Raw genomic sequence first — 283,555 nt, 5'->3', positions numbered from 1 at the left:
CACCAAAGCCCTGTACAAAACACAGAGAGGAATACTGGTGAGTCAGCTGTGCTCTCTGAACGCAGGAGAGATTGTGGAAGTGGAAGTGGTATTTAGCACAAGGATCCAGAGCCCCCATCCTGTTACTGGCTCTTCCCTCTGCTTCTTACCTCTACGATCTCTCCAAAAGAGACAACGGTTCCATTGGCTGTGGTGTCTGTGGTGGGTGGAAGACTGAATGGAGGAAGTCCCTGGGCAGTTTTCCCAGTTATTGTAAACACATGATGACCAAAAGCCTCCCAGGAAAATGCTATGAGGGATGCAGCCACAACCACCAGGGCATTACGCACTGATGATCAAAACACAAAAGAAATACAAAAAAATGTAAACAAACGGCAGACACACACACACAGAAAAACACACTCACAACCACACAGGTACTGACTGGTAGCAACACCCCACACTAGTTTACTGGCGACTCTGGAGCAGGTGGAGTCGTCGTTAGAGGTTTCCAGATTCTTCTTCATAAACATCAACATGATCAGCAGAAGGAGACAAAGCAGGCCCAGGATCACGTCCCCTACTCTGGCCTCTGGGATCTTGTAGAAGGTGTAGTAGACTTCAGGGAAGAACTCATGGGGGACATCTTGGATTCCCAGAATATTCTAGAAACAGAAACAACAGGTAACTGACATTATCAACAACATGAGTGGACAAGAGGAGTTGATGAGTTCACATCTCCAGTTCAATCAAAATGTTCTTTTAAATACATTACACATTTCTGGCTTTAGAGACAACCTTGAATTGTCTCTTTTTTTTGGTAGTTTTACTTTTAAAAAGAACCAATAATAATATGTTGTCAGTTAATTTTCTGTTCATCGCCTAATCATCTAATCGACTCATCATTTCAGGTTTAATTTTTTTTTAAAGCTTCTTCTAACTAAGGATTGTAAATTAATTCAATGTAAATTCAAAACTGTGACATTGTTACTGAGCAATTTCTAGTTGAAAATTAACTTGTCGGCTCTCTCTAGTGGACAAACTAATTTAGACATTATTTCTACACAGAGTACCTGGAACTTCTAATCATGAGAACATTTGTCAAGAAACAAAAAGGTTCCTGCAGTTGTCGGTACCTGCAGACCGCAGTGCACTAAAACCCTTAGATATTAATTTGACGAATATTTCTACAAATTTCTACCGAAACAACTTAGTACTTTAAATGTAAGAAAATACAAAAACGCATCTTTGAGGTTGTTCCTGACTGGAAATCAGGAAGGTTCAATGCTCCAAGTCCTACTGTCAAAGTTTCTGTACTTTTGAAAAGTACAACCAATTGAGCACAGTCTTTCCAGGGTTCATTTTAATTAAGAACTTAATTTAGACCCCCGTCAATGTGATGGACACACTGAGGTCCCTAGTCCTGGGGTAACGCTCCTCATACTGTTAAGGTTTCAACTACATATCATCTTTTTAGTTGTCATAAAACAAAACTTGATCTAAAATCCAAAATTAAGACCAACCTTTCTACTTTTTATGTACTTTTTATGACCATTTTGTATTGTTGAAGTGTAAGCGTGTTTTAGCAGGATGCACTAAGATAACCCAGTGTACGTAAAGAGATGGGTTGGTTTTGTCGCCTGCATGCACACATACACCGATCAGGCATAACATTATGACCACCTTCCTAATATTGTGCAGGTCTCCCTTGTGCCTCCAAAACAGTTGTGACTCATCAGAGAATGGACATGGGCCTTCTGAGGGTGTCCTGTGGTGTCTGGCAACAGAATGTTGTTAGTGGGGGCCTTTGGGTCCTATGGGTTGAGGGGAGGGGCCTCTGTGGATCATCCCACAGACACTTAATCAGTTTGGGATCTAGTGAATTTGGAGGCCAGGTCAACACCTCTTGCTGTTCTTCATGTTTTTTTTTAATTGTTCCTAAACCGTTTTTGTGTGTGTGTCTGTGTCAGGCTGCATCCTGCTGGGGATGGCTGCTGCCATCAAGGGGTGTCATTGCCACATGAATGCCAGGCCCAAGGGTTTACCAGCAGAACACTGAATTGTCACAAGATGGTCAATGTTATTTACTTCTCTTGTCAGTGGTTTTAATGTTGTGGCTGATCGGCGTATGTGACAAGTGTGCATTTTAATTCTTACCTTGACCTGGCCAAAGCCAATAGTTACTGCAGCAGCACAAGTGAAGCCTTTTATTACAGGATAAGAGATGAAGTCCAGCAAGAAGCCTGCAGTTGACAAGTAAAGCAATGAATGACTTACAGCAAAATGAAACACAGATTTTGACAGAGCGCGGCGTCGCAGTAATAGCTGTGGTTCTGCAGCCTAAACTAACATGACTATGTCACTAAATCATGAACAATTTGTCGCAGTCTAAAAAATTAGTTTTTAACGCTGTAATTTTATCATATTGAGCATTGATATAGTGTTTAACCTATATTTTACAAGCAATAATTATTATTTATTATTATTTGAAAGTCATCAACTTAGTTCATGAGTTTGGAAAAAATTAAGAAAACAGCCAAAGCGGGAGTCACAAGGTTTCCACATGACCTTGGCTGCCCTCCACTCACCTAATCTCAGTAATGCCATCACAGCCTGGATGAGTCCACAGAGGAGGCTGAGCAGCACGGCTCGCTGAGGCTGGCCCCCCACCACAGAGAAACACAAGAGGGACATGATGGCCGTGGGACCCAGTGTCACGTCTTTAGAGGTCCCCAGTAGTGTGTAGATGAACCCCCCCATGAAGGCAGAGTAGAGTCCATACTGCAGATAAAATGTTTTTACATTAAAGGCTGAACAGAGCTGCAATAATAAGTTATTTTTTAAATTAATGCTTAAAAGGCCCATCCAAAATTTTCGGACTAAATTTGAGGCTTAATGTGCCGCTATTTCTTCATTATTAAGAAAAGATAGTGGAACTTTAATATGTCTCAAATCTTGTAAAAAGGGTCTTAAACCCTAATTATTTTTACAATTAATCATCAGAAAAATGACAGAAAATAATGAATAAATGCACTTTTAAAGTTCTCAGAAACCAAGATGCCATCGTTAAATGTTCATAACCCAAAGGTATTAAATGCCCATCATTACAAAACAGTATAAAGAAACATAGCAAAAAATGTAATTAAAAAAAATAAACTTGACAAGCTTTACACAAAAACTTAAGTAGAAATTGCCACAATGATATTATCCACAAGAAAAATGATAATCTTAACTTTCATTTCTTTTACTAATGTAATTCTTTTTCTCAAGTTTAACATCCTTACACAGATTTGTCTTAGTTTGAAGATTAAATGCAACAGCTCTAAAGAAACTTGAATCCAACAGAGGACAAGACAAAATGGGACCAGGATGGGACTCACCTGAACAGGAAGGCCGGCTACTTCAGCATAAGCCAGCGCCTGCGGTACAGTTGTAAGCCCAACAGTGAGGCCTGCAAGGAGGTCCATCTGCAGCCACTTCAGTTTGTACTTGGGCAGCCAGGAGAGTATGGGCAGCCAGGCCGTCAGGGTGCTATAGGTACAGCAGCCCCGGGCCGACCTCTGAAGCCGGTCCATTGCACTAGGTCAGGGATGACGGACAACCTGGAAACAAGATTACGACAAAGGGTGGAATTCGTAGAAAGCTGCAAGTGTACAGAAATATAAAAAACATTTACCATATTCAAATGTGTGCACAGGGAAGGTGAGCACAGAATAAAAGACACTTACACAGAGCTATTAGGTTTCCCTCTCTGCTTTTAATGTCATCCGCTTTGTGGAGCCGTTTTGTTCCTCTGGCTTTGGTTTGCTTCTCGCGGTGACTTACATTCAGAAACACACAACAAAGAAGCTCTGTGCATACTCGCGTGTCAGCTTTCCTGTTTGCCTGTCTTCAAAGCCTGTTTACGGCATATTTTCAGATTCATGCTACAATCTGTGCAAAAACAAACAACAAAAAACAACACACGTCAGACACTCAGATAAACATCACTTACCACAAATGTGTTTACAAGCTCACTTCAGTATTTTCAGGTCGCTGGAGAACAGACATATCATGTCTTTCTTTGACCCTCGACCTTACTGAGTTTCTAAGTCTTAACTAATCATGTGATGATCCCAAGACAGGTTGTTCAGAAGGTACCTACAGGTATGCATAAGTTACCAAACCTGATTTCCCAGTGTGATGTGACATTTACTTACTTCCAACTGTGTCTGATAATGTGTCTCTGTTATGTAGGCTATTGTAATATTATAATAAAATTTTTGGCTCTGACAAACACAGTGGGATCAGAAGAGAATACAATAATGCAGTAATACAATGCAGTAAGTTAGGAAAGTGCAGAATAGAAACACAATGGAAACATAATAGAAAACAACAGAGCTTAAAAAAATCTCATTAGAACTTACTTATACAACACCAATAAATAAGCAAAAATGAAAACATTTTTTTACAAATGAATTAGAACAGAACAGAATAGACACTCTTACCCAGTCTGTTGTCTTCCCTTCGAGCATTAATCCTGTGTCAGGCTGTGATTTTTTTAGGTGGTTTTCTGTCAAAACCCTTTAGTTGCATACATCAAAACCACTTCCCAAAAAAATGATTTCGCTGATCCTAGGCGAGAAAGAACTTCCTGTTTTCTCTCATCATGTGACCAGTGTCATGTGACCTCGTGTGGGCGTGGCTAAAGTTGATCGAGGAAGAAGTCAAAAGGGATTACGACTGTCGCTTATTGACGGCAATATGCCTTTATGTACTAGTTTTGACGACTAACTTTTGCTTATTTATTTCGTGTAGCTGCTTTGAGACACGTTAAATGCCTCACTGCGGAACCAGGAAAGATTTTAAGAGTCAATGACACTGAAATAGCCAACCATGCTGCCTGAGTTGCTTTTTATCATTTTAGCATCATGTTCCATTTCAGAGACAAAGAGAAGAAATGTTCTTCTAATAATAGGTGAGTGAACCTTCATATTTCTGTTCAGTTTTTGTTTATATGTTTCAAACTTCAAAAAGCAAAATACACACTCAATTACCATTTTACTGGGTACACCTAGTAGCAACTCTAATAAAGCAAAGTTATGGCAGAAGTGTTCATTCAGCTGACTGCATTATGTTATATTATATACAATATAGTCTGATAGTGTACTATTACATCTAATAAAATTACAGTTTAGGGACATACCAGTAACTTTCTTTTACTCTAGTATAGTCAGCAAAATAAAACAAGAAATACTTTATGAGATAGATTCACTCTGCTTTAACGGCAAGTCTGCGAGAAAAAGAAAACTTTTGCAAGATCTGGCAACCTTTCAACTTCTACCTCTACTCATAATTAAACAACTTCCCACTTAACCGGTTTGCACATATCCCCAACCATAACCTCATGACACCTGTGCAATGAACTGGTATGCTGACTTAAACCCAGACCTTATCAACCATTGCCCTTCTTTGAAGTGTTAATTCTGTAAAGCATTCACTTATGGATGTACAATTTTGGTCATGTACTGTAACAGCTATCGTGTCTTCTTCCCTCTTCCAGCTGATGATGCAGGTTTCGAGACAGAGGTTTATAACAACTCTGTGGTCCATACCCCTCACCTGCGCTCTCTGGCCCAGCGCAGTGTGGTGTTCAGCAACGCCTTTACGTCTGTCAGCAGCTGCTCCCCCAGCCGCTCCGCCATCCTCACCGGCCTGCCACAGGTGAGATGCTCACACATGTGAGAAGGGAAAGGAAAGACAAAGTGTTGATGTGAGTTTGTCCTGTGTTTTCAGCATCAGAACGGTATGTACGGGCTTCATCAAGGAGTCCATCACTTCAACTCGTTTGATGAAGTTCAGAGTCTGCCGCTGCTCCTCAGCCAGGCCAACGTACACACAGGTAAATGATAACTTCACTGTTTGTCTCATGTCAGCCTTCGTTCCTTTTGATCACTTTTTCTGCTTTGTCTTTCGTTTCACAGGCATCATTGGAAAGAAGCATGTCGGTCCTGGGCCTGTTTACCCTTTTGATTTTGCCTACACAGAGGAAAACAGCTCCGTCCTTCAGGTGGGAAGGAACATCACCCGTATCAAACTCCTGGTCCGCAAGTTTTTCCATACTCATAAGGAGGAAGCTTTTGAACAAAGACAAAAGAGAGAAATGAAAAAGGATAATACTGGCAATTTAAAAGAGGAAGAGCGGCCGTTTTTTCTTTATGTTGCCTTCCACGACACCCACAGATGTGGACATTCACAGCCCCAGTATGGAGCTTTCTGTGAGAAGTTTGGGAATGGTGAAATGGGGATGGGCAGAATCCCTGACTGGACACCAGAATATTACACACCAGAGCAAGTGAAGGTCAGTGAATAAAGGTTGGATGCTAATATAAAAAGAATTCACATTTAACATCAGAAGACAAAGAGATTCTTCATTATATTCTAAGGAAAACTGATTGTTAGCTGTGAAACATTGATAAATAGGTGTAAAATCCATGTTTCCCTGTATGCCTTCATTGTTTAAACAAAAACAAAGTGAAATACACACTGGCTCCTAACACATCAATCTTGTCTGTCCTCGTGTCTTGCACTTCAGGTTCCTCCTTTTGTGCCGGACACTCCTGCAGCACGAGCAGACTTGGCTGCACAGTACACCACAGTTAGCAGGCTGGATCAGGGTATCTGGACACACACACAATAGAGACAAGCCTCTGTGAAACTGCAAACTATATTAGTGCAAATTTCCTCTGCAGGCATTGGATTAGTCCTTCAAGAGCTCAGAGAAGCCGGCTACGAGAACGACACTCTGATCATCTACAGCTCAGACAACGGCATCCCCTTCCCTAATGGCAGAACGAACCTGTATCAGTCCGGGACAGCAGAGCCCATGCTGGTGTCGTCTCCAGAGCACAGGGAGCGGTGGGGAGACACCAGCCAGGCCTACGTCAGCCTGCTGGGTATGAAACAGATGGTAGAGAGATGCTGAGAATGCTGTAAAACAAGGAATCCCCGTTGTTGTTTTTTTTGTTTTTGTTTTTTTTTAATATAGACCTTAAAGTCTAGAAAGTTTAATTTTTCCATTATTCCTTAGTTACGCAGGTATGTTGCTGTGTTAATCTGATGTCCTGCAGTGGCCACAAGAGGGAGACTTTACAATAATGTATCAGGAGCAGCTGCAGACAAAATTAAGTCAAATGATTAACATGAATACATAACAAGTTAAAATGATATGAATGTGTAAAAAAAGTTGACAGAAATTTAAATAAATCAGTATATTAAATGAAACATTAACATCATCAATGTGAAAAGCAGCTATCTCCATTAGGTCAACTTTTCATGAGTTAAGAAGAACAGACTTTATTGAGTTTTGTGATTAAGTTCAATCAAAAGGTTTTTAAATAAAGGGGATGTTTTTCTGATTATCTTATACAAAATAAAAAAAATACATGCAGATACAACACATTTCAAGTTCCACTGTATGAAATAATAGACTCAAATTATTACCACATGTCTTATTATCTCACCTTAATCTCTTCCCTTGTATTTTTGGGCAGACATCACTCCCACCATTCTGGACTGGTTCTCTGTACCCTACCCGTCCTACAGCCTCCCTGGCAGCCCGGCCACCCCAGTCCACCTCACCGGCCGCTCCTTGCTGCCTGCTCTGGTTACCGAGCCCAGCAGCTGGCACACAGTCTACTCCAGCCAGTCCCTGCACGAGGTCTCTAAGCAACACAAGTGTCAGACAGGACACCACTCAGATACAAACTTAAGGAATCAAACACAGAGCCTTTACGTGTTCTTTTATTATTATTTCAGGTGACCATGTACTACCCGATTCGCTCCATCCACCAGGGGGCCTACCGCCTTCTCCACAACCTACACTACCGCATGCCCTTCCCCATCGATCAGGATCTGTACGTGTCACCCACGTTTCAGGACCTGCTGAACCGCACCAGGCTGAGTCAGCCGACACACTGGTTCAAAACCCTGGAGCAGTATTACTACAGAGAGCGCTGGGAACTATTCGACACCAGGTCTGTTGCAGCTGCTTGGTCAGTGTTGATCCTGCTTTTAGTTTAGGAGAGCAAAATCTACATATATATATATATATATATATATATATATATATATATTGGACAAAAAACAGATTCGTAATGTGAACCTTCTTGGAGACCGGAAAATGAAAGTTTTATCTCTATAAATGTCAAAAAAGAAAAATAAGCATCAATATAAGAACATTATGAACTTCAGCAGCTAAAGTGGTGCAATTTACAAGACTCTTGGTCTGCTTCTGCAAGGCCAGACAGGATGTAGAGGGGCATAACATAATCATAATACTTGAGTTTGATTTGTGCGTGACAAAAGAGCCACTGATTACAAATAAACCTGCAACTGTGATTTAGTGATAAGAAAATGATCGTAAACTGCCTCCAATTTAATATGTTCCGCTTCTATTTAATTTCTTTAATTATAAATGACTATAAATGGCTGAAATTTGAGTTCCTGGCGCAGTGACACAATTAAAAATCACCTCTGTGATTGGTGGAAAATTGGAGAGGTAGCTGCTAATAAGACATTGTCCTTAACATCTTTAACATCCTTAACATCCGTAATAGCTGTCAATTTAATATGGAGGTAAAGTAATTGTAAGTAGAATGCGTTCTTGTAGAATCATACCAGGCTCCAGGTTTGAATTCTCTCTTCATTGCCTTATATCGGTGTATATCGCTATTGTAGTTGTACACCGATACAAGGATTGTAGTATTTGTTAATCATTTATACTATGAAGACATTTCATAGAGATACATTATTATTAAATGTTATACACTGATCAGCCATAATATTATGACCGTAATGAACATACACATAAGAGTAATTTATTATGCAGAAAGTGAACATTTGGTAGTCAAAGTTCATGTTAGAAGCAGGAAAAATGAGCAAGAGAAGGATATGAGTGACTTAAACACTAAACAACCAGTTTTCGATGGCTTGATGACTGGGTCAGAGCATCTCTAAAACTACAGCTCTAGTGTGGTGTTCCCAGTCTGCTGTGGTCAGTATCTATCAAAAGTGCTCCAAGGAGGAAATCGGGACTAGTTAATGCTGGTTCTGCTAGAAAGAACGTGCGTCACAGTTTGTTTTGTTTGGGGCTGCGCAGTTGCAGAGCAGTCAGGGTGTCCATGATGACCCCTGCCCTCTGCTGAAAGCACCTACAACAGTCATGTGAGCATCAGGACTAGACGACAGAGCAATGGATGTGACCTGGTCTGATAATTCAGGTTTTCTATTACATCTTGTGGCCAAGTGCATGTGAAAATGATGGGTTGAAGAACACAACAACTATCAAGACTTGGCCTCCAGATTCGCAGAATCACAACTGCAACTGAGCAAGTTGCGAGGTGAACCCCACAGGTGCCTTAAACTACAGTGCACCTTCAGAGCTGGTCATATTGTAATGGCTTATCTCTGAATATTAACATATAATAACATCCATTATCTGTTTATATGAGCGATTCCCCACGTATAGCCATCAACAGATGGAGTCATTGTTGTTGAAAAAGCAATATTAAGAAAAAAAACACTGTATAAATACCATTAACTAACACTTTTCTACATATCTACTCAAATGGTACTCAGAGTGCTTTACATGAGAGTGTGCTACCCATTCATTCACACAGGTTCACATACATTTACACACCAATGGAAACTGGACAAGGACAGTTCCGCATATGGTCCATGTATCGGGGATCTAACCAATAACTCTGGTTTGTGGACAACCTCCTCTACCTATTGAACCACAGCAGCCCTATAAATCTAAAGCTTACAGCTGGTTTACACAATATTTAGTTCATTGTAAACTATTTCTACAGAAAGCTGATGAAAACTAAACAGAGGGATTAAAGCATTACTGGATTTAACATAATTAAATGCCAGGCTATTTGTAGTATGTTTAAACTATTAAATAATATAGTTTAAATAAATTTAAAGTTCAATATTTCAGACCAGTGATATTTATATAATTTGATGTTACGTTGGGGAATTATTCCAATAAAAATGGAGACAAAATACTAAATACTAAACACATTTCCCTGAAATAACTAATTAATGTGAATACATGTCCCTAAAAACAGTCTTTGAAAATAAAACTCAGAAATCATTCTTTTTTTGGATTTGGGGTTAGGAGCCATGGTCTCAGTATTTAATCTGTTTGTGATATTTTGCCAATGCAGGACAGACCCGCTTGAAACAAGAAACCTGGTGTCAGACCCGTCCTACAGCGCCGTGCTGGAGAGCCTGAGGCAGCATCTGCAGAAATGGCAGTGGGAGACAGGAGACCCCTGGGTCTGCGGACCAGACTACGTCCTTGAGGACAAACTTGAGCCTCACTGCAGACCTCTTTACAATGGACTCTGATGGACCCTAATGGCGCTTTCGCTCATCCTGATTGACATTATGTCTACCGTGTAAAATACATTTATTTGGATTTATATTTGTTGTATATCAGTGCTGCTTTTACTGCTCAGAAATAAACACAATTTAAATTCATAACATTGTTTTCAGTATAATATCATTTCACTTTATGTTACTGGATAATTTAATCATTCAAGTTATTGATCTTTCTTATCTGCTTTTGTAGATTTTAGGTACTTTTTCTACCATCCAGACTACCACATAACCATGTACCAAAGAAAAGTAACATAATTACACGTAATTTAGTGTGTTTTCTGTTATTATTCACTTGAACAGACTAGACTGATCAGCTGATTACACTAGCACAGTTCATGACTCACTGAGGAGGTGGTCTAATCAATCTGGAGCAGTGTTAGTATTGATAAAGGCCTTTTTCCCCCTCAGAGGCTCACTTTGAAGTGAGACTTATTCTTAATAAGGTCCGTGTAAAAGGCTGTTCAACTTAACACAGTTTGGGTCAGTCGATTATTCTCTCGTGTTTATCGATCTGGTCACCTTTTTCACTCCTAATCTGTCCACTTTTAGTCGTGCTCAAGTGTTTTGATGTCTCCCGCTTTAATTCTGCTTCGCTGAGCACTTTTTTGATTAATGCTGTGAGTAAGCATGGGCCCAAATTAACAGCTTGATTTTCTGAACAGTTTTCCAGACACGGTGAATCAATCTCTTCATTCCAACGTGTAAAAAACAAGAGTTAATCTGCAAATAGACCAATATCCCTGTTTTTATGTGTTAGACATTAGGGAAACATTACATATTGAATCTAACAATCAATAAGGCCAATAAGTAAAACACAAAACCCTCTGCATCAATGTCCACTGATGTTAATCCATTTCACGTTGACCCCTCAAAGCATCAGAGATGGGTTTACGTCCCTCTATACGTCTCCAACCCCCTCTTACCACGCACTACAGACCATCAAATACGGATCAATTTGGATTTTTTTATTTTTTTTTTAAAGACGGATCATCATCCGCCCACCTCAGCTGTGGTGTGACGAACGTCGTGGGTCACGATAACGTCGCCAGTCAGCCTATATAAGTAGCAGAAAGTTTCTAATCACACAGCAAAAACCAAGCCACCGCTGACCAGAACAGACGCGCCGTTCTCCTCTGCGTAAAAAAGTGCCAAAACGGATCCAGACATGGAGAGGTCAGTCAGGTTTGCCGTGGTGTGCGTCGGGGTGTCTCTGCTCATCTCCTGCCATCCAGTGGAAGCCTGGTACAAGCAGTCGACCGGGCCCAGTTACTACTCGGTTGGTCGCGCCTCCGGTTTGCTGTCCGGTATCAGGAGGTCACCGTACGTCCGGAGAGCCGAATCCGAAGAGACGCTGGTGGACAGCGGGGAGACAGCAGGTAACAACGTGATCCCAGAGACTAACAGGCAGATCTCCATCCTCAAAAGCATGGTAAGTCCATTTGAAATACAACAAACTTCATTCCTGTTTGTGGAGGGTTAATTATTTTTTATAGGTATAAGTAAAATAAAATGAGACGCGTGTAAAGTTTGCTTCCCACTCAGCATCAGATGGGTCATACGTATGACATTTAAATACTGAAATTTACAACAAACATTAAGTAACCAGACCTGTAATTCTGTATCACAACCCGACAAGAATTCAACACCTCACGCGTAAAAAGCCGCAGACCGGGCACCAGTGTGCGCTGAGCGTGAGAGAGCACCTAACACCAAAGAAAACATTGGTTTAAAAATGATTACTGCCTCAAATAAAAATAAATAAACTAATTATTTACTGCAAACCAAATATGTTGGCTGTAAATAAAATAATTTAAAAACACGTATGTTATGTCCTTTTAAGAATAAGTTTGTTATTAGAAGTCACTACAGAAATATACTACAAGATTAAAAGAACCAGTTTTAAATTTAAACTGTCTCATCGGTGATTTTCACCTCCTGCAGGCCATCTGCGTGAAGGACATCTCTCCAAACCTGAAGAGCTGCGAGCTGATGCGGGACGGGACGGGCACCTTCCAGTGCAAGGCGGACGTCTTCCTCACCCTGGACTCCCTGGACTGCCTGTCCGCATGAATCCCGGTCGTGGAGATAGCTCTCCGACGAATATCCGGGAGCGCTCCTCTGGAAAAATGAAAAGTTAAGGAAAGAAAAATTGGGGGAGAGGGTAATGAATGTGGGGATTTTCGGGGGGTGATGGCTCAAGGGAAATCCAGATTATTGTCGATGATGGACCGCTGCAGACTCTGAATGTTCACTCTTATTTAAAAAACACAAACATTGTTTAGTTTTGCTTTGGTTGAGTAGATAGAAAAAAAAAAAGAAAGAAAAAAAGAAAAAATAGAGATGTTAGTCGAAGCTTTTTCTTTTTCAATTGTTACTGTTTAACCCCTGGCGTGTACCTGCGTTGCCAAACTGTATTAAATGTCTGGAAACTTTACTGCAGAGCAGATTTCCTGGAAAGTACTTTTATTTATTTTATCTATTAAAATGAACAAACACTTGAAACATGCTGTGTGGTCTAAATTTGTCTTCGAATCTTCCACTGCTAGGAGATGAAGCAAATCATAAATGAGGCAGCATTTCAAATTCATCCATTTACATGATTGTCTTCAAAGAAAATTGAAAATTATGTTGACAGCCTCTCATATTTATTTTTGTACTGCAGTGCAGTACACAATAAAAACATAAAATAACACCCTACGGACATCGTCTATAAGGCAAACAGTATGAAAACACAAAACATTGCTCTGAAAGTGGAGAAAAAGAAGGAAACATACATATTTCACCAGGTATGGAGCATTTATATTATACAACAACTTCAATAAAAGGCACTTGAGAGTGTTTTTTTGTTTTTTTTTACTTTGAGTATCACCTATCAGACTGCACCAGTCATTTCCATATCTTGTTTATTACTGGAGTCAAGAGGAGCTGGTGTGATAGCAGCGTCAGTTGCTCAGGGGAGCCCTCGAAACAATCTCCAGCAGAGTTAATGCCACACAAATCACAAACAGGAGGCATCCTCCTGCTTGACAAATCAGGGTTTATGCGTGCGTGTGTCAGATACCAGAACAACAACTGTCACAGGTGAACGGAAGGAAATTAAACTGAAGCCAGGAGCTTCAGGGATGTTTCTAAACACGCCGTCTCCGATATCGAGCTCACCAGCTTCATCGCTGACTGGTAAAAGTCAGATTAAAATGTTCGCAGTGTGGATGACTTCAGATCAAGTAAACACAAACTGGCTCGCCTCTACAGTGATCACTGCCTCATTAGAAAGGTGTGACGCACAGCGGAGACACAGTGATGGATGAGCGGAAAACACATGATGGTATGCATGAGTGAACCCTGCGCCAAGGAAGTAAATCCTCACCGCCTCTACGTCCTGCCCACACACACACACAAATGAAGGGAGACACAAATAAACGACACTTATAGAAATCTTACCTCTTCAAAAATATCTGTTCATAGTTTGATTTTATAGTACAGTACAAAAATATTAATGACTATGAATTACTTTTAACACAAGGCCAACATTTTAAGGCTTATCTTGAGACACTTCACTGAAACAAAAGTTTTTCAAAGCTCCACGCAATCAAAAATCCCACAGGATAGGATGTAACAAAGAGCATCACATATGATCTCTCAGGCTGCACCTTCTACCAGAGACCACATGTTTGGATGAGATTGTCTTCATGTTCACGTTTCATGTTTTATGTCAGTCTTTTAAAATCAGACATTCAGAGTTCAGCGAGGTCTCGCTTTCTGGCAGCTTACAGGAGCGACACCGCCTCCAGGTTCTCTTTGATTATCGTGTCCATGACCACCTGGAAGACGACCTGGATGTTGGACGTGTCGGTTGCCGTGGTGAAGTGGTGGTAGATGAGTTTGCTGGGTGTGTTGTTGAGCGAGACGAAGGTGGCGGCGATGAAGCGGGCGGCCGAATCCACGTCGCAGTCTGCGCCTGGGAGAGATGATCAGAGTTTACAGTGAAGCTTCTGGCTGTGAGTTAGAGCGGCGATGCCCAGTCAGAGACGTGGAAGTCTCGTGGAGGGATAATTTGAATAAACAGAAACTATGATTTGCATGTTTGTTGTTTAGCAGGAAATTAAACACACAGGAAGGATTACAAAATGAAGCTGATCTTTAGGGCAAGTCATCCGCTGCAATAACCATCCACACCTTGAACTCAACAAGGATGGAAAAAATATTCAGGTGCTTTTCTTCAGTAAGAGAACCAATGCTCTGACACATGCTCCATAGTTAAATGGTTTGCAATCTAGGGTTCAAGTCCCTCCAAATGGCCACAAGACAAATCAGAGAGATTATGAGATGACAAAAAGAAGCAAGTCATGGCTAAAATATGGTTCCTAGTTAGGTCCCAATAAAACTGAAAACCCAAACTATCAACAATTTAAAAATGATTTTGTCTTGACATTTAGTACATGACAGGTTAGTTTGCGTGCTCATCTGTTGGAGTTGGGGGAAAAAAGAAAAAAAAAACCTTGACTCGTCATCATATCTGAGGTCAGCGGGAAATGGGTGCTTGCTCTGCTGGCTGACCCCAATCGCGAGGGTTTTAGCATTTTTATTGACATTTGCATGAGAGCAGAGGGGACCCAGCCCCTGTTGAGCACCCTGAGACACGGGAGGTGAAATGCTGAGATACAAGATTCCCCCAAGATAACACAACGTGTGGGAAAACCAGCTTTTCACCAGTCTAGATTTCAAAAGAGCCTTAAATGCAGCAGACTGGTCCCTAATTTGACACATTTGTGTTTTTACGTCTAAGATATGCGGGATGTCACGTTTAACTTTTCCAACTACATCTCTCAATGTGCGATGTAAAATCTTTCTTTTGTGTAAATTGTTTGTTTTACATTTTTCAAAACAGGCTTCAGTGCAGTATTCATGATTCTCCATATGTTTATTAGTATCTGCGCAAAGGTAAATTACTAAAATAACATCTCATGAAAACGTTATACATGCTTTTTAACTGGAAGTCAAAGATCTCTGTGTGCAAGTAATGTTTGGACGAGACTTGTTGTTTGATTGAGATCTGGGGAATGTAGAGGTCATGTCAACACCTTGCACTCATGTTTTACTCATTTAAAAAAAAAAATAATAATAATAATTTATGTGGCAGGATCTTGCTGAAAGAGGCCATTGCCGCCAGGGAAAACATGATAGAGTGTATGTGGCCCAGCAGATCGTTACACAAAGCCTTTTCCTGCCATGGACCACTTTTGATAGGCACTGACCACTGCAGACCAGGAACACCCCGCTAGAGCTGCAGCTTCAGAGACGTTTTTGATCCAGTCGCCAAGTCATCACAATTTGGCTCTTGTCAAAGCCTCTCGAATTCTACCACTTGCCCATTTTTCAACTTTGAGGACAAAATGTTTACTTGCTGCAAGTGTTATTCACTTCATCCGTGATAATGCCATGGTCGATCAGTGTATTTTTATTTTACGGATACACATTTTAGTTTTTAGATGCATGATGAAGAATTCAAGCTCAGTTTTAGGAAGGAAACTGAAATTCAGTAGGAAATTTTTGATGTTGAGTTTTAATTAAAACCAATGTTCTGTTTGGTGTTAACTCAACTATGTTCATTACCGAAGCCACAGCTGGTGGTGTTACACAACGTGACATTACTTAAAGTCTAATATTCTCCCCTATTGTGTTTGTAAATGAGGCAGGGAACGCATTATTAACACCTCTCCAGTTCACTCATAATCTTCGCGAAGGTATGGTTTGCATTGGACTTTGATTTGTCCTGCCTGAGATATGAGTGTATTGTCATTTTTTTGTGCCTTAAATATCAGTCTTACCTTTAAATTGTGGCAAATAAAAGCGCAGATGTCGTCCAGAGTGTAAAATCTTGTCTTGAAAAAGGTCTATCTTGTTCATGAATAAAATCTGCAAAGGGGAAAGAGAAAACAAAACTCACAATCAGCTGAGAGGACAGGAAGCTCATCACAAGTCAAAGGCTTCCTCTACAGTGGAAAAAGGAAATCAATCCGAGAGATCATGAGAAAATAAAATATTGATTTGGTGATGACCGTCTGGAGCTGTGCAATAACTATGAAACCAATAACAGTCACATTTATTGTCACTTACGGATATTCACGTGAAATGCTAAAATCAATAGCTGTGTTGATACAAACATGGGGTGGTGATGGTGGATCAATGACTTCTCTGCACGCACCAGTGTGCAATCAATCCCTCATGTTGTCTCCAGTGGCAGAGCTCACCGAGCTCAGACACCACTTTCATAAATCTTTGTCTTTCTGCTTTTTGTTGTACGGCTTCGACTTCTTCTCGGCTGCCACCACATCGCACGGGGACTTTTAGCCTTTGTAGTCAACCAATTAAAACTACAACTGAGTTCTTTCTTTCCCCGTCTGTCTGATCGCAAAAAAAACAAACGACAAACATGAGCACAAAAAAAGCCTGTCATAATAACGAGGGAGGGATAAGGGAGAGCAGATTTTCAATGAACAGGATACGGAGCAACACCTAGGTGTGTAATTACCACTGACCGGACACGGTGAAGAGTTAATTGAGGTGGAGGTTACAAATTTCCTCCCACGTGAAAAAAAAAAAAGAAAAAGAAAAAAAAAAAAAAGAGGCATCATTAAACACTTTTGTTTAATGAGCCTGTTAGCCATGTTGTTAACGTACAGGCCCACACACAGCCCTGCACATAAACATGTCACGCATAGATATTTAATTGCCCATTTGGATCTAACGAAGCCTTAAATAAGCTTTTTTTATGGTTAAAAAAGGAAAAGCCATTTAAAGATATGCTCCGGTGCAACACTGAAACTTTCAAGAAACACTGAGGGTTGATTTTTCAGACTAAAAGGTGCCTTTGTTTTCCCTCTGAGCAGGGTGTAGAAACTGAAATAATTCTGAAATAAGAGCCGAAAACATTACTGACTTCAGAGCAGCCGTCACTAACGTCAACATGCGGTGACTTGTTTTCTAAGTGGGCTTCAAATATATGATTATTTACCGGAAAGTGGTGTGTGTGTGGGGGGGGGGGGGGGGGGGGGGGTGATGTCACCTTGCTGAAGCTGGCCCCTAATTACAACTCGCTGTTTAATTGCGAGCGGCAGAGGACTCTGTGTGGAAACAACATGTATCAAACGCATCAGTGTTATTCTTGTCTGCCGGTGTCACGGGGAACAAACGGAGAGCTACAAAGAGACCGAGCTCATATCTCGTCTACTCATCGCTGTGGTCCGCCCGCCTGAACTGAACTGTCAGACTGAATGAGTTTTGGGTGGGACCCGTTGTCTCAACCCTTTTTTGTCTAATGACTTTTAAAACAAAGCTTTACTGCCTGTCTGTCGTTTCATAGAACAGATCCCATGCATTATGTTGTAAAGTTGGTCTCCAACATGGGAGATAAGGAAGGAGTGTTGTGCATTAAATTCATCTGGCAGATGCTTTTGTTTGGGTGCCTTTCTTTGCCAGGACATTTTCAAGGACATGCTGACATCTCTCTACACTCTGTCCCAATAAATAAGACTCCAAATTATCATGATTTTGTCTCTAATCTTTTCCTTAAGCCACACTAACAGCCTGGTTAGAATCTGCATGTTTTTTTGCTTCACTATTTCGGCATAGATAACAAAAAAAACTTTAAAGATGATACATCTGGTATAGTTCTCATTAGAGGAATCCTACTCATATTCATATTGCACTAACTTTTCCTCTAGCAAATGACAATACTTATGTTATATGAGAAAGATTTGGAGCTAGTTTTGTCTCTTTGTATCTAACATGAATGAACTAAAGTCAAAGTCGGCGTCTTCTGGACACTGAACATTGAAGTACAAAGAAACAATCAAAGAAACAATCAGATATATATTCATATTCTAGGACACTTCAGGAACAGCAGGAGCTAGGGGCATTAATCCTGCATTTAGTGAACAATCCACTCTACCTCCTGAGTCACAGGCACACGTATGCAGTGTGCAATGAGGGAATTCCTTTTATAAAAAGTATTTTGTTTTAAGAAATTAAAAGCCAAAAACTGTTGGGAATCACTGTCTGAGATGGTCACAAGCCCCAGGAAGAGAGCTACTGTACTGTACCAAAGCTGTTTTCACAAATAAACCCCAGATAATTTTGGCCATGTACTACACGTTCTCACTGCTGGAAAGACTACATTTTGATTGCTTGAGTGGTGGCGCCTGGGTAGAGTGTGCAAGAGGTGGTACATGACGCACATCAGCACTTTGGAATCACAATAACCTGGTCTAGTCACACAAGGGCTCAATTGGACATAAGCTGGCAGGGTAAAGACAGTTTAATGTTCAACTGATTCACACATTTGTGTCTTATGTATTCCTCTAAGGGATGACTCTTAAAGCTTTAGGGCAGTTTGGTACTGGAACAGTCAGGTGAGGAGGCACAAATACATACAGAGGGGTAATTGTGCCGTTTTACGTCATACTTCTCTTTCCTATGATGCTCAGTGGAATTTTATACTCCGTTATTGTGACTTCAAACATCTGCAAATTGCCAAGAGGAAACCCTCTAAGTCTACACAATACTTTAAATGGTAAATGTTTTACTACTAGTATCTTTCCTCCTGAGATTGAGAATGAGGGATTTCTCACCACAGATGTGCTGCGGAAGAAGACATTATTGCAGATGGAGGAAAAGAGCCTCATGCTCTCCTGGAGACGATTCTGCAGGGAGAAGACAATTACAACATCAAGCGGTTACACTACACGGAGAGCCGACATTTTAGGTCTTTGACAGCAGTACACATTCTGAGTGGGTGAGAGCTGTACGTGCGTGGGCATATGTGGGGAAGTGCAGCTCGTACCATGGAGGCATCTTCCACCAGGGTCATGTCATATCCACTGAGCGACACCACAAACAGCACCGCCCTGACATCCTCGAAACAACTGATCCACTTCCTCCGCTCGGTTCTTTGGCCTCCCACATCGTACATCCTGCACACAGAGGACAACAAGAGAGTTTGACCACAGATGCCAACAGTGGTAAGAATCAGCTCACAAAGACAACAACGCGCATTACTTCTCTATTCATAAACATGCTTCTCTAGCAACTTGAGCTTCTTTAAACATGTTGATTAGCATCATTTTCCAAAAAAAGCTGTCTGATGTGAAACACAATGTAAACCAAATATCCAGTGTTTACATGCACAGTAATAATCCACTTTTATTCCAAATCTAATATTTAGAATAAAAGTTTGTCCAAGTTTATTATAATAAATACATTATAATATATTATAGATTATCAGATAATAATCTGAATGTTAACAGGACATGTTGTGAAAATAGCAAAATAAATGTGTATCTGAATGTTCAGATAAGATAAAGATGCATTACCTTTCATTTAAATTTTGTCACTACCAGTCAGACTAGTCCCAGCGGTGCGTGACACACCACAACAACCAGGGCAACGGAGGCTCACCAGTGGCCAAACACTCACAGCCCTTACACTGGCCCTTGGTGTGTGTCATTTAGCAGACCAACACACTCAGTCAAAAGAGCAAATAGAGAGCACACACAAACATGTACTTCGCAAGATTACACTATTACTATACATAACCTTATTTTAAGATGTAGACACTAACAATGATGGAGAGTTTCTTCATATTCATCAGTACGACAATGAAGGCAGTGCTATGCTTAAATATATATGTGTGTGTGTGTGTGTGTGTGTGTGTGTGTGTGTGTGTGTGTGTGTGTGTGTGTGTGTGTGTGTGTGTGTGTGGGTGTGTGTGTGTGTGTTGGTAAGCATGTGAAAAGACATGACATTGCGACAGACATGTCCTTTATCAGGATTCAATTTCCAGTAGAAATGTATAAGGCTGTGCCGTCTGTGTGTTCATGACCTTCCATACAGATGGTATAGCCGATACTATAGCACTGAGGGGTAACTCTAATCAACGGCAGATTGTATTGGTTTTGGATAAGATCAGATACTTCCCAAATATGCGAGTTACACTGCAAACACACAAAGAAGAGTGTGTCACACATCTCTGCAGTACCCCCCCGACCCCCCACCCCCACTCCTTTTTTATCAATTTTCACCAAGACAATCACAACATTTTCCCTGAAACAATCACAACGTGGACACACAAAGAGCGTAAAGGTCAATGTTCTCCAGAAGGATGAGACAGAAAAACACAACACGTATAAGAGCAGGGAAACACAGAGAGAGCCACAGATCAGTTTGTCCCACTTCCCTCATTTTCAAAGCCAGATGTGCCATCTCCCACTTTCCACTTGGACATCCACTGAGTTAATGCAGCTCTTTATTAAGAGGGGAAATGAACACGTGGAAACACAGACGGGCAACGAAGGAAACAAACAGGAAAGGCAATGCGACGTAAAGATGAGATAAGATTTACAATGGAAATTTTCGGTGGAAATTGAAGCCAGGCACGGGGCCTGTCAGTGAAGCTCATGCTTCATTACACAAACCTACTTACAAGTCATGTGTCCCCGTAATAACACACTAACAATAGGTGTGCTTCCCACTTTGCAAGTACACACACACCAACTACACTGGAGTATTAAATCAACAGAATCCTGCCTTCAAATCAGCCTGAACCAGAAACAATCAAATCAAAAAATCAAAAAATTAAATTTGAACAACAAGATGCAAAGCAGGCCAGCTGCTCTGTTAGGTGAACCACTAACGTCAGTATGCTCACATGCTAACAGTCACAATGCTTATCAGTGCCAATATGTATTGTAGGTATCATGTTAACCATATCAGTTTAGCTTGTTATAATGTTAATATTTTCTAATTAGCACAAAACACAAAGAACAGCTTAGTTGGACAGAGAATTACCAGGTGCTTTGAGAAAATGTATGTTTGCTAACATGCTAACGTTCGCAATGCTGACATGACAATGCATTGTATAGATCACGTTTACTGTCTTAGTTCAGTTTGTTAGTATGCAGATAGTTAGTTACTAGAGATAAATATAAAATACAGCTACGGTTGATGGGAATTAATTAGATGCTGGAAGCTAACTACTGAAGTCTGTGTGCTAACCTGCTAACAACCACAATGCTCAGATGTTGATGTATAGTATGTATAATGTTTACCATCTTAGTTGAGCATATTAGCATGCTATTTGGTACCTAGCACTAAACACAAACAGCTGAGGCTGATGGGAAATCATCAGGTGCGTCGAGATGATTGCTAATGTCAATTTGGTAACATGCTAACAGTCATCATCCTGATATACCGTAATGAAGGCATCACATTTCCTGTGTTAACCATGTAAGCTTAGTTTGTTTGGTTGCTTTTTTGAGCTGATAACAATTAATCATATTGACCATGTTTACCATCTTACTTGTGTATATTAGCATGCTGATCTAAGGTAACTACCCCAAACACTTACAGCTTCTTACTGATCACAATGCTAATATGCTAATTTGTAGTTATTGAATTTACCATGTCTTATATCAGTCTACTAATACTGGCTAATTAGCAAAAAACAAAGTGTGGCTGAGGTTGATGGAAAGTTTATAAGGTAATTGGTCATAAACCAGCAAACTATTTTTTTTTTTTTCACCTGATGATGGTCCAAAAATAAAAAGTCAAGACCTGACCACAATTACAACAATCCCTCACAACAAATCATTGCCAAAATATCAGTTTAACCAAAGTATTGAAGAAACACACAAACACACCCAGTGTTTTCAAATTAGTTCAGTGTTACGTACTTAGTTTTGTAAGCATTTGAAAAAACGGCAGACACCAAAAACAGCAGCACTTCATTTTATATGTCTCCCTGGCACATCTTAACCATCTTCCTTGAGTTACTATCTACAGCGCAAACTCCAGAGAATATGTGCTTCAAAGCCCCTGGAAGTTGGATGTTTGTCTGATTTGTGGTTCTAATCTAATAGGACTGCAACACTGAAAGGAAATTTGAAACATTAACCGCAGTACTGGTCGGTATGCATCCCGTTAGCAGATATATTTTCTATATATTATCTGATAAAGCTAACAAAGAATAGAGGAATCCAAATGTTGACCTTGTCTATTTGTATGTAAAGGAGCACATTTCTTTCTATATGAAATATCAGTTTACATCATCCTCTCTGCTTCTGCCGTTCTTGCCCCATGGTGTTCACTGTCATCTGCAGGGTTGTAATTGTAATTACTGGAGCAGTTGATGTTAATGATGCAGGAAAAGACTGAGATACTCTGAGGTTAAAGGTCAAACAGGACCTCTGTATGCTAACTGCGCCGTGTCTGGGTATAAAATTGCGAGACTTGACACCGGTTGATGAAAGTCTGTCATCCATTTTACTGTTAATTAAGTATTTGAACCGCTGATAAATTAAAACTTTCACATTAAATGTTTCAAACACAGATTAATATTTCTAATATGGACCTACTTCTATCATATTTCCAGAAATCTGTCCAAAGAGACAGACAAGTACAAGAGAAAGCAGGCGAGAGGGGGATCACTTGCATGAGCATGCATGACAGTCTGCATGTTTGACACACTTTAATTTGTGACTTGAAATCTGCAAATTTGGCAGTAAAAACACACATCACAACAGCCACAGACCTAATAGCACTCACAGCAAGACAATTGTTAAATAATAAAAGTGGGACAGCGGGGCGCAGATGCTGGCACAGATGAGAAACTCTTAAGTATGAACCAACAAGAGGGAAGCAATCATTGAACTGAGGGAGAGTTTCACACAAAATGATACCAAGACGGAGCTGAACACTAACGTTTCCATAATAACCCTGCAATCTTCTTGGCGTCTAAATCTCAGCTGAATTGAACTGACACAAATGTTGGAAATGAATCATCCAAGAATCTAAAATCAACAAACATGAAATACAGTTCCTGTATTTATAATTAAACACAATCACTTGTTCATTAATACATCAGTAACAACTAAATACAGTATTTTCTGTGCCCGAATGAAATACTGGTCTCTTTCAAACAAATGCTCAGCGTCTACTTCTCCAAATCCCTTCAACATCCATTTTGTGGCTGAGTTTGAAATTACTGAATGTAATTACGTTAACTTATGCTAAGCTCTTCATCAGTCCCGAGGGTCGGATGTTTTCAAAACCTAGACGGAAACCTATACACACACAAATGCTCTCCTGGTGCTGTGTGTCAATTAACTAAACCCAATTATTTATCTTCTCAAGAACTCGGCCAGATTAGAGAGTGTGGTTGAAAGAGAGCGTGGAGGCTGAGCTCCGTCCTGCAGCACCACCTGGGACTCTGCTCCCTGAGCTCAGATCCGACACTGTGGCGTCACCATTGCATTGTCTCACGGGGGGAAAATAAATAAATTAGATGCAAACTAATAAAAACAATAAAAGCAAACCGCGTGACTGCGAGGAAAAAGTCGGATTTATCTGCACGGCACAACAGGTTTGGTTTACGATCAAAGTCTTTGACGCTTGTGAAGATTTTTCCTGAAGAAAAAATACTTCTGTCAAATCGAATCAAATGTGTCACAAGTCAGTGGCATCCAGAGACGAACAGGAAGCATTTAGATGTCACACAAATTCCCAAGACTCAGGTGCTTACAAACTGACTCTCTCTACAATGTTTATATGCTAAACAGAGGAGGTATGAAAAGCTGAGGTAATGTGTTTTATTACTGTAATTCAGCGTGAGCAGGGATGAAGGACAGGTTGATATTGTTCTAGGATGAAGCAGGGGCTGCTCCTCAGGTAGATATTACTAAGAGTAATTACATTTTCCTGAATATAGTGACAGATAAACACACACACAGAAAACAGGGTTGCATTACCCTTCAAACAAAATCACACCGGACAGAGGAAATATTAAACCAATACTCAAAAAGCTGACCTGATTTAGATGAGAAATCACTGTTCTGGAGTACATCTTTATAAACTAATCTAAATAATACCTAACAACATGTCAGGACACCATTTTCCTTTCTTGCAAAAATATTATTTTGTCCAGATCCATATCAGTTTATTTGAAATGAGCCGACCGTGTCCCTCTGAACTTGCAACATCAAGGTATCTGTGACTTCAGGTACATGCTGCCTTCCAAGGGGTTTGTGTTTGCCATGTTCACAAGAAGAGACCATTTGGCTGCATCATGTGGTATCCACTGCCCCGAAAGTAGAAGGTTCTGCCTTCACAAGTTGTGACACGTTTGCTAACATTTTCAGAAATGGTGGAGGTTGATGTTATTATATTGTAATTTACTTGAATAGCGTATTTCATTTATATAATATGACTGAGGAAAATCGTCGGTCTCTCTGTGTTAGCCCTGTGATAGACTGGCGACCTGTCCAGGGTGTATCGCGCCTCTCAGCCGATGACAGCTGGGATAGGCTCCAGCCCCCTTCCCCCGCGACCCTTCACAGGACAAGCGGTTACAGAAGATGAATGAATGAATGAATGAGGAAAATCTCATTATTTCACTATGTCTTTGCATTCCCAACATTACATTAACTAGTTGTTAGCTACAACTGCTTGTAGACAGTTGCCTAGCAGCAGTGTTCTCATGGCTTATGGCTGACTTTACCACTTTTGTGTACATAACTTCACGTGTCATAACCACAATCTCGCGAGTTCCACTTGAAGGCAGCAAATCCATCCCTCTATCAACCGGTTTATTACAGCTGTAGCTGGATGAAACTGAACAGAAATATTCAGGTTGCCCAGAGGATGAATGTGGTGTTCTTTTGTAATCCCCTGATTTTTCCTCAGGCTCCAACCACAGGTTTTCATATACCAAGTGAAGCATCATGAATACCGTCACTGAAAATATCTGTATCTGAATGTTCAGATTAGCTAACAATGTAAAGTGAGAAGAGCCTTCACTAGGTCTTTAAGCTGAACAGCCAATCAAAGTGAGCTCTCTGGCTGACTTGCTCCACCACAGATTCAACATGCTGCGAGTACGACTTTTACATATGAATGAACATCAATTACGTTCAAGCTTTGCTTGGACACAATGCTTCACCCTAGGAGTTAATGCGATGCTATTTAAGCTAATCAGCGCCACATAAATCCAAGAAAAGCGTCACCACCCTGCTGGAGCACAGGTTGGTATTTGCTATTAGTTTCTATCTAATAATGTGTTATTGTCAAGGAACTGTAGTAATGTCTTTGTGTTTTTTTAAGTATATCTGAGCACGTCCAAAGCTGGAGGGCATACTACATCAGTGTTTTCATAATTACCTCACTTCTAGATTTTAACTGCAACCTACCCTCACTCGCCAGTTCATTATGTACACATATGAAGACCAATTCATTCCAATATAACAGTCTTGCTTTATGAAGGTTATGGTATTCAGTATTTATTTAAAATAACTGAGAGCTGTTGATTCAGGTAGTACTATTGCACCGTATTGTGTTGTACTGACACATGTTTCTATTATTTTCACATCTCCATCTTAGTGTTCTAGGCTAAATAACAGAAACACTTTAGTGTTCAATCCAATCCAGTTTAAGAGCACCACAAACTACATACTCCAACGTGACCATGCAGTTGAATTATGATGTTTCAAAATAAACTGAACTTTAGAACAGGCATGAAGGACGATTTGATGCAGGACTGTTTTCTTAGAGTTCATTCATTTCCACTAGTGCCCCTAAGCAACTGGCAAATGAGTGTATTTTAGTGCTTCTATTTTAACAGCTAATTATTTCAGTATTTATATTCTGACTGACTCTCAAACTACACCTTCAACACTTTTGGTATTTAAAAGTATTTCTGGCATTTTCTAACATCATCTTTTTAGCAACACTCTGATAATGTTCATTAATATCAATCGCCTGTGCCTTGACCATGAGAGTCTTCAGGAAATTAGTTTGTGATAAAGAAGGTGGTCTTATGCGACACTGGCTCATTGATCAGAGATGAATGTGGTCATCTGACATGAGCCTCCTGAGCTCAGATATCTGCCCTCTGCTGCTCCACTGATAAGAGCGAGCCACTGATGCTTTTGAATGTGTGCGTGCACGGTCAGTAGATGAATGTAAAGCCGACAGAAAGGCACCATATTGACATATTGAATAAAGCCGCCCATCTCAGCTGCAGACAAAGATAAGACTGTCATGGCTAAAGAAGTGAGGTAAGTTGGTATGACTCCTGCAGAAGTTGAGTGCAGCTCTGAGTCAGTTGGTGGTTACGAGCAGCTTCATTCTGCAGCTTTACATCTTAGTAACAAACCAAGTGACAGGCCTCTACCTGAAAATGAGGTGGTTGACTTTGAACTGGGTCTCTATAACGCCTGTCGTCCTCAGTCGTACTCGTAGGACATCTGTCTCTGTGGGCACGTAGTCGGGAGACGTGATGCGGGGCATGTTCTCAAAGAAACTGGGAAACGACGAAGAAGAAAGAGACGGAGAGAGAGAGGGGAGGGTGCAAAGAGGTTAAAGGCAGAGGAGAAACAAGGGGGAGAAGAAGACAGACGGCTGGAAAATGAATAACTTGCAGTCAAACTTGAGATCAAAAGAGAAATCAGGTGTCAGTTACGGGTGTGTAGGCTCATACACTGTGTGTGTCGTGGCTGTGTCAGCTGCCAGGTGGTGGGTAGGGTGTGCAGCGATAAGGCTGGAGCCGCGGGGGGGCACAGCAGTTCATCACGATGAATATTCACACTGTGGTTTACCATAATAACACACTGAGGCTAAGCTTTCAAACACAGATTAGCTATTAACACAGCTAGTGTAATCAACTGTATCGTGTGTGTGCGCACTCCGTGAGATGACACACACACGCGCACACACACACACACACACACACACACACACACACACTGGCATCACCGCTTATCTGAACTGACTGTGACATTCTCAGCTAGTCACTCTGAATCAGTTTCTTGGACAGCGATACACATCCTGCTGCTTAAAAAACACACTGCCTGCCGGACGCTGCACTGAGTAGACAACATGTGAGTATTTGTTTTGTAGTTCTGTTGCTGTGAGGACCACTCTTACTACAATTTGACCAGTCTTCAAAAGTATTAATTGGCCACTTAGAGGCAGCGGGTCAAGTAATTAATTTTTATGTATTTAGTCATTTGGTGCTGTAAGTTTCTGTCATCTGCCACGAATTCATTCTCCTTTAAGCTATGTTTTGGTCTCCACCTACGGTATGTCCACGGCTGGTTCTTCAGTTGCTAAAGCCCCACTTTCAAAAAACAAATGTGCCGCTTGCTGGACACTGCACACGGTAGCCAATATGTGAGTGTATGTTTTATAGTCCTGTTGCTGTGAGGACCACTCTTAGTTTTCATTTTACAAAAGAAGACATTTCAACCACTCCTCAAGTCTAAAAATGGTGCGAGAGGCAGATATTTTATGTTATTAGGCGCTGTAGCTTATATTTTTTGTAATGTTTTGTTTTGGATGTGTACAATGGAGCAATTTAAATAATAAATGGTTAAATGAATAGAAGAATGACAAATTACATTAAAATCGATTTATGTGTCTATGTAAGTAAAAACCTTCCTTTACATTTTGGTCTCCATCAACATCATAGTAGTAGTCTTCTGTAGTTCTGTTGTTGCCACCACATAGGGGCAGTAAAACAAACATTTAATTTTGGTGTTTAGTAACAGAGCCTTAGTTTTTAGTTTGGCGTCATTTGACAAGTGACACATTCACTCTCCTTTAAACTATGCTTTGGTCTCCACCAACGTCTGCAGCTGGCTCTTCAGCTGCTCTTTGTTGTTCCGCACATTTTGGTTGCGTTCCCAGTTTTTCCATAGTTAAATACAATCTAAGTATTACTGAAAAGAATGATCAGTTTTAACTATTACAATAAAAGACCCAACTTAATGATAAGAACTTCAACAATGCATTGTGCCCCTAAAATCCTCACAAGTGGTATAAAGTACGTGTGTGCGTGTGTGTGGAGAGCAGAAGATGACAGTGATGAACGATGGTTCTCAGTGGGAACCAGGGGACCTGTCGGTGTAGATAACCCCAGAGCCAAGGGCTCTCACTGGGGCAGAGGATGAGAAGAGACGGCCTCCTGGAAGGTCACGGCTCGGTCTTACTTCTCTATCACATACATATAATCTCCTCTAAATTTGTTTCTCATTTCCAGTTTCCATCCTTACTTCAGTGACTTATATTTAAATATACACATTTTTTTTTTATCACATTTTCGTCTTCTTCAAGACTGGGGTTTCTATTATGCTTTTTTTCTGACATATAAACCCCCAAAATGAAAAACTCATGCATGTACTTCATGGATGTTAAATGAACTTGGACACAACAACCATGTAGGTGCATATTCACCAACTACTAGGGTCTCTCTCCCTCCCTCTTTCCTTTCTACTCCCCGAACTGAGTCCAAGTGACAGCGAGCACATGGCTGAGCATCAGCTGTAAGTCCGGCTAATTAGACCCCTGCATCTCCTCTGCTCAGTATGAGTGTGTGGTGGAAGAGTACTCACTACAGCGCGGAGTCATTGAGCTCATACTCGTAACCCCGGGCGGCCGCGGCCCTCACCCCCTGGTCGGCCCACAGACAGGACAGGGCATGGCTCAAGAAGGGAAACAGCACCTGTTCTTCGTCAAAACACCGCCCACACGACAGGACCGAATGGGCATGGACCTGCAAGAAGAAGGCACGAAGACAGAAATCTGGATGAATGATCTGGGGGGAGCGGAGGCCAGATGGAAAAAAGGATGCAAGTCTCAACGACAGAAAACTTTATGAGTCTGTCTCTGCTCTCCAGAATTGTTAATCGTTTGAGATGCGCAAATGAAGGGACGTGCATGCAAACAAACATGTGACAACACATGCACATACACATCCTAGTGACATTTAATTGAGGAAGTACATTGTTCATCATCTCCCAGCAGGATGTGCTGAGTGGGTGGATAACAAGTAATAACTTTGACAGAAGATTTTAAATCAAATTAAACCTCACAATCCAACCACCCACCTATCGCTTAACTTTCTGCTGTCTTTCATGCAAACAAACTATTACAGAGTGTTTGTCAGTGCAGTGCCTAATGCAGGAGCTGCGGATACAATGCTGTCATGCTGCTCTCTAGTGGCGGTATAGCTGCATAAGACTCGGGTTAAATCTGAATTTAGGAAAGAATACAGAGCTACATGTGGAGGAAAATCAGAGTACCTTGTTTCTGCTGTGAGCCAAGTTGATGCGGAGGATGCCCATTCCATGCAGGACAAACTTCATGGAGGTCAGGAGGTTATCCAAGACAGCAGGCTGACAAAGATCAAAGGTCAGGGGTCAGGTTTACGAACGGCCTTGGCAACAATACACAAGCAAAGAGAGTCAATACTGGGAAGGCAGACCCAACCGCCCCTTCTAACGTTTAAAAAATATATGGATTGAAACTAGTGCGAGTAATTTTGTGGTATCTCAGAAATGTGCATAATTAAGTTAGAAAAGTAAGCTGGTCTCAGTTGCATTGCCAATACAACTCCAATTCAGTGCACACTTGACACGTACACCTATAGGCCACAACATTATGACCACCAGCCCAATACTTAAACAGCCCAGTGGTCATCATGGACATGCTGACTGGTACAAAACAAACTGATGCAGTGTGTTCTGACACTTTTCTATCAGAACCAGCATTATTTTGTCAGCAATTTCAGATCCAGTAGCTTGTCTGCATGATAAGCCAGTCACCACTTCCTTCCTTGGACCACTTTTGATAGGTACTGACCACTGCAGACCAGGACAGAAACACCCCACCAGAGCTGTAGTTTTGGGGATGTTCTGATCATGTCAAGTAGCCATCGCAACTTTTCCCTTATCAAAGTCACTCAGATCTTTCCACTTGTCCATTTTCCTGCTACTAGCATCACATTTGAGGAAACATTTTTCATTTGCTGCCTAATATACCCCACCCACAGTATCCCACAGGTGCCACGACGATGAGATAATCAGTGTTATTCACTTCCCCTGTCAATGGTTGTAAATCACGTGTACATCAAATGAGACGTTTTGTGTGCGTTTGCATCCATCACATCTCACGGACTGTTGAATCAACAGAGAACGTCGGAGAATGAAAACAAAGTGTGACCCGCATAAAATTAATTTTCACAACTCTGCTTTAGTACCCCCGGAGAATCAAGAGACGGAGCAGAGTGACTCCTGTCGAGAGCTAGGAAGTGTCTGTGGTGTGTGTTTGTTAGTCTCTCAGCCACTCTTACTGCCAGATAAAGATAAGCTTCACATTCCATCACGATTCAATCACAGTCTGGTCGCTCTCCTCTGTGTGTGCGTGTGGGTGGGTGTGTCGTTGCTCTCTCAGCGAAATGTGTGAGGTGAGATAAGTGCGTGCGAGGTGACAGGGCTTCATCTAACGAGGGGAATTGGTCCGAAGCGTCCGCTGACAGCGCTGCATTGATTTGTTTCAGAAATAAGCTGCTCTGTGCTTTTGTCTCCCTCTGCCTCACCATCACGGTCATCTAGAGATGTGTCACTTAAATATCGCGACAGACCAAACGCGTACTTACATTATTAAAACTGATGTTTGTGATGAACTTTTCTTGATTTCTGACCATGAACATCCCTAACAATAAGGAAGTTTGATGGAGGGGTGATGGCGGTTTTGAGGAAGTGCAACAAATTATAAAATCAATGGAAAAACTCAGAAAGGAATAAACCTGCAACCACTTTTAAGTTTAAAAAGTGTATAAGTAAAAGTGAGGTGAAAGTAAAAGTGACGTACTATCACCATTGTATTATTGTATTAAAAGCTTCACTGAACTAAAACTCGCTCTATTAATAACGTCTTAAATCCTTTCTAACTACTCATTAACCCAGTGGTACTCAGATTTAGCTAGTTTGTGATGACGTGCTGTGACCGCTGACTTTGCCAGTGCCTCACTCCTAAGGGCCAACAATTGGCTGCTTTCCAGTGCCAGGCTGTCTGTGAGCATACATGGCCCTAGTTTTTTTTTACGGTGGTGCCTGCACCACTGGCACTGGTCTGACCTGCATCACCGGGTTTTTAAATGATTCAGCATGTCGAATCAGCAGTGTTAGTAAAGAAAGTAAACAAAACAACAGAGTTTAAAGAGCACACAGAAGGCTCCTCTCGTTTTACATCGTTATCTTATCTGAACAGTTCAACTACACAAGTATTTTCACAACAACAGGATCATCTAGACTGAATAAACTGTAGACCAACTGATCAGCATGGTTCAAGAGAAGACAGCTCTGCACGACAGTTTGTAGGTCTTCATAGCTCCAAGCTAACAGTAACTGCAGACAACATGAGATGGCACCCATGCCATAAATTACTCACACCTTTAAGCTTTGATATAATTTTATAAAGAAAGAAACCACCCCCTATACAGTCGTCGTGACTTGAGAAATTAGCCACAGAGATCAAAAATTATTTTAGTATCAGGCTGTAAACATGTTCATTTTTTGCTGTAAAGTCATTTTTAACATGGAGGCCAATGGGGATTGACTCCCTTTTGGAGCCAGCCTCGAGTGGTCATTTGAGGAACTGCAGGTTTTGCTTTCATTTTTCAGATTCGGAGGTTGCTGCTCTCAGCAATTGAAATAAACATACAGAGTAGATCTGGGTTTAAAAATAAATAAATAAATAAAAATATGATTAAATCAAGCTTGACTTGAAAGATCCGATATCAATTCATAAAATCCTCTGATCTATTTTTTAAATACATGCCATTCCCCGCATGTACCAGAAGCTGCAACCCTGAGGGCACCGTCAGGCCTGAAAGCTGATTGGATTTGAAAAGCATGACAAAAGAGAAGAGCTGCACAAAAGCAAAGCCATACTAACATGTCTGAAAGGAAATTCCACAAATCCCTGGAACCGATGACAACTTCAGTTTTGTGAAAATCTCTGTCATAACTGAGTAAATTTGAAAAGTGAAATATCTCTACAAGGAATGATTAGCGATACCCAGCTCTAATACAGATGCATCATGAGTCCTAGCTGAATCATCTCTCGTCCTTTACAAAGATACTTGGTATTCCAGTAATTTTTTCTAGTAGCTCCTTTTGTATGCTAACTCAAGCAGTTATTGTGAGGAGTACCTTCACTTGCAAACGTGTTCACACAAAGAAACCATACTTCTGCCTGAGCATAATCCTTGGCTACTCCTCCTGCTCCCAGGTGGCTAAAACATCCAAACAAATGCAGCAATGTCCCAGATATCTAAGGAAATGCAACATATTTGGGCAAACAACAGATTTGTAAGAGGTCAAGGACGCACACACATTTTGTATCTTTGTGTTTGCCGTCACTTGGTTAATTATTTTTCCTTCCGTCCGTCCCTCCACCACAATTGTTTCCCAGTTCCTCCCTCTCTGACTCAAAGCTCACATGAGTGTTGCATAGATGGGGGAGGATGGAGATGCGGGCTGCACCTCCTTCTCATCAGACACTAAACTGTATGTGCTAAAAGGTTTTACGAGTTTTGAATCAGTCCCCCACTGAGCTTGTAGGAGACATGTAGAGCCCGAGGCCCATGGGTGCCATTGTGTGGTAATCTGAATCCACGATCCGCCACACGTCACCTCTCTGGAAAAGTATGAGGTAAACCGACACCCTGTTTTCACCAGCATGTCAGTCAGCTTGAAAGGAAGTCCATCAGACAGAAATCCACGGAGCCTGTTTCACCTTTTCAACCTTTGTTTCCTGCTTGCTGCTGCAGTTTAAAGTATTGTGGGAACTTTAGTGGCGTGCAGTGCGTCAGCAGAGATATTATGAGTCTCATTACAACAGCATAATCTCTAAATCCATCCTGATACACTGAGCTATTGTTCTGGTCCAGGTTGCTGTCGGGGTCGGCTCCCTGAGTGCAGTAACACTGACTCTGGTCGGACCATTTGCTTAAAGAACACACTAATAGAGAATGTGGTTGAGCTAGTGGCAATTTAATCATTAACCACAAACTGTTCTCATTAACCACAAACTGTTCTAACAATGTGAAATCAAGTACATGAGGGTGTCTGGCTGACTTCACAAACTAAAACCTCATAGCTTAAAGATTCATTGCGTTTTTAGGGAACTTATCCTTGAGAGAGATTCCGATAGGAACACCTGAATCAACAAAGAGATTCCTTGCTAAAAAATACAACCTGAGTTCATAAGCACTGCCAGATTAACGGTGCACACTCACACGCACGCACGCACACACAAGAGTTGTGTGTGCTGGAGGAGAACGAGGGGATAAATCTCAGTCCATCAGCCTCTCCGAAGCAAAAACAACACCATGGCCTCGGGCTGCAAATAACAGAAGGATGAGACAAAGAGGAGCCTACTTCCTACCTTTCCTCCCCTCATTCCCCACTAACAGACTGTCCTGTCATGGTCCTAATGCAATACAAACCTGGCTGGCAGGGCCACAGAGAGCCATAGAGAGCAATAAAAAGATGGGATTTTCTAGCTGTTCCTTCAGGGAATATTTGAGGGAACAGGCAGCGTGGAGAAGGGATAACCTGTTCAGTTGAAAGCAGGGTCAGGATGTTGGTTACTGCAGAGGTGGACACACGGACACTTGCCCTTGACTGTGGATAAGGCGTCAGAGATAAACACAAACGTGAAACAATTTGCACAAAAGCCAGATGAAGAACGATGAGCTAATGAAGTATGTGTGTGACTGTGTATGTTCGGAGAAGAGGGCGTGTTTGTGTTTGCTGTGGGAGGCTGGGAAGGGAAGGGCGGGACTGTGGGTTAGTGTCATTTTTCCATTTGAAAATAAGGGCGTCACCTGGGAACAAAGACAAGCCCAACTGTCACCAGAAACAACAAAAGAGACGTGCTTCGTAAATCAGAAATGAATTGAGTCATATGTGCATGCTTGAAACCATCTTCTAACACTGCTTATAAAGTTTGTATTAAAGACACATCAGGAGGACGTGAACTCTACAGTGCACGGAGAACGCTGGAAAAGTCCAGTTCTCTTCTCGACCAGCGCTTTAGAAGGATTATTTTTATATTAAAATGTTGCAGGAAAATCGCACAGTTTTTCTTTTTATGTAGCTTTCTGGATGTAAATGTAATAATTTGTACATTTTAAATGTTTAAAAAGTATATAGTGACTTTTAAATATCTGTGAAATGTATAGTGATAACTGACTTCCCATTGAGCACCAGCAGGTTTACATTTGTAGTAAAATTAAAGCCCCGCCCCCTTCTGGTAAGATGGTCAACAGCAAAAGACAAATAATATTTAAACTGATTATTTTAGAAGTCAAGAAAGTCACAGTAAAATACATTTTAATTTAACCTTCCTTTGACATCAAGTTCACACTAAAAGTTACAAAATGACACAGTGTGCTCGGCTACACCATGAAGTGTTGTTCAAGCGCTTGTTGGCGATGTTGGTGACATTATTCATTTCAGAGTTAACTGGTGGAACAAACACAAATGATTTGCTGACACGTCCTCAGCTTAATTGGAGTGCTGAAAAAGTAGAAGGCAGCTCAACATTTATTTGTATACTATATTTGCATATAATATAGGGCGTCAGTATCGTTTAGCAGGCTTCCATCGAAAAAGGAAAAGTAGCTTGTTGGTCTTTGGCTGCTAGTGTGAACACAACATTAGTCTTTCCTTCCAGAATATATTAAAAGGAGAGAAAATGAATACAATCTATCCATCTATTTGTAGTGACTTTCACCACATAAAGATGGTGAGAGAACGTCACAACGACATCACTTACATGCCTAATGTGTAATTATGGTCTTCATAGTCGTGTCCTTAACTGTGACTATCTTGATTTGCAAAACTATCGTCTAATACTTAGAACAATTCAAACACAACTATTGCGGGTTCAAAATTCATAAGGAAAGAGTAAAAAACAACATTTTCTGGAGTTTTACCGATGCCCCTTTTGAAATGGAGATCACAAATCACACAAATACAACTCCAATATTCATCACATGATGCACAATCAATCACTGGAATAGGAGCTGCTGTAAAACGGTGAACATGGAACGGGTACCGCTTGAAATACAGTGCATGTACCACTGAGCAACTCTCATTCATCCATCCTGGAAGCCAGCATTCAGTTTGCCATAATATATGCATGTTATATCCTCACAGAGCTTCCAGCACAGCTGCAGACTCTTTAGCCCCGTCCACATGTAAGGCAGCCCTCTCGTCAAAGAGTGAGAGAGGCAGAACATAAAAATACTGATAGCGTACAGATGGAGCGATCTCTTCTTGCCCTCACTGCTCTCAGTTTGAAAAGAAAATACAGTCAATGCCAACCGCTCCATCTGGGTTCACCCAGCGCTCCAAGCCCTCTCTCACCATGGTAGGAACCACCAAATTCTTCCCTTGTTGTAAACATTCTGGGGAACTCTGTGTTTGCGTCATAAGTTAAGCAATCATATTAGATGCTCCCAAAGGTCGTCACCTTAAAGTTGATATTAGTTAAGTTCGGGTTGGTCCCTGATCCACTTCACGTCACAGTTCAAAGGTCTTTTTTAGCCACAGCTCTGCTAACCTGGTCCTTACGCACACGCCCCTTTACTGGGATGTGATGCTAGTGACAACAGTGACTGAGTTTCTCTATCAATACCAATACAAAAGTTTTCAAATAACTTATTCTGAGCCTGCAGTAACTTTGACTAAATATCCCAAACTTGTGATCAAAACTGTGATCAAAGAAAAAGACAAAATGATTATTTGTCATGTGATCGTGCCACACGACACTTCCTGATACACCTTTCATTGCCTCAATAAAAACAGTTAATAAACTGCCTTGTCCAGAGGTTATCCTTCTTCCCTTTATGGTCCAATAAAGAAAGTCTGACGAGGAGTGAACTGAAGGGAAAGGAGCGCGGAGGAGTGCATGAGGAATGCATTCAAACGTCTCAGACAGTTCTCTAAACAAACAACCGGGACCTTCATCTGTCACACAGCATCGGTGTGTGATAGCGTAACCTCGGCCAGCGAGCAGCTGCCAAAGATTTTTGAAAGTTTTCTGGATTTACAGATAATGTGTGGTGCACATAAAGCGACCGCACACACAAATATGAACAGGTTTTGGATTCATGTAAATGAATAAAGCCATAACTGGTTGAAGCCAGGTCTGTCTTTTCCACTAATACAGCTGTTACTGCAGGCAGACAGAGCAGATACCTGAAGAACCTTCCTGTCACCGCATATTCATTATTATTATTATTAATATGAGTACCAGGAATAAGGAGGCAGAGAGAGAGAGAAATGAAAGGAGGGTAAATACGAAGAGGAGATAAAGAAAAATATGGTAGGAAAGGTTAAAGGAAGAAGATAACCTCTCAGTAAAAACAAGCTAATGGGGAAAAAACTCAAGTGTGCTGAAGCGTTTCCACTCTCCCCACCCCATCCCAAACCCTTGCACAAAGTGAGGAATTTGGCTTTCAGTCACTCTCACACAGAAGGAAGAGCAGACGCGAGCCAAACCACTGCATACCAACATGGATCTGACCCTGGGTATCATGAGAAACACCAGTCCCCCCACAGGAAGCTTCGTTTTCCATCTCATCTCCTGTTCATCTCCATCTCCTCTATCCTGTCTAACTGTGCCTGTAGCATAAACTCCAAGTTTAAATGACACCTTTTCAGTTGTGCTTCCCTTAGTAGGACATGAGACAAACAGTCCTAATCCTGCTGAATGCTAATGAGCTGCTATCTGTGTGAGAGAGTGTGTGTTTCTAACCTTGAAGCTGGTAAGCTCTTGCTTGGCGAAGCCATTACTGTGGATGATTTTCATCTGTTTGACCAGTGTGCTTTTACCGCTCTCTGCTGCACCTGTGGGAAAATGGTTTCAGTGATTACTTTAGTCTCTGTGAATCAGCCTGGAGTGAAGTGAAACCAAGATCTGTGAGTGAAAACTGGAAGTTAACAGCTGATCTTTAAAGGTGTGTTAGACGCGTTCGTTTTCCAGTCTCACCTAGAAGGAGTATCTTCACCACATTCATCTCCCGCTTGGCGCATTCGTACAGGTCTCTGTCTATCTTGGCACTGTGGATCCTCGCCTTCTTCTCCTCCTCTGTGACTTCGGTACCGAGGCACTGTCCCATCCTGAGCACTCATCTCCTCCCCGACCCCCCGATCCAGAAAGTAAAACAAAAGTAGAGGAGTCCAAACTGTGATCAGTTTATTTCTGAAAGCTGCCTGCTCCGACCTCTCCTAGACCTGCAGCGAAGAGAGGGCGAGTTAGATCTGTAGAAAAGTTTAAAAAAAAAAAAAAAAAAAAAAAAGTTCAGGTCATCTACGGGGAAATACTTGCAGGAGGAGTAGTCAAACCTTCCATATGCGCACAAAACTAGTTTTACGCATGGCTTCGAGTGCGTTTTCCGTGTCAGCGGTAGATTTCAGCGAACGTTTAGTTGTTGAGCGCCGCAGCAGCAGTTCAAACTCTAGCCCTGCCGCCTTGGCACAGACCCCACTTAATCCTAAAACTGCCTCCTCCCACTGCAGCCTGCTGCCCAGATGGAAAACTTTTGGACTTCCCTGGGAAGTGACGTGCCGACGCGCTGCAGCTCTGTGCTCCGTGTGTCTCACCTGCGCATGCCACGAAAACTAAATAGACCACTTGCACCTCCATGCTGCAGAGACATAGAGCACATTTACCTCTGTCCATCAGCCGTAGTGAGCTATTACTCTCATTATTTTACAGTTTTCTTTCAATGTCTCAAAATCACAAACTGAAGAGAAGAGTTTGTCAAAGACCCACAAACTTATTGTGAAATAAAACACATCTCACAAAACCATGTTCTCTCTCCTCAAAGATGATCCCCTCCACCAAAACAATACACATGGGCATCTCTGGCTTTTACAGAACAAGAAGGCAACTACTTGGGGACTCAGGCTGGTAGGGGCCCCTCTTGGGCTGGCAAACTATTCATTCATTCATTCATTCATTTGTATTTGGCACATAAAATACAATAAAAATACAACAACAACAATACCGAAAGTACATTAACAATACTCAATTAAAGAAAGAAAACCGCATAAAGGCATGGCAAGGAAACTCCAAAAGCCCTCAAGGGGCTTGAATAGGAGGGTTCCCCAAAATAACATTTAAACTTTAACTAAAGAAAAGCAATCAAGACATAAAACAGACGACAAAACAACAAAAAAAACTGAAAACTGTACCATAGCAGTGGCAATGTGATAGTTTTCAATTATGAGGCCTCCCACCAAGCTCTACACACTCAGCCCCCTTACATGTTGTGTTCTTGACTCTTTAAAGTAGTTAACTATGACAAAATGATTTATTTTTTTCAAAATGAAAAGAAGTTATCTCTCTAGAAGTGAAAAAAGGAAGGAGATGGAAAAGTTAGCAAGACAAGGATAACTGAAACAGACAATGACGATTAATAAAATGATGCTGCTAGTTTAACTTTATAGAGGAGGAACGTCTTAATAAAATAACTTCACCACAGCATCACCTTATTTTGTCTGTTTTTTTTTTGTTTTTTTTTCTAATACGCTTAACATCAGTTAACTCAACAAGCAGATCAGTGTGTCCAGACTATCTAGTTTAGCTATAAGGCTGGAAGACGGTGAATAAGCTACTGGACATTTTTGCCACGTCCCCCAAAAGAATCACCTGTTTCTGAAATAGCATTAACTAAACAACTAAACTGAGTTTATTTTAACTGAATTACTTAAGGACCAAAAAATATACAATAATTTGAGAACATATAAAAATACAGATTCTAAATTGGCCGTAGGTGTGCATGTGAGTGTGAATGGTTGTCTGTCTCTCTGTGTTAACCCTGCGATGGACTGGAGACCTGTCCAGGGTGTAGAGGCGGGCCTCTCACCCGATGACAGCTGGGATAGGCTCCAGCAGAATTTGTGCTCACAGATTTGCATATTTTTGATTTAGAGGGATATTTTGTTCTGAGTTTATCAGTTTGGAGTCATGTTGTTGATACGTGAGCTGATTAAGAACTGTGTGCATAATTTCATTTGATGTGTGTATAAAATGGGGGAAACTGTAAAATAAAATGCTCAGCTTATATAATATGAAGCTCACTCTGACGGGTGTTTTCAGGTATTGTGGCTGATTACATCCTGTACAAGTTCCCGTTCGGATCTACAGAATAAGAGGGTTGTTTAACTTGTTCACCAACAAAACTAAAATAGATATGATTATATTTAGAATGGTTTATGGATTGAGGCCATTTTCCAGTGCACATACACTCACTTGCCAGTTCATTAAAACAAATACACTCTGGTGTAACAACCTGCACTAAATCTTAACTTCACGACTGCTCTAATGTTCAGTTGATGCTGAAATGGCAACAGAAAGGTGGTAAATCAACTGCATGGTCATTTTGGAGGATGTAGTTTGTGGTGCTGTGAAACTGGGTTAAGTTGAACCCTAAAGTATTTCAGTTATTTAGTCTAGACCACTGACTACAATGTCAAAATAATAGGAACCACAGCCTCCGAGAAGAAAACACAGTTGAATCAACAGCCCTCGGTTGTTTGAAGTAAATGCTTAATACCATAATCTTCATTAAGATGTAGTGCAGGACTGCTGTATTTGAATGCATTCATTTTCACCAGTGTACCTAATGAACTGGCAGGTGCGGGTAGAGAAGTATGTCAGGGTCACAATTACATTCTTTGTATAGTTGAAACACTTATTCAGATATGTCTATCTCCTTAGACATTTAGTTAAAGCAGTGGTTACTTGTCCAACCTGTGACTTGTACTGTTGTTTCTGTTTCCTTTAAAGACTGAACCTGTATTAAAAAAAACAATAGTTCATTAAAAGAAAACAGTTTCTTCTGAAATATGTCTTTTTTGGAGCGTTTCAAAGCTTGAAGAGGTGAAAATATCATATTTAAAGCCATCCACGTTTGATAAATTAAGCTCTTCTAGCAACCTTGGGAGGATTCTGTGTAAGTTATGAGTTCATCTTCACAATTTTATTCACTGAAGTGGGTGGGATGTATCCGAGTCAAAAACACTTTGTTTAATAAAGTTGTTCCACTAAATTTTGCTAGAGCTTTGGCCCACCCTCCCTCTCTCCATGCAGAATTCAGTTTCTGTTACTTCACATCTTCAGTGTCAGTGCAGCGGCCACAAACACAACATAGATATTTTACATTCTGAGTGATAACATCCTTCGTTCAGAAACTCCTCAGGGACACTCGGGTTGTGTCCTTTTTTTTCTGTCTCTCTACTCGGCCTCAAGCAGGTGGTTCCCCCAGATGAGCTGATCAATGTTTCTTCTTGTTAAAGGAAGTTTTTTCTTGTCACCTTTGTCTTAGTGCTCACTCTGGAGATTTCAGCCCCCGGAGTCTGTTAAGTGTCTGTTATTGATGCTATATGAGTTAATAAACCTAAACGGTTTAAACCCACCTTCTGTTTGAAACAAAATGACCGTTTGCAGTTTTTAGTTCAGGGCAGAGACAGTTGAAGTGCACCGGCTGGATTCAGTTGTTTCTGAGCGGCGGTGGCCTCATTTCACCGCCTCAGTGAACCGTGACAATGTGCTGATCAAACACAGGTCGCACACATTATGCTGCTGCAGTAAAACAGACATCACGTGACACTTTTGCCATATTACCTATTTATTTATTTAATAAAGCGAAATGTACACGTTGAAATATAGTGATTGAGAGGTTGTAAAGTTTTCACCATCTAATATTAATTTTATAAACATATTTATAGCTCAGTCTGCCACCATTCCACCTTCCACACCACAAACACACCACGTCCAAATCCACCTGCAACGTGCCCCGAGTAAAGAAAGTCAACGGACAGGAACTTCTAACCACTGAAACTGGGTCCCAAATCTTCTTGAATTGTGAAAACGGAGAACAAATTCCTCAAACACATTCCCTGAAAACAGACTTAACAACTTCTCCAGAGACACTCCAGTAGCTTTCGATGAGTGGAATTAGCTTTAACACAATTCACAGCCCTCACATTATTCGTAGCTTTAGGAACGAGGCACTACTGTCATTTACAAACACTCACCATCCTCAACACAGACACACACGATCAGCGCAAACTGTAGTTAAAATCCACAGGTAAAATTAGATTACTTCACAGTCATATAATAATGTTTCTTTTCTCAGGATGGACAAAAACAAGGCGACCTCTACAAATTAAAATGAATGACAATGTGTTAAAAACAGAGCAAGCTAACTGATGACACTTCCAAGACTGATCACTAAAATTAATTTTAGTTAAAAATCTTAAATACATATCTCACGTTAAACACCGTGTCAATAAGTTATGGATAATTACAAACTTCTGCATGTATACAGGACACGTAGTGTGTACAAAGATAGCAAAGTTCTCTGTGGAGGAAGACAGGAGTTAAGAGATTTTGCAGGTTAAAACTTAGACTCTATTCATGTAAAAGATCTATTCTGAGTGGAGTAGTCCGTACAGATAGAAGCATAATGCCACGTCGAGTATTCAAAGCAGGATTTTGCCCCCACAAGACTAGAAGAGAGACAGACTCCACCCTGTTAAAGCTGAGTGTACCTTGATCAGTAAAACAGACTCAAAACTAGTTTTCTCAGGTCTGTGTTCTCATTAGTGAGCAGTCTGGGCTTCAGCCTCACTCTGCTCCTGCTGCTCTCTTTTCTTCATCGCCTCGATCACAGCCATCTCCTTGGCCTCCTTCTTCTGGTTCCTGGCTTCAAACTGCAGCCTGGGAGCAAGAGTAGAGACGTCAATAAAGACAATAAATGATCAACACAGAGAGGTGATATTAGGAAAGCAAGTCCCGGACCTGTTTTCAATGATCCTTTGGACGATGTCATCAGTTGTGAGATTGTTCCCGCTGTTGATGGTCCTGAATATCCCCCTCTTTTTAGGCTCCTGAGGGAAGAATACACAGCAGCGTAAACCCAGATGATGAGGTGCAACCTTGAGCCACTTGGGGCAACTTTGAAAAGCCAGGAAGAGATAATCACTGAAATACCACAGTGGAAACTGAACACCATACTGCCCCCGTTAGGCCTGGCAGGATACTGTAGATCATGCCAAATAAAAGCCCAAGGGAGTGTCCATGACCATTAAAGTTCAGAATCCATTCAGACACATGCATTATATAATGATCAGTTTTAGATTTAGATCTAAGGCCCGTTCAGGCCAGGTTAGTTGAGTAATCTGACTGAAGGTGGCCAGCATTAAGTGCCACATTTGGAGGAGATCTGAGACAAATTTGACCACATTGCTTTGGTAGTGTGAACGCACAACATGTCCTGGGTCACAAAGTCCTGGTCAAGTATTATTTGTGACCAGCAACTCCCCAAAAAACTGCCCCAATATTCCTACAGATAATGTAACACAAAGGTGGAGGCTTTGTGAAGTGCTCAGACTGGCCACCTCACATCAGACTATGGTGTGAGCTAGATTTGTTTGTCCCTACTTCAGGAACAGAGAAAGATTGCAGTTCTTGTAACTCAGACTTTAGCTCCTACTTCAAGATAACAACTTATCAGCGTTAGAGGAGAGAACTAAGTGTACCAGCAACTGATGTTCGCTTTAAAAAAGGAACAAAACATGGATAATGTCGCTTGTTTGACGTCACACAAAACTAAGTGATGTTGCTGTACTGGATGCCAACAGAAATTGTAAGGTCTGTAGACCTTGGGGGGGGGGGGGGGTTACCCTCAGAGAGTCTGGTTGAACCAGCTGAATGTAGGTGATAAATATTTACAACTATTGCACCATCAAAAACTGGAACTAGGCAAAACTACTACTCTACGCAGCATAAAATAAAGATGCACACCCGTGCTGACAGATGATAGCACAGTGACAGTGGCCACGGGTGTCATGTTGCTATGGAAACTTACACTTGTGCCAAGAAATACATTTAAAAATGACAGCTGAGCTAAAGAAACTGAAAATTAATTCGCTCAGATTGTGAAGTGGAATGATTGAACTGAATTATTGATTTATGCCTGGATCAAACACAACCTGAGTCCCAACTGATTCAAAGTCTGTCAGTCAGTTTTATCTTTCTATAAATGTCCAGAGGACTGGTGCGGTCTCTTTATATTAGCGGAGTCATTGTATCAACATTTTTATTTTCACGATGAAAACTAGGCATAAGATTTAGTCTCAGACACAGCACTACGCCTAGATGGTGCAACATGTATTAAGTCTACGTTGAGCTTCAAGTGCATTTTACACTCAGCCCACTACGCTTGTCTATTGTCACCAAATCTCTTTAATTAAGAATAGGCCCAAACTGAATGACCACGGTGTCCTTGTGTATTTGAGACATAAAATTGCTTAACAACTGTGTTTGTTAGAAGATAATGCACTTACAGCGTAAGGGTCTGAGCCATCCTTGTCCGAAAACACCTCTGTCTTGCCGTGACACACCAGGTCCACCTGCACAGTTAAACAAACACACCTGATTAAACCAACCATCACAGAGTAAAGACAGATGTGAGTTCTTACAGTAAGTTCCTTGTTCCTCTGAATATAAACTGAAGATAAAGTGTGAGGCATTAACAAATGACTCATGTATTTAGAGAAAATGTAGGTGCAGTGTGCTGTAGTGTATCAGTGACAAAGTTAAGATATATTTAGCCAGCCATTTACAACAGTCTTCACATCTCTCCCCAAAAGCTTTCACCTCTATTCACACTTTGAGAATGAAGTCTCTGGCTGATAATGGGTTGTTAGAGTACCACAGCCAAGAAAAAAGGATCAAAATATTTTTTTTTTTAATCTAGTCTATACAGACTCACTCTTGTCATGTGCATTTAAGTCAGGTGGGCACCAACCACAGATGTTCCTGGTAAAAACCTTTACTCCCCACCACTTATTAAAAACTGAAGAAGCTGCTTGGATGACAATCTTCAAGAAACAGCACCAAGTCCAGTTGGCTTTGGTTCAGCTTTGTTGTTGGATACCACAACCTGGATGACTCAGGTGGTGCAGTACATTTTCTCTTGAGACCATGATACTGAACTGATCTGCAGAGAAACTTAACTACCTACAGCGTGACAGGCAGATATGTTCAGTTTGATGGTCTTTCTAATGAAGCCACATGTCCTCTATCCTTCTAAAGTAAATGTGGGCTATTTCTGCTCCTCTATTCTCTTCATCATTTTCCCACACTGTCAAAATCCCTTCATTCTCAGTTTCACTGTCTCTACTCTCATCCTCCAATCATTTATTTGCCCGATTTCTCTGAGGCAATCAGTAGCTCTTTTTTAAATTCATTATACTCCTGTCACTCTGCCTTTCAGACCATTTGTCCAGGGAGTCTTAATTAAGGTCTCTATCAACCCATCTTCTACTCCACAACCAGCACCCAGACTGAAAGGGATCCCATCCCTGTCTACTACCTTCATCTAGACCTCCACTTTATGATGTTGCATCTCATCGGAGTGCCAACACCAAAATATTTATTCTAACAAGCTCTTGTTACTTCAATAATTTCCCCTTTTACGTCAAATGATTTCTCCTTATTGAACTTATATTTCAGGTTACACTAGGGGGCGCCACATGGTTCTTTACTGCTCCTTTTTTCTACCTACACAGTAAATAATTTGATAACATCTAGAAACAAAGAAGCCAACAGCTATCACCTTTAAATCCCTGTACCTTTTAAATCTAGAGAAATGGAACCAGTCGTCTGCTTATAGTGTAATGAGCTGCTAACATTTTTCCCCCAACAGCGGAGTAATGATGACACCCACGGAAACAAGCGACTGCTTTGAAGACACAGAGTTCACACGTTGAAAGTTTTTAGAGGTGCTGTGAAAGTCAAACATGAGTTCTAACTAAAAGAAAAAATATCGTTTGGTGGCATTGGCGGCACACACGCAGATGCCCTTCATTTGTTTAACAGTATCTTTCTGCAGCTTAATCATATCTTTCTTCGTATTTACAAGACATCAAAGTACAGACTGCACTCCACTTTCTACACATCAAAAGTACTGAATGTACAGAGCTTGGTAAAATATCTCTAATGTGGGGATACTATATCAGCCATACATTTCTAGTATCTACAAAAACCAGATCACAGACACTTATCATCTGAAATGAACACAAAGTTATGAGCAGTTTGAGGTCTGAGATAAGACTGGTGAATTGAGTCAATGTGTAGTTTTAGTTTCTGTTAAACGATAACAGCTCAAATGGCTTATCATCGCCGATTATGTAACGTCAAAGAGTCACAATGTTTACAGTGATTCCCAATAATGCCAGCTCCTGCCGCCAGAAAAGGACTGAGGAGCCAAAATCAAAAATCAGTCAAAAATGAGGATATTTATTAATCTGTGACCAGGTTAACTGAACGCTTTCTTAAAATGAGTAACCAAATCTCACAATAACATAAACCTAAATGTCAGTAGCTGGAGTGAGTTTCATTTGATTGTTGGTGTCAGAGCCTGGAAGCTGTTGCTGTGTCCTCATTTGTTTTTCTTCAGACAAGAACTCAATAAAGACTCTGTAGAGCAGATGCTAATGGACAGTACTTCATCAGTGTTTTCTAGTTCATCAAGTGGTAAGCACTTTTTATCTGTGCATTTAGACCTATAAATCTAAACGACATTTCCATTGACGCTACACTCCATGTGGATGTAAGCAACCTTCAGCAGATAAATTGGGGGGCAGCTGGGGGCATGGTGTTGAAGTGTTTAGTCTCACGGCATTAAGATTCTGGGTTTGAACCTGTTGGTTGGCTGAGGCCTATCTGGGCCATTGAGGATTTTATATTGGCCGTAAAATTTGAAACAGGTTCTTTATTTCATGTTCAACTCTGCCATGACTATGTTTAAATTAAAGTTTAAAAGTAAGGCAAATTCAGTTTATTATTTAGAGGTTAACCAAAAGGATTAATCTACCCAAAAAGTAGATGACTCTCTGTTTAATCAGACACCTTTGAGCTTTTAAACTGAAGGGACCATGTTGATAATAAACGTATGTATGTACCATTCAACGGCAGCTCACCTTAAAATGATCCAGCAGGTCCTTGCTTACTGCATAGGGAGCACCGATCACCACCTCTGACACATACTAGACACATAGGATGATAGGAAGAGAAGAAACATGTATACTTATTTTCAAATGAATAAACTGCAGCACATTTCTTTCTGCTTACATGTCAAAAACGTTCCATACTCCTCCTCATCACTAAGCACTGGGTAAAACTGATGGCAGCAATTTGGTGGTTATAGCATTGTGTAACATTCTCATAAGTAACACAAACACCCAGTTCAGATGGGGCACAGAGACTTATTGTTCTACACTGATAGCTGACCAGCAGGAATGAAGGGCAGCAAGCCAAGTTCAGCCTCCAGCACTGTGAGTATGTGGTGCAGAAAGACATCCTGCTGTGCTGAACACTTAGCCAAGTGTGTGTGTGACTGTGTGTGTGACTGTGTGAACTAACCCGACAGGCCAGGACACTCAGGGTTCTCTCGTGGACATTCATGATTGGGTAGTTCTTCCCCTTGTAGCGGTTCACTTCCTGAAGACAACAAGATCAGAAAGTACTTTTAGATGGATGCTGGTGTTGCTCTAATAATCAGAATAAAAAGGTCTTATGGAACCACCTCAGTCACAACGGGCAAGCAAGATCAGAACAGACCGAGGCGACTGGTGTAAATCTTTGATATCAGTTCAAAAGGAAATATTATTACCTAACAAACAAGTAAACACTGTATTCAATCATTTATCACAATCAGTTTTACTCTGACAAGAAAGAAACATGTTAAAAATGTCTTCTTTTAAGTTGGGGAAAAACAAAACCGCTTCTTCTGTTATACTTATGGAAGATTCAACAGCAATCAGGGCCACTTAGCCTAAGTAAAAAAAAGCTCTATTCTGATTGATGTTTTGGTACATGTAAACACATATTTTATCAAATCATTTAATTTAGCATCAATGCAAAGAGTAATCGCTGTTATATCAGTCAGGTTGAATGACAACTTTTACATTTTACATATCTATCCGAGACACATGTATTAAAGTAAAAAAATGACATCGCACTACTCTACCTCTATCACAGCTGAGAAAGCCTTCTCTCCTGTCTAATAATAAGTCTGAGCTTCCCTGTTTTAACTTGCATCAGCTTGTTTAACTTTAACATGTTTCTACTGAAAACTGCTGACACTGCAGGGTGTGGTGATTTGCACCCAGATGTGTATAAGATGGTGTACCTGGTCAAAGTGCAGACCCACGATGACATAGGGCTTCTCCGCCTGTTTATAGACCATCTCTAGGAAGTCAACGTGGCCAATATCTGCAAAGAATTTGCGGTCAAGGCAAAAACAACGTGTACATCACAGTAATCAACTCTCTCTTTCTCTCTGCTTACATAACTCAGGTCTATTTATTTCCACATAATAAGGATACGGAAAAGGTCGAATGCTCCAGCCACATAGATGATGGTGTCTCCGGGCTGAGGCTCCTTTCCTGAGGCGAACTGGATGATCTTCTGGGACGTCTGCAGAAACTGAGACACTCCTGTCCATGGACTGTGGCCTTTAGGGCCCTTTAAGTAGACAGAATACATTGTACTGACTCACAATGACCTACTCTTACCATAGGGTGACTTTAAAACTATTTCTTGCCATTACAAGATTATAGTAAGATAAAAACTCATGATGTGTACCTTTCCAAAGTTGTCTGTATGCTGCTGGTAATCTGGGTTGTCCTGCAGAGAAGGACAGATTAGACCAACAAAATATAAAACAAACCAACACTGTCCATAAACTAAAACTATAGAAACTCACTATGTTGCTGTGGTGGGCTTTGGTCATGAGCAGCATACGTCCCACCAGGTCGGTGGTGGAGACCCCCTGCGTGCGCTTACATTCCCGGTAGCGGCCCGCACGCTTCACCTCATCATACGTGTCCTTGCCGTCAACTGTCAGGGTGATGTCATCTGGATAACAAAAACCATAATCTCATCACATCTTGAAGCTTCTACATCACTACGGAGGACAAGTCGTTATGTTGTGAAACAGGATTCAAAGATCATACATCAGCTGGCTCACCTCCATGCACACAGAAGTCGCAGTTATATTTGTCCAGAGTCTCCAAGGTGGTGACGTAAGGTGCTCCTTCTACTATCTCGTCCACCCACTTGATTGCCCGCACCATCTTATAGCGTTCCGCCTGAGTGAAGACTGGGGGGCCCTTGTGCTTGGAAATCTCAGCTTTAAAAAAGGTGGAATGAATCGCTTATTTCTGGCACATAAACAGTAGTTTGCATCTGTATTCTGTACTGTTTTCTATCATATAATCTTTAATCATTAAATAAACAACAATTGGACTTTATTGTAAAGTACTAGTCATGTTAAGGTATGTTTCTATACAGTCTTTAGTACAGACACACCAAACCGACTTCAAAGAACTAGCAGCAACAAAGGCTGACTGTGGCGTCATTTAGCATCGCCTCTGTCCGGACCAAAAAGCTGCACTTGAAGCACAAAGACGACAGTCAATGGCCAGCTGATACACATCCTGACTGCACGAGACGAAATAACTCTGCCACTGCTACTATTAGCTGGGATGCTATGAGGCTAGGAAGAGCTACAAACCGTCACACAGAGCTGGCCTCTCCTGAATTGTGCTAATCAGATGGTCTATGGTTTATTCATTCTGGATAATCGCGTTGTTATGAAAGTCACTTTGTTCACTTCCATTTCCGACTAGTGCCAACAGTGCAGGAAACACCGAAGCCACAGGCCTTGCTCAGACCCTGCACTGACATCCATCCTGGGGAATTAGATCACAAGTGACCAGCACAAAGTATAGGTGTGAACCCACCCAGGACACATTACCGTCACATTTGAGAGAGACAGCCTGGGTCGCGTTTCAAGTGCACTCACTGGCGTCTTTATTTACCTTTACTACCAGAGATTACGGTGCGTATGGAAGCTTCCATGGTTGGAGTTTCATGCAGGTCTAACTAACGTCAGGGCAGAGATCAGTAAACAAAACATAACGTGTGTGCCCAAGTCATGACGCACACAGAAAAAAACAGCCCTGATCCTTTAGAGACAGCCGCTGCTCTCCAAATGAGCAGTACAATATATTTTGTATAAAGCAGAAAACTAAGACTGGATCTGGAGATGCATGTGGAGACTTATTTTAATGCCAGGTCTGAACACAGGCACTAAAAGCTGGTCACTTGTTATCATTTCCCAGGAGAGATGTTAATGCAAGGGGTGGACAGGGCCACAGACGCTCACTGTCACCCTGACACTGGAAAATGGCCACCCACTGGCTTGGCGTGTCACGGCCTAAAGAGTTGGTATATATCAGTTTCACAGAGTTTCCAGTCTTACCATCTGTATGCACTCCAACTATGAGGTAATCTCCCATGCCTTTAGCCTGCCGCAGCTGGTTGGAGTGACCATAGTGCACCATGTCATAACTGTGGGGAGAGAAAAACACACAGCGATATCATAAATAAGCAATAAAACAATAACTTTAATTGCTCAGACATAACAAAGAATAACAAATACATAAACAACAGTTAGGCCTGTGGTCTTAACAATTAGCACCCTGTGGCTATGGAGTCTTCACTCCATCACGCCCGTCACTGTTATTAAATGCTTTTCAAACTCAACCTTCTTTAACTGTCATATTTAATCTTTATTTGTTTCTCTTTTTAAAGTAACCTTACACAAGAGGATTACAGTGCGTGGCTTCTTTAAATCTGGTGGTTTATATCTAAAATAAAAAAAACACATTGATGAACAGTCATGCAGAGCAAAAATTATAAAGGTTACTGGGAGAAAGGTAACGATGTCTGCAACGTGCCACTGTTTATTTGTTTTCTGCCATTCAGTAACTTAGCTTGCCTTTTAAAGGGGATGTGAACGTGTGTACTCCTCTCCAGTTGCAACATATTCAAACAAAGCATAACTCTGGCGTAAACAAGCGTGTTCTTTTCATTTATGTTTATGCTGTTTATCTCTGGGTCCTAAAATATAGAGATTTGTTGCTGAACATATGTGTCAGGCTTGTTCAGGTTTTCATGAAAATCTGCTTTTGTTGTTCCTCCTCACGTTCCCACACCTCAATGTCATCCAGTCAGAGTGAGACGCTTGTGGAAAGAGGGACTTGAATAATTTATTAGCAAGTGTGGGTTCACAGTGCACATTTACACTGATCAGCCGTAACATTATGACCGCATGACAGGTGAAGTGAATAACAGAAGCACAATAATGGGCCCTGTCACAAAGTAAAAGTGGTTCGGGAATAGTTTGAAAAACACAACGATGAGTTCAAGATCTCTGTCCAGTCGAGCATCTGTGGGACTGTGTTGGACAAACAGTTCTGAAAGGAGACCGCACTTTCAGGACTTAAAGGATGTGCTGCTAACGTCTTGACGCCAGACACCACAGCACTCTTTCAGATGTCTAGTGGAGTCCATGCCTCGTCAGGTTATGGTTGTTTAGGCGGCAAAAAAATACTTACACAGTGATTTTATAATGTAATGGCTGATCTGTTTGTACTTGTGCGAATTTAAGATTTCTAAAGTGACATTCATTTTTGCCTGAAAAGGTTTTATAACTGTTAACAAGATAAATGTAATTTGAAGTTAATTAGAATTGATAATCAAAACACATTTCACAGTTATTAAAATCTATAAGACAGAACTGTCTTATAATATGTATTCTCCTCCCTCCCTCTCTCTCCCTCTCTCTCCCTCTCTCTCTCTCTGTTTTCAGAGTGTATTAGTTTACGCTAGTGTACCTAATATTTTGACAAGCTTTTCTGCGTCTCAAAACGCCCCCCCTCCATGAAGAAGGGGCCCCTGCTCAACAACATGCTGGGTAGGTAGTCCATGTTACACTGAACAACGTGTTCACTCTGTTAGATATTTATAAACACCACATGTCAAATGAGCTATCAGCAACACCGACTTGAGTACGTTGTCACTGCAGCTAAATCACGTGAGAGTCATGGCCCTAACTTCACAGCACAGAGCTTAAAATACCAACAGCTCACAACTGTTAATGTTGGAGTGGCTTACAGACAGAGGTAGTTTCAGTATAAGTCTGCGTTACTCAATATTATTCCATATTAATGGCACTAATGGAAGGATTGCAAATGATATGCCTAATAAGGGGATAAGGTGCACATGTAAAAGTAACCCGGCTTGACACTTGGTAATAACAACCAGTGTCTGTAACATCTGTGCAGGTAGCACAGCATTAAACATGTGCTCAGTTTTAGCCCCTTCCCTTTAAATACTGAAAGTTTGGGTGTATTCTCACAAACAACTTAACACTTAAAATATCATTCGTGAGAACTGCAGTAGTTGAGGTTATAAAGTTGTGGACTGCACTGAACTTGTCCCCAGCTTACCTCATACTCCATACCATGAAATCTGATAAGTACAAGGCAGTAGCAGGGGTAAGTGTAGAGCTTGTTTTCTGAATGGAGGTCATGCATTGGGGCGTATTAGTAAAACTCGTTAATAACAGAGTAACGTTAATAACCTCGCTGCCTTCACAAGTCAATTTTATTCCTATATTATTATCTATATAAAAGAACACGTTTCCATTAATGCAACAACAAATATGAGGTTTTAAGACAAAGTAATACCGCTGTAACTGGTGTGTAACAACTCCTGTTGCTAAGTTTCCAACTGCTAAGCAGCTAGCTAGCATTAGCATGCTAGTCAACATGCTGTGTATTACATAACGACCGCCGATAAAACTGCAAACTGTAGGAGAGAGTTCAATATAAGAGCACTGGCAATTAACCAGAGGGTAACACAAAGACTCACCAGCCGTCACACCACAACCGGACAACCCGTTTCCTCTTCTCGGGGCTGCACACAGAGCCACCAGGTTTACAGCAGCCGGCTTCATCCCGCTGATCGTCGGTGGCGTGGTGTCCGTTCTTGATCATTTTGTACGGATTCAGGTAAATACTTTAATGGAGGTGTCAATAAAAACAAGAGTCGGTGTACCTTTACAGCTGTTTAACTCGGTAAAATCCGTTTTTTGACAGAGATTAATTCAAAGGACGCCTTCTGGTCCGGCTCTCGGACTGACACTGATGCGGCCAACGCCTCCAGCACGACGTCACATCGAACGAATCCTCTCACGCTGACGTGCCGATTGCATAATCAGAAAGGTCACGTGATAAGAAGCAGCCTATAAACACCCGGAAATAACGCTACTGACCCGTAGTGACCACTAGACAGTTCATGCTGACAAGGTACTTGTCCATATTACTACACTGGCAAAAATAAACAAATTTGCCAGTTCATCAGGTACACAAGTGAAAACATATGCATTCTAACACACCAGTCCAGCACAAAATCTTCATGACTGTTATAATATTCAGTTTAAACAGCGTAATATGTCTGTGTATATATATGTCAATAACATTGTTCATTCACTATACAGTTAAATCCCCTACTTACAGTTATCCTGTACAGCTATTGACGCACAGTTGCATTGAGTAATAAATATGTTAATCTTTCTTGTAGTTAGACTTTGTACTTTCAGTTATCCTGTATAGCTGTCTTTATCAGTGTAAATTCAATATACAGATAAAATTCTACTTACAGATTCCACTATCTTCAGTTTACAAGGTGACAATTCAACTGGATGATCATTTTGGAGGAAGTACTTCGTGGAGCTGTTAAACAGGACCGAATTCAACACTAAAGTGTTTCTATTATTTAGCCTAGCCCACTGACTAAAATTGGGTTGTCAACATAATAGAAACACGTCTTGGTACAATGCAGTACAATTCAACAGTACTACATAGCACAACCTCCAAAATAAAAAACATAGCTGAATTAACAGCTCTCTCAGTTAGTTAAACAAATGCTGAATGCCATAACCTTCATTAAGATAACATTTAGAGCAGGATTGTTATTTTAAAACACATTTATTTTCACTTGTGTACCTAATGAAGTGAGTATATACGTTTTGTTCCACTTGAATTATTTGACAGCTATTTTGAAAGTCTAAAGTCGTTCTAAGGGGAATCATAGGCCTGGGATGGGTTTTCCCTCGTTTTCCCCACAGAATCAAAACATGCTGGCATTGGTGGAGACAACATTACTGAAGTATTTGTACTTTAAGTACCTAACTATTTTCACAGAAAAATGTTTCTACTCCACCACGCCTTCGACAAGCTTTGGTACTTTTTAAAATGAAAACGTTCACACCCATTTTGAAAGCTCACCAGAGCAGAAACAAACAAATATGAGGTGAAACGTGAAAACCATGCAGGTTAGGCAGTAGTGGAAAAACATTTACTCAAGTCATTGTATTTTTAGTAAAATTTCGAGACACTTTCAAAGAGAAATTTTGTAATTTCGATGTCAGTACATTATTTTTGGCAGCCTTAGATACTTTTGCAGATGAAAAACTTCACAGCAGCAGAACAGTAACACACAGGATCAGTACCAAATTAAGTATGCAAGTACAAAAGTGAAAAAAGTATGAATGACTGGTAGTATATAAGTGGGCCATATACAGTAAAAAGACTAAGCAAAAAAAATAAATGAATAAAAAAAACATCTACCATTTGTGAACAGTGACTCAGTTGCACAATACACACTGGGGAAGTGACACAATTATTGCACAGGGAAGATATTGTACATGAAAGAAGAGATTCTGGCGTGTCTAATGTGGTCTACCGAGAGCATGCAGGAAGGAAGGACAGCGGCATCTCTCCCTCCCCGAGTATGGAGCAGCCCAACACTAAGGATGATAGCTTTGGCATGGTACTCCTGTTTCGCACCTCCTCTGCTAGGTCAAAGGGCCATCCCAGGACAGAGCTGACCTCCCTGACTAGTTTGTGGAGTCTATTGCTGTCTGAGGTCGAGAAACTGCTGCTCAAACTTTGCTGTATTGGCTTTAACCCTTAGAGGTGAAAAATAATCACAGGTGCCTTGGTGACCCATAGTAGCCAGCTTCTTAGTTTAACTTTAGCTTTTTAAAATAAAACTGCCATACACCAATTCATAGGCTCCATATTGTGGCAGAAATAATAATATGCAGGCGAGTATTAATCCATCAGTGAAAGCAAGGGGCAGCACAATGAGGCTTTATACGAACAGGATTTATTGTTGCACTTATTATAGCAGTTTTCTTTTCAAAATACACCAAAAACCAAAGAGCCTCCACATTCAGTTTTAGCACTGGTTCGAGTTTTAGGAATGCTTAATAACAGCTTATCGTGGCGCCGTCCTTTGAACCTCTGTCACTTTATGGTACATGATCATTAATACTGCTGGATCTTCCTGAGACAAATTAACAGAGACAGTAAACAGTAACATGGCAACCTTCTTATGCGGCAGTAAACAAAACAAGATAAACATGTAAATAAATTCAAGAACTTCAGTAAAAAAAGATACTGTAACGGCTGTACTGCGTAGTCTGCGAACCTGAGGATGGGATACAGCAGAGGGAAGGTCAGCTGTGTTAAGAAAATAATTTAGATAAATGAAAATATCTCAAATAAACAACACAAATAAGATCCATTTTGTTTTTTTAAATGGATATTCAAAAATGGTTATGAAAAAAAGACTACAAAAATATATTTTACTCTAAGCAGTACATGTAGAAAATGTCTCCTGAAAAGTTTAAATCTCTTGACGCTTTAAACTTTAAAGACGCACAATTCAAATGTTGGCTAGCAGTATGTGGCTGTTGTTCTGCTGACTTTCACCACTTACAAATCCAAAGCCACTTCCCACAAGTGTTACCACTTCCCATGAACATATAAAGGAAATTTCTGCTTCAGATAGCAGTATTTTATTAAGCTTTAGCATCTAGATAATGCTCCAGCAAGTTAGCACTCCTTACCAACTTAGCAAAAACACATAAGAGTGAGTTTAAAGTATAAAGCTTTAGCGGCGTCTTCAGAATGTGTCACCACTACAATGCATTGTGACTTTTTCCAGTAATGTCATGATTTTTGTCATGTTGTGCTGGGACACTGGGTTGAATTTGGCTAACCCACCTCAGTTTAGCTGCCATGAGAAACAACAGATGCACAACAAAAGTCACTCAAAAATGTACAGTAGACCAGAAGCACCCTGAAGCTAACTTGTCCTCATACTGGGACAGAATGTGAATCCCTCACTGGGACAGATCATTGGCAGCCACTGACCACTCGATCATGCAGCTTTTTTCTTCTTCTTCCTCCCTTTGTTGTAGCCTCGACCAAACCAGCCACCCTGCACAGATTTGGCTTGATCCGCCTGCTCCTCAGGGTCAGCTGGGCCATCCTCATGTCCGTTAGGGGGCGCTATCACTTCACGAGTATGGCTTTTCACCTCTTCTGGCCGCAGAGGTATGGCAAGATTTAAGATGGGGTCGTCAGCCCTAATGAAACAGAATGAAGGAAACTCAACTTTGTCTAGTGTTTGCTGTTTATTTGAATATGTTAACAGAGTCAAGAGTAATTTGTCATATTATCTCTGTATATATTAGGTCCTTATGATCCTTACCTGTCATATGCAGGAATCGGAATATTCAGCTCCTCCATAAGGAGGCTCATAACATCATCACATTTGCCGTGAATTTTCAAAACAGCCAGATCATCTTTTGGTGTCCACTGAAACAAAAGCATAATCACGAAATCAGCCACGAACATCCAAACTTTTGTTTGCATCGAATACAAATTCATTTCTGTTCACCTAAAATGAAGACAATTCCGTGTACCTGGAGATTGACGATGTAGAGTTTGGGCCTTTTGCTGGCCGGTCTGTTCATGGACCACAGACAAGCGTATTTCTTCAGCACCTACAAGACACAGACAGCAAGAAAATCAGCCATCGTACACAAATCTTACATGTGGATCTTGGCTTACAGACTGGCCTACAGTATGGAAACAAGAATATGAGAAGATCAAGCTGGTTAGCATTCCATGTAAAAAGCTAAATTAAGGACCGTCTGTCCGTACTCCTACCTGTAACCATATAATCAACCATCCAGAGCAAAGCAGTCTTCCAGCCATGACTACTAAACGACATGACATTTACAGACACTGTGCTTTAAAGAAAACTTGCCTTCAGGCTGGAGCCTAAGCAGAGGATTACGTCTGCCCTCTTGGCAGCCTCTGCAGCTCCCTTCCAGTTGAGAGGTTGCTCTAGGGTCCCACGTTCCCCAAAGTGCACTATGGTGTCTTTCAGTTCGTCACCACAGTGGCTGCACCTGCGTCCCGTCGCATGCCGGTGCAGCGATGTTCGCTCCGTCACGTCAAATAAACGCACATACTCTCTGACCGGGGAACAGGACATACACACCTAGGGACAGAAAAAAAATAAAATAAAAATCACGTCAGAGCAATGTACTTTCTTTGAAAGAGTTCGAATCTCATCCACCTGGGAAATTTAGAAGTACAAATAGCTGAGCAGACACTGACCGAACAGAATCAGTAGTTAAATGCAAGAAAAACAAATGAAAAACATAAATAAAATTTTTTTACTGAAACATAGCTTTCCTCCACAGTGGAGTTTCAACAATAATACGTTAACATGTGTGCTTTCAGTGAGCAATTAACCATTATGTTCCACAATTTTTATTATGTTCCCATGTCAGGAGTCATAGAGATACATTAGAGACAGCAGCTCTTAAAATATTCTATTGCATCCCAAATAATGTCAGTATTTAATTGCATAGATATTTCAAGTGCTGACTCCAGATCTTTGTGAATAGCAGGTTTCAACAGAACCTGTGATTATAAGGAACTAAAGCAGACCTACATGGGCATCAGAACAGCAATTTGGGCATGTGTTACCAACTATCAGCACTTGGGAAATGTAACACACTTCAGTAATGTCAGTGATTAGCCTGGATCTGCAATGATTCTCTTTGCCTTGATAAACGCTGCTTTTTGAGACAGAACCTCACATATGTACGACACCATCCAGGACACAGCAGTCTTTCAAGTTCAGATTATAACCTGTGAGCCTGTGATGTGTCTCTCTTACCTCGATGAACATGTTTCCATGGAGCTCAGACAAGGCGTGTCTAGGCAGACCGCTACGCAGGTGAAGTCCATCACAGTTTTGAGAAACAACGTGCTTCACCTTTATTGACAAAAACACAATATATGTGAACGCTGATGAAACATGGTGCGCTACCATTCAGTCCATCTATGTCTCACATACCAGCTTCTCCTTATGAAGCATCCTAATACCCATGTGTGTGAGGGTTGGCTCTGCTTTACTCAGGTCTGATGAGCTGTTTGCAGAAACAAAAAAAGAGAAAACATGAGAGGGGAGCTGAAATGACTGTTGAATGACGCAGTTAATTTCACATCACAGGAATGACGTATCTCACCCAACGGTCCGTCCCTTCTGCAGCTGCGTCCACACCCCATTAGGGCCTCGGTAGTCTGGGATAGAAGCTGCCTGGAATAAAAGACATCATCAGTTTTCTGAAAGGTTAAAGAGGACAATGAGGAGGTAGAGTTTGGATTACCGTGCTGATGCCGGCTCCAGTGTAAACCACCACGTGATTAGCTTGCTTGACAGCCACAGCGAGCTGTCTGACTTTACTTTTCAGCTCATCAGCATCATCAAACACCTGCAAACAGCACAAGAAAATACATTTTTATGATTAGGATTCTTGCCACCCACTCAAGAACTTTCCTTACTGACCGTTTCAACACAAACTGAAAATTATAACACTTTGTTCATCTTGACTCTTATATGTACATATTTATCTACAATCACTTTCCAAAACGTAAGGCACACTAGTGAAACTTAATGCATGTTAATATAACAGTCCAACACCATATCTCCCCACAAGACGGTTATAATTATGCATGTCCCCATGGGTATCAGGAAATCTGTGTTTGGGCCGATCGAGGTATTTTTTAAAATGACTGGATAAGACTTAGGCAGATGATACATCTGTCGTAAACCAAAACTGAACATTAAAGAATAGACTAAACATGTCTGCTGTGTAAAAGTTCTTGAGAAGGGATTTCTGCTTCATACATTAATAGTGTTGGTCCAGTGTTGAGTATTTATTGTGACAATGTGAATGATCAAGTTAAGCTATACACCATAGAGCTATTTATAAATCTATTCAAGTTTGCTAGCTGGTTATTTATTTTGTTAAAATAAAAACACTTTAAGTGTAATTTCACTCAGAGATACTCAATATGAACTGATGGTGATTGGATCGGGACATCCCTAGTTGTAATGTTTACAAGCTTCATGTTGGAGGATGTAGTTTGTAGTGCTGTTAAACTGCACTAAAGTGTTTCTGTTATACAGCCTAGCCCACTGACTAAAACTGAATGGTCAAAATAATAGAAACATGTGTTGGTACAACGCAATACAAATCAATAGTACTACAAACCACAGCCTCGAAAATTAAAACAATGAAGAATCAACAGCTCTCTGTTATTTGAAACTAATGCTGAATACCATAACCTTCATAAAGCTAAGTTTTAGTGCAGGGCTGTTTAGATGAATGCATTCACTAGTGCATATAATGAACTATGTCAGTGTATATATTGTAGTCTATACTGTGATCTCTGTACTTAAAGAATGAGTACTTCTTCCAGCTCTGCATTTGGTCAGCAGAACTCACTACGGTGATCCCTAGAAACCACTGAGATACACTAAGCCCTGAACCCCACCTAGCCGGCCAGCTCACTTATCCTCTGGACTAGGAGTCTCACCTCCTCCTGCTTCCTCTTGAGCACATTCCTGCGGACCTGTCTCTTGCAGAGCTCCTCCACTGTGTCCCTGTGCAGCAGCAACACCGCAGCCTCTTCCTCCGAGCGCTCGGACTCCGGTTTCTTCAGGACCCGTCCGACCTTTTTTGGAGGAAATCCGGTCAAACTCACCCGCTGACAAACACTCAGTGTAAAGCTGCAACAACTTACAGCTAGTTTAGCCTGCTAGCTTTGCACTAGTCGCTCTGTTTTCTGGTCTTACCAGTCTGAAGATCTTCCTCTCGCTCTCGCGTTGGAGTATTTTGGCCTTTTCTAAAGCTTTCCTCTCCGCCCGAGAAGAAGCACCGACATGGGCCTCATCTGCCATCCCGTTTAAATCACCAGGGAAGAAGCTATGTATTCAAAGCAAAGCTCATATCACCAGAAACCTCAGACTGCCGGGGCGGAAGTTGCCTTTGTAGAGATGAGCGGAGACTGACAGCAGCGCCCCCTGCTGCTGGGGGTCTGTAAAGCATTCACAAACCTCACAGCAACCATTTAGTGTCAAAAAGCATTTATTACCAACTACGTACAAATAAATAACATATAAAATAGATAAAAAATCTCTAAGAATAAAAAAACTGTAAGGCTGGAACATGTTGGCTGACGTATAATCCCAATACAGTGCAAATATTTAAGGCAACCCTAAAGACTGTTTAAGTTTCAGCTTTGAACTGTAAATATTATACAAAGGTTCATTGTGTACTAATAAATCTGGAGATTGACTCTTTTTGGTAGCAGGCACAAAAACATGAAAAATCCTTGCAGGAGGAACAGAACATATTTTCCAAGAGTCCAAGTGACAAAACAAGGCTCCTGGAAATGTCTCATTGGCAAGAAGTTTGGTTTTAATGCTGTCGATTACAACTGTGCTTTCTCCTGCTTTGACACGGTAGGATGTCTCCTCTTAAAAAGGATATACTGTGCACGCTTACTTTTTAGTTTCACACATTAAAGCAAAACAAAGCAGATCCTAGTCATAAGCTGTAAACAGTAAGCTAGAGTATTTTCCTTAATACAATGATCTGTTGTTTTTAAGATGCAAAAATATGAGCATACAAAACTAACTGTGTTGTGTTGCATGAATACATTTTTGCTGTTTTCCTTAGGTTATTACCACTGGCTTAATGGAATACCCAAAAGAAACTCAGCTTTTCTTGTTGTGACATGTCAAAATGTTGTGATGATCTGTTGTCTGAACTTCTTTCCTTCTTTCCTCACAAACATCTTTAACATGAAGATGGTGAAAAAAAAACTAGAACCACGCCTGGTAAAAACTCTGTTATACTGACAGAACTGCTTTGTAAATGGCTGCAGTTGACCTGTATTCACATAGGAAGCTGTAGTCACTAAAATATTATGCACAGTGTGAGAGTAAAAAAATTCCCAGCACTCTGGATATGAAAGACGACTATATATTAGTCAGCAGCCGGCATCAGTTTGAGTCAAGTGTGGACAACTCTCAAATGATTAGTTATACACTATTCATGTGATCACTAGGGGCCTTGTTAGGAGTCCTCACTGGGGCCAATTAGGGGAGTGTCATCGGGGTCTCGAGGAGAAAGTGCTCTTGGGCACTCTCTGAGGATTTGCTCTGCACTGTCCCCGTTTGGTTCCTAGCGGCTGCTCAGCAGAGGATCCAGGTTTTTGTCCGGTCTTCGTCGTAACCCCCCTGTGCCTTTCTGCAGCCTTTTTCTGGATCCTGGAGGGAACAGAAGACAGGTGTTAGCAGCTGACAAAGGTCTTTTCTCAGTCTGGGGTGGCTGTGCCTCTAAAGTAACAGGTCTCAAAAATATCTAACCGACATAAGACTCCACAAATAAATCTGATGCAGACAGAATGAGTGCAGATTTCACTTGTAATAATCAGGTTCTGTGTGTTTGTTATTCACAGCTGTAAAGGAAACTCACATCGTTCCTCTCTTCCTCTCCAGTGATTTCTGTGTTGCAGCTGACAGAGAACTCTTTCCTCTTGGATGGCCTGTGTGTCCACTCTAAATAAGCACATGCAAAAAAACATACACATGTGCATGATACATGATACCATTTTTCTGCTTCTAACATCAACTTTGAGGACAAAATCTTTACTCGCTGCCTAATATATCCCACCCACTGACAGGTGTCATGATAACAAAATCATCAGCGTTATTTACTGGACTTGTCAGTGCTTATAAAGTAATGGCTGACTGAAATCTTTCCTTGATCATATATAAATGTAAAGAATAAGAACCACCATGATTTATTAATATTTCTATGGAATGTTTAGTTTTGGTCCAGCTGGTGTACCGTCACACACTGTTGAGCCCCATTATGCCATTATGAGAATTCAAAACCCCTTGGATGTATATGACTTCTGTAAAGGTTACCTGTCGTCTGAGCTCTTTCTCCCTGGCCAGTTCTCTGTCCCAGCTGATCAGCTGCATCCGCTCTCTGGCTGTCAGGCTGAAGAATATGTCGTAAACCTCATAACGTGCAGCGCGCAGCTGGAGGGGCAAACAATTACAGGGGAGACGATAGCTTGAATGCATGCGTGTAATGACAGTACCTGTTGTGGAAACTGCTAATGGAGCGAATAATTGTTGAGTTGACAGTGTGGAAGGGAAGAGGAGAGAGGTTAACAGATGTGTTTACAACATGTGTTTGCCTTCATACCTGGAGACTGACTCGCTCCCGCAATAAGACGTCCTGTCTGCTACACAGCTCCTCTTTGCCAGGGCTCTGCTGCAGGAACTGATGCGTGTCCTACATGTACAAAAACCCAAAAATACACACACAGCTGTAATCTAAACATGTGTGCTCATTTTTCCTCAATGAGGCAGTGTGCTACTACAGACAGACGTGACACCTCAGTCTCTACTCACCCTGATGGTGCGCACCAGCTGTGCCACTCTCTCAGTCCTCAACAGCCTGCGAGTTAGAAAGCCCTTCACGGCCGCTGACAGCAGGGGGCGGTAGCGCTGCGAGAGTGAGCTGGAGGGCTGAGGAAGAGGGGAGCACAAGCAATGAGAGAGGGGTGAATAATGAAGACCAGAGGGGAAGACAGAGGAGAATGCTAATTCCATCAATGACAACCAATTAATTTCCCACACAGCTTCTCAAGGTCTTTTGGTTGGCATCTGTTTAGTGCATCAATGCGAGCGGAATCACAGCTCATCATTATAATAGGGAATAATAAGCAGAATAATAAGCAGCTGATGTGCTGTCATTCACTTGTTGATTCTCGAGAATTAAAGGGAGATGTTTGTTGAACTAAGCAGAAAACAGAAGCTGAGCAGTTGTACTGGGAAATATATTAAAGGTTATGGAATCAGAAATGGGGTCGGGTGTATTTGTTTCACACAGGTGTGTCAGCCAACTGGCGATGATAAAAATCCTGCAGATAAAAGCAAGAGATCCTTTCTGTGTCACTGACATTAGTGAACAAATCGGATGGCAATACCTGAGAGATGGTGGAAAAGGTCAATGCGTCCCCAAGACGTGAGCTTGACATGGAGCAAGGGAAGGACACGCTCTGGAGGAGACGGTAACGCTCTGCCAACGCCTGAGAGAGAGAGAGAGAGAGAGAGACAGACAAGGGGAAGACGTAAGGGTGGAGGGGAGGAAAAGCAAAAAATGTGCATGTGTGCGTGTGCATTTGGGAGCAGGCAAGGTTGGAAAAAATTGAATTGGAAAGGACAGCAAATGAGGCAGGAGGAAGAAATTAATTGAGGGTAGAGAGAAAGAGACAGAAGGGGAGAGATGGGGCACAGAGGCAAGAGGGATGAGATGAGAAAGGGAGCAGGAGAGGAGGAGAAGGATGAAGAGGACAAGGGGACAGGAGAGATGCCGAAAATTAATACAGCCAGAGAGTAAAAACAACGGTGGAGGAGACAAAACAAAGAAAGGGATGAGGAGGAGAGGAAAAAAAAAGAGAGGGAAGGAGAAGGGACCATTAGCGGTGGCACTCAGCGGGACGATCTGGCACTTAACCACAGACGCTCATGAATTAAACAAATTATCCTTTCCTTTTCTGTGTCAATTCCCTCGGCCCCCTCCTCCCTCTACCGGAGAGTCCAGCCAGCTCGCTCTCATCACATCACAAATGATAGAGGGACGGAGGGGAGTCAAAAAGGAGTCTTTTTATGAAACAGCTTATGTTAATTATATCGTTGTTAAGGATACATAAATTAAACAGAGCCTGTGATTAACAGGGCAAGGACACTGGCCAAGAACAAATACAGACACAAGCTGAAGAAACAAGAACTGGTTGCCAGAGAACAGCAGGCGTCCTTGAAGTCTCGCATGTGTGCACACACACACACTCAAAGAAACAGGCTACCATGCCAGCTCGCCTCTTAGGGATGTAATGAAACATTTATGGTAGAATCCCTGTTTTTTTTGTTTTTTTTACTGGGGAGAGTCTGAAGGTCTCTTGTAATGAGCAGATGAGCAGATGTCTGTAGTCTGCCCACGACCCAGGTCTCCAAAAGAGCACTCTAACAGGTAGGATAACATGTGTGTTTGTGTGTAGGTGTGTGTGTGTGTGTGTGTATATATAAAGAAACATTTTACGGTCAGTATTACATCATGGCTCAGGTATCATTTTTTAAATAAAGCTGGAAATGCTGGGCCAGGCATTCATTTTTAATTTCTCATAGGTGACTTTGGGTGAAGTCAGAAACCTTGGTAGAGTGAATTATGGTTGCTGTACTGGAACTACGTAGCGCTAGATCTGTACAGCAATATGTGATGCAATCTAATGCAAGAAGTGGGCCAATAGGATGGAGGAATAACCAATGACTGTGTTTTTCAACCAGATTTAGACTGGCTGTTTCAGGGTCTCAGAAACATATAATGTTCATTTTCTCAACATGGTTTTATATTACTCACAGGAAAACAATGATCATTTGCAGGTAAAAACAATAAGGCCAACAATGTTCTACATGTCATTTTTACTATGAAACAAATCCCATAAGCCCAGAAAAACTGTCACAATTCCCTCTCAGGTCCTTAGGGTAATTATTTAAAAACTGATCACAGGTTGAACTAATTCCTAAGATACCACGCCACAGTATTTCTTAGCAAACGTTACCCAAACACGAGTAAATTGTGCATTTCTGGCAAAGTTGGTGTGTGAATGAATATTTTTGGCAGCAGAACAGACTCAGAACAGATAATAAAATACGGGCCTTCGTTTGTGTTTTAATAGTTTCTGGAAAACAATGGAAGTTTTATATCAGTTATCTAAGATATGATATCAGGCTTTGGCTACAAAGGCAACAGTCTATTTGTTGTATTAAATAAGAAGGTGGAAAAATACTGCAACACATTCTTAAGTAGAAAACAAGACTGAGACACTGCAAGATGCAGAGTAAAATACCGTAAACAAAACATCTGTATTGTTTCTACACTGCAAACACACCTGGAAACGTATTCTAACATACTTGAAAGCTGATCTGACTGCAATTGTTACAGCATTACAGCATCTTTTTAGCCTGTTATTAATCTAGAGATGTCATATCCTTTTTGTCCGGTAAACCTGCAGAGGATATAAAAATTCTCTATGTAAATATAAAAAAACGAAGAAAGATAAAGCCCATCAAAATGTTTATACGCTTATTTAAAAAAAATTGTTAACCTATGCAATTACACTGGAAACCAATGTGACACATTTGGAAGAAAAACATTAAAAATAACAACTTAGAATAACCTCAACAGACTTTTCTATAGACGTTCAAAAACTTGTCACATTACTACAACAATCAGAAAAGGTGAGTTTGCCTTCGCTTCACATAACTGAATATTTATCATGGCCAATCATTTGAAACTATGTGAAACTGTAGTTAAATGTAATAATTGTAGATGATAATAGTTGTAACGTAATTAAATGTTGTCCTTGTCTTGTCTGAGAGGAAACATCAGGGAACCCAGCATTTTACCCACTTTAACATGACTAAAATGTACACTGTTCATTTGTACGAAGCTTAAGCACGTAATAATAATATATGTCTAATTTCACACTTCAGGTCTGTCATCTTCATAACATTTAATTCTTCACTCAATAATCCATCGTCACTGTCTCACCTGGAGTAGTTCTTCCTGCTGCTTCCTGTGCTCGTCTTGCAGGGCTTTGATCTGAGCAGCATGGGCCAGTTTTAGCTGCTCTTGCTTTTCCTTTTGACTGCTGTGGCCTTCGTACCAAGACACTGCAGCTAAAGACAGTAAATATAATATGTGGTCAAATCAGAAAATTCTACTACAGCAGAGGGCTTGGAAGAATGTGAAGCAGGGTTCTTCATCTACGGTACAATGTCTTTAATATCTAATCGTACAGTCATATCATCAAGCGACACAGAAATGTAAGAATCACCTGTTGTAGTGTTCAAATGGAGCGAAACGCTGCACACCCTAAACCCACTGTGGCTCATTTTTTTGACTGCCCTACATTTGCCTGTCCCGGTCTTACCTCTGGGAGTGCTTGAATTGGGTCTGATCGCAGAGCCTCCTCCTTCGCTGGTGTCTGCACTCCTTTCCAGGGCCTCGTCCGTCACGTGCATGAGCAGCCGACGTTTGACCTTGGACACGGCTCCTTGACCTTCACCCTCGCTCTCTGGAGTCAGATGTTTCTTCTGAATGAGATGATCTTGATAGCCCAAGTCAGACCCCGATCCTTCGAGGAGCCACAGGCCAGATGGTCTGTCCACATCATATGATTCATTAAGAGATGGTGAAAAGTCTTGACCGTCCACCGCCATCTCACTCCTTGCCAAGAGATGGTTGCTGGTGTCTGAAAGCACTGAGACTTCACAAGGAATCGTGGCTTCAGGTGAAACATTTCGAAATACACAAGGAACACGCATCCGCTGTGCGACAGACTGCACATATTTAGCAGGTGGTTGCTGCTTTCTACAGCCACCAGGCTGTGTAGAACTCTTGGTTAGTCCTTCTTTATCTGTCCCTTGTCCATTTTCTCTCTCTGTAACTAATGTTTTGACCAGTCTGAGCTCACTTAAGTTTACCGTCTCTTCTTCTTTCTCCTGTACCGTTGCATGAACATCGTCACTGATGCTGAGTTCATTTCCTGAATCTCTGCGCAGGTTTTCGTGACTGTGAAACGATTGTCTTTCCGGCCACACCTTGTAATCCTCCTCATCATCATCCTTCTCCGTGTCTTCCCAGTGCGCACAACTGTCTGGACCCAGCTGCACATGATCACTTTTAGTTTGCTTGATGTCTTTAAAAGTAAACTCACTTTGGCACGGACTGTCCATGTTTTCTTTTACTGTTGACTCCAGATCTGAGATCAGTACCTTTAAGCTGGAAAGGTTTGACTCGAGTTGATCGATGTGCTGTGAACTTGTAACTAAAACGTCTGTAACATCCCCATCAATTGTGAGATTGACAGTGGAAGGAAGTGCTGTGTGAATGTTTTCATGGTCCAAGACAACTTCTTCAGCCTTATGGTCTTCATTCAAACCGATATTGATCACATATTTCCCATGTGAAGTCTCTGGCCCATCATCATCATCATCATCATCTTGTCCATCTTTGATCCTGTCTTTGCTTTTGCAGTACACAGGACTTCTACAGAAGTTTGGTGCTGGCACACAGCAATATTTCTCTGCTCCTTTACAAAATGCTCTGGTGGAGGTGGTCACGTACAAGGCATCTTGAACACGGGAGGTTCCAGCTGACTGCTGCTGGATGAGGGCACTGATTGGTTTAGGCTTTGTTATGCCCTCTTGTGAACTGTTAAGCTTGTTTTTGAAGGCTGTTTTGTCTTCACTTCTCTGTTCCACTTTATTTTCATCTCCTGTTAGATGTGAGTTTTCAGATTCAATGTTCGTCTTATTCCCAGTGTGCCCACTCTCAACTATCTTCTTGTTCTCCCAGGATTTCTTGGGTGATGTCTCCACTGACGGGATAACAGAGCTTCCCCTCTCTTTAGCTTTCCTCTCCTCTATCGTCACAGTAACCTTGTCAGGGAACTCGTCATTCTCCTTGTCGGAGAGGCTCTGCTCCTCCGCCCTCGCTCTTGGCTGTTCTTGAGTCCTGTCCCGGAATTTAGTGTTTTTGGCTTGGTTCCTAAGCATCCGCTGGCGCCGTCGATACTCCTGAGATTTCTTCAGCAAGGCCTGGAGGCTCAGACGATAAGGTTTCTCGGATGGCTTTGAGTCTCCTTCATCTACCAGACTGTCCGCTGGTTTGGCTTCTCCGTGGTTGTGCTGAATGTGCCGTCCTGTTGTTGGACTGTGACAGCTGTTTAACGCCTGCAATAACTCTGCATTGTCTACAAAGACACTTTGTTTGAGCAAAGCAGCCGATCCTTCATTTTGATCCAAATTTCCACCTTTAATAGGGTCAAGTATTGCCATAAGGGTAATCTTAGCATCATCTTCCACACTGTCAGGACAACTACTTCCAGATTCCTCTGCTGGAAAATGGTCACATACAACTGAATCCTCTTGAAGTGAGATGCAACAAACGTCTTCTGCTCTTGGTAAGTTATCACAAAAGGACCTCTCCAGTCCACTCCTCTCCAGCTCCTCTCCATCTATGGGAGGGTGGCTAATAATATCTGGCATTTTGGCGACTGTGTTTGACGTGGTATGAAGGAAAAAGCCACTCATGTTGTAAACTCCTTTTGCAGAACCAAATCTATGGCTCTCGCTCTCTGCGTCAGTCCAATCAGAGACATTGGTGGCATTTTCAACATTCTCACATGTCACATAACCTGAGGACTGGTGGCTTGCACCATTAAAGTAACTTGGTTGTGATCCTTGGTGCTCAATAAGGCATCCTTCATGGTTCTGAGGTGTCACATTCGAAGCAAAAAAGGCACGGCATGTTGTTGATGTCAGTGGAGGAAGAGAAACATCATTTTCTCCTTTCTTTACATGTGGCGGCGGCGAAAGACTTTCTTTTGTGTCACCAAAAACATGACTCTGAGACACTGATCCTCTGCTGGAGTTATGGGAATATGAAGACTGCGTATCAAGCTCTGTCTCCCGAAGCAACTCCTCCAGTGTTGGAGTTGTCCTCAGCTGCATCATGAGTGACAACAACAGAAAATCGGATCAAACCAAATGTGTTTTCATTAATCCACAAAACACTATATAAAAGAAACATGAGTAGAAAATTATCTAAAACATAATGGAGGCAAATGGAGTTACTGTGTTTAAACAGTGTTTACCACTCAGTACATCAAATCTCTTCAAGGACAAACACAAATACTGCCACATCTGGACAATTTTAAAGAACTAAAATTACCTGAACACTGTGCAGAATGGTTTGTACATAGGCCATTCTGGTGTCATCTTTCAGCTTTTTCTGGGTGGAGGCTTTCTGCGCTTGATCTCTGTGTTGCCGCATCTCCTCTCGCTGTTTACTAGAGAGCTGTTATCAACACAAAGCAGAGACGGTTGTCATGCATGTTTCACAACAGATATACTGTTTATTTCTGTTCCCATTTGTTTTATTCATTAGTGTCCAAGCAACAGCTCAAACCCACCTGTATTGGATTTACAATGACACTGAAAGTTCATCAGGTACACTAGTGAAAACGAATACATGTAATAGTCCTGTAGTAAATGTTATCTTAAACTACCTCAAACTTATAATATTCAGTATGATATATGGCATTCACACAAACTACATCCTCCAACATCATCATACAGTTGAGTTACTCCCTTTTATAAGCTGCTTCAACATAAACTGAACACAAGAACGGCCATGTAGAGGGATTTACTGCAGGACTGTTAAAGTAGAAAGTCTTTGTTTTCACTAGTGCACCTCAATACTACACGCATACTACACCTATCATGATAAGATAATCAGATAATAGTAGTCATAAATATAACCACTACCAGGGGAGGAAGGATGGGTCGTCCATAGAAGCGGATGAGAGAGGATGCAGATGATGGTTCCTCTCCTTCTTCCTCACTTTTCCTCAGTTGGGAAAGTCGATGCTGCACAAACGTCTCGTAGTTCTCCATTTTGTTGCATCAGGACTATACAGTCAGTAGCGTTAGCTAGTATAAACTATAACGACATTCATAAGTAAACGTTTGTTTACGTTAGCTAGCGAGGTGCTAAGCTAGCTAGCTAACTTTGCTAATATAACGTTCGTTGTCGATGGTTGGATTAATACCAAACAACCTCAAATATATATTAAAACCGTAAACGAATTAATCGCAGCCTAACCAAAGGATTAAATAATTTTGCTTCTGTTGAGAAAGCACCGCAACGTAGCTAGCTGCCATACAAAAAAAGTCTTCTCCAACAGGATGGATCAGTGTTTACATTTTTACCCGCCTCTCCTCCCGGAGCAACGGCCGGTGACAGTTGGAGACGGGGAAGCCGCTCACAAAACCCGGAGTGGACTCAACGAAAACACGATTTTAAAACTCAGAAATGTATCACATCAACTAAACAAACAAACTTCGTCATGTTTTTTAAACATTTATATCGAAGCTTAAATAATAAATGGATGAAATAACAATAGTTATACTTATTTGTTAGACAGGAAGGAGCTATACTGCCACCTACAGGCCCGGCGGGCTAACAAAGATAAACAATCCATACTGAAGGTTAAGAAACAGTTAAAACTTAGTAACAATCAAAAGTAAATTCCTCTTTAACATTACTTATTCTCTAAATTATGATATAGCCTAGATAAAAGCTTTAGACAAAAAGTTGGAACACATCTGTTATTATCTATATTAGTCTTGTTCCAACAATGATTGTGGTGTAATACAAGAATGATGCTACTTGTTTTTTAGTCAAATCTAAATTTTATTTAGATCTCAAATTCTAAATAAACTTATTTTAATTATGACGTTGTATGGAAGTTTTTTTCATAATATATTTCAAAATTTTCAGATAAATAATAATAATGATGATAACAATTATACTTTTTAATTACACAATGCAGACAAACTGTTCCATTTTAAAACATGTTTATTGGTCATATACAAAATAAAGTAAGCTGTTTATCAACAAACGTACAGTATATACATCAATAAATTAAAAGATGCATCGGACCGATGATGAAACAGTTAATTTCATGATTACCAATACCTTGTCATCATCACTATCTACAAATTGCAAAAAAAGTACAATAATTTAGTCGAAGATAAATACTTACAAAGACTGTCACATTTTAAGTATTTTCCCATAGAAAGTACTGTCATAGAATAATTTATTACACCCCATACAGAAATATTACAAAACACAGATTTTCCTATTACAAGGGCTTTTCTCAATAGGTTACGCCATATTCACACAAACTCACTACTTTTCTACAGCTTTAAACTGACCATTATATACTTTTAAACACAAAAGTATCCCAGCTCCCTTGGTGGTTTGAAAAAATAAAAAAAATGTCTTCATGAGTAAAAAGCAAAGAGGGAGACTGTCACAACAAAAAGTTCAAATAAGTGACGTGATACCTGATTATTTGTATGTGGGCAGGGGCAGCAAAGGGTAAGAGACGGCAGCAGAAGATAGGGTAACTTGGGAGGCAAAACAAACATTATTATTGATGAAAACACCAAACAAACGATCAAAGGAATCCTCGGTTCATTTGCTCTCATCGATCCAGATCAGTGGTGGGTGAAAGGGCTTTTAGAGCCCAGTGGCGTGATTCACTACACAGGGAAACAACCGGATGACTACATACCGATTGGCCGAGGAGAAAGATAAGGAGTTAATGATTTGCATGTTCTAGAAGAATTGGGTGTTTTGAGTAAGGGCTTGGCAGGCTGCTGAGTTAACCTGCGGACACTTTGTGAATAGGGACAAGCCGAGAAATGGGAAATGGGTCTTATCAGATGTGTCTCCACATCTCTTCATGTGCCTCTGTAAAATATTTATAGATGTGGTTCGAGTAGGAGTGGTTGCTCGGGTTTGTGATGAAATGTCTTATCAATAAAGGAGGTTATGACCCCTGCACAGGCAGAGGAAAATAAGGTCAGCATGTCTTAAAGCTCATAAACTCTGTTATGAAAAGCCACCGAGCCGCCCTGTCTGATAATCACTGAAGGTCGGTGTTGTCGGCTGACCGTGTCTGCTGAGTGAGAATCAGGATTAAACTTCTGTAATGTTTAACCTCATTTGCTTAGAGATCTGACACGCCGCTTCACACTACAAGAAATTCAAGTCTGGAAGACAAAAGTTCTTCAGCTCGACTGGAGGCCTTGCGTGAAAAGCTACATTATTTTTTTGCATTCCCTCCTCTTCTCAGTTGGAAATGGATAAAAAAGTCTTGGATGTTTTCACAGTTAAGAGTTAAGTGAAACTGGGTAAAAGTAAAGTAAGCCACAACACATTAGCCAAATTTAAACAGAGGCAAACCGGCACTGGCGTTTATACCCAAGTATAAAATGCTAAACACTGTATATTAGCTCTTTAACCTTGTCACATCACACTGTACCTGCAATTATAAAACGGACAACTTGACAAAACGACTACAATAGCATCACTGCTCCTGTGCGGCAGGAGTTCTAATTTTGCCCTACACAGTTTGCATAATTAGATATGTCTATTTAACAGCAGCCACCATGTTGACACATTTACACAGTATGCATCCTTTTTAAACTAGAGGAGCATAAAAATACAGAGTAGGATAGACCATATTGTTTGACAGTGGCACATACAGTTGTACAGTTTGACACAACCTAGTCTTAACACAAGCCGTGTTTCTTCCTATTTTATACCACATGACCACAAGCACCACACAGGACTTGCCAGTGAAAAAACAGAAAACCAAAGATATCATTCAACAAGGAAATGTATAAACAGACAGGAAGCAACAGAGTGATAGAGAGAAAGAACGTGTTTTAAAAATCAAATCATGGCATTTAGCCCGTGCAAAACAGGCCTTTTTAAAAAAATATAGATGAAATACATAAATTAAACAGGTATATAACCGAAGTTTCCTCGTAGCTGCATACTATTCAGCATATTCCTGTGACAAGTCCTTTTTTTCATCTGACATTTGAAACTCTCTGGTTTCACACTTGACTGAAAGTGGTTATCAATGCAGAGATTATGGAGAAATAATATTTTTAAATCTCAAAATCATTTATCTCCCTATGCCTTTGTTCCCCCGTTTGAATTCTGGTTATATTCTGTACAGATGACAACACAGCCTACGAATCCTAGTAACTGCACAGCAGTAGACTCCATTTTTCTTCACACTGGAGAATTAGCAGTTCAGGTAAACGGCTGCACGAGTAAGTAATGTTTTCATTATTGTAAATTGTTTTCATTTCTGTAAATGATTCCTTTAAATCGGACGACTGTACTCAAAGATAAATCTCACTATCTGACGGATACATAGGAGAATTGTGTTTGTTCACTTCATGAAAACACCATATACAATAACAAATGTTATTTCACTTCCCTGACACTTCCAGAACAGTTCAAAAACAAATACGATATTAAATATACATAACTACAGAAAATGTACACAGCAAAAACAAAATGTCTTTATCACACACTACAAAAATAAGTTATTGGAGTGGGTGTGATGCAGCCAGAAAGGCCTGTAGTTGAGTTTCACATCCCCGTTACCTTGCCAGATGACCTGAATACACATTACCATGAAGCCTGTGAGGTCAACCAAACACTTCCTCATCTCATCGGTCATTTCATCCACAATAACGGGCCTTGAACGTATCGAGGACCAAAATAAAGGCCTGCTCAGAAATACCTAAAATGGGTCAGCCAAAGTGAACTTTTTCAGATTCGTAAGTGCAGTTTTAACAAATGAACCGACACGTCTGCGGTGCTGCAGTTGACTGATGGGGCCGGGAGGACAAAGATTTTATGATTAGAGAAGAGGCGCAGTTACACACTGTGTCATCACCCTCTTCGGCCTGAAATCAAACACGGATCAAAGTCATATCCATGAAATAGTGAACATTATATTACCTCGTCACATACCTACACAGCACACCACACGCTAGTTCACGGTTACACACACGTGCCTAGTCACTAGAGAAAAAACAAAGCTATTCAGTAGTTAAGCCACTTTTGGTACAATTGCAAAATAGAGAGATACTGTATATCAAACAGATTTTGTTATACTTTTTTTTCTTTTTTTTCCTTTTTTACATGTCGTTACAAACAATGCAAAGATAATCGTCTTTATAAAATTCCAGACTCCACCGTACATAGACAAAGATTCTTCGAGTATAGCACACCACATAAGACTACTGTTATGGTAAAGCCCGTGTGAAATGACAGCCCATTTATGTGACTGGATATTCACAGAAACGTATCTGTGTTAATCAACTGCACCATCTCTAATCACATTTGCACTTGCAAAATGAGTTTTGTGGGTGAAAGCAAAAGGAATGCAACGTAAACAGCACTAATTTGAGGCAGAGATTTTTTGTTTTTGTTTAGTGCAGGTGTATTAATCTCTATTTTTGAACAGATATTTGGACTTTTTCTCCTGTTTTTCTTGAACCGCCAAGTCACATAAATGAGTGTTATCGGTATTATTAATCCTGATGGCTACTACACAGCTCATACAACAATGCACAGCGAGAGTTAAATGCTGTTACGACCTGATTCCTGATTGGTCAGTGTATGCTATTAAGCACAGGTATCAGCAAACACCTTCACTGAATCTCCACCATCCTTCCACCATTCCTCTTGACTTCGTCTTGATGCATATCATTAGGAGACCAAGGCACTTGCCCTTCCAAATTTCTTGAATAAACTTTTAAGCAAAACAAACAGAACTTTATCTTTGTTCTTCTCTGGCGTTCACCATTTCCACCATTTCCCTGAAAGTTCCCACATATTAAAACAATATAACTTGAACAACTTTTAGCTCCCTATTCTAAAGTTCTGTGTTAGGTTTTCCTTTTTGGTAAATATCAATTGCCTTTCCTCCCCCGCGAATCCAGGAAGTACTGTATGTAATAATGGAAGCCAGTTGGAATTGAAAAATGGAAGGACAGAGAAAGAACAGGGGAGAGAAAGCGAGACGTCGAAAGAGAAGAGACCGTAGAAAAAAATACAGCTAACTAAATATAGCAATACCAAAAACGAACACGCGTCACAGAATTTCACAGAATTCCTGATATATAACAATTCACACACAGAGAATACACCTTGGACCTCATGTGAATGACAACACAGTACAAAACAGTAGAAATACAGTTACCACCATTGTATAATATATATTTTTCTATAGTACCTTTCTGAAAAAGTTCTTGGCTAGGTGGAACAAGATGGGGCTTCTCTGCAGCCACTGAAATCAGCAGGTCACGTAAAGTTTTATCTGAATCCAATCCAACGACTAATCCATACTACAGGATGTTCTAATGTTTGTGTTGATGTCCATAATTTCAATGTGATACGTCTTAGTTTGGGCAAACAATCACTTCAAATCTACTGTGCAAATGTGTGACAGGGTTATTAGAGATGCCTACATCTACCAGAAGTTAAACTCCACAATGGAAACTTGACTGATTTGAGCATTTGTAATTTAAATTATTTTTTTCTTGAATACGACTATTTTTAAAATTTGACATTTCCAGGCTTTCAGTGACCATAGGAACCCTGTGTGTTTGTCCTGTGCTAAATGATCATGCGCTGACCAAGGGCTTGCATCTTTATAGACTCAACAATCCTCCTCTGCTTGCATCCTTTCCTTCATCTGCACTGATCTGAGACAGGAGACAGGAACATGCTGAGGCGATAGAAGTGCCCAGCTGTTTGAAGTCAGTGCAGGTGGAGGAGAGGGGGGCCAGCGGAGAAGGTGACTCCATCCTGACTCACCCTCATCTATCTTCCCTTCCCTCAAGACCGTGCATCGGTTTTTGACTTCACTATTGTAATCACGCTCGTCGCCGTCGCCACCTTCCCCGGTATGAGGGGACCAATGACCGATGACGCGACCCCTCCCCCTCCTCCTCCCCCTCCAGCCCTGACCCCAACCCCAACAGTGGGGCTCCGTGCCACAGTCCTGGCAAAGGTCTGTAACGCCTCGTACTTAGACCTCAGAGCGTCCAGCTCAACGCGCATCGAAGCATTCTCGTTGGCCAGTTTGTCCACCTCCTGCTGCAGCTGGGCCTTCTGCTTCTCCAGCTCCTCCTTCTGGGTGACTCGCTTCACTCGGCAGCTGGCGGCGTAGCCCCGGTTTTTCAGGGTGCGCCGTCGCTGCTTCAGCTGCAGGATCTCTTCTTTGGAGAGCCCTCGGAGGTGCTGGTTCAGCTCCCGCACCGACATGGTGACAAGTTCCTCGTCTGTGAGGCTGGTGCCATTCTCGCCTGGCTCACGCTTCACCTGGAGGAAACCAGAGGAAAAAGTGAGACGGAGACAGACCAACGTACCCAAACCTACCAACTGTTGAAGTGAATAACATTGATAGCTCTTGTAGGGAACAAACCACTAGAGTTGCAGTTTCAGAGATGCTCTGAGTTGGTCGTCTAACCATTACAGTCTGATTGTTGTCAAAGTCACTCAAATCATTGTTCATTTTTCCTGCTGCTAACAATGACTTTGAGGACACTCACCAACAGCTGCTGTGAAAACGTGTTAATCGGCGTTAATGACCAGTCAATGGTCATAATATTATGGCCAATCGTTGTATCACATGCATAGAATATGATGTAACAGATCCACTCGCTTACCTTCAAGGCCTTATTTCCTTTGTTAGTCGTCGTCATGCCACAAGAGCCTTGCTCTTCTGAACAGACCTAAGGACATGCGGGAGAGCACAAAATGTCAGCCAAGAAATATCACACAAAATCAACAGCATTAAAAAAACCCACAAGTGTGTTCGTGTACTTATTAAAAGTCTAATAACTGCAGATCAATACCTACCAAGACAAGTGGAGATATACCAAGTCTAAATCTGCCGTTGGGGCACAGTTGTGGGAGCATGTTAGAGATGATGCATCTGTATCAGATTCTATGAGTGAAAGTGACACATATTTTTCTCAGAATTTCCCTGACTTCCTGTTTCCTTGTGGTTACACTGATAGTGCCCACCACCTTTGTGTTGTTGAACTCTTATTGGTTGGCTTTAGGCCAATAGGAATGAAATGAGCGTGAAAGAAGAGGAAGTGGTAAAAGTTGAGGGAAGGACTCCAGGGGAAAACCAACTGTTAGGGCCCTCACACAGTACCGAAGAGAGGCACAACAACACAGCTACATTTACTAGGGATAAAAATGAAATCAAAGCAGATGAAATGATGCATTTGTACTTAGGTGGAAACAAGAGACAAAAGGATGGAGACGCATCCGCGTGAATCAGAATAGGAGAGAACGTAAAAGATGAGATCAGTCCTTAGAGCGCACAGCTCCACGGAGGAGCATCTCCACCGGCTCTCAATGAGATGCTTTGTGTGGTGTGTGGCTCTTGCTCTCATCTCTCAGACCTGTGTGTGTGCGTGTGTGTGTGTGTGTTGGATAAAGGGCAGCTATTGTTGCTGCTGCTGAGCGATCATCATGAGACCAGTCATGATGACTCAGCAGATTCCTGATCTCACTCTCTCGCCCCTCCCTCCCCTTCTCCTGCCACACAAATGTCTGCCGTCCTCTCTCACTTTTAACCCCCTTCCCTCCATATTAATGACCTCAACTACCCAAAATATCGCTGCAGGAAAACCTAGAGGGCACGAGAGGGGTCAATGAGAGAACGAGGTTGTGTGCGATTGGCTGTCGAAGCGCAGTGGTCCTCAAAGCATAAAAACCTGCTTCTCAGCCAAACCGGCGCACCTGATACTGCTGAATCAGAAGTTTAGTTAAACCAATTTGCTGATTAAAGACAGCCTGTTCTCTCAGCATATATATTTAAACTCTCTTAGGTATTTTACACTAGGGAAAGTTCAAACAAGTTCGGAAAATATTTTGCAACGATTTTTTTTAATAAAAAGCTCCTTCTTAAGGGGGAAAGTGATGACATTTAAGTGACACGAGGCAACACGTCTCGTTTCATCTTTATTCTTCTCTATCAAAAGACACGGCACTGTCAGCGAGCCTCCCCCACAATGCACCTCTGTCTGTCTGTCTGTGAGGCTGCGTGAGTGTTTGTGCCACAAATCCTACGGTTATAAATAGCTGTAGATCAAAGAAAAATGTACCGACAAGCACATGCAAGTAATCACGCATGCACACGAAAAACATGTGAAATGCACAGCAACTTTGTATAAAACAGAGAAGAGCATGAGAAAAGGAGGGTGACACATGAGGTTTCACGCTTAATGGGTGATGATCAGTGAGTTACACATGTTCTTTCATTTAATTGTGTGTGTATATATATATATATATATATATATATAAAGACCTGCTTCTCAATAAATAACATGGGCTCCTGCTCTCGAGCATTTTGTCGGGATGCAGCATCCCACAGCTGGAGGTGCATCCTCACACAAAAGATGGATCAAAGACACGAAGACTGAGGATGGCTGCTGGGGGTGGGGGTGGTACAAAGAGGGAGAACGAGAGAGAAAGCGAGGGGGGAGAGTGAAAACATAAGGGGGCAAAAAAAAAAGGAGTCTGTTTTCCTGGCAGGCACTGGTTTATTTCCCCTGTGTCCAAACCCCCCACCATCCATCTACATACAAACAAAAAAAGCATGCCGCCAAGCACATACACACACACGTGCACGTTGCCCTGCCGTCATGCCAGTGGGGCACAATAAAACCCACATATAAAACGGTTGACTGCAAGTACACAAATGTGCAAATGTAGCTCTTTAAAGAGCACAACAAAGCTTGTGGAGACACGCGAGGAAACTGGAGAACATACTGCACTTGAACGGCGCAGAGGCTTGATACCATATTAATATAAACACAATTAAAATCACTTTTAAAAAAAAAATGTGAGATTATTAGACCCAGGACCACCAAAGAGCTGTCTGACCAGAGTCAAAGAATCATCTTCAGCGATAAGAAGAACAAGAAGTTAAGATGCTCCCACAGAGCCACGATCCCAGCAACATCCAGTCAGACTGGGGTTACATGAAGAAGCAGAATACATTCAGACAAAATCCACAGAAGTCTTGTGACACGTTCTCCAAGACACGTGGAACAATCTACCGGCCAAGTCCCATAAAACTGTCAGTGAGCTCTTAAAGGCAAGATGTGCATGATTTGTTTGATCTGATCATAAATGAATCCAACTAAGCCACAGTTAAGATAAGGATCCTATCGCTACAACAAATCATTTTTATTACAGATAAATCTGCCAATTAATTGTTAACCATTCAAGTCTTATGTTGGGATGTTTATTGCCCTGACTTAGCTTCCAGTATCTCCATTAATATACTATCAACAGTGTAACACATTACAGCTTCATTTTAAAACTCATTAATTATTTGTTGAGTTTACGCTCTAAAAATGGAGTTAACCAACTGCTGCAAATTAAAGACACAGGTTGGATAACCTCTAGCTGTGCTATGAAGCAGTTTTAACGGGATCCAATGGACAGGTGGTAAACTAACAAGCTAAAGAACCATTGCAATGCAGCAGCAAACGGAGGAAGAAGGCTTGTACACATACAAAAATAAATCTGTTTTGAAGAAATTGATCCATTCAAGTTCATTTTGTTAGTGATGTGGTGACAAGAGTCCACCATACGATATTTAGTGCATTGTAGTGATGATAGGTGGAAAAACCTTTACTGAACAAAGTGGGTGGGTACCACGTTGAACAAATATCAACTCTGAGACGACGGCCGATGGCAGCGTCTGTTATGGTCGACTGACATTACACGCAAACAGAGTTCCTTTTATGTTTACTACAAGGAAGCACCAACTACATCATGGTATATATGTACTGCATGTTCTGGGACTGTCAGCCATGTGTAAGTCACCCAGGTTAAGGATCAACTGCTGAGCAAAGGTTTCACCATTCATCTTGGGTACACACACACACACACACACACACACACACACACACAGGGGCCAGAGGTGTCCTTCCCATAATGCTTGTGGGGTGATCGCTGCAGTGTGGTCAATGCCACAGCCACTGTTGCTACAACAGACAGCTTTTTTGCTGTGGCAGGCTGTATTTTTATGGAGCAACTGAAAGAACGCTGACGACTCAAGAGCGAAGCTGCTTACGGTTACAGTGGAGAGACAACACACACATACACACACAAACACAGAGGACGGGACACGGGGACGAGGATGGAGGAAGAGGTGAGAAGTGGCGGAGGGGAGTAAAATACGGTTGGATGACAAGAAAAGATAAGAAAGGAGAAAAAGAGGAATTGGGAAGATAGGAAGGTGAAGACAGTGGGTAAGAAAGGAGGAGAGGAGGATGGGGGGGGGGGGGGGGGGGGTGCTGGAGGTGGTGGAAGACTGGAAGAATGCTGACGTCTCCAGAGCTGATTAGCGTTACACAGAGACATCACACCCACAGCCAAGAAAAATGCTGAGTGTGGAGAGAGGACAGGGTGGGGGTGGTGGGGGGTGCAAATGACAAGGGAGAAAGAAGAGAAAAGAAAAAGAGTGGCGAATGAGTAGGAGGGGGAGGAGGAGAGGAGAAGGACAGGGGTGGGGATGGAGGGAGGAACGTAGACAAGGAGGAGTGGGACGGTGGGGAGGGCAGAGATGGAGGAAGAAGGAGAAGAAGAAGAAGAGGGGGGTGGGAGAGGGTGAAAATGCATCCTCAACACATTTGTAAGAGCTTAGCTGTTGAGAGAGGGGAGGGAGGGAGGACCACGGAGGGAGGAATGGATGGAGGGGGATTGGGGCAAAAAAAAAAAAAAAAAAAAAAAAGCCCTGAACTCAGCAACGACCACAACTAAAACCTCCAATTAGAAAAGTTCTGAAGCTGATCCAGTACAATGAAACCACTGCTGGCCATCCCTCTCACACCCAGCCTACAAAGAAATGCTTCACATCGTGTCTTGTTGACAAATATAGTCTCAAAAAGAGAGAAATAGTGTGGCAGAAGGTGAACGCAGTGATCACAGGGCTTATAAAGGTAGATTAAAGACACAGGAAACGGCACAAGAGTCCTTTCTCTTTGTGCAGCGAACAGGATGATGAACTCTGTGTGTGTGTGTGTGTGTGCGGTTGGCTTCAGACAGAGCTTTAATTAATCTTGTTTGAGAAAACCTTTGGCTCCGGTCAGCCACACACACACACACACACACACACACACACACAGGAATTTCTTAGAAGGAGACTTCCTACTTAAAAGCTGGTGGCATGCCGCACAGACGCGCACAAACAGGAAAAAGAAACGGCCAGATTAGTCGCTCCAAAAACAACCCAGGGGCTGGTGTGTGTGTGTGTGTGGGTGTATTCGCGCGTAAACAAGTCAGCATATAGAGGATGATCAAGAATAGATTGTGAGAGTCACAAGTCGTTAGTGATGCAGTGGCAAGACTCAGTTTATTGAATAATCCTAGCATAAAGTGTCTTAAACTGCGCCTTCTCCCTCAGGCAGCACTCTCTGAGCAATAACACAAAGGACGGGATGCGAGCGAGGCAGCAAAGACACACAGTAGGACACAGAGAAGACATGATGGAAAGACACAAAGGCAGCAAAACACTGAATTAAAACCTCAGAGCGCTACAAAACCCGGCTCCTTGGCTGCCGTCCACCTTGCCTTTGTTAAAAACCAGAGCGAGTAGCGCTCACGCTCATTGATCTGGTGTGGGCCGAGGGTGTTGAGGGAGTTGGTAAATAATTAAAGGCGAGCACTGTGTGGAGGCTAATTGAGAATTAGGAATCAGATCAGAGATAATGGCAACCTGTGTCGAGAGAAGAGGGGGAGATACAGGACCATGGAGAGAGGAGTGACGGAGGGAGAAAAGACACCAGCATTAGCTCTGTGTATGTTTGTGTGTGGAGAAAGAGCAGGAAGCTATTAACTGGGAGGTATGCCGAGCGTGAAATAAGCATGATAACACAGACAGAGAGAGGGGAGGAGAGGATAAGCAGAAAACACGAGGAAAAGACGAGCAAAAGAGCAAGAGTCTAACCTCTCATGTACATATTAAAAGGAGAGAGATCACTTTCACACTTTGTGAGTTCAAAAAGGGTAGGGTGTGTGTGCGTGCGTGTGGGTGTGTGTGTGCCTGTTTGTGAGACAAGTGTGTTATTAAAGGCGAGAAAAAGTCCTGGCGTCGACACGTTTTTCCCATTCCAGGTAGTAAGTCGGGGTGTGATGACAAATTTCCCAACACAAGCAAAAAAACTGCACTGTCAGGCAATTGAGCTCTGGCTCCTTTTTTTCATAAGTGCTTTTTTTTTTTTTTTTGGAAGAGAGAAAGCATGTAGTGTAGGTTAAGTTGGTTCTCTCTCTTTGTGCGAGACAAACAGAAAGCTGCCAGCGAGAGACGGAGATAAGTTGGTGAGTTTATTTCTTCCAGACGCCGAACATCCCCCTGGTCAGCAATACTAACTTCAGAGACAAAGAGAAAGTTGGAGCGCCGCAGCAAAGTACACAGCTCTGCAGAGATACATTCATCACTCTTGCTAACATTATAGAGTAATTGCACCGATCAGCCACAACATTACGACCACTTACAGGTGAAGTGAATAACATGGATTATCTAGTTTTCATGGCACCTGTCAGTGGCTGGGATGTATTAGGCAGCAAAAGGACATTTAGTCCTCAAAGTCGATACGCTAGAAACAAGAAAAATGGTTAAGTGGACAGATTTGAGCAACTCTGAGAAGGGAAAAATTGTGATGGCCAGACAACTGGGTCAGAGCATCTCTCAAACTGAACCTTTGTGGAGTGTTCCTGGGCTGCAATGGTACAAGGAAGAAAAAGACATGAACCAGTGTTGCTCAAACTGCTGAAAAAGTTCACGCTAGTCCTGGTAGAAAGGTGACAGATAGGAATTACAGCTTGCTTGTATGGAGCTGCATAGCCACAGACCAGTCAAGGTGACCATGCTGACCCCTGTCCTCTGCCAACAGAGCCTACAATAGACACATGAGGACCAGAACTGGACCACGAAGCAATGGAAGACCTGACCTGATGCGTCATGCTTTACATCATGTGGATGGCTGGTTGCGTGAGGGTCCCTTAGCTGGGGGACATTTGGCACCACTGTCGTAACCACAGGGGTGTGTTTGGTTTGCAACGACGTTCAAGTAATGCTACATATCAAAGTAACATCCACATAAATGTCCGAATCCAGGTTTCTCAGAGGAGCATTACATGGTAATGAGATCCTTAATGTTGCTCACTTCACTGGTTGGTGGTTGAGGCTTATCAATTTATGTAATCAGAAAGTTCTTAACAAATGTTTGACAAGAAAACACACAAGGGGAGCTGTGTTCATAGAGTTGCCATGGGGAGCGGCGGCATTTTGCTAAGAGACATTCCTGGTGACCATTTTAAGGTTTTCCATTTGGCGTCACTCATTTAAGATGGTATGATAGGCACTGTAGACACACAGGACTGTAGTATGTGGACATGTGCACATTCTTAACGCCAAGCACATAGCATTATACAGCTGTTTAAAGGAAGACATATGGTAGCAGCTACAGATATATACATATAAGTAAGTAATGCCTGATCTTCCTGCCTTCTCAGATATCTCGTCTCAGATATCTCATTTGGTTGAGATAAAGAAAAACAAAAGACCTTATTTTTCTCTTTCTTTTCACCAAGTCGACATGCTCAATTGGCTGACGTGCCGTTGAAACTGGCCCAACTAATGCCAATGGTGCAGGGCACACCGGAAAGACCAGAGCCAGAGACGCTCACAGACGGCCCGACACTGGAAAACGGCCGACCGTCAGCTTGGCTGGATAACAGACGCATCTGAAGATGTCGCACAGAGCCCAAAGAGGACATTACTCAACACTGTCAGTCAGTCAGTCACATTTCATCATTGTGAGGGTGATTGTGTTAAAAATGCACCCATTTCGATTGAGAGTAGATGAAAACCAGGTATGACTTAACAATTTCTCGGAAGTAATTTTAATGCCACAGGTGACGGCTACGAGCGGGCGCCACGTCTATGTTTCTTCCCTCTCTTTTTTGCTCTTTCGCACTGATCTACTGTGCGTGTGTGTTTTTTTTTTTTTTTTTTTAAAAGGTTCAGAAATTCATACCACAATCCCGGGATCGTCACACTGCAGTTAAAAAATGCGGCAAGTTGGCGCATAGAGATGATGCAACTGGTAGACAACCACTGGTATGGATACCCCTGTTACCAGGGCCTTGCATCTTCGCAGCTACACGCCATTCACAATATCTCAACATTGTGTGGAGTCTGTGTGTGTAGGAATGAATAACCTCAGCCCTCTGCAAAAAAAAAAAAACCCAAAAAGTCCCCTGAGGGAAAACATGTGAACTTAACTAATCAGAAGAGCAGCACTCGAGTTCAAAGACCATTTTCAGAACAGAAAGCTGGGTTCTGTAATTTAAGCAACTAAACTGAACATAAACTTGTTTTCCCATTTCCTAATCCTTTTGACTTCTCGTGTACGTTGCAATGGGATTTGTCTTGATTTCATACATTTTTTTTGGTTCTCAAGGAGGTTATGTAAATAAGGCGTCGAAGCACTTGTGGAGGGTGGGTACGTTAAACACAGACAGAGTCAAAATAACACAAGGACAAGCAGCACACTCACACGGAAGCAGGAAAAAAAAACAGTGGAGCACAGCAATGATTATGCACCAGATCTGCTTACACCATATTTCATCATTACTGTGGAGAAAAAACACTCAACTATTGATCTGCCCCACTGCTTCCTTTTCTCTGTCTCTCTCCCTCTCCCTCTCTCTCTCTTTCTGCTTCTCTCTCTGCTTCTCTCTCTGTCTCTCTCTCTCTCTCTCTCTCTCTCTCTCCCCGATTCCCTCTTTTATTCTTGCGTTTACATCGCTCATTTTACTTTTCTCTCACTCACGGAAATTTGCAAGCATAACAAGACTTTTCGGAAACGGATCCCAGTAGTAAACAAGATCATAAACATGCAGACGCTACTTAGAAATTATGTTCACAGACTCTCTCATATGAATACATACACAAACACACACACACACATCGACACACGCACGCACACACACTGGGGAAGGTGGACACAATAATGTGAACACCTGTGCAATCTAATGCAATCCAGTGCTATAGCCCTGCAATAAATGCTGCCTTGGTGCAGCTTCGTCTTAAACGCAACCCCAGAGCAGGGATGAATACAGAAGAAAAGCAACAATCCGCATACGCTCACTCGGTACACTATTGTGAAAACGAACGCATTCTAATATATATGTCGTGCACGAAATCTTTGCTTCATGAAGGATTTTCAGCATTAGTCTCAAATAACTGACAAAGCTGTTGATTCAAATGTGTTTTCATTTTGGAGGATGTGGTTAGTAGTACTACGGAATTGTTTTGTGTGTACCGAGACATGTTTCTATTTCGGTGGGCGAGGCTAAATAACAGAAACACTTTAATGTTTAATTCAATTCGGTATAACTGCACCACAAACTACATCCTCCAAAATGATCATGCAGTTGAATTTACACCTTTCAGACGTTTCAATATCAACTGAACTTTTATTAACAGTCATGAATCTAAGATTTAGTGCAGGACTATTATATTAAAATGCATTCAATTTCACTGTTGCACCTAATGAACAGGCAAGAGAGTGTATAATAACCATTTGGTATTGACCTTGATGTGTCAGTGAGATGCTAAGGAAAAAACCCTGTGGCATTTTAGAAAGGATAATGTAGAAAAACACTTAATAAGAATATAGTTTTTGGTATGTGTGTTAAAACTGAGGCACAGGTATTTTTCGGCACGGATATAAATTTTTTTGTCACACACGCAGATCAATTATTACCCTAAAACAACAAAAAACATAGATGACCTTTTAGTCGCATGTTTATCAACTTGGAAACTTGTGAAACCCAAACTTGTGTTTTAACACGATACTAATCTATTGCACTCTCACACATTTTTTCATTATTCAGTGTCCAAATTTCAAGTGGAAACTATTAAACCCAAAGATTTGAATATTGTTGTGACTAAGTAAGTAGAAAAAAATGCTCAGCTCAGAAGCTGAATATACATGTTACTGCTATATACATGAATTCATTTATTTCTTCCTCTTGAATATCTTCTCTCAATCCCCCCCATCCTTCCTTCAACGCACAGCTGAAAGAGGTGTTCTACAGCATTTCATCAGCTTGACCCCTGTACATGCAGGGAATCGAACCATTCCCTACGAGTACTCCCACACCTCCGTGGTAATACAGTGAAATGTTACACGCTTTAGGGCTTGGAGAGAGAAGCTTTGGTCAGATAGTGTGAAGGGATGGAGCCAAGTGCAAAATGTTGTAATGTCCAACTGAGTAAAATCACTTCCTTTCGCTACACATCTTCTGCCTACATCTGAAAAGTGCAGACACACACTGTTTTTAACCTTGCCATGCACACACTGAGCCCTACAGCGAGTAGATCTTAGCATCTTGTAGGTGTTTTATATCTCCTGCTCTTCTCACATGCACGCACAGCACACACGACAAGGCAAAGAAACTAGCTGTGGTAAGTAACAAGTGAAAACGCCATCTGTCAAGCGAGAGCGCGTTTGCTTCGCCTCAGCATTTTCAGGGGAATGCCTTGAAGACAAAAAGGTCCTTGTTCTCAATCTCTCCGCAAATCCCATCTCTCATTCTTCCTCCCTCTTCCTTCATCCCCCCTTGCACCGCGCGCCTTTGCCGCTCCGCCACCATCAGCAAAGTTGCACACATAAGCATTGGTCAGCGTTCAATTACCACGAACACCAGGGAAGGATGGGAAAGTACTTGACAGAGAAATGCACTTCAAGCACTGATTAAATACTGATACCAAGTATAAAAAGCTTAGCCCCTAGGTTGTGTGTGTGCGTACATGCACTGGGAAACGGAAATGGGAAATGTGTGTGTGTGTGTGTGTGTGTAAAAGAGAAAGACAGTAAGGGGGGGCCTCTTCTCTCCAATACTGATACAACTGTTTCATCATTATGACCCTCTATTACAGTACTTGCCAACTTGCTTACTACATACTTTTGATACACTCTGCAGAGTGCTGACTCTAACTAAAGCTGCTGATATGGAGTCATTAGGGGGTGAAGTTTCTGTTTTTCTTGTGCCCACAGAGCTTCCCTATTACTCTTCACTGTTTAAGAGTTGCTCATACAGTAGGTTGCTACCAGGCAGCAGATAATGGCCCATCCGCAAGAGATCAATCAGAGGATATTCTGTTGCAAGGCATTATAATAATAGTTCAGTGAGGTGCTTTCTTTTTTTAGCACTCAGCGCGGGTTCATTAACTGCAATGGCAATCAGTCAGCTTTCATTTTGTATATTTAATGATATTTATTTTTGTGTGAGATCAAGTCGGGACAATTTCACCTGCATTCACATCTTAGTTTAAAAATTAACTCCTACAATTACAGGGTGTATTTGGTCATTAATAGATCCTGGTCATGTGAAATTCAACTGGGCACCACCCACATATGTTCCTACTGAAAAACTAAACCTAAAGTCATTCACATCTGAGAAAGCTGTGGATTATGGTGAAACGTCTCCAAGAAACAAGTCCAGTAGCCTATACTATGACACAGATGACTGAGAAATTTCAGAGACATATTCTCCTTTCAAGGGAAAAGTTTTCCCCTCAAATATTTAATTGTAAACATAAATACATACTCACTTGCCAGTTCATTAGGTACACTAGTCAAAACGAATGCATGTTATTATACCAGTCCTGCACTAAATCTGAGCTTCATGACTGCTGCAGTGTTCAGTTTACACTGAGAAAGGTGTAAATTCAACTGGACGATCATTTTGGAGAATGCGGTTTTTGTGGTGCTGTTAAACTGGATTGAAAGAAACACTAAAGTGTTTCTGTTATTTAGCCTAGACCACCCACTACAAACCACAGCCTCCAAAACAAAAACACAGTTCTCTCAGTTATTTGAAACAAACCTTCATGAAGATACGATTTAGTACAGGTTTGTTTTATTAGAATATATTAGTTTTTATTAGTGTACCTAGTGAACTGGCAAGTGAGTGTAAATTTAAAAATATATGGGAAAAATATATGGAAAAAAATGGAAAGCTCTAACTACACAAAACAATGTTGTTTCAAAATATTAATGTATGAGACGAAATGCCTAAAAGGGCAACCCAAACAAGTCCAGATGCCTTTGTTTTTATTTATTTATTTTGACATGTTATAGTATTTTAGTAGCCTATTTATCCCTTATATATGAACAGATTTAGCGCTGGTGCCGTTTTAAAACGTCCGTCAGGAGCTCTAATTATCGCCACAAGCATCCACTACATGACCGGGCCTTTTTTTTTTGTCCAGAACCAATCCCCCCTCCAAATATAAACCGAGCTCTTCCTTCCCTCTCCCCAGACCTTTGTCCGCCCGCCTGCCGCCGGTGCCATGTTGCCATGGCTCCCTCATGCCTCCGCTCTGCTCGCGCAAACGTCGAGAAATAACAACGTTGTGATGAATCAGCATCTGAGCCGCGAGCCCAGCCGGTGTACACACACACAGAGACGCACACACAACCGGGGAGAACCGACACGTTCTTCGCCGACAAACACAAGCCGCTCACACCTTAAATAACCACCACTGTTGACAGACTGGTGAACCGGAGGCCTGTCGGAAGCGGCTGACACAAAGCAAATGTCAAAACAGCCGCTCCAGCAGCAGCGGCGCAGCCGGGAGACTCTCCGTAGCTAGCCGCTGGACGTCTGACAGCTACACCGACCCTCCAGGAGGGCAGCTGGAGGTGTTTTTTAATCTCACATTTCTCTTATTTCTCTCACACGGTCAACTAAATAAGCAGCGAGCGGAGTACACGCTGATATGAAACAAAATAAAACCCCAGCGTACTAAGCTAGCGTCTTACCTGAACAGACGGGGGGATATGTCCAGTTTGTGTCCCACCGCTTCGCTGTCGCTTCGCCGATCAAACCAGTGAGGTCGGTTAACGTTACTACCGTCTCTGGCTCCTCTTATCGCTCAACTTTCTTAATATATAGCTGTTTAGCAGCTTCAAACCAAGGGAATCCCCCCGGCCATACGATAGCACGGTTCTCTAATTCCGACACATGGCTTCTCTTCAGCTTGACAGCCGCACACAGCCGCCTGCCCCCCTTTGTCTGTGTTATTATGAAAGCACCGGTTGGTCGGTGGTGCGCGGCGGTTCGAGCGACCGACCCGGTCTCGATAAAAGCGAGTACCGAGACCCGGATAATAATGATGATGATGATTCAGCACTACCAGACTACTGCCCTTTAAACGACAGCGGCGGCGGCGGCGGCGGCAGCAGCGGCAGCGCACACCGGGACAAGCGGCAACATTAGCGCGGCCGCACTCGGCGCTGGCGGCGACCGTGCACACTCAGCAAAACAACAGCTCTACATTCAGCACTTTTTAAAAAGGATTTCGGTTCGGATTTCGACAAAGCTGACTCACCAGAAGTCAAACCGGCGCCTTTCGACCACCGCAGCTTCGAACCGTTCCTGCTCGCCGACTGTTTGGTCGAACCGGTGCGCAGAAGAGACAGACAGTTGGAGAAATGTTGTTTTTTCCGCTCACGCCTCCTCCTCGCAGGTCTCTAGATATATATCCACTCCTTCCTCGCTTGTTTTTAGTCTATGGTCGGAGGCGCCAGACGTCAAATGATGTTTGGATCACATGGTTTCATTCATGAAGGATCTACGCAGCCCGCATTTAAAGAGACACGAGACACTACTACAAAACACGCAGCGTGGAAAGTGTGACCAGACAGCTGTGCGCGTTTCTAAACTTGTTACAGCGCTCACATTTAAACCTCTGATCCGACAATGTGGCAAAGACCGATGCTGGGCCTGTCATTCTCAGCGGATTTAATGAGCTGTGTAGCCTATATTCATATGCCAAAACATTAGGTACACTAGTGAAAACAAATGCATTCTAATAAAACAGTCCCACGCTATAAATCCTAGATTCACGCCTGTTTTAATGTTCAGTTTTAAAACAGGGTAAGAAACGTGGTAAATCAACTACAGTTTGTGAACAATTAAAACAATTTTAAGGCACACAGGTTTGGTTGCTCTTTTCTACTTTGGAAAATAACATATAGTTCAATTTTTGCTGAATTTAGATAAAATATACGTTCTAAACCATGTCCTGCACTAAATCTTAGCTTCATGAAGTTTATGGTATTCAGCATTTGTTTAAAAAAGCAGAGAAAGATGCTGATGTTGATTCAATATATAAAGCAATAACAAAAACTAGATAGACAAAAAGATATCTATCTCATTTTTGCTATATTGCTGGGGAATAATGACCGTAGTTCTTTTTGATTTTGGTCTTTGTTCTTTTCCAAATAAACTAATTTAAACTCAAAAGTCGTAATTCAAATCAACATTTATCCAGACACAGCGTTAACCTAAGAGACACTCACTTTTCTTCTTGTGACTCATGAGGAGATTTATTTCACAACTTCTTCTTAAAGGAGGATGTGATATGGCAGTATCAGAAATGATGATTTCCTGACTCAGTTTCCAGAGAATAAACCCATCACCTGTATTGTTTTAGGACCAAACATTTTAACAGCACGACACCAGTCAATCAAAATTTGTTTAATATGCAATATTTAATTAACTTAGGCAGGTTATCTCTCAACATCGCGCTACTTTTCTCCTGCTCAGTAATGAGTTCAGAAGGCTCAAAGGACACACGATACCATAAACCTCTAGAAAGAGATAATGCACTTATCATTCACAACATAACTAAACTATTAGGACTCATGCACAGTTTGTCAATACCCATTTCCATTTCTGAGGAATTAATGACTTTGCATACAAGACAAGAAAGCACTCAGCCAATATGAGCAGCCTGTTTCCAGATAATGCCACTCTGTTTATAAGAAACAGCCCGTATTACATATTCATTGATTGGAGAAGCATTTGGGCATCCCCAGGCCTTTGACGAGCGCATCTCCGCCAGGCTGCTGAGAGTGGAGGTACCGTATGTATTTTTAAGAATATTCAAAATATACAGCAGGTTAGGTCATTATAGGATTAGGCTCAGAAGCCGCATGTTCCCATGTTAGTAATGAATACAAACCACATTGAAGAAATATGGAAACTTGACATCAGTGAAAAGTAACAAAGTCAGTTTTTGTAGTGTTATTATAGATTATTAATATGCAAATACACATGTTTCTACACAGACCGTGGTTGCAGACTGTGATTTGCATTATGTATTTTAAATTAATATTCATTACTTTGTTTGTGGTAATATGTTTTCGGTTGTACAGTAGAGTTTTGTTTTTGCATTTATTTATTTTTGTTAAAAAAAAATTGACCATGATTCCATTTAGATAAGCAACCAAAGGGGATAACATACCAGGGGGGTACTTGTTTAAGGCACCTCAGCTATGGACATAGTGGGGATGCCACATGAACATTTTGGTTGCAGCAACAAAAACTTTAAAAGGTTCCTGTGTAACTATTAATTATGCAATCAATTATTGTTACACATTTCAATTATCTGTACAGTCCTGTAATAGTTTAAACGTAGGAGGTTTTCTTAACTAAAAAAAATCCGAATCCTAGAAAGGCATCAGGAAAATTAAGGTGTGTGTCTCCAGGAATCATATTTGCAAGTTGGCATTACAGGGAAGCCCTTATTGCAGATTCACTGGATGTGTGGTAAGCATCAGAGTTTCCTCTTTCTGTGACCGTTTCACCAGACAGCTGCACAAAGCTGATACTGTATCAGTTCCAAGATCACGGTTATGCACAGGTCAGCCACACACACATACACGCACACAGATTGCTGACAATAGTGCAGAAAAAGCCAAAACAGAGTAATGTGGAAAACAAACACCTCTTTTCTAGCGTCACATTTTGGAGAGGATTAGGCGAATGCTTGGTGTAAAAGACTGCTCCATCCATTTACTCATCTTGGTTTCTGGCGCTCCTCCTGGCCTCGATACAATATGCAAACAACCATGTTACTGCAAAGGTCAGTGATTACATTGATTGAATGGAGATGACAGGTAGCATCTGGCCTACCTGTGGATAGAAATCCCACGCTGGGCTGGAACACACACACACACACTCACATACACTCGCAGTCCAAACTTTCCACTCAGGATTATCTACCACTGAACTGCCATTTTAGACCCTCAGCCGGTGTCAAGATGATTGACACAGAAGCGCATCCCCTTCACCTTGGGTTGAAGAGAGGCACTCAAACGAAAGGTAACAGAAGTCTAATAATGAGAGGCAAATGGAAGTCTCTCCAGGAATGCCTAATCTTAACGGACAGCGGCAGGAGCAAGCGGAGAATAACCTTTCGGAATAAAAGAGGGATTACCAAGACACTTCAGCGGCGGAAGAAAAACTATTGCACGCACAAATAAACAGCCAGAGTGCACTTAGAGCACGCGGGACACAATTTAATCAAGGGACACTGGTGTGTATATGAGTTTAAGGAAAATAAACTAATCCTACAACAGCTATAAATTGTTCAATTATAATGAGGACATGGCTCTTCACAAACCATCGCTCTTCTGCCATCAATTTTTACTTTGTCATTATGCACCTGTGTGTCGCCTGAACACACCCACGTTGCCTATCTCATTCCAGCACAAAGTGGCGTTTCTTAATCCAAAATGTGGCAGCCTGGGGCGCAGGAATGGGCCCAAATATCTGAAAAGTACTTTACAGACCTAAAGTCTTAATATACCCAAAATATAACAGCAATTCTGTCCTCGCCTATCAGCTAATTCAAAACTCAATGACATTTAGTTTTTAAGCTCAACAGCACCCAGTGGTGGAAAATATATCCTCTGCAACAGCTCTAGGTGTCATTTATGGTTTTCAGATTGTGACTGTTTACAACGTACATGATCAGCCATAAAATTAAGACCACCTGCCTAATATTGCCACCAAAACAGCCTTGACCCGTTGAGGCATGGACTCCTCTAGACCTCTGAAGGTGTGCTGTGGTATCTGGCACCAAGACGTCAGCAGCCTTCAAGTCCTGAAAGTTGCGAGGCGGGATCTCCATTGATCTGACTTGTTTGTCCAGAACATCCCACAGGTGCTGGATCGGATTGAGATCTGTGGAATTCAGAGGCAAAGTCAACACCTTGAACTCAAACCATTCCTGAACCATTTTTTTGATGCTGTTTTGTGGCGGGGCACGTTATCCTGTTGAAAGAGGCCACTGCCATACTTTCCATGAAGGAGTGAACATGGTTTGCAGCATTGCTTAGGGAGGTGGTACCTTTCAATATAACATCCACATGAATGACAGGACCCAGCAGAGCATTGCCCAAAGCATCACGCCGCCCCGGCCAACTTGCTTTCTTCCCATAATGCATCCTGGTGCCACGTGTTCCTCAGGTAAGTGACACACTGGCATCCACGGGATTTAAGAAAAAAAGTGATCCATCGGACCAGACGTCCTTCTTGCTTCCTCGTCCAGTCCTGATGCTCACATGTCCATTGTAGACGCTTTCAGCTGCAGACAGTGGTCAGCATGGATACACAAACCCTTTACAAAACAAACTGTGATCCACCGTGTCCTCTGGCAGCTATCACAACTACCATGAACATTTTCAGCAATTTAAGCAACAGCAACTGTTGGACAGGACCACACACCACAGCCTTCTTGCCCCATGTGCACCAATGAGCCTTGACCGCCCATGACCCTGTCACAAGGTCATCCGTTTCCTTCCTTGGACCACTGCAGACCAGGAACACCCCACAACATCAACTTTGAGGACGGGATTTTCACTTGCTGCCTAATAGATCCCGCCGACTGACAAGTAAAATGATAAGGAGATAATCAGTGTTTTTCATGGTAGTGGTCATCATGTTACAGCTGATCATTGCATATTACACAAAAAAGTGAGATGAAATTGCGTTTTCCTTTGCATTAAATCATTTCAGAACCCCTTGGACTCCTCATGTGATTCTTTGGAAAGGTTAGACCCCTTGATTAGGAACCACTGGACTGAAGGTTCACCTCCACCACCACCACCACCACCACCAGTATTAATCTAATCAAATTTAGTATCTTCAGGAGCCGTTTTGCTCAAGAATGAATGTAGCGCTACATAACACACGTTAAACTGACAATTCCATAAAACTTTTTTCCTTCTACATTACAGTAATGTTAGTTTTAGGTAATGCAAACCTCCCATCACTTGCTGCACCCTCTTGTAGAGAGTGGAGAGAGAAAATCGTGAACCCACTCACTGGTCATATGTCCTGCTGACAGAAGGCTTCTAAAACTGGATCGTGTTTCCTCTTAGAGCAGCCAATCACAATGCACTTGAAAGGCCAGTGAGGGAAAACACGTTTACCTCTTATTATTTAAGGCATACACGAGGCCTAATTTTAGCAGAAGATGGATCAGATTGGGAAAGAATTCAGGACGTGGTGACCTACCAGACGAGACGAAATGGGTCACAGGGAGAGATATGGATGATGAGTGTGTGAAGCATGTAGCGCTACTCTGCTTATGCTTTTCATTTTAAATGTGTTGTGGTCACGTTTTATGATGGATTAGTGTACATTTTAAGTCACTCTACAGCAATGTGAAGAGGGTAATTTGATCTTCACGGGAATGTGCAAATGGGTCACATTGATCAAAGGGCGCCATCTGGAGGCCTGGGTGCATATTAATTACTTAAAGGAAAAGCCTAAAAACTAAGAGAGGTGAGGGAACAACCCATAAAATAACAGAGAAACAGATGTATTTGAAGCTGCTTCTTTATTAATATCAACTTTTTGATTTGCATACCAATTTAATGGCTGATATGCCAACCAAAATACTATATAATATGTAACATCATGAGAATAAAAATACAAAGAACCATAAAAAACACATTGTGAGGACGGACCGACGTCTGGCTTTATGCTTTTACATCAGAATCTGTATAAGTGATTTGAGCTTTCTTGTAGCACGTTCAGATAATAACGTCAAGATTTCAACGTTTCGAATGAGTCTTTGGGTTTGAAGACATACAACGTCTGAAATCAAAGCTCTGTCAAGGACCTTTATATGAGAGAAAAAATATGTTCTGGGTCACAGGGCCAAAGACACAATGTCCTTAATGTGCTACAAGACCATAGTGTTGACAGAAAAAAAGTTGTTAAAATGCTGTTCCATGTGTGTTAAGTCTTTTTTTAACAGGTTAACACTGTTGGCCAAACAAAAATAAGTATTTGCACAAAGAAAAAGAGTACATGATGATTTACATTGGTTTTTTTTGTTTTTTTTTTCTTTTTAAAGACAAACGTACATAAACAGCTTGATGTTACCCGAGCAGCATCTGCTGCCTGGTGTGTACCATGATCCCATGATGGCCCACTGGGTCATTACCGTTAACAGCCCCAGAGACTCTAGAGCCCAAACACAGACAGGTTGTAAATGCACTTATAGTCTTCAGTGTGTATCTGGATTTGTGCATGTGTACACAGTCATCCTTGGTCACAACATAATATAACTGTGAACAGTGTGCAGAATGCACCAGTTCCTGTGTGTGATGTGGTGAAGTCACCACCAGGTCCAATGTCTGAATGTCAAGTATGAATAAATAATTTGGCAAAGTAATTTGGATTCATTTCAGAGCCGTCCTGAGTTTTTTTAAATCTATGGTTGAACAGCTGTAGAAGATGTGTGTATGTCCATCCGTGTACGCACTGGTACATTAAAACCTTTAACATGTTTGTGTGTGTGTGTTTATGCCTCTCTGTGTATTCAGTTCTTCTTCTTGATCCCAGAGGCGCGATTGTTGAACAAGCTGAGCCCCGATTTGCCGTTCCCATTAGCCACACCGCTAACTGTGACTCCGGGCTGCTGGAGCACTTTGTCCAATGTGGTTTTCTTAATGGCCGCTGGAGAGATGCGTTCCTGGTCTGCCAGGAACTGCAGCTCCCTGTAAGAAGAAGGGAAACCCTAACGTCAAGTCTACAGTATAAATTAAGTTGTGTTATAATTCCTTCCTGATACCAACTATAAAAAGCATAAAGAGTCACATTTAATCTTCGCAGTAAGGGCCCAAAGTGGCAAGGAGTTCAGGTACATTTCTTGAATTTTAAAATTTCTTTACATATAATCCATGCAATTTGCTTCAAACATTTGAAAACTGGCAGAAACGACTACAGCAAGCTTCCTTCATTTATTCACCAAAATGCAAAAATTAGCTGCTTCTCTTTTAAAACAGACTTGCTGTTCTTTCTCATAGATCAACAAAGACTACAGCCAACAGGAATAGACCTGAACTACATCCTGGACATATGTGAAAGAAAATAACTCTTCATACCCCAGCAGGTGGCAGTAGTTTGTAAATACGTTCAAAACAGGAAACCCTAAGAACTGCTATTGGCCGGGAGGCTAGGAAGAGCTACAAACCATCATACAGAGCTGGCCTCTTCTGAATCATGCTGATCAGCCCTTAGACATTCCTTAAGACTTGAATTTAAATTCAAATTAAATTTTGAGAACAACACACAGGAGATAAAAAGCAGAGAAACTCTGTGTTGACTAGACGAAGGATTTGCGTTCTGAGATGCAGTCTTACCGCGTCCTGATGCATGAAGCCTCCACTGCGTTGATCAGGAGGCTGCGGAAGCCGCCGCTCTCCAGGACGTGAAGGGCGTGGATGGTGGCGCCCCCTGGTGAACACACGTTGTCTTTTAGCTGGCCGGGATGCTGCTCTGAGTCTAGTAGCATCTTAGCTGCTCCCTAAAAGATAAGAAGATGATTTATTCAAACAAAACTGTTGATCAGCCACAGAATGATTTCATTAGTTGCATTGATAGTTGATGTTTTTCTAATTAATTTTCAATTCTTTTAATTTTAATTTTCAAAACTTCAGTTTTGGCAGGTCCAATAGGACATCTACTCTATATATGACACAATTAATTTATTTTGTCTTCCCGTGGGTAAGACAAAGGTACCACCAAGGTACAAATCATTCTCAGAACAGCAAAGGACCTTGTGAAAAGACTGGAAGACGATTGTGCAAAAATATGCTTCTGCTCCAAAACTGCCAAGAATAAGCCATGCTACTGTTTGCAGTAGCACATATGAAAAAACATCTTACTTGTGCAGAAATGTCCTATGGTCACATAAAAAAAAAACCCATAAATAAATAAAAAAAATCCAACCATTTGGCCATAATGACCATCGTTATATCTGGAAGAAAAAGTTGAAGGCTTTGAGGCCAAAGTACACCCTCCCAACCGCGAAGCATGGGGGTGGCAGCATCATGTTGTGAGAGTGCTTTGCTGCAGGAAGAACTGAAGCACTTCATAAAAAAGATGGCATCTAAAAAGCCAAAACAGGTCTGAACAGAAGACACCATGACACCAAAAGCAATAATTTCCAGTAATTTATGTTAATAAACTGCCAAATTTTCATCACACCACAGCCTGCATTGTTAATCTTATGTTAAAAAGAAACATTTCAATTTTATGTATACCCTGAAGAAAACAGATACAGAATTATGTATCATTTTTATTCATTATGTCTTCCATTTTGGCAAGCCAAATTCCCCCGTTTGTGTTTATGTATTTAAGCAGCAGTTATCAAACAGAAGAATTACTCGGTCCACCGCAAGCAGCAGTTCAATCTTAATGAGTTCTCTGCCTCCAAACAGACGCCGTAATGAATCGAGGAGACTTGGGCTATGTTCTGTTTAGGGCTGAAATCACTTTTTGTGTTTTTTTTTTTTTTGTGCATATTGAGACCGTCTTGAAACAGCCTGGATGACAAAAATTACACAAAACGTTTGACATCTAGATCTAAACCAATGTAGATAAAATTCCAGTCAGATGTCTAGGGATGCACAGTGTTTAGCATCACTCACAACGACAAAGTCAGAGTGAGCAAATGACTAAACGGAATTCATGTGCCCTAAGAAGGACACAAAGGAGACAAAATGGAACAGTCATGGACACTTTTGGAGGAAGACCTCTGTGCAGGCAAAGTCGGGAACAAGCTCCCAGAATAAGCTGATTTAAGTCTGTGTCACCAGCACAGGTAAGTGCAGTAGTTAACAATGCCTTTACCACAACAACCACCCTTCTGTCTGTCCTAAAGATTTCAGAAACACAAAAGTTTCCTAAAATCTGAGAACAAGCAGAAAACAAACATACTAGAAAGACACACACACACACACACACACACACACACACACTAAGCACTCACTGACCAATAGGGCTTGGGCTCCAAGTCTGACAGCGAGTCTCCGTGGCAGACCCATCTTCACTCCTCCGTCTGCAAGAGCATCCAGAGCTGTGAACGCCTGTTTGAACACAAAGTTGGCAACAATTTCATCAGCATGCCTTCAACAGATGTGCAGCCATTTTATGAATTCATCATCAGATAGTTGGACAGATCACAGATGGTTTTAATCTCAATTTAAAACTACACTTTTAAATCCAGTTATTCTACGTCTCCTTTATCAATTACTTACCCTTTGTTCTGTGTAGTCTGAGGCAGAACAAAAAGGTGCCTCTTTAAGGGCTAGTTCTTAACATGTGAAGTCAGACAGCCAGTCAGGAAAAATAAAATGCACTCGAACATTTTGTGAGGTTTAAAAAAAATATCTGTTTAAAGCTGTAGCTCTTTGCAGACAGCAGATGAAAACCCAGCAAAGCAATTACTCTTAATTTCTAACCACAGATATGGAAACACACACAAGTCATTACCACAGCTGGGCTCCCTCACATGATTTTTAAAAGAAAAAATACACGTTCATCCTTTTCTCTGTTTGGACAAGCTGTAAAACATGTACAAAATATTACCACTGAACCGCAGTGTGAACGTGAAGAGGTTTTTAACAGTCTGTGCTGCCGTGACTACCACTCTGGATGAAGATAAATGAATCTGTTTAATTATCAAGTCAGTCAATAAACAAAAAACATCCATTCATTATATAAAACATGTCAAACATTTTCTACGAAAATGCACTTGCATACATCTTGCTATAAACGCAATGACATGTCATTATTTTTGACATCTTTCAGACTAAATATTTGATCACGAGATAATGATTTAGCTTAGGCTGTGAAACCTGACAGATGAAGATACACTTAACTAATGGCAATAGGTTTTTGAAAAACACAGCACATCAGTTCAAATAAGCCTCAGTAGCGAAAGGAAAAGAAATATAGAAGACTCACATCTAGACGGTTTAAGGGATTTCACAGATCATTTCCCCCGCTCCAAGATTTCACAGTAAAGACTAAAATCTTGTTACTTACGTAGGCAGGTCCGCTGCCACTCAGACCAGTGACCGCATCAATGAGGTCCTCCTCCACCTCTGTGCAGAAACCCACGCTGGCCATCAGCTGCTCCAGTAACTTGCCATCCTCCACCTCAAATAACAACAAAATGCTCGTTAATTCCTGCTCCAACCTTCTTGTGCACAAGCTTTATTTTTTATCAAAGCCATTCATAAATACTTCAACCCTGTGTTTATATTCCTCATTTCACCCATCTTTACCTCTGCATGTGTCCCAGTAGCGTACACCGTAGCACCTTCTTTCACCACCACTGGAGTATTTGTCATGCACCTCATGACTTTTGGAGCTGCACGGTACTGAAGCAGTTTCTGTAATATGGAAAAGGATATGAAGAAGAAGAAGAGACAAGATGTGATGGTTTTCTTTTATATGTTTGGAATCACACCTGAAATGCTTTTTAAACTAAGACGGAGGAAGGAATAGAAACCAGCCTGAAGTTCCTTCTCCTACAAATTTTAATGGGGAAATTTCAGTCTGGAGACTCTCCGTTTGAAATTCATTACTCACAGAAAAGATTTTTCAAATCATTTTGGCATGCTTTTGCAGTGATGGACAGAAGAGTAACAGCTCTGAGCATCATTGAATCGATTTTGTTTAAAAGAAAATGTCTGTTGTAAAAGATATTGACAACGGAATAACTTACAGTTGATCGCACTTAAAGCATTTGTCAAGAGGCATACATCACATAATTCATTGCTCTGATCTGTTGGTGGACTATCCAATAGTGTGGAGAGGTATGTTTTTTTATGTATCAGTTGTGTCACACACCACAATGAAATCCAAATGCCCTGCTAGTGGACTCAAATTTTGATAAGAATCGAGTCCCGGTATATCAGGCTAAGAAATGGAGGATGCAACAAAACAAATGTGCCAATATGAAAGCTTGAAAAAGGGAAGTAGCCAAGCACCTGAAAAGTTTGTATTTCAGAGCAGAAGAGAGTGATATTGAGAGACAGACCTTCTCTATGGAGCTGATGGTGACACCGGCAGCACAAGACACTATGAGATGGCGGTCCTCGATGTCTGGTCCGATCTCATCCAGAACGAAGGGGATAATGTGGGGCTTCACAGCCAAAAAAAGCACATCACTCTTGCTGACCGTCTCTTTGTTGCTAGTTGTCAGGTTCACCCCCATTTTCTACAGGAAAAAAAGGAAACTGGCGTCAGTGAAGAGATATTAAAAGGTACAGAGAAGAAAACTTGGACAAGCACACACTCGCAGACTAGCTCCGTCACTTCCCACTCTCAGACACCACACAACCTAACAGAAACTTGGCTCCTCACCCTCAGGCCCGATACAGTGGGAAGATCTGTGTCTGGAGAGCTGGCTGTGATCCTCTGTGTAGCGATCACACCTGGAGAAAGACAGGAGAGGAAGCAGAGGCGGTGACGTGGGAAACACCAGCTGTAAGATAAGACCATATTGATCCCCAGAGCCAAAATTCACATTACAGCAGCACACGAAAGACTTTAAAGAGGTAAGAAATGTCCAAAGAGAAGAGGAGTGAGTGTATAATCTGACGTTAATGAATTCAGATTCAGTTGAGTTCCCCTCACCTGCGGCAGTGAAGCCCTTAACCAGTGCATGAGCCAGCTGGCCCGCTCCAATGAATCCAACGCTCATCCTGTCAGATGATGTGGTGTTTCTGTAAATAAAGAACAGAGAGCTGCAGCAGACTCTCATTTATTTCAGTCTATACCCTAAGCCCCTAATACACAACATGCCTTTCACATTTTATCTCTGAGCATATTGACAAGTGAAAGAGACAGGGCTTTTGGTGGTGATGAAACCAAGAGAAAAACTCCTGGAGTTGGTGCACAGACTGTAAATAATGATGAAACACCTCCTCTGAAATTCTGACAGCCCTCTCGGCCTGATGCGCGTTTACAGCTGCCAGCTCTATGCTCAAATAAAACCCATGAATGTCCCAAACAAAAGCGGACAGCCTCTTTTTCTGTTTAAAACACTTTGATTTTCAGCTTCACTACACTGCTCAGCTAGTACAAAAAATGGGATCTTTAAAACGATTTAAATTACTTGGCAAGTGTTGAAATCAGATTTTAACGCAGTTTAATGTTTGCCAACAACCCATTTATTTACGAAACGTTAGCATTAAAGCTCTAATAGATGCTAACAAGGATAATATTAGCACCTGCTATTCAAGCTAGCTGACAACCGCCAGTGTCGGCTAGCTGCTCTGCTAGCTAGGTCTCACAGCCACAAAAAACGAATAAAAACATGTCAAACAGAAACAGATACCTTTCCGTAGATGCTCAAACTGATATTCCCGAGTTGACAGGTGTAAGCTGTCGACGTGACCGTTACGTCCCGGGGCTAAGAAAAAACAGATAACACCACTTTTCGGTGTCAACGTGGCTTCCTTTTTTTACACAACTTTCATCTGGGGTAGAGCGGTAATGGACAGCGACGCCGGCCAATCACGACAGAGATATCGCTTGCATTTGACCAATGAGAAACAAGAAACGTAAATATGGGCGGGTATGCAATCCGCCCCGCCCAGTTGCATCAGTCTTTAGTAAAGTTGCTCGGAAGGATGTAGGTCAAATAAATGTGTTATAATGTAGGTCATATGGAGCAAAGTCTGTACTCACAGCACCTATTCAGGGCATATCTCACCGATTCTACACAGACACACCCAAACCTAACTGTGTGGACAGAGCACTGAGCACTGATCCTATAAAAATATAGAGCATTTATTATAAAACATATATGTGTGCAGTTCTTCTCAACCAATCACCTCAGTTAGATCAAAATATAATATATATATAAAAAAATATATTTATAGACATTTAATGTAAAAATAGCCGTGAAGTTCTACAAACCCTCGAGACACACAATAACTTTCATAGATACATAGTTCAGATTTATTGCCACATGCGCACATATACAAGGAATTTGAACAGGACATAGGAAACAATACAATAAATAAAATGTTTGGTTTTAAGTGGAAAAGTAACTGTATAGATTGTGCCTCTGGCCCTGGTGGTGTACAAATATTCACAGTATTAATTATTCATCAGGTAACACAATGTACATGCTATAGTCCAGAGAAAGTGTGTCAGTTTAACACATGGACCCAGGCTTTTTTAACGTTCATATATGCATTTAATGCATCTACATCAATCTTACATATACTTGTACATGCAGCATGTATATACTGTATCCATCTTTCTTACACTGATGAATTGCACACGTTGACACAATTGGATAGCATAAGAGGATCCATTGTCCAATCATGTCTATCCCAGCCATCACTGGGTGAGAGGTGGGGTACACCCTGAACAGGATACATTATTAGAAAAGCAAAAATAAAAACTTGAAGATTGATATACATTTCCATAATACAAATGGAATCAGTCGTCAGTGAATAAATCACGAAGGCCTGCAATTTACGTCTACGCTGATTTCAGGCAAAGTCAAATTTTGACTTTCCCATTTTATGCTATTTTTATTTCCCATCCACTACATTTTAAAGGGAAATATTAACTGTTAATGACTATACTTATTTGTAACTGGCAAGACCGCACCATCAGGACATCCAAACCAATCCAGCCCTGCGAAAAAAAATTGAAAATAGGTCCCCAGATGGCTACCTTTTGGCATTTTGATAGCTATAAGCCTTAGGGGCCCATTCTATCTACCTTATGACACATTTTACTAGTTTGCAGTGCCAAACACCTCCATCTTTGCCTGGGGCCCTGCAGAACTTAGGATCATCACTGGTAACTAATAACTCCAGCCATGTTTTACATACAAACATAAGTTATCACATATGGCTGCAAAATAATTTACCAATCAGATTTACAGCATATATGAGTGTGAATTATAAAATACAGTAATATTCTGAATTAGTTTTGTCTCAGCTTCATCTATATGCTGTTTTCATGCTAATGTATCAGTTATAATTTAATAAATACAGGGTTTAGTATTATATAATTCCAAAATAGAAAATTCTGCGTGAAGGGCACTTTAACTTTTAGACTTAAGTTTTACTAATTATACTTCAGTTTATGAAGAATTACCAGACGAAGACAAAATCTTTCAAAGATTCTTCTTTAACAGACACACGAAGCAGACCGGCTTCACATGCTTCATGTGTTAGGCCACAATGTCGGTTGTAGAAGTGTTGAGGTAGAGGGTGTGTTGCAAACCTTATCTTGTATATATTGTTTTTTTTTTTTTCATGATAAATCATGAAAAACATGCTAAAACTGTCCTTGTGTGATAAATAACAGCTGTTATTTATAGTTCTTAAGGCAGAAGTTACTGTCTGTTCTTTTTTATATTCTCCAGTGGAGACAACATATCACCATTTCACATGCCAACAAAACATTTCAGGTTCCCAGAACTGACTTGGGATATTTTGGGGACCACTATTTGACTAGAAGATTGTTATTCTAGCTGGAGACGTCAGTGCTTTTTATTTCTTTCCCCACAGATTTGACAGAATTTGAAATAAAGCAGAATTGGATAGCGTGCTGCTAATGAGCCATGGAATATGGATACAGTTTGGCTGCCTGTCCCTCGGTAGTTCACCAACGCACATTCTCAGAATTAACCATGAACTTGACCTGTAACTGTCAGTTTGATGCAAAAATCTCCCCTCTGCACATTTTAATAGGATTGACCCTCTTCTTGTCTTTCTGCCTGTCTCTTTCTTTCATGTTTCTCAGTCATACCATGCCATGCCAGGCTAAATTTACACTCCACACAGGAGGAAGTGGCATGCCTCCTTTGAGGGACCACGTTCCATTTATTTTCTCACAGGAATGCAGACTGAGAGGTTGGGTATGCTAACATCTATTTATAAAACAGAATGCAAGGATTGGGGTTCAAGCTGCCAAAGCACCAGCTGTTGGGAAACTCATCATCGTCAGTCAGCTGTGCAGAGTGAGAAAACATCCTCGGTTAAAAGTTGTGATGATGAGTCTAAATTAATCAGTTGTCCAGTTTTCTCTTGTTAGATGATGTTTTAAACGCACCCTCTCCACCCTGCCAGAACATACGTCTAATGGATGAACACCACATCCATTCAATCTCTTTTTATTTGAAGGTTCTCTACATTAATTCAAAACACAACTCAGTGTTAAAAATGATTATTTATTTGCCTCTGTGACTAATTTGTAAAACCTGACAAGCAACCCTGATGATGGCGGTCAAATAAAGGGGAGCTGCCATAAGCCAGTGAGTGTCTAATAGAAAACATTATACAAAGATTGATTTAAGACAGATCGTGGATGAGCATGCATTTCTCCAAAATGTGACAATGTAATTTCCTTAAACTAAAGGCAACACAATTATGAAATAGGATGTTACATGCTAAGGAGGAGGTGAAGGTGCAAACTGAAGCGGGAAGCTCATGTGCCAGTTTATACAACTCAAGGGCCCAAGTGAGCTTAATCAGCTGATAAATCTCCACTATCAGGAAATGTTCTGCTGAAGTCAGCAAGGAAAGCCTCCAGAACAGTGTAAGGAGTGTGGAACTTGAGAATCCCCCAGACGTGAAATATTAAATTTCAGGAACACCCTCCTGAACGGAATCGGTTTTTTCCACCAAACAGCCACAACATTAAGACCACCAGCCGGTGAAATAACATTGATGATCTCGTTAAAATTTAATGTTCCTCTGGGAAACCTGGGTGCTGGCATTTAAGTGGATGTTACTTTGATATGTGCCACCACCTGAACATTGCTGCAGAATGAGCCACATCCTGCTGCCATATGTTCCCCCTTATAAGCGACGCACACACACACACACACACAAGAAAATCTGATCCATCGCACCAGGCCATTTCCATCCACTGCTCCATCGTCCAGTTTGGATCCAATTCAGTTCCATTCAATTTTATTTGTGTAGCATCAACAACCATGCATATAGTCTTGAGGATTGGATCAAGCACTAAGACGACAGTGGCAAGAAAAACTACCTTTTAACAAGAACCTAGAGATGAACCCATCTGCTTGAGGCCGACTGGCTAGAGACAAAAAAAAAGAGAGAGGAGGAGGAGAAGAGAGCAGCAGGAGGAACAAGATAAACATACATCTGTCATACATACATAAATGTGACTAAAGCATACATGTAGAATCTAATCATGATACAAGCAAGAGTACAAAGCTGATACATGTTACATGAGAGATTGATAATGAATATAAACAAGAGCACAGGAGCTTAAAACTGTTAACACAGTTCTGATGCTGTATGACCATTGTCCACATTTTCTACAGTGGACAGGGGTCGGCATGGACACCCTGACTGATCTACACCTGCACAGCTCCAAACAAAACAACCTAATGAACTGTGTGTTCTGGCACCTTTCTATCAGAACCAGAACAACATTTTTCAGCTATATGAACTACAGTAGCTAATCTGTTGGATTGGACCACACGGATCCACCTTCATTTCCCACCTGCACCATCTCCTGGTCTCCACTTTTCCTTCCTTGGATCACTTTTGATAGGTACTGACCACTGCAGAGCAGGAACACCCCGCAAGAGACCAAGTTGTCTAGTCACTACAATACGGCTCCTGTCAAAGTTACTCAAATTCAACCTCTTGTTAACTGTTCCTGCTTCTAAGCTTGAGAACTAAATGCTCACTTGCTGTCCAACATATCCCACCCACTGAGAGGCACCGTGACAAAGCAGATAATTAACTTAACCAGTGATTATGACCAGCAGGTCATAATGTTATGGCTGATAAGTGCATATCACACTAAATCATTTCTTGGGTAGCAGGTAAAACATTCCACAAACAACACAACATCCCTGACTTTGCCTCTTTTGTGTGATTTGTCACTGACAGCCCCAGAACAAGATATTTGATGAACAAAAAAAATAATAAAAGCCAGATTGTCTTAATTGTTGTCTTTAGGGTAAAACAGAACATTTTAGGGAACAATGTAACCTACTGATGATACAAAGTGTCACTGTTCTTCCCCTTGGAATAATTACCCACCAATCTGTTCTCTGAGCCTAATCTCAAACAAGCTGAACATTTTTTCTTTGTGATATATCTGCAGCACTCTGCCTCTCGGTCTAACAGAGACACACAAAGTCAATTTACCACTGCCTGCCTCTGTTCTATCTATCGCTCAGACTCTATATGTGTGCTGAGGCGTGACAACACTCATTCAGCCTTTCCCTTTTTTTTTTTTTTTTTTTTTTTGACAAAACCCCAAGACATTTATTAAAAATCCCGCAGAGCACAAATCTTTTTCTTGTTTCTTTCCAGCGCACACAGCGACAAGCAGATCTGGGTGAAGTGTTCACAACAAATTGTTGCTTGCAGTGATTAGAGTCCCGAGGTGTGTATAAGTGTGTGCTCGACAGTGGCAGAGCGGGGATAAGAAAACGCACGAGAGAGAGAGCGAGAGGAGCAGCTTTGTTGAGTGAGAGGAGATGTGCATATTTAATATCACAGATAGACAGAAAATCGCTCCCAAGCGTTTGTACGTCTCCCTCCTGCAGACTGAGGAGTGACAAAGACAGAACGCAGAAGAAATGACAGCAGTGAAGTTGAGGCATCCAGAGTATTGTCAGCTTTCAATTTGATGTCAAAACCAAAACTAATAAACGGTTTTCCACTAACAAAATCTCAGACTGAAAATCCCAGAAGAGCCAGAAGTAGAAGAAGCTGTAAGAGGAGTCATTCTTCTTCTTCTGTGTTTCTATCTTTGGCTCAGCAGAGTGAGGAGGAGAGTAAACAAAAGGATGCTGGTGTTTGAGGCAGACAGGAGGAGGCCGTGGAGGGCAAAACTGAAGCCAGAAGGTCGCAGAAGGATATTTGTTCGCCAGCTGTGATCACCAGCATGATGAGAAAGTACTAAAAGCTTGACAGGCTCGGTGTCTCTGCTCTTTATCATTCAAGCGGAAATTGGACAAGGTGTTCAAACGCTAGAAAATGATCCTCAAAATAAGGCAATTAAAATTACTTTTCACTTTGTTCTATATATTTACATAAAATGCCAATACCACAATATTAGTTTAAATAATAATAATAATAAATCATATTTAGTTTAATCCAGAAAAGGTCACAGTGTTGTCTTGACACAAACCACCAACGCTGTCAGTAAAGCCTGAATTTTATTTGTACAGTTTCGGTGAAAAGGAGCAAAACAACATACATGTATTTATATATTCAATAAATTTAGAATGAATGCAAACTCCAACTTTATTCATATATATATAGCACCTTTCATGCACACATGTCCCTAAACAGGCTTTGGATAACAAGATTAAAAAAAAAAACAGTGACAACAGACAAAAGACAATAAAATCAATATGATAGATACATGAAAAAATGACAATGGAAAAACTGAGATTAATAGTGATTTATGAGTAAAATTAAAAACCAAACATGTAGTGTGTCCACTCAACCAGGTGAGCTACCAGGACACCACATAGCCGTGGACACTAGCTTATTCCTTTTATTTTTTTAAGGTTATAGTCCTCCCTGCAGTGGCGCAGGTTTGATACCAGCCTGAGACCTTTGCTGCATGCCCCCTGCGCCATCTCACCCCATTACTTCCTGTTTCTCTCTCGAAGAACTGAAAACATTACATAAGAAATGCTAAAATATTAGGTATACTCCAAATTAAAATGACAAACATGATAAAATAAGTACTGGACACGTCACTGTTTTTCTCACTGAATATATTTTTGAAGTGCCAGATGTCGGTAACAACCCATACAATCCATGGATGCAAAGAAATCAAACCACAGATGTCCATAACTGATGTTTAATAAAATGGATGACACAGTGAAAAAGTGCTGAACTCAGTTACTGAAATTAATACTTCGTACAAAAGCTTTTATTGGTAGTAACAGCTTCAAGACGCCTCCTGTATGGAGAAACTAGTCACATGTATTACCCAGGTGTGTTTTTGGCCCATTCTTCCACATAAACAGCCTCTCCTCATAACTCTGATCTTTAGCTCTTTCCATGGATTATCTACTGGACTCAAGTCAGATGATTGGCTGGGAGTGGCAGATGATGGCAGCTGAATGTTATCAGTAATGTCTCTGTACATTTTTCCATTAGTTTCTTCCTTCAGTTATATGAAGTATGCCAGTGCCGCTTGCTGAAAAACTGCCCCACACCATGATGTTCCCACCTCCTGGGCTGATGTTTGGTGCCGTTTGACCTACAAACATGGTGTGTATTTTGGCATCCAAGGAGTTCAATACTGGTCTCATCTAAACCAGACTATATTCTCCCAGCATTCCACAGGCTTGTCTAAACGTTTTCAAACTTTAAATGAGCTTCACCATGCTTTTTCTTCAGCAGTGGTGCATGGTGTGCGTGCATACAGGCCACAGTGGCTGAGTGCATTTCTTCTTGTTTTCTTTGAATCAATTGTTCCTGCTAATTTCAGGTCTTTCTGAAGCTCTCCACAAGTGGTCCTTGGCTATTGAACAACTCTTGTGATAATGCCAGTCAGAAATCTTGCGAGGAGCACCTGGTCGTGGCTGGTTTATGGTGAAATGATGTTCCTTCCACTTCAGTGGAAATTATGGCCTCAGCAGTGCTCACTGGAACATTCAGAAGCTTAGAAATCCTTCCGTATCCTTCTTGTCTGGCAACAATAAGGCCGCAAAGGTGTTGAAAGAGTTCTTTGCCTTTACCCATCATGAGATGTTTCTTGTGTGACACCTTAGTATTAAGGCAGCTTACTGGTGGTCTCTTTACTTTCCATACCTCCCTTTCTTCATGTGTTCCCTGTGTAATTTCACATTATCAAACATAATTTATGGACATCTATGGTTTCATTTCTTTGCATGTGTGGATTACATGAGGTGAAGTTTTCATGTCAATACGAAATATACGTATTTACTGAGGAAAATAGTAACGTGTTCAATACTTATTTTAGGTCTTTTAAAAATATACCGATCGCCTCTTACTTTAATACAGTAGCACTGCAGTAACATTCAACAGTCTGTATGTATGCTAGATGGATGAACTGTCTTGGTCGCTGTGAATGCTTTCAAAATAAGCACAAATACTGTTTTGTATACAGTAGCCGTCTAAAGCTGGGGTTAGACGTAGTCTCGGACACACTGAGGGCTACGATTTAGACTTCAACAATGTTCCAGTCAACATTTGGCAAAACATAGACAAGAGCTACGGGGGAAAGCTGACATCAGCAACATGCGCCATCACAGATTAGTCACAACAGTGAGCCAGCCGTCCCCCGTCCCCCGTCCCTCCGTGTGCCCCCAGCTGGAAAATCATGAGGGGACAGTCATGATGGACACCTGTCGGGGCTCATCTCTGTCACACAGCTATGTTTAAGACAGAGGCCCGTGGGAAGAGAGGAGTCAAACGAGCGCCAAGCATGGAACAGCTGCTAAATGGGAGGTCTGGAGAGGAGCAGGGAGAATACGCAGGCCTTAACGAAGCTACAGACTGCTCTGTGGTGACGCCGTCCATCACTCTCTGTGCTACCTTTCTCTGGGCTTTGTCACATTTCACTGATGGTACATCTCACTCTGGAGATATTTGTCAGGGGAAGAGTTCAAGTGCTGCCTCCAAAGGGCTTGTCGAATGAAATAACCATGCAGAGGATCGAAATGCTTTCAAAAGCCGAAAACACACACGAGATAAAAATATCAAGTTATTTACTGCTGCAAAAATGATCACCGCTTTGTATAAATCCACTGCTCATCTGCTCTCTTTCCATGTTTCACTTGTACCATTTTACTAATTTACATAAATTGGCACAGCGCAAAGCTCCAAGCCACACAGTGACGTTTTCCACAGTCTTAGACAGATTTGGATACAAGAGCAGCCAACTGGTGCTGGATTTGCTGCATGAGAACCGAGGCAGTTTTGGGGGACGTATGCTGTGCCACAGTCGCTTCCCGAAGACTTAATATAATACATCCGTAGAGCGCACAGATGTGACAGGGCACTACATTGATCCTGGATTAGGGAGAGGAGATTCACTGGAGTGACCAAAGATGAGAGGAAGGAAGGGTGGAGAAGAGGAGGAGGAGGAGGAGGAGACTGCTATGATGTATGAAGGAAGGGGGAAAGTCAGATCTCTTCTATTTTATTTCTGTGTCTCAGCTCCTTTACTCCCATAAGATGGTGGGGTAGACAGTGTCTCTGTCCAGCACTGAGGACCAAAGTTTAAGATTAAGGATCTGTTGTTATGCATGTGCAAAACTTGCACCTGAATGGGGAAATTAGAAAAGGAGAGAAGCCCTAAATGAAGTATTGGTGTATGAGTACAGTAGATCCCTTATTGAAAATCATTTAAATCACATTTACAAACGATCACACACGTTATGTACTGGCCAGTTAAAATTAAAAGTATAATATATTGGATAGTTTTACCATACATTACATTTTACAATATTAAACGTATTATGGTTTCCTGTATGATATTACCACTTCGGGGCAGCAAGACAAGCTATAGATACAACGCTGACATATTAACATCTTGTAAATACAATGATGCTGTACAGAAACATTAGTATTCATCCCTAACCTTGGTTTCATAAAAGTGCGTCCAATAATCATTCTTATCTTCACTGCTGTTTTGGTTCATGTAACACCTTAGAAAAATATGTTAAATGCTGTTAAATGTTTCCCTGGTTGATTTACTTTGTTTGGTGTTCGACAGGTTTTAACTTTCTAAGAGCCTTTTTCTGTGAATCAGGTTGATAGAAGACATTAAGCCAGGAAATCATAATAGTTTATTTCAGTTAAGAATCCTATAGATAATTTTAACCCTGAGTCTGAATGGAGAAAATATCTTTTTGAGATTTAACCAGTCAGTTAAGGACACATACATGTGTGTCATACATTCCCTCTCCTCAGTCACACTGACCGTGATCACATTGTGCAACAGTGACTATTGTGTTTATTCAAACGTGGCAGCTCAAACTGCAGGTCATCTTGTTTTCATGAACTGACAGAAGCATTTCATAGAGACACCGGCCTCCTATAAATGCGGTGTCATGGCTTCACTATGAGTGCAGGCAGCTCATGTTTATTTCTGGCAGCCTGGGTAAAGTCCGCAGATCGCTGGTGTGGGGTTTGCAGATGACAGGGATGCCGCAGATGCCAAAGCCAGACTGACTATTTATATTCAAGACTTGCTTGTTTTATTTGAACAAGAACACGAGTTGCGTGTAAATGCGTCTCATGCCACAGGTCAAGAATGGTGGGTGAGGCTGAGTCTGAGGGAAGTTAAAGTCAAAGGCATGGGGTGTGGCACATGGGACGCGGAGGGGAAATTCCTTGACAGTGCTTTCAGTTTGGATTTTGCTGCAGACTACATGCAGCACCAGTAATGCCCTGAGCCTGCAATCTTTCATACGTACCGTATTTGTCTTTAGGTCTTTATAGATTAAACTCACAAACAAATCATAAATGATGAAACAAAGGAGTGACTGTTGAGCCAGTGATGTCAAACAAGGTTTCCAAGTGACGCTACACCCGAGAGTTAGCTGGCACACGTGAGGGGACAAATCGTATCCTCTGGGAATAGATCAGGTCTGCTGTATACAGTCCAAAGTTAACGAAGGAAAACACCGTCACCACAAGTTTGCTATCCCATGGACATTTCCCCTGCGGGCACGATGATGGTCTCCATGGGGAGCCATACTTCGTGTCAAAGCAGAACACAGGCCACACCACTGATGCACTCAGGTAGAGCAGAACCTCCAGGAGGGTACAGACCACCACGAAGTGTTCAAAAGGCATGCAGTGCACTTTCTTGGTCCGCTTGCACACGTTCATTATGACGACCACTGTCGTCAGAGCAAAGCAGAAGGCGTAGACGACAACGCAGTAGATGGTGGCGGCGTACTGAGAATACTGGCTGCTGTTGTGAAGAGCTCCAAAGATGATGCAGGCCACGAAGCCTTGCACAACTTTTAGAAGGCCAGAGACGGTGGCCATGTAGCCCACCACAATCTGGCCTGGCCGGGCTCGGCACAAGGCCACTTCAGTCCCGTAGGCCACTGTGCCCAGGATGGAGCAGACGGTGACGGCGATGCGGAAGTCTCGGACTTCACAGCCGGCGTAGGGGCATTCAGATCGGACGAAGAACAGCGGGTAAACCACAGAGGCCGTAACATACCTGCAGGAGGAGGAGACAGAAAACCATGACTGTCAATGTCACATTATTAAACCAAAGAGAAAACAATGCTCTAATAGGAATGAATGCGGGAACAACCAATGTAGTCTGATAAAATGATCATGATCATGGTCCACTTACTGATCTTTAGGTCTGTAACCCAGGAGGTCTGGATAAAAGGTGGCTTTATAAAGTAGCTCACATCTTGGTTTTAAGATGGCAATACCCACTTATAGGGTATTAAATTTGTTCAAACTTCCTGATGTTTGTTACTTGGGTCTCATGATGACAACTCATCCAATTCCATTTAGTAGCCATGAGAGGCGTTTGTAAATTCAGGCTTAGAAAACATCTAAGAAGATTGCTGAAACTACTAAAATTGGGTTCAGAACTTCCCAACACATTATTAAAAACTGGAAGGATAGTGGGGAACCAGGAAGAAATGTCATGTGGTCTGATGAGTCCAGATTAACCCTGTTCCAGAGTGATGGGGGCATCAGGGTAAGAAGAGAGGCAGATGAAGTGATGCACCCATCATGCCTAGTGCCTACTGTACAAGCCTGTGGGGGCAGTGCTATGATCTGGGGTTGCTGCAGTTGATCAGGTCTAGGTTCAGCAACATTATCAGAATCAGAATCAGAACCAGAATCAGCTTTAATGACCAAGTATGTGCACATACAGGGAATTTGACTCCGGTAGCTTTACTCTCTTGTACATAAACACACAAACTTTAAAGAAAATTAAAAATAAAAATAAGATAAAATAAACTAAATCTCAATCTATACACATAAAATATGGAATAAGAGCAGTGTGCCCAAAGAATGAGGTCAGCTGACTACCTGAATATACTGAATGACCAGGTTATTCCATCAAAGGTTTTTTTTCTTCCCTGATGACACGGGCATATTCCAAGATGACAATGCCAGGATTCATGGGTCTCAAATTCTGAAAGAGTGGTTCAGGGAGCATGAGACATCATTTTCACACATGGACTGGCCACCACAGAGTCCAGACCTTAACCCCATTGAGAATCTTTGGGATGTGCTGGGGAAGGCTTTGTTTAGTGGTCTGACTCTCCCATCATCAATACAAGATCTTGGTGAAAAATGAGAATGCAGCACTGGATGGAAATAAATCTTGTGACATTGCAGAAGCTTATCGAAACAATGCCACAGTGAATGAGTGCTGTAATCACAGCTAAAGGCGGTCCAACGAAATATTAGAGTGGATGACTGATTTTTTTTAGTGGTGACTTTTTTTTCTTTTCTTTTTTTTTTTTGGCCAGGCAGTGTATTTTATGTTGATCACTCTCAACTGTTTTACTGACAGAGATTACTTTTTAATTACTAAACACTCCATATTCACCGGGTAGGTTTTATCTTTGTCTGGTTTTTGGCGGACAGGTAGCATACTGGGATTTTTATCAGAGCCTTTTTTTAGAGGCAACAACTGACCAAAAAGCAGTGAGGATGGACCAGAATGGTTAAGCTGCAGCCCTTTAAAAAGAAAACATTGAGGGGTAAAAAACTAAAAAGCTTCACAGAGCTGAGGGTAACTGCTGAGTCTAATTCTCAGTCATCACTACGAGGAACACTTTCACATTGTGCATTGTCATTTGTTCCATTGGTGATGTGTGATTGGTGATTGGTTTAAAATTCCTAGCCACAGTAATATATTTTGACAGTGGAAAACCAATGAAAATGTGGTGATAATATATTTTTTTTAACACAAATGGCACTAAGGGTTGTAAAAATGTTTGTGATAATTGCCCTCTTAAAGTGAAAAAGTAAACAGGTAAACAAATAAGTGGAAAAACTAGGAATGAAAATTAGCATGATAGGGGCTTCATGGTAGCTTCTTGTGCATATTGGTCTTCTATTCATGTCACCCTCTCTGCTGAGGATCAGAGGAAAACCTGAAAATGTGACTTACATGAGCGTCGCCAGGGCAGCACTTGTGACTGTGAGGTTGTCCCAGGATAGGGGCAGGTAGCTGTAGAGACGAGTAGCATCCAGGAAAAACACCAGGACTGACGTGGCGAAGCAGAAACACCACGTCGCCATGCAGAACACACCAGGTGAACCGCTGTAGCCGGCGCTGTGGGTTACCATGGCAATCACAGCACAGCCCATTGCTAACTGGCAGAGGCGGGCGGCGCCCAGATACGAGCAGAGAGTCTTGAGGCTGAGGTACGGACCAGCCCGGGAATCCATGCTGCACAGTGGGATGTGCAAGAAGCGGCGAATCCTTCAGGAAAGATACTGGATGTCCACTGGCTACACGAGATAAGATGATGTGGAGCTTAAAGTCCAAACAGTTCAGGGTTTCTGAGATACTATCCAGAATCTTTGATGAGCTACTCTCATAGATCTGAAGCACTAACTCTGTTTCAAATTGTGCTTTTTGGTGTCACCTCTCATGCGATGGCCTCTCGTAGTTTTGTCCTCTAAATCCTTGACTTAATTCCAGTTTCTGCACCCTCAGATGAAATTACGCCAAAGTTATGTGGCTGAACAAAACTGTAACATCCAAGGTCTGAACGTCTCTAATCCTAAATGAAAATCATCACAAATGTTCCAGTGTCCTCGACCAGCGCGTGGCAGGATATCCAGATGGTGAGATGTTTTAAGGCTTGGAGGAGATCTTCAATTTGTCTTATTTCTGTGCTGGTGAATCAGAGAATGACACAAAGTACGACAGGTTCATTATGGAAGATCTCAGTGTCAGCCCCGTTAGCTTCACCATGAGTATCAGTTCAGCTGTCAAGAGACTTGCTGGGGACTTTCTTATGGTCTTATTTCTGTGTTAGTGAATCAGAGCACGGCAAGTATGTCAGATACGTTTTTGAGAGCTTCTGTCAGAAGTCATGCTTGTCAGGCAGACGAACACACTCACTCTTCAGCTGAGAGCTCACTCTGATTGTTCACAGCGATCCAGACTCACAGTATTACGCACCAAGCAAACCAGGAAAGGTGAGTTGAAATTCTCGTCCAGCTGGTTTGATAAGCGATAATCGTCCTGATGAGAAGTTGTAGATCCTGTCAGTAGAAAGCTACCGCACACGTCACTGTTACAACCCGGCACATGCCAACGCCTCAGCTGTAGAAATAGTCCAGACTCGGAATCTCCTTCGCAAATCTTCCAGGATCATTTAAGCAGGCTTGTTCAACTCTCATCCTCTCACTTTCCCTCTGTCACAGACACTTCCTCACACACTTTCTCCTTCCTGCCTGTCCCTCCTTGTGCTGTGAGGAAGGGGTACAGCTGGACAGTCAGACCAAAATGGAAGTTATTTAGGGTTGGGCCGTCACCACATGAGCGTTGGAGGGTGGTCTACATGTGCTCGGGCGTGGAGTCGGGGCAAGCGGACACATTGCAGACCCCGTGAAAAGAATGACGAGAAAACTGACCCCACGATGCAGACTGTAAAACATAGACTGTGTACACAAATCAGGATCAATATGTGACATACACCGATCAGCCACAACATTAAAACCACTGACAGGAGAAACAAATAACATTGACCATCTTGTGACAATTCAATGTTCTACTGGGAAACTTTTGGACCTGTCATTCATGTGGATGTTACTTAGACATGTACCACCCACCTAGACCAGACCAGGCACCCCCACCCCATAGTAATGACACTCCTTGATGGCAGCAGCCATCCCCAGCAGGATGCAGCCTGATACAGACACACACACACAAACGCTTTAGGAACAACTCAAAAAAACATGAAGAACAGCACAAGGTGTTGACCTGGCCTCCAAATTCACTAGATCCCAAACTGATTAAGTATCTGTGGGATGATCCATAGATGATCCACAGGTCACCTCAAGCCATAGGACCCAACTAACAACATCCTGGACATGAAATAAATCATCAGAAAAATAATTATACTTTAACCAAAATTTTTTGAAGGGTGAAATGTAAGACAAAAACATATGCGACGTACTTACTTACAATAACACCATAATAACCATGCTTATACACAGTAGACTATTTATATATACTATTTTTTTCAGTCAAATAACACAGAAAAGTGACATATAACTTCATAAAGTTATGGCGGACTTGTTTTACACAGGCATGTTTCACGTCTCCTCGTGTTTCATCATGAAGTAAGTCTTAGTTCCCTTCTTACCGTCAGACTCAGGTGTAAGATCACCACAAAGATCAGATATGAATGGAAATGAAAGGTAACTGTTGTGTGTTGGTTAGAAAATACATGATTCTGATATATTTAGATCATGTCTATTTTCCCTTAAACACTTAGGCCGGGAAATTGTTCCTAAAAGTCACAAGACAATCTATACTAAAGCCGGAAAGCTGCAAAATGACTGGAAAAATATGGAACACCAATGCAAATTATGAATTAATGAAACGTATTCCTGGTTGAGCAATAACTTTTCAAACTGTAGCTTCACGGATCTGTGATTCGGAACTAAATGCAGGTTTTTAATGAACGTGCTGGTGTTTGTTAAATGGTTTATTCACAGGGAACCATGCAAATATTTTACACTGACATATCTCTGTCAGTAGTTACTGCGAACCTTTCTTATAGTGTCCTACATCATGTTATTATTGCAAATACAAACAGCAACAAGTGTAGATCACTGTTAACACCCACACACTGACTTCTGACCCATGCTGCGTTGGTTTCAGGTGACGTTTCAGAGAACAAGGTTAAATCAGATTTCTCTCTCTGTGTCTTCGGATGTGAGGCTTAGACAGAAAGTACGGGAAAACTAGGAAGACATTCAAAAGAGATGAGAAACCCCTGCTAAGCAACATTTGTAGTAATCCAAGGTGAATTAATTCCAATAAAGCACAACATTCATTCTCCTTGTACCTCTGTTTTGGTCTCCACCAAATTCTCCACTATGTCAGTCTGCCATGTTTGTATCTTAGGGCCGTTGGGGGTCTGTGAGCATCTGTGGCCCTAGATTTGTGCTGTGGCGCACACCATTGGCACTTGTCGGCAGCTTTTCAGCAGATTCAGCGTGTTGAATCGTCAGTAGCATGAGCTGGGGACAGAGATCATTCTGACTGGCTGTTCACGTTCAGAAGGATCCTTGCTTTTTTATTCCCATTTCATCTGAACATTCAAATCACAGATATTTGAACAACGACTGGATCAATAACTGACATAATTCAGGAGACGCCAGCTGTCAACGGTATGTGCCAACTGCCGCAGTAGTCTTCACAGTCCAAGTGCAACTTTTTGGTCCAGACACGGGCAACGTCACAGTCAGCCTTTGTTGCCGGTAGTTGTTTGATGCAGTTTTGGTGTTTTTGAACCTTAAGACAGACTTAAATGTTCCCTATCCCTAACGCTGCAAAGCCTTTTTATCCAAATATATCAAATACTAATGTTAAATATTCAATGTAATGCTTCCCAGCTTCCAGATCACAGCAAAAGAAATGAAATATGAAAAAATGTGCCTTAACAGATGTAAAGCTATTGTTAAGGCACAGATTACATTTAAAAAATGCCTAATTATCAAATGAAATCACTTCGTCAAACACCGTAAACACTCAAAGAGCTTAACCCACAGCTTTAATTACTCCTGACTCCCTTCATGTGGACATAATGTCACAGCGAAGGGAGTCACAAAAGTCAACTCGTCTGAGTGGGTGAATTTAAAATGTAAATAATCTCTGGTTTCAAACTGCCAGGCTTCATCAAATCTGTCTCCAGGTCTCTGTCTCCACCTGCTGGTGTGTGATGGTGATGGATCTCTGCTCCAGTCCACACAGACTGCGTTTCATCAGTTCACGTGACACACATCCTCACTAAACAAGCACTACACTAATACCTGGTTAGGTACACTAGTGAAAACAAATGCATTCAAACATAACAGTCCTGCACTAGATCCTCCTTCATGAATCTTCTAATGTTCATCAAAGAGGAGGTAATTCAACTGGATGATCATGTTGGAGGACGTAGTTTGTGGTGCTGTTAAACTGGATTGAACTGAACGTTAAAACATTTCCACTGACCACTGACTAAAATGGAGCGGTCACAAATAATATGAACGTGTGTCAGCACAACATGACACAATTTAATAGTACTAAATTACACAAATACATGCTAGTGTACCTAATGGACTGGCAAATGCTTGTGTGTAAATAGACTAATTAAAGGCAGACTCTGTGATTTCTTTTTTAATACCATAATAGTTTGTTTACAGGTCTTGTATTACTGCTTTTGTGGGGAAGAATGTTTAGAGAAAAAACTCTTTTGTGGCTCCAGAGGGAGCAGAATGAAATCTGATCAATTCATTCAGGGCTGCAGATTAAATAAAAGGCTGTGGAGTCCACCGGACCTCTGCAGCTTCTGATAATTAATTCCACTCTCTACTTTTGAACCTACTACATGTAGACATATCTAACCTTAAGTTCACCTGGAAAACGTCTTCACATCCAGCCAGTAACCTGAGAGAATTTAAAGTCTCAGTTTTCAGTGGAGTATATTTTGCAACTCTGGTTGTTTTATGGGGAGTCTGGTGATTAGCTCAACATCTGATGTTCAACATCACTCCCCTGCAAATACATAGCCTACATATATTACTCAGATTTTAGTCTTTTTTTGTTTTGTTTTTGTAATTTAGATTTATGCTGCTGTAGAATTGTGTAATGCCAACTTGTAAAATTGACACTGACTAAAAATGGAGGTTTAAAACAAGAGGGCTACATTAGAGTGGTGTAAGAGACCATATCTGTTAAAAACCACAGCAGCCAGTTTTGAAACCTTCTCCTGAGTGTAACACATTCATTCAAAATGCTGCCTGGCATTAACCAGGTAGTTTGTTACACAGAACCACCTGGTGAGTTGTCCTCAGAAACTGCCTGGAGAGAGGCCAGGCACTTGCTGCTTGCCACTTGCTTTTGGAAGCTAGCGAGCAGCTAGTGTAGCCAGCTGTTGTTAGCATGTCTGCTAGAAAGTTTTAGTTGTCATTGTGAGAAAATATCTGAGCGTAAAGGCCGAGACCGACTTCAAAGAATGGAACTGAAACAAACGCTGACTGTGTGTGTAACCTCATGTCACGCCTGTGTCCGGACCAAAGAGTAGCACTTGAACGCACCGCAATGACTGCAGGCCAGAGGCAGCTACCGTGAGAAGAAATAATGCTGCCTTCAAATGGAATCTGTGAGCGTGGTTACGACGTCGTAAAATAGTGAAAATAACTCGTAAACTTTGAGAAAAAAATAAATAAATCTAAAATTTCAAAAATGTCGTGCACATGGCCGTAGTCAGCATCCCTCATTCAATCACAAAGATGATGCCAAATTAATCTCACCAGCAGGTGGCAGTAGTCTGTATTCGTCGTTTATAATGGGGAGGCTAGGAAGAGCTGGCATCTCCTGAATCATGCTGGTCAGTTGTTCTACAGTTTATTCATTCTAGATGATCATGATGTAAAAAAAATATTTGTTTATGCATTTCTTTTTGTATTTTAATGTTCTGATGCTCTCCCGAATCGGCTGACACGAGTCCTGCCGTCGGCTTGGTTTATCACAGCCTTAAGAGGAACAGTGACTGTCAGTGACAACAAAAACACTTCCACAGCTGCAAGTAGCTCCTCACATGGTGCTGATTGGTCCACACCTATTTAGATCAGCCACAAAGCAAAGAGATGCAAAGCCCGGCCCTTCTGGAGGACCAGCCTTAGATGTACGGAAATAATTTGAGAGGACAAATCACTTTTGTTGATGCTACTTTAATGTCAAAGTTAAATTTATAAGTGAAGAAAGCTCCTGTTGACGTACAAAGCTATGAAATCGGGTAATTAAAGACTAAAACTAAAATGATGTCGCTGTAACTTTTCAAATAGATAAATAGGTGGGTGCTGGTTACATACATTGTGTGAGATTAAAAATGTCCTTTAAGTGGTTTCAAAGCAACTTTCTTTTATCTTTTAAACTGACAAAAGAAAGACCTCGGGATCTCGTCTTAATTTACATATTGTACTTAGTGGAGTAAAATAATCCAACTGAAAGTACATGATTTGTCCGCATTTATTTTGCTGGACAGTTTTAAAACTTTTAACGTACCTTTGGATCTCTTACTTATTGAGAAAATTTGTGTGTGTGCTCCTGTACAGATATCTTTTATAGTTTTATACCATAGGAGTGAGGACATCTTTGCAAAGTGAGGACATTTTGACCGGTCCTCACTTCTTTACAAGGCTGTTTGAGGGTTAAGACTCAGTTTTAGGATAAAGGTTACAATTAGGTTATGGTTAGAGTTAGGGTAAGGGTTAGTGTTAGGAACTCAGTTGAGGGTTAGGGGAATGCATTACTGAAATGAATGCCCTCACAAAGATAGCCATACAAATGTGTGTGTGTGTGTGTGTGTGTGTGTGTGTGTGTGTGTAGGGCAGTGTCAAAGAGAAGCTCAACATTTTTCCTGTGCCGTCCTGGATCCATGGAGACCACAGCTTTGATCTAACAGGACAGGCCTCATGACACACAAGTTCAGGCTGCCTCTGACCCCTGCGTGCCCCGACCCATCCCACCGTCCTCAGGTAATAGTAAACAAGCTACACGCTGCCATATTTTCACATGTTGTCACCGCTACACGCGCGCGCACTCACTCCTCGGGCCTCGGACCAGCTGCCCCCTCGCTTTCTGCTGCCGGAGGAACTTCAAAAAGAGGCCAAAACACAGAGGGCAGCAGGATTGTGTGTGGACCACGAGGGTGGAGTGCATTCCACACACACACACTCACACACTCAGAGTGAATGGCTGAAGTGTTGAACAGTAGACTGCATCTAGTTTCGACGTGTTATTATCACTTTCACCAAACAGCCAATCAGAAAAGTATTTCCTGTCTCGGTTAAATGTAATTTTATACTTCAGGGAAGTATCTTAAAACATTACACAATAGCAAAGATGTTTATCTCTTTTCTTGTGAATTATATATTTTCATTAAGTTGTGTTTTTCCTGCTGTGGCAAGCCAAAGTGTGTCGGTTTATATTTAGGGACACAGTTTTTCTTTTTTTCCCTGGCCTTTCCTTTTGATATGTGGTAGTAGAGACTGGAGGTAACGGGGTAAGGAGGACGACACGCAGCAAAGGGATCAGCCTGGAACTGAACCTGCCCCAGAACAGTAAGGACGATGTGACCAGTGAGTTATGGGGCGCCCTAGAAGACATTATCATAGCTGAGGGTACGCTAGCAAGGCTAACTCTGTTGGCTCCGTTAATATCCAGTGTGTGCCAATCAAGATGTTTGGGTGGGCTTCATAAAGAGACGGGCAGAAGAGTAACAGCGACGGAGTCATGCATGTCATCTGAGCGCCATGGAGTTGGTTTTGTTTACAACAAAATGGCCGCCTTCTGAGAACTTGTCTGTTGTTAAAGATATTTACAGAGAAATAACTTTAAAAGGATGAGGAGTTAACAGCATTTGGGGCATTAGTGGAGAAGCATTTGTCATCTCAGAGGACACATCTGTTATTAAAATGCAAACTCACCACTTTTTTTTGGAACATTCGATGCGATGATGAAAATAGATGAAGCTTTTTTTTAATGAGCATTTTTGAAGTGTTTTATTTTTTTTTTCTGTTAGGTTTTTCACTTTTTACTATATAGTTTTAAACTGCTGGTAAAAATGTCTCTTTTTGTCAAATTTCATTCCGGCCTGTTGATGGTGACAAGGAGAAGTACTGATCAATACACGGTGTAAACAATAAAAGATACCCGATACTGAATTTCAACATTACAGCCAACAAGAAGGAAGAGTTTTTAAACTGCTGATAACATTTTCAATCCAAACAGCTACTAAATGCAACTTAAATGTGAAATTGTTTTATAGAAATTAAATTTCAAGACAAGACACATTATTGTACATCACTCTTTATTCATTTTCCACAACTCCCTCTCCTCTCAGCGATCAACTGGAATGAAGCAAAGCAATCTTCTCGGCAGTTCATCAACTCACTCATTTTCTCTCGAGCGTTTTTAAAACCTAGTTGACTGCAGGCAGCCTCCGTGATTGGATAAGTCCACTTAAGTTGAGCCTCTACTGAAGCGTAGCGGAGATTTAAGTGCGTCACTCCGTCTGACGTGGTCAGTCCTCCCATCAGCACACAGCAGTAAGTCTCATTTCTTACCTGTGCAGGAAACAGCAACAAACCATACAAGTTAACAGGGTCCACATGCAGGAAACAGCTTTAAAATAAATCAATAAAGAGGAAAGATTCTGCCCAACTAGTGTGTAAGCTCTTCTGCCACCCAACACTGTTGGATTAATTAAATATTCAAGATACACTTTCACTTTTTACAGACACATCTCATCACAACAAGCCCTGTACTGTCAAGTTAGGGCTGTTTTTAAACAATGCAACATGAGACTAAGTCCTGTCAACGAGGCATGAACACAATGATGATCATCTCAACGCAGGATGGAGCAGAAAGCTTTTTATTCAAAAGATACTGAGCTTTGCAGGAGAGCCAGGAAGTTACCACAAGGCTGAAGAAAAGGATTGACGCTAATATAAATTCCTTTAGGATACATCAAAACACTCTGGCATGTCATCGTTAGTACTTTCAAGTAATGGACAAACAGTCTCAGACGGACCGAGTGGAAGTCAACTCAACTGTGTGTGTGTGTGTTTGTGTGTGTGTGTGTGTGTGTGTGTGTCCTCTGTAGTGGTCCACACATGGAATCTATAATTCCTGATTCAACCCCCCTCCTCCCCTCTGTCTTTTTCTTTTAACTTTCCTCATGAAAGAGAAAACAGCCACAACTCTCCTCAGAGACGTGCATGGACACACACAGAGATCAGCCAGAAATAAAATGCGCACAAAAACACAAACAAGACCGATAGACAGAAAAAGGGAGCAATGCTCTAAACAAAAACATCAATACGGTGACCACCAGAAACACCACAATAGAACAACAGAGAAGAGCGGTGCCTGGACAGACCACAGGGGCTCGTGCTGTGTGATGTGGCCCGGCAGCAGGATCTCTCCCTGGGCACTGACTGTCTGTAGTGGTCTCCTGGGCCAGAGGGGGCGGCCATCCTGAACTAATTGGTTCATCTTAACATGCATCCTGATCTTCTGAGTCATCAGGAATTCTGCTTTCAAAAAGCCATGTCCTATTAACTGTGGTTTTAGGGTTTGTGTGTTTGTGTTTACCATGACAAGAATCATGTGGTTTAAAGCCTTCTGTTCTTTCTCAACAGAAAAAAAGGAAGTGATTTCGGGGGAAGATGGCTGGGGGGGTGGAATACTTGCTCACACGCCTAACCTGTTCACATGAAGCTGGAAGCTGTCAATCAAATTCCAGTTTGGGCTGAGCGATCAGAAAATGTTGCTCCAACTGGACTCAAAGCAAACAGAGCGACCACAAGATTTTGTGACGGCAGAAATTAATTTTAATTTCAAAAGCTGGGCTGCTATTAAATCCATGTGCTGATCGCCAACTGTCAACAAGGAGTCAGATGAAGCTGCTGACCAGAATATGAGACAAAATTGTTTTACATTTGAGAACTACGCAGTTAGAGTCAAGGCCATACACTCAGGTTGAAGTCATTAAAACAGATTTTTTAACCACTGCACATATTTCATGTTTCAGTAATTCTTCAAACAATTGTTGACAGACAGATTGTTTCCCATAGAATTAAGAATATCCGAAACTTACACACAGCTGGTATTTGGTAGCTTTGCTTTTAAGATGTTTAACTTGGATCAAACGTCACCTTTCACAAGTGTCTTACTTCCTTCTGTAGCCCATTCCTTGTGACTGAAGTTGTGTAACATTTGCTCACACAAATGTTCTATGGGACTGAGGCATTTGCTTTGCAGTGGCCAGTCCAATACCTCGACTTTGTGGCGATCAACCAGTTTTGCCGCAACTTTATAATCAAGTTTGGGGTCTTGGATCTGGGACCATGCTTTAACTTCCTGGTTGATGTTGTTTCAATATATCTTCATAATCCTTCCTTCCTCGTGGCATCTATTTCCTGAAGTGCACCAGCACCTCCAGCAGAAAAACACCCCCAACGTGATGCTGTCAACCCCATGCTTCACAGCTGGGATGGTGTTCTTTGTCTGGAAACTCTCCTCCGTTTTCCTCCAGACCTGACAACTGTTATCAGTTTTAATGATTTCAACCAAAGAATATGGAAATCTCTGTACCTCAACTGTACATACACTGGATTTTATTTCTGAATAGAGTGTGTTACATTAAAGGTAGTGTGCGATAGTAATGTTGCTAGACTAGCAAGTTTGTTTATAGTGTTTATAGCCCCTTCATATAAATGGAAGGCTTTCAATTGGCTCTTATAATATGTTGGAAGTAATTGTCTTTACTACAGAAATGAAGAGGACCAAATAGATAGAATAATGCAACCATCAAGACATCTAAAAAATCAGGGTAATCAAAACTGTGGTAATAACACAGGCCTTCTTGGTATGATTATAATTTTAGGGACAAGTAGGTGAGTCAACACAGTGTAGGGACTTTACGTGATGCATCAACAAACAGAAAAACAAAGGCAACTAGACTTGTTTGAGGTTTCATGAAGATGTTTCACCGCTCATCCAATAATTGGTGGGGAGTCACTCAGGGAAAAGAAGAACAACGTAGTTTTTGCAGTTCAGTGCAGTGACGGATGTACAGACTTTGTTGAAACAAAACAACTACTTCACCAACACATGGGTACACTGTCCACCTACAACGGAAGGACAAGGAAGACTTTTTTGATGAGCTATCTATTTCAAACTGGAAAACCCCTCTCTGAACAGGGGAGGTGGACTGAGACACGATTTATCATCTACAGTCATCTGTAACCAAAAGGTTTTACCCCCATACTCTTTGAGTCTGTCCATTAATGGGTTGTTAGAGAATCAGTTATTGGAAGAAAAGTGGTTCATTTGAACAACATCTTCATCTGATCCGCAGATGTTCTGAAATAAACATTTAAACTTCTCATCAGTCATTTAGAACTGAAGATTTTGATAAGTGGTGAAATGTCTTCAAGAAAACTCAAACAGCTTTTGTTTTATCTTTGGTTCAGATATGCCGTGACCTGGATGACAGAGAATAGAGAATAGTGGCCACGCAACACCCTGTCCTCACAGTCTTTCTGTCGTGGTAAGTGGACTGCATTTATAAAACACTTTTATCAAATCACACCAATGACAAGTGAGTGATTTGGGTTCAGATTCTCACCGAGTCACACGAGCAGGCAACCAACCCTGTGATTAGTCTATTAAATTGATGATTAAATGATAATTCTGACCTTTACTTATTTCTTTGTGAGCTCTTGTGACACCAGAGAAGATAGATATAAGTCTATATAAGTAATGTGCTGCCTAACCTGCTGTTAATTATCACAATTTGATTTCACCACGTGGCTTCCATCACTGAATTTCTCCAGTAAATTACTTACCTCTCAGTCTGCTCTTGGTTTGTTTGTAAAAAGGCAGTGTGAATATGAACCGGACCAGAACTAAACGGCAACAATGCAGAACTTTTTTCTTTGATGTGGACCACATCGACCGAAGTACAGATGTGGAAGCGGCCTCAGTGATGTGAGTGTTAGAGTGTGTGCTCTACGCCCCATCCTGACCTGGAAGCTTGAGCCACTTGGGCACCTTTCCCGGGTCAGATCTGGTAGGTTTAGCGGCCTGGCTGCTTGCAGATGGGTCTTGCTCGTCTTTTGTGGAACCACTGGTGTCCTCTGCAGGCTGTGGTGGAGGCGGCGGCTCCTCGAAGCCCACAGAGCTGGAGGAAGGAGACGGGGACCGGACCATGCAGCTAAGGCAGGGTGGAGGAATAAGAAAGACTTAAATCTCAAATATCTCACCAGGAGGCAGGATGTTGTTTTGTTGAGGAATTCATGTTTCTATTTAAAGCAGAATTATTTTGGGTTGCAGAGGAGCTGAGCCGTAGTTAAATGAGATAAAGATCTAAAACAGAGGCGGAGTGTTGACCTTATTAAAGAAGCAAAAGGACAGCAGGTGGGGGTCATTTTTGGGAAGCTGGCTCTATCTTTAGAAGGGCTGGAAAATGGCTTGTGTGTGTGTGCGAATCAGTATGCGTGTGTGGAGGAAATGAGGGGGCATGGGGGCACCTGCTGTTTAGGCAGAACCTCAAAGGGATTCCAATGATGACAGCTTTGTGACAGGAAAATAGGCTGGTTGCCGCGGGATACAAGTGCATATATACACACCCAAACACACACAGGTCCAGGCGCACATTTAAACACACATACACACAAGTGCACATACCTTGCAATGGACTCATTTGCTTGCGAGGCCGACACAGAGGACTGAAGCAGCTCCCTCTTTATGTAAAAATCTGCGGAGGAAACACACAATGTAAACTATTGTTTTGTTATATTACATTCCTCAGTAATACACCAGTATCTAATTCAAATCAGCATATGAAAGAAGAGAACCAAAAAGACAAAAACCTGTCTTAACGTCGGAGCCAAAGTACACCAGTGCACCAGGAAACAGGTCGGCCTACAGGCAGAAAGAGAAAGAAGTGAACAGAAGCTTTCGAAAATGTTTGGCACACATGTCAATTTCTGCAAACAAGGAAATATCCAAACAAAACTGCCTCCTGCTACACGCAAACCAAGTGCCGCCGCCACATCCAAGACAAAGTCAAGTTCATTTTTGAGGATGATTCATTGCTCGAGGATCTGAACCAGTTACCGTGGTTCTTTGAAGCAGACCACAAAATGAGCACCAATCAAATGGTTAGTGAAAACACTTTCACCCCCGAAGCACCACATTCCTCTCCGGTGATAGTCTTAATGGTTATAATGGACCAGTCGCAGGCAGATATTATCAACCGTACAATTATGAGGTAGAAACACAGACAGGCAGGCAGGCAGGGCACATGTCTGTCACTCTAATAGAAAGAAAACAAAACCAGTTAAAGAAAACATCTATTGAAGAAAAGCAGTATGGGAGAGCATGTGAGGGGAAGCTTGAGCGAGCGGTCGTTATGTGGCCAAAGAAAAACACCACAAAAACACAGACACATCAATTTTATTCTCCTGAACAAAAAAACAAATCCTGGAAGAGTAACTGCTGCTTTCTACTTTTGTCTTCTTCCAGTTAGCAGATCTTCTTATCACTGGCTTAAGATTGATCACATACTGATGAGTCCTATAAATTACACGCTAAAAAAAAGATACACCAGACCAAACTCTTCTTCAAAGAGAAAGAACTGGACCGTTTATCATAGTTTCTAAAAAAAAAGGTGACATCTACCTTCTGAAGCCGTTTCTTTATACATAAAGTGAGTATCATGGAAAGTTCAGTATCATTTACCAGTTCTTCTATGTCAAACCCAATGGCCATGAACTCTGGGAAGACTGCAATCACCAATAAAGTGACCAAAATGAGTTTCCTCCATAGGTTGGCTGAGCTCGGCCCTCTACGTTCACACAAGCAACAAGAGAGGAACAAGCTATAATCCATTTTCAATGGAAGCCAACAAGCTAAAGGTCGGGACATATCGAAGCTAAGCTGCCTTCAACTTCTTTCGTCGCTCCACTGACCCGGTAATAATGAAGCTGACCAAGTGACCGAGTTGTAGCTTTTGTCACTCGGGGAGTGAACGCAGCAGTAAGATTAGAGTGAGGACATCCAGAGGAACCTTGTAGTGAAACAGCTGCTCTTTTTGTGTCAAAAGGGGCCAGTTGAAGTGGTTTGGGCATCTGGTTAGGATGCTGCCTGAGCGCCTCTCTTTGTAGGTTTACCGAGGATGGCAATCTGGGAGGAGAGCCCAGGGTATACCCAGAATTTACTGAAGGTATTAAATATCTCTTCCGGCCTGGGAATTCCTCAGTATCCCTCATGAGTAAGTTGGGAACATGGCTATGGTGAGACACATCTGGAATACCTTGGTAAGAACGTGGTCACAGCTACCCAATTGTAGATAAGAGGACAAAAATGTAAGAAGTATCATGTGCTTGTCTTACAGATTGCTTATCCTACCTAGTCTTTTGAGGCACATAGTCATATTTTTTCAAGAAAAAAAGCACAGCTGACACAAGAAAAATGATGCCTACTCTACGTCCTAGCCTTCACGTATGGTCATTAACTTTGGACAGTCACTGAAAAAAATGGCATCACAGGTGACCAAAATTAGTTATCTCCAGAGAGTGGGGATCTTGGAGTAGAGACAGTGCCCTGCTTGTGTCAAAAGGGACCAGTTGAGGTGGTCTGGGCATCTAGTGAGGATGCTGCCTGGGCACCTCTCTTTGGAGGTTTACCGTCTGGTATGAGCAGGGTGGTTGACGTCATCGATGACGTAAATAAATACATAGAAAAAATTGATTTATGTGAAATATGCCGATGCATTGATACATTTATTATTAGATTAACTGTTCATCCAAAATTGGCCATAGGTTACCCTCGACAGGATAATGGAGCTGCATTTCCAACTCATTGAATTTAAATACTCAACACTATACTATACATGCTAATTAAAGACAGAATATGGTTAAAAAAATAACTTTCCTAATTATATAGAATGATTCTGAACTTCAGTGATGAACAGAATCACGAGGTAAAAAGTTTGAAACAGGTATTTCATTCACAAATATGCTAAACATGTCACAACTATAAAGTTTCCAGTTTATTAAGGGAGGTACTGTTTATTATTTACAGGTTAATTGACTGCTCAGAATATAGTCAGCAAATTAATCGAAAATAATGGAAAGATTAACTGACTAATCGGAAAAAGTAATCAAATAATTGACAACATTCAACATTCTAAAGCATCAAGTATCTCCCCGACACATTTCTGCTCCTCCACAACGTGATAATAAAACGCCAACATATTTTCACTGACATGAAACATTTAGCTCCAGGTTCTGCTCTAGTTTATCTATTACACAATTGCATCAAAACAGCCTTTGATTAGATGTTTCATCCAAACTCCAACTGAAAGGTTCAGTATTGATCTTTAATTATTATAGCAACAATAACCTCATAAATTTAAATAATTCAAAAATGTCAAACTTTTGCTGGTTCCAGTAACTCAGTTGTAATAACTCATTGCTTTTCTTGGTAGAGGATCACTGAAAGTTAATTTTTTGGGGATTTAAGAGGAGAAACTTTAAAGCATCTAACCTCTGGCAATTTGAAAATCACTATCATATGACATTTTATAAGCTAAACAAATATTTTTCAACTATTCACTATTATTATTATTATTCCTCAGTCCTTTCATATCATATCACATTTAAGACACAATTTTCTAAAAGATGCTTTGATCCTGAGCCGCTCAGCTTGAGACAATAAAAAGTCTTACGTAGTTCATATTCAGCTGGTAAAGCTGTCAAACGCTAAAATGACAAGCAGCTTTTCTCTACAGGAAATAAATTACTTGTTTAAAAAAATACTATAAACTTAATGGTAAACCTGACCCTTTCATCATTGTAAACTGCATTTTAGTAGGTATAACAATAAAAATTAATATTATGCTCTGATTAATTGTAAATTTTCAAATCCACCTCCACACTTAACACAAGAAGAAAGATTCTTTGATTCAAAATAGTCAGTTTGGGACATTAAAAAGTCAGAGAGCGACTGTAATCAACTTTAGCTTTCCAATCAGCTTAACTCTAGCAAATCAATTATGAAATACTGAAATGAGAAGCTTTTTATCTGAATAAAGCACCTATTGTTTAAACAAATACTACACCTAATGGGACCATACTGTCAGTATAAACTGTATTTTAACAGGTATAGCAAAAGTCATTTATCTCGTGCTCTGGCAAATTGTAAAATGTTGTTTTTCACTATTCTACTATTTCCATAATAAAAGGTAATAAAGCCTGTTAGCGGTTGTAGTTGGAGTTAGTAAACTGAACAGATGCTGAAACAGGAAGAAACTTACTTCTGTCAAAAGAAATAAAAAATACAAATTGTTTCAAATTAATTAATTAAATTAGTTTTGTGCTCTGTACATTGTTGTTTTCCACTCTACTATTTCACTATCGCATTTTTAGACATTCAAAAATTTCTTTTAAACTGATCAGTTTGGGATGTTAAAGAGTCAGTCAGCTCCTGGATTTTCAAACAACGTATAGAGCTACCAATAGCTTAACACTAGAAAGCTGTTAGATGGTAATAAGGCTGTCAATGTTACGTGTCATTTCAGTTAGTAGTCATCAGATACTGAAGTGAGACGCTTATGTTTCCTGAAATAAAAGTCTCATTGATTAAAAACATAGTATAACTCTGACGATAAATCTGACACTTTTGTCACTGTAAACCGCGTTAACAGGTGTAAGAACAGTAACTAAACCATAGTAAAATGATTGTTGGCTGCAAAGCTAGTGCCATTGGTGGAAACCGTCTATTTTAACCTCTTTGACAATCGTCAGTGTAAAAGAGAAGGCAGTAGCTGGGGTCTGACGGGTTTACTCTACACTACAACCCGTCATGCACACACTGCCCTTTCTCCCTCTTTTGTGTAACTGGTTGCTAAATTGGGACACACTGGCCTAATTGCTATTATCACAGCCCTGTGAGCAGGAAACAGTGTGTTACAGTGGAACAACGGGCATTCCTGCGATCCGGCTCCCTCTGGCAGAGACACTTCCACTCGGGAAAAGACGGGCCAACGAGACGAGACCCGTGTGTGTGTGAGTGTGTGTGTGTGAGAGAGAAAGAGAGAGTGAGTGTGTAAAAAAAAAAAACAGAAGAGTGGAATGGAGAGAGAGAGAGAGAAAGAAAGGAGGCAGAACGGATCCTGATGGAAGACAGAGGGGGAGACGGATGAGGGAGGGGACGCCTGGTATCAAAGGGCTTCTGGGTTGGGAAACATTCCTTTCCTGACATGACACAAAGTGATTAAAGTGTGCGTCTGTGTGTGTGTGTGAGAGAGACAGAGAGAGAGACATATGCGTGTGCACTCATGTCTATGTGACATGACAAAGAAAGATTAAAGATTCCTTGTGTGTGTGTGTGTGTGTGTGTGTGTGTGTGTGTGTGCATGTGTGTGTGTGTCAAAGATTGATGTATAGACAGGGAAACAGAGCCAGACAGTGTGTGTGTGTATATGTGTGTGTGTAATGACACCAAGGGGATTAAAGATTTTGTTTTTGTGCACTTTAACGCTTTTAAGTCCCTAATGGATAGAGACATGGGGGTGAGGGGAGGGGTGAGGCACAAGAGAGGGCCGGAGAGAGGGACCGTATGGGTGAGGGAGCTGGAGGGGAGGAGGAAAGAGCTGGAGTTGGGGTACAGGAGAGGGACGAGTAGTGGAAAACAGTTCAGAAAGGGACGAAAACAAAGAGACGGGCGACTAACATCAGATTTGATTCACTGAGTTTGAAACTCACACACACACAAACACACACCAAAACAGACACATTTCAAAGTGAGCTTTAGAGGATTCTTATCTATTCAACCAGTCCCCCTGAGGACTCAGAATCTTGTTCATCATCTCAACACGATATCACTTCAAACAACTTTCTCTTCCTCCCCTCCGTTGCTCCACTTGCTCCAGTGTCAAACGAGGAAACAGGACAACAACCAGGTTCTAAATGATGCATCTAAAAATAAAACAACAAACACACTCGCAAGGTACGGACTTTTAAAAAATTTTAATCGCTTCACCCACAACTGCTTCATTATTCGGATCATTCGAAACTCAAAGGCAACAAAGCATCAAGGCTGCCCATTGCTCTGTGTGTGCGTGCGTGTGTGTCAAGATCAAAGCGAGGCCTGTATTAACCCCATGTGCCAGTCTGGGAAAAATCAAGCCCAGCTGGGGTCAAGGACAGTGGAGAGGGGGGAACAAGTGTGAGTGGAAGCAAGAGGAGGGGGGAGAACGGGAATGTGGTGGGGCTTTGAAGAAGAGAGAAGGACCAGCCGATACATTTTACAGTCAGTGTGTGTGTGTGTGAGACAGAAATGTCAAAGTTTTGCAGTTGTTGTTTTCTGGACTGTGATGTGGTTTGTTTGCGTCAAATAGGGCATTTTATTATTGAGTTTCAAATGGTGCGCTGTCAGTCCGCTTGCACGACAGTGTGAGGGATCTTACCTGGAAGAGCGTAGCTGAAAGGTCGTCCAGAATGGTTTTTGGAGGAGTGATGACTAAAAAAAAATGTTTACAAAATTACAAACTGGCAACAAAGTCCTCACGAAGACATAGGGTGAAATCACATATGTCCATTTGTTTTTATGGACAAAAACAAATGTTTTTGTCCATAAAAACAAATGCACAAAACTTAGGCATAGAATTTCTTAAATTTCATCATCAGTTGTCATCTAAAGAAAATTCATAGTACAGTCAAGTTTATGCTAAGTCAGGTAGAGTGTTACAAGAGAGGGTGAATCAATCTTTTGGTTAAATTGTGATCAGCAAAACAGCTGAAAGAAATCTAAAAAGACGTGGAAGATGTAAAATTTGGCTTTCATTAAACTAGCTTTAATGTACAAAGACACTCAAAAAACTATAATAATCCAAAATCAGTAATATGCACATGAGGAAAGTGGAAATTTTTTAATTAGGTTATGTAGCAATCAGTCATACCATTATGGCTCTGATAGGTGAAGCGAATAACATGGATGATGCTGATTATCTCATTATCATAACGCCTGCCAAAACTGCAGCTCTAGGGTGGTCTGTAGTGGTCAGTACCTATCAAAAGAGCTTCAAGGAAAGAAAAGTGGTAAACTGGCAACAGGGTCAAGGCTCACTGTGGCCTCTTTCAGCAGGATAACATGCCCAACCTCAAAGAAAATATGGATCAGGAATGGTTTGAAGAACACAGCAATGAGTTCAAGGTGATGACTTGACCTCCAAATTCCCCAAATCTCAACCCAACTGAGCGTAGGTGGGATGTGCACAATTTACAGGACTTAAAGGATCTGCTACTAACATATTGGTGCCAGATAACTCAGCACACCCTCAGAGGTCTAGTGGAGTCCATGCCTCAACGAGTCAGGGCTGTTCTGGGGGAAAAGGGGACGAACACAATACTGGGCGTTGGTCATAATATTAAGACTGATTGGTGTATTTTATAGTTTTGGTTAACAAGATTTTTTGGGATTATTTTTTTGTCTTTGTTTCCTCAAGTCCTCCACGTCCCTTGTCAGAATCAAACTAGGGACATGGGTCCCTACATGGTATGTAACTTTGATGATGGCCTCAGATACACCATAACAATGTGATTTAAGTGCCAACTTGTTTACAACCTTTTTGAGCTTGCTTCGCTGCTTCTCAGATGCAGGCCTTTTTGGATGGAACATGCTGAAGCTCCCTTTAAAAGCCATCAGTCTTGGGTACAAGCAGCAGAAAGCATGCCTTGTACTGGAGATAAAGGACTCCACTGACCATCTAAAATCAAAATTCCCAATCAGCACAGGCCACAAGTGGAAAGCGCCTGCTGAAGTAGAAAAAGCCTGCAACACAAAGAGGTGATGGGGGTCAACCCAGACAGGTCGTGCTCACCTAGGCTGTGCTGCTCCACAACAGTTGTTGTCCTAAGCCACCAAGAGGCAGCGGAAGACCATGGTGGTGGATGAAGTCACCAGGGTGGAGCAGGAACGCTTCCACATAAACTCCCAGGACAGTCAAGGAGCCTGGACGCGATGGGAGGATACAGTGCAGAGGGGCATCAGCTGGGCAGACATCTGTAGGACGCCGCAGAGCAGACTAAGCTTTATCAGAGCAGTTTACGACACCCTCCCATGCTCCGAAACCTCATTCAGTGGTTCGGAAGTGAAGTTAGCTGTCCGCTGTGCAGTAGCACCAAGGTTAGCCTCCAGCATATTCTGTCAGGATGCAATGTTGCATTGACCCAGGGAGTCTTTAGGTGGCACCATGACCAAATGTTAGCCAAGTTGGCAGAGCTCCTGGAAAGATGCAGGGTGGCAGCAAACCCCATTCAGGAAACAGCAAGGCCTGAGCTAGCTGCTTTCTTCAAGCCAGGAGAAATGCGCAGAACACCCACGCAGGAAATTACCATCCTGAGATCAGGCATGGAGTGGCAAATGCTGACAGACCTCAGAAGACAGCTGGTCTTCCCAAGAGAGATCGTAACAGCTACTCTCAGACCAGGCATTGTCATGTGGTCTGCTGTAGAGAGATCAGTCCTCATGATTGAGCTTACCATCCCCTGGGAAGAGGGCACGACAGCAGCCCATGAGAGGAAGCACCTCAAGTACTGTGAGCTGGCAGCGGGGTGCCAAGGATATATCCTGTGGAGGTTGGAAGCAGGGGCATTGTCGGCAAAGCAGCAGTTCAACTGCTCAGCAGTGCTGGGATGACGGGGACAAGTCTGCGGAAAGTTGTGAATGAGCTGAGAGAGGAGGCTCAGAAAGTGAGCTACTGGCTGTGGCTTCGAAGGAAGGAAAATGGATGGGGACAAACACCCCCTTAAAGGCAGCTGCAGGGAGTGTCGGGGAGACATCCCCATACGTCACTGCCCCCCTGCCGGAAGATGTACTGGTATAGGGGGCGAAACATCAGTGAACGGCGGCTCCAACTGCAGCCACCCACAGAGGCACCAGAGGAGGTGCGACAGGCCGGAAGGCCAAAGCAAGAACCAACATCTGACCTGTGCAATGATCTTATTATCTAATTTGTAAACTATGAGCTTTTGCTTTTGGTAGCAATGTTATCGAGGGCCTAGATCTTAGCAATATTATATATTTAAATGATGCAGAGAGTAAAATATTGTAACTAATAAGACTATGAATATAAATGTAGAGCTGCAATAAAGTAGACTTTGGGCCAATAACATCTTCAAATGTCTAAGTGTGGCTTGATGTGGGCAATAATGAGAAATTGAATGACACTTACACAGGTAGAAACTAAGCGTAGGATCCTCCAAGTGACTCCTCACAAAGGTCCTCACAGCAGCAACTGGACACAAGACACACACAGAGAAAATCAGCTGAAACAGGAACAAACAGATCTATGTGCACATACACCAGTCACTGTGTGGGCTCATTATTTGGCAGGAAACTCCCTCCAGTTTGTTGTTCTGCTCGTGCTGCTGCTGTTGGGCTGAGGTGCATCTAATCCCTGGAATTACAGACCTGTCTCATTCTTTCCGAGTCTCTCACTCTGCTGTGGCTACAGTCATAAATGTGGTGAGGGAGCCGCAAGTAGCTTTCGCATTGCAGCCATACCTGTGGCTAGCCAGCTGAAATGAACACTCTCCACACTTCACACACATGCAAGCACACACACACCTGTTTCCAGGGGCCTGAAGAAGCCCTGTAGAACATGTCTGTCTGGAAACTGGACCCTCAGGACCACCTGGAGATGCACAGTGGCAGTGGGTTATTTGTATTTTAAACATACCATAAACATACAATAAAGAATCAAGAGTAATCTGTGCAATCTGCACTCACTTTGGGATACCTATCCATCTTCTCCTTCATGTGTGCCTCCCTCAGAGATTTAGTCATAAGAGGAGTCTCTTCCAATAACTTCCTAGAGGAATGAAGGACAGAGAGACAAATTCAGTTACAGTAAAAGGAGCTGAAGAGGTTTAATCAACGATGGAAAAGAAAGATGAGCACAGAAAAGAAGGAGTCTGTGTTTCATCTTCGACCCTTACTCGTGTGTGGCCGTGTATGCGTGTGTGCGTGTCAGAGGCAGAGACAAATTGCTGTGGTCTGCTTAATTCCAGCCTTGGTAATTGCAGTCATTGACATGGTAGTAGCATAGCCATGAGGCAGCCAGCTAAGTCAATGTAGACGGAGATTAAAGGACGTGCGCGGCGAGGTCTCAACCTGGTGGTGTTCGGTCGATGGCTAGAACATAAACGTCCGCACAGACCAGAATTGCTAATTGCTCCCAGTATGCCATATTTAGAAGCTTTTGTAGTGTGCGTGGTGTCTTATAAATGAGAACATGTTTGCAAAACACACACAATGTCTCAGCAGCTGTGGTGTGCAGCGGCCACATCCAGAGAGCACAGAGTAAACTTGTCCGCATCTGTTTTGAAGAAGAGCTCATAAATAAATAAAAACTTCAAACTCATAATAAATAAAACACTTCAAAACGCACGCAGCGATGCCCGGCATTCTCTCTGCCTATGGCCTCTCATCATTGCTATGGTATTCTGCAATTAAGGGTTATACATCGACAAAACACCGCAGGACCGAATGCCAAACTGACTAATTATCTGTTACAAACAGTTCAGGAACACATCTGATTCAGACGTGTTTCTGCAGCAACAAGGTATTTGTACTAAATATCACACACACAGTCCTCTGACCCAGAGTCACTCAACCGCTTCCTTTCACTTCCTCCTGCTCACCTCTCGCTCTTCAGCTGGGCAAAACGTTTCCGCACATCATCCACCGTCACTTCAAAGAACTCGTCAGGCAGATCTCCGTGGGCCTCAGAGCGACGGGACACTGAGTCCAGGTGGTAAATCAGAGGCTCCCTCTCCACCGGCTGCAGAAATAAATTAAAATCTAAAGCGCCCCGACAGTGATTATACTAGTAATCCACTTCATTAATGGATCCCTCAATTATATTGTGTCCATGGCTCATTTAAGTGGGGAATCCACAACAAGGGAAACACAAACAACCAAAATAAAAAGGTTACTGAGCAGAAACTTCTCACCGGAAACAAGCAGGCCTACCTCTAAGAATTCCTCTCCATGATCCATATCATTGTCTTGCAAGTTGGCAGTGCCTTTAACCTGTAACAGGGACAGAAAGGTTTAGTCATGCTCATTTTTAACTAGGTTATAATGTCAAAGAAAAAGGATTTGAGCACCATCTGAGGTAAAACACTCAGAGTGTTATGGGAATCTATCTATCGCGACACTGGCTACATCTACATTGACAATATTTTGTCAACCCAATTGAAATCGTTCTGATTGGAGACATTCAGAATGATTACATGGATGCTTAATAAAAGATATAAGATATACGTGTTCAAATGCATCAATATATCACCCAGAATACAACTTTTTGACAACTAAATATGTCAGAAATATAACAAGAAGAAGTTCTCTCCCCATCTATTAACAACATTGAATACATTCAAAAGAAGACGGATCCACATTTTCAACAACACAACGTACAACGTCTTTGCTAGGCCATTTTTATGTCCCTCCCTGAAACTCATCACGTCAGCTGATCAAGTGCTGGAAAAGAACTAAGCGGGAATCAGTGTTGGTAAACCGTCTCAAAGTGTTATTTTTGTCCGTGTTTACTGACAACGCTGAATTCCTTCGAGATAAGAATATGAGCAAAATGTTTACACGTTTTCAACATTGTTGACCACATGGACTCAGACTTTGTGCATCTTTTTAAACATCTTATTTATTTTTCTACCTCCATGTCTCGGTCTTTCCTGGAAATGTCACATCACCTGATGTTTACCACACGTGGGACAAATATGAAAAGAAAGAATGGATTTATTCCAGCCAATTGTTTACATGGTTAATATTTTCCTACTGAAGGGATTATTGATTATCCCCCAGACCTAATCCAAATTTCAGACATAACCCTTCTCTGCTTTGGAAGCCCTGATGTTTAAACTTATTTTTGACCTAGAACCAACTGATGGAAAATGGTCCATCAGTAGCAGTTCTGTAGCTTTACATCTTGTCACATATTCTTCATTAACAAAGGCAGATCATCATTCTTTAAGCCAACACCAAGTAGAAGTCCTTAAAGTGCTCAGAAATTCAAAAACATCCACAATGCAATGACAGCTGGAAAAGTTAGATGCTTGATGGGTGAGGTGATGATAGTTTTATAAAAATGTCTGAATGCAAAATCTTATATTTATCATGTTTTATAATGACATGACTCACCTTGGTGAGGGAATTACTGCTAGATTTGGCTTTCTTGGCTTTGGGGGATTCCAATGCAGGAGTCAGAGCTGACAGAGATGATGATGACGATGAAGATCGTCCAACTACTCCTCCCCCTGGACCCCCGAGGCGCTGACCACCTCCAGAAAAAGGAATGAAAGGAGCCATGGGAGCAGAAGACGAGGAGGAAGATGATGTCTGATTTAGTCCCGAAGGCCCTGCTTCCTCTTCATCTTCCACCGGCGTTTGTCTTCCTGTGGGAGGGACTTTAGGCCGAACTGCATCCTGGGGGTACGAAGCGTCTTCCTGTTGAACAGGGAGTGTTTCTGTGACAGTGGCCGTGAGAGTGGCCGTGGCAGTAGCAGGGGCCGTGGCCGTGAAAGGGGCCGTGGCCGTGAAAGTGGCCGTGGCAGTAGCAGGGGCCGTGGCAGTAGCAGGGGCCGTGGCCATAGCAGTAGCTGGTAGAGTTTCCATTTGCTCATCGAGGTTTGAATTTCTAATTGGCACAGTTGCGGTCGAAATCTCAGGAAACGATGGAGTAGGATCGGGCAGAGGTGATGGGCTCGGTGTGGTTTCCATGGCAACAGGTGTGGTTGGAGTAGCAGCTGTTTCAGTGGCTTCTCCACCATGTTCCTCTCCTAGTGTTTTGCTCTTTTTAAGTAAAAATCTTAAACGGAAATAGTAACAACAACAGTACAATAAGAATAAACTCTTAATTCCAGTGCTGCACAGTTCATGCGTCATAAATAGATCAATAACGAGCAGCCTACCTGACAATGGCACTTCCTCCTGTAAGGCCCAGAGACTTCAGCGTGGCCTTCTTCAGTGCTTCTTCCCCACTCACCTACACACACATGGACAAAAAGCTGTGTTACCATAAAACTCACTTTCATCTCTTGAGAAAGGGAGAGTTAAAAGAACACTGCATACCTCGTCTCTCATGTAAACACACACAGGAGTCGATCCTGATTCAGGCAACCCGGACACACTGGACAAAAATGTATGAAGAAAAACTGGGATTAATATTACGGGAGACTGATATTTATTTGTTTTAACAGTGACAGAACAAATTCCAGAAGTGTCTTTTCCCTGTTCAGGGGCATCGGCTGTGATTTTACAATAAAACCTCAAGCAATGCAGTGGCACGTCGTCTACATGTGTAAACCATGTGTGCACAATCTCGTGTAGAATCTAATTGAACCATAAATGTTTTACTATTGTTCTCCTCAAATCTGAAAATCAAAGCTTTCCCCTTTCACTTCACAACATTCTCTGAGATTTTACAATTAGCGTGGAGCTAATATTAATTTCATGGAAGCATAACTTCCTTGGAAGAGGATCAGGATATGCAGTGATGTCATTTAATAGAGATGAGAAGAGGACTGGACAGATGCACAGGCACCTGAGACCGCACAGCTGGAACTACTGAGCAACAGCTGCATGTGTGTGTTCGAATGAGTGGTGGTGATGTGTGGGAAAGCTTGAAGTTCAGAAAAGGAGTGGTGAGAAGAATGGATGTTATCTTGGCCTGAATTCATTCCTACACAAAGACCGTGTCACTTTTTAGAAAATGTATAACTTAAGTTTAATCCTGTTTGTCAGAACCAATAAGTGGGATTATGGAATTTTTCCCGTAGTACAATAAAATCAACAATCAATGGGACATTCATCTACAAGATAAACAATAATATAGTTTGGATTTTTATTTTTTTAATAATATCAATCCAATTTTGTCTACTTTGACGACGGGTCACGTGGCAACAGGCTAAGCAAGGCATTCAAGACATCCCTCTCCCTACCAACTCAATCACTTCCTCATGAGAAATCCTAAGGTGTTGCCAGGCAAGTCGAGATATATAACACATCCAAATGACTCTGGCTCCAATACGGGGTGTCCTACAAGCTGGCCGTGCTGGTAAACCTCCAAACGGAAGGCATCCTCACTGACACCTGAACCACCTCTACTGACCACTTTCGACACGAGGAGCAGATTTACTCCAAGAAGCCTCCAGCTGCCCAAGCTCCTCTCCATATCTCTAAAGCTCAGCAAAGGCAAACTGTGGAGGAAACCTGAAGTTGACGACCATAGGTGAGGGCTGGTACCTAGACCTCGCTCCCTCTCCACCACAATAGTATGATATAACACCTGCAAATGATGGTTGTTAATAAAATTGAGCTGCAAAGTGGTGAGAGTTATTTTGGACCCCATAGACTATAAATCTTCAATATACAGATCAGACATAACATTATGACCACCTCCCTAATATAGTGTAGGTCTCCCTTGTGCCTCCAAAACAGTTGTGACTCATCAGAGAATGGACACTGACCTTCTGAGGGTGTCCTGTGGTGTCTGACAACAGAGTGTTGTTAGTGGGGGCCTTTGGGTCCTATGGGTTAAGGGGAGGGACATTTGTGGATCATCCCACAGAAACTTGATCAGCTTGGGATCTAGTGAATTTGGAGGCCAGGTCAACACCTTGTGCCCAGTAGAACACTGAATTGTCACAAGATGATCAATGTTATGCACTTCACCTGTCAGCGGTCATAATGTTATGCCTCATCGAGGTATATGATTTTTTTTGGTAAGGAGTCCAAACCCTGTGGACATAAAACTGTAAGATAACAAATGAAACACAGCTGCCACCGTCCTGAATGAACAAACATCCGGTGTAAAACTCTGTTAGGGACACTAATGACAGCCTCGAAGTTGCTCAGATTCACTCCTCCCCTTGGCAACAGCAACTGACGCTCATGGGTACTGTTGTATTTAGAAACATCCATCAAGCCAAACTGACAAACAAAAAGCATGATTTCTCAAAATTCTTGAAACTTCTGATCATAATGTTGACCTATGGGGCCTTTGCATTATTCAGAACAGTCACCTGTAAAATTGAGGACATTTACATTCGTAATGAAGGAAAAAGAACCAGCCACTCCTCCCAGTTCACAACGACTGCCCAGTACTACCCCTTACCCGTCAACTCTGTCCTCGAACAACCCAGGTGAGGAATGCTGAAAAATGTCTTGACTTTCCAAAGACACATTCTGCACATGTATACATACTCACTTAATCTGGGGGAAATGTGTGAGCAGCTCCCACAGACTCTGTCCACTGGAGAAGGTACCCTGGTGCCGAGAGCCATCCTCCATCTGGAGCGCAATCCGCACCTGACACATAAGGAACCACAAGAACACACAAGAAGTGAGGTTTAAATGCAGATCAAACCACAGCCAGTCCTTAGACGTGAACCAAATAAACATCAGCAGACCATGCGTGCCTTTTGAGCTAGATGTCTAACATTCACTGTATTGTCAGCACTGATGCAGCAGTGATGAGATGATCTTTATTGATTATAGTGACAGATGTGTGGGATGATCCACAGAGGGCCCTCCCCTCAACCCACAGGACCCAAAGGCCCCCTACTAACAACAATCTGTTGTCAGACACCACAGGACACCCTCAGAAGACCCATGTCCATTTTCTCTGATGAGTCACAACTGTTTTGGAGGCACAAGGGAGACCTACACAATATTTGGAAGGTGGTCATAATGTTATGCCTGATCTGTGTATATCTTATATACTTCGTTTATATCTTAAGCTCAAGCATTTCACATTGTAATTCGTAATAGAAAACAACAGAAAAAGAAACATGACAGAAAAGAAACCGAAATATATTAAAGTATCAAAAACTTCACTCTGTGGCTATTTGTAATTTTTTGGCTCCTCAGTCTTGAGCCATTTTTGCATGAGGAAAATTCTTTGATAATCAAATTCGATTGAGCTGCACATGTGGACCCGTCTCACTTTGAAAATGAGTAACATCAGGCTTCAGCGCAATGTTTTACTCTCTGAGTCATCCTATGCGTTGTTTATGTTTACTCGACAACAGCACAGAAAGAACGCTGCACATCGGCACACCAGGAGAGATGAAAGGAGCTCCTTGGCTGTCAACGGCCAAACAAGAAACACTCTCACACACCACGGCGAAGAGTGTGTGGGGCACAAGAGCAAATGTGTGTGAGTGAGTAAAATCTGTGAGGTATCAACAGTCAGCCATCCATCAAATGAACAAGAACAGCAGATCAAACCCAGCCGGGATTTTACTGCTTAGATTATGATGCCATGATGTCATAGGAAACTACAGCTCAGCTACAACAAAGTGTTGTTTTGGACACAAATCAGAGAGTGAGCACGGGCAGAGATTCCAGGCATTTCCAGGTACTGACAACAAAATCCCACCGAGGCATCTGACTGACATGTCAGAATAAAACCACATCATCACATAATCATGGGCCGGCCAAATTTACCTTGATACAGGCTCATGTGAGTCGATGCTGATCGCAAGCATCGCAATACATTACTGAGCAGAAGATGCATGCACTTGTCAGTTCATTAGGTACACTACTAGAAACAAAAGCATGAAGGTTATGGTAGTCAGCATTTGTGCAAAATAACAGAGTGCTTTTGATCAAACTGTGTTTTCATTTTGAAGGCTGTGGTTTCTAGTACTATTGAATTATATCATGTTGTACAGACACGATCCAATCCAGTTTCACAGCACCAGAAACTATGCCCTCCAAAATGATCATACGGTTAAATTACCACCTTTCTTACACAGTTTGACCATGACCATTAGTACAGTCACCAAGGAGGATATTAGTGTTATGTTACAATGTATTTGTTTTCACTACTGTTCCTAATGTTTTTGAAAGTGAGTTTAAATCCAAGATGTTTTAGTGTCTTTTTATGCCTTTATTTTTATTGGTGGAAATCAAGAGGGATGGGAAATGATGGGGTGAGTGTGGGGTACAACATACAGCGCGCGGGTTGGAACTGAACCTGGGCCGCTTCAGGATGCGCTGACATTTTTAGTTTAGGCAGTTTGTTTTTCAGTGATCTGTTGTGATAACTGGCATACAAGAGTCTCTGCACATGTCCTGTTTATACATGTACGCTTAACTATATAAAACTGAACGTAACTTAACATGCCTTCATACAGGGCACAAAGCATCACCTTTTCTCAATTAGCCAGTGAGGTGAACTGTGTGACATGGCCAACATTTCTTTCTATTTAAGTTTATACACTTTCTATTTGAGTGAAAATAAAAATGCATGCCTCACCCTGCATCTCCACATGATTATTTATGTTCAGGGTCCATACAGGCCAACAATCAAAACACCAAAACGAGAGATTAACAACATATGAAGGACGGGGTCTAAAAAAAAAAAAATCATATTTCACTTCGTTATCAGCTACATATCCTACTCAGCTACTAACCCTAACCCTAACTAATGCATGTGCATCCAAGTGGATCTGGGATAAGTACTAATAAGAAACTTGAACAACTTCTTGCCTCTGAAACATACATAAAATCTTTCGATCACTGGAACATATATTAAACCATGATGTGGGTGTCCTTAAGCGAATATGGAGAGAACAGCGACCTCCCATGAAGAAGGGCAAATGATTTAGATTTTCCATACGAGTACAGATTCTCTACAGATACTCCTTTTTTTGGAAAGAGATGTCAGAAAAGTCACCACTGGCTCGTGGCTTCAGCATCACTCTTCTATCATTGGGAAGCAGATATTACAAACCACTGGACTGTTCACCCGCTAACAGCAAATGTGAGCTAGTATAAAACCATCATAAAACCAGTTAGTTTTACTATACTGACAGGGCCGCAGCATTAATAATCCAACTAAATACAAATAAATATAAATATATATATATAAATACATATTCCACGTCCTCAAAAATTATATTTGGTGATAGACTGATGACAAATCAGGCCTAATAATCAGGTCCCTATCACACATGCTGAATTTGTTTTAACTAACCTGGCTGTCAGCTACAACTTGCTTCCTTGTACTTGTCACCATTTCCAGCTTAGCATTGTTGGGCAGGTTGGCAAACCTCCACGGCAGCGTGAGGTCAAGAACAGTCCTCTGAAACCTGTCAAAAGGAGAAGACGGTGAGCATGACAATCAATGAAAATAAAGACAACCATTACATTTGACGTACATATGTCTCGTCTTGAACAGCTGACTTCTCTTCTAATTACAAACATGAAGAAGACAAAGACATAATTCCTTACATGTAATCAGCATCTATCGCCCTTGATTTCTACTTTTCATACCTAGTTTCGAAATTAAATGGTTTTATCTCAACTTTCTTTCATCTACAAAACTTTAAGTGTATAAACACAATTAAAGTTGACATTAATCAAACATACATGTGCTTTGTGCCAGAGAGGAATGACTCCTCTGCTTAAGATGGGACAGACCCCTGCTGCTTACAATATCAGTTCGTTAAACTAGGTAAATATCACCAGTTTTGACTTTATTATTCCTAAACTGTACCCTAAGCACTAGTATTATTTCCCCATTAATGTCTATTTAGATGCAGTCTGGGCCTTGGTTTAAACTGAAAGCTACTACTGATTAAACATTAGCTTAGATACTGTAACAAGTACATGAGCTGAAACTCACTTTAAACCGTGATCCTCGGGGTTAAATCCATGTTTTTTGCAGACATCCTCCAGCACCTGTGGATAGCAGATGTTATCAAAATGTCACAAGTGAAGTTAAAACGCATAACTGGTCAAATGATTTGCTTTGATATGTACGAAAACAGAAACTGATCTGTCACCGGCTAACAACTGTTAGCCAAACAAGCTAACTCAAAGGGAGACTGTTCGCTCTGGTTTGCCTCCAAGTGAACAGAACTGAATAAACCGCCTATGCCGGAGGAACCCAAAAGTTCCGTAGAAAAAAAAATACCTGTAATAAAGGTGTGTTTGGAGACACTTTGACTGTTTGTCTTCTCCCGTTGGGAGTGAGGACCGTTACCGCTGTTCCGCTGGCTGCCATTGTGCGCCGTGACGTCAGTCTGTTTGTTTGAATAAACTTTATTGACACTTCAAGAGCTGCATGAACAACAGCAAGAGGATTAGTTCAACAGATGAGCTGTTTTCTGAGTGGTGCTTTGAATGTTATCTTGTACAATGAAATAAAAATACGTTCCAAATGCTCACAAAATAAATGCAAACACAATTACACACAGACAAAAGTTACTTTATTAAAGAAAATAAACAGAACATGGTATGATATGACATGGTATGACATTCATACAGTACATGCAAGCTTTTTTTTTGTTACACCATGACTTGAATGACTTCACAGACATTATTGATATAACAGGCCGTTTTTAATTGAGGATAGTTGGGCATATAATCAAAACAATAAGATCTCATGTCAGTTCCAGGGCTCTGTAGTGTAAATTTACAATATTTTTACTAAAGTGCTCGTGTAAATGTTGTTTTTATGTGTGTATGTGAAGGCAACTTGAACATGACAGATTTCTGTTGACAGCTTTTTCCAGTGACATCATCAAAATGCCAAATGCATGTCTAATATTCACCCATTTGCCAGTTCATTCGGTACACGAGAGGAAACTAATACATTCTAATACAACAGTCCTACATCAAATCCCCTGTCATGACTGTTCTAATGTTCAGCTGATGTTGAAACAGCATCAGAAATGTGGTAATTCAACTGGATGATCATTCTGGAGGATGTAGTTTGTCGTGCCATTACACAAAAATGTTTCTGTTATGTAGCCTAGCCCCCTGACTAAAATGGGCTTGACGAAATAATAGGAACATGAGTCAGCACAACACAATACAATTCAATAGTGGAAGCCACAGTCTCCAAAATACAAACACAGCTGAATCAACAGCTTCTCTCAATTATTTTGCACAAATGTTGAATATCAAAACCTTCACGAAGATCAGATTAAGAGCATTAGAGCAGGACTGTTGTATTAGAATACGTTTGTTGTCACTAGTGTACATAATGAACTAGCAAAGTGCCTTGCTGCTGCAACTGTGAAATTCTATCTATCTATCTATCTATCTATCTATCTATAATAAATTGTAAATACCTGATGTAAAAAGTCTGTCTACATCCACAGAGAACTAAATAATTTATGAAGGATACAAGTTTTGTGAATTATATAGGTGTGTCCCTCTTGTATGACCATACTTTACATGTAGGAAGCAAACACAAACAATGACAAAGGCAGTGAGATTCACTTTTGTATATGTGGTGGTATCTGTTTTATTACTTTTATTGATGACCTCTGCTTGTGTAATGCTAGGGTTAGCCAGCAAATTTAAAATCTTTTTGGTGGTTTTATAAATATGTCTACATTTTGAATATTTGAGACCATCATCACAGAACACACTTTAACTGCAGTGGCCCGCACAAGAGAGCAGGAGAGCTGTAAACTGGTCACAACCCAGCCGGTCTGTTCCCCAGATGGATGACTTCACGTATGTACCATATGCAGTTTGACAAATGACCTGCACAGATACCGAGAGTATCAAGGCCGCTTTCTCTCAGCGAGGATCAAATCGGATCAAAGCTGGAATCAAACCGGACAGACAGCACGACACGTGGTGCCAACAGATGGAGAGGTGTGAGGCCAGAGCTTCAGAGGCCATACAACCCACTGACTGATCAGCACCATTTTAGAGTCAAGGTCCACCTGGGAAATAGAGAGAGACTGAGAGAGTGGTGAAATGGAAATTGCCACCATCTGAATAAACAAACAAACAATCTGTTTCCTTCCTCGCTCAGCAGGAGAGAAACTTCAAAACTGCCTGGATGGAGTGCAAACTTATAACAGCATCTGCGCCGGGTTTCACATGGCAAGAATGGCAAACAGACACCGAAAGGACAACAGGGTCCTTTCTCATGAAATAAAAGGAAATTTAATGGTAGAGGTTTGCTCAGAGTCAGAGGATGAGGATGGTCCTGGTGAAAGGATTTCGAACCAACTGGAGCGGAAGTGAGTATGGGTAAAAAAAAAAAAAAAGGTTTTCTCCAATGAAGGCACTTCAGGCTGCTTTGTGAAAATAGTAACTTATATATTTCTGAGGGAAAAATTAAACTGTTTTTCACACTGTTTTTCAAACACCGGTTTTAAAGCAAAAGTAATAAGGATTTATCATCTGTTAGTGACAAACATATGAAACTGGAAGCAAATTAGAGCAAATAATCCAGAATACGTGAATGTTTGAAGAATGTCGCAGTTCAACTGATTCTTTAACTGGCTCAAATACTGTATAAACATACAAAGACAAAAGTTAAAAAAAGGGCAGCATGAATACTTCAAACTAGTTAGAAAGTCTTCTCAAAATATCCATAAAAGTACTTGTCAAGCTTTTGAAATTCTGGGTTGGCATTCATAGATGCTGAGGCTAATAGTGTAATTCTAACCTGTCAAACAAAGCCTCATAGAGCAGCTTAATAAATATAACAAACACGTCACATACTAAGTTTAAATATTTCATCATCAGTTCAAATATGTTGGTGAATAACAGAAAGAAATATCTACACCGACTTGCCAGTTCATAAGGTACACAAGAGAAAACAAATAAATTCTTACATAAACAGTCCTGCACTAAATCTTAGCTTTTTTATGGTGTTCAGCATTAGTTAATATAATGCAGAGAAATTCAACTGTGTTTTCATTTTGGAGGCTGTGGTTTGTAGTACTATTGAACTGTATTGTCTACCAACATATGTTTCTATTATTTTGGCGCCACCACATTTTAGTCAGTGAACTAGGCTAAATAACAGAAACACTTTAGTGTTTAAGTGAAGTTTAACCCCATCCCAAACTACATCCTCCAAAATGATCAGCCAGTTAAATCACTACCTTTCTGATGCTGTTTCAACATAAACTGAGCAGTCATGAAGGTGGATCTAGTGCAGGACTGTTACTGGATTACATCTGATTTGTTTTCATTAGTGTACCTAATGAACTGGCAAGTGAGTGTACATTTCTGAGGGAAAAGTGAATCTGTCTCTGTTTTCAATGATAAAAATCAGGAGCCAATGCCAGAAAGTGAAGGAAAATAGTGGTTTTAAAGGGAACAAGTATTTATCATCTGTGGGGCCCAAAAGGATTAAACTGGAACCATGCATTAACAGAGAGGAGGAATAAGTGATGAATGAGAGCCTGAGGAAGGAAAAACACTGATGCGTCCATGTGACTATTTAGAGCGACTGTTAGTATGAAGTGCTTGACTTATACACTAGAACGCATTCTTTTTCACCAGTGTACCTAAATATTTTGGTGAGTGAGGTATGTGCTCTTGTGTACACATTCCACGTTCTTGGTTTAAAGCCCTCTAGTGACCTAATCTACTCCAGTAAGATAAGATCATCAACCACAAACAAAAACAAAATGGAGGTTTCCTTTAAAACCCCACTGAACATCCGCATCTACCGCGGTACTTGTTGGTCTCTGGCGGCATGTTGTGTCCAGGCTCTGCGGCAGGACGGCCTGTCCAACTCCCCCACCACCACCTCACACACACATACACACACACCATGTTCAGTCAGAGACACTTCAAAGGCCGCGTGCTCATGTGATGACACAACATCAAAGGGACCGAGTGTATGAGTGAACCCGCTGAGGGGGCGTGCCAGGCATACGCGCGCTCTTGGTGTGAGACCGACGCCCCGCGAGGAGCATCAGCCAACGATAATAACGATTGGCCCGCGGGAGTGAGAAGCGCGGGGGAAGAGAAGGGGGAGGAGGAGGAGGGGAGGACTTCAAATAAATTCCCTGTTCGTCCGCAGCTCATGAGGACCTGGACCAAAGAGCAGCGGATCGTCAGTCAAAGAGAGACGAATGAAACTTAAGACACTTTTACGCGCGTGAAAGCCACTTTTTTTTTTTAGTACTGTGGATGGACTGCTCGCGATCTAAGGAAATGACCCGGACCTGCACGTGCATTTGCGGTGAATTTGAAAGCAGCTGCCCATCTCTCAGGGGACAATGGAGATCCACAACCTGCGTTTATTCAGCACGCCTCGCATGAACGGCATTTCCCTAGAAGTCTCGGTGCGTCCTCAAAGAACTTTCCATCTCCCGATCGATTCTTAGGATATGCTGAGTTTGACTGAGACCCATCGCACACACTTTACAGACGTTTTCCAGTAACATTTAGAAATGCAGAGCCGTGGTGTGGCTAGAAGCTCGGCCGGACTGTCCGCGGTGCGCTCCTGCCTCCTGCTCCTCTTCATCCACATGAGCGCACCGGTGGAGGCGAGGAGAGTGCGCGGCGGCCGGGCGCAAACTCGGCGGCTGCAGCAGCAGCAGCAACAGACTCCGGCGTACAGGGAGCGGGTGGAAGGAGCGGAGAGCTTCCCGTTAGACTTCACTGCCGTGGAGGGCAACATGGACAACTTCATGGTGCAGATAAAGAACCTGGCGCAGTCACTGTATCCGTGCTCCGCTCAAAAGCTGGACCAAGACATGAAGCTGCACTTTTTGAAGAATGTTTCTGTGACTTGTAATGACGGGACACCTGCGGGGTAAGTGCCAGTTAATAAAAATAAGTTTTATTCTAATCTGGGTAAAGCGTGAGACTAGTTGCACCAAACATCCACGGTGTGTTATTACTCTGGTGGTTTAGCTCCCTGCCCTTCACTCCGTGTCGCTCCGGATGTGACCAAAATGGATCAAAGGACCTGCAGATCAGAAGGAGCGCGGTGCCGCTGAACACCATGCGCGCCCCCGACAACCTCTTTCATCCCTGCATTGATGAAGTGTTTCGGTCCTTTTCACCGTGTAATGCTAGACTTTTAAAAATAGCGTCGTTTTAGAAGTTTGACCTTACGCACTGTGAGGCGCAAGAATCGTGGAAGCTGTTCCCCAGCCTGTCACTGTCTTGGTTTCTTGGCACAGAATAGATTAAATGAAGGCATCTCTGTAGACCCAAATTTCCAAGTCGAACTGAAGTTCTAAATGTTCTGCAGAATCCCAGGTGATGTGCCAGCTGTGCACTAACACCTAACTATTTTCAGTTAAATTAAGATTTACTGCATATATGTGGAATAAATCAGAGTTACTGAACTGATTCCAGATGCACTGGCCATACATAGCTCAATAAACCCAGTAACCTTTTTTTAAATAATCATTCATTTAAGTATCAGGTCTATTTATATGAATCTAGAAATGAAAAGATTTTAAATCCCATTTAATCATTCAGTGCTTTATTTAGGTCACAGTTTGGCTAAAATATGCCAAGTATAAGAAGCATGCCAAATGAAACCATCAATTAACTAAAGCCAGTGAATGATTTCTATACACCACCCAAGCTGTCAGTCCTCTGACTGTTTGTGTTTCCTCTGCATATGTGGAGGGAAAAAAGCTACAACAAATGATTAGTGCTCTGAAAGCCTGCAGGCTCCTGCAGAGAAGTTTAGTGGTGCGATCAGAGCCAAATCTTTCATGTCAGGATCAAAGGTAGCGTCCCCGTGGAGCTCGTGTTTTGAATGCATCTCTTTAAACGTGTGCATTCACGAGCACATTCACACCCATTTTGTCTTTGGTGTTTCTCGCGCAGGTACTACATCAAGGAGTCCAAAGGCAGCAAGAGGTGGCTGCTGTTCTTGGAAGGTGAGAACCAAACCCGATGCTCCCTTGATGGCACCCTGTGCGACCGCGTTAACAAGCTTGTGTGTTTTGATGTCCAGGTGGATGGTACTGCTTCAACAGACAGACCTGTGACAGCAGGTACGAGACCATGAGGAGACTGATGAGCTCCACCAAGTGGCCGCAGACCAGAACAGGTACCGGCCCCAAGCATGAGAAGTGTTCCACAGATTTTGCGAAACCTCTCCAACAGACCCCTCCTCAGTAGGAAAGCAAAACTTCCTCTGAATGAATGAGACTCAAAGAAGTGTTTGTGTTTCCTCTTTAGCTGAGTTTACATTAATCTTTAAAAGTCAAACAGCGGTTCTTTCCCTCCAGCCATCAGGGAACTCCTTGTTTGTTTATGAACCACCCCTCCTTGTATACACCGGTGGCCGGGATGCAGTAGCCGCATGTAACTGCTGACCAAAGCAGGGAAAGTTAATGACTTTTTTTTTTTTTTTTTTTTTGCCAAAGGGGAAACACACACACATCAAAAACACATGGCGGCATCAAAGTTTGTGGATTTTAACCCGAAGCACCATAACATGACTGACCTCTTCTGAAGCTTTTTGTGAGGCTGTTTGTGCAGGGAACGCGAGCGACGTGTCAGATCTGACCTCTGCTTCATCTCTCTTCACAGGGACGGGAATTCTGTCGCCACAGCCGGAGGAAAATCCTCACTGGTGGAACGCCAACATGGTGTAAGAACTCGTGCCACCCCTTCTCTTTAACAGTGCATTCATCTGGTTTTCTGAAGGAGCGCTGATTTCCACTTAGATGAATGATTCCCTGTGTCCATGGCTGCACAATACGACTCCTGGGAGTCATGATACACAATAAAAAGGAAAGATTCCAGCACTAGATGTCACACTGATGTTTACTTTCTGCTGCAGTCTTAAGTCGAAAAAAATACATTTTAAAATAAAATAAGATGCAGTAAAGGAGTGTTATGTCATGATTCCCACAAAAGTGAAAAACTTTACATCTTAGGACTATGCTTTGGTACTAGGGTACGACTTCTATGCTTTTGCCTAGTAGTTTCTTGTATTCAGTTGGACTTTCAGTTGTAGTAAGTCCTAGACAAATACTGACTTTATTTTGACCATATAATGCTTCCAACACAATAATACGAGGAGTGTCTGGCTGTCAGGTTTAGTGGTTCTGTTTTGTTTTAGCAATGAAATATTCACTCTCGCCGGCTTCCTCTAACGGCTCTCTTTGCCTTTGAACGCACACATGTTCTGTTTGTGTTCAGTTTCCTGTCACACGGCCAGGTTAGCTTTTATTTGTACATCTGCCAGAGCAGCTCAAATAAAACCCCTCCCTGATTTTCTTTTGATTTGCGTTTCCACCTTGTTTGTGTTTGCCGTTGTTGCTCTTGACAGTGTTGTGGGGGTGTTTTTCCTCTCCTGTAGGTTCATCCCTTACTGCTCCAGCGACGTGTGGAGCGGAGCCACCCCGAAGACGGATCAAAGTAAGATGCAGCAAATGAGATGACTCAGTGTGTGAGCTTGCGGTTATGGCTAATATAAAGAGGGATTCATAAAGCGAGCAAGGGAGCGGAACAGATCAAAAGACTTGTTTCCATCAGTTTTATGTGCCGTTATTGTGAACGACCTTTTCTTGCTCTCATGTCAGCAATAACTTTTTTTTTTTTTCTTTTACCGAGCCATGGTTTCTATTTTGTTTTTGTTCTCAGATGATTACGCCTTCATGGGCTCTCTGATCATCAGAGAGGTGGTGAATGAGCTGCTGACAAAGGGTCTGGACAACGCCAAGGTTCTGCTTCTGGCAGGCAGCAGGTCAGTTTTTGTCTGTGCCGCCCTCCATGCATCACTGGCCAGTTTTCTCCTCTCTGACGGCTCTCTTCCTGTCACCAGTGCGGGCGGTACCGGCGTCCTGCTGAACGTGGACCAAGTTGCGGAGCAGCTCGAGTCACTGGGACACAGAGGGGTGCAGGTCAGGGCCCTGGCTGACTCGGGATGGTTCCTGGATAACAAACAGTACAAATTCACCGACTGCCTGGACACCATCAGCTGTGCCCCCACCGAGGCCATAAAGAGAGGCATCAGGTAAGACGGAGATGGTGTTTAACAGGCAGGTGCATTGACGGAGGGATGCAGCAGGCAGATTTTGAAAACACTTTGCGTCTGTGCAGGTACTGGGGCGGACTGGTGCCAGAAAGCTGCAGGCAGGCTCATGTGGGAGAGGAGTGGAACTGCTTCTTTGGGTACAAAGTCTATCCCACGTTAAAAAGTAAGACGCGACACACCCTGAGCTTCCCCATCATGTCGACGCAACAGAATAACAGTGTGTTATTTAACCTGTGGGTGGTCCTCTTTGCCCTGCAGGTCCCGTGTTTGTGGTGCAGTGGCTGTTTGACGAGGCCCAGCTGACAGTCGACAACATCCACCTGACCGGACAGCCCGTCCACGAGGGCCAGTGGAGGTACATCCAGAACCTGGGGCAAGAGCTGAGGAGCACACTGCGTGACGTACCGTAAGACTGCCGGACACACACACGTCTACTCACATCAAATCAGTTTGCCGTTTTACTGACTGACTGGTGTTTTGATCGGCAGGGCGATGTTTGTTCCGGCGTGCCTGTCTCATGAACTCATTACCAGAACGTAAGTAAATCAAACGTTTGAATACGAAAACCTTTTCATTCCTTCAAGTACTAACAATTAATTTGACAAGTTGATGAATATTCATGACATGCACAGTCCGGGTGCTTTAAATAAACCCTATAGTAAATGTGTATTCCTCCGCTGCTCAAAGTAGTCCCCAACAAACGGAGCACTGATTCCTGTTTGAATAACATTCAATGAGAACTACTGTCCATCTGTTCAAGGAAAACAAATATTTCTTATTATAATTTGGATTTTTCCTCAAAGAAAAGTATTTGTATCATGTTTTACACCACCTTTATACTGATTGCGTACAAGTATACTCAAAGATATTGATGGTCACTCTTCCTGCCCCTGCAGCTACTGGATGGACATCCAGGTGAAGGGCACCTCCCTGCCCAGAGCCCTCCACTGCTGGGACCGCAGCCTCCAAGACAACGTCAGCGCCAACAGCAGCCACAATCACCAAAAGCACAAGACTCCTCCCGTGAGAGGTTGCCCCGTACACCTGATGGACAGCTGCCCCTGGCCGCACTGCAACCCCTCCTGCCCGACCATTCGAGACCAGCTGACGGGACAGGAGATGAGCGCCATCCAGTTCCTGAAGCACATGGGCTTCGACGTGCAGAAGATGGCCCAGCAGCAGGGCATGGACCCCAGGAAGCTGCTGGGCATGCTCAATAACGGAAACTGAACCATGTTCGAATAGAATCGCAGGTGGAAGACTTCAAAACTCAGAGACACGTCGTCTTCGGTCACAAAAAAAAAACTCAGCGACTCAAACACAAAGTGCCTCATGAAGACATTGTTGAGTCAAACACAATCAAGCAAGAACGTTTGAGCTGTTTAAATACAATATATGGGATCAGATCAACATAAGATATACAGATATGCTATTATTTTTGACAAGCTGGGTACACTATGTGCCCGTGTGTGTATACAGTGACACGTACTGTATAATGTGTATGTGCGGGTGAGATTATCATGATAGCCGTCTAAACTAGTCTGTAGAGCTTTGACGGGAAAAGCACTGGACTGAAAACACCTCCCGGGTTTGTCCTGGGCTCTCCCTGCAAGCATGAGGGAGGATCTGTGGGGATTTGGTGCTCTCTTCTGTCGACTCTAAAAACCATGTTCAGAAATCCATCTATGGTGCTGCTGTTTCTACCCTCTCCACCAAATATGCTGCTTTTTTCTCTTTATGGAAAAAATAATAATAATAATTTAATGGGTAACATTTACTAATAAAAAGATTGAGATAATTACATTGTTCTTCAGGCCACGGTTAAATGCTTTATTTATTTTTCTACTGAAAAGTATCTTTTATATTTCCTCATAGTCAGACACAGTTAACCATCATAACAACGTCTACATACATTTTACTTTTTTAAATTTTTGTTTGCTGGAAAAAAAAAAAAAAAAAAAAACCTGTATGCTTGTAGTGTGTATTGAGTCCATATTATTGTTCAGGCTGTAAAGTTTGTATTTTCTTGTACTGTAGTAGAGGCCACAGCTTATATAAGCACTAATAAATACAAATACATGCTGATTTGATAAAACATAATTTACTTGAAAAAAAGTACAATTGCATTAAAAGTCATTTACAGTGTTGACATTCTCACACCCATAAAATCCAAGTTCACCTATCGCATACATACTCAAACGTATTTAAAAATATATTTTGCACTAGAAATGATAATTAAAAACTGTTATAAAAAATAAAAAAAAACTTCACAGTTGGTAAAAAAGTGCTTCTACAAAAGAAGGTCTGAAATCTATTATGTTCATCCTTTTACACAGAGAATCACCTGCTTGCTGCTTAGGACCTAAAACTCCACTGGAAACCAGGCTGTCCAGTTTAATCTTGTCTTTCCTCAAGTGTCCTGAGCAGTCATGACGTCTGTCACTGGTTATGCACAGCTAATGTTCTCTGGCTTCACTTGGTATTCCTATAGTCTGAGTTCAGGCTTTTGATCTATACGGTTCTCTATAAAGCAGACAGCTTATTCACATGTTGTTCTTTCTTCTACAAATACACCAGTCATTATTAACATGAGGCTAAATTGAAATCCTATCAAGGCATAATGTGTTTGATTTCTTGTCTTTCACTGTTACTATACCAGTTATATAGCCACTAGTTTAAGGTATCTCCAAACTTCAGAGAATTAAGGACTGTCTTCAGGACAAATAGGGACTCTCAACACGCTGAGTCCTAGAAAAAAAAGAAAATGTTGGAAGTGAGAAAAGGCCAGATTTTAGGAAGGTGTGCAGCAGTAAGGACGATTAAAAGAGCGTTAAAGGCAGACCTGACTTGTCAGCCGTCGAGTGGGGGTTTGTTTCCGTTTCTCGTGGATGGACTGGAGGCGGGTTATCAAGAACTTTTTGTCGTCTCCCTCCTGAGCAGAGAGAAGAAAAGAAGGCGAAGCAAAAATAAAATATCAGCACAGGGAAACATTTTTTACCCTCCCAATTATCTGACTGAAAAACAGAGCTGTACTTGTAGAGCAGGCACTGTCTTACATTTTCTATCTGCTCCTGCAGTAAACTGATGATCTTCCTTTGACCGTCCACCACTTGACTGTGGAAGTAGATGACTATCCTGATCGGGGGAAAAAAAGACAGTGATCAATGTAACAAGTGCTGTCCTTAATGATAATGTAAGACTTCTTTCTTTTTGAGCCTTAAGCCTTGGTCACCCTGATGCAGTGTGTGTGTGAGTGTGCGAGTGCTCACAGGAAGATGCCAGCTCCGACAAACAGGAAAAGAGGGTTTTCCACCAGGTAGGTGTGAGCCTTGGCCAGCACACCAAGACTGGGATTATCTTTTTCCAGTGCTTCCATCCAGTTTTTCCCTGCCTGGAACATCTTCTCGAGCCCACGGAACGGACCGCATGAAGTGGATGGCTTGATACTGAAGACAGAAGACGTGTGTGAGGCACGCAAAAAATCAGTGTTGGTCTTTACCTAACAACTTTGTCTAGTCCTGGTGCTCTTCTACTAGTACGTACTCAGTGTTTATAGGACCTCTTCTTTTGATAGTTACAGTTCTAACGTACTGTTTTGTGTTTTATCGCTTGTATTCACTAACACATAGTGAACATTTAAACCTCCTGCTGCCTTCTTGCCCAGGTCTCCCTTATTTGCTTTTCATGTGCGTTTGATTTAATGAGGTTTAAGAGAAAGCTTTGAGAGTCAATACAAGAGCATTTGTTTGTACTTATTCATCCCTTGTAGGAATATATATCTGGTCATACTGTCACATTATGCAGAGCCCAGATCGGATTTGTTGTTTGAACATCTTTAGAGACAGGTCAGAGAGCCGTCACCTCCTGAAACATTCAGTGCTCTCTCCCTGAAGATGCTTGCATCAAGGCCAGACTCATACTACCATGCTGATACATCAGCTAGTTTGCCTTGTACACAAACTAAACACTTGCTGAAACTAAATCTCATAAGTTCTATCTCCATAGACTGTACATCCTGAGGTCCGGTGCAGTCCTTCATTACTCTTTCACTCCTGAATGCCCACTAATTGTTAAGTTTTTATATTAGACGTATCATTGTTTCAACACTTTTATTTTCATCTTGAAAACTGGACATTTTTCACTTTTCATCTTCCTCTGACAATGTGTAAGATTTAGACATAGTGCAACGCCTAGATGGTGCCACCTGCATTAATTCTACATTTTACGCTTGGTCCATTCCTACGACCATGTGTGCATCCAGCTGGTGCAACCGGCCATTAATGGATAAGGGTCCAAAGAAATAAAGAGCAACTGTGCATGTGAGTAAGTACCTCCACATGGTGTATGTGACACACACGGCGGCACCGAGGAAGGAGGGGAAGCAGAGGAGAGTGATGAAGATGGTGGTCATTTGGCTGACTCTGTATGGCTTCCTGGGGGCCTGGCAGTTCATCATCACGCTGCTCTGTGGGGAGAAAAACACACGGGCTGGGGTCAGAGGTCACCGATTCAGAAGCTCAGGGATAAGGCAGAGAGAGTTTGACTGAGGCCCAGCGAGCTCAGTGAGAAAAGCTCAAAGAATAAACTTTCAGCTCAAGATAAGAAAAATAAGATACCATTTTGTAGACATGACATACAGTATTGTTCAAATAAGACACAAATATCGGATTGGCTACAGTACTGACACATTTAATCATTAATAATCTGCAAGAACATGTGATGAAAATCTGAAGTGGTTGTATGTTCCTGAATGATAACAGTGTCAAACACAAAACTAAAAGAGGGGCTATTAACCTAATAATAATTATGTGTTTATTTTGTGCATTCCTTTATTCAGTTTACCTACCATCTTAATGTAGAAAAGCAGCAATAGTTTCAGAATCTGCACTGCAGGCAAGAGAGGAGCGAAGAGAACTCCCAACCTGTAAAACAAAAAGATTTCTTAGTCATCAGGAGAAATACAGTTTGACTTCCTTTAGCATCACTGTGTGTTTGTGATAAAGTTTGTACCAGGCTAATGTTTGCCCATAGATGAGTTCCAAGACGTTCCTGGCAATATCAAACACTGGTTTCCTCCTCCTTCGCAGCACCTTCTTTGAAAACAAGCTGCAGACAGCAAGAAGACAAATTAGATTCAATGTAAAAAATAAAGGAACACAAAGAAATGAACAACATGCACTGATATTTTCATTTCATGTGACAGTTGCAGATGCCAAGGACACACTGATGAAGCACCGACCTCCAAAAAAACTCTCCACACAAGGTGTACAGTAGAGTGAAGATGAAGTCCATGAGTAGGAAGCGATATAGCTCCTGACCAACAAACGTCTCCCAGCACTGAGACAAAAACAGAGCACAAAGTTGGCCACCAAAGAAGCAAGAACCTAAGATTAGAAACATTTTCTAGGTTGCAAGGAAAACTTCTGGTGAACTATAAAACTGTGTCTCATCTTTTCTGTTACCGTAAAGCAAATTTGGTTTTGTTCGGCAACCACCCGGCCTAACCAGTGGTAGCAGAGGACTGCAAGTACGCTCACTTTCAACATCAAGTTCCTATAAAACACAAACAACATGATAACAACCAAATTAGTCAGTTCTGCACTTCTTTCATCTTTGACTTGATCACTGTGCTTGACAACATGCATTTCCACTGCTCATACCGGCTGATGGCGACGTATGTTTGTAGAGATGGTGACTCATAGTGCTCCATCCAGGCAGCAAGGTTGAACAGGCCGGGCAAGAGCAGGTTGATGACAGACACCAAGACAGGCAGCCCCAACAGTTTGGCCTCACTAGACGGACAGCTCTCGGCGGTTTTAAGAGAAACGTTCTTCTTTTCCTGAGAATGTTGATGGAGAGAGAAGCAAAAACAGATAAGTTGGTGTAAAGCTCTGCTTGTAAGTAGTTTCTGCTGGTTGCCCTGTCTTGGTCTACATTTTATTCATTCTACATGCTCCTGTTGTTGTGAAGCTATCTGTATTTGAATCTTTACATGAGATAAACATGTAAAACAAGAGACGCCTTCTGTGTGCAATCTGAAACTTTGTTTTGTTTACTTTCCTTTCTCTTCTCATTTACTGATAATCGAAAACAAAACGACATTCAGAGTGATCTATCCGAGCGACTCGTTCTGAGATGCAATATGTTATAATTGGGTGCTACATAAATAAAAGTGAATTAACTGCAGGCAGGAGGCAAACCTGAGTGGTTTTTTATTACACCACCAGGAGTCACCAGTAAGCTGGAAATCGCAACTGTATGGGTGCATTAAAATCAATGCAATAGAAGCAGTACTGTTATATTGTGCAATCACACAGCCAACCAGCAGTGTGTGATACTGTGGTTAAAGGAAAATTGGGCGACAAAGTCATCTTATGTGCGTGAATGGCTGCTGTATATGAACCAAAGACTATATAACAAATCATGCTGCCTCACCGGTAGAATGTAATCAGAGAAGTAGTAAATGCCGACCACACAGCCAGTGGTGCTTGATATGCAAATTGCCCATGCCAGAACATGGACCATCAGCCTCCCCAACGTCTGCCAGATAGTCTTCTGGACTTGCTTATGATTCACCTCCGCCAACAGCTCCTGCAGAGATGGTGGAGAAAGAGTATACGAGGGAGAAAATGGGTGAGAGCAACAATGGGAGGGAGGGACAAAGAGGAAAAAAGAATGCATTAGGTCATCACATTCCTGTCTGCCAATTATGTGACAGAGAGCACAAGTGAGTGGGGGAGCGTCATTTGGGAAATTTGAGTATGTGAATGTGTGCATTTCCTGTGTGTGTGTGTGTATGTACCTTGAGCTGTGTGCAGATATTTTCAGACATGAGTTTGACAGAAGTTTTCTTGATGACCTTGAAGTCCCAGGAGCAAAAGACCTTCATGGCCAAGATACCTTGAGACTTGTCGATTCTGAAACTCTGACCGAACGACTTTGACATGCTGTTGGGAGATTACATATAAACATGTGTCATAATACATAACAGATTTTGGGGATAGGATAAGCCTGTTAAAACCCGTTATGTAGGTTTAGTTCATGGGTTATTACTTATCTCCCAAAACACTGCGTACCTGTAAACAAGGATGATACACTTGATGAAAAAGGCCACTCCTATGGTGAAGAAGTATGCAATCGACATGTTGTAAGAGAGGTGGTTTGACTCGCAGTCTGGGATGGGTTGGGTCTGCCCTCTGGAATCATCACTGCAGTTCTTATGAAGTGTGTAGTTGGAGTAGTGTCCATAGTACATCACTGTGTCTGAGAAATAGCCCTGAGACAGAACCAGACGTTTCATTTGAATTTTTCTTTTCTATGGTGTGTTTTAATTGATGTCAACACTGTGGTCAAAGCAAATCAGGGAAACAATTAAAACCCAACAACAAGCTAACAACAATGTGCATATGCTTCAGTGACAGGTTGACAGTTTGATTCCTAAGTTACAAATAAATTAGGATTGTTTATTTAGCTAGAAAATGTTTTAACTTAGATATCCTCTTCAGACAAGCTGTCAGACATAAATGTATTCTTCTGAATAATAATTTGTATTTGCTATGTTTCTATTTTGTTATCACCAGACATGAAATTCTAAAAATCTACAATTTGCACTTAAACAAAGAAAATACGTCCATCTTAAAAGTTTCCACATCCCACTAGTTAAAATTCCTCAAAGTACTGCTTCTTTAGCCAAAGTGTGATTCAGTGTGAGCAAACAAACTCCCACTCTTAATCAGACGAAAACAAAAATAGCCTTCTAGTGTATCCGCACATGCAACATTCACACATTTCCTATGGGTTGAGGGGAGGGGCCTCTGTGGATCATCCCACAGATACTTGATCAGTTTGGGATCGAGTGAGATTGGAGGCCAGGTCAACACCTTGTTCTGTTCTTCATGTTTTTTTTAGTTGTTCCTGTTTTTGTGTGTGTGTCTGTGTCAGGCTGCATCCTGCTGGGGATGGCAGCTGCCATCAAGGAGGAGGAGTCATTGCTATGGGGTGGGGCATCTGAACACATATTGAGAATGTGGTGAATGTTTTCTAAAATTGCAGTTTCATTTCCTACGTTATAATATATCACTACAGCACACAGCTTACCGCTCCGGTGAGGAGTTCCAGTCCAGAGAATTTGGTTCTGTTTGCTGGCAACACTGGTGGGTGCACTACCTGAGGCAGCACCAGAAACGCCCCCGTGACCAGAAAAAGGAAAAGATTGAAGAAGAGTAGGGTCTTGAGGAAGAGGAAGTAAGACAGGACTCCAGTGCCAAAACGACCACTAACTCTCTTTAGTGGCGTTTGCCACAGCTGGAGTGAGTGCACGAAGGACAACCAGTTGTACCAAATCTGTCTCAAAACCTGGGAGGAGACATGGCGGGAGACCAAGCAGAAAAAAAGAAATCACTTCAGTAAAATAATGCAAAAGACACAGATGTTTGTGGTTTGGTGAGTCTGAAAAATGTGACTCACACTGAAAGCCAACAGAGAAATTATACTGCCTTGATAACACGCCTGCAGGAAAAACTCACTGACAAAATGTATTGTGTTGTCTTTTTCTGTGTCTTTGTTTGTGTCCCGCATATCATTCTAGAAAACTACGATTCAAAGCTGTCTTTTGCATTTTAGGGTGCCTGTTAAGATCTGGCTAGGGACAACAGATGGAAACTAGCACTTGTAGCTAACTCTGGCTTGTTTACAGCAAGTAACTTGTCTGTTGATTAATGAGCATTGTCCCTATCAAATAAATAAACAAATAAAATAAATAAAGCACACGCCACACTTAATTAAAACTGTTGGATTAAAAAGAAATGACCATCTTATCTGTATATAATCAACATTAACTTGTTAAACGAAACAAAGTTTTTATATTTAGACAGTTCCTGTGATGTTTCCTGTGCATAAGAATGCCACCATGTTCCTTTTCTTATAGAACTGGCCAAACTTAGCAATTAGATACCTGTTATTCACTCTATTGTGACAAGACTGACACTGACGTTTATGCTACTATTGCTACTATTACTAATGTTAGAAATAATAATGATGTGTATCAAACTGCCAACATCATTACGGGCGGCTGTGGCTCAGTAGGTAGAGCGGGTTGTCCACGAACCAGAGGGTTAGCGGTTCGATCCCCGGAATGTGCCACATGCCGAAGTGTCCTTGAGCAAGACACTGAACCCCCAGTTGCTCCCAGTGCGTGGCACTGGTGTGTGAATGTGTGTGTGCTTGTGTGAGCGAATGGGTAGATGTGTCTATGACTGTAAAGCGCTTTGAGTACCAATAGGTAGAAAAGCGCTATATAAAAGCAAGGCCATTTACCATTACAGTCAAATAAAATGTAATAAAATAGAAGTTTCTATGGTGCATTGCAAAAAAGTAACAAGCGTTTTCAGTGAAACAGACCTTGTGCACTGTAAACCTTAGACACACACCCACACCTCGCAACACCAACTGTGAGTCAGACTTACATTTATCTTAAGTACAGCCTCACAAGAACAAACTGACAACAATAGTGTCTGATCCCCGCACATTAGCTTATATAAATCCTTTATTATGTGTGTCTTCATAATATCACACCTTTGAGACACTAATAAGAATAACCGAGGTAAAATGCATTACCCTAGCAGCTGCACTTGCTACAAAAGACTGAACTGAAACTACTGGGCAATTTGTTTTAGAGTTAGAAATGTGGTGTGGGCAGAACTTCAACTCTAGACCAAGATGGCCCGTTTTTCTGTGGTATTTTTAACATCACAGTGTTTTAAGTCTCAGCTTTTAACCCCTTTTTAAAACAGAAGAGAAGTCTTAAGGGCAAGGGGGAAAAATATAAATAAATTAGAAAATGCACAATTCACTGACATGGGGAAACTCCACCTGCCCATTAGGAGCTAATCAAAAAGCTATACGACAGCTACTAAATTGTCCTTGTGGTGAGACTAATTTGCCAACTATTCAACACTTCATTTATAAAGGAACAAACGTAAATACAAACAGAAACAGCATTTAGAAAACGTATCTGACATAAAGGAACTCTTGGCATTAAAATATGTAAACAAGAATAACAAAATATATAGTAAGTAGAACACGTAAACATGACTTACAATGATGATGTAGAATTTGAATTGACTGCAGCAGGGAAGCTTACGACTTGGTGAGCGTTTTTCCTTTTGTAAAGCTAACATCCTGTATACAGAAACGAGGGAAATTCAGACTGATGCATAAAAAAAAACAAAAAACAAAAAAAAAAACAATCCATGTCAACAGGAGTTATGACAAGCACATTTACCTGAGTTCACTCTTCTCGGCCACACTAAGAGGCATCGCTCGCAGCATCTTGACCCTGTCGCTCACTGACAGGTTCTGCAGGTTGTTCACCAAACGTTCTCTCTTACTGACTGTAAGAGCCAGCACAGATTAGGTTCTATTCTACTGTCTAAACATTAATCAGTACATCTCATTTTCCTCACCTTCTGAGTCGTCTCCGTCTGTGGTGTCCTCCTCCATGCCATAGCCTCGTATGCTTGGTCTGGCAGAGCGAGAGAAGTCTCGGATGGACGGCCTGCTCTGCCTGTGCCTTCGGAGTTTCATGGTCCGGTTGTAGTACTGAGAGATGATGGCTCCCCTGTTGCGACCTGGCAGACAATATGGGATCAGCAGAATTTACTTTGTAAACTTACTGAACAATTTTCAAACTTCTTGTTACAAATCTACCCCAGATCTGAATAAGTACAGTTCTCTGAAAAAGGGCTTGTCAATTCACTTTGTTTTCAACAGCCTTGAACGGACTAAAAACAAAAAAGCTACTGAAGAATGACTTAATGTGACTATTTACATAAGTTTCCGCAAACCATACATATACATATCAAGACAGGAAGAAGACAGACAAACTGTTTCGCCTTGACACTCTACTCAAGTGAAACATGTCTATTTTTGTCTTTGTCCTGTCTTTATGCGATACATGTGCCGTATGGCATCTTTCATGCAAAATTAATGTGTGGTGAAAGTCAATGGCTAGTCAATGACGTTACACATAAAAACACAATAGAAAGTAATGCTTTGCAACAATTAAATTAATATTCTTGACCTGAATACATATTGTAGCATTTCATACAAAAGAAGCTATGGAGGCTTTTCTGCAAGATAATGGAAGCTTCAACACGGGCTACTGTTAGCCGCAGCCCTCGTCAACACCATAAACACCATCAGGTTGACACTTCTAATATGCTGCTCTCGCTCAGCAAAAAAATAAAAATAAACGCTCTACAACACGTCAACACTGTCAGCTAATAGGACACAACAGAACTGAACACAAACGCATTAAACACGTGAGATTATCAATACTGGGGCGGCACAGTGGCGAGGTGGTTAGCACTGATGCCTCACAGCAAGAAGGTCACCGGTTCGAATCCATGGGCCGGCTGGCCTTTCTGTGTGGAGTTTGCATGTTCTCCCTGTGTCTCCGGGTACTCCAGCTTCCTCCCACCATCCAAAGACATGCTGGTTAGGTTAACTGGTGATTCTAAATTGGCCGTAGGTGTGCATGTGAGTGTGAATGGTTGTCTGTCTTTCTGTGTTAGCCCTGCGATGGACTGGCGACCTGTCCAGGGTGTACCCCGCCTCTCGCCCAGTGACAGCTGGGATAGGCTCCAGCAGACCCCCGTGACCCTTAACAGGACTAAACGGGTTTAGAAGATGGATGGATGGATGGATTATCAATACTGCAGATATGTGTAGCCTATATGAACTGTACCGGCAGTAGCGTTTAATAATACTTCACAACATGTTGTGAGATAGGATAATGCAGCCAGGATAAAAAAAAAAATGTGGTATCTCTGAAGCTTTTTCCATGTATAGCAGCTAAATGTCTAATAACTTTAGACAATGAAATTTACCAGAAAATTGTTGATTTGCAGCCTCCTTCTCTATGTTACCATAGGTGAAGTTGTTAATGGATTACCACCGAGAGGATTTGGAGCGTTCCCCTGCTAGCGTTAGCGGACGCCTTTTCAGATGAGTGTGTAATACAGTAGTACATCTGTTGTATTTCAGGACTGAATAACATATTCTGCATGTCACGGTAGAAGGGGCTTCATTTTAACTAAAGTATTTCCACGCACTTGATGAACTGCTGCTAGGTTGCTGCAACGACTGACTGGACTCTTTACCTGTCTTCTCTCTGAGGTGACTGTGTTGTTAATGTCACATGATCGGCGACTAGTCGGTACAACACCAGTATTTCCAGCGTTTTGAAACTTTTCTGAGCAACTACAATCAACCGACTTGTTTTCAGAAACCTTAAGTTTTGGGATTTGACTGTGTTTCGAATCTGGTAAAAAATTCCTCAACTGGCACTGGCCAATGCTGCTGGGTCAAAAGGTTAGGTGAAAGAAATGTTTAACCCAACAACGTTGATATTGTGCAGTGTAGACAGCACAAATAAAAGTAGCTGAAACTAAATTCCTCCAGGAGACTTCTCTAAGAGACAGGTAGCTCGGAAATTCTGAGGAAGCTCTGAGGAGAACTGCTGTTCCTTTGTGTCAAAAGGGGCTGAGGGGGGCAGGTATCTAGTGAGGATTCCCCCTACTCTTGGAGGTTTTAGCAGGAACGGCCAGCTGTGTTTGCTGCAGGGTTTATACACCAATCAGACCTAAAATGATGACTACTGACAGGAAAAGTAAATAACATTGACCATCTTGTAACAGTTCAATGTTTTGCGGGCAAACTTTTGGACCTGGTATTCATGTGGCTGTTACTTAGACATGTACCACCCACCTAGACCAGACCAGGCACACACATAAAAAATGGTTTAGGAACAACTTAAAAAAATTTAAAACAGCATTGGCCTCCAAATTCACTAGACCCCAAACTGATCAAGTATCAGTGGGATGATCCACAGAGGCCCCTCCCCTCAACCCATAGGACCCAAAGGCCCCCACTAACAACATTCTGTTGCCAGACACCACAGGACACCCTCAGAAGGACCATGTCCATTCTCTGATGAGTCACAACTGTTTTGGAGGCACAAGGGAGACCTACACAATATTTGACAGGCAGTCAAAATGTTACAGCTGATCAGTGTATATCTTGACTGGTCGAGGAATGCCTCAGCATCCTTCATGACAAACTAGAAAGCGTTGGTGGGTAGAGGGACATCCAGTATTTGCCACCGCGACCTGACCTTGGATAATCACATGAAAACGGATGGATAGACTGGCAAGTAAGTAATGCCAGAATAGACTGTGCTCACTTACATATACAAACAACTCAATTGGTCCACATGCTTAATATTTATGGATTTGTCTCAAAGTATTTATCTTTCTCCCTCTACAGGACTCACCAATGGTGCGACTGGGCATGGAGGACAAGACCTTCAAGGTGGCTGAAGACCAGCGTTCAGATACGAGTGGGTCTGTTTGTATTTCGTTGTCCAAATCCGCATCCATTCCATCCTGCCTCCTTCTCCTTAAGTCATGTCCAGGGCTCGGCAGAGGGTCCACGATGTCTGTGGATCAAACACACACATACATGCACAAAATAAAAAATATTACTTCTTTTGCAAGATCCAAAAAGACAAAATCATACGTTGAATTTGAATCTGTAAAAAGCTTTAGAAATGGCCAATGGTGTTTTGCTATGTCTTAAGTTAAGGAGTTTTAGAGTGAGCATTACACACTCTCTAATCTCAAATTTGCACACACAACAACATTTGAAAATGTTTGCACTGGACACTATAAGATATTACTTAGATTGGTGGGTGGTATGTGGTGAAAACCACCAATAAAACCAAATGAAAAGAACTCTGTGTAACTTTGAAAAATACAAAGCAGAAAGGTAAATGAGGGTGGATGAAAATGTTTGGGGAGACTCAGTCGAGACAGTGTGTCTATTCTTCATTCAGCTGTCAGTTTTAATGTCAGCAAGGAGGATTTGAGCGTTCATTCTGGACATCAGCGTCACCTGCTCCATGTCCTTGTGGAGTGGTTTCTCTCATTGCTTATTGTGAAGGTACTCAAGTAATTATCCAGATGAGATTGATTCATAAAATCAAAGGCTTCATTCAGATCTGATCAGCTACAAGGACATAATATCTTGTTTGATTGTATTTACCTGGATGAATGAGGCAAAACTCTGGCGTCTTTAATGTGACTCTGGGCACACTGTGTGTTCATACTACAAAAGGAATGTGGACAAAAGACCACTCCCAAATGTGGTGAGAGAACAGATGTCCCAAATGTGTCCTTTGTGTCTATTGTGGCCAGTCCTTGTGATTGTGACTGTGGTCAGAGTCAGATGCCACAATTGCATTAACGAAATGAATATTCATGGCCTTAGACAGAACAATGCATTGTCAGAAATCACCATGTCAGTGTCACATGCGAGGTTTAGAGGAAGTGCGTTTGTGCTCGTCTATTTATGTGTATTTTTTATGGCCCTTGGTTAGAATTGTGCCATGTGTTATGAGCAAGAGTTTCATGCAAACTTTCATCACAAAAACCCAGAGAAGACACGTGTTGACCACTCCAAAATGTGGTGAGAAGGCAGATGTCTCAAATGTGTAAAACTGTACTGGTCACTTGTGATAGGATTCCCCAGGACGGATGTTAATGCAAGTTCTGAGCGAGGCCAAACATGCTTGATATTAATAGGGGCGTCCCACTTGCAAGTGGTTTAGGAGCAGATGTGTAAACCTTTACATTAACAGATAATCTGGGACAAGATTTTTTTCACTGATTGACTGATGGGCATGACTTCAGGGATAAATCGGCCCAAAACTCCACTATTCTGAGACCAGCATTACACATAAGAAGATTTTTGGGATACCATCATGTGGATATTAGAATACAATTTACTCTGCTATTGCTGCCTTAAAATGGTGTCAAAATGGCGGTCACTGTGCTCTCGAGTAAACAGTCTTGTGATATTCACAACTTCATTACTGCGAATTTTCTGAGAAGTCTGAGGTTACGAGTTGTGATGTGTTTGCTGATGTTTTCAGAAAAGGCGTTGCAAGTTATTCTACAGAACATAAATTACATGATTTAGTCAATGTTTTTATAATATGAAGCTCACAAGCTTCATTTAAAGGCAGAATAAGACGCTTAACTAAAATGATGATTTTCATTAAATTACTTTAAACTTGAGTATACACAGAAATATCCTTACAATTCATTGTACGAATTTGTCTGGGTTAATCACATGTATATACTCTACATCCTCTCAAACACAGTACCTCGACCCTCCTCGTCAAGTTCCCTCTGTAGCTGCTGCAGCTCAAAGGCGTCAGACGTTCCTCCATTATCACTCTGTTCTGCTATCAGCTGGCTGAACGAGTCATGAACACCTTCCTCATCTGCTGGGCTTCTGACAAGAGAGACACATGGACGTGAGAACAGATACAAAGACAGTTAAGCAGCGCAGGCTAGATTCAAAGGCCCTCTGCAGTACAGATCCAGAGTACTCTGAGGACTACTAGCCACTGAATATACTAGAGATAAAACACCCTCTGATCCTAGCAGTCCCATAGGGAGGACTCCAGCTCAGCAGTACAGCCAAGATTGCCTTCTGTGTGACCCTCTTCCTTTGCTATCTAGATGTACTGTAACTCAAAGCCATCTAGACTGACTGTTTTTGCCATATTAAAGCAAGAGGAAACAAAAATGAAAGACAGCAAGTCTAGTTCCTTTTGACTTTGTACTTTTACATAGATAACACACAGGAAGCACGCAAACACACATATTCTAACAATGGACAAACAAGTGTCTTTTCTAAGACAATAATAGTAGCTGGTCATATGGTGCAAAGAGAGAAACATACACTAAAGTCTCCGTCTCAGTCCCTTCCCATTTAATCCTTTCCTTCTACTCTCATGGCCTTCGTGTTAAGTAACGACAATAAGCTGACGGCCTGAATCAGCAAAAGCGACAGAGGAGTCTACAATAACACTTACTCCAGTCCAGCTTCCATGAGGGGGTGGCTCAGATCAAAGTTCACATTTTGGGCCATTCTCCGTCTCCTTTCACAGTCTTGGTCTGTCCAGCCGCCAGGCTCGACTAAAAGCAGAGTGCTCACACCCTGACCTGCTCAGACCTGCACTCCACGCCCACCATGGTGTTTATGACTCTATCTGAAAGAGGAGGAGAAAAAGAAGAAGGAAGGCGGGCCGACGCGTTAAAAGTAATGAAAGAAGAAAAATGCCAGCAGACTTCCTTGGAATATGTGAGCTCTTGTCGTGTTACAACCTGTTCTACAGGTTTTAAACGCAATATTCAGGAAACAAACATTGCGGTCTGTTTATATGACACCCGTGTATGAATGTCTCAGGTCCCTTTTGCACTCTGCAATGTTATGTGTTGTATATCCTGACGAGGAAATATCACCAACCACATTATTCTAATTCTTTAGACAACTGGCGACCCTTAGTGTAGATCATGACAATGACTCATGAGCTTGACGTGTCATGTGGGATTACATCATTTTGTGCAGGCTGATGAAAGCTCTATTGTGCCGGTGCTTGTGAGGGTGACTGTGGTCAGAGTCAGATGCCACAACTGCATCAACGAAATAAATATTCATTGCCTTGGACTGAATAACGCACAGTCAGATTTCACCATGTCAGTGTGTCATACGTGAGGTTTAGAGGAAGTGCGTTGGTTCTTGTCTGTTTGTGTGCATTTTTTACGGCCCTTGGTTAGAATTGTGCCATGTGTTATGAGCAAGAGCTTCACGCAAACCTTCACCAAAGACCCAGAGAAGACACGTGTTGCTGTAATGTATAAACAGAGACGCCACAAAACAAAGCATTAGAGGAGAGTTTGGAATTCAAGGAAATTGAATCCAGATATTCATTAGTGACCAATAAAACCTCTGGGTACCTTGTATCCAACCCTGCTCTGAGAGAGCAGAGCAGAAACAGAAACTCTGGTTAAAACACAGCCGATTGCTATAATTCTGGTTGTTCAACATCATAGTTGGCTATGAAAACACTATCAGGATATCTAATTAAAAAGGCTAAAAACAAGACGACTGCTTCTTGAAAACTTAGTCACTCTGACTGCAGGAAGCGCTCATCCATCATCTTTTATGTTCATCCTGTCTGTTGGCGCAGCAGCATTTGAACAGCAGACAAGAAGAGACTGAATTAACAACCGCCAACTCGGTGGTGGGTTGCCCACTTAAACAAATGAAGGATGGAAAACACTTATCACACTGCTACACAAAATGTGCTGCCACACATGTTGTTCATCTGATCATCCTTTGAGATTTCGCTCTGCTGATGGTTATAAGCTTTTTTCAGTTAATGCGTCTCAGTGATGTGACGCATTAACTGTGACGGTGCAACTTTCATTTAGAAGTGTGATTCTAATGCGTGAAGATGCAGAAAACAAAACTCCTTTAAACACAGACCTAGTATTATCTCAGGACAGTACAGACAAAACAATAACTTTATTATTGCAAATTATTAGAGGTTCCCAGGTAATACTAGTCCTGAGTGAATAGGGTTAGGAAGTGCTGCACATTTAGGGTGACATAATATGATATTAAACTAACGGATTATTAAATTTCTCTTTTTGCTATACCATTTATATGATTTATGTATTTATATAATCTATTTGGGTTCATGGGGTCACTGAATCCTGGCATTTTTTTGACTAATTTCTTTACAAAATGTGAGTCTGGTATGGTTTTTTTTTTGTTTGTTTGTTTGTTTTACAGAAGTATCATTGATAACTGTATCAATCAGTAGTGGCAGTCAGTATCTTTTACAACAATGGAATCTAAACCGGATTTTCAGATGGCAGCCATGTTGTTGTAAACAAACCAACTAAACGTCACTATCAATTTGCCAACTGGCTCTCCAGAAAATAAAATTAGAGAGTAGTTCCAGATCATAAGATTTCGGATTACCGTTTTTGTCTAAGTGAAAAAAAACATATGAGCTTCAAGGGTTTGTTGAGGTTTTAAAAATCTATAGTTCAGTTTTTTTCCTGCATGAGTGTCTGTGCAGAGCTGCTACCTGATGCTATACAGACACCCTGTAATTAAGCTAAACTAGGCTAAGTTCCATTTCAACAAACCTTCAAAGTAAAATGCATGCGTCTTTCTGGGAAAGTCAGAAAATTCCCCACAAATGTAACCATTGCTTCACCTCAAATGAACTATTTTTTCAAGTCTACAGTATCCACTCGCTGAGCTTAATATAAAAGTATCCACGATATCATAGTTACAAGAAAAATCTGTCTGTTCAGTGCGGGTTCCCTGTGTCATGTGTACTGTCCGGGCAACAACAAGGAAAAGTGGATGGTTTGATCTTTACAAATGCATAATTGTGGATTAGAGACCTGGACTTTTAGCTCTGGGAGGAGGAGTGACTTTTGGTCCGGACAGAAACTGGTTTAAGTAGCATTTGTGAAGAAAAAAGGCAGCTCTTAAAATATGAGCCAATGACTCAAAAACGTCCTTCTACCACCATCAAACTAAATCCCTCTGTTACAACGATCTACCTCACACATGTTCCTCTCTCTCAAAATGCTTTTCTCATTACCCGAGGTTTCCAGTATCATGTTACACTTTCCGTATGTCTCCATCTCCTACTCGATGTATCCTTTTAGTTTTATGTCTCTACACAACAACTTCAATTAATCTCTGCAGCGAGGTGGAGAGCAAACACAAATTTTGATATTATACAAAGCTGAATAGCTGGACTCATTCTCTATATTTCCGTGAACATGCATGTTGTTACGAACACTGAAGCTGATTGTACAGTCAAATCAGGATATAGCGAGGGTGGGACAAAAACAGCCTGATATGAGGTCAGAGTGGAGCTGACTTACTGCCAAATCCAATATGAATATCCTGTTAAATAATGCAGACAGAAAAGCTCAATACAGTTTCCGTTGGGATCCTCAGAGAATATTGTTACTTTAAGAAATAAGTAGCATGAAATAAATCCAGGAAATCCCACCAGAGTTGCAGGACAGACAGAAGAGACAGAAGTCCACAAAACCTAAGACTAGTTAGTTTCTGACTGACTGTTTTCAAGCTTTGTGTTTCTTCTGAGCCAACTGTATTCTAATGTTTTTAAGGGCTTTAATACAGACAATTATCCATTAATCCACATGCAAAAGTTAATAAAATTGAAACAGATGACAAAACTATATCAGATGTATCTTATGACTCTTTCAGTGAGTCCTGACTTCCAGGTTTAGGGCCACTACCAATGAAGAAACATTAAAACAGAGTCATGCCGATGCTGGAAAGCCTTCCAGTTCTTAAACTCACCTTGGTCTGTGTTTCTTATTTACTTGAACTCCTTTAGGTAGTGACAGAAGACTGATTCCCCAATAGTTTACATTCCCCTGATATGAAGAGGACTTACTGCAAAAACAAAAAATTGCAAAACACTGTAGACAGATGGGTTCAATGTGAGTTTCCGTTGGGTGCATTAGAAAACACTGTCCCTTCAAAAATAGAAATAAGTAGCAAAAGCAGTATAACAGTCATAATAAAGAGTAAACAAATATAAACACTGACGAGCATCACAGAAATGGGATGATATTTTTCAGCAGAAACAGGACAGCTGTTATCAGGAGATGAGGGAGGGATATAAAGGAATCTGCCCACCCTGAGAGCCCTCAACATGTCAATGAGTTCCCACACTGCTGAGGGGAAGTATATACAGCGGCAGTAAAAGCAGCAGCAGAGACTTGCATTACAATACCCTGGTGTTTTGGGTCACAGCTTGACCCAGGAATGGGAGGGATATATATATATTAAAAAAAAGAACAAGCAATTCTGGGTTTTAGTTCCAAGGAAACAAAGATTAGACAAGAAAGGTCATGACAAGCAAAGGAAGCAGACAAGAGGTTACTAACCGGGGATATGAAAGCTGACAATAGAAAAAAAATGTGCAAGCAGTGAACTCATCTCTGCTGCCTCTGGTACAGCCACACAAAATTACACTGTTATTGAAGTGTGTACCATGGTTTCCACCCACATTCAGAACAGGAAGGACATCAAATTACAGGTTTTGTGTTGGTTGAATTACAGTAAGTGGGCTAAAATCACAAATGTGGCAAAAACATCTATCTCCTAACGTTTTTGTCCCATTAAAAAACTCATGGCACGACTCTCGGTGGCTGTAACACACTACCCTGTGGTTGCACAATAGACGAGGAAGGGTCATTTACCCGAGATTGTGAATCTCTAATTATTTATGCTAACTTTTGTACAAGCTCCTTTTACAAGCTCACATCTCAGAGAAACAACGGGCAAAAATCACTCAGCCTGTGTCCGGGTCCGGCTAGTTTGTTTGCTGTCGGACTAGCTTAAACGTTAACGAAAGTTGGCTGCGGGTCAACCTGTCAATGAGTTTAATTAAACTGAGACCAAGTTTAGACCAGAGCCGATGAGAAATAAATATGTATTAAGCTAAATACCAACAAAAAGAGCCGTTACAGTTGTTCACTTACCAGCTCTATAAATTGACAAACCCGTTGAGTAATTTCTCACCGCTGGCACGTCAGTCAAAATAGTGTGTGCACTCGCAGCAGTCAACTGAACAACGGGGAGAAACCATTTGTTCGAAGCAGGGTTTCAACTCTTTAAACACTAGAACTAGCTGCCAAACTTTTGGCTCAAATACGACATTCACAATCAATGTGTTAATATGTAGTAAACATTCCGAATTTCTTCTCTTGATCACCGACTTGACCCCCCAGTAATAACGAAGAAACGTGCATAACACCCCCCTTTTCCGCCCCCCCCGCAGAGTTGGTAGTCTTGGTTCAGTCTAATCTCAGTTATCTCCACCGATCTTCGCGTTTTAAACAAAGAAACGCGACACAAACACCGTTTATCAAGACCGCTTAACGGCTGGTGTTTAATTGTATTGACAAAAATAGTCATCTGACCTATAAATGGTAAGTTGAAACCGAAAGAGGAAAGAACAGTGCTACCTGTGAGATTTAAAAAGTGGCCTGGTCCAACCCCTTTTTTCACCTGTGTGACCGGTATACTTTACTGTCATGGTAAAAGGCCCTAAAAAACAGCTCGCATAGTGACCTACAGTTATGTGCAGGGTTGGGTAGTAATGGATTACATGTAATCTGGATTACGTAATCAGATTACAAAAATCAAGTAACTATAATCAACCCAGATTACAATACAAAAATTGTGTAATCAGATTACAGTTACATTGTTGGGGATTACCTGATTACATTTTATCAATAAACCTTTGATTAATGCGCTTTGAAACATTAGATGTGAAAAAATCCTAATATGTTGTAAAAAGAACATGTTCACTTTTGTTCTATGATATGTTTACAGACTTATTTACAGACTTATTTTGAGATTTTGAAAGACATGTTGTGGATATGTTATGAGAAATGTTCAGAAAGAGAAATATGAGAAAAGATAGAAAAATGTTTTAGGAATGTTTTTAGTTGTAAACATTCAATATGATGTGAGAAAAGAGTTAAACAGGTTGATATGAGGATATGGTCTGAAAAACGGATATGTTCAGAGTAAAGAAAGTACTTAGTAATAAATAGAAAGTTTTTAGTTAATACAGTTTTTAGTTCATTCACAAAGGAATGCTTTACTGGGAGCAAAAAGTTTTCTTAGATGTAATGAAATAATAAAGAGAAAAATAAAAAGAGAATTCATTGATCAATTCTGTGACGGTGTCTTTTACTTAAGGTGCATATTTATTGAAGTAATCTAAAAGTAATCAGATTACGTTACATGTTTTTGGTAATCCAACTGATTACGTTACTGATTACAAAAATTGCCATGTAATTTGTAGTCAGTAATGGATTACATTTCAAAGTAATCTGACCCAAGCCTGGTTATGTGTGTGGCATTTTGCACACAGATGACATTTTGAGATGTCATGAAAAGAAAAACACACTAAAAAGTAAGATGCCCGAGTCCCATTTAGCAGCCGCATAGCTTAATTGAAAAGTTGAATGGAACCAAGCCATTGTTAATAATAATAAAGGGTCTATGTTCATCCTAAATTCATCTTTTCTTCGTATATTTTCACATACAGAAGGAAAATTGTTCACACTTAGAACTCAGAACACATGTCTGAAATGCCTGCGTAAAGACAGAATACTGAACATAAGTAGGAACATGTGTTGACAAGACGAGATGGTCTGACAACCATTTGGGATGTGCCCTGCTACTGCTTTATAGTGAAAATTCTTATTCTCTAATCTAATATGAAAAGGACATGGATAATATTACATACAATATGTAAGGTTCTGATTGCAGTATTTACATTTTTAAGATAATGTTTTATTGTTATGTACCTTTTTCTCATGGAAAATGATCTGAATACGTCTACCTAAAGTCCTTATGCAGCATTTGCTCGACACTTTTTCTCTTCACAGAATCTCTGTTATCAGATATTCTGCAGCTGTGTGCTCATGTTTCTATATAAATTAAAAAGTGTTAAAGTGTTAGAGTCTCAGTGGAATTGAAACTAATCATGTAAAAAGCCAAAACGGAGACGAAGTATTGACGCCTCTGCTGATAGTAAATGGCACCGTCTGGAAGGCTCTTTGTGGTGTAGTAAGTGGGTGTAAAGAGCCTTTTTGCAGCCTCAACTCACACATTCAAATGTCACAAGTACACAAATGGTTATTTGTCAGTCCAGCTTGCAACATCTGAGTCTACATCCTGTCATGTGATTTCCTTTGAGATATCGATTTTTTTCCTCAGTGTGGACAGATCTGACATCTGTTCCACCTGCCAGAAAGAGAGTCGTACAAATAGAACTTGAGGAACAACACTCACTCCAGATCAGCCCCTTGGGGGTGTTCGCTTTGGTGTGACGGTGTCAGTGAGGTGACGTTGAGGTGCAAAGCAGGATATTTTGATGCAGATTTAGCGGAAGTTACTTCTTAGGCTTGAGAACCTTAAACTGCGACATGGCATATAAGTAAAAGAAGGCAGAAGTTTATCTTTTTTTTTGCCTTTTTAAAAAAAGTTTATGAAAGAGGAAGTGCAAAGGCAAGCATGGAGGAGCAAAATGCGATCAACTTCACTCGGCTTTTGTCAGGTAACTGAAAATATTGCTAATGTGCCCATCTTTTGAGTGGGTGTGTGTATGTGTGAATGCGTGTGGGACTAAGCTAAGGCTTTTTACTTGCAAACCATCTCTCCTGAAGGTGTGTGTTTTTTTCAAAGAAGTACACAGCAGATTGTCCATCATTTAAACAGCAGCTCCCCCTCTCTCCACGCCATGCAGTTTGGTTTCAGATCCAAGCATTCCACTGAGATGGCTGCATGCTTCCTTATTGAGAAAATAAAAAATTTTCTCGATAAGGGTGGAGTTGTAGGGGCGGTGTTTTTGGACCTCAGGAAAGCATTTGATACAGTAAATCATTCTGTTCTTCTTACCAAACTCTCAAAATTTAACTTCTCTCAAAACGCTGTGAGCTGGATTGAATCATATCTGCATGATCGAACACAATCTGTATCAGTTAACAACTGCAGATCTGACTCCCTTAGGCTAACCTCTGGAGTCCCTCAGGGGTCAATATTGGGCCCCCTTTTATTTAGTCTTTATATTAATGATTTGCCTACTGTTTGTCCAGAAGCTGAATGCGTAATGTATGCAGACGATATGGTTTTCTTTGTTCATGGTCACACCAAAGACATTGTTGCCGCTAAACTCATTTAAACAATGTCCTGTGTCACAACTTGGTTGCAGGAGTGCTGTCTACAGCTAAACGTTTCTAAAACTGTAGGCATGTATTTTACTAAAACAAACAGAGTATCACTTGACCCTGACATACATGTTAATGGAGAAGAAATACAAATTGTCAGCCAACATAAATATCTTGGGATAATAATAGATTCTGAGCTTTCCTTTAAAGCCCATATTGGCAAATTGTGTAAAAAAATCAAGTTAAATCTCGCAAATTTTCGTGCAATTCGAAATGAAATGTCTACTGAAGCCGCAAAAATGTACTTGCATTCGATGATTTTCAGTCACTTCAACTACTGCCTAACCAGCTGGTCCCAGGCTGGTCAGAGTTCAAAAAAAACATTGGAAATCTTGTACAAACAAGCAATTAAAGTTATGGATAAAAAACCTAGGCATTACCATCACTGTGCAATTTTAAAAAAGTATAGTATTTTAAATTGGGACAGTCTTCACACATTTGCAGACTTAAAACTGACATATAAAGTACTGCATAAATTGGCTCCAGATCCTCTGGCAGAATTCATCAGCCAAAGAAACAGCCTTGAGCGTGTCACTCGAGGCTCTGTCAGAGGTGACTGTTATATTCCTTTGCGCAGGAGCACTTTCAGTAAGTCGACCTGGTCAGTAAGGAGTGCAAGTGTGTGGAACTCGGTACCCGAGGAGGTTAAACAGCTCACAACATACAAGGCCTTTACAAAAAAATTGAAAATGTGGCTTATCAACACCTACAGCTGCCAACACTAAAAGATAAGCCTGTTGTGATGCTGTGATGTTTTTATGCTATGATAAAATGTCATGTTGTATTTTTTCTTAGTTGTACAGTAAGTGTTTGTATATGTATTTTGTATTATATTGTATGCTTCTTATTGCCTTTTTTACATCGTGGCCAGGGGACTACAGATGAAAACTAGCCTTCTGGCTAATTCTGGCTTTTTTAACCATGTGTAATCATGTGTTCTGTGAAATTGCACTGTCCCTTTCTTAAATAAACAGTAAACACTTGATCTAGATGTGTCTTAAGTTGAATGGTACTATATCCGTATGTCTAAAGTCATATGAAATAAATATTGGTTTGCTGTTTTCCTTTTTATTATGTCATAGTAAACTAAATATATATGTGGGTTTTGCTCTGCTTTGGGGATTGGTCTTATAATTTCTTGACATTTTGCAGAGAAACTAATGATGAAGTACTTACAGCAATTATATACAAATTAAATAAAATAATACATACAAAACTTAATGAAAATGTTGCTATGTAAAGTACATTGTATGCAAACATGTAGGGTAACCTACATAAATAATAAGTGCTGTTTTCACCACAGATGAAAGCATTCAGTCCGACCTGTCTGCAGACGCCTGTGAGTACCATCACACAGAGATATTTGACCAGCTGCCAAGTGTCCAGGCTTGCCGGCTCGAGCTGAGCGGACATGAAGGCTTTGAGGCCTGCCAGGGTGGCCCAGAACCCGAGGACACGTTCAGCCATGTCCACCTGTCCAGAGGATCCAGAGACAAGGCGTCGATGCAGCCGCTCAGAAACTTGGCCATTTGTATGCAGGGGAAGAGAGGTGTCAGGTGAGAAAGCTCATTACACACTCTCCATGTACTTTCACATCATGGAGTGTTATGAAAATGTGCTTGTTACTTTACTGACATTTTAAAATATTCTGTTTTGTGCCTCTTTTTGAGAAATATGGTAGAAATTAGGTACACCAATAAAATGCATTCTAATATAACAGTACTGTACCAACCTTCTCTTAACGACCATAATGTTCAGTTCATGTTGAAACGGAAACAGAAAGGTGTTAATTCAACTGCTCGGTCACTTGGAGGATGTAGTTTATGATGATGTGAAAGTGCATTACAAAGTGTGTCTATTGTTTACCCTGCCCACTGACTTATATGGAGTTTTCAAAAATAATAGAAACATGTGTTGGTAATATTAACACTGCCTCCAAAATGAAAACACAGTTGAATCAGCAGCTCTCTCAGTTATTTTAAACAAATGCAGAATACCATAACCTTCATGAAGCGAAGATTAATTGTAGGGCAGGTATATGAGAATACATTTTGTTAGTGTACAAGTGAGTACAGCTTCCTTGCTTCTTGGCTTATGAGCCAGTAAAATAAAAATGCGTACCATATGAACAGCTCCTATGTGTGGGAACCAGTTTAGCCACTTCAGGTGTGTTTCATGCTCTGGTGATTTTATATTGTATTCTTTTGACTTTAAGGACCTGGATAAGAAAATAATCCCGTCATTCAAATGCAAAAGAAATATATTTTTAGTTTATTATGCTTTCTTATCCGCTTCATTGCTTGTGACCACAGTTTTGTAATGCTTCTGCTGAGACACGGCAGATAAGAGCGCTGCAGATGCTTTTCTTAAAATAAACCCTCCAAACCATGCCACCACTTCAATCCAAAATACACTTAGACTTGAAACAGGTTCTCCTCACAGCCATGGAAGACTTCCACTGCCTATGACTTGTTAATACGACTTTAATTGATTATCATGTGAAAAATCGCTGTCCAAAACACACAGTTTATTCTAAATTATTGTTATCTTGTGGATAAAGTCTGGATTTGGCATGTTCAAATAAAAAGAAACGTGTTAAAGATGAAATGTGTGCTTCCTAGGGAGAGGAGGAAGATGCAAATCAGCAATACTGGTTTTTGGGAGCCATGGAGGCGGAGCCAGAGCACCACTAGGAAGAGGGTGTGGGCACATGTGGCAGAAGCTCTTTCCAGCTTGTTGCCATGGCAGCACATTCTTCACACCATCGAAGGTACGAAAGGCCTGTAATAAACTTACTGTATAGACACCTATGTGCCCTAATGTGGATTCATTTTCTCTACTAACCTTCAGCGGTCTCTTCCAGGCAGGTTCGGAGTCGGCGTAAAGTCCTATTTTGCTTTCCTCAGGTATCTGGTTTACATGAACCTACTACACTGTGCACTCATCTTGGGCTTCATTCTGGGGCCAACAACATTTTATGGCAGGAGTAACAGCAGTGGTGAGTCAGCTGTAACAAGAGACACCAGTACAATTAACCACAACTGTACTGGCAGACTTCTTAAAGAAATTATTTTATTTCACAGAACCCCTGAGATTTGAAGGCAACGACTCTGTTTTAGATTTCTTCCTCGGATCAGTAAGTTTGTAAAGTCGTGCATGAGTGCTGTTTGTTTCCTGTTCCTGTTTCATTTATTATCTTTCTCTTTTCGACAGGGCTACCTGGATCGTTCCCCGGTCTTCTTTGGTTTTTATACACGTGGCTCCCTGAATTTGCCGTGCTTGAATACACCTCTGCTGTACCTTGTCGCAGTCGCCACCATCTTCTTCTTCAGTCTCGCTATGGTGGTCCGCAGGTTAGTGATCCACAGCAGCTCAGAAAAAAGTTTGAGTAGCCATTTTTCCTTACATCTCTTCACCTCTGATAGGACAACGGTTGGCTACAAGCACACCTGGATGCTCGGGAAGCGTTACAGCATGAATATGAGCTTTAAGATCTTCTGCGGCTGGGACTTCACCATCCAGGATCCTGCTGCCGCGCTTCTCAAATGCAGCTTCATCAAAAATGATCTCAAGGTGAATGGACGGACGTGATGCTATTTTTCTAATCCGGGATGTAAATTTGTTCCAGACCAAATGCTGGGAAAGTTTGCGGCAAAGTATTAAAAACACCTGTAAAACTAAATTACAGATTCCAAATCACCATAAAGTTGACTCAACAGTTCTCTGAAACAGTTCTAATGTTAGCTGCACATAATAAACTGAATTCCTTTTAACTAGATGTGACTAATTAATGTTCAGTGAGTTATAGTGTCGCACCCTGCTGCTAGATTTGTTTTAGCTGTGAAAAGTAATGCCTACCTCTTCAGCTAAAAGTCGAAACCTTTAATGAGATAGATTTGGCCTTGTGTGCTCAAGGCCAAATTTAGATTTCATAAGTGAATATGCTGCGTTTCTGACCTCATTATGGAGTAAGCAACCCTAAAGTGAAATATGAGTCTATAAGGCTTATGATATACATAAATATTCTGTTCTTCACATTGTCTTTGATACTGCACAGTTCTCCACTCAAAATACTGCACATACAGTAAGTACTATAAAATTGATTTGATATTAACACAGTCTTTCTGTTCCTCCTCAGCTGTTCCTGGAGGAGCAGAGTTTCTCCTTGCGGGCAGCTCAGAGGACACTTGGAGAGAAGGTCCGTCTCTACCTGCTCAGGTTCATCCTCAACCTCCTGGTTTTGTCTCTGCTGAGCGGAGCCTTCTACCTCATCTACTTCTCCACAGTAACATCCATGGAGGAGGAGGTATGGATGTGATGCAGATTGTCTTGTTAAGCTGCAGACATGAATGTGGTTAATAGTTTGTCATGTATTATTGTGTTTTGTTTTTTGTTTTTTTTTAGAGTGGACACTACTGGCTGCTCAGTCTGTTCTTCCACTATCTTCCTCCCATCACCATCAGCTTTGTCAACCTACTCCTCCCTCACATGTTCCGTAAGATCTCATCTTTCGAGGACTACTCTTTCACCATGCAGGTGAATACAACGCTCGTGAGGTAAGTTGAGAAATAAACAGATAGAACAACACCTACTGCAGACACACACCTGTATGGATTCACTCTGTCTTTTCTCCAGGAGCATCTTCTTAAAGCTAGCCTCTTTGGGAATCTACCTATTTTTCATCCTCAGAACACCAGAGCACCAGAAAGTGAGTCGATGGGGATTTTTAATGTTTCAAGATTTTTCAAACTGATTATTAAAAACATCAGCTAGTGCATTTCATTCAGGCTTTCCTTTGACTCAGTTTTTGTGATTTTTGTTGCAGAATTCTTCTCAGTGCAAAGAGAACCAGTTTGGTAGAGAGATGTACAAGCTGACTATCTTCAACTTCCTCGCCACTTTAGGCAATGCCTTTTTCTGGAACTACCCCAGGAAGTGGGTTTGCTTGCAAGACTTTCTGTCTTAGTCACTACTGTGGTTTGAATGGAAAGATCAATATGTGTTTGATGTCTTCTGTCTTAGTCTCTACTGTGGTTTGAATGGAAAGATCAATGTGTGTTTTATGTCTTTCCAGACCAACTTGCACAGTAGATCAAGAAAGAAACAATCTCAGTCATTCTCAGGTTTTCCAAATAAAGTGTCTTCCCCCTATTTGACAGGTTGGTACAAGAAAAGTATCCTTCATCCTTGCTGGCCCGGTTGTCAGGGAAACAGCGGTTCCTGATCCCTTTCAATGTGCTGGATCTGGTCTACAGTCAAACTGTATCCTGGGTGGGAGTCTACTACTGCCCTCTGCTGCCTCTGATAGGAACGGTCACACTGGTGGTCACGTTCTACATCAAAAAGGTTGGCTGAAACATGAACGCTACCGATCACCCACTACTAACTAACTCTTCTGTTTAAATTCATTTCAATTCAAAACAATAAACACAGTAACTGTTTCAGGAGCACCTAAATGCAGACAAATTGGGTAGACAAAAAAAAGGTTTTCAGATGAATACAAAAGACAGACAAGACAAAACCAAAAGATTTGTTTTATGGTCAGTCAGACAAAAATGGTCAAACCGGTTTCCAGGAAAACACAACTTTAGAGCTCGGCAAGTTCACAAAAAGGAGGAATTGAAGTGCAGGTGAGGTGGGTGAGTTAGACAAGTGACTCAGACTTCTGGTGATAAATGGAAAAAAAAAAAAAAAAGCGGGCTAAACCATGATAAAACAATCTGACAAATTCTAAAACCAACACTATTTGAATTAATCTCTTATAATCTTATAACCTTCTATAATCCCTTATAATAATTTACATTTCCAGTTCCCGTTCGAGTTGTTAATAACTAAAATGATGACTTTGGACAGCTATGATTAAACCTTTTAGAGAAGCAGTTGGGGGAATATGCTTTCTTGCCAAAAGAAGAAGATGAGTCTTCCTCCTGTGTCTGTGAATATGAGGCTACAGCTAGTAGCAGGTTACCTTAGCTGAACTTCTCCGCTGAAATAAAAAAATGTGTGTCACAAGTGGCATGGTCCTCCTCTTAAAAACCTACTCTGACAGTATAGTTTACTTATTTCCCTCTTTGTGGTTTATTGTTTTGATGTAACAGAAAGTTGTGACCAACAACCACTAATGAATAGAAACTGTGTCTCTCTTTGTTTTAGTTCAGTGTCCTGCGGTGCTGTGTGGCAGAGCAGCGGATGTTTCGAGCTTCCAGTTCCTCAGTTTTATTCCACTTCATGTTGCTGCTCGGCCTCATCATGGCTGGAGTCACACTAGGTTTCAACTACCATCTGAAAGACCGGACAAATAAAGACATGTACTGTAACTCTGCTATGTTTTTGCATATTAGCAAAGATCTTAATTTGTCCACAGCATCACATCCAGAACGTTTTAGATCTAGAAATAAGGAACCCCTTTCTTGTTTTTCTTTTTGTTTCTCCTCTTCCCGCTTCAGGTTGGCCTGTGGTCCATTTGGAAAGGGAGAAACTCCATTTGATGTCACAGGAGTGTGCGTGGACAGTTTCCCCGGCCCTGTCCAGAACACTCTAGCCTACCTGGCCTCTGCTGGCTTTGCCCTGCCGCTCATACTAGCTGAGATGTAAGAGTATAGGTCACATCATCTACAAAATCACTACTTGTCAACTAGAACTAAAAGCACCATGTATGCAACTACCTAGATGTTGTGTAAATTAATAATGACCAATGAATACAGGCTTCTTAAAACAGATGGAAAGTATTTTGACCTAATCTTGCCATATATATTTGTGACATGAAAAACTTTATGTTTCCTCAGCGTAATCTTGACCTCATATGTGTCGCGAGGACGTGCCAATCAGAAGGCGATTGAGAGACTGAAAGACCTGCTGGTTACGGTAAAATGTCACAAAACAACTTACTGTATTCCCACTGTACCCCGCCTCTGTAATTGTTTACAGAGGAAATATGTGAGTTACGCCCACTTTGTTCTCACTGGGGTCTATTTTTGTGTTGTGTGTTGCTGTTGTGTTTGTGTGTCTTTAAATTTGTACGTGTTTCCCTCACAGACCAGCTCAGACAAGCGTTTCCTGGTCAAGAAGCACAACACAGTACTGAGACAACAAAAGAGAAAGCACAAAGTGCGTTCTGCAGCCGTTGAAGAGAACCCCCCGTCCACGCATCCAGACTGATTAAAGTCTTCACGCAGACCTCCGCTTGCAAATAAAGCCTTGCTCTGGTCGACCACAGCTGGGTGGAGTACTGTGGTGGCTAAAAATAAAGGACTGATGAACTCTCTCATTTCCAGTGATATGAAATACAAATATTAACAAACAGAGCTGTGATCTCTTTCTGCAAAGGCAAATATTTATGCACAACAGTATACTGATAGATGAGTTATAATTGTATTGTATAATTGTAAATTAATAATTATAGTTATATAGCAAATTGTCACTTTATATGTATTCAAGTGAATGCTTTTTTAAATACGATGCAAATTAAACCTTCTTCTGCATGTTTTTGAGCTTTATTTGACATCACACTGATCTTTAAAGCAAGCATGCGGCCAAATATGTTATCTGCTTGCAACACACGTGTAACACCCCGAGCCTCGACAAACACTCACATACAGCCAAGCCGGAGAAACCATGCCAAAGATATATACGTATCATTGTTATGAGGAACCATCAGACGCTCAATTTGTTGCCAATTTTGGGTGAGTTGGTGTAATTTTATTTAAAATAGCAACATAAATAAATTAACTTACTGACTAATATTATTACTGCAATGTGGTTTTTTTTTTTTCAGCTCTGGCAAGTTTGATCACCGGGATAAGTAAGTGTGTTCAAATGGTGCTTAAAGTATGTAGCTCAGTTTGATCTGGCATTTTTTCTTTATAAAACTTTTTGTATATTTATTATGTAGTAGTAAACTGTAGTGCTATTCTTGGATCTAAAACATTTAAGATAGTGGCTATTTGTGCTCATATATAAAAATTATAACAGGTTAATTTGTTTCATTTTATTCTGTAGGTGGATCGAGCTCTCTTCTTCCAGTGCTGACTGGTCCTGACATGGCCTACCTCGGCTCGAGGGTGGTTTTCCGGTGTATTGCACCCGACACTTCTCCACCTGTAACCTATAAGTTCATTAGGAGCGGTGGAGTCCTGATCGGCACGGAAATCAATCCCCACGGTGACCAACCTGTGTCATTCTTTATGAAGGTGGCTGCAGCATCAAACGGGACATACCACTGTAAGGCCACGGCTGGAGGGCACACAGGAGTCAGCAATAGCATCAAGCTGAGTGTAGTCAGTGAGTAGCGGATACTGGGTATTTTACTAAATATTACCAAACTTCCTTTCTCAACCATCTGTCATTCCTCCATTTCTAGCTCCAGCATCAAATACCAGAGTGACCTCTGACCCCTTCCCCCCAGTTGCGTACGAGGGGTCACGCATTGTCCTCAGCTGTGATGTCGACAAGGGCTCCCACCTTTCCTACACCTGGTTTTTCAACAAGAAGGAGGTATCATCTTCAGCCTCTTCCCTGTTCCACGTCACTGGGAACAAGCTAGTGATGGAGAGCGTGACTCCGCAGCATGCTGGACATTATTCTTGCATTGCGTGGTCCTCGGTGATGGACATCAACAGGTTTTCCAGCAGCGCAGAGGTCCTGGTGACAATCAAAGGTATATAATAATAAAATGATAAACAGAGCATAGTATACCAAAGATTTATCAGAAGATGGAGATAACTCACGGTTGTTTAAACAATGCTAACTCAGTGGATATAAATGCTGGAGTCATTCTACCACTTTTGTTGGGTATGGACTGGAAGATCTCTACAGCTATTAAATAAATTGGCAGTAAATTAACTTTGGTGGCCCTCTGGTGCCACTAGCGTCGTTGCCAGGAATTTAAGTAGGTCCTCTTCACATTCCCTTCAACCTCAGCTCTGCTTTGTATTTAGTGCTAATTACCAAATATTAGCATGCAAACATATACGAGAAGGGATGGAAGTAATGATTATTTCCATTACTGATTAATCTGCAGATTATTTTTTCTCTTCACCACACTGTCCTAAAGCTCAAAGCATCATTTAATGTCTTGGTTCGACCAGCAGTCACACATATTTTCTGTCTGTTCCAAGAAAAGCAGTAAATTCTCAGATATAAGAACATGGACCCGTCATGTTGTTTTGGGAGTTTTGCTTTAAAATTACTTAGATGGTTTAACTGATGGGTAACAGTTGGCCAGTTCATCACAAATGTCCTGGCTGAGGTTGAGGTCTGAACTCTGTGCAGCCATCAAACATTTCTTTCTAGACCTGTCTTTGTGACTGTTGGTATTATAATGTTGAAATGGGAAAATGCCTTACTTATGAGACTGTAATCTAAAGTAGATGGTGTAAAGTGTTGCATTAAAAATGTCCTTTATTGTAAATAAAAGTTTGAGCACAAACCATGAAAAATCATTGCCAAAATACCTTTTACATTTTGCTTGCAACAAGCTTAGATTTGTTTCAGTTTCTCTTAACATATTGTGTATCTTCTCTCCCCATCTCCTTCCCTTCTCCTCTTCAGTCAATATTTCAAAACCACAGATCTCGTTCTCCTTTTTCAAAGAGGGAGACAGTTACTATGGCAACGTGACCTGCTGGTCAACGAGAGGGACTCCTCCGGCAAACTTCTCTCTTTCACTAGATGGCCATGCAGTGGGATATGTCACAAAAACGGACTCACTTGTTGCCTGGTTCCACATCGCCATGGTACCCGGGATGGACATGGGCGTGGCACAATGTCACGTGAAAAGTGAGATTCAGGAAGTGATAAGTGAGCCTGTGACTCTGGAAGTAGGTATGAGCCGCACAGACACGTGTGTCTTGCTGTGAGCTTTAATTACGCTCTTTGCTAATTACTCTCTTCCTTCCTGTGTGTCCAGTCCCAGCTGGAGGGGAGGTGAAGGTGGAGGTGGAGTATCTGTACACAGCTGAATCTAAACTAGCTGCTGCAAGGCTAAGCTGTCAAGTCAGCAGAGGAACATTCCTTTACATATCCTGGCTCTTCAACGACTCTGCCCTTCCCTCTGTGGATTCCCTCGGTCAGCCCATCATGTCTCGCTACGCCCTGACCAACCAAGGACGAACCCTTGTCCTCACTGAGGTCAGCCCAGAGGAGTCTGGGTATTACCGCTGCAGGGCCAGGGACAGCTATGAGGACTCTGGACCCTGGATGGAGAGTGCAGCACAGCTGGTCCAAGTTAAAGGTGAAGAGATCAGGACTAGACGAGGAATAGAAGTGAAATTTTAATGAATAGTATAACATTGTTGGACATTGTCTTATTTGCCTCCCTACCAAGAAGATCGACATTACTCTCATCTCTGAAGCTACATTCAACAGCTGATTAGCTTAGCATAAAGACTGGAAAAAGCTTCCCTCTGTCCAAAGGTTTTCTTCATCATTTGATCATGTGCGTTTCTAGACACCAAACAGCCAACCACTTAATTAACACAGTATATTTAATTTTACAAAACAGAGATGTAAAAAATTATATGTTGGTTGATATCCTGGCCAGGTCATGTATGTATAAAGAAGGACTGTATATCAGACTCAAACATGCTGCCTGCACACTAGCATTAGAACTGCCACCCTTTTGCAAGTTGCCGAACAACTTTTTAAGCTCCTGGGCTTCACACGCACATTATTTCAACACTGGCCATTACTTAGCTTTAGGAGTTGGAAACCTTTAGAAAAACACAAAAAATTACAAGAGAAATTAACTTTGTTTGCAGTTGGACTTTAGTCTAATGTCTTGGCGCTCAGACTTGTAGCACCATATCCTGCACCCTTAATACTGCCATAGGGCATGTGCAGTGACTTCCTGTTGCCAGCTCCGTGAATTTACTGAGACACCTCCTGACCTAAATGCACAAATGCAGCCTCTACCATTGTAACTGTGAATTTGTAATGCGCAAGCTCATGCACTAGATAATCTCCTCCAAGGCATACAGTACGCACCATATTCTGCAGTTTCACAATCCCATGTGGCATGTTTTATGGGGGCAAAAGTTACTGCTGTTGCTCAATAGCAACTTTAATTTAATTTACAAGCCACTGAGACGCTGAATTGTTATTGCTCAGAGTGAAGACATTGTCTGGCTCATAACTTCCCCTAAAAGGTTTTTGACCATATTAAACAAAGACACACAATAAAATGTCTATTGGTGAAATATAAAGGTGGATTATGGTCAGTTTTATCCTGATCCAGACGTGAGAGTGATATCGATCTTCTCGTAAAACTCTTACCAAGAAGGCCAAACTGTTTCTTTAGCAAACTTTATTGAATCCAGGCTAAAAATTTGACTCATTCTTCTTTTCTTTATATACAAATGTGCTCTTTGTGTGGGGTCTCTGCAATGTTTTACCTTCAATCAGACAGGAGCCTTCACTCCTTGCCACAAGCAACACCCACTGAAACATCACCAAGTAAAAATAATATACTCTACTTTTATTTGACTTGCACGCTCTGCAGTATGATATACCTGCTTTGTCCTCGTCTCCTCCACAGAGGTCTGCCTGTCTACCATAGAGGGAATCACCATAGCGTTCTGCTGCTTCCTTTTCCTGATGCTGTCAGTGGGATCGGTCTGTTGGTACAAGATATCTAAGTCAGGTGTGTGTGTGAAGAGGAGATTCACTAAATGGACTACATGTGTTGCTACATTTGTATTAAATATGTTTCCATCTTTTTTCACAGTTCGTGCCCACATTACTCCAGCAAAGTAAGCTTTATCTCAACGAAGCTCAGACAGTTTGATGTTTACTTAAATCAGCTTGTTCAACGCTGTTTGTACCTTCCAATCTCAGCTCTGATGCACTTCCCCTGTCTGAGCTGACATCCAGGTCGGAGGGCAAGCTCGCTGGTACTTTCTCTTTGGATAGTGAGCTCCAGAATGAGGTATACAGACCATCAAAACACGAAACAGCTATTTTCAATCAGTGAAACATGAGCCATCACCAGTCAGCCATAACATTATGACAAACAGGTTATAATCACTAGTCAAGTAAACAGCACTGACCATTTGGTCATTATGGAACCTGTCAGTGGGTGGGATATATTAGGCAGCAAGTGAACAGTTTGTCCTCGAAGTTGGTGTTAGAAGCAAGAAAAATGGAAAAGTGAAGGATCTGAATGACGTTGACAAGGGCTCATTTGTGATGACTATGAATGGGTTAGAGCATGTCTGAAACGATTGTGGGGTGTTCTTGATCTGTAGTGGTCAGTACCTATCAAAAATAGTCCAAGGAAAGAAAAGTGATCCACCAGTGACAGGGTCACGGTTGGGCAAGGCTCATTGGTGCATAGGGACCAAAGGCTGGCTCATCTGATCTGATCTGATCTGATCCACCTGGCGAGCCACTTTAGCTCATATTGCTAAAAGTTTTAATGCTAGTTCTGATAAAAAGGTGTCAGGCAGGAATGACAGTTGATTTAGTATGGGAGACCATTCAGGGTGTCCACGCTGACCCCTGCCCACTGCTAGAATCATCTAAAATGGAAACACATTGCACCAGGATGCAAGGAGCATGCCGTTGCCATGTGGCTTTGCTTGGTCTGCAACAATGTTCGGGTGGTCATAAATCCACATAAAAACCAGGAACCGGTTTTCCCAGAGGAGCATTACATCACAACGAGATCATCAATGATATTCACTCGACTTGTTTGAGATTTTAATGTTGTTCATAGTAGAGGAAATTTAAGAAAATAACTTCCCAGCACAAGGGGTTAAACTCAACGTGTACAAAACATATGTGTTTTCCTACATTAAGCAGGTTAAAGCTGAAAAACACAAAAACATCACAGCCTTCTTTCTGTTTCTGTTTCAGACCTTGGAGATCACATTATGATACAGGAGGATCCTGCACATCTTACATCATTATCCAATTTAAATTGAATGTCTGATTTAGTATTTATATTCCTGTGTTGCCAAATTGCTTATAAGTCACTGTTTGAACATATTTAATTTCAAGAGAAAGTGTATTTACTACCTACTGTATACTGTTCTAATTAGTTTTCATTGTATTTTTAATCAAACCAATAAAGAATTATGCTTGATTACAGCGTCATTTCTGTGTCTGACTTTTGTTGTTTTAATATTCATGTCAAATAAAACTGTGACGGCATGAGCAAGTTGATATGACGTTACAGGGAGGGAGTGTTTGTGCGGGAGGTTTACTGTGACACTATCAGTTATTTGCACATGTTTCTGATCGTGAGGGTATTTTTCCAGCCCTCCCTTTTAAACCGTCAAATGTCCTCACTCCTTTATTACGCAGCTCATTATATTTGATCAGCGCATTAAAGCATATAATTTTTCTTCAGGATGTTGGCTTCCCTCTTTGTGGTCGTCTTAGGTAAGCTAATCAACACAAACTAATATTTCACAATTTAAAAACTATTGTTAACTTCTTTTTCTTCTCTGCAGGGTTGTGCTACTGCAGCAGCCAAAATAGTAAGTCAGTTATTTTTTTTTGTATGTGTGTCATCAGTGTGGTTTTGTTTGATTCTTTGTGCTGATGCAGTTTCATTATATTTTATAGTTACTCTGGATCGCCCACTCCTTCAAGGTCCGTCTGAGGCTTTGATTAAGAAAGCTGTAGAGTTTGGCTGTCATGTGCCGAACCACCCGAAGAATGAAAGTATCCTGATGCAGATATACAAGTGAGTGCAGTCAGTAAAACACTGTGCTACAATACATCAAGAAATGACATTAAGAACAGTCCTCTAATCGTGCACCTTTAATAGGGAGGGCAACCGTAGTAAGGTGTTGGGCGAAACCACCTCCCTGCAGGGGGAGGTCGCTGTCATTCCCATGGTGATCACGCGTTCCCATGGAGGCTACCTGGAATGTGTGGCCAAAGCACAAAACAACTCTGAGATATTACCCAGTGTCAGCAACCCACACTATCTGAAGGTTGTTGGTGAGTCTCTTTACTATCAGGGGTGTGTACACTAGCTTCCCTGTAACACTAACACAGAGCATTTTGCATACTCAATCCCCAAATAAGAGAAACGCATTTATCAAAATTTAGGCTTGGTGTGTTAGCATGATGCAGTGTATTCTCTAGGGACCATAAACATTTGCATGGAACTCTTTAGCAACCTTTCTAATAGTTACAGTGTGTCTTAGGTTTTCTAGAGGAACAGATTTATAGGGGGGGCTATGAATGGCTATACAAAATGTCATGGCAGTGTGTCCAGTATTTGCAGACATACTTCACGCTGAACCAAAATGAGGCCTGAAAAGTGGACTGACCAACAAAACAGAATTGCCATCCATAGAACTGGAATTTCATGGTAACCAGAGTAAACCTGAGTAAAGGCTAGTTAAGTATCATTAAACTAACTCATATCTTCATAACAACCTAGCAGCAGCCTCTGGAGCTGAAAAATGAAGCCAAAAACTGCAGTGGCAATGGTCTCCAATGAACTCCAAAAGGAAATCAATCCCAAAAACCAATATACTAGCGAATCTGCAAAACAGACCTCCTTGTTGCTGGGAACAGGAGCTGGACTATTTATCACTGGATCATCACTTTCTTAACAATAAGAATATCAGTTGCTTTTAAATTATCAACATCTGACCTTGTTGTTGTTTGTCCTGCAGAGCCAGTGAAAAATGCAAAGATCAGCAGTCCAAGTCCAGTTGAGGTCTTTGAGGGGAAAAAACTGGACCTGGGTTGTCAAATTAGTGCCGGTACTGATGTCTCCTACAAGTGGCTGCGCGATGGTGTGCTCATCTCTCAGTCTGACCAGCTCAAAATCCCCAGGTCAGTGGAATATCATTAACAGGAAGGTTTGAGCATATACAAAACCAGCATATACAGCATATACAAAACCCGGTGCTTCCAAAGTGGTTGCTTTAGCGTTGCAGTGACACAGGGGTTGCTACAGTTCTGCATGTTGGTCACCTTATGGTTAGAGCTAATGTGACTTCCCATCCCATCACTTGTGTCTGGGTCAAACATTTTCACTTGAACTCACCACAAAGGTTATATAACTGTTCAGGGAAGAGCTACTATCATGTCCATTCTCTGATGAGTCACAGCTGTTTTGGAGGCACAAGGGAGACCTACACAATATTAGGAAGGTGGTCATAACGTTATGCCTGATCGTGTATATGTTTACCTCCAAATTTTTGCATTAACGTCCGGAGCGTTTAATGTATTTTTAAGGAATAGTTTGAGAAATGCTTAAAATATCAGTTTAGCTTCAACCTGACACCAAACAGACATCCACGCACTACCAGCAATAAAGGCTTGTGTCTCGATCAAAAACCACACCACCACAACACTAAAGGTCGTTTAGCAACTATGTGAAAGAAGAAAAGCTGCTATTAGCTAGGAGTCTAGGCAGCTAGGTAGAGCTGCAAACCATCATACTGAGCAGGAGTGAATCATGCTGATCAGCTGGTCTACAGTTTGTTCATTCTATATGATCATGTTGCTTTGGAAACATTTGTGCATTTGAGTGTTCAGATTAGATAAAGATGTAAAACGCCTTCTCTTTGTCATTGTTGTTTTGTTTACTTTTGTCGCTTTCATTTTTCTTCTCATGCACTTACTCTCTAAGCTGAAGCCAATCGGATTGATCGCTCTCACTGACTCATGCCGTCACAGATTCAGCATGCTGAACTGGCTAAAAAGCCTCCAACTAGTGCTGGACTAATTCAGCACATACCGGAAAAACTAGGGTCATACACGCTCACCTGGCTGCAGAAGACGGCTGATTGTTAGTGTGTCATGGCCTTAAGATTATTGGCTTATCTTATAAGGGGAAACAACTAGCTTGTATGTATCTTCCACCTATAAATCTCATTATTTAATATGTTATGTGTTTAATCCATGATCAAACATATACTGTACATAACAAATCAAAACATTTTGTTTACGTGATATTACACGTCTCCTACAAAGAACTGTAAAAGGTTTGTGTGAAAAATGCAAACAACAAAAAACATTGTCTCAAAAAAAGTATTAAATATGACCACAATGCTCAACAGCTGTCCAACACTGACCAAGAAATGTGCTGGATGTGTTCAAACAGTCTGTGTCTGTGTCACCCTCAGCGTCACCCCTGAAAACAGCGGCTCCTACATGTGCATGGCGACCAATGTCTTCAACAAAACACAGGTCTTCACCTCCAACAGCTCTGAAGTTGTAGTCAAAGTCAAACGTAAGATGTCATCTCTAGTGAATAAATCATTGTGGAGAAATGTTCTGAAAAATAACATCTTCCTACTTCCTGTTCCCTCAGAATCTGGGCCGAAGGCTAACATCGCCTACACCGTGTTAAAGGACGATGACCACAATTATTACGCTATGGTCACGTGTTATTTAACCAAAGGGCCTGTTCCTGTCACATTTATACTCTTGAACGGGACAATAAGGCTTTCCATTTTGAGAGTTAATGAGAGGCATACCACATTTAAGATTCCTCTTGACATTGGACAGGAGTTAATGCTGCGGTGCATGGTATTAAGTGAAAGCTTTTCTGGAAACACTCAGCGGTTGCCTATAACAGTTGGTATGTGCCTTATTTAAAACTCTTAACATAACTCTGTAGTATACATTTCTAATTGCAATGAATGGTCCATTTGTCTTCACATCTCTTTTCCATCCACAATGTGTCCAACAGTTCCAGTTCATGGCCCTGTGATGATGCATTACGACTATAACATTGGAGAAAACAAAGCTCTCGTCATGAGGTTCTACTGCAAGGCAGCGAACGGATCTCATCCGCAATACCAGTGGTTCCTCAATGAAACGCTTCTCCCGAACGAAGGAAGTTTCTACCATGTTGTTGACCATTCACCAGAGCAATCTATACTCGAGCTGGAGAAGAAAAAACCTGGGAAATACCACTGTGAAGTGTCCGACAGCTTTGACATCAATAATGCCATAAGCAGTAAGAGATACTACATAAAGGAAGAAGGTACGGTTGATGCACAGGTGCTGACTTAAGTAAAACATCCTTGTGACAAGTGCTCTCATCATCACCTTCCCGCCCTTCTAGTACCGAACCACCTTCCCGTCTTCGTGGTGGCAGTTGTCTTCGGATGTTTCGCATTCGAGATTCTCCTGGTGTCTGCTTGTTGCTGGATTGGAGCAGTATGCAGTGAGTTTGGAGTTTTTATCTGGGCTTCCTCCTCATTACTCCTCCACATTACTGAGAAATAATATTGTTCACTCTTCTTTCAGGACGGAGGCAGTTTGGAGAGAAGTCTCTGTGAGTCATTTCTTTGTTTTATGATGACCTCTTCTCAAGAGGAAGTAACAACTTCCTCCTGAGAAGAAAACTATGACACTTCAGACTCAATCAGCTTTTCTTAGTTATCTCTTTAAAAGAAAAATATTTTTTTGGTTATATCTGCTGATATAAACCGCTGGTAAAGAACGGCAGCTTTCAAGCGTCAGACAGTTTTAAAACATCAACAGAGTCGGCAGGACATTTGGCATCTGTAACTTATGGTATGTTTTAACAACGTATCAGACATACTGAGTCAACAGGTCACTATCTATAATCCTAAATACTAACTGAAACAGCTGTTCATTTCTGATGCAACTTATTGTCACATTTTTTTTAATAATCTCACATATAGCAGAAGTCAACCTTTCTTATCAGAGAGTCCTGTTCCGTTTAACTGCGAAATTTTATCTTACTACACAATGACGTGAAGTAATATGGAAACTGGGGAAACACATGGTTGCTCCAGAAAGGAACTGCAGTTGGCATAAAAATACACATTGTCTTTTCTTCACAAGAAATAAATATAATAATAATATTAATCAAAATAATAATAATAATGATATTACAAATGAATTACTGGGTTTTTAGGGCCATGGCACACCGTGGCACACCAAGCCACAGTCGCCGTTTTCTGTTGTTGGGCCATCACTGAGTATCTGTGACCCAATTTTTTGGTATGTCCTGTCCTGCTACCCTTAGTCTGACTCTTGTCAACAGCTTTTCAGATGATTCACCCTGTTGAATCGGAGAGAGTCGGTGAGAGAAATTTCTTTGGACCAGCGCAAGAACCAGCACAAATACAAAAATAATTTCATGAAAACATGATCATATAGGATAAATAAGCCGTAGACCAGCTGATCAGCATGATTCAGGAGAAGCCAGCTGTTGAAAGTTTGTCTGGATTAGTTTCACTGGGAACTGAGTTATTTTTGTATCGGTATCAGTTGAAACATGCCTCGTTATGAAATCCAAATGATGTGTTAGCTGACACATATCCTGACAAGAATTTTAGTCTGCCTGTGCATATGCATCCTAGAAGTGAGTAAAATAATGAGGTCTCTGTTCTGGACAAGGTTTCCCACCTGAGATGACCCCGTGCATCATTAGCAGGAATCACTGATGTAAAACACCATGGGTGAATGGTGGTGGTGTTCATTCAAATACTGCTACTTTCAAAGCACCAACTAAATTTAGTTGCACGTAAAATGTAATATTTTCTGGTGCATAAGAATTATTTAAAGGAGCATAGTTGTACAAAGATGTGAATATGTGATGATTGATGAAAAGGGTAAGGCCTACACTAGGGCTGAAACGATTCGTCGAGTTACTCGATTAACTCGATTACAAAAATTGGTCGAGGCAAAAACTCTGCCTCGAAGCCTCGTTAAATTCCTATGACGCGCACTATACGCGCAGGGATCTGATTGTTCCACACGGACCGTTGTTTTGGAAGCACCTATGCAAGCACACCACTAGCGCGTGATACATTTTGAATTTAGTTGGCGCGATGGCGGAGAGTAAAGATGCCCATAAACGGCAAAAAATGTCTAAAGTTTGGGATCATTACATTCTAAAAAAGGAAGAGAACAAAGTGCAGATACTGCAAAGTAGACCTGGCGTACCACAGCAGGACAAGCTCAAATGATCCAGCATCTAAACAGAAAACATCCACATGCTGTTTCACCAAGCGTCGCTGAAACAAGGTAACGTAACCTAAACCTATACATTGATGTTCGCTGATTTTAATCGCATGTAGCGATGTCATGATGCGGTTTGACTAGATATGATGTTTAGCTTCAGGGGCGGAGTGGCAATCGGGACGACCGGGCCGGCCGAACGATTTACGCAGCGGATCACAAATTGAGCGGCCGCGAGGCGAACGCGACCGGCAGCTTATCAGAATCATTGACGTTACTAAATTCTCTGCATCCTCATCTCTCTCACTCTTCCTCACGCACAGCACGCGTTCACAAACAAACACACAGGTTGCTAGGTTACCATAGCAAATAGGCTCACCCCAGAAATTATGTATTATTTGTTAGTAGCCTAATGGTAAATGCTGCAGGTGTAGAAATCTACATAAAACGGATATTTACTTTGATGTCAGGGCTAGACTACAGCATGAAACTTGTTGTGCATATTAATAAATTAAATTGCTTTTTGTTTTACAGTAAGTTCGCTTAACCGTATTGTTATGTAATTGTTGGCACTGGCACTTTTAATGGGTAAATTGCAATACATGGGCTTAGTTTTGGAGCCAAATGTTGGAGTTGGAGTTCTCTGTTTTTTTGAGAAATAAAAGGCAAATGCTTGATCATTTTACAGCCACATAATTTTCGTTATGCATTATTTGTTTTGGTTGTTTAAAAACGTAAAAAAAAATATCCGATTAATCGATTAATCGATCGATAAAGTGCTAGATTAATCGATTACAAAAAGAATCGATAGCTGCAGCCCTAGCCTACACATAGATTCGTAGAGGATGTAAGATTCATAAGAGGATATGAAACTGTCATAATTTACATGGGGACTTTTTCCAGCTTTACGTTTAAATAGAACTGACATCACGGGACGGAAAGTTTTTAAAACATTTTTCCAATTTTGTCACGTTTTCTTGTCAGGTGGAGCCTCGAAATGAAGAGAAGGGCAGCTGCATATGAGGGCGAGCTGGTTAGTCAGCGTGTCTCTATTTCATGTCCTGTATTTATTTCATCGTATTTGTCATGACCGATCTTTATTTTATTTTATTCTATGCGTAACAACACCAAAGCAAATTCCTTGTATGTACAAACATGCTTGGCAATAAAGTCTTTTCTGATTCTGATTCTGATTCTGATTCTTTCCTGGTAGGACTTGTCAGGGTACGAAGAGGATCCTGATGGGGTGAAGTCAGCTAGAGAGGATGAGTTTGATCAGGTGAGATCAGATGAATTTATAATATGAGTCTGTTAATAAACAGTCCAACTCATTTGTTTTTTCCTCTCTTTCAGACATCTGAGGCCTCTGTAGACGAGTGGCCCGAAATTGAAAAGGAGAAGAAGACGTTGGAGGATGAACCAGTTTAAGGATGTTTACTATGCAAACACGTTCTGTTGTGGTTAAATAAACATCTCGTGGTGATGTTCTGTGTGCTCTCTTTTCAGTATGAGTATCTGCATGAGATACAGTGGGGGAGGAGTTGAATAATGATAACAATCAGCCATAACATTAAAACCACCTGAATGATATTGTGTTGGTCCCCCTTTTAAACCAGAACAGCCCTGACCCGTTGAGGCATGGACTCCACTAGACCTCTGAAGGTCTGCTGTGCTATCTGACACCAACATGTTAGCAGCAGACACTTTAAGTCCTGTAAGTTGTGAGGTGGGGTCTCCATGGATCAGACTTGTTTGTCCAGAACATCCCACAGATGCTGGATTGGATTGGATTGAGTCAACACCCTGAACTTGTTGTGTTCCTTAAACAATTCCTGAACTTATTGTTATTTTTATTTTTTTGCTGCGTTTTAGGGCGCGTTACCATTGCCATCAGGGAATATCGCTTTCATGATAGGGTGTACATGGTCTATAACAATGCTTAGGTAGGTGGCACATGTCAAAGTGGCATTCACATGAATGACAGGACCCAAGGTCTCACAGCAGCAACATTGCCCCAAACATCACACTGCCTCCACCGGCCTGCCTTCTTCCCATAGTGCATCCTGGTGCCACGTGTATCCCCAGGTAACCGATGGACCTGGTTAAAATAAGGCGATTGCCCACTGCTCTAATTCTGATGCTCATGCCCATTGTAGGCAATTTTGGCAGCGGATAGGGGTCCTCATTTTTAAGATATTTGGGCCACAGTAACTCTTGGACCACTTCCCCATGCCCATCACCGAGCCTTGGCCTGGGACCTCTTTTTAATAAATACTGACCACTGCAGACCAGGAACACCCCACAAGGGCGGCAGCTTTGGAGACGCTCCGACCCAGTCTTACCCAAAATGTTCACCTGCTGCCTAACATGTCCCACCCACTGACAGGTGACAGGTGATGACAGGATAATCAGCGTTATTCTCTTCACTTGTCATAATGTTATGGCTGATCGGCGTACGTGTGATGATTTTTTTTCCGTCAGTCCAGTCTCCGCCCATCTGCGTGCGCACCTCCCCTCGTGTAGACCTGTAGACTCGTCTTCGGCGCAGCAGGAGGTGGCAGTAGTGTCCAGTCTTAGTTGAGAGTAGTCGGAGGGGTTGTCCTGTGAGGTCGGCGCGAAGCACACACAGAGCTCCAGAGGATCGTCTGAAGGGGAGACATGGAGGAGACGGGCCGTTCAAGTGCGTACGGGGCTGCGCTCGCAGGAGCAGAAGGCTTCAACTTCTTGAAGTTCATCCGACAGCCGCACACCATCGTGAGGTTTCTCAGCTGGGTGAGTGCGCCACGGCCGTAGTTCGTTGTTTCAGGGTTCAGGGGGCGGCTATAAAAGTTCAGACGAGTCTGTGAACAGGTGCGCCTTAAGTGCCCATGTGGGTATACTGTGTGTGTTTTGTTTGCGCCGCTTCGTGGAGGGTTTCCGCCGGGCGTCATGTTTCTTCTCGCAGCTGCTGTGTGTCAGAAAGCTCGGTGACAGGCAGCGCAGGTCTCTGTGCTGCTGGTGCTTCTGCTGTCAGAGGACGAAAGACGCGTAACTGTCACATCTTCACTTCCGGAACAACAACTAAACAGGCTGTAGGCTGAAAAATAAACTCTTAGTCTGATGCTAAACAACTGATAGAGGGATAGCTTAGTCATGAAGATGTCACGCAGATGGCTGGTGTCTGCATGAAAGGGGAATTCATGCAGCTGGGAAAGTTTGGGGAAGTTATAGTGCACCACACTGATCACCTGTTGCTAGGCAAATCTCATGTCTGGGACTCTTGTTTGTGATTGGGAGGACACTGATGTGCAGAGTCCACAGTTAATCTCAGTGGGACGGTGGCGTAAAGACTGCACGAAGACTGAAAGATTCAACACCTTCTTTTGTGTGAAATAGTCTGCTTTATGTTTCAGCTAAACACGCAGCTTAAGTTCCATGTTGCAACACATTCAGTGGCTGATGAGGACAGAGTGTGACGGTGGTTTATGTGTTTTTGGAAAGAGATTACGTGTGTGTCAGTGGTAAACAGGGGCTAATGGACAGGTAAGGCGATACCCTTGCCCTTGGTCAACATGTGCTGCCGATCTGACACACACTCACTGCAGCTGCGCTCAGCTCATCTCATCTCAGACTCATCCTGGCTAAATCAATGTGATTTTAATCCTGGCAATAACAAGGAAGCACCTATGGCACAAGAGAGCATTGTTCAGTCTGTAACCCTCCCTGCTGGTCCCTGAACACACCACACCTGATCCTGGAATAAGGAAAAATCTGTGTAAACTGTAATGGGTCATTAAAAGTGTTGAATTACGTCCATTAGATTCTAAAAAGCTGACAAAACTATTTACGAGGGCAGATACGTAGTGTTTTTGTCACTTTTTAGTATCGTCACGTGTCATAGAAACATTTTCTATTTCTGTCTATGTTCAGAAAAAAATCCATCTGCTCCTCTGAAAGTCCCTGTCTCACTTCTGTCATGTGTTTAGGAACTCCCCACATTCACTTCCCCGCTTCTCCCGTCTGTATCTCATCCCACCAGCGGGACCGCGGCCTCTCTCTCTCTCTCCCTCCCACCCGCTGAACAGTCCCCTCTCTGTCCTCCTCTCCCAGATCTCATTATGAGTGTTGTTAGGGAGCCGGTGGCATCTCTGGAATCACATGGCAGGCAGCTGCGTTCAAAACTGGGTCACATGGCGAGGTGGGGTTGTCAGGCCGGACACGGGACAGTCAGAGGAGCCGGGGCAGCAGTCAAAGCTCCGCAAGAGGAGCGGAGTCAGCAGTGAGGGAAAGGGACTCTGTTTGTGACGTCCTCTTGTAATTACGCGGCTTAGCCGGTTTGTTAAAGAGGCCATATTTGACGAATTTAGAAAGTAAACAAACACAAGACAAACCCAAGCATTAACTTTTGAGGAGGAGCAGGATCCCATTTAAACGCTCTTTCAGCTGGTGCGCTCAATAAACTCAAGGATATTTGAGTACAGTAACCTCAGTAATGCATAACAAGCTAAAATAACTCATATTTTCATGGCAGTTGTTTATTTTCTTCTGTGAAGGATTGTTTCACAGCAGAGCTCCTGAGTTTCTGACTGCACCAGCAAGGAAGCGGTTTTCCAAAGTGTCCTTGCTCTTGACTGAACACTAACAAGAACAAAATATGTGAATTACAAATTTCTTTTGTAAGATTAAGACCCTGCAGGTGGATTGTAAAGCCTTTTCCTGAAAAACCAGGGACTGTATGAAATCAGTCGGAAATATTCAGCTTTTGAAACATTAATGCAAAGAATGCAAGCTGTGGTTAATGAATAATCTTGAAATGCCTTTCTTATCGTGTCTTTGCAAATCATTAAATGTTAAAAAAAACAAAAACAACCTTCTTTCACTTGCAGATATTCTGCATGGTGGTGTTTGGCTGCATCACCACAGAGGGCTACGTCAACACTGTGTACAGCGTTGACGCAAAGTGCATCTTCAACAAGAACGACTCCGCGTGTGAGTATGCTGTCGGCATCGGGGTGATCGGCTTCCTGGCGTGCGTGGTCTTCCTGATGTTTGATGTGTACTTGCCTCACATGAGCAACGCACAGGAGAGGAAGTACGCCGTCATGGCCGACCTGGGATTCTCAGGTGAGCTTTAAAGCTGCTCTCAGTATTTTCACCTTCAATGGATCATCAAACTATTGTGTGCGAGTTGAAAAGTGGCGCTCATTGTATTAATTTCTGGCCTTGCAGCTTTAATGTTCAGACGTTACAGACGAACACAATCAAACTATGAAAATGTCTTCATCAGGCTGACAACACACATATACAATACCAGCAAATATACACACAATCAAGTAAATGACAGCTGTAATATTTCCAGGGGACCCCTAAAAGTGATGACATGGGTTGGAATATATTTTTAAATAATATCATAGCCGTCTGTCTGCAGATGAATTGTGTATTCTTTGAGTTGACAGGCTCATAATAAGCCAAAGCCTTTTAAGGAATCATGCCGTAGGGTAGAAGAGTTTCTTGTCAGCCCATTTACAGCAAGACTGACAAGTAGAAAACATCAACAACTCCAAACGTCACAAAGCTTTAAACAGCAAGTGGCTTGTAACTTTTTCTCCTCACTTTTTGGAGAAACATTCCCGTTCTCTTACTTGCATTCTCCGTATTTGCTCGTGATGCATTTGGCATGTGTTGTCAAATTGAATGTAGATGTTGTCTTGCTTTGCAGTGTGTTGAGCTCTCTTGGCTGCCGAGAATCAGAATAAATTGATGAAATCATCTATGAAAAGGACTAATTTTCGTGTAGTGATCTTCTTCAATACTTGAAGATCCCACTTTAAGATATTTATATTCGGTTAACATCCTTGTTGTGTTGTGTAAAGTCCCTGCTATTCCAATGTACATATTTTAGCATTTACATTTGTTTCATGACCCCTGAGCTGAAATCATAAATACAACCTTAGGGTATTTGTGTAAAAGCTGGACAGACGTCCGCCTGTTCTCCTGACGTAACTTATTATTCATTGTTGCACACAGTAGACAATGAGCGAGTAGCCGAGTGGAGGGGAAAATAAACATTCACACTTCACAGGCAGCCACTTTTCAGAGTTAGAAAAACAGTGTGAGTTCATTTGAGCGGACGGTGATGGGAGAGAACTTTTAGTTCTGTTTTTGATTCTCATCTTATTTTTACATGCTGTGAGGAAAAAGAGTTCATTCGTGCATCTGTGTGTTTTTCAGGGGTGTGGACCTTCCTGTGGTTTGTGTGCTTCTGCCTGCTGACCAATCAGTGGAGCCACACTCAGGAATTCAGCGGGGTCCCTGAGGACGCAGCACGTGCCACCATCGCATTCTCATTCTTCTCCATCGCCACCTGGGTGAGCTTTGCCTTGTTTTCTTTTTTCAGTCTCAGTCAAGTTTGACCACTTTCTCTGCCAGTAAGCTTTTACTTTGAACAGGAAGCCAGTATGATTACGATTCACCAAACAAACAACCTGATTATTTGTGTTTTTTTAGTAAAAGTCAAGAACTACAATAGATTTTTAGACAAGTGTATTTTTAAGAAATACACTTGGGTTAGTTTCACATGTGTGTGTGGTTTACATGTGTGCGGCATGGGCACTGTAACGTCCCTTACACCATGATGCGTCTTTTTTTATGCTGTGGCTTTTGTATTAACCAGCAAACAAGACACAATCTACGTAATAGTGAGCTTTAAGCTCCCGACATACGAAACCTATGTCAAAGAACTGCTGGCAACAATAACGTCACCCTTTGTCACCTGTGTCTTTACCAAAAAGTTGCACTAGAGCGCACCACAAAGGCTGCAGTCAATGTCCAGCCAGCTCATACATTCTGCACCTGTATGAAAGAAAATAACTCTTCATACCAGCAGTTGTCAGTTGTCTATATTCATCATTCAAACAGCGGAAGCGCTACTAGTAGCCTGCAATGCTAGCTAATCAGCTGGCTGAATCACGTTGATCAGTTCTTTACAGTTTATTCATTCTAGATGATCAGGAAATTGAACTTTATCGTTCTTCTCACTTTCATCATTTCTCTTTCTGTTCTTGTTCACTAGTTCTCTAAACCGAACAGCCAATAAATGATCTTTTGCCCACCAACTGCTTCCAATTCAGCATGCAGAAATGACTGAAAAGTTGTCAGCTGGGCTTCAACTAGTGTGTGTGTTATGGACGCTACTAGATTGATCTTGATAGCTTTGGACAGAGCCAGGCTACCCGTCTCCCTCCTCTGGTCCCTAGCTGTAGTGGCATATTATTGTTAAGATATGTAAGTTGTTTTAATCTTCCCATCTAACTTTCAGCAAGAAAATTAATAAGCGCATTTCCCAAAATGTCCCAAAATATTCCTTTAAACCAGCCATTGTTTTCAGGTCATGCTAGGATGCACAAAAACTGAAGTGAAAACTGCCTGAGATACTTACATCCCTGAGACTGTAAGAGCTTTAAAGCTGCACTGATAAGATATTTTTAATATCACTGGATCATCAAACGGCTGTGTGTAAAAGTGAGTTTGTGGTGGTGAGCTCACAGTTATCAAAAAGACTTGTTGTTTTTATCAGTTCCTATCATGTGTTGTAGCTTCTTTCAGCTCATTGTTTTGATTTGACGGCCGGTCATTGAGACACTGAGGCTGTCGCCAGTGGAGCCCAAACACTGTGACCACTCATAGATCAAGTAAACAATGTTGATCGTCAAGACTTGGTGCTTGTTGTCAGCAGTGTTAAATATCTAATGATAGTAGTCAGATCTGTGACTATTCCAACTTCCTTTTTAAGATCTGCTGTTAACTTCTCTGTGCCACCTTCAGAGGTCTGTAGAGTCCATTCCTTGATGAGTTGGAACTGTTATGGAACGAGACAGTTAGGACATTAAGCAGGAGTAGTCGTAGTGTTTTGGCTCATCGGTGCATAGTTAAGATCCTAGTAATAGCTGTACATAAAAAGCATATGCCTACTGTTGACCTCAACATGTGTGTCTCATTGTGCAGGGGATCCTAACCTACTTCGCCCTGTGTCGTTTCCGCCGTGGTGTGAATGAAGCCCCTGTACCAACCTACACGGAGCCGTCACCGGAGCACACCACCCCTTACCCTCCGACCTACGCCCCTACTTCCTACAACCCCACGACCTACACCCCTACTTCCTACAACCCCACGACCTACAACCCTACCACTTACACGGCCTACCCCGACATGAACGAGCAGCCTGCCTTCAAGCCAAACATCCAGGCGCAGCCAGACGACGGCTACCAGCCGCCCAACTACTGAAAGGGAGGTCACGGGGGACGACGGCGGTCATCTGATGGTAGAGTGACTGCAGTTGCACTGCCCAGACACAGAGCTATATCATATTGATGTGGTTTTACATTCATTTAGCGTTGTCAGATTTGAGAACCTGAGCAGTGCAACTTTAGTTAGGCATAGGGGCCGCCGCCAATTAAAGGGGTATGGGATCAGAACTCAAGACATCAGGCTGACTGCTGAGATTAGCGTTGATGATTGGGTAATCTGACCTTAGACCTGTGTGCAAAGACTCAACTTTTACCTCAAATGAGCTGATCCTGCAGGGGGAGAGGTAGAATGTATATAGGAGGTCACAAAATGTGGCGCTAAGAAAAAAAATGCCTACTAGTGGAACACTTATTAAACTCTGATAGAAGCATTGTGATGTGAATCTGTGCAACATTGCCACTTTACAGGTTACATGTGCCTGATTTTCTTATTTGGGATTTTTTTCAGTTCATTAACCATGGGGACGTATTAGATTAAGTAAATGGGAGTCAACTGTTGTAGGGAAAATATAAATTTTGTCAGCCGTACAACCATAAAATCACATTTGTTAGTTAAGTATTTGCGTGTTTCCATCTCAACTAACTATAGCCATAAGAGCCTTTTATTTCCTTCAGTGTGATCATGTGAAAGCTTTGTGTGGGTAAAAATGTGCAAAACTATAGCAGCGTTATTGTGTATTTCATAGTCTCTGTTGCCCTTTACACTTGCAGCTAACTCTGATAGAGAAGAGGGAGGAACATCTTGATAACCGTACTTATAGAAAAGGTTCATCCACTGAACATGTCGACACGCAGATAAGAAACTTATAAACCACCAGCAACAATGCTTCCCCGTCAGCTTAGCGTGTGAACAGAGCGGCCGCACACTTCCTTTAAGGTCTTTTGGTTTTCTCTGCACTTATCTGTTTACAGTCTTCTTCTTTTGAACCGTCGAAGCCAGAATATGTTGGCATCGAACACAGATCAACACCTCAGGCGGATTTTGTGAGAATTGCACACCTGTCCTCAGTGGTTTACTTTGTTGCTTTGTTGTTTGCCAGTTTAAAACCTCAGCGGCCTCGTCTGAATCCAGTTCTGGCTGTTGTAGATCAGTTGTCGCTCAATAGTTCACCTGAATTCAGTTTTGTTTTTTTTGTTCCGGGATTGTTGCAGTTGCTGCATCTGTGTGTGATGGGTTTAATGGGGTTATTTTTGTCAGTGTTGCTATGTTTAATGTGAAATAGTTGTGCTACTACTACTTAGATATCATATCCTTTAGACAAAAACGTAAATCACTGAAGCCAAATGTGAGAAAAACACTGATTATTGTTCGTCAATGAACTGATTTCAACTTTAAACGGGTTTTAGGAAGGAAATGTGCCATGATCAAATCTTGAATCAACGGTAGCGTGCCCACGCTACCGTGCTCGAGTGATTTTTACTCATGATTTCCTGTCTGGAAAATCAGTTTACAAATCAGTAAATGAATTCAGTCCTGTGAATACAAGGACTTCAGCTCGTCATAATTAACCAGCTTGTACTCCACCTTGCAACTCCACCTGTACGGTTTCCTGCTTCAATAAGGATTTGATGTGATCTACTGTATATTTAAATTAAAACATGGTTAAATAACCGTTTCATCAAGGTACGTGATCTAGATGTTGAATGATTTATGATGATCAAGTGTTTTATAAAAACTGATCAGAATTTGCTCACTTGTCCCCCCCCCCCAAATCATGTTTTGAGTGTAGATGACTTTTGTTTGAATTTAATGTGATGGTGACAGAACCACATCTGTGATTGACCTTTTGTTAAGAGAATAAAACCCTTCAGACAATGTTCAGTCCATTCCTGTGCTCTAGTAACACAGGTTTTATTTGGCAGTTGTCAAGTACTTTTCTGTTCCAACCTGCCAGCACGCTGCACAGCCTCGAGGCCTGCCAGGATTTAAACAGGTTATTTTGGTCCTCCATTGGACTTGAGGGCATTGAATTACACACCACACCATTCGTGCACCGAGTTAAAAATATTTACTTTTTGGCCTGTGATACAATACAAAGTTTCCATGAAGAGTACAAATTACGGGAAAAACACATTTTTGTTCATTCAAAAATAATTTAACGTAGGTTTGAAAAATGAATGCTACAGATGTTAGATCTGAACACTGCAGTGAAGTGAATCCTACAGCAGTGGGTTGTTTCCTTATATTCTCGTGCATTTTAATATCTTTCAAGTAAAAAATAAAAGTACAATGCTTACAGTACAAACAGGAATTTAACTGGGCTGATTACTGCAATTGCTGAACAATGAAATACAATCTAGTTAAAACATTTAAAAGCTGGCATTCTAGATGAAACTATTACTTTCTAGTACCATCTCTCACACACATATATACACACACATACACACAAAACCCATTAATGACTTGACGTCTGCAGCAAGTCATATATTTGTCTTTAGAGATGGAGAGAGGAAAAGAGCTTCCGAGGGACTCCGGTGTCCAAGAGCTTTCCTGCCTGAACATGTGGTGGAGTTTCTTTCCTGAAGGGAGAGTGGTTCTCTTTGTCCACCGTCAGCCCTCCGTAACACTTTCTACACACCGCCTGATATTTGTCAGCTCCGCCGATCACTTCCACCTACGACACAAATAAATAAATTAAAAACGTGCGCCTTCCCTTATCCTAAAACAAATTGTCTCTCAATTCGGGCAGTCAATCGATTAAAACATTTAACCGCCATGAATAGCGGTGGAAAAAAGATTCGGGATCCGGCTCATTGAACCGGCCACCAAAGAAGACTCAAGAATCACGAATCGAGACGTCTATTGAACCGGCTCAGTTGAGTCCTGCCACATTTGATTGATATATAATCAATAAACGGCACCATTCAAACATCTTACATCTCACTCGGCAGAGAAACAAAATGTACTACCCGACTTGGCCACTAGCAAACTACGGCACTCAGACACTGGAGTGGAGTGGCGCTACTGAGTCCCTTCGCCACTCATGAATCCCGGCAGATTCGCTACTCACTCGGCAGAGAAACGAAACTTAACCGACTCATGGATCCACGTACATTTTTACGGAAGCGTATTGCTGCCACACTGTAGAAAAAAAAAAGGCTCAATATTATGTAATTACATGAAAGTTTCTTGTTATAACATGATATTTTTCACGTTTTAACAAGATAAGTGTCACGTTATTACATGAAATTATCACGTTATTTCATGATAATGATATTTTCGATAATTTCATGTAATAACGTGATACTTACCTTGTTAAAACGTGAAAAATATCATGTTATAACAAGAAACTTTCATGTAATTACATAATATTGAGCCTTTTTTTTTTCTACAGTGTGGCAGCAATACGCTTCCGTACATTTTAGACCATAAGAAAATAACATTCTTTTATAATGGTGACCCTGTACTCATTTTTTTATTTTATTTTATTTATTTATTTTTTTTTGCACAGCGTAATTTTAAGCTTTAGGTGCTATATGATTTAGTTGAGATGACTTTCAGTGGCCGCGTTTACGAGTTATGTACTATAAATAATATAATATAATATAATATAATTATGTAACAGTAATAATAATAACAATAATAATAATGATACTACTACATAATGTCCAATATTAAGGGGCCTACTGTAGAAATAGTAGCAAAACACTGTCAGAACAACTCATTCCTCGCACAGCTGACAGGTCACAGCACAGGTCTATAAAAACACCTGCACTGTGATGAAGACCAGACTGTGCATCGTCGCCACCTCAGTGCCCTCAGAGCGGGTTTTCTCTAAAACAGGACAAATTGTGTCAGACAGGAGGGGCCACCTCACCACTGACAAGGTGTGTCAACTTACATTTTTAAATGCCAACCTCAAAAAGTCCAGTAAATAGTGTCACTGTCCATTTCCCCGCCAGCTTTTTATTTCCATTGTCTTTATTCTTGGATTATTTTCTTCATATTTTACCAAACTGTAGTAGGCATTTTTGTTGGGATTTTGGATATTGTATTGTAGTTTATTCTTAGTTAACTCCCAGACATTGCCATGGCCATTTTAGGTCAAGTGACTCAAGTGACTCAAGTGACTCGCAAAACCCGGATCATATCAGTGAGTGATTCAGACTGATCCGAATCCCTCAAAAGATCCGGGTTTTACACTACTAGCCATGAATCAATCTGCATGTTCCTTAAAAGGGATATTTCTTACATTTATAATAACCATACCAAAACTAGAGTGGACAAACATGCTCACCTTATGCAAATTTATGTTACTATAATTGCAAAACAATGACAAATGCTGTCCAGAATTATTTCAAAAGGTACTGCACACTCCAGAAATACACTGCATCTGCGGTACAGACTATCCTGAGGAGTCTGCCTATAATGGAGGTGAAGGAGGGCTCTCCGTATCAGCTGTGTGCTTGGCCACCAAGTGGTATTTCAGATGCCATGTAGACCAGTGTTGACTTTTTACATTGAACTTGCTGTTCAAAAGACCCTTCTCTGAATGCATTTGTTGTGTTCTGCTTTTCATCCTCTACGTTACTGCCGCATCGCTTCCTGATATCCCAAACTATGGGTTGGGTCATAGGACTTGGTCACATTCAATGTATGTCAAAAATAAATAGTATAAACTATAACACATTTAATGGGTTAATCACAGGTTACCAAACATTCCCATCAATTTCTCGGCAGCCCTAAACGTAATACTTCCGTGACCTTTTCCATAACTTTTCTTAGGCTTGTGTCCTCACCTCCTTCTCTGCCCCTATCCTCTTGGTGTAGGCAGCTTCCCTATAGCACTGCATGCAGACGGCGTTAAGCTTCACCACGTTCTCCGCCAGAGGGATGAGGTTCAGGATGTTTCCAAATGGCTGTAAGAATGTGCAGGACAGCAGAAAAGCAGTCAGCACCACTTAATGAATTGAGGTATAATTGCATTAGAAGGAGAGAACGGGCACATTATGGTGAAAAATAATAAACCATCTGTGTCAGTGCTGCTCATGCAGTTCTCCCTAAAGTGTGCTGCTTGTCTTGGGCATTTTGTGATGCACTCACAGCATCCATCTGTCAACATGGGGAGAAAAACGGACACTCACCTTTCTCTGGAAGGTTGCATCCAAAGCCGCCACGATGACTGTCTTCCCTAAATTGGCCATCTCCTCACAAAACTCCACCGTGTCGGGAAACTACAATAAAAAGAAATCCACAGATTGTTGTGGCTTCCTCACACATGATGGGACAACAGACGGGGAACGGCATGTAGTTTACACAGAAACGTATATGCACTTACAAATTGGCCTTCATCGATGCCAATGACGCAAGCCCGCAGCGCCATGGATCGCACATCTCCCAGACGGTTGGCTGCTACAGCCTCCATTGTGTTTCTGAAAGATGGGCGAGATAGAGAAATATTATTTCCAAAGGAAAATGTGATTTATCTACCCTTACACAAACACAATACGTTAAGAACTGAACTGACAAATACTTCATGCCTTAATCCGAATCCACCATCACAATAAAATTCAGAGAAATCTCACCAGCAGAGGTCAGCTTTTGTAAAAGTGACATTTCTCCCTGTGTGCCGCTTTTCAAAAATAGCTACTCCTGATATCTTTACAATAAAATCCAACTATATGCATTGGATAAAATTGCTTTACTTGTTTATGTCTGTCATTACAGGACTTTTAATTTGTCCTTTCAGATGTGTGTACCATCATTGCCAATAAAACATACCATTATTTTGACCAAACCCTTTGAGCCCATGCTACACACTCAATTGCCAGTGCACTGGGTACACTAGTAAAAACAAATGCCTTACAATATAACAGTCCTGCACCAAATCTTATCTTCAAGAAGGTTATTGTATTCAGCATTATTTTCAGATAACCGGGAGCTGTAGATTCAGCCATTTTCATTTTAGAAGCTGTGGTTTGTAGCACTATTGAATTGTATTGTGTACTGACACATATTTCTTTATTATTTTTGACAACCCAGTCAGTGGGCTAGGCTAAATAACAAAAAACAACCACCTTAATAAACTATGTTTCAACATCAACTGAATATTTGAAAAATTATGAAGGAGGATTTGATGCAGGATTGTTATATTACCATGCATCTGTTTTCACTAGTGTACCTAAACAACTGGCAAGCGAGCATATACATTAATGTTAGAAAATTCAGAACTACTTAAAATAATTGCAAAGTGTTCATGTCTCCTATTGCAGTTTCTTCAAGGGTACATCTCTAAATGTGAGCAATCATAAGTTTGTTTACAGCTAATGTAAACATAGATAGATGGGCTTACTTGTCATGTGTGGCCATGCCTGTGTCAGAATAACGAGTGTCTTTGGCATATTTGATCACCAAGCAGTTGTACTGGGCTACCTGGAAGCGACGTACTCTTCTCATCAGTTCAGTGCTGCAAAGTGAATAACACAATAAACATTCATTAGACCTGCTTGTGTATATTCTACATGAAAGTAAATTCAATCATGGCACTAAGGCAATCAGAGCAATTTCATAAGGATATGGTAATGATTATTACAAAAAATGTTTAGGATCTGAGAATCTGAGCAAAATCTGTGCTAACTGGTCCCAAAACTGTAGACGCAAACAAGAAAATGTGTAACATTAATCACTGATTCTGGAGAATTTGGATAAAACAGGTTTTAATTTTGAAAAATAAAGTTACTTAAATTACAAAATCTGAAAGTATATCATTATAGACCAAGGTCTTGGCTGTTCAGAAATGTACCGGTGCAACCTCCCTATTTTGTATTTTTTTATATAAAATAGGTGTTTTCCAGTTATTACTTTGTTTTTGTCAACACCGTCAGACACAATAAAAAGCAAATTGTTTTTTATTTATTTGGTCTAATATGTATTTAGAGTTTTTAAATCATTATCTGACATTCTTAGTAGTACATATATATGCTGTTAAATGTTGAATATTCACTTTTGTTCATTTTTCATACCGTTTCACGTGTACTCCTTTAAAAGATCTAACATCATACAATGTTTACTTTAAGCCTAAACAGAAAAAGTAATGTTTTTTATTTAACAAACACATTTTAGTATTAAAAGAGACTATTACTTTAATAACCAAACAGCACTGAAGGAATATATTGTAAGCATATTCATTTAAAACAAATAAAACTCCCTCTGATGGTGGTGACAGTGGCCTCATTACAACTTAAAAGTACCCCATCCCCATATAATCAAATATCAAATCATCATCATCAAAAATAAAGTCATTACCAGCAGGAATAATGTACAATGCATCACTGACATCATCTTAAACAGTCATCTAGTGCCCCCTACTCATAAAATAGATTATATTCTTCTGTAAACTGTATATTTGACGTGAAGAACAGATAACAAATAACAATTGTGAGCACTGTGGCACTCTCCTCCACAGATAGCTGCTGCCTAGCCATTAATTCATTCAGTCATTCATCTTCTGTACCCGCTTATTCCTGTTAAGGGTCGCAGGGGTCTGCTGGAGCCTATCCCAGCTGTAATCGGGCGAGAGGCGGGGGTCAAACTTGAGTGTAATGACTATGAAATTTGGGGAATTACAGTGAATGTTAGATTTGGTTAAATGTTGTCATGCCATTTTCATTTGGCTTTAGTCATTGGAGATGCACAGCCTACAAGGGATATTGTATATAACGTGCTATGTTGTTTAGTAGTAGGAGCACTATGTGCATCCCAAATGATGTAAGCCAAATGAACATGGCATAAAAGTGAATTGAGAGAGAGGGTAGGCACACGTCATTCCCTAGGGTTGGACGATATGGAAGAAATATAGGGAGAATTACATAAATAAAAATATAAAAGAGGTTAATGAAACATTACAGGTCATATTGGTATTTATTTTGATCAACAATTATATTCTAGCCTCCACTGAGGACCATTTGGAGGTTTTTGTCACCACCGTCAGGTTTTCTGTCTGACGGTGGTGACAAAAACCAGCTCTTTCACATGATATGTGTGAGTTGTTCACATTAGCCACCTTGGTTCCCCACTGTTGCTAGCTACTTCAGACCTCTTCTTAAAAAGTATACATTTATGTCATAATCTAATCTAATATTTTTTATACAAAACTGACTGTGTTGACATGTTATGGTTGCGACAGTAGCAGTGTCCAAAAATATATGAACAAATTTAAGAGAAAATAGCAAACTTATAGGAGCTTGAGTGATCTGGAAGCATGCAATAGAGCTGAAGGTTTGAAAATGTGGTCCTCAGGAATGTAGTTGACCATGTAGTTACCTGATTTTACTGCTTTTTAGAAATATCTGACGGTGGTGACGAACATGTGGGACACATTTTGAGCAACTACAAAATAATAGTAAATATTGTTCAAAACTCACTGTTTGTAGTTTTTAACGCACATTACAATGTATTCTTTCATGTGGTAAAGATATTATTCAGTTCACAATTGTTTTTTGAATCAAGTTGAAATGATTATCTCCTATCTGAGGACAACTGATTTTGTAGGCAATGGGCCAGCATTAAATTAATAAAAAATAAAAAATAAACCTATAAAAAGAACCTTACATATGTGCAAAGGACTCCCTGATTATAATCTTGATTCTTTTTATTCATGAAAAGCTTATTAATTTCCAACAGAATTAGCACTATTCTTAGTGGGACATGTTTTTGCCAAAGTTTCAAGAATCAGTGTAATGCGAACCATTACAGCATATGACCGACTGATACAAACACCCAGAAAAAACAATGAAGAAAGTGGCGGGATCGGGAAGTCTGGGTGGGAATAGTGACGTTGTGACATTAACATTACTAATAACACCAAGCGACACTAGTTATATATACACATTTTGATATTTTCTTTAGAATATTTTTGGAATAATAACTCACCTTTTGCCTGAAAACATCGGTCCAAAGATGACCTACAAACGAAAACGAAGGGACCCTTAGTCACACGACAACAACAACAACAACAACAAAAAAGCCTCATTCCAGATATACCTCTCTGTGTTGGTAATGTAAATTAGAAATTAGTACGCGCTTGTTAGTTGACTAACTTGTTTTGTAGATTTAGATACGAACCTGAATCTGCCCCCGTGTTCTCCTCGGAGAATTTGACAGAACTGGTAAATGAGTTGACTCCATTTTTAAAATACGATACAACTAAAACAGCACAATGAATTAAATGAAAATATATCAACTATAACTGATAACTTAAACTCTCAGAGGGTTTCTGCCTAAGACAAAAAAGTTGAATCTGGCGCGCCGGTGGTTGCCTGGGTATTTATCCAACAGTTCACCAATGATCGAAGAAACACGACGGCTTGACCCAATCAGCGTCCATATACGACATCAGAGGGCGGGGGCTCCACCAATCCAACCAATCACAGAGCACACAGCGTCATACGTCCCGCCACAGCACTGTCGACCACCTGGCGGCAACCAACCGGAGCGTGCGTAGCGTGTATACCATTGTGTATACGTATACCATACAGTCCCGTGCAACCTATGCAACCAACCACAGGGTCTGAGGGAAGAAGCCAGTGCGCATGTCTCAGAAACAGCGGTTCCCCAACTGTCAACAACTATGGTCAACAATCGTGTTTGCCAAAATGTTCTTTTTGTTGCTTGTCAGTGATAGTATATGTAAATAAATAAACTCAGTCAACTTATCAATCCTCTTAGTGTTACAAATTATAGATGTAAAATTTCAAAGTGAAAATTAGGTCTCTTTTATTGTAGGTTACGCTTAACCCCATAAAGCATACCATAAGTATGTACTCTGGCTGTTTCAGATATTTTTAGCAAAGTCTTCTGGTGAACTCTCAGTCTTTGCTCTTGTAAAGACTTGTCTTTGTGGTAGACTGGCATAATGACGTGTCTACTTCCCGGGGAGCGTTCCTCACTTTTCTCACCTGTCTGGATGTTTTAAAGGGAATTGGAACAGATCCTGAGATCATTCACCGTTGTTGTCTTCTGTGGACGCCCAGGCCTTTTTGTGTTGCTGAGTTCAGCAGTATGTCTTTTTTTGCCTCACAAGCAACCAAACTGTTGATTTGGCCAGTCCTAATCTTTTGCTATCACTAAGAAGGATTCCTTTTTGTTTTTGCAGCCTAAGGATGGCCTGTTTCACTTGTTTGAGAGCAATATGAATGCATGGTGTAGACCTTTCACCTGTTGAAGAAATAATGGATTAATATCAACTTCCAATCCCTTTTGAGATGCTGAAAATAGGTTATAAAACGGTTGTATGATCTAAACCCTTCCTACAATGTGAATGTGAGTCCAAACTAAAGTCTGCACTTTGGATCAATCTTCAGAATTTCACTGCAACAAAATGCAACAAAAATGTTTCAGTATCCAACTTAAGTGGCTTTATCACGCATATTAATATGTGTACATCAAATGAATTGTCACATTTCTTCTTTTAGAACTATTGTTGTCACTAGAACCAATATTAATATAGAGCTCACCTAACTACAGTACTTGAATTTTAAAAGACTGCACAGAGATTGAAAAACCCATTCTGCCAAGATAATACGTATTAAAGAATCTCAAGCCTAAGTGACAATTGTGTAAGATCATGACTGGGTACAGGAAATACCAACCTGTGCACAGAGCTGGAGTTTTGAGAAGGGGAGGATATATAAGGGCTGTGTATTTCATGCTCAGATCTGTTTGTCTGAGACTTTGACACCAGAAGTAAATTTGTTTAAACTGATCTGTTTAAATACTTAATTTTAGACCACTATACCGCTACATTGTGTACAATTATTAGGTTGATTTGTTTATTTGCTGCTTTATATGAACTTATAGTTTCCTCCTCAATAACCAACATAAGGCAGACTTAAGACCACATGTGCATACCTATCATGAAAACAAACCAAGAACCTTTATGCAGCCCTCCTTAGCAGTAAGTCTGTAAACTTTCGACACATGCCACCACTGAGTACCGCTATTGCCACAGAGGCTACCTGCCAGATCCAACTGTGTCGCATATAAAATGCTGCTATTCTCTAGTATATGTAAATAATGACATAGGATTTCTATGATAAGTGATTTTCCAAATAGAACATATTAATCTGTGTACAACACATGTTACTTCACCAGAATATATTCCATTTATTGATATGTGGCTCACCTAAATACAGCCTTTTAAAAGGCTGCAATAAGATTGAAATAGCAGCTTCCAAGACCGTTTTGAACTGCCATGAACATGTTGTAAGTGCCAAACAAAGGTCAAAGGTTTTTATGGTCATTTCAACCATTTATAGCAGGTGCAGTACATTGTGAGATAAAAGGATGTTCCTCCAAGACCATGGAGCTACATGAAGACATAGGACTAAGTACAATACAAGGGACTGAGCGTAAAGTGTGTGTGCAGGCTTATGCAGACATTACAAAAACAGTGACACTGTTCTAGGATAAAAAATCCAAGTTTGTTTTTGTCTAAAGTAATGTTTGACCTTTGCCTAATATTTCCCTAAGACGAGAGACACTGCAAAGACAGTACAACACAGATGGTACAAAACACTTGGGAGACAATGCACTTATAAAAAGACACTACACAACAACAGAGAGCACTGCTGACTAATGAGCAGACTAACAGAGTACGAGTTAGGGTGATTGTAAACACAAGTTAGGGTGTTGTAAGTTCTAAGCATCTGACTGATTAGCAGTATAGTGTGTGCACTATAGATGCAACGATGCATGCAAATGGCTGAGTATATACTCAGCCATTTGCATGCATCTTTGCTAGACATACATATAAAAGAAAAACAGAATACATAAGACACGTTGACTTGTCAAAGTAGGATATCCATAGTTGTTGCTAATAACATAATGATGCCGCAGGTGTCCTGGTAAGCCAGTGAGTTAAAATGCATAAGTGACCTTGAGAAATAGTAGGTAAACACAAGTGTTACTAATTGCTTAGTACAGGGCCGCCTTAGTTATTAGTAACATCAGCGTCCACCTGCAAGTTCATGTCAATGTGTCTGCTTTTCGTACTGTGGTATGTCAGAAATGCCTTTGGCTTAATTCTCTAAGATTTCCAGAATCCCCAGGATGAAATTAAATGATTGGACATACATAGATTTAGGCATATGCATCAGCTGAAATGACTGGAAGAAGAAGAACCCACTTTAAGGCCTGACACTGTTATTATTTAGAAATATTTACACACCACAAAGTGACTGACTGACTGACACCATTAATGACATGTGCATTTTACATAGAGCTGCTGCAACTTTATTTTTATTTAAAAAAATAAATAAAAACGTTTATATATAACCTTAACTTCCGGGAGTGCAGCTGTTCTGTGTCACATGGTAACATGGTCGCTCCTCCCCCGAAACAGATGTTCCCGTTCCGCTTTTTTGTTTTTAGATTTAAAAAAGAAGAAGAATTAAAGCAACACTGTAATCTTATTTTCAGAGCCTCACCACCCGTTGGAATTTAAAAGAGGTCCATTTTTCATTTTAAAATCTACCACGTACAGAGCACATGGTCGATCTGTTTACCTCTCAAAGGTCAGAGTGTTAAGTCCAAAATCCGGTCATTGAGTTCCTCAGTAGAGCGCATGGTGACTGGACGTATCTGTCAGCGGCGAGTTTAATCACATTTGGAGATAAAAATGACTCACTGGAGAGAAATGGACAAAGACGTAAGACTTTTTGTGTTTTCTTTTTCCTTATGAGATGAGTGGACGTAGCAGCATTTTACGAACAAACCGCGTCTAACCTTAGGGACCGTCTGCAAATGACTGTCGGACAGAAATCTCATATGAGCCATTTATCAGTAAAGACAAGATGATTTGTATAAGGACTAACACATTTTTGAATTTATCATTATGTGAATTACATATTGATGGCAATAAGTTTAAGTATTTTTATATTATGATACTATTTTAATGCTTATTTTAATTACTCATTTTAATAGCAATATTTGACATATATTTATTTATTGTCTTTATTTAACTTAAATTCAATAGGATTATGAATTCAACAGCTTCCATGTCATAGGAGCTAATGGATATGCTCTGTAACGTGTTGTCAAATGTACACGTACAGTATCTCTTTCTTATTCTACATAAAAATGACTCAAAACAGCTCATTTTCAAACAAGTCCTGACGGTAGACAAAGAGAACCCAGTCAAACAAATGAAACAAAAATATTATACTCTGGTGTTTTTTTTTTTTTTACATCATGAGAATGAGCCAATATTGCATATGTGTGAGGTGTAAAAGTAAGTGCATCTCTGGGATTATAATCAGTGTTTCCAATCAGTGGAATTAGACCAAGTGTTGTTCAGTGTAAAAATCTAGGATTTATCACAGCCTAATTTTCACAACACATGTTTGTCCAAGTGTATGTACTTACAAAAAATGTTGTTGTCTCTCATCAGGCTAGAAAAGGTTACACAACCATTTGTAAAGGGTTTGAAATCCACAAATCCACAGTTAGACAGATTGTGAACAAATAGAGGTTACAAAGGAACCCAGAGCTAACTTCTAAGCTGCGAAATTCCTCTCTCATGTTGGCTAATGTTAAGGTTCATGAATCCAGAAGTTATTGTAGACGTTTAGTTGCTGTTACTGAAAACATGGGCTCTGTTACTTCTCTGTGTCTGCTTTTAGGACTGTGTAAAAATCCGCAGATGTCCATTTAGTCCAGCCTTTATGTAGGATGTATTATATTTTCATAAATATTATATTTATGGTGTTGTTCAGAAACTGTTGACTGCGCGGGCTTTAACATTTATTTTAAACTATACAATTAAATTGCCTTTCTGGTGAACTGATCTGCAGAGCTGCATGTTTGTCATCTGTCATCCTGACCCAATCAACCTGTCCAGTGTTCATTGCTTACAATACCTACATGTTATAGACAGTTTACCAACCTGCTAACGATACTTCTTATACTCATGCATTAAACCACCCTACTCACACGCAATAAAACTAAAGGTTGTCACCTTTTATGCTGCTGTACAGTACTCTTGTTTATTCTTATAACTTTATATGAACACTGTGTACCCACTAAGCTTTTCTACAGTGAATACTTCTCTGCTCTGGGTCCAGTTTGGGTTGATATAGACACTATATAAGATTGAAGTGAATCAGACCCCTTTATATAGGACATATGTTTGCTTATTGATGTGTTTTCATAAATACTGTGTAGACTTTTCTGTTCTTTTTTTTTTTTTTTTTTTTAATATGTGTAAATCTGGGCGGCACAGTGGCGAGTTGGTTAGCGCTGATGCCTCACAGTGAGAAGGTCCCGGGTTTGAATCCATGGCCTGGCTGGGCCTTTCTGTGTGGAGTTTGCATGTTCTCCCTGTGTCTGTGTGGGTTCTCTCCGGGTACTCCAGCTTCCTCCCACCATCCAAAGACATGCTTGTTAGGTTAATTGGTGATTCTAAATTGGCCGTTGGTGTGCGTGTGCGTGTGAATGGTTGTCTGTCTCTCTGTGTTAGCGATGGACTGGCGACCTGTCCAGGGTGTACCCCGCCTCTCCGACGATGACATCTGGGATAGGCTCCAGCAGACCCCCGTGACCCTTAACAGGAATAAGCGGGTACAGAAGATGAATGACTGAATGAATGAATGAATGTGTAAGTCTGAGGTCCCCCGGAGTGTGCACTTCTTTATAATCATATCTTTTTTAATGTCTCAATGGTGAATGGTCTCAGTCATTCAGGTCAGGGTATCTGGACTTGTAGGATTAGTTGAAGACATTTCACCATCATCCAAGTCCCCTCCATCCTTCAGTTCTAAAACACTGGTATGGAGTCTGGTGTGTAGGGTCTGTTAATGACCAGATACTCATCTGTAATTGAAGGAGACTGATTTGATCCTGTTTTCTTTCTCCATTGAAAGACTTTTCTGCATTATCAGACAGAGGCTCCAGTCTCAGATGTGGACAGATGTGAAGACTGTGTTGTAAATTGATGACAAATTATATGGTTTTCCAATTTGACAGAGATGGCCTCCTTTAATCAAACCATCAGTCTTCACGGAGTAAAATGTGGACATCTTCAAAGAACAATGAGGAGATGCTACTACTGTTTTGGACATACTATATTTCCTTATTACAGTAACAATATATTCGTTTGACCTTTTCCACTGTACAATTAAAAGGCCAGCGACGCGACGCAGTGGTTGTGTGGTAGCAGGTGGGGGCGCTGTTTACCGTGTTTACAGTGTCGTGCCATCAGCTGATGGTGGTTGGTGTGTCGGCTTTCATGGCCGCCCGGATGACAGGAGTGTCTGTCTGTGTGTGACAGGAGCTCGAGAGGCAGTATTCACCCAGCAGGTGGTCTCACAGGATGTCTGCAGACGACGTGATCAAGGCCCATGTGAGGGCTTTAAAGGAAGGTGGGTTTGTTTTTGAGGCTAGATGCTAATTAGCTTCAACACACATAGTAGGGAGAATGTAGGCCAGCAGCTTCTACAGGAACACAGGTGTCGTGCTAAATGTTGTACACCCGTGGAAATCTGTGCCACTGTCGCATAGATCAGCTATTTAAAAACACTGAATTTAAGTTTACTTGACCATATTCCTGTAGTAAAGTCTAGTGACTGCAGCTCCTGCTGAGTTTTCTGACTTCTAATCTTTTAATCTAATAGATTGAAATCTCCTACAGTACATCTGTAGCTATTCCGCACGCAACATATGCATTGGGGCATACTGTACATTTAATTTGATGTGCAGACTTGTTTATGTTTATAATGATAGATTTAAAATATTTCTTTGGGCAATTTGCGGCTTTTATTAGAGTGGTAACAGGAGAACAATGACAGCACACAAGGAGAGAGGGGAGTACAGAGGATAAAAACTGTTCTAGGATAAAAAATCCAAGTTTGTTTTTGTCTAAAGTAATGTTTGACCTTTGCCTAATATTTGCCTAACAAATTAAGAAACGTAACCTTCTAGGCGTTTTTTAATGCCAGACTTGTCATAGCAGGAAGCAGGCAGGTGTCTGCATTCCAGTTAGGGGAGGTTTCTGCCGTTGTGCAGGCTAGTTTCCTTCTCATGGTTAAATGGGAGCATCATGAGCAGCCATGGCTCACTGATGCACGTGGGGAGTGGTAATGAAAGAAAGTGGTCTGGTCTAACAAATCACGTTGCCATGTGTAGATCACAAGGTAAGATATGTAAAAGTAAGAGGGGAGTTCTTGGTCTGCATCAATGCTCAGGTAGTGGTACATATCAAAGTAACATTCACATAAATGTCAGTGTTAGTCACTTCACTGGTTGGTGGTTTTAATGTTGTGGCTGACTGGTGTATATCCTTATGCCCTGATGCTCTTTGTCCTTCAGGTACGGAACGAGCCCGTGGTCTGGCTCAAACTCTTCTCAATGTGCCATATGGGGAGGGAGATGGAGAGAAGCTGGATGTCTACATACCCAGCACCAACTCTCTGGGTACGTGGCTACCACACACACTGTTACCATTCAGATACGCTGAAGATTAACAGGCCTAGTTCCTTCTCTTTCAGATGTCCACCTTGTTATTTACCTTCATGGAGGCTACTGGCAGTTTCTCAGGTCCAGTTTTATTCTCTCCTCGTAACATGTTCTACATGTTAGTTCCCGCTTATTCATGGTTTTCATTTTGGTCTTTTGTGCACGTACAGCAAGGACGAGTCTGGATTCATGGCTGTTCCACTTGTTGATAAAGGTGTAGTGGTGGTTGCAGTTGGTTATGACATTGCCCCCAAAGGTAGGATCTTTACTGTATTTAAGATTTTTCTTTCTGTTTCTTAGCGACAGAGATATGATTTTGAGAAGATGAACTGAAAAAGAAAAGTCCTCCCTTTCCTACAGGTAACATGGACCTAATGGTGTCACAAGTTCGCCGGAGTGTCGTGTCTGTCATTCAGCAGTATTCTCACATCAGGTGCTTGTTTATCTCACTATTGTTACCACACTATTTAAGGAATATTCATGTTAATGCATCACGTAGAAATGAAATTCCCATTCAAACAGAGTAAAATGTCCAAAGTTCCTTACTTGCTTTCTGCTCCCACTCAGTGGTCTTTACCTGTGTGGCCACTCTGCTGGGGCTCACCTGGCTGCTATGGTGCTCTCCACTGACTGGTCACAGTACGGCATCACTCCTCAGATCAAAGGTGAGGACTGTAAGGAGAAATGAACAAGAGGCAGATATAGCTAGTTAGTGCTTGGCCTTGTTGATGTTACCATCAAAAAGTGTCATGATAAAATTCGCTAATGTCTAAGTTCTCAAATTGTGATATGTTTACTGTCTTTTTTCAGAAATGTCAGACGTGGATAATTAGTTAATGTTTTACAATGTAGTTGTATAAAGTTTTCTCTGTTATTTTAAAAGAGGTAAATGTTGATATTCCCAACAGTCTCATTGGTTCATTTCATTACGCTCTTGCATCTCTTACATTATGGTGCCTGGTCATTTGCTTACTAAGCTGCCTCTGTGACTTCTAGATGCCAACATTTGCCTAGCAAGCACGTCTTCATGTGTCATAACCACAAGTTCCATTTGAAGGCAGCATATAAGTAACAAATTACTGAGGTGTTTTCTTACTGTCCTCAAGGTGCTTTCCTTGTCAGTGGCATTTATGACCTGCTGCCCATCCTGTCCACTTATGTCAACGAGCCTCTAAAGATGACAGAGTAAGTACCTCACTACAGAACATATATGTGCACCTTGAGTACGATTACATGCAGTAGGCTTATAATTAATCAAACAACAACAAAAAAGTCTCAAACTCACACGTACAGAATTTGACACTAGGAGTTAGGGGTTATACCGATTAGTCGACTTTACTGCAGGAAGTCGACAATCGCCCATCACGTGACAATAACAGCACGGACACGCTCATATAAAAAGGTATCCGCTAACACTAGTAGAGAAACAGTCCAAATCCTCTCAGCAGCAGTCAATTAACAACTTCACCAAACGCCCTGTGGTAACAGAGAGAAGGAGGCTGCACATGAACAGTTTGCTGGTAAATTTCATTGGCTAAAGTTATTAGATCTTTACCCCTAACCCTACTATACACGGAAAAGGATTCGGAGATATGACGCTTTTTTTTTTGTCTCGTCTGGATTATATTATCTTACAACACCTTGTATTATTAAATGCTACTGAGGGTGTCGATTTATAAAGGCTATACATATCTGCAGCTCACAGCATTGGTAAGTTCATGTGTTTATGTTCAGTTCAGTTATGTTCTATTAGTTGACATTGTTGCAGTGGTTATAAAGCATTTTTATTTTATTTTTTTTGCTGAGCAAGAGCAGCATATTAGAAGTGTCAGACTGACGGTGTTTATAGGGTTGAGCAGCCTGTGTTCAAGCTTCAATTTTTTCCGTAGCTTCCTTTGTGTGAGACGCTACAATATGTACTCAGTTCAAGAGTATAGATTTCATTCTTGCAAAGCATTACTCTCTACTGTGTTTTTATATGTGGCGTCAACGACTAGTCGAAGTCGACTCGACTTTCACCACGTATTAGTCGACTTTAAAAGTTAGGAAGTTGTTCAACCCCTAGTAGGAGGCAGGTTCCATTCATTCTTTCTCTGTGCTCACTGTAAATCTGATTTTAAGAGGATGGCCTGTGAGAACAATTTGTAAAATCACAGACATAGTTTTCAACCCAAGTTTTGTCCAGGATTCAGCAAACCGTGTCATGGAAAATGAGCAAACGTGAGCATGAGAAAGCAGTGTAAAGCAATGTAAACTGAAATCAGCTGAAATTATGTAAAACAGAAAAAGGGAAAGGATTGGGTCAAATACATTATATGACTAAAGGTTACGCTATCCATGTGTCCATGATTGTACAGTGAAATTTTATGGGTCTTATCTTCTATAACTTAGATCTAGGAGACAAGTTGCTGTAGTTGGGTCTTCTACTCATTCATAATGTTGGCAACAATAACAAAGATAGCAAAACAAAGGATTCCAAGCAAAGTGAATATATAGTATAAAAATCACTTTAGGTTCAAATGAGATTTACGTTTTTTTCCAGTATTTTTTTTACATTTTTCAGTCTGTCGTTCCATGTTATAAGTTTCCTGAATTATTCCTGTTGAGGCTCTTACTCTTTAACCAGCCCAGGTGGCTGAATTTAAAATCAAGCTCTGAACTGATTGTTGATCTTATGTCAGATGTCACATCCACCAAATAGGAAAACCTTTTAGGCCAAAGCCGTAAGAAATATGACAAGCCATGTTCAGGTTTTATTGCTGTAGTTATCAAAACCTTGTTTAAAGGTATATTTAAATATGTTTAAAGACAAATGCTGTTACATACAGTATGTGGAGAAAGTCTTGGTGGCTCCTGTACAAGTTATGCAAAACCTGATAAGTTGAAACCAAATGATTCAGCAGTGACTACAAGTGTGAAAATAAAAATCATTTGGTGGCGTAGCGTTAGATAGGAGTCAGCTTACCAGACGTCTGCAGCCCTCTCCTCATCTCTGCTTGAGTTGTCACTTCTTACACGCCTGGATCTCCAACTGAATTTTTGAGTTTCATTGTGGCTAATGTGGGGGGCAAGGTTTGACGTGGAAGAATGCTTCTAACAAACAGGACTTTGTTGTTTTAAACTGTCCACCACTTGGCTACTATCTCCAATTTTAATTTTTGTGTCACAATAAAGGTAACACTCATAACTTCACTGCAGATGTGAATCAGTGTATATGTTACTGGGTCAGAGTAAATGGAGATGGAACACAAGATACATTTAAGATTTAATTGCAGCATAACATAAGTGTACACTTTCAGAGTGAATATCACATTGGGATTATTCAGTGGCAACCTAAAACCTCTAGAAAACCACAGCACATTGTCTTACCATCATCTGTACCAAGACTTGTGCTTATAAAGTGAAGCATTGGCTAAATGTTATGGGCACAACCAAGTTTCTTCACGTTAAGTGGGTATGCTGTGTGTGTATGTTGCTACATGGTTAGCATGCACTTACCCAGTGTTTATTGCCAGATCCACAGCGACCCCTGTAAAGGAGGCGCTCCGGTTATGAGGCTCTGGCTATGGTACGAGTGTTGGGACGGTTATTGTGCATGTAAATGTCCTTGTGTGTTTGTGTCTCTGTAATTGTTCTCTGGTGGTCCGTTGTGCCAGTCAGTGCCTCACTCTTGCGTCTCCTGGGTGTCTGCTGTTGGCAGGGAGGTGGCGGTGAGGAACAGCCCCAGCAAGCTGGTCCCTCAGCTTAAACTCTCTTCCTCCGGCTGCCAGATTGTTGTGGCTGTCGCTGAGAATGACTCGCCGGAGTTTCGCAAGCAGTCAGAAGAATACTTCAAAGTCAGTACTTGTGAAACTATTTGGTCTATAATGATCTACAGAGTGTGAAAGGGTGATCAAACACGCACAGTATCCATGAACCGAAGCTTGACGTGGCTTGCAGTTCATTTTCAAGCAGTTTAATATAAATAAATAAATATGGGATCACCATTATTCTCAACCATTACATCCTTAATTGCCGTCATTCTGTGGTGAAAACATCATTCTCCTGTTAACTGATCAAACTGAAGGGTTAAGAGGTTGCTGTTTACAAACTCTTAATTGTGTTTAATGATGTTGTCCATTTTAATGACTTGCAGTCACGCACTACCGTGACACGCAACTGAATTTATGAAATGATTGTGTTTATATACTATCTCCTCCCTGCTTTGTGTCACTGCATCTTTGTGTTGTGGCTTTACAGACTTTGGAGGCATCAGGGCTGAATGTGACTATGGAGGATGTGGCGAATACGGACCACTTCAGTATCATTGAGCAACTGGTAGACGGGGAGTATCACCTGACAAAGGTACGCATGCACACAAAATGCAAATAATGTAAAGTGATTAAATGTCAGTGCTATTTACCAAGATGGCCTCTTCTTTTTCTTTCTTTGACTGATGGCATTACAATATTAATGTATGAGGTGGAGCTGAACCAATTAGTCAAGTTTAAAGGGAAAGTTCAGATTATTTGAAGTGGGATTTGATGAGGTACTCATCCATAGTCCGTTTGTGACCTACCGTTTGGAGAAGCAAACAGATGTGGAGGCCAAATAATGGACGGTTGTAGACGGGCTCAATGGCAAAACCTACTTTAGCCACCTAAAACAAGGCCCACCTAAATGAATAATAATCCGCTTGAGTTTCTGTTATATTTACAATTGTTTCTGATGAGGAACTGAAGGCGTCATATTTACATGTTTGCCCTTCAAACCTACCAGACTTCTTTAACCAAAACCTTAATTTTACCTCACAGAACAGCAGGAGTTGCTGGTCTTCCATTGACTGGTGTGTTTGTGTTATAGTGTGACTTTGGTGTGTTGACACGTTGGGTCAGATCTGAATTAACTTGTTAAAACATTTAAGTCATACGGCGGTCGACCAACTACTCCTGTGGTCTTCAGGATTAAATTGCTGTTTTGGTCAATGGAATCTGGAGCTAGGAAGAGAGTAATGCAATGGATTAATTTCCCTGATGGGGTAATACACTGACCATGGATAAGTACCTCATACAACCCCACTTAAAAGACACCTAACTACATTAGCCACCTTTAGTGGTTTAGTAGACTTCTAAAAGCTTGGAAACAGTTTATGGTGAAAATAGTTTTGCAGTAAATAGTGTACAAGCATATTCCCAATGTACTTGAATATTTTACATAACGCATCATAGTTTTATAGCCTGTAGTATGTTTTTAACCTTTAAGGTGATATTATGTTAGACACGTCAGAAACTAACTGTGTATTAATTTCCTGCATTCTCTGTAGCTTCTCTTGAAGATGATGGGGAAGAGCTAAGGTGCTTGATCCATCATCCAACATCAACATACCTCTGTATCACCATCAACACTGATAAAATAGAGACACAGTTTCTGACCACTTGGTCTGATCAACAATAAGGTGGGGTGGATTAACTTCCCTGTAGTTACAGTTCTCAAAATAAGGCCTAAATAAGCTTTGTGTGTTTCAGCTTCTGAAAACATTGCGTGCCTAAAACCTCATTACTTCAAGGATGATGACTGTAGCAAACTACTGCTTTTATTCAGGGGAAAACAGCATACTCAAAAGCTATTGTGCACAATGTTATTGTTAGGAAACACAGTTGGATCCTGTACAAAACGTCGTAGAGTTGATGTTAGTTTTGGCGTATGTCCAGTGTTAAAAGAGCAGTATCTGCCTGAGTATTTTTACCTCTGACAATCTGCACCGAAACATAAATAAATCTAGAGTTGGAGATAAAGTCAAGAATTGTGACATATCATTCAAGTTGATTGTAGCTATTTATTGTAACTTTCACAACACTGATAATTTCACCCAGGGAACTTTAATGTGTCGCCAGTAAATGTTGATAAGGAAAAGTATATATTTGCACTGTTATTTGAAGCTAATATAGCTGAAGAATGCTCATATGAAAGTAGACATATTTTTAAACTACAAATGTAACTGACCATTACTTATTCTAGCATCTTACACAATGTTTACATTATTACATAATATTCTATTAATCATTACTGCAGATTGTAAAGATAATCATCACAATAAATATTTATATTTAAGAACGGATGTGTGGACAATAGTTTGTGTGTGTCTGTAAAGGTTGGATGTATTTGTAATGACAATATACTAACCAGTGGCATGTTGTATTGCTTCCATATAAGACCATATTCCTTATTATTTAGCCTGCAGTTCACTCTGTAACAGCGGATGGTTATTTGATTGCAAAAGTATACCATTACATTAGAATATTAACTCTAAGCTGGTCCTGTATTATTGCATGCTGTGTTTCTGTCTCAAAATCTAGTTTTGGTATTTTCTTTAACATGCTTGTTGCATTTTCCCAATGAAGATGCATTTAATGAGACTAGCAGAAATTGACACACGACCAGTGATGGATCATGTGAGTGCTGGTGGGCCAGGTATAGATAAGTGTATTTAAAACTAATGCGACAATGCAAGAAAGAATGAATGTGTCAATTTTGAAGGTCGTGAAGGGCCTTTAAAAATAAAAAAAAAATAAAAAAATGCATCCCCTCAGCTGTTTTCCCATTTTATTGCTTAAATTAAATGAGTGATATTATTTGAATTTCATTGTTTAAAAAAATCCCTTTTTACTGTACAAGTAAAAACTTATTTCTACGAAGTAAATTAATTTAAAATGGCACTTTTGACACCGTGATGGATTTATAATCCTAATATTGTATGTATTTATTTAAGTGAAAGCCTATTTTCTCTAAAATGTCGTTGCTCTATCCCTGATTGAACTTGTTTTCATACATAAATCAATTATTGATGAATGGACTGTTGGAATTATACAGTAGTCAAAGTTTGGATACACGATCGTCTTGTTTTACGGGTTCTACACACTTCCGGGTAGGAGGAGCTAATCACCGAGAAACTTCCAACCTAGCACTCCATCAAGTATGGCTGACCTGCAGAGCTTCTACACCAGGTGAGTCGTGAAATTCCTCAAAAATGTCGATGTAATAATCACCCAAAGCAATTCAGTGTCTTAAAACGAGGGGCTGAGTGTGTTGCTAGTAGCTCTAGCCTGGTATCTTTCAAGCTAAAGGTGTTGGCTCATGTTAGCTACGTGGCTAACGTTTGTAAATGGATCCCGGTGTCTGTATGCTAACGTAGCTGCTCAAATATATATGAGTCAATATGTTAATGGCCTATAACATATTAACTTCATAGTTTGAATTCGTATTTATGTCAGGAGGTCAGTGAAAGTTTAAGGAGTGTCTCCAGTGTAATTTTTATATGGGTACTTTTTATTTGGTCCTCTTTGTATTCGTGGCTGTGTTGACACAGGGAGGCAACGGGTAGGATGTGAAATCAGTTATCGATGCTTAATGTTTCTGTTCTGTACTTGAGGGCAAACAGTACAACCTAATTAAAATCACAGAGTGCATTTTAGTAACACGTCTGTGTCCAAAACGTCCCCAGGCATGTTCAAGCATCAAGAGTTAAGGTTTAACCTCACTATACCAGTTTGTTCAGATAAAACCAGTTTCTTTGTCTATTAAAGATTCCCAGCGATATAAAAGTCACAACTGAACACTGTGACGTCCCTGTCAGAGCTGCTTACTTTTGGAAAATCACAAGTCAGTACTGTTGAATGTATGATCAATAAACAGAGCAAAAAACGTTTCGAGTTACAATTTGTTTATTTTGCCAACAAACAAAAAAAAGTTCATGCTTGGCCTTGAATTCGGGGGTTCACTTCCTGTTTCCTAACATTGCCATGGCAACTGAGGCATCTCCATGAAAACAGGGCAAATGCAGAGGTGGCTGAAAGATGCAGAAATAATTTCTACAGCTACACTTGCAGTGAGTATATGGGCCAACTTTAGTAGGTTGATGTGTTTTGGCTTGCGGTCTCTTCAGGGTCATTCAGGTTAGGCCACCAGTCAAAACATGTTGGACAATAAAGTTGTTCTAGAGTTTGACCTTTTTTCACCTCTCTCCAGATGTGGCATTAATATCGTGTCATAATTTGAAATGGTTAAAAAGTCAGGAATTAGTCAAAGTCTAATAAAAAAAAGCTTTGCAACCAGTGCCCGTATATCTCACTGGGAGGCCCATAAACTGAGGTCATAGTCCTCACCGGTTCGATTCCAGTGGGCGCCCTTCACTGCATGTTGTCTCCGCTCTCTCAACCCATTACTTCCCGTATAGCTCCCCTAACCGCTATCTTATAAAGGCACAAAAGAAAAACCAATAAAAGTTTTGCAAGACTGAAACTACGTTTTGAAAGTTTATATAGGGTTTTGAAAGTCTGAAACAAAATCAAATCTCTTCAAATATTATTTTACTCACAGCTGCACGTTTTTTTTTTTTAAGCACATTGTTTGAGTTTCAAACCTGTCACTGTTCTCTTGGTGCATTTGCTTATTTCTCAGGGTTGAAACCTTGTAAACTGTGATCTGAAACCTGCTGTACATTAGGTTTGTAAAAAAAAATTTAAACTCTATTTGAAACTTTAAGCAATGTATCAAGAAGAGCTACAAATCAATGGCTGCACACCGAAAAGGGATATTTCAGACTTTCATTTTGGATGCCCTCAAAACTTCAGTCTTGCAATCAGCGAGACTTCAAAAACTGAGTTTTAATCTTTTAAACATATTTACTTCATTTTCAAATTGTGGTGTGATTGTAATCCCATATTCTTCATCCACCATTGGAAGTAGCTGAGCTTGTGCCAGAAATCCTGACTATAGATTCTTCTATAAATTCACACAGTAAACATTTGCGAAGAGAAGCCGGTGCTTGACCGAAGTTAGTGCAAACACAGATGCAGCAGAACTGGTTTTAAAACCTTCACCTTCAGTAAGCTCACCAATCAGTAATTACAGACCAGGCATTGTTCGTTTTTTCTTAATTCATTATTAAAGCTCAGATTCTTCCTCAGCTTTACAGGAAGGGGAGGAATTTGAGACCGTGTAATAGAGAGAATAGGAGGAGACTTGGTGAGGTCAGTTACTCATATGGGACGGAGGGGTTGGAGGGATGTGCAGTTCATTATGGGATGCGTGCGAGGAGGAACAACATGATGGTTGCAGCGTGTTCAGGGGAGCCGAGGCGAAGGAAGGGTGAATAGTAGAGTTCTTTCTACAGCGAGGCTGTGTTTGGGTTTATGCTGCTGCAGAGGGATTGGAAATATGGGCCATGCTTTCATTGGTGACAATAAGAGCTTTATTTCTTGGCCAAGTGTTTGCTAGTTTGTCTGTATTGCTCTGTGTGTAAGCGTGTTGGCCAAAAAACTTGTTTAGAGAGCTGCTGAAGAGGGACCTGGAAAAATATGTGATATATGATTATTTATTTCACTTCAGATATATATCGAATACCCTCTCTGCAAATAATTCTGTGAGCTGGTTTGCATTTATACCCTTATTTCTTTTCACAACATAGTGAAGTGAATGCATCGTAATATGACTGCTGCTCTAAATCTTATCTTAATGAAGGTTATGGTATTCAGCAGCTGTTGATTAAGCAGTGTTTTAATTTTTTTAGCACTAGTGAATTGTATGGTGTTGTACCCGCACATGTTTCTATTATTTCGACCAGGACATTTCAGTTAGTGGGCTGGGCTAAATAATAGAGACACTTGTTTAATCCAGTTAACGGTACCACAAACTACCTCCTCCAAAATGATTGTACAGCTGGATTACCACCTTTCTGACGCTGTTTAAATATCAACTGAACATTAGAGCGGTCATGAAGAAGGATTTAGTTCAGGACTGTCAGAAGGCATTCGTTTTTAACATTGTACCTGATGAACAGGTAGGGAGTGTATTTTGCCTAATGGCGATGATGTATCTAATGATTCATTTATTGCTTCATCTATTCTATTATTATAGGATTGTAGTTGGAATATTCTCCACTGCTCCAGTCTAAGATCTTCAGTGTGATTTTACAGCTTTTTAAAGAGTTAATATTTTAAGATTTCAAGGTAGTACTTTGTTCTACCGGTGAAGCATTTTTACTGCATCATACTGTTGGTTGCCCTTAGTAGCAAGGAAGGTCGAGAGTCACCTTGGTTGTTACGTTCTCTCAAAACAAACACACCTCTCGTATTTCAGCAGGTAGCATGCCTGTCCTGCCAGACCCAATTACCTGATTGTGAAACCCCAGATAGATCCAAGACTCCTCACTCAAATGAAAGTTAGCAGTGGCTCATTAACGACTACTACTCTCCACTCATCAAAGCCGTGCAAGTTCAGTCTGTAAATTCCTGCCACTGCTGCTCCACCTCGGAATTACAGGTTCATCAGGAACGCTTTGTTTCTGCAAATCATTCCAGACAATACTACCATGAACTGAACATCACATCCTCACTTTTGACTTGATGACAATGCATTTGTTACTTCACTTAATCAGCGCTGAGCATTTTACTGAATCCACAGAGGAGCAGTGTTTCCCTTAGGACGTTCTGTAGCCGAGGTATGAAAACATCCAGATCCTGACACATCTCTTTGTGTGATACGTCATTACAAGATGGTGAAATAGTGCCACAGTTTACTGCTATTTTACAGGAAAGTGTGTTCATGGTCATCCTGTCAGACATTGGGCATTGTTTTTGGCCAGTTCGGTCACCTTTGCACCTTTATACCACCGATGATCTCTTCACATGAAAATGATCAAAATAATTTGCCAGTGACGTGCAATTTCATTTTATAAATATCTTTAGGAGGGACCAAATCATTTAAAAACCAGCAACAATTTTAGGATCAAATTCATTCACATCACCAGTGGCCTTTCCATGGATGGAGTCATGATTGGAGGAGCAACATAGGGCAACTTGGTGCAGAAAACCCTCTAGTCAATCATTTATTCCACTAGAAGTCTTGCATTATGTAACACTACAACCATAGAAAACACAACCAAATAACCACAACTTTAGGTTGTCCTTTCACTTGGATCGTGAAAATAACACCTAATGTGATCCATATTCTCTTGTTTATTTATTTAGTTGTTTTATCACAATTCAGTTTTCATCAGTATTCAATTATTTGTTTGATTCTTTGAAGGCCTAGAGACCTAACCATAAAGCAGGGAGTCCAAGTAACTTGTATATATTACATTTGTTGTATAGTTCACACTGCAAAAAAGGGGCGTCTGAAAACAAGATAAAAACACTAAATCTGAGAGAAAAGGTACTCAAAACAAGTCAAATCATCTGTCCATTCAGCAAGATAATTTCACTTGACAAGATTTCTTGAATTAAGATTGTTAAATTTGATAAGTTGAACACTTAAAATAAGAAATTAACTCTTAAAACAAGATAAATTATCTAACACCTCTAAATCTAAGTTTTTTTTATCTTGGTAAGAACCAAATAATTTGCAGTGCATAAGTATGTAGCAATTTTTACCTAACAAGAACAATCCCAGTGAAATAAACTAATAAGATAAACAGAGCAAAGTCCCGCTAGCTTGTACGTCCTTTGTCTCGAGGAAGTAGGACGTGCCAGCTACCTACTCAGTATTCTGCCTGAACAGCACAACAAAGCTCTGTTGTCAACAAAGCACAATAGGAACAAGCAACTACTTGTCCCTACCCCATGTTCATTCTTTCATGTTCTCTAGATGATTTTTTTCAGTATTTATTTATTCAAATTATATATAATAGTATAATGCCGGTCCATTCTTAAAGTACCTCATAATAGAGAATAAAGGTAGTTGGACATGTGATTGGAATAAATCTAAAGAGAGGATGTAAATTGAAAATATTTTCGAGAAGCCCCACTCAGCAAACTTGGCAAACTAAATAAGAAGATAGATTGATGGGGGTTGGATAAATAAACAAGCTAAAACAAAGGCATCTGGACTTGTTTCCCCCACTCATCTAAGCAGCTTCTTTAGTTTTGAACCAGTCCAGTGACCTTTGTTTTAGCTTAGTTTTAGATATGCCTGTCTTCACGTGCATGATAGATTTGTTCAGTATTTGGTTTATTTCATGAGTATCTCCTTTAAAGCATCTCATTTAAGGTGGCTACATTAAAGGCCTGATTCCATGGTGCCATTTCTGTCATTGATATCTGCTCTGTTCTGTATCCGGGGGTGTCTTTGCTGCTGCTCTCCCTGGATTAGGTGTTCAGGAGGCCTCGGGGAGGTCCCAGAGAAGGGTCATAATTCCAAAAAATGATTAAATGCAAAAGCAAATAAGTTTCTGTGATTAAAGTGGTCCTGAACTGCACTTTCTTCTTTTTGGGTTGTACCATATCCCGCTTCATGCTCCTCACCTGACGTTCCTGTTTGTGCTCATTCCCAGGTTCTGGTAGCCATCGCCCTCCGCCTGCTCCTGACAGTGAGGATGAAGATGACATTTCCATGACCTCCTTTGGCATTACTGTCCGAGGCCTCCCCCTGGTCATGGCATCCATGACACAAGCCACCAACACTGACTCACGCTTCCACCTGAAATGGCGGGCGATCACTTTGGCGACCCTGCTTGCTCTAGTGCTCATTCTGTATCTGCACCGGACACTGGGGGACAGAGACACTTCACCCAGAAGTTACTACCAGAATAGGCTACATAGGCAGAGTGGCGGCGTGGATGACATCTTTAGGGACGCTAACGGACAAATTGTACAAAGCGACCAAAGGAGTAAAAAACCTTACAATGACACTTACCCGTTAAGTCCGCCAGAGAAGACACCACAGGGCATCCGCTACCGTATAGGTGTGATTGCAGACCTGGACACAGCGTCACGGAGCACTAAGGCTCAGACGTGGTTTAGCTACATGAAAAGAGGTCACCTCACCGTTTCAGACAGCGCTGACAGACTGGAGGTGGAATGGGATGTTGAGAGAGTGACCCTGGAGAGCCATCTAGCTGAGAAAGGACGAGGTATGTGGACTTCAGTAAGTTGTAGCATAGCATATATCCATTGTGTTTGTGTGCTCAAAATAACATGTGGGATAACTCTGTTGCAGGTATGGAGCTGTCTGAGCTGGTGGCATTCAACGGTCACCTGTACACTGTGGATGACCGTACAGGTGTTGTGTACAGGATCGAGGGAAGCCAGGCCATCCCCTGGGTTATTTTAACTGATGGTGACGGCTCTGTCTCCAAAGGTCAGTCTCCACTAGACCACTAGACCTTTTAAAGTGTCAAATGAGGTTTGCTTGCCAGAGTGCTTTTTTTGTTAAATGTTTGTATTTGTTTGTCCTGAAAGTATCTTTATTTTACTGAAAACAAAGAAGGGTACTAGAAGCTGCAAAGAATATTTCTTATGGTAAACCAAAGATACCCAATGCAACCTTTCTTAAGCCAGCAAACAAAAACAGGATCCATGTCTGGGAAAAGTCCTGTGCCTTTTCTCATTTGTGTTTTTGTTTTTCCCACGCAGGATTCAAAGCGGAGTGGCTTGCAGTGAAGGATGAGCACCTGTTTGTCGGAGGACTGGGGAAGGAGTGGACCACGACCTCTGGGGAAGTCCTCAACAATAATCCAGAGTGGGTGAAAGTCGTGGGCTACAGCGGTGACGTAGTGCATGAAAACTGGGTGCCAAATTACGACGCCCTGCGGACTGCAGCAGGAATCAAACCACCAGGTGCTGACGTGCTGTTTTTGTTTGTTCTTTACAATCCCATGCAACGGAGTCTCAATTTATTGGTACATCTGTATGATGACTGTGTTAAGAGCGATTGCACTCCTACTTAAAACCACATTCAGTGTTTATTAGATGTGATTCATCCGTTTTAATACAGAACTATGTGATTTACTGCTTTATTATTGATTGATACAAACAATATTTTGTGAATGAGAAGTCGCATACTGGCTGAACGTTAAGAACATTGTGTCTTTAATGATGGAAGTTCAGACTGAACTGCGATCAAAGCAAAATAGGCGAGCCGAGGTTTGTGACTGAATGTAATTGTGTCTCGCCCTGTTGCAAATTAGAAGCAAATTTTGGTGTAACTGTGGCATTAAGCTGCTCACCTTCAACAGACTAGACTCTAGACTATTCTGCAAGCTGCCCTAGAGCATAGGGCAGCTTGCATGAAGCCTGAGACAAACATTTAGAGCAGAAAAAGCTTCTGCTATTGCTGCATGCAGCTCACCAACACAGATGCACAAATAAATATTTTTATCGGCGTGTTATCCTGAGTTTAAAAGCTCGGCAGTAAGAAGAAACTGTTTACAGAGATTTTAGTGACTCATCCAAAGTAACATATTAACGTTTTTCTGCTCACATTTACACCCAGTACCCATAATTCTTTATAACCATTTCCGTTACTTCTTCCTTCAACATCTGTCGTTGCTCTATAGGCTACCTTATCCATGAATCAGCAGCTTGGAGTGAGCATCTCAAGCGCTGGTTCTTTCTCCCTCGGCGTGCCAGTCACGAGCGCTATGAAGAGACTGCAGACGAGCGCCGTGCCACCAACCTCCTCTTGTCTTGCCCCGCAGACTTCAGCCACATTGCCGTACGGCAGGCCGGACCGCTCAACCCCACCCACGGCTTCTCCTCATTTAAATTTGTCCCGGGCACGGATGACCAGATCATCCTAGCCCTTAAATCAGAGGAGGATGCAGGCAAGATTGCCACTTACATCACTGCATTTACACTAGACGGTCGGGTGCTGATGCCCGAGGCAAAGATAGGAGACGTGAAATATGAAGGGCTGGAATTTATTTGAACGCGACAGAGCTGAAGGGGCAGCAGGTGAAAAGAAGTGGACTATTACATTCCCTTTCAGTTTTACTGTGAATCATGTGACCCAAGATAATGATTTAAAGATTAAATGAGTCCTCAAATTGATTTAGAGGCACACGAAAAGATGAAGACAGGAGAATTTAGTGCCATCAACCACACATCTGCTGACTGAACAGTACGACTCCCATTCCACCATCGCACATTGGGCTTGATTTCTGAGTTTGTTTATGAAAACCTTCAAAGAACTATATACATCCATATACATCTCTGCTCTCCCATCTCCCATTCAAACACCAGGATTTTTAATGAAATTACAAAATCTAAAATACCATTAAGAATACATGCATTTATTTTGTCACGGTTGGGCTCAGATATTGGTGTAGAGATCAAGTATTGTAGAAGATCTATCATATAACACTCACACATTGAATTTGAGTTTGTAGGCACTTAAAAGCTTGTTCTTATTTGGAGCAGGCAAAGCAGACAATACACTAAATCTACAATTTAAAAAAAAAATGGCCATCAAAATCTTTCAGTTGGTCTCAAACCAGTTTTCCTGACAGAGAGCCTGTTCTTGAGGAAGTAGTTTGACTTTAGACACCGTCTCCAAACCGGTCCTTGAACTGCCTTGGTGGAAAAGGGGTCGGCTGTTAGTCAGCCAACACCAGAAGATTTTTAATGTTTTTAAAACCATAACTACTTCATATCAGCACTGCTACAAACAAACACCGGGAAATGTGGATCTTCTTTCCTGCAGCCACACTCTGCTGGTTAAACACTCAGGGGAACAAGGTTTAAGAGTGTAAAAAAAAAAAAAAAAACACAAATGAATGTCTTTACATTACTTGAAATAGGCTCACTCATTGCTTTGTTTTTCATTTTGCCTGTTTGGCCTCACTGAACTTTACCTTGTTATACTGATGTAATGGGTCCGGGCATCATTCGGTGGGTATCTACTACACTATAAATAATTCTGGGGAGCCTCTGCTCAAATGTTGATTCACAAATGTTAATAACTGAATACTCAATCTGCCAGAAAACAAGTGAAACACCAGCTGTTTTATTGTAAAGATGAATCATTAATAATCATAATTAATATATTCCTGTTGTATCCTCTCAGAATGATTAAAATTCCTTCACTTGTTTAAATGTCCTCCTGCAGTGAGATGTGTAATGTACACAACAAATCATAACATTGCATCCTGTGTGGTGTTAATATTTTTATTGTGCTGGTTTAAAACAAAATTATGACATTTCACGACTGCTATGTAAATCAATAGTAATTTCATTTCACAGTTACACAGATTTAACTATGCATTGTAAATACTTCATAGGGAAGCATGGCAACTAGATCGCAGATAGGGAAGGCGGTTTGGATCACTATAACATGCAGCAAAGTTACAACGGGCACGCCTTTAAACACTTCAGACCTGAGGGAAGTCTTTGTAAAGGGCCTTGTTCACAGGCTTGTTGCCATGATAAGGACGTTCTGAGGCAGACCGTCCAGTTGTATGGGTTTAAAGGAGCCAAGTTTGGAGTAAAAGTCGAGCATCCTCCGATCGCTCTGCCTCAGCTCACAAAATACTCCTCTCGACCCTGGAAGGAAAGATAAGATAGTGACAGTATTTTTGAATGGAAGTGTAAAAAAAAATATATATACAGTATATTTTATAGCATGAACATCAACTAGTAGACTAAATAGTGTTTGCAGGTGTGCAACTGAACAGCTCCCCCTTGTGGTGACTCTTCTGCCTGACGATCCTGAGATTGTGAACTAGTTACAGACCACTTCCACAGCTTGCATCACGAGTGATCAAATTCACAGTGTGAGGTCTCCGCTTACCGCTGCTCTTGATGGAGGACAAAAGCCGATCAATCATACGCTTGGCTGGAGATGGGTCAGTGACCCGGGGGAGCGCTTGAATGGCAACCAGGGAGGGGAACTCCTCAAACACCTTCTCACTTACTGCCCCCTAGAGGTAAGAAAGAAAATTCAGTGGAGTGATTGAAGTTGACAATCGTCTTGTATTCTGGAAAACGATCACGTCTTTCATCACCTGAGTCTTAACAGCGGCTGGTTTGGCGTCGATGAGTGCCAGTGCATAACCGCACACCCCAATCTCATCCTCCAGGACTAAAGCACACTGGGGGGAAGGTGAGATTTCCCCTGCTGACAGGCTGCCATGGGTCAAATGAAGCATTAAGATGGAGCTGATGATAAAAGCATAAATATTTCAGAAAGAGCAACAGACCATTTCTTACCCGTCGCTGATGAGTGGAGGCTGTGCCATTAAGGGGGGTTTGCTGCCTTCAGCTCTTTGCATCTCCCTGAAAATCCTCTGCACCTCCATCTAAGACAGGGAACAATACTTTATTACTTTTGTACTTTAACCAAAAGGTGACGCAAATCTTGAGGATCTGCCACCCTCACCTTGTCCTCAGGGCAGTAGGGTCGTATGCTGTAAACTGCCGTCATGGGAGGATGTCTGAACAGGTCCCTGTTACCATGTCCTGGAAGCATTCTCTATAAATACAACAAACAGTATAAATATTCACTACATCAGTACTTTACTAAGGATGTAACAATAGACAGGGTGTATTAGTGGCCATGCTTTATTAATGACAGTCATCCAATCACTGTTGAGGTTACCTGGAACTCTCCAGAGAGGCCTCCTCTGAAGCCCCAGGGTTCAGGATCACCGTTCATCACATGGGCCGAGGGTCGAGCCTGACCTCCTGTGGAAAACACCAACATATTTAAAGCTAAAGCCGGCAACTTCAGCCAGTAACACAACAGGAGAAGATTTCGTGAACATCCACTCCCTAAAATTTTGGTGTTAAGTTGCAGATTTCAACATGGAAGTCTATGTGGATTGACTCGCTTTTCGAGCCGGACTCAAGTGGCTTGCTTCTCACCTAGTGTTTTCACGTAAGCCCGAGCCAGTCCGACCCCGCTCTTGATGTCACAGATGTAGTTGTAGAGATCGTACAGAATGCTGCGGTTCGGGGCGTTCGACAGGCGGTTGAACATCTGCACCACCGCGTCGCACATGTCATCAAACTGCTGCGCTCTGGTGCACCACTCTGCTGTCTACGAAACACCAGGAAGTGAGGCATCTGTGCGAGGACAACAAACTATTGCATTTTGAAAAGATTCAAACATTACCTCGTTTGTCCCCGCAGCAGCAGCTTGACTGTGGTTTTTGAGCCAGTCCAGCTCTTGCAGCATGGTCCTGGCTGTGGTGCCGTGTTCGTAGGGCAAGTAGAAGAGGTCTGACAGCAACTTCAGGTCATCCAGTGTCAGAGGCTCAGCTGTATAGATTGGGTTCTCCCCAGGACCAGGAACATAGGCGGCCTCCCCTATGTCTGTCTGCATGGGCTCCTCATCTGACGACTCTTTCTTGAGGCGAGCTGGATGACAGGTGCCTAGAGGTAGACACAGTGCATTGACGCACTTTCTTTCTCACCTTGTTTCTGTGATATTATTAAGCTGAATCTACCTCCTGGTTGATCCGTACTCATGAACTCCTGCAGCCAGTCAGTGAGGGCCAGGGTCAGGGCTTTGTGGGGGCTGTAATAGGGGTCCTGCTCCTCTTCGCCTGGGGTTGGAGGTCAAAGACAGTGAGAGTGTTCAAGCTCTGTGCTTGTGCTACAATAATCCTGTGTTACACAACAAAACCACAAAATAAAATTACTTTGGTTGATCATCTTTCATACTGACAACCCGATGTGAGGTTTAAAATAATAAGTTAGAAAGACCAGAGTTAAGGTTAATTAAATCCATAAATTGCAACTTTCTACATTTCTCTGTGATCTACAAATACTATAGTTTTATTTTGTCTCAGCTGCTAGACTTGTGATGGCTGTTTTCCAAATTGTGCCACAGATTTGGACCTCTTCTGTTGGTTCTCTGACATTTCTGGCATTTCATTTTATTATGCTATGACAAATCCTGTTTCAGATTTGTTTTATACATAATCAGTGAGTGATAACTGATCACTCACCCATTTCCACATCTCTTGGTCCGCCATCAGCAGGTGACTTACACCAGGTTGCCAAAGTGTGGATGGCCACAAAGTTTGGATAAAACTCACAGTTGGGGTTCGTGAGCACGCCCCTCAGTTTGGGAATCAGCTCAGTGGGCCGATCCTTTTAGAACAAGATAATGTTCATCATTTCATAATACAGATATCGCGGTTAGACTGGAGTCAGTCTGTGATTCTTAAAATACAATGTACAATATACCTTATAGGGTCCAAGGAAAAGCCTTTGAGGATCATAATCATTGGCATGGATATTGTCCCAGATGACTGGTGCCCTCTTCAGGACGGAGGACACCTCCTCTATGGATTCAACAGAGATTTTGTGGGATACCACTTTTGGACCTAAATAATAGAAATAGAGAAAATTGTGTTATAATATCTCTGACTGCGTATGGAAAATTAAAGATCACGGAAACTGTGGCTTAGTTTAACCTTACCAGTCCAGAGTATGTCGATGCCAGGCAGGAGCTTCTCTCCCACAGTGTGCAGGTAAGAGGACTGTGATACATTGGGAGTACAGAAGGCAGCACAGTAATCTGGAGTTACAGGACAGAACAAGAGCAAATGCTGGGAATTAACATTTAACTCTCTTTTCTTCCTTGAAGATCTCAGATGACGTTTGAGTTTAAGCTAGAAGTTGACGTACAGTTATGCTGAAGTGTATGTAAACCACTACTCAGAACAAACTCTAGTTCTAGTCTGTTAGTCTACTTTTCATATGACACAAGACATATACTCAGTATACTCAGTTGACCAACTTGCAAACTGGAAAAAAATCATCCTAACTGTGAAGCACGGTGGTGGCAGCATCATGTTCTGCGTTTGCTCCAGGAGGGACTGGTGCACTTCAACAAACAGATGGCCTCACAAGGTAGGCAGATTATGTGATTATATTAAAGGAAATTTTCAAGTCGTCAGCCAGGAAAACCTTCTTCCAACCAGATAAAGAGCCCAAGCTTGCTTCCCAAGTTGTGGTAAAATAGGCGAAGGACAGCAAATTTGAGGTATTGGAGTGGCCATCACAAAACAATTACCACAATCTAATACAAAATTTGTGTGAGCGAGGAGGCCAACCAGCCTGGCTCAGTTCAGCCACTTCTGTCAAGAGGAAGGGGCTAAAGTAATTGTAGAAGGCTACATGAAACATTTGATCCAAATGAAACACTATGAAGTCATGCAACCAAACACTAACTGTATCTTAGTGAGCCACTGGGAAAGTGAAAGAGAGAATGTGAAAGGACAAAAAGCTGAAATAAATCTTTCTCTCTACTATTATCCTGTCATTACAGATTTTTTATAATAAAACAGAGATCCTATCTGACGTAAGACTGGGAATGTTCAGTTAGTCAGTGTCAGGAAATTCTGTGTGAACTGTAACCCTCCTTCTGAGCTTAAATGGACTGTACATCAGCTCCACTGTCTGACCTGTAGGGCAGAAGAGGAAGGTCTCAGGTTCCTTCAAGTGCTGATACACCTCATTAGTAATGGCCACCTGAGCGTGAGCGAAGGAGCTGAAAGCCTGTTTATCAGCTGGACACATCTCAGTCTCGATGTCATCAAAGAGTAAAGAGAACGACCTGCAGCCGAACTCCTTCACCTGAAGAGGAAAAGGGACACGCTGGGTGTTTTGTGTTTTTACCGGCCAATGTCCTCTTTGGTCAAAACGGTTCACTTTTATAACAGAAAAGGTTATTCCACCAGGAAATAGAGCCCTATTACCCGCAGCATTCCCATCAGCCGTCTGCTGACCTACTTGCACTTCATCAAGTGTTTGTTTTACTGCTGCACGTTTCATATAAAGTACAGAGGTGTGCAGAACAAAGCCTCCGGGAACCATATAGCTAAATACAACTGATGAGTAAATGGTTTCTCCTGCACCACCCTCCTCGCATCTGCTTACAAAGAACTACCTGATCCAGCTTCCTCTTCAGTGCAGTTACTTCTTTGGGGTTGGAAAAAGTAATGTCCAGACCGGGAGAGATTGCATAGATGAACTCGACGTCATGCTGTTTAGCTGCTGATATGAGGGCGATTAGCTGATCTATGAGAAGGGGAAAAAATCAATGCCGTTTCAGTCACTTCTCATCCATCAACGAACAAAGACATTTGTAGGACAGCAGCGAGGATATCAAATCAGCTGTTTTGTTCTTTGCATTGTTCCTGTATTGAAAACATATAAATGCAGAATTCTAATAATATGAGATGGTGTAAAGTCTTCTGATAGTGTCTGCGTTCACATGCACTGGGTGTCGTAAGAGGCGTAAAGGTTTCAAAAGTGTTAAGCTTCATCATCACTGCCCTTCAGTCTTGTAAGGTCGTTGATAACACCCAGGCAACCAGTAGAGACGCTCAGCGTTAAAGGTTGATAAATGATCCCATCTTTTTCATTTCAAGTGCTCTAAATAGTTGTTTTTTTTTTTTTTGGTAAGGTTCGTGATCAATTACCAATGTGTACTCCCAAGATTTAAACGCTCAGGTTTAGGGCACTTTACGAGTGTCCTTTTTAAGAGGATCCTAGTGATCAAGATATAAATGTAATAGCTGTGCCCTTGGTTTTGCAGGCCAAAGCTGTTGAGGATGTGCATTTTGAATATTTGCAACCACCACTTATTCTACAAAAAGTACTTTCCATCAGCAATTTTGGATATTTAAAAAGTCGAACCTCCACTTTCAAGTGACTACAGAGATTTGTGACGAGGTGGGACTCACCTGCCTCCTCAGCAGAGTACAATTCTCTCCAGTACATCCTATGTTTGTAGTCATCCTTGGGGGCGTACAGGTACGTGTTCAAACCCCACTTCTGCTCCCTGTAAAACCCGGCATCAGCAGTCGCACCAACGTTATCTTTTACGCCCATTTTCCGGTTCAGTAGGTACACTCGTATACTAAATCTTAGCGTTGTGACTGTTCTAAGGTTTAGTTTGCATTGAAACAACATCAGTAAGGGGGCAATTCAACTGTATGATCATTCTGGAGGATGCAGTTTCAAAATAATAGAAACGTGCCAGTACAACACAATATAATCCTGTGGTACTACAAACCACAGCCTCCAAAATGAAAATACAGATGCATCAACATCTGTCGCGGTTATTTTGAACTAATGTTGACTACTATAACGTTCATGAAGATGAGATTCAGTGCAGGACTGTTATACTAGAATGCATTTGTTTTCACTACCTAATGAAGCAACAGGTCAGTTGTTTAAATTCATGTTTGAATCATCGTGTTTACTCAATACTGTTGTCTTTATCCTGGAAACAAAATAAGGTACAGAAAAAACTCTATGGGACACCATATTTGATACATTTTGCATTATATTTTTAAAAAAATGATCTCCAGTTATGGTGCTGCAACCATTCATTGCTGGAGGCCACGTACCTTTTAAACAGCTCTGTTCTTTGCTCCATAGTCCATGGTCTACCATAAAAACCTGCGTCAAGCAAAGGTCAGATTTATGCACAGAAATTATCAATGTATGAGAGATATCCCAGATGCATGGCATATAGATGGTAACATCCTGGCTCCTCAGCGGGGGTCTGGACTCTTTGGGCCCCCCTGATCCCCGTCTGCTCACCTTCCACCACGCCGCTGATGAAGCGCCCCGTCCCGGTATGGGCTTGCCCCTCTGCACTGCCCGGCTTCAACATGTTTTCCTGTAAAAGTTTAGAGATCTCGTCTCTTTCTCCTGAGTGAGTTTAACAACGCTCAGACAGCTCTGACACAGCCTAACTGTCAGTCATGGCTTACATGCACTTTTGTAGTCTTCTCGCGCCTGCGCAGACCGGATGAGATCAAACGCCTCGGATACTGCGCAACATGACACCGATATCCAAAGTCTGAAAGCTGTAAATGTTGTTTGAATCAATAAGGCAGCTATTGTTTTAGTGAGGGCTGTAGTTCACCTCAGAATCATGTTTACTGCCTCTACTTCCGGTTGGACGTCTTAAAGAGACAGTATCCCCTGTGGCTTAAAGGGACAGTTCACCTGCTACTAATAAAGAGGCGGTAAAATCGTTTCAAACCATCACTTTTTTTATACATGTTTTTATTAAGTTTTACATTTGCTTTACCGTGTAATTCACTTATCTATATATTACTCATATATTTAACATTCACAAACAGCAGGGGGAATATTACTGCTGCTGTAGTCGCGTCTGGCTATGGGTCCCTTTAATTTTGTGGGTGGGGCATACTCTATAGAAGCCTGGTGGGCCCAGATCCAATGTTTTTTGTTTGTTTTTTTAATTAAAAACCAAGTTTAGCTTCAAGATTACTTTCCCCCAAAAGTTCTGTATATGTACACATCCTTATAGTATGTATAAAACTGTCAACCTATTTACTGCACTTAATCCATTCTGCGTACAGCTGACTTGCTAGGGTCCACCTAAACGATGCAGCAATCTATACTGCAGCTCCTTTGCTCAGTTACGTACAGAAATGTCTTTAGTGTACTCCCGTATTAGGTCCTCCTCTGTGGCAATATCTATCTCTACTTCAAGATCTTGAGCCCCTGCAATACAATGTGCCTTTCTAGGAATGTAAAAATGCATAACAACAGAAAATAAACCATATGAACTGTAAGACCAATAAACAGCCTTTATTTCAATGTACAAAACCTTATCAGTGTTCTGGAATGCAACAAAAATATGTCACAAATTAAAAACTGCATGCATATGAGTGCTACATATTTGTACATATAAACTATACACATAGAAACTGCATGCTTATATAGAATTAGAAGAGATTAGAGTTAGAACATTAAAAAAAAACATACAAATGTTTGCTACATAAGTACGAGCATGATGCTCAGAGGTTTGTCATCCTTTCTTCCTCCAGCTCGTGTTCTTGTCCTCCCTCTGCTACCTCTTTAATCCTCTCTGGGCCTGTTTCAGCAATGAATCGAAGTCGAGGTCCTGACACCTGCTCTTTGGAGGAGACGATTCTGCATCTCTGTTGGCATCTGAGGAAGACAACATCTCAAAGGTGTAAGACTTATTTTCATAGACTAGAAAACTTGATCTGTTATGACACATAGTAACCTGGTTCTTCAGTATACTGATCAGCCATAACATTACGACCAACTGGTTCAAATCATTCGTGACATGAATATATAATATTTTATTATCATGACATCTGTCACTAGGTGGGATATATTAAGCAGCATAGAATAAGATTATGAGTTTTCTTTCGGTCCGTCTTTAAATTATCGCAATAACGTGGATATTGGATTTAGCGACAAACAGCGGCAGTCTGCGCAGTTCATGTACATTAATTCTTAAAGTACTTTTGAGCCATGGCTTTCTATGGACAAATGTAATTAAGATTAAATAAAGTATCAGCGAATAAATCTAACTTAACGTAAAATGTTTGTAGCAATCTTTAAATTTAACTTTTCTAGCGAGCACTAAGAAAGTTATGCTAGTTCACGTTACGTATGGAGTTGTTTCCTTCGGGTTTTCGGGAATGGAAGAAGGTGACCTCGTCTGATAAATCATGTTTTCTCAAGTGTGTATGAATCAACTATCTGGAGAGCACATCAGGATGCAAAGAACACCACCTTCCCGTTACCATGGAGGTGTGCTTGGTCTACAACAGTTATTGAGGTGGTGGTACGCATCAAAGTAATATCCACGACCCAGGTTTCCCAGAAGAACATTACATCGCATTGAGATAATCAGTATTAATCACTTCACTGGTTGGTGGTTTTAAAGTTGTGGCTGAATGGTGAATAGGATGAATTGATGTGCTTGAATTTTTATCACCTAGATCAGCGTAGTCTGTATTACAGAACTGCCTTCTTCCACCAAAGCAGATGTCAAACGGCAGCTCGTTAGGCCTCCGTAGTTTGCTACCGTTATCAATGGCTGCAAATGCATCTTCATTGTTGTAGAAGGTAACGAAGCCATAGTGGTCACTGTGAGAAACAAAGATGGTGGAGATTAATAATGATGAACACGGGACGTAAGGCAGCTAAAAACTATTTTAAACACATTTTATCTTACCCTCTATCTCTGAAGTGAAGCGAGACACATTCCACCTCTCCGAATTGAGTGAAGCGGTCTCTCAGTTCTTCATGAGTCATGGACTTGCTGATGCGGCCGACGTACACAACCCTACGCTCATCCTGTGCAAAAAGATTCAATGCAATTACAACACACTAAAAAAAACAAACAAACAAGAAAACCCCCCAAAACATCAGATAATCTTTTACTCACTATGGCTTTAAGTTTTTGAATCCTGATCTCGTGCTCTCTCTTCAGCTTCCTGGCCTCTCTGCTGCTGCAGGGACATTAAGTTGAGATTAGAGGGAGACAGAAACTCCTTAAGTAACACATGTGCTATCAAGTCTTACAGTTTCACTAGATTTACAACTTATCAACAACATTAACTGACCTGCAAACATCTCTCCACCGCCTGCGGCATATTTGTGGCGATGGTGATCGTGATTGGGATGGGGACCTGGACCGAGACCAGGATCTCGACCTTGACCTGCTGTATCGGGACCTGGAGTGAGACAACCTGTGGCGCCGAGGAGGGGAGCGGGAGTAAGAGGAAGACGACGAACATGAACTGCTCTCTGAACGCTTGTGATGGAGCCTGTGAGACAGACAAAGGTAAAGATGATGGTGAGGGAAAACACTCAAGAATAAGTAAATACTCAAGCTGAATGATAGAAGATGAATACCTTGGTCTTTTTGGAGAGCGGGATGCAGAGCGGGATGCAGAGCGGGATGCAGAGCTGGAGGAGGAAGATGATGATGAAGAACAGGAGCTGGAGCTTGAGTCGGACCTTGTAGATCTTCTCCAATACCTCCTTCTGTCTCTCCCTCTGAAAGGAGGGCTGGGCGGAGGTGTAGGGAGGCCGCATGGGGGTGTCCTGTTTTCACCTGCACCATCAAGTTCTGTGTTTGAAAACTGCAGAGCTTCGTTTGTCAACCGCTCTGCCCCCGATCTGATCCAGGGTTCCTCTGAGTGATGCAGCGGCACAGACTTTGTAAGTCCAGCTGAGATCGGCTTTTTGCCTTCAACAGCTGAGTCCTGAGTAGTCACCTGAGGTTCAGTAGTGGTCTTAGGAATTTCCTTAAATGAGGCCTTAGCTCTGCTACGCGGAGAAGAAGTTAAAGGGGAATAATCTACAGGGCCGCCGCAGTAATCGTGATCTGAGGAAATATATGAATAAATGTGCGGAGAGTATTGAGCAGCGGGCGACTCTGACAAGCTTGTCTGAATCTTCTTGGACGGCAGAGGACGAGGGTCAATTATCTGAATGGCCTTAGGTGGAGGATTTCTGCGTCTGGAAGGCTGCTCTTGCTGAGTGCTCAGGATGATCTCAGTGCAGAGGGGCTCTGGGATGTCCACACCCTCCAGTGTTTGGAAATCTGGCAGATTCCTGACTGCTTTGTGTGTCCCAGGATTTTGTGAAGTGCTTAAAGATTCAAGTAATCTGGACGTCTTTTCTGATCCCACAGGATGAGTTCTGTCCAGGTCTGCGTGTCCGTCTGTTTGTAGGTTAGCAGCTAAATGAGCATGGGGCGTGTCCTCACACACTCTCTCCTCTTTAGCTGGAGGATGAAGAATAAAGACAGGTCACATTAGACTGAACATCAGCACGCATTAATACAGTTACATCAGTAGTCTGACAACTCACCCTGTGTCTCCTCAAACTGCTCCAGCAGGCTGGTCACGTCAGGGGCTTCAATTCCTAACGGGACAATGAGAAAACTGACGTTGGAAGATTTCCATCTTATTCACCATTAGCTTTAACACCAACAGCCCAGAGAGGAGACAGTTAGCTTAGCTTAGCATACAGACTGGAAACACAAAGATAGGCTGGCTCTGACCCCAGTGGCAAACTCTGGGGCTGACAAGGGAAACCAAAAAGCTGCAGTTCCTCAAATGGCCACTTCAGGAAGGCTCCAAATACGAGTCAATCCCCATAGACCTCCATGTTAAAATGCCCAACTTTACAGCAGAAATAAACATGTGCACACCTTAGCTCCACTTCAGCTACACATGGCAAGAGGGCGATGGCTTTAGCTGCCAACCTGAGCTTCACAACCACTGTGTATTCAGTCAATGGTCCGACCATTTTTAATCTGTTATCTCCTCCGAAGCTGAACAATGAACACCTAATAACTGTCAGTGCAATGTTGTTGTTTTAAGGTTAAATAAAGACGATACTGTATACCATGTGAGCTCTGGAGCTGCTTACAGTCTTTATGCTAGGCTCAGTTAACTGGTCTTAGCTTTGTTTATCACCTCCTAAAACTATTCCTTTCAGTCAAAGTCAACTGCCACCTGGTTTACCTGAGTCAGCTGTTGCACTCTGCCCTCCACAGCTGGTTTGAAGCACCGGTGGTTTCTCAGGAGGACAGTTACTGTGGGACACGTCTAGTAACTCCTCCTTCGTTACCAACATGGGACCATCTACAGGAGAAGATGGCTGACTGCAGTGTTGGGTTGAGGAGGGACGTATTGTTGGTGTCACTGTATCAGGAGTGTTTGGTACCAACTTGGTTTCTTTCGTTGGACTCAGACTACAATTCTGAGGCTGTGGTTTTATGCTCTCTGAAGTAGATTCGGTTGGGGCTGCAGTTATACAGGAGGTGTCTGGAGGTATTGTAGTGAATATGGCCTTATGGTGCAGTGTGGTGCAGTTCAGGTTACAATCCTTGTTCAGTAACAACGCCTGAGTCTTTGGCTCTGAGGTCTGTCTTTGAGGAGTTGCAGCTGAGGATTTATCTTGGATTTCTTTCAAGTTTCTGCAGAGAAACTCCACTCTGGACTCTGATGAGGAGTCGGCAGTGGATGCTGTTTGAAGGACTGGCAGGGGCACGAGGACAGGATTTGGAGGATCACTGCTAAGGAGTGTCACTTTCTTCACTGGACTTCTCTTACTCTCTGGCACAATGGCTTTTAGGTTAGCGGTGGCATCTGGCAGTGGACTGACAGGTGAGATGAGTTTGGATTCTGTCCTTGAGCGCTTTAATCCGCTGCGACGTAGACAAGAAGCAGCCTCTGAGGACCCGGGTGGCACAGAGGCACAATGGGATGAAGTCTTGTGATGAGGTTTATGGATGTGGTGTGGGTGTGTTGTCTTTGGCCTACAGCTGTTTTCTAAACAGAGGATGGGGGTCAGCTCCTTGGGGGGCTCAGAAACAGACGGCCACTTTGTGGTGTAGTTCCCCTGTGTCTCCACCAGGGGCCGTCTCTTCTGCCGAAGCTGTCTGTACTGTTGGAGGCTGAGTGATTTCGTCTTTGTCTCAGCTTTAAGTGCCTGCACCTCAGGCTCATTATGACTCATTTCTGAGGACAGTGTCGGGGGTTCAAGTGCTGAGTCGTCTGGATTCTCAAGTGCTTTCGTGCTGCTCACTGACTCAGTTTCACTCATGTGGCCACTTGTTAAAATGTCCTCATTCAATCCATTTTCCACTGATTCGTCAAACAGAGCCACTTGAACAGGGCCAAAGCTCACCCTCTTCTTCTCTCTGGATGGTGGAGGTCTGAATGAGTTTCCATTCAGCAGCACGCTCTTCAGAAGCTGGCCATTATCTCCTCGCCCATCTGCAGCGGCTTCCTCCTTTGTCTTTTTCACAGGTGTCTCATCATCAGATACAACATTTATCTCCTCGTCGCTCTCTTCAGTAGGCTGCTCATACTTCCACACCTCTTCCTGGGAGAATATGGTGTGGTTTTTCCTCAGCTTGTCCCCTTCCTCCACATGCAGCTTCAGACAGTAGGAGTGCATGATCTTCACCAGGTTGACGAGAGACGTTGAGGTGAAAACCTCCACTTCAGTCTCTGCTTTCTTAATGTCTGGAAGGCAACGCTCCATGCGCTCCTGGTCCTTTTCACCATCACTCTTAACTTTAAATGTTACATTTGGTGGTTTAGGTCTCTGCCTAAGTCTGTGAGCTACAGATGGTTCCTGAAGAGAGAACAGAAAAGACAATGAAATATCTAGCTGTCAAGAGTCTAAGCTTTTCACAGAAAAAAGTAGCGATGGAACCAGATTAGGATCGTTATCAGCGTTTAAACAATCCCCCACACATAATCTGTACATTCCTCCCTCATCCATCATCTCAGCTATCAATATAAGGGATCTCACGGTACAGCTGCAGCCAGTAACCTGCGTTTTACTACGTGGCAATCAAGCTGCACGACAGCTTGGTTCTCAGCCTCCTTTCTTCACTGTGTCTTGGTCTGTCTCTAATTATGCACACACAAATTATAGCTGAGCTGTTAATTAGCAGAAGGACACACCATTGCAATAATGTAGGGGACAGAGTCACTTGTGCTAATTAACAAGGGTCTCTAATAGCCATAAAACCCCAACAAACAAGCAAACAATCTTAATTTGTGTCTTCAGTCATCTGTAGTTGAGCTGATAATCAGCTGGCACAGGCCTAAATGGGACATCACATAATGTATTTGTATGATAATAATACCTATACAAATTTATATCACTGTTAAATCACAACAGCTTTAGATCACCATGGCCGACCATATTTACTTGGCCCTGAACAGAGGAACTAAGGCCCTGTACAGACCTGGTATTAACAAGCTGAGGATGCATTAGAGATCAGATCACTCAGACCTCATTTGGAGGTTATCTGAGCCGCTTGTGACCACAATCCTTCATCAGTGTGAACACACACGAGTCCTGGCCACACTGACAGACTGTTGTAGCCATTAACTAAATGAATAATAAATAAATACAAATAAGAATGAACAAATTGAGTGTCGAAATACGTTACATATTTCCTCAATAATGACCGTCTCCTATGTCAGAGTTCCAGATCTAATCTAAAGTTTTGCGCGGGGCTCTGAAATTAACCATCACAGCAGAGATAAATAATAACGTGCGATTTCTGTGAGTGAGAGAGACTTAACGGCTCATTATCCTCCACAATTTGCATCATGTCCCCATGTCAGGACACACGCACAACACCCAGCAGGGTATGCGGTTTTGAAACAGCGCTACATAGCAACCCATTAGAGACAGCAGCTGTTACAATATTCTACTGTAGCTCAAATGATCTTTGATCATAAAACTGTGATCAGGTCTTGAGTGGCTGGTTGAGGCACATTAGGAGAGTTGCATTTTAATGCCTGGTGTGAGCTCGCGTATTACTCAAGACCCATGTTAATACCAAGTCTGAATGGGACCCAAGTATCTATTAATTGTAAAGCACTACATGAATGGATTTATCATAATACATTTTAATCAAGCTACTGTTTCCACTCACCGCTGAGTCGTTCCTGTGCTCTGTGTGGCTGAGAAGGTTGGTGTCTGGCAGGGTGTCAAAGGGAGACAGAGTCCTGTCATCATCCTCCACACTGTCCAGCATCTCGGTCAGGGCAGACAGCAGGCTCTCACTTTCTTCCTCCATTCCCATCTTGCCCTGGAAGAGAAAACCCGAATACAAATAGATTGATTCGTTGCTCTGTGATATAATGCAAAGACTGATGTGTTATACTGTTAATGTACAAACTCCCAGGGAAGATCCAGGGAACGGTTCACTTCCCATGTTTACTTGGACACTAATATCCCACTAATAATTAGAACAGAAACACCTCATGTAACCACCTCAATCAGAACAGAGAGATCTGATCAGAAGACGTTTTCAGTCAGATTGATCACAGGTGGTGTAACTCAATAGAAAATATTAGCTCCCAATAACGATGTATATCTCAGTGGTTGGCATAAATCTATTTGACCTGTACATGTCTGCCTCACGTTGGGTAAACATCAAGTGAAGTGACGAATTTTCAGAAGGAACAGAAACATGGAGGTAGCACAACAACCAGCTGTTTAAATGTCTGAAAAGCTGAACGAAGCTAGAATTGAGATGGGCTACTTTGTTAAGGGACATGGAATCATCTTGATTATCATTGCCTATTGAACTAATTCAGGATGATCAATAAAGTTGTTGCAGTTCTTCTTTCTTCTCTATCTTTCTGGGAGAAGCGGGAAGAATGTCTTTGCTCTCTTGACAAGTTTCTACTGCGACTGGTGTTTGGGGCATGCAAAGCAAACATCTTATCAGATCATTTCATTTAGTGTCCATGTAAATAGTTAAGTTGGAAGCTCTAATAAGAATGATTCCAGGTGGATTGTAGAAACATTGTGAGGACGATCACTCATTCTGATTAATCAGCTATAACTCTGACCTCTGATGCAACGGTGCTGTCTTCAAAAATGGCCAGGATGGAGCGATCCACGCAGGACTGTGTGTCCATGTCCACGGCTCCCACATCACAAGCACTCAGGATCAACTGCAGACATTAAGATAAATATTAGATCTCCCATTTTATGTATATTTAATCACTGATCAGACGTAATGCTGCCTATGAAAAGCATTTAGACCATATTTATATTTACATTATATATTGTTAATTCATTTGCAGAAATGTTTTCAAGTTGAAAGCAAAGTAAATGATAAATACTGTGGGTGATGACAAATTTCCTAATAGAAAAATAAAACCATCTCTGTGTTTTAATTCATAAACATTTGAATATTTTAAACAATATGGTTACCCTGAAGCATAACAGTTAACATTTTGCATCAGGGACTCTCTGAAGCCACAAGAGATCTTTGGACAAACTGACTCAAGTATAAGGCTCAGTCTATGAATAAAGGGTGTTTATTTGGTGTTCAAGGAAGTGGACCCAGGGGCTGCAGAGGCGGATGTAACATCTGCACACGACCTGTAGGACGTTGGAGAGCTCTTATGTCCTATATTCATGCAACGATGCATCCGTACCTGAGATGAAATATGTTCAGCTAAAGAAAATAAATAAGGGATAACGAACAGGGGATAGTAGAGGGGGAGAAAACGAATGTGAACATGTTGTACTCCTGGAGGAACAGACCGGTTAATGTGTAAATCTGAAGATTATTGTAATTATAAGCACACACGGGTAATGTCATTAACTAGTTCGTCGTTAAGCTAATTCTGTACCGAATGATATCGGGCTGATCGCTCAGCTCAGCCAACTCCCTGATCACCTCCTCAGTAGTACTATGAGCCACGTGTCGCCATGCGCGCATGTGGCCTCGAGAGCCGGCGAAGCACGCCGAGCTAAAGCACCGGAAACCAGCGGCATGCGGTTTATAAGGTGACACATTAACTAACGAGAGCAGCCCGGTACCTCATTTGGGGTGTTGCTGGCCAGAAAATCGCTGTTGCCGGCGTTTAAATCCTCGTCTTTCCTCATCCACCGCGCCGCCATCTTGCGCGTCCTCCACATGGTCCGCTGGCAGGCCGGACGGAGACACGTGGTCACCGCCTGGCGGCACGAGGAGAACACCGACCTGGGATCAGATCGGAAACACCAAGCTCCGTTGCTGAGAGCGAGAAGACGGGCTAGAAACCCGACTCCAGGTCAGCAATTTGTAACTAGCATTTCCCCATTGATTTTAGATTACATTTTTCTACGAGTTAGCAGATTAAAGACGGTGTTTCTGTAACAATTATATAGTAGGTAACACGCATTTTGTATATATGTGCGTAAAATATCAATTTTAAGTCTTTAGGTTTGGCACTGTTTACATGTCATGTCAATATGTGAAACTTAATCATTCTAATTTCTTGTTAAACTGATGTAGTTTTTATTTTTTTGTACTATTTATTTATTTATTTATTTATTTATTTGCTTATTGCACAAAAGCGACACCTAGAGTCCACAACGACACACTTTTAAATCCCACGCATTAGATTTTATAGTATAAATTTATCATAACTTAAAAAAGCAAACTGCAGCAATTCATGAAGTTTAATTCCAGCAAAATAAATGAAAAACTGTCTGCTGGTACTATTCACGGTTACCTAACATTAAACTTATTATTAGTTTGGATCCGTTTTTCCCTTTATGGCTTTATTGAGGGTTTGATGGAGAGCGTTAATAGTGTATTGGGGAGTAATGTTCAAAATTTTCATTATGTGTTCTGTTGTTTTGTCTGAAAGTGTTGGACCGTTTGGTTTTAACAATAGTGTTACTAACTCCCATGACTTGAAATGGCACCTGCGGGACCTGTTTCTCCAGTCCAGTCTGTTTGAATGTGTTCAGGCCTCAGAAAGCATCAGCACTGTAGATCATTTTTGGAGAATAAACACATTAATGCATTTTTCACTCGTGTTCACGCGACTTCCTTTAGGGACCCGTACTTTGCAGTGACAGGAATCATCTTTCTTTCCTCTTCAACTTATCCAACTTCTCTCTGCGCTGCCTTACCTATAATAAACCCTTATTATACAGTATTTCTGAGTAATAAATACAGATGTCCAAATCAGTATTTTCAGCTGTGGTTGATTACATTTACATATTCAGTGCACCATCCTGTTTTCCCATTATGCAGCGATGATCAAGCTGTAAATGATTTCTGTAGGAGCTGGACTGTTTGTTTTGTCCAGACTGACCCACAGACATCCTGTTTGTCCCTCCACATCCACGCCGTATCCAGCTGAGGCTAATCAGTAGCAGTTAAAAGCTTTAGCTGAGTGAGTGAAATATACAAACGCTAATTCAATCTAAATGAGCGTTCAAGCATTTTCTTGTTCGTGTTGTTTGTTCCTTCTGGTCTGCTTGCGGTTTGACACCTCAACTAATTACTACATTATTTATTTAATTTTGTTCCCATGAACCTTCATATTCTGATCAGGATTTATTTTTATATACAGTGTGATTCATAAAAAACCTCACTGTGTGCCATGTCTTGCTACAAATACAAGTCATATTTATAAAGAATGACAGTTGACCAAATCACTCTACAATCAGAGACAGAGACAGATCTGCTGCAAGAAGGGTATTGTTGTTGTCAAGATGAATCATGATGAAAATGTGCACTGTATAGCTCTAGCACAATTATTGAATGATCAAAAACAAAAGATTAAAGAGCCTCAACAAGAAAAAGGAAGGAACTCTCAGGCACCACTGAGTCTAAATCTTATGATTTTATCATACATTCACTGAATGTACTACATTCAAGTGCAGAAGGGTTAAGCTTTCTCAAGCTTTGAAACACCAACATTTTAAAGCATTTTTCTCATGTCATTTGTATAACTGTGGATATTGAGTGCTAAGGATCGGCTGTTGTGCTGCTTTTGCCTTCGATCAGTAATGAATGAAATGAAACAAAAAATGTTTAATTTAAAAATGTCAGGGCTCACTTTGAGGTCTGTGCTGAAGTCCTAAGACACGTTCATACCCTTTGTATCTAATATGAATCAAGGTTAAAAGTCCTGATTTCCTGGTAAACTTCACGCTCTCTGTCTGCCTCTGTCTCTTTTAACCAGATGCGTAATACACTGCCTGGCCAAAAAAAACGTTGCCACCTGGATTTAACTAAACAAATAGGTACGAGTAATTATTGTATAATTACTGCATGGGCGATTATCTTTTACCTGGCAACAAGTTATTTAACACCAACTGATGCAATGAGTAGCTTCTCATTTCTTAAACAACCTTGTTGAAAGACACATCCTGTGGTCGTGGAAAAAATGTTAGTCTGTTGGAGAAGGGTCAAATCATTGGCATGCATCAAGCAGAGAAAACATCAAAGGAGATTCAGAAACTACTAAAATTGGGTTAAGAACTGTCCAACGCATTATTAACCCCTTGACACCTGAATTGATTTTTCAATTATATTCATTCATTCATTCATTCATTCATCTTCTATACCCGCTTATTCCTGTTAAGGGTCGCGGGGGTCTGCTGGAGCCTATCCCAGCTGTCATTGGGCGAGAGTCGGGGTACACCCTGGACAGGTCTCCAGTCTATCTCAGGGCTAACACAGAGAGACAGACAACCATTCACACTCACATGCACATTTACGGCCAATTTAGAATCACCAATTAACCTAATGAGCATGTCTTTGGATGGTGGGAGGAAGCCGGAGTACCCGGAGAGAACGCAGACACAGGGAGAACATGCTTTTTCCATTATATAAAGAAATTAATTATTTGTGTTTTTTGCTTACCACTCGGACCAGTTCTATGAGAAACTAGTGCTTGCAAAAGGTTCCTAGGTATTTTTTGAATGTGCACAAACCGACATTGGAAGATTACATGCGTTATTTCGGCTGCAGTCTGAGCGGAAACAGTGTGTCGCGAATTTACGACACTCGGCAACAATGGGTTAAAAACTGGAAGGATAGTGGGGAACCATCGTCTTCAAGGAAGAAATGTGGTTGGAAAGAGTGATGGGCGCATCAGGGTAAGAAGAGAGGCAGATGAAGTGATGCACCCACCATGTCTACTGTACAAGCCCGTGGGGGCAGTGCTATGATCTGGGGTTGCTGCAGTTGGTCAGGTCTAGGTTCAGCAACATTATGTGCCCAAAGAATGAGGTCAGCTGACTACCTGAATATACTGAATGACCAGGTTATTCCATCAGTGGATTTTTTTTCTTCACTGATGGCACGGGCATATTCCAAGATGACAATGCCAGGATTCATCGGACTCAAGTTGTTAAAGAGTGGTTCAGGGAGCATGAGACATCATTTCCACACAGAGTGGGGGCCAATCCATATATATCCATATAAGTAACATATATACTGATTCTTACACCTACCCAGGAAACTTAGGAGTGTTACCTTTATTACAATAAAGACACCCTACAGTTGCTGGGATACACTCAATTTATTTTGGACATGTCATTTTCAGTTAGGAGTTTGAGAATGAGGAAGATTTTGGTTTATTTTGTACTATATCCTGATTTTAATGAGATTAGCATATTAAAGTGAACTGTCCCATCAGTTACTATGAAGGCTAGAGAAGAAATGTGAAGTCAGTGATCACTCTTATCAGATTATGAGAATTGTGCAGAAAATCATGATATTTAAAAAGGTGCCTTTATTGACATGGTGTATTAAGCTGAGAATGTGCATTCTAACCAATGCCATCAATTATCAAAACCAAATTTAAGAAGTTTATACTTTTATAGGCCTAATTGATTTTAAAATAGTGAATTTTTATATGTCATATTCTGTTTTTCATATTTTTGGCCAATATAGAGCTAATATTGTATCTTAAGTTGAATTTATATTTGATAGTATATATTGTCTTATTTGCATTGTATTATTGTAGGGTCTTATGCCTCCTTTTTATATATAATTCTGTTTTTGTACTTTTATTTTGTTGTTTTATTGGAGTAGCTGTGACAAACCCAGTTTCCCCCAGGGACTATTAAATTATTTCTGATTCTGAAGTATTCCACTCACTGAACCTGCTGTTGTTTAATTTCTCCACTAGATGGTGATAGTGTACACCTCCTCTTAAGTTTCACTCCCTCTTCATTTGCATTAGCCCTTTAAAGTTGTGAATGAATTAATTCCCTTGAGCTGATTGGTCCTTGGCCAACACCTATCCGCAGTTAAAGCCAAGCAGATATTCATATAGTGAAAGATGGATGCCTAATGAATGCCGGTTTCTATTTGTGTTATCTTGTATTATCTTGCGTCGTTTTTGTGTGTGTGGAGTACGACTATGGATGTGTCTCGCCTGTTATCTTGTGCATACCAGCGATGAGTTGACCTTTCTGCTGAATGTCACGGTGGAGTCAATGGCTGCACTAGATTAGTGGGGAGAGAAATATGTTCATGGACACACACTTTAACGAGGTACTACACATTTCCTGTCAATTTATTTGGACCTGCAGGGCCGCCTGGCGTGTACTTTTGCAGAACATCTCTTACAGTAAACAGTCCCATCCTTTAAACTCTTTCCTTCTTTTGTTTGGCAGCTACATCTCGCTTCAGCCACACACAAACCACCTCCCACCTCATCTTCTACAACTGTTTAAACACGTTACTGCCTGAAATGGGGCCAAAGCATCCTCCAGTCTCCAGCCGGTGGAGTGTGAGTGTGTTTAGGATTGTGTGTGTGTGTGTGTTCATGGTGGGTGGGGGGGTGGAGGGGGGGTCTGTGTAAGTGGGTCACCTTACTGCAGCATCCAGCACCATGTCAGTACATGGCACCACATGCACACACACACACCCACACCCAAACACACACACATTTAACCCATCCACTGTCCCATTTTTCCACTGTTTTTCACAGGAAATGTAAAATTCACTGGCTCAGTTCACTTAAGCTGCACAGACTTGCTAGACTTGTTTTTGAGGGGGAGGAATGGGAAGAAGAGCAAAATAAGAAAAACCTTCTCTCCTTGCTCTCTTGTGCTTCTCAGCTTCCCATCCCTTCCTCACTTTTGACCTGAAGGAGGATTCCCACGGTGCCCTTTTGGCATGTTTGAATTTTTAAACAACCCATGAGGTCTGGGGAGTCAGGTTTATACTTTCCTCGCTTTGTCTCGCTCACACTTGCTGCATTTGTGCGAGCGTTTTCCTGTGTCGGCTGCTCAGTGATGCAATATGCACTTTTTTGACCTCTCAAATATTGTGTAACGCCCAGGATCAGTGTGTTATAAAAAGGCAAAAGCACTCTGATCTTTAACTTGACACCTTCTCCACATGGGAAAAGCAGGACACACAGGCACTGCTTTGAGACTGCTGAGTTTGGCTGTTGTGTTGCGGTCGTTCTCATTTGATTTTTCATTACTTCGAGTGAGTCTTCTTTTTATTTTGCTTTCATAGCAGAGGGGAGGAATGCCCTCCCACATGGTTCAGAGAACATCTGTTAGTGAGAAATGAAAGCCTGGAGGAGGAGGTGGAAGGGGACGTGCATTAATACAGAAACCAAAGGTGGTGAAGAAAGAAGAGCATGCAGAGAGGTGGAAAGGGGAGGAGAGAAAGTGACAAGACACCGGCAGGAGAAGACCACCTCTTCTACTAGAACAGCACAGGTGAGACCATACAGGTGTACATGCTCCGTGCTCGTATACACACAAACAAGCTCAGCGTGGTAACAGAAACCTACATCAATAATGTAGCTGAGAGAAACAGGATGCAGATTCTGCCTTACATAAGAGTTTACAGAGGGCTGGCTCTCTCAGAAGAGCCTCTTTCATTCTCTGCCTTTCCCCTCAGGCTGGATGCACACACGATTTCTTAAGCTAATTAACCACCACATTTGCCTTCCAAACAACTTTTCCTGATAACTGTGCTGCAACAAAGGCATGAGAGTGGCACTAAAGCCATTTGTAACTTAGGTCTACCGACTTTAGGTGATTTGTTTTTACTGTGCAGCAGAACTATTCACTGGTGTTTCTATAGTTGCTAATTTGCTGGATTTTACATTATAGAAGACCTGTAACAGGTTTGTAAGAGGCATGCCTAGTTCGTTGTTGAAGCAATTCAACGTTAATGACAGGGAAACTGAACTTCTTCTCTGCTGCTGTGGACAAATTGTTAATGTCAAAGCATTGTTGGACCAAGTCACAGGTTTTGTGATAAGCTGTAGACCAAATCAACTTTAGACTTTTGCATGTTAAGAGCGTCAGAGCAAACTTCAAATATGTAATACTGTATAAATAATAGTCGGGTTAATTCATGGTTCTAGGTGGATTAATGGTTGACATTGTTTGACTGAAATGTTTTCCATTGGCTTGATAACTATGAAATCTACGTAAAATCATGTTGTTGTCATTGCGTGTTATCGAGCGGCACCATCAGGTTAGTGTCTGTTCAGTACATTGATCTATAACCAAGTGAGGCCAAAAACAAAGGGGTTCTCATCAGCCACAGCTGAGAAATCAGGCAAGAAATGGAATGGAAAGGCGTTGCATGGACCAAAACAAAATGTCCCAGAGGTGCTTTATTGGATTTAGACCAGAGTGTCGGGCAAGTCAATGGTGTCAGTTCCTTCATCCTCCAGGATCTGCCTTCATACTCTCGCCACATGACACTGGGCATTGTTGTGCACCAGGAGGAACCCAGGACCCACTGCATCTCTGATAATGGGTCCAAGGATTTCCTCCCGATACCTAAGTCAGGGTGCCGTCATCTAACCTGTAGAGGTCTGTGCATCCCTACATTGATATGCCTCCCCGGACCATCACTGACCCACAACTAAACCGGTCATGGTGAACGATGTTACAGGCAGCATAACATTCTCTGCGGCTTCTCCAGACCATTTCATATCCCTTCAGGTCATTTTGTATGACTCTGGCAGTGCTCATCCTGTTCCTCCTTGCATAAAGGTGCAGATACTGGTCCTGCAGATGGGTTGAAGACCTTCTAGGGTCTTGCCCAGCTCTCGTAGAGTAACTGCCTGTTTCCAGGCATCTACTCCATGCTCCTAAGACTGTGCTGGGAGACACAACAAACATACTGGCAATGGGACATATTGTTGTACCATTCTGAGTAGGACTGCCTGTTCAACATCTGTAGGGTCCATGTATCGCCTCATGCTACCAGTAGTGACACTACTATACCTTATTTTGCCTCTTGAATGCCAAATATTTTGTGACTTCACATGTTGCACAAGTGCACAAGCTCCATTCAAAGGCAACAGCTTCGCCCAAGAGTTGGTATAGATCTCACCAGAGCAAAAAGAGAGCAACTACAAAACGAACATTCATCAGGTGGATAGGACAACCACTACATAAATTGGAAACTGTTTGGCAACACATTCGTCCATAACTATAAAATGTGATGTTTTGTCGGTGTTATATTTATGGCTTGTTATGTTGCCACAAGTCAGGTCAAATTTATCAATGAATGCAGGGTTATTAAGACGTCTTATAGATAAATAAATCAAGGAAACTAGAAAGGAAGAACAGATGAAACACTTAAGATAAATGTTCATAACAAAGTCTGTTGTAGGGCAACACAGCAGGCAACTGTGACACTTGATTAGCCCCCAAAATTGCTTTTCTGTTCTCCTTTCCTATTTTCCTCTCCAACACCTTCACCGTCTTCTTTTGTGTTTACTGCCTGTCTTTCATACTTTAATCTCCCTCCATTGCTTCCTTTGTCTCTTATTTCTCTGTGTTGTGTCAGCTTTGACTGTCTGCTAACTGGCAAACTGTTAATGTGTGTCTGTGCTTGTGTATAAATAATTATACACAAAAAAAAAAGGTGTAAGACAGTGTGCTGTGCGCACACATTCATTTCAAAGTATGAACTTGTCAAAATTGTCTTCACCAAACTGTTAATGTGGGCAGATATATGTGTGAATCACAGTTTTCATTTATAAAAGTGTGTGCGTGTCGAAGCTCATCATGCTTGTGCTATCCTTTTTCTGCCACATTGCCATGGCGACAGTGCCCTCCCGGGGTAATGGGGGACGAGTGCGCCAGAGCTATTTATTCTTTCTCCCTCCCTCCTTTCCTCCCTCCTTCCCTCCCTCCATCCATCGGCCTCTCCTTTCCTCTGTCTCTCTCACTCACTCCATCTCTGCCCTCTTCCTCCTGCAACCTCGCCGTCTCTCTCCTCTCTCTCTTTTCATCTCCCTCCTTCCTCTGCTCTTTCTTCCCCTCTCTGATTGGCTTAACACTCTCCTCCTCAATATGAGATACTGCCTAATGAGACAGAGGGTGAGGAAGAGAGGGAGGGAGACAAAGAGCAAGTGTCTTAAAAAAGGGAAGTAGAAATATGTGGGGGAGGCGATCTATGCAGACTTGTGTTCCTCTTAGCATGTAAAAGAGGACCTGATTTAACAAAACTGATGTCATGTTGGAGGGTAACATGACATCTACATGCAGACATGTAGCTTTCTTTGTTTGGCATGTGTGAACCGTAATGTATTTAGTCGGAAGGTGTGTAGTGTTTTAGTGGAGGCTTTGTGCCCAGATGGGGTCATGACCTTTGTAAGGCTTCCAAATTCCTGAGTATATGTGTTGGCCAAATCGTGTCCCTTTTAAAACAAAGCATATATTCTACTTGGGACCAGTTGTCAATTATGGGAGGGGTGTTCTTTGCTCAGATTAGTTTATTTTTGAAGGGAGGGCACTATCTAGTATTCATAAAGCAATAGCGTTTATTCTGGAAGAAGTTTGTGCCAAGTAAAGGTTCAGTATCACTCTTGTCTATGTACAGTAAATATGAAGCACTGATTCTCTAAAAAGAAGGATGAACCTGGACTGACATCACCCGTAGGATACCCAAAGAGTGGTTCTGAAGCTCAGTCTGGTGGCCATCTTGATTATGTCTTCACCGAACATTAAACTAATTTTAAAATGGGCAAAGGGATGGTGCATGAGTGAAACTGAGGTGGGCAGCTAGCAACATGTGACTCCCAGAGGCCTCAAAATGCCCTGTTAGTATATAATAAATATAATGAGCTATATAAAAAGGCACCTACTTTTTTTTGTTCTGGGCTGTAAGCATGTTTATTTCTGCTGTAAAGTTGGACATTTTAAGATGAGGTCTCTAGGGATGGACTCGTTTTTGCATCCAGCCTCAAGTGATCATTTGAGGAAATGCAGTTGTCGGCACTTCAGCGTCTGCTCCACTTTTTCGGCCTCATAGGTTGTTGCTTGGTTTAAAGCTGTAATCAGCAACAGGTTAGCTTAGATTTTGCGTGGAGTCCAAAAACAGCTAGACCAGCTCTGTCCAAACTCAATAAATCTACCAACCAGCACCTTTCAAAATTCAAAATAACCTTTCAAAACGACAAATTAAAAAGAATACATCTGGCGGCTATAGTCCTCCCTGTAGTGGTGCAGGTTCATATCAATCCTGCACCCTTTGAGCAGGTTATCCCTTCTCTCTCACCCCATTACTTACTGTCTCTCCCCACTGGTGACGGTCAAATAAAAACAGAAGTAGGCCAAAAAAATGACTCAAAACTTATGTGATGAGTTGCACAAGAGATTATATCCTGACCAGGTGCAACAACTTCCTTGAGCATCTTAAGCTAAGCTAACTGGAGGCTAATTTCCTCAGCACAGAGGACGCATACATTCTTTTACTCTACAAAATGTTGAACCATTACTTTAATTGTCTTATGATGCCCCAGTTTTATACTCGGATCCCTCTTGAGGCCACAAACATCTGGCTGGGAGCTACTAAAAGGTAAGAAATGTGGAAAAAAAAGAACTCATCCTCCCTCCTCTGTGGAAGGCAGCCCCAAAGCCCATTTGTTCCCACTTAAATCTTTACAAACGGGTCAGCAATTTGTATATCTTAAAAAAGCAAAAATAATTACCCAAAATTGCTTGACACTGCAGTTTTTATTATTTAGAAGTAAACAGTTGTTGGTGCACACTTGGTGTTTATATTGAGGGCAGTAGTATTCACCCAGTATATGAGTCAGTGATGTCTTTTAATAGTGTTTGGACAACAATGGAGCTCTTTAGGTCAGAGAAATAATTGGATGTACAACAGTACTTCTTAATTATGGATTTTAGCCTGCTTACAGGATTTGTTTACCATGATACAACTAGAGAACAACTCCGGGTGTCTCCTTTAAGGTGTCATTTTTTAAATAGTCTTAATGACTCTCTCTTTCCCACGCATGCAAAGTTAAACGTCTAACAGGGAAAGACAGATGACACCGTGATGGAAGAAAGATTAGAGAGCGAGGTGGAGACAGTAGGAGGGAAAGGTGGAACGAAAGAAAGAGTAATAAGGAACGAGGGAGGGCTGGAAGGAGGGAGAGAAGAGGAGGCGGGAGGGCAGGAGAGATAAATGGCAGAGTAGACAGGAAGATGAGTGAAGCGAGAGAGCAACACTGTGTGACATACTGCAGACAGGAAGACTAACGGAGCGAGAGAGTGAATGGGTGAGAAAGGGAGACAGCAGAGGAGACGGAAAGAGAGAGGAGGCACGTCAGTTGCCCCCACCGCTCTCCTCCTCCCTTTTTTTCTCCTCACCCTTTCCCCCCCCCCCCTGCCCTCCCTGCCATGTAGCAGACCTTCACTCGCTAGATGGTAACAAGCCACTCAGACGGCTGCACCACACACACACACACACACACACATACACACACACACACACACGTATAGCCAGATTTCCTAAGGATCATTTAAACCCTCATGTGTGCACTTCTGTACGTGTGTGTGTCACTGTGGCAGCAGCAGTGAAAAACAGCCTCTACATATTTAAAGGGGAAAAAACAGAACCCACATCACATGGTTGTTATTCTCTCAAATCTGCCTCACAGGTCACTTTGACAGTCCACTCTCTCTCTCTCTTTCTCCCTCCCTCCCTTGCTTGCTGTAGTACACACACACGCGCACACACACACTCTCTCGAGCACTCAGCCTCTCATTCCCTCCCTTTCTCTTCCTCTCTCCTCCCACCTGAGCTGTAATTTGCAGGGCTGATGAGGGTGAGGGCAGAGCAGAGGCAGGAGCTGAATTCTCCTCACTCTATAACACACTCACTTACACACACTCTTACCCACACGGTGTGATTCACAGTGTACAGCTACAACTGAGAGAATCTGATCCTTTGTGTGTGCACTCTTTTTTTAACCTCTCCTTCCCCTCTTTCTCTCTTTTTCTCCTCCCTCGCCGTCACTCTCTCTCTCTCTCTCCCTCCCTCCCTCTCTCTTTTCTCCCTGGTGGTGTGTGTATGTGTGTGAACCGTGGGGATAACAGACGCTCATGTGAGCAGCCTCAGTGGCGGCAGCAGTGACTGGTGAGACAGAGGAGAGGAAGAGTGCAGGGATAACAGAGCCACCACCACCATCACCACCATCATTCTGATCGGATTCACACCAGACATGTGAGAAGATGTCCGTGGGCGGCTGCGCGTGTCCCGGTGAGTAGCTGCCGTGGTGATGGTTGCCGTTAACGACAACCCTGTCGCCACTGTTGTTGCTGTTTGTGTTGCCAGCCGCTGACTTTTTCTGGTCGTTGTATTTTGGTTGGTGAGCGCAGCCGCGGCTGTGGCGTGACTGGAGCAGAGAGATGGGGAAAGAGGTGCCCCGGGGCCCTGGGGCTCTGTTTGCAAAGGCTCATGGGAGGTCACTCTCTGTGATGGCTGAGAGGATGAAGAGCAAAGAAAATACCAGATGGATCAACATGTACTCTGCTTCCCACTTTTCTCTTTGGTTTACTGTTTCTTCTTTAGTTTGAAGATTAGATACAGAAGATCTTTGTCGGCAGGGCACACATCTGGGAAGTTGTTGCCATGGCGCCACTAATGCAACTTCTCCTTGTCCTCCACCGGTTGTTGTTCTTGTTGCTTCTTCTGCTGCTGATTTCTGTCTGGTTAAGAACAGTTCCTTTAAAGTCATCACAGATGTTACACTCACTTATCCACTGTAGAAGTCCCGCGAAACACTGACTGCCCTCGCTCATGCGGCGATTGCAGAAAAGTAAAAGAAGGATCAAAGTGTGACATTTAAAGGGCAAAGATCACTTGCACGGATCAAAGCTTCTCGTGATTGATTCGGCACCTCGTCCTGCACAAGAGTGATTAATGAATGTTTGATGTTTCGCAGCTCAGAAGGAGTACGTCGTTTAGGACACATAAAGAGAGGCTGATGCGGACTTGTCATTCAGGTTTTAATTACACTGTGGGAATGCAGCATTGCTACATTTGTTTGACTGTAAGTGGTACACCGTTTAACTCAAGTTCAAGCATGACATGGATGTATAATGGCCTTGTTAGGGAGTTTCAGTCCTTGTTTACCCAGAAGTTCTCCGGAGTTCATGAAAGGAGGTCAGCGATTATAGGCCTGAGAAGGACAGATACTGACCTCACACATTACAATTACTTCATGATGTCTGTGTTTGTTTTCTTCTTCCCCCGGTGTCTCTTTTCTTTAGAAGGAAGAAGTGCCAAACACACACACAGCCTGGTTTCATTTCATGTCACAATAACAGTCCTGACTGGTTCTTTGTCACCATTTTTAATAAAACAGCCAAAAGGCCTCTGGGTGCTGAGCCACCTGGAGGGAGTCATATCTATCATGTTAGACCACCATATTGAGAGGACCTCTGAGGAACTCTCTGCAGTCTTCAGACTGTTTGGATGTTGGGCGTCTGACAGCAAACAGATAACTCTTGTCATTGCATTGACTTTAATCAGACAGAAGAGGAACGAACAAGAGGAATTAAGGTATAGAAATAAACCTTGCGCTGCTGAACCTCAGGCGATATATTATCGAACGATTTGTGTAGCGTTCTTTATTGCACGTGTAGGACAAGAAATATAATCCTATATCAGAAAATGTATTCGTAATCATGATGGATGCACCCGGAATCTGCTGTTGTATAATGTTCAGCGGAGGGAGAGGAGGAAGTAAGTGTGATAGAGTTGTCTGAGTTGTGTGCAGGGAGCTGTATAACCCTGACGTGGCCTCCTCTACTCTCCTACATACCAGGCCACAGTGGCCACAGTGGTCAACCCTCAAACAGCCGGGATGTGGATAGAGAAATTTAGCCAACCACTCATCCAGGATCACATTTCCCTGGTGCCAGTCGCGACTTGAAAAGATTGACTGCTAACCGGTTCCATGTTTTGTGGTCTGGAAACTCTTTAATCGACAGATTATTTTAAAGGCGGAAAGTTTCGGAGGAGCAAATTGGGAGACAGTGCCAGTTCATCCTGGCCTGTGCGGCTGCAGCTTGCGGACAGATGAATGGAGGAGTGAGGCAGAAAGCTGGATAATAAAGAAAGATCCTGACGCTGTGATCAAACCAGACAGTTTTGGTATCAGCAAGGACGAAACGTCTCTAGACACACACACGTCTCTAGACAGATAACAATATGTCTGGAGCTCACAATGGGAGGGGACGATGTTAAATGTGAATGCGTGCACACGAGAGTTTTCTCATCATGTGTCCGTGTGTGTTTTCAATCTCTGCGCAGTGCCCCATGCTACGAAGGCAAACGCTGCCACCTCAGCCGTTAAACAAGCCTGCGCAGCAGAGGCGGGAGCGTTTGTTTAGAACCGGGCCTTAGCTATCTTGCGGTCAGATTGCATACTTAATCAACGTGGTCATGGAAATTTCCAAAAAGACGTATGACTGCACTCTCATGTGCTCCACTTTTGTGCTCATATTGTTCTCTCTGGTGTTCCCCTTTCTCTGCGCTTTGCCTTCTCCCCGATGATTTCTTTTTCAGTTTAAACAAGAAAGTTATTCATACGGAGCAGCTTTTCTCATCTCATTTAGTGATCTTCTATTAAACCACTGACTTCACAGCCTAAGCAGCACTTCTCAGAAATGGCGGCTCAGAAATGACTATACTTTCTCAGGGGGCCTTAAACAATGTGTGTGATTAATAAAACTTCACCTTTACTTACACACTTTTATATACAACATGAGGTAACCTGAAGCCAATGTAAACACCACCTCCAAATATGGAACAATCACCTCCATTCATTCATGTCAACTTCAAATGAACCCAAACTTGACCCCACACTGATGCTGGTTAATTTGCACACTCACGGCCAAACTGACCCCCTCAGCTGCCCTCATACATTTAAAAGAGACAGTCTGAAAGGGGCCCGTGGAAAATATAATACAGAAAATCTGAAACGACACAATCTAAATGTCTTCAGTCGTTCTTGTTCTCTCTTGTTTACATTCCTGAGCCGTGTTCAACACAGAAGGATCCTCCCCCTTCTTGTGTGGGCTCGGAGGGTTTGTGCGTTTGTGTGCGCGTGTGCATGTGTGTGTGTGTGTGCGCACACGCCCGAACATGTGGATGACATAAACAGTGGGATAGACTGTGTGGGAACAGCTTGAAGTTACTGTACAGTCAGCTTTATGAAGCTACAGATGTTTTGTGGTCAATTACTATCACCAGACCTGACATTACAACACCCTCATTCCCTCACCTCTGTTATGTCCCCCCCTTTAATCTCCACGCTTGTGCACTATTTGTTCACTCTTTTTTTTCAGTGTATATACCTTGATCCCTCCGTCCCCTCCCCCCCCCCTTCCCCTCACTCCCTCTTTCTCTTTGACTCCCCTGATTGCTAGCGTATGTTGGCTGGCTGGCTAGATGAGAGAGGAGGAGGAGAAAGAGGGAGGAGAGAAGGGGGAAGGGACTGTGCCCTCTCATGCAGAGAGTCACATGGTGTCCCTGATTGGAGGAAAATGAGTAAAGACTGCAGCCCTGGCTGAAATGGCAACAGACAAAAACGCACAAAGGCTGAGCTGTTTAAAAACGGGTTGCACAACAAGAGAGCCTGAAGAGGAGGAGGTGGAGGAGGAGGGTGTGACGGAGGGGAAGAGAGAGAGAAAAAGAGAGAGAGAGAGAGAGAGAGAGAGAGAGAGAGAGAGAGAGAGAGCAGACACTGAGGAAAGATGTGGATTAAGGGAGAAAAAGGTGGAGGAGGAGGAGGCGGAGGAGGAGGGAGAGGAGCGAGGAAGAGAAAACAGGAGAAGTGACGAAGGGGGTGGTGGGTGGGGGGGGAGTCAGAGGAGCCAAGAAAAGGGAGACAAGTGGGAGATGAGCACTGTAGGAGCGGGAGGGAGCTGGAGTGGGTGAGACAGAGTGAGAGAGAGAGATCAGACTGTGTTTCTATGTTTTCTGCAAGGCTGAGCGGTGACGTGATTGGCTGAGGGGGGTGTGGGGGGTGTGTGGGGGGGGGGCAGACCTGACTCTGAGATCAGAGACAGACAAAATGGCTCCCAGAGAACAGAGAACGCAGCATCAGGGCACTGTCATCTCCACTCACGCAGCTGTCAGCTGACACCAGCCGCACGCACTCACAATCTGTCTCACACTTAAACCGCAGCTACCTGCAAAAGAGGATGAAACTGCCAGGATGAAGATTACGCTAATGATCTTGAATCATTGAGTTGCAACATTTATTTTTAACCACTTTTTTAACCAAAAAAAAGAAAAAAAAGAAACAGCACAGATGTTACGTGTTAATGTCAAAGTGTCTCACGGCTGAGCCCTTTTTCTCATTTAATCCCTTCACCCACTGGCCTCTTACAACATGTGACGCACTTGCTGCTGAACTTCCCTTGATGCAGTCTGTCTGTGTTCGCCCGCCACAGAAAATCCTGAGTGGGGAATTCACCCACTGAGTGAGAAAATACAGTAGGATGAAAACAAAACCACCTGCCCGCCGCGGCCACAAGAGGGCGCTGCGATCAAAGGGCAACCTCAGACTGTAGGTCAGCTGGAACTTGTCGATGCTGACTGGAAGGCAGGAGGAGAGCGATGGATCTCTCTGCAGGACGATGCTGACAGCAGCATCTACACACAGTTTTACCTGGAATGTACATTTGCAGAACAGCATTTATTGTTTCTCTTTTATGTAAAGCCGTCACGCTCCTATTTGCTTTTCAGAACGAGTTGCATCAATAACAATTTTCTGTCTGGCAGTGTTGGAAGAATTCTATATTTTGCAAAAGTAGCAATACAGCAATGTCAAAACAGTGGCCGCTGCCTTATGCAACTATGCGGAGATGTAGACATAATCATTTCTCAGGGTATATATACTGTATTTATCCTCTGTGTTGTACTGCCTTATGGAAATTGAGTGAATTGAGAACAACTTGTTATCAACTTAAAACAAATATATGGAAATGTCTGGCTCATCCAGTCAATAGGATACATGGCATATCAAGGGACTAACAAGGCCAACACAACAGAGTAAAATTACAGAACAAGTCAAAAAGATTTAACTCGAGATTTAACTTAAGTTGTTGTTACTTCCTTAATATGCTAATAGAAACATACAGAGGTGTGAAATACTGATTCACCCGCCGCCCTACACGTTGTATGTGCAGTTTGGACGTTTTCCCTGAGCCTGTATGGGTTTTCTTCAGGTGCTTCGGCTTCCTCCCACAGGAAGTGTTAAGTTAATTCTAACTTGGCCATAGGTGTGCATGTGAGTGTGAATGGTTGTTTGTCTCTGTCCCGGGACCGTGATAGACTGGCAGTCTCTCCAGGGTGTATCCCGTCTCTTTCCTGATGTCAGCTAGGAAGGCTCCAGTAACCTGGGACCCTCTACAGGAGAAGCAGTAATAGATAATGGACTGCAAAGGTGATGCAGTGTAAACGTCTATTTAAACCAAAGTTTCGGACTGAGACTTATTTTAGCCGCAGATATAAAGAAAAGCCTGGTGTTCCCAAATCATAGGGCTTAAAATGAAAAAAAAAAACAATCCTAGCATATTAACTAATTATGGTGAAGTTGGGCTCTATATGAATTAATAATATCATATCCTCAAACAGATGTTTCAGTTCAATAATATTATTGATGAGGATGCATTATCATATTTATGGAATGATTATGTCAGCATAAACCAAAAGATCTGTGTAACCACTACAGAGGTCATTTTTCTGTGCAAAGAGCGAATGTTTCTAAATGTAGATGTGGTGGTCAGTCGGCTAAATTACAAGCGTTATTTATCCGTCCATGTTCCAAATTTGAAAGTGCTATTTTTATGTGTGCTAATTTTTACATTTGTACATTTGGTAATTTGCCAGTTTCTGGAAAATGTGTTGCTGCCACTTTATTTCTTTTTTTTTTTATGTAAATACGATCAACCACCTGACAGCACTGAAGACAATTAACACAGAAACATTAACACTGCAGCAATACACCATCTCTTGGTGTTGTCATATCAGCCAACCACTAATTCAGTAACATTTTTACATCATAGTTGACTGCTGTGAAGATTGTTTTAATTACTTTATATATTGTTGTGAGTGTTGAACGCTTCATATTTCGGTAATATTTCTGTTTTGTAGCGCTGCTGCTGTTAAGAGTGCCTTTGATTAAAAGCTGGCCGCTGCTCTATATTAGAGCTTTTTACTCGAAAAACTGGCAGCTAGTCTCCTGGATCTTTTATCTGAGCTGAATCAGACAGAGAGATCTCTGTCCCTCCATCTGATCCAATAATAGAGTGAAGAGGACTGAGCTGCCAAATGTATAAACTCTGGCTGACAGTGATCAGTGGGAAGAGCCCCAGAGACTTGGAGCTGAGCTTCCATGTGGAGAAATGGGACAATCTGTGCCACTGATGTGATTAAAGTATTTATTTGATACTATGACGAGGAAAGTATACAAGTATGTTTACTCAAGTACTGTATTTAAGTACAATTTTACATTTTATGCCACTTTATACTTCTACATTTCAGAGAGAAATATCTTACTTTTTAATCCACCTGGCTTCTGACAAAAAGTAGTAGTCTGGGTCAAATTTAAGATATCCATGAATTACTCTCAATTTTATTTATGTAACATCTATATAAGATGCTTTACTGAACCCAGAGCCTGAAATCCTCAGAGCAAGACCAAAGGTGATGGCGGCAAGAAAACCCTTTGAACAGGAACTTTGAGCATATAAGTGGAGCCATCTGCTTGAGGCTGACCAGGCAGAGAGACAGAAGAAGAGGGCACAATAGTAGATAAATTCATACATGCAAACATGCAGCATGTACATGGTATTAGGTGCTATGCTGATACATGATACATTGAACTGATACAATATGATAATGAGTGACTTCGACTAGTTAGCGCATCTCTCAGCTCTTGTGAGGTGTTCCTGGTCTGCAGTGGTCCTTATTTATCAATAGAGGTCCAAGGAAGGAAAAGTGGTGAACTAGAAACAGGGTCATGGGCTGCCATGGTTCATTGATGTATGTGGGGAGCGAAGGCTGGCGTGTAGAGTCTAAACCAACAGATCAGCTACTGGACCTCATATTGCTGAAGAAGTTAATGCTGGTCCTGATAGAAATATGTCAGAACAGTATTATATGGGACTGCGTCGCCGCAGACCATTCAGGATACTGCATCATTTAAGCATCAGAACGGGACCATGGAGCGATGGAAGAAGGTGGCCTGGTCTGATTAATCATGTTTTCTTTTACATCATGTGGATGGTCTGGTGTCTGAGCATCACTTATTTGGCACATATGGCACCAGGATACAAGGAAGACCCCTTTACTTTTGCCATGGGGGTGTGCTTGATCTGTTCAGGTGGTGGTATTTATCAATGTAACATCCACATAAATGTTTCCAAAAGAACTTCTGCAGTGTTATTCACTTCACTGGTTGGTGGTTTTAATGTTGTGGCTAATCAGTCAAAGACCAGTGCTTTACTACATTGTGCTGTTCTTTTACGTATTTTACTTGTAATGGAGTATATTTCACATTTCTGTATTGGCACTTTTACTGAATTGGGGACTCTGAATACGTCTTCTTCCATAAAAGTCATGAACCAACAGGAGTGGTTTCATTCCTGTTTGGGGAAAAAAGCGGAAAAAACATCACTTAACTGATGTCACTCATTAAAAAGTTAGCTCTCGAATTTGAGCTCGGATCAGCTCAGTCTGGGTTTTCTCTGCAGTCACACCAACACGAAACCGTCCTCAGATCAGTGTTGGAGACCGTGTTGAAGGGAGGGTGACGGGGATGGTTGTTATCAGAACTCTGGCAGATGCATGTGCCGTTCAGTTTCCTGTTGACTAGTAAGTGGAAGTGGCACGCAGACACAAAGCACACACACACACACGTACTGTAGGCATCCTTCTTCCCCCTCCTCGTGCCCCTGAGCCTGTCTGTCTGGACATGGGAGATATCAGAGAGAGGGAGAGGCATGAAAACAGAGACCCAGCTTTAGAGTTAGATCACTGTAGAGCCGTGAAAAGTGACAAAATGGCAATGTCTGAACAGCTAGAGTTTGAAGGAGGTGAGTCTCTCTTGTTGACCTTTTCCTTTTTGTCTTTCTGGTAGCTGATTCTCAGCAGAACATTGTTTGATTTGATCATGTGTCTTGAATTTTTGTTAGTGTCTAGAGAAAGCCTGAACAAGATATTCCCGCTCTTCTCTGTTGTTGACTTTGACAAAGGTGAATTTAAACAGGTGGTACTTGTGGGTTTAAGTGGAAGCTTAGTGAAAACACCACACTGTGCACTTTAGGAGTTTATTCAGTCACTGCATGTGCCAGCTCTAATCACTTATTATACATGGATTTATGGCTTTAGGTGTGAATGTGTAGGAAACGTGGCTAGCTGGTGAAGTGCGGGTTAGGCTGCTGTGTGTGTGTGTGTGTGTGTGTGCGTGTCGCTGGTTGGGGTGCTGGTTGAAGATAAGGCCTGCCCTATGCCTGAGAGCAAAAGAGACGGTGTGTGTAAGCCCTTCAAGCCTTATCCCGGCACACCTCCCACCCCCACCTCCTCTCCATCACCCCACCAAATACGCACACACTGGGGATTAACCCCGTCATGTACCATTTGAATGGGTGAGCTTCGGAGACACCCACACACACAGGATTAACCCTTGTGTGTCCATTTCCATGGATGTTTCTTAGTCTCTCTCCGGTTCTGTCAGCGCTGACTGCTCGTGTTGCTATGGTGACAGGGGCCAGCGAATGTAAGATAGGCAAATCCACATAAGTCACCCGCAACAGACACTCTAAGCTACTACTGAGGACACCTCCCCCTGGTACTAGACACACAAAGATGCTGCCAAAGGACCGACGGCAGCCTCGTGAGCTGTGAAGTGCTCATGTCACGGGCTTACCACGGTCAAACTAATATACATAAACTCAACCCGAGCATCTTTGTTGATGGTCGGGTGAGAGACGGGTCTTAGGGAAGCTTATCCTCTCTACATGTTTGGCCGTGGGAGAGGCCTCACTTCACCATTCTTCACATCAGTCTGCAAAGACTTCCATGTTTCAGCACCTGTCTTAATTTCACAGATGTGAGGAAGTTACATTCAGGCAGAATAGTTCTTTAAATACCCCCCCCCCCCCAATTATATTTTCTATCAGAAGGCAGCAAAAAAGTAGCCAGACAAGCGTACACCCATCAGCCACATTCTTTTGCCAGACACCACAGGACACCCTCAGAAAGCCCATGTCCATTCTCTGATGAGTCACAACTGTTTTGGAGGCACAAGGGAGACCTACACACTATTAGGAAGGTGGTCATAATGTTATGCCTGATTGCTGTATTTATTGATTTGTATATTTGCAAGTGCAGGAAAACATTAGTGGAGGCAGTGTCTGGTGTTTTCATCTTTTTATAGCCGAGGCTAATTTTCAACACTTGATGGGCATCACTAAGCAGTCATTAAAATACGTATTACTGTTCATAATCAGTGCTGCATAGGTCAGCAGCAGCCTGTAACAAACAAAGACACAAAGAGCTATAAAAACAGTTAGAAATATATTTAACATATGCAAGTAATGAGTAGTCGGCTGCAGTTCTGGCCATGATTTAACCAGGACTTAACTGTGGTAGAGGAAATGTATAAATCTCGGATATACTTCAAACTGGCAGGTAGTGAGTTTCTGAGGTTTGGGCCTTTAACTGAATATGCAGTTTTGGCAAAGGACACCCTATAGGCTCTATCCTGCCGTTTCCTTCTTATATACTTTGGGTGTTAATGGAAGTATTAAAAAGTGGTGGAGCTGCATGATGGAGACACTTAAAAAGAAGTAGAAGGTGTAAGGTTAGTTAATAAAATTAGCAAAATCGATTGAATTAAAAATATATTACAATGATTGTTTATTGTCATTTATAAATATACAATGAAAGACGATGTAGGCGATGGCTTAAAGTTGGATTGTGTGGGTCACGATTTAGTTAATCATTCCACTGTTGGAATCATCAAATTTAAAACAGTCAGAACAAGACTTGCATATACATACACTGTTCATGCATAACATTATCACCACCTGGTCATAATCTCCAAAACCACAGCTCTTGTGGGGTGTTCCTGGTCAGCAGTGGTCAGTACCTATGAAAAGTGGTTGAAGGGAGGAAAAGAGTTGAACTGATTACAAGGTCATAGAATCACTGATGCAGGTGGGGAGTAAAGGCCTACCCATGTGGTTCGATCCAACAGGCGAGCTGATGACTGAGTGCCTATGTGTCACTTATCTGGGGAACATACGGCACCAGGATGCAAGGATCACCCCCTTACTGTTGCCATGGTGGTCTTCTTGGTCTGCAACAATATTTAGGTGGTGGTACATTTAAAGTAGCATGCACATAAACGCCAGGACCTACATTTTCCACAGGAACATTACATCATAACAAGATCATTAATGTGATTCACTTCACTGGTTGGTGTTTTAATGTTTTGGCGTATTTATACATTTATTATCTGTGGGTCCCTTAAACCAAACAGTGATGTTGAATCTTATGATAGTAATGATGTTATGCCGGTGTTTAGTTTCGCAGCATCCTCTGTGAAAGTGTGTTCACACAGCAGCTCACAACAGCAGTGTAATTTGAGAATAAATCATTAATGAAACATTGTGTTGTCATTCCCAGTGCACACGGATGGTGTATAAATCAGAACCATGTTCATGCTGGTGGCTGCAGCATCCTTAATCGGCGGGAGGGAAAAGTCCTTCATTGGCTAATAGGAGACTGTTTTTCCACCTTGATATTGGAACATGTGACAGTCCTTTCTCGAGTTTAGGCAGTGACACTATATATCAAATGTATGCCGTATCCTCTGTGTCATTTTAGATTTGACATACACTTGCATAAATACATACGAATCTGCTGGCATGACTTGTTCTTTTTATATCTCAACTTTGGCCATATGGGTGAGATTTCACTGGCTGTGATCTGAATATCTGATTATAATTTGAGGAGATTTAAGCAGATTTAGAGGCCCGTGGGATTCTCCTTTTGGCTTATCGCTTCCTGTGTGCCTTTGCGTGTGTGTGTGTGCAGACAGAAAGAGAGGGAGAGATTCCCAGTGTTTATGGATTAACTGGTCCACCTTGGAGACAATTCAATGGTCAGACTCAAAGACATATAATTACAAACAACCCAAGGCTTTATATGAAGGTTTCTAAGAACTGGATTTACTCTCACTTGCCACTTCATTATGTACACTAGTGAAAATGAATGTGTTCTAATATAACAGTCCTACACTAAATCTTCCTTCACGACGCATGATGTTATAATATTCAGTTTATGTTGAAACAGCCTGACTAAAATGAGTTTGTCAAAATAATAGAAACACGTGTTGGTTCATCTAAATACAATTTAATAATACTACAAATTACAGTTGAATCAACAGCCCCATGAGTTATTTTAAATAAATGCTGAATATCATAACCTTCATGAAGATAAGATTTAATGCAGGACTGTTACATTAGAATGCAGCTGCTGTCACTAGTGTACCTAATGAACTGGCAAGTGAGTGCACTTTTGACTGGCTGCTGCATCAACATTGCATGGGGCCTCTGTGCACTGTCGGGTCTGTCTCAGTTCAGTTGTTTGCAGCAAGCTGATGTGCATTAATTAGGTAAACATGAAAAGCACTTTGCAGTCAGCATGATCTTTATTTCCACACACACATTTCCACCCGGCTGCATTAGGCCAATTCTCATCTGTGTCAGTTATAAGGAAGGGATGGGATGCGGGGAGGAGGAAGGGAAAAATGCTTACCAGACAACCTTTATGTGCAGTTGTGCATTAGCGGGGGGAGGAGGAGGTGAAGGGGGAGAGGGCGGCTGGCGATGCTGGGCAGAAGAGAGAGGAGCAAATGCATTGCAGAGGGAGAGGAGGAGGGCCTACAGCTATTGTTCATGTCCTCCCTTGAACAAAGGGCTCATCGGGGTCCGTATGTAAACCCACAGCAGGCTTCAGCCCACTGACAAGGCCTCATGCGGGACAAAACATAACCGACCGACTCCCGCAATTTTGGCCTTATTCCGTCTAACTCTCGCGGTTCGAGGAGATTTTTTATTGATCCTGTTCAAAGGGACGTATTGTGTGGGTACGTTGCGTCCAGCCAACCGCCGTCCAGCGGGCCTATCCGTTTTTACGCACGGAGCGTACACACGGTCTATCATCACGGATCTGTAAACATCAATTTTCTGATTGGACTTCTTTGCAGGTAAAGGGTCGCTTTTCCCAAACACGCTCTTCCACTGCAATGTCTGGCCGCCGCGGCGATTAAACGTGGTTTACGAGCTGCCGCGGCCGTGATTTGTCGTCCTTTATCCGGAGCTTTCTCGCGGAAAAGGGATTTAACGCTCAGGCGTTAGCAAGAAGGCTAACTGGTTACCAACTGTTTTCAGGGTAGCTAACGTTAGCTTGCCCTACAGGCCTACGAGGCAGTGTTATATCCAATCAACACCTTGGTGTTCTAAGATGTCGGGGTTATTCATATTGATTATTTTTATGTTTGCACTAATGCCTTGCTTGCTGTAAAGTGAATACTGCTGTTTGCCTTTTCCGCGTCCCGGAATCCTCTGTGTGTGTTAGCCTAGCCAGCAGCTAAGTGCTAGCACTGTGCGTTAGCTGCCTTTCTAATTGCCTTTGTAGCCGGGCAACTCTGATGTGCTTTTACTGTTAAAGTTGTGGACTTACGATGAGGTAACGACAAGTAAGTGCGGCTTAAAATCTTAAATGTATGTCGATTTGTTTAAAAAGTTTTCTAAACAGGATTAGTGGCTCAGAATAACCTAGCTATTGCTTATACTCCCGTTTGCATACTTCAAACAATCATGGTGGCAGGACTCCAAAAACACGACAGGTTATTCTTATTTAGAGGATACCTTTTGTTTTTTTTGTTTTTGAAGATATAAGGAATAATAGGTGTCAACGGTGTTTTTTATTTTTTTTATTTTCATTTGGTATCCATGATACTTTGAGATGGGACTTTCTCTGAAGGTTGGCTGACCATTACTCAGGGCAGGAAGACGTGCATGTTTAATGTGTATATATGTATATAGTGTACTGGGGCAACATGATTCCCTGTGGAGGAAGTGGGAGTCCAACTGATGTGATTGTGACTGCCTGTCATTAACCGCTAACAGGAGAGGAGAGGAGCTAATGGAGCTCTCAACAACTAATGGACACATAACCATCGATTATTTATTTATTTATCAATCATCTGGTGGTGCATCCAGCCCATAGCATAGTGCTGTGGGCTCACAAAGTCATAAACAACTTGTTTTTACTCAAAAGGCTTTCAAATGGAGGCATGATTTATGGCTTCTGTTCAGAAGATGGAAATCTTGTTTTGAAGCTCAATGTTCCTCATTTTTGGGAAACTTCTGAGTTGTTCTATTATTTATTTATTTACATATGTGCAATGGTTATGTGGCTACGGTTAGGCGCGCACAGGAAAAAACAATTAGCATAGGATATAAGTCCTCTTAGAGATATGCTGCTGTTATCGACGAGAACATGTACACAAACACAGATGAGTGATTTTTAGGAGCGCCAGTCTGATGACAGTGATCTGTGTGTTTAGCTCCAAACAGTGTTGATATCTACGTGTTGTATTGTCAAAAACCTATAACATTATCGCAGTATAATTTAGTTGAATGTTTACTGTCAATATTACATCATTCCAAAGTCGTAAATTCCCCTTAATCATATTAGTCATCCCTGTCATACAAGCCTGTCTGTGGTTTTACATGTATACCTTTCTTTCACATAGTCCCTGCATATATCTATATTATGTGTATGTGGTGAGACAAGACAGGGAAACACTAAGGAGGCGGGACTTCACCATGGTGACGGCGGGGGTCATGACCTGGAGGACGCCACGCCTGGTTGGCCTTTATAGGAGAGCTGGGCAATTACAGTGGCATAGTGATTGGAGCTTTGTGTGTCAGAGGGAGTCGTTGGTTTGTTTTTGTATGCGTGTGTGGCGTCCATATTGGTTTGTGGTTGTTTTATAGTCATTTTATGGAGGATTGCAGTTACTCTGTCGGTTTAGCGGGAGGCTCCGGCACTGTTATGCCGTGTAACATCTTCATGCTACAAGGTTGGTGTTTGTTTTTAGGGATGGCATGTGAAGGAGTGCAACAGAAACTGGACTGTACTGGTTAGGCCGTCAGGGAACTTAGGGAACATTGTCTCTGTTGTTTCATAAGCCCAACTGGACCAATATTCATTTGTGTTGAAAGGTTTTCAGTGTCAGTTACAAAGTTTATGGATTAACACTGTATTTTCTCTCTAAAATTGGCACATTGCTCTTGTTTTTTCCGATTTACCTACCACACTTATCAGTCTTCTGAAAGAACTTGAAACATTTAAACATTGCTTCTATTATTTCTCTCTTCCAGGCTGTTCCTCCAAGTCGTTCAAGCTGTACTCCCCCAAGGAGCCCCCCAACGGTAGCACTTTCCCCCCTTTCCACCCCGGCACCATGCTGGACAGAGACGTGGGGTAAGTCGTGTATTCTGTGTGTATTTTGTGGTGATGGGATATTCATAGCACAAGCTACGAACATCACGGTTTTTGTGTCATAAGCTGAGTTTGTGCAACGCAGTGTTTGTCTAAAACATCCACCGGCAGTCCCGCAGCTCAGTCTGATCAATCAACATCCGTGGGCTTTAAGTGGGTTAGAGAGCAGAGTCAATTAGCGGAGCTCTATTGTAAATTTAAATTACACTCAAAGTGACCAGTTGTTTGCCCACAAACTTCTTGAACAAATCCTCAAGATGTTTAAATGGACATTGAGTTTAATTGAGCTGTGTCATCTGTTTCTCTTTTCAAATTTACCAACATACTTTTTAGAGTGGATAGTTTGGTTGAAATGTGACAGTTCCTGAACAGCTCCAGGCACAGCTCTGGTAGTTTTGTGCTTGTCCAGAGTTTTCCTTGAAAGTAAAGCTGCAGCAACATAACCTGCTGTAACTGCCTGATGTCATTTTGGAGAATCAGGTGCTAAATATAAATTCAGCTTTCAGTATAGCATACAGTATTAACGGTAAAAGAGATGGCAACATCCCTGGGTACAAGGAGCACTATTTGAGGTATTAAGCTAAATTGGCACCTGTCAGTCTTCTGTCATTGTTCAAATTTTGAACCAGTTGCACCACCGACTATCTTGGCAAACATCTGTTAAGCTGCAGCGACTAAAGTGAAAAGTATTGGCTTGCTGTGGGAGCCGGTTTGAGAAGTGCATTATTTGTTTTCACTGCTTGTCTTTCTGCAGTCAGTGAATCAGCTGATGTTGGTCTCTGTGTTTCTGAGAAGTATTGTTATTTACTCTCTACCTGTATCATCTAATTTGAGTCATGTCCCAGGGTTGTAAATACAGACTAGTTTCTGGATGTGGGTGTATAAGCACTACACCTGAATCTAATAGTCTCTCTGCCTCTTGTTTCTCTAGTCCCACCCCAATGTACCCTCCAACATACCTGGAGCCAGGAATAGGGTGAGACTGCGTTATTCCCCATTATATCCTGCTGCTGTGAAAACGGCAGTAGTGCAAATATTGATAAGGTCGTGAGAAGTTTTGTTATCTACGTTAAGTAGAGATTTCGCATTTACTCTGTGATAAACAAGGTTGTTAATCAGCCTGTAGATTACGGAAGTCATGAGAACTTCAACCTCACTGAACTCAGTTTTTTTTTTCTTTTAAATTAACTTATCTCTGATATTACCAAAAGCTATCTGGTGTTGACCACTGCTCTCCTTCTTGTGTTCTGTTTTTTATGGTCTTCTAGGAGGCACACGCCATATGGCAACCAGACAGACTACAGAATATTTGAGCTCAACAAACGGCTACAGAACTGGACAGAGGTTTGTACGCACATGTAGCTGTATAAACACTATAAAAACAATTCAGAAATAGTGCAAGTAACAAATAATCTTTTCCATCATCACCCTGTAGGAGTGTGACAACTTATGGTGGGATGCATTTACTACAGAGTTCTTTGAAGACGATGCAATGTTGACCATTACTTTCTGTCTGGAGGATGGACCCAAGCGATACAGTAAGAAACAAAGCCTCTAAAACGGTTAAAATCTAACCGTTAATCAAAAGTCTGATAGTCACTATCTTCACACTATAACCAGCTAATGTTTACATCTGCATATGCACTTCTTGTTTTCTCACCAGCAATTGGCCGGACGTTAATCCCGAGGTACTTCAGGAGTATATTTGAGGGTGGTGCTACTGAGCTCTACTATGTGCTGAAGCATCCCAAGGAGTCCTTCCACAATAACTTTGTCTCCCTCGACTGTGATCAGTGCACCATGGTCACCCAGAATGGAAAGCCCATGTTCACACAGGTGTGTTTGTGTATGTGCAAGGGATGATCCAATACAGCGAAACGGAAACAAAACTGTGTATAAGACGTTTTTACATTTATTGTAATGGCTGTTAATTTGCCCCACAGGTCAGCTAGTAAAGTTAGTCACCCTCCTCACCTGATTTAGCATGGACTTTTAACTTCTGTACTGACCACAGTCCTCTTTGCTTCCACAGGTGTGTGTAGAAGGACGCTTGTACCTGGAGTTCATGTTTGACGACATGATGAGGATAAAGACGTGGCACTTCAGCATCAGACAACACCGTGAACTCATTCCCCGCAGTATACTGGCCATGCACGTGAGTGGAGCCAATCTATATATACACATGATGTATCTTTTCTCTCTATGTGTGTATGTGCAATTTTTTTAATATATACAAATCTTTCCTCTATGAATATCCCAGGCCCAGGACCCACAGATGCTGGACCAGCTGTCTAAAAACATAACAAGATGTGGTCTGTCGAACTCCACCCTTAACTACCTCCGAGTGAGTCAAGCACGCATGCAGCGTTTTACCACTTGAATGATTTTATTTATTGTGAGCTGGTCGTGGTCCAGTCATAATTCAGAAAAACAAAAAAAAAGGCTTCAAAACATAAAAGGCTGTATATCTCTGCCTGAGTTTTGCAATTGATTCTCATTTAGCAGTTTATTATTTGTCATCCATGGGCATAGGTGGATGTAATTTTAAAATATGTCTGAAGAATCTCATCCAGTCATCCAGGTCATGATATATCCATCGATACATCGAGCATTTATGACGACTTGTTGAGTAGACCAGTGTTGTGATGATTGGGTTTCTGTATTGTTTGTCTCTTATGTCCTACCTGCACACACACCGATGGCTGCATAGGTTGGACTGGACCAGCCAGTCCAGTGGTCTTGTTTGCAGGAAACTGTTGCTTAAGCCGAGCCACAATAGTCACAACTCCATGCTGACCAACTGGTCACACAGCTACATCTGTAAGCCAGCCCAACGTCCCCTGCCCATAAAGTTTTTGCAGTGGAAAGTTGATCTGCAGTTGCTCCGTTGACAACTTATGCTGTGGCAGATCTGCCCGGCCAGTCAAATCATTTAGACAGGCTTTATGCGGAAGTGTAGTCATACATTTGCTCTGAGCAAGTTGGAGTTGAATTTATTTACAACAAAATGAATGTGATTGGTTGACTGTTCAGGTACATCAGAAGTATTTTCTCTATATTGGTAAACGCGCCCATAATGAAATCCAAATGGTGTATTACCAGATTCATATTCTGATAAGAAGGTCAAGAGAAGTGATTTGCTATCTCCTTTCTTGCATCTATGTCTTAATTTGGCATTCAGTTCATTCAACCATCATTACCTATTTACTTTCCTTCTAGATCATTTGTTTGTCTGAATGATCACAGTCTGCTGTTTGACACTTGATACAGCTACTTGCCAGTTAGTGGTAACATCATAATTCCTCCAGCAGGAATTTTTGCACCTTGAGTTTTGTTGCTGTTACCAGATTAGAAGCGTTCTGGTCTCAGGGTGGGGCACTGACATGTTATCTCACATATTTCCGTTAAACAATCTGGAATCAGTGGAAAGCGGTATTTTAAATGTTCTGGTAGTACAGCAACAGTACAGCAATCTGCCCCAGTTAGAGGTCAAAAAATATTTCCTGCTTCTGGACTTCTACACACTTTCAAACGCAGTCAGCAGCACCATCTGAACTCCATGGGGAGATTTATTGGAATATACATTAGGCGCCTCTGCGGTGCAGACTGTGCTCCTGTAATGGGACTACTCAGTGAAAACACTGTGTTTGTGTTTGCTTCCTGTTTCTGTAATCACCTCTAACATAAAAAGTCAACCACAGATGCCATTTGTGGAAACGACCTTGATTATACTGGTGTCCAGTCAGCTCTAACGTTCCTGACTAATGTGTGAACTCTGACCTCCGGCCTCTGTCTGCACTCTCCCTCAGCTTTGTGTGATTCTGGAGCCAATGCAGGAGCTCATGTCCAGACATAAGACATATAGCCTCAGCCCCAGAGACTGCCTCAAGACCTGCCTCTTCCAGAAATGGCAGAGGATGGTGGCGCCGCCCGGTAGGTGAACAGCGAACACAAATAAAGATGCCCACAACCACATAAACGCACAATAAAAGTTTGTGGAACTCACTGTCTTTGTCCGTCTCTGTAGCTGAGCCATCGAGACAGGCCCCAAACAAACGGCGGAAGCGTAAGATGTCAGGTGGCAGCACCATCAGTGGAGGAGGAGGAACTAATAATAACAACAACAACAAAAAGAAGAGCCCGGGTAGCGGGTTCCCTCTGTCCAGCCAAGTTCCTGTGAGTACACCAGTGCCACTTAGTGTCAGTACTCTGCTACTACACCTCCAACAGAATCCATTCATTTAATGATGGTCACATCAAAATTGTGAAGTTGCCTTTTACATGTTCTTTGTTCAAATTAATTGACTTCAGAGATATATTAGTGGTCTGCTCTAACGGTCGTTGCCACTGTGACTCTGCAGGATGTGATGGTGGTGGGAGAGCCCACGCTGATGGGAGGGGAGTTCGGCGACGAGGATGAGCGTCTGATCACACGGCTGGAGAACACGCAGTTTGACGCGGCCAACGGCATCGACGACGAGGACAGCTTCAACAACTCTCCGGCGTTGGGCTCCAACTCGCCCTGGAACAACAAGGCCCCCTCCAGCCAGGAGAGCAAGAGCGACAACCCCACCTCACAGGCATCACAGTAGAGCCCAGAGCCCCGCAACCTCAACACAACCCCCTCTCTCTGTCACTCCTCAGCCCTCACCCCACCCCAGCAGCCATGACTGCAAGAGTAACAGTCCCATCATCTGTAGCGCTCAGATTCACACACACACACAGGTAGCCTGAGGGAGCCCAGTCTCAGTCATTTTTTTTATTATTGCTGTGACTTCCCAGTATTTAGGCGCTGTGTCCCACCTCTGTCTCCCTTTTCCTTCTCTCACACTCAACATGCCCCATCTGCTCTTGCTAATTTTCAGTTTGGACAACGACTGGGGTAGATGTGAGTGAGCAGGAACAGGGATCTGTGCACACTAAACTACCAAAACTGAGGTTCACATGTGAGAACGGGTGGGGTAGGGTGTAGAGGGTGACGGCAGAGGGGCTTCTAGAGGGTGGCGAGTTGCTTAGGGACGACTCCGCCACCCGTCCTCTAAACGTGGCTCTCTATTCTGGTCTGTTTGGCTGACGCACAAGTCGCTGATAACGTTTGTTAATAGAGTATATGTGTGTGCGTGAGTTAGTGTGTGTGTGTGTATGTGTGTGTGAGAGAAATTTGCAAGGAGAGGCAGTTTGAACTTAATTGCAGCTTTGCTGAAGCAGCCAGACCAGAGTTTAGAGTCAGTCCGTAAAAAAAAAAACATTAAAATTAACACACTAGTAGGAGAGCTGAAATGTGGCACTAGGGAAACATCACACACACACACACACACACACACACACACACACTCTCACACACACAAACATAATGATTGAAGGAGTCCCCTAGTGCCCGAGCCGTCTCTGATTAGACTACAGCGAATGCAGTCTTTCAAACAGAGAACATTTACAACACACACAGTTACACATTTTAAGAGTTTTTATACAGTATATATTTCCCTAGAATGTTTTTTAATTTGTATTAAACGCCTTCATTTCAATTGTTACTTTTTTTATTTTCTACCAATACTGAAAAGCTACAGACCAAGGAGCAACACAGGACTTTTATCCTTCCCCCCTCTAAAATATATTGTTTTTATCTTTTATGTTTATAAAAGAGAAATAATTTAGTGTGGATGTTTTTATTTTGTCTTCTGTTCCTTTTTTTGGAGATTTGAATTTTTGTGTATTTGTGCTTGTATATTTAAGGTAGTAGCAAAGTTCTGTCTGACTGTAATAAAATGTATTCTTACTTAGATTTACCTAAAGCCATCCCGATCTAATGTAAAGAAACAAAAATAGGAAAAAGGAGAAAAAAACACTCATGACCCCGTCCCCCTCGACCTTCCTACCTGCTCTCTTTCCTCTTTTTTAAAACTTGTGTAAATTAAATTACAAAACCCCTGGGGTACAATGGCACCATGGAAGAGATGATTTTACTGTTTTTTTTTTTTTTTATTTATTTAGGAAATGTCAGAAGTTCACTCATGCATTTCATCTATACAGAAAATGTTTCTTCACTTTACTTTCATCACCGTTTTGTGTGTTTCAATTTGATGTCAAGTGAATGTGCTCGCTTAAGTTTAGTTTCCTTCTCATGTCTCATCACTGACTGAAATCGTCTTTTTTTTGTTTCGTTTAAATCCTCTTTATTTGTCTGGTCTTGTTCATAGCCATCAGGGTCGCGCTCGCATCTTCTTAAACCAGCTTCACATTAAGTTCAGTCTACATATTCGGTAGCAACGCTGATTCTGTAAAGTCTAATAAATACAGCCGAGGCTCTGTTGTTTTGTACGTTTCCATTTTGTTATTCCAGCAGCAGTTACGATTGAGTTTGAATGGTGACTTGTACCTTCTCCAACCCCTGTAGAAAAATCATTGTTTGATATATATTTTTTGATTTGGTTAGTTTCTGCCCTTGATAATTAATGTATGGTACCAATAAAAAGATACATTTTCACTTTAAAATCTTCTGTGTTGTTGGTGATTTGTATAAGCTAAGGCCTTAGGATATGGATCATCTCTTAAGTTGTATAAAATGTAACTTTTGAAAACATCCTTTAAACACAAATTCTATTTAACATAATTTTAATGAAATCATTTTGCATTTGAATATGGCCTTTTTACCTGTCAATCACGAATACTCTCATATTATTACTGATCTGGGTCTGTTTGGTATTG

General features: G+C 41.6%; 23 protein-coding genes across 35 annotated transcripts in view; 10 read left to right on the top strand and 13 right to left on the bottom strand.

Annotated features, from left to right (window-relative positions):
- The window catches only part of slc26a11 (solute carrier family 26 member 11), a 9,688-nt gene extending 5,083 nt beyond the window's left edge, over window positions 1–4,605 (bottom strand). Inside the window, exons 1-8 of the mRNA XM_084562348.1 lie at window positions 4,467–4,605; window positions 3,708–3,912; window positions 3,360–3,581; window positions 2,568–2,760; window positions 2,137–2,222; window positions 425–644; window positions 150–328; window positions 1–10 (exon numbers count right to left, since the gene is read on the bottom strand). The exon at window positions 1–10 is cut by the window's left edge and continues 63 nt beyond it. Of these exons, the coding sequence (XP_084418474.1) occupies window positions 1–10; window positions 150–328; window positions 425–644; window positions 2,137–2,222; window positions 2,568–2,760; window positions 3,360–3,554 (883 nt within the window). The 5' untranslated portion in view covers window positions 3,555–3,581; window positions 3,708–3,912; window positions 4,467–4,605. The remainder of the gene's footprint in view (window positions 11–149; window positions 329–424; window positions 645–2,136; window positions 2,223–2,567; window positions 2,761–3,359; window positions 3,582–3,707; window positions 3,913–4,466) is intronic.
- Window positions 4,606–4,677: 72 nt separating this feature from the next.
- sgsh (N-sulfoglucosamine sulfohydrolase (sulfamidase)) lies at window positions 4,678–10,518 on the top strand. The gene is made up of 9 exons (XM_084562358.1): window positions 4,678–4,936; window positions 5,522–5,682; window positions 5,755–5,860; window positions 5,943–6,319; window positions 6,554–6,635; window positions 6,711–6,914; window positions 7,512–7,678; window positions 7,777–7,994; window positions 10,191–10,518. The coding sequence occupies exons 1-9, from the start codon at window positions 4,855–4,857 to the stop codon at window positions 10,372–10,374; spliced, it is 1,581 nt and encodes a 526-aa protein (XP_084418484.1). The 5' UTR covers window positions 4,678–4,854; the 3' UTR covers window positions 10,375–10,518.
- Window positions 10,519–11,468: 950 nt separating this feature from the next.
- Window positions 11,469–12,570, top strand: npb (neuropeptide B). Its single transcript, XM_084574323.1, has 2 exons — window positions 11,469–11,836; window positions 12,349–12,570. Exons 1-2 carry the CDS (start codon window positions 11,573–11,575, stop codon window positions 12,475–12,477), a joined length of 393 nt encoding a protein of 130 aa, XP_084430449.1. The 5' UTR covers window positions 11,469–11,572; the 3' UTR covers window positions 12,478–12,570.
- Window positions 12,571–12,894: 324 nt separating this feature from the next.
- On the bottom strand, window positions 12,895–37,778 carry gnav1 (guanine nucleotide binding protein (G protein) alpha v1). Its single transcript, XM_084565943.1, has 10 exons — window positions 37,659–37,778; window positions 37,303–37,547; window positions 37,069–37,160; window positions 29,538–29,630; window positions 28,848–29,008; window positions 26,630–26,758; window positions 19,250–19,379; window positions 19,038–19,109; window positions 16,236–16,323; window positions 12,895–14,365 (listed from the first exon to the last, which is right to left on the bottom strand). The coding sequence occupies exons 2-10, from the start codon at window positions 37,430–37,432 to the stop codon at window positions 14,175–14,177; spliced, it is 1,086 nt and encodes a 361-aa protein (XP_084422069.1). The 5' UTR covers window positions 37,433–37,547; window positions 37,659–37,778; the 3' UTR covers window positions 12,895–14,174.
- Window positions 37,779–40,945: 3,167 nt separating this feature from the next.
- pcyt2 (phosphate cytidylyltransferase 2, ethanolamine) lies at window positions 40,946–52,842 on the bottom strand. Its single transcript, XM_084557337.1, has 12 exons — window positions 52,114–52,842; window positions 49,658–49,746; window positions 48,362–48,523; window positions 48,098–48,249; window positions 47,977–48,018; window positions 47,718–47,856; window positions 47,522–47,604; window positions 46,753–46,830; window positions 46,311–46,376; window positions 43,671–43,736; window positions 42,124–42,212; window positions 40,946–42,042 (listed from the first exon to the last, which is right to left on the bottom strand). The coding sequence occupies exons 1-12, from the start codon at window positions 52,236–52,238 to the stop codon at window positions 41,925–41,927; spliced, it is 1,209 nt and encodes a 402-aa protein (XP_084413463.1). The 5' UTR covers window positions 52,239–52,842; the 3' UTR covers window positions 40,946–41,924.
- Window positions 52,843–54,186: 1,344 nt separating this feature from the next.
- sirt7 (sirtuin 7) lies at window positions 54,187–59,449 on the bottom strand. Of its 3 annotated transcripts, none has more exons than XM_084571995.1 (11): window positions 59,257–59,449; window positions 58,998–59,135; window positions 57,785–57,889; window positions 57,644–57,714; window positions 57,472–57,544; window positions 57,292–57,390; window positions 56,368–56,604; window positions 56,021–56,101; window positions 55,807–55,913; window positions 55,467–55,681; window positions 54,187–54,770 (listed from the first exon to the last, which is right to left on the bottom strand). In XM_084571995.1, exons 1-10 carry the CDS (start codon window positions 59,359–59,361, stop codon window positions 55,474–55,476), a joined length of 1,224 nt encoding a protein of 407 aa, XP_084428121.1. In that variant the 5' UTR covers window positions 59,362–59,449; the 3' UTR covers window positions 54,187–54,770; window positions 55,467–55,473. The 3 variants fall into 3 exon arrangements, with proteins under 3 accessions (XP_084428121.1, XP_084428122.1, XP_084428120.1); XM_084571996.1 differs by having other exon boundaries at window positions 54,187–54,738; XM_084571994.1 differs by having other exon boundaries at window positions 54,187–55,681.
- Window positions 59,450–59,538: 89 nt separating this feature from the next.
- On the bottom strand, window positions 59,539–69,465 carry cp110 (centriolar coiled-coil protein 110). Its single transcript, XM_084571980.1, has 10 exons — window positions 68,878–69,465; window positions 68,282–68,407; window positions 65,478–68,055; window positions 65,096–65,223; window positions 62,472–62,573; window positions 61,894–62,010; window positions 61,685–61,774; window positions 61,399–61,515; window positions 60,944–61,026; window positions 59,539–60,735 (listed from the first exon to the last, which is right to left on the bottom strand). The coding sequence occupies exons 1-10, from the start codon at window positions 69,004–69,006 to the stop codon at window positions 60,576–60,578; spliced, it is 3,630 nt and encodes a 1,209-aa protein (XP_084428106.1). The 5' UTR covers window positions 69,007–69,465; the 3' UTR covers window positions 59,539–60,575.
- A 464-nt stretch (window positions 69,466–69,929) lies between these two features.
- On the bottom strand, window positions 69,930–89,361 carry mafgb (v-maf avian musculoaponeurotic fibrosarcoma oncogene homolog Gb; the record flags this gene model as incomplete). 2 transcript variants are annotated; one of them, XM_084573099.1, is made up of 3 exons in its annotated part: window positions 69,930–75,316; window positions 75,664–75,729; window positions 88,437–89,361. In XM_084573099.1, the coding sequence occupies 2 exons, from the start codon at window positions 75,697–75,699 to the stop codon at window positions 74,831–74,833; spliced, it is 522 nt and encodes a 173-aa protein (XP_084429225.1). In that variant the 3' UTR covers window positions 69,930–74,830. The 2 variants fall into 2 exon arrangements, with proteins under 2 accessions (XP_084429225.1, XP_084429226.1); XM_084573100.1 differs by lacking the exon at window positions 88,437–89,361 and adding an exon at window positions 75,857–75,916.
- A 4,362-nt stretch (window positions 89,362–93,723) lies between these two features.
- Window positions 93,724–100,857, bottom strand: pycr1b (pyrroline-5-carboxylate reductase 1b). Its single transcript, XM_084562051.1, has 9 exons — window positions 100,545–100,857; window positions 99,842–99,930; window positions 99,569–99,639; window positions 99,243–99,422; window positions 98,485–98,592; window positions 98,243–98,356; window positions 97,189–97,281; window positions 95,554–95,717; window positions 93,724–94,908 (listed from the first exon to the last, which is right to left on the bottom strand). The coding sequence occupies exons 2-9, from the start codon at window positions 99,906–99,908 to the stop codon at window positions 94,731–94,733; spliced, it is 975 nt and encodes a 324-aa protein (XP_084418177.1). The 5' UTR covers window positions 99,909–99,930; window positions 100,545–100,857; the 3' UTR covers window positions 93,724–94,730.
- A 9,814-nt stretch (window positions 100,858–110,671) lies between these two features.
- On the bottom strand, window positions 110,672–114,318 carry LOC311497599 (myeloid-associated differentiation marker-like protein 2). The gene is made up of 2 exons (XM_084557910.1): window positions 113,327–114,318; window positions 110,672–111,397 (listed from the first exon to the last, which is right to left on the bottom strand). The coding sequence occupies exons 1-2, from the start codon at window positions 113,605–113,607 to the stop codon at window positions 110,746–110,748; spliced, it is 933 nt and encodes a 310-aa protein (XP_084414036.1). The 5' UTR covers window positions 113,608–114,318; the 3' UTR covers window positions 110,672–110,745.
- Window positions 114,319–120,966: 6,648 nt separating this feature from the next.
- On the bottom strand, window positions 120,967–144,483 carry aspscr1 (ASPSCR1 tether for SLC2A4, UBX domain containing). Its single transcript, XM_084566635.1, has 17 exons — window positions 143,970–144,483; window positions 143,679–143,734; window positions 143,028–143,142; window positions 140,253–140,353; window positions 138,116–138,173; window positions 137,956–138,029; window positions 137,186–137,852; window positions 136,001–136,060; window positions 135,670–135,809; window positions 134,756–134,837; window positions 134,594–134,660; window positions 134,199–134,261; window positions 131,433–131,485; window positions 125,830–125,881; window positions 125,645–125,714; window positions 124,984–125,171; window positions 120,967–121,515 (listed from the first exon to the last, which is right to left on the bottom strand). Exons 1-17 carry the CDS (start codon window positions 144,057–144,059, stop codon window positions 121,505–121,507), a joined length of 1,947 nt encoding a protein of 648 aa, XP_084422761.1. The 5' UTR covers window positions 144,060–144,483; the 3' UTR covers window positions 120,967–121,504.
- A 3,372-nt stretch (window positions 144,484–147,855) lies between these two features.
- Window positions 147,856–153,451, top strand: notum1b (notum, palmitoleoyl-protein carboxylesterase b). The gene is made up of 11 exons (XM_084561719.1): window positions 147,856–148,580; window positions 149,615–149,667; window positions 149,745–149,840; window positions 150,326–150,386; window positions 151,101–151,159; window positions 151,385–151,487; window positions 151,566–151,757; window positions 151,844–151,941; window positions 152,037–152,184; window positions 152,267–152,314; window positions 152,675–153,451. The coding sequence occupies exons 1-11, from the start codon at window positions 148,216–148,218 to the stop codon at window positions 153,006–153,008; spliced, it is 1,557 nt and encodes a 518-aa protein (XP_084417845.1). The 5' UTR covers window positions 147,856–148,215; the 3' UTR covers window positions 153,009–153,451.
- A 143-nt stretch (window positions 153,452–153,594) lies between these two features.
- On the bottom strand, window positions 153,595–172,304 carry tmc6b (transmembrane channel-like 6b). Of its 2 annotated transcripts, XM_084561700.1 has the most exons (22): window positions 172,244–172,304; window positions 171,054–171,149; window positions 167,722–167,898; window positions 167,005–167,135; window positions 165,112–165,276; window positions 162,242–162,406; window positions 162,061–162,169; window positions 161,876–161,957; window positions 159,876–160,133; window positions 158,855–159,054; window positions 158,581–158,725; window positions 158,214–158,369; window positions 157,439–157,617; window positions 157,241–157,331; window positions 157,018–157,115; window positions 156,789–156,884; window positions 156,625–156,700; window positions 156,110–156,243; window positions 155,048–155,224; window positions 154,835–154,913; window positions 154,621–154,710; window positions 153,595–154,526 (listed from the first exon to the last, which is right to left on the bottom strand). In XM_084561700.1, the coding sequence occupies exons 3-22, from the start codon at window positions 167,775–167,777 to the stop codon at window positions 154,512–154,514; spliced, it is 2,502 nt and encodes an 833-aa protein (XP_084417826.1). In that variant the 5' UTR covers window positions 167,778–167,898; window positions 171,054–171,149; window positions 172,244–172,304; the 3' UTR covers window positions 153,595–154,511. The 2 variants fall into 2 exon arrangements, with proteins under 2 accessions (XP_084417826.1, XP_084417827.1); XM_084561701.1 differs by lacking the exon at window positions 171,054–171,149 and having other exon boundaries at window positions 172,244–172,270.
- A 2,004-nt stretch (window positions 172,305–174,308) lies between these two features.
- On the top strand, window positions 174,309–182,910 carry tmc8 (transmembrane channel-like 8). 5 transcript variants are annotated; one of them, XM_084560803.1, is made up of 16 exons: window positions 174,309–174,837; window positions 176,811–177,063; window positions 178,129–178,277; window positions 178,371–178,505; window positions 178,591–178,643; window positions 178,721–178,860; window positions 178,933–179,080; window positions 179,646–179,813; window positions 179,912–180,063; window positions 180,143–180,215; window positions 180,333–180,442; window positions 180,667–180,853; window positions 181,661–181,815; window positions 181,954–182,097; window positions 182,293–182,371; window positions 182,543–182,819. In XM_084560803.1, exons 1-16 carry the CDS (start codon window positions 174,795–174,797, stop codon window positions 182,663–182,665), a joined length of 2,112 nt encoding a protein of 703 aa, XP_084416929.1. In that variant the 5' UTR covers window positions 174,309–174,794; the 3' UTR covers window positions 182,666–182,819. The 5 variants fall into 5 exon arrangements, with proteins under 5 accessions (XP_084416929.1, XP_084416926.1, XP_084416928.1 ...); XM_084560800.1 differs by having other exon boundaries at window positions 182,293–182,910; XM_084560802.1 differs by having other exon boundaries at window positions 181,661–182,097; window positions 182,548–182,910.
- A 155-nt stretch (window positions 182,911–183,065) lies between these two features.
- LOC311499731 (Fc receptor-like protein 5) lies at window positions 183,066–188,588 on the top strand. Of its 2 annotated transcripts, XM_084560845.1 has the most exons (11): window positions 183,066–183,189; window positions 183,282–183,308; window positions 183,506–183,787; window positions 183,867–184,163; window positions 185,057–185,329; window positions 185,415–185,738; window positions 186,908–186,958; window positions 187,041–187,145; window positions 187,230–187,254; window positions 187,340–187,430; window positions 188,360–188,588. In XM_084560845.1, exons 1-11 carry the CDS (start codon window positions 183,150–183,152, stop codon window positions 188,378–188,380), a joined length of 1,536 nt encoding a protein of 511 aa, XP_084416971.1. In that variant the 5' UTR covers window positions 183,066–183,149; the 3' UTR covers window positions 188,381–188,588. The 2 variants fall into 2 exon arrangements, with proteins under 2 accessions (XP_084416971.1, XP_084416972.1); XM_084560846.1 differs by lacking the exon at window positions 186,908–186,958.
- Window positions 188,589–188,740: 152 nt separating this feature from the next.
- LOC311499744 (hemicentin-1) lies at window positions 188,741–195,902 on the top strand. The gene is made up of 13 exons (XM_084560865.1): window positions 188,741–188,887; window positions 188,959–188,985; window positions 189,074–189,194; window positions 189,279–189,454; window positions 190,141–190,303; window positions 191,602–191,708; window positions 191,790–192,059; window positions 192,171–192,467; window positions 192,549–192,650; window positions 192,734–192,761; window positions 195,404–195,452; window positions 195,633–195,698; window positions 195,773–195,902. Exons 1-13 carry the CDS (start codon window positions 188,857–188,859, stop codon window positions 195,845–195,847), a joined length of 1,512 nt encoding a protein of 503 aa, XP_084416991.1. The 5' UTR covers window positions 188,741–188,856; the 3' UTR covers window positions 195,848–195,902.
- A 933-nt stretch (window positions 195,903–196,835) lies between these two features.
- On the top strand, window positions 196,836–204,520 carry syngr2b (synaptogyrin 2b). Its single transcript, XM_084560877.1, has 4 exons — window positions 196,836–197,191; window positions 199,285–199,522; window positions 200,630–200,766; window positions 202,403–204,520. The coding sequence occupies exons 1-4, from the start codon at window positions 197,078–197,080 to the stop codon at window positions 202,679–202,681; spliced, it is 768 nt and encodes a 255-aa protein (XP_084417003.1). The 5' UTR covers window positions 196,836–197,077; the 3' UTR covers window positions 202,682–204,520.
- tk1 (thymidine kinase 1, soluble) lies at window positions 204,054–212,100 on the bottom strand. Its single transcript, XM_084560888.1, has 7 exons — window positions 211,769–212,100; window positions 211,577–211,608; window positions 208,998–209,111; window positions 207,984–208,077; window positions 207,790–207,879; window positions 207,445–207,564; window positions 204,054–205,319 (listed from the first exon to the last, which is right to left on the bottom strand). Exons 1-7 carry the CDS (start codon window positions 211,829–211,831, stop codon window positions 205,140–205,142), a joined length of 693 nt encoding a protein of 230 aa, XP_084417014.1. The 5' UTR covers window positions 211,832–212,100; the 3' UTR covers window positions 204,054–205,139.
- Window positions 212,101–214,891: 2,791 nt separating this feature from the next.
- On the top strand, window positions 214,892–225,309 carry afmid (arylformamidase). Its single transcript, XM_084554486.1, has 11 exons — window positions 214,892–215,351; window positions 217,971–218,061; window positions 219,008–219,112; window positions 219,187–219,235; window positions 219,325–219,410; window positions 219,515–219,587; window positions 219,722–219,819; window positions 220,261–220,339; window positions 222,855–222,990; window positions 223,394–223,498; window positions 224,457–225,309. Exons 1-11 carry the CDS (start codon window positions 215,322–215,324, stop codon window positions 224,484–224,486), a joined length of 882 nt encoding a protein of 293 aa, XP_084410612.1. The 5' UTR covers window positions 214,892–215,321; the 3' UTR covers window positions 224,487–225,309.
- Window positions 225,310–225,895: 586 nt separating this feature from the next.
- cant1b (calcium activated nucleotidase 1b) lies at window positions 225,896–234,992 on the top strand. The gene is made up of 5 exons (XM_084566691.1): window positions 225,896–226,137; window positions 231,462–232,040; window positions 232,127–232,267; window positions 232,543–232,746; window positions 233,466–234,992. Exons 1-5 carry the CDS (start codon window positions 225,978–225,980, stop codon window positions 233,834–233,836), a joined length of 1,455 nt encoding a protein of 484 aa, XP_084422817.1. The 5' UTR covers window positions 225,896–225,977; the 3' UTR covers window positions 233,837–234,992.
- Window positions 234,993–235,065: 73 nt separating this feature from the next.
- Window positions 235,066–241,823, bottom strand: ogal (O-GlcNAcase like). Of its 3 annotated transcripts, none has more exons than XM_084566664.1 (17): window positions 241,471–241,823; window positions 241,275–241,326; window positions 240,606–240,703; window positions 239,807–239,937; window positions 239,322–239,493; window positions 238,334–238,432; window positions 238,099–238,238; window positions 237,858–238,002; window positions 237,354–237,452; window positions 237,020–237,279; window positions 236,770–236,944; window positions 236,504–236,589; window positions 236,285–236,377; window positions 236,116–236,204; window positions 235,911–236,031; window positions 235,697–235,826; window positions 235,066–235,449 (listed from the first exon to the last, which is right to left on the bottom strand). In XM_084566664.1, exons 1-17 carry the CDS (start codon window positions 241,541–241,543, stop codon window positions 235,313–235,315), a joined length of 2,100 nt encoding a protein of 699 aa, XP_084422790.1. In that variant the 5' UTR covers window positions 241,544–241,823; the 3' UTR covers window positions 235,066–235,312. The 3 variants fall into 3 exon arrangements, with proteins under 3 accessions (XP_084422790.1, XP_084422792.1, XP_084422791.1); XM_084566666.1 differs by lacking the exon at window positions 240,606–240,703 and having other exon boundaries at window positions 241,471–241,549; window positions 241,644–241,823; XM_084566665.1 differs by lacking the exon at window positions 240,606–240,703.
- Window positions 241,824–242,468: 645 nt separating this feature from the next.
- Window positions 242,469–251,153, bottom strand: LOC311508987 (uncharacterized protein). Of its 2 annotated transcripts, none has more exons than XM_084573996.1 (11): window positions 251,053–251,153; window positions 250,071–250,175; window positions 249,146–249,301; window positions 246,204–247,824; window positions 245,545–245,598; window positions 244,582–245,458; window positions 244,290–244,493; window positions 244,112–244,175; window positions 243,899–244,020; window positions 243,659–243,810; window positions 242,469–242,856 (listed from the first exon to the last, which is right to left on the bottom strand). In XM_084573996.1, the coding sequence occupies exons 1-11, from the start codon at window positions 251,149–251,151 to the stop codon at window positions 242,756–242,758; spliced, it is 3,555 nt and encodes a 1,184-aa protein (XP_084430122.1). In that variant the 5' UTR covers window positions 251,152–251,153; the 3' UTR covers window positions 242,469–242,755. The 2 variants fall into 2 exon arrangements, with proteins under 2 accessions (XP_084430122.1, XP_084430123.1); XM_084573997.1 differs by having other exon boundaries at window positions 244,112–244,172.
- Window positions 251,154–270,242: 19,089 nt separating this feature from the next.
- On the top strand, window positions 270,243–283,342 carry ldb1b (LIM-domain binding 1b; the record flags this gene model as incomplete). The annotated part of the gene is made up of 11 exons (XM_084565831.1): window positions 270,243–270,363; window positions 276,730–276,832; window positions 277,782–277,826; window positions 278,119–278,194; window positions 278,286–278,388; window positions 278,514–278,686; window positions 278,883–279,005; window positions 279,111–279,194; window positions 280,660–280,783; window positions 280,878–281,026; window positions 281,212–283,342. The coding sequence occupies 11 exons, from the start codon at window positions 270,243–270,245 to the stop codon at window positions 281,440–281,442; spliced, it is 1,332 nt and encodes a 443-aa protein (XP_084421957.1). The 3' UTR covers window positions 281,443–283,342.
- Between the last annotated feature and the right edge of the window lie 213 nt (window positions 283,343–283,555).

This window comes from Chelon labrosus (assembly GCF_963514085.1).
Source record: "Chelon labrosus genome assembly, chromosome: 2".
Lineage (NCBI taxonomy): Eukaryota > Metazoa > Chordata > Actinopteri > Mugiliformes > Mugilidae > Chelon > Chelon labrosus.
This window is presented reverse-complemented; position numbering and strand designations above follow the sequence as displayed.

Coding starts and splice junctions, on each gene's coding strand:
- aspscr1 (XM_084566635.1), bottom strand. CDS start 144,059: ATGGCAGCCAGCGGAACAGCGGTAACGGTCCTCACTCCCAACGGGAGA. Junction 134,838..135,669: donor GCCCAGCTGAAGAGCGAGAG/GTGAGCAGGAGG, acceptor TCATTCCTCTAG/GAAGTTATTGGAAGAGACTC. Junction 125,882..131,432: donor TTTCAGCTACGCTCTTCCAG/GTAAGATCCCTC, acceptor TTCTGCCTGTAG/GCCGACCTGTTTCCTGGTGC.
- LOC311508987 (XM_084573996.1), bottom strand. CDS start 251,151: ATGTGGAGGACGCGCAAGATGGCGGCGCGGTGGATGAGGAAAGACGAG. Junction 250,176..251,052: donor CCAGCAACACCCCAAATGAG/GTACCGGGCTGC, acceptor TAATGTCTGCAG/TTGATCCTGAGTGCTTGTGA. Junction 245,459..245,544: donor GCAGTTTGAGGAGACACAGG/GTGAGTTGTCAG, acceptor TTCATCCTCCAG/CTAAAGAGGAGAGAGTGTGT.
- gnav1 (XM_084565943.1), bottom strand. CDS start 37,432: ATGGGACAGTGCCTCGGTACCGAAGTCACAGAGGAGGAGAAGAAGGCG. Junction 29,631..37,068: donor AAGAGCTTACCAGCTTCAAG/GTTAGAAACACA, acceptor GATCTTTGTCAG/CCTGCTGTCTTGGATAACCT. Junction 19,380..26,629: donor GTCAACCACCTCATTTTCAG/GTAGAGGCCTGT, acceptor CTCTGTGTGCAG/GATGTACGATGTGGGAGGCC.
- pcyt2 (XM_084557337.1), bottom strand. CDS start 52,238: ATGATCAAGAACGGACACCACGCCACCGACGATCAGCGGGATGAAGCC. Junction 49,747..52,113: donor CGGTTGTGGTGTGACGGCTG/GTGAGTCTTTGT, acceptor CTCTCCCCACAG/TTATGACATGGTGCACTATG. Junction 42,043..42,123: donor CAAAGGATCATTGAAAACAG/GTCCGGGACTTG, acceptor TCTTGCTCCCAG/GCTGCAGTTTGAAGCCAGGA.
- afmid (XM_084554486.1), top strand. CDS start 215,322: ATGACTCACTGGAGAGAAATGGACAAAGAC. Junction 218,062..219,007: donor TGTGAGGGCTTTAAAGGAAG/GTGGGTTTGTTT, acceptor TTTGTCCTTCAG/GTACGGAACGAGCCCGTGGT. Junction 219,588..219,721: donor CAGCAGTATTCTCACATCAG/GTGCTTGTTTAT, acceptor GCTCCCACTCAG/TGGTCTTTACCTGTGTGGCC.
- pycr1b (XM_084562051.1), bottom strand. CDS start 99,908: ATGAGCGTTGGATTCATTGGAGCGGGCCAGCTGGCTCATGCACTGGTT. Junction 95,718..97,188: donor TTGGAGCCCAAGCCCTATTG/GTCAGTGAGTGC, acceptor CTTATCTTTTAG/GGAGCAGCTAAGATGCTACT. Junction 94,909..95,553: donor GCTTCATGCATCAGGACGCG/GTAAGACTGCAT, acceptor TTCTTCTTACAG/GGAGCTGCAGTTCCTGGCAG.
- tmc6b (XM_084561700.1), bottom strand. CDS start 167,777: ATGGCCCAAAATGTGAACTTTGATCTGAGCCACCCCCTCATGGAAGCT. Junction 167,136..167,721: donor CTCATGGAAGCTGGACTGGA/GTAAGTGTTATT, acceptor CTCTCTTGTCAG/AAGCCCAGCAGATGAGGAAG. Junction 158,370..158,580: donor ATATCTGCACACAGCTCAAG/GTACATACACAC, acceptor CCATCTCTGCAG/GAGCTGTTGGCGGAGGTGAA.
- LOC311499731 (XM_084560845.1), top strand. CDS start 183,150: ATGAGGAACCATCAGACGCTCAATTTGTTGCCAATTTTGG. Junction 183,788..183,866: donor CATCAAGCTGAGTGTAGTCA/GTGAGTAGCGGA, acceptor CTCCATTTCTAG/CTCCAGCATCAAATACCAGA. Junction 185,330..185,414: donor GCCTGTGACTCTGGAAGTAG/GTATGAGCCGCA, acceptor CTGTGTGTCCAG/TCCCAGCTGGAGGGGAGGTG.
- notum1b (XM_084561719.1), top strand. CDS start 148,216: ATGCAGAGCCGTGGTGTGGCTAGAAGCTCGGCCGGACTGTCCGCGGTG. Junction 151,160..151,384: donor CACCCCGAAGACGGATCAAA/GTAAGATGCAGC, acceptor TTTTGTTCTCAG/ATGATTACGCCTTCATGGGC. Junction 151,488..151,565: donor CTGCTTCTGGCAGGCAGCAG/GTCAGTTTTTGT, acceptor TCCTGTCACCAG/TGCGGGCGGTACCGGCGTCC.
- syngr2b (XM_084560877.1), top strand. CDS start 197,078: ATGGAGGAGACGGGCCGTTCAAGTGCGTACGGGGCTGCGCTCGCAGGA. Junction 197,192..199,284: donor TCGTGAGGTTTCTCAGCTGG/GTGAGTGCGCCA, acceptor TTTCACTTGCAG/ATATTCTGCATGGTGGTGTT. Junction 200,767..202,402: donor TCTTCTCCATCGCCACCTGG/GTGAGCTTTGCC, acceptor CTCATTGTGCAG/GGGATCCTAACCTACTTCGC.
- cp110 (XM_084571980.1), bottom strand. CDS start 69,006: ATGGAGAACTACGAGACGTTTGTGCAGCATCGACTTTCCCAACTGAGG. Junction 68,056..68,281: donor CCATTCTGCACAGTGTTCAG/GTAATTTTAGTT, acceptor CTCATGATGCAG/CTGAGGACAACTCCAACACT. Junction 65,224..65,477: donor CAATTCAAGCACTCCCAGAG/GTAAGACCGGGA, acceptor TACTGTCTTTAG/CTGCAGTGTCTTGGTACGAA.
- sgsh (XM_084562358.1), top strand. CDS start 4,855: ATGCTGCCTGAGTTGCTTTTTATCATTTTAGCATCATGTTCCATTTCA. Junction 6,636..6,710: donor AGTTAGCAGGCTGGATCAGG/GTATCTGGACAC, acceptor TTTCCTCTGCAG/GCATTGGATTAGTCCTTCAA. Junction 7,679..7,776: donor CCAGCCAGTCCCTGCACGAG/GTCTCTAAGCAA, acceptor TTATTATTTCAG/GTGACCATGTACTACCCGAT.
- tmc8 (XM_084560799.1), top strand. CDS start 174,795: ATGGAGGAGCAAAATGCGATCAACTTCACTCGGCTTTTGTCAG. Junction 180,064..180,142: donor GTGAATACAACGCTCGTGAG/GTAAGTTGAGAA, acceptor TCTTTTCTCCAG/GAGCATCTTCTTAAAGCTAG. Junction 180,216..180,332: donor GAACACCAGAGCACCAGAAA/GTGAGTCGATGG, acceptor TTTTTGTTGCAG/AATTCTTCTCAGTGCAAAGA.
- ogal (XM_084566664.1), bottom strand. CDS start 241,543: ATGTTGAAGCCGGGCAGTGCAGAGGGGCAAGCCCATACCGGGACGGGG. Junction 237,453..237,857: donor ACCAAGAGATGTGGAAATGG/GTGAGTGATCAG, acceptor CTCCAACCCCAG/GCGAAGAGGAGCAGGACCCC. Junction 236,032..236,115: donor CCTCCACTCATCAGCGACGG/GTAAGAAATGGT, acceptor GACCCATGGCAG/CCTGTCAGCAGGGGAAATCT.
- npb (XM_084574323.1), top strand. CDS start 11,573: ATGGAGAGGTCAGTCAGGTTTGCCGTGGTGTGCGTCGGGGTGTCTCTG. Junction 11,837..12,348: donor TCTCCATCCTCAAAAGCATG/GTAAGTCCATTT, acceptor CACCTCCTGCAG/GCCATCTGCGTGAAGGACAT.
- tk1 (XM_084560888.1), bottom strand. CDS start 211,831: ATGGAGTCAACTCATTTACCAGTTCTGTCAAATTCTCCGAGGAGAACA. Junction 208,078..208,997: donor GGCATGGCCACACATGACAA/GTAAGCCCATCT, acceptor CCCATCTTTCAG/AAACACAATGGAGGCTGTAG. Junction 205,320..207,444: donor GGATAGGGGCAGAGAAGGAG/GTGAGGACACAA, acceptor TTTGTGTCGTAG/GTGGAAGTGATCGGCGGAGC.
- LOC311499744 (XM_084560865.1), top strand. CDS start 188,857: ATGTTGGCTTCCCTCTTTGTGGTCGTCTTAG. Junction 188,986..189,073: donor CTACTGCAGCAGCCAAAATA/GTAAGTCAGTTA, acceptor TATATTTTATAG/TTACTCTGGATCGCCCACTC. Junction 192,762..195,403: donor CAGTTTGGAGAGAAGTCTCT/GTGAGTCATTTC, acceptor TTTTCTTGTCAG/GTGGAGCCTCGAAATGAAGA.
- sirt7 (XM_084571994.1), bottom strand. CDS start 59,361: ATGGCAGATGAGGCCCATGTCGGTGCTTCTTCTCGGGCGGAGAGGAAA. Junction 56,605..57,291: donor ATGGAAACATGTTCATCGAG/GTAAGAGAGACA, acceptor TTCTGTCCCTAG/GTGTGTATGTCCTGTTCCCC. Junction 56,102..56,367: donor GCTTAGGCTCCAGCCTGAAG/GCAAGTTTTCTT, acceptor TGTGTCTTGTAG/GTGCTGAAGAAATACGCTTG.
- LOC311497599 (XM_084557910.1), bottom strand. CDS start 113,607: ATGGATTCCCGGGCTGGTCCGTACCTCAGCCTCAAGACTCTCTGCTCG. Junction 111,398..113,326: donor GCTGCCCTGGCGACGCTCAT/GTAAGTCACATT, acceptor CTCCTCCTGCAG/GTATGTTACGGCCTCTGTGG.
- cant1b (XM_084566691.1), top strand. CDS start 225,978: ATGAATGGACTGTTGGAATTATACAGTAGTCAAAGTTTGGATACACGA. Junction 232,041..232,126: donor TCTAGCTGAGAAAGGACGAG/GTATGTGGACTT, acceptor ACTCTGTTGCAG/GTATGGAGCTGTCTGAGCTG. Junction 232,747..233,465: donor AGCAGGAATCAAACCACCAG/GTGCTGACGTGC, acceptor GTTGCTCTATAG/GCTACCTTATCCATGAATCA.